Source organism: Trichoplusia ni, chromosome 17 (assembly GCF_003590095.1).
Source record: "Trichoplusia ni isolate ovarian cell line Hi5 chromosome 17, tn1, whole genome shotgun sequence".
NCBI classification, from domain to species: domain Eukaryota; kingdom Metazoa; phylum Arthropoda; class Insecta; order Lepidoptera; family Noctuidae; genus Trichoplusia; species Trichoplusia ni.
Window position 1 is genome coordinate 2,511,482 of NC_039494.1, and position 209,396 is coordinate 2,720,877.

Genomic DNA, 209,396 nt, shown 5'->3' on the forward strand with positions numbered 1-209,396 from the left:
CTGGTTCTTTTAGAAAAAAGGGAAATTAGACTCTATTAATAAGACAGAAGCCACACTTTTCTCTGATACTAGATTAAAAGCTTTTTTCGGGATCTATGTAACATATTTTTAGTTAAGTCAGTTATGGCAACTTATGGCTTATAATAGAAGTTTATATAATGTAAGATATTGTGTCCTTCAATAGTTGAAAAGGTTCGCCTTTAACGCAGCTGTTGACTATGAAGAAACAGTAGAAATAATTTATAAATTGCCGTCAATTCCAACGATTTTCTAGAATTTATTTCCATTATGAGATATGTTATTGTCTTAATTTGACATTCATCGCTCAGTTGATCGATAACTTTATTTGCTTGTACCTAGCCCTGTTCATTTATTATTCGATTAAATGAACATTAAATAAATTCTAAGGTTTAATCTGTAATCTATTATAACTGTTCAAGTGTTCTTAAACAATCAGCTATCAATTTATAATAATAATTTTATAACTTTAAGGAAATAAATAATTTGATTTAATTTTTTACTTCATGTGAGTTTTTGCGTCTTGTTGTGCTATGGCTTTCAATTTTTTTTTTGTCTTTCGATATAATCCTTCAGCGTACACACAGCTTTAGGACCGATCGCAAAATCTTTCCAGCCAATATTTTTGTAAACAAAAATACTATTTACACCATTCCTATAATCTCGAGATGTACTACAGATATCGTTTTACAGTTACTCCAAAACCGAACATAAAAATGTTAAATATTGTAAACTTGATCATTAAACTACATAACAAATGATGACGGAACCCGTTCCTACCTCGGAATCAGAACAGTTCCCGGAATTACTCCTATTAGATAACAGATCAAAGATCATTTAAATTAAACAGAAACTATTAACTCCTATACAGAATCCAACGGCAAGGGCCCACGACATTACGAATAAAATATATATTTAAAGTGAAGTTCCGAAACGCTGACGACATTCGAATGCAACGTACAAACACGTAAGTTATTACATCATATAATATGTTATTTACGTACGCGGCTCATAATAATAAACAAAGTGTCCGAGTATTGAGTATCTGTAACTTAATAACGTTGGCTACACCTGCCCGCGCCCTCCCTCTCGCATTAGTATTATAATATATACGACGAAAACGACCCTTTAATGCATTCGGCAGACGAACTGCTGTAATTATTATTTGGTGTAAACGTATTGAATATTAAGTCCAGTATTGGGGGCGAGTAATAATCTTTTTTTTGAGGCCAAAGTATGCTAATCGCAGCGGTGGTAACGGACGTTGTGCAAGCGCCCTAAGACAGGTGACATCGACGGTAAAAACACACGGAATTTTGATGAAAGATGCAGTCATATTTTTGAATTGTTTATTGCGTTATGAATTGACAAAAACGAATTTTACCGAATTTTGTTTCGACGTTATAATGTGTGGTTTATAAGGACTACTTACAACGATTTAAGTATATGGAATGTGGAAGGAATTTCGATTTATTTTTGTATTCCTTTCTACCATTTGCGTTTGCACCTTTTTGGAGGTATTTAAGATTTTCGCAAACGTACTCGTATGTCAATGGTTATTCATTTTCAACCTTCGTTCTTTTGAAAAGAAAAACGAATTATTCATGATACCTTATTCGAATTCAAACCAGCCAGTTCCATCATTTCAGAAAAAGAACACGCAACTATATCAAATTTGGAACGCACAAAGCCAATATGCATGACTAAAGTATATATGAGACAAATATTTGTATTGTAAATTGACGATTAAATTGCAAAGCACTTATTACATTGCAAAGTATTTCTGTCAGTCTACCACTGTCTTTTAGAGCAAGACTGTCGTTTTTGTGGGAGCAAGACGGCGATATACACAACGTATATCGATCTCGCTTCCACTGATGCAGAAGTCTTGTATTAGGAGTCGGTAGGTCCAAAGGATTATTTTCGGGGATGTCACGCTCTCATTTGCTATTCTAATTGGCTGTGTTGTCAGAATTTCATTAAGCCATGCGGGTTCGCTTACAGAAATGTCACGATGAGGCTATGAAAGCTGAACCGAGCCTTTGTCGAGGTTTCATACTGTACATGTTAAGTTTGTACTTTTAGACACCCATTCTTTGTACACAGTCACATATTAAACTCTTTATTTTCTTAAACGTATTAAGACAAATTCGTTGTAAATTGTGTCAAAGAAGGTATATAAAATTGCTAAAAAGTAAAAAAGAAGCGTCATTTGTGTGTATTCACTTTCATTTAAAACGTGTTTAGATTTATGTCAAGGGAAATAGACCCCCTGCTTAATGTTTTTGCAAATCTACAAATGACAAACAGCTGAAACGTACTAATTCACTTACATAAATAAAACTGAACTGCACTTATTTGACTAATGCCATTCGGGTTACCTTTTCAAAATCACAAAATAAAGAACAATCATTTCAAAAACTGAACGGGTTGTTTTAAACTATTTTTCCTTTTAAAAGCACGTTTATTAAATATGAACTAACGTTAAATCACCAATAAATAAGAACGAACGAATTTTCATTCAGCAAAAATCAACCTAGTGAGAGTATTGAGATTTTTATAAAAGCCAAACTTGCGAACTTCTGACATTGACATACATACTATTAAGGAGCCTCTTTACAAAATAAAATAATATACAATACAAAACAATTTTCTGAAAATAACTGTCACATATTTTATGATACCTTATAATTACACTTGTAAGTTAAAATACTCGTATTCCTTTCTATGCTAACATAATCTGCATCAAGAACATTACAACTTTAAAAGCAAATTTCTAACAAGATATTCAATATACGTTGCTATTTCTTTTTAACATGCAAAATCGCTTCAAAAACTAACAATATTAGTTGAATACCTAAAAATCGGAGTAAATAGTGGGGTTTGTTAATCTTGGCACCTGTGCTGGCAGTTTGCTGGTCGGTTTATTGGCCACAGGCCCCTACTTCCGACCCTCCGACGGAAGTTCACCCACGCACCTTTTAGTGCCTTCCACACGTTTTGACCTGGTTTAAATGATTTCGTTTTGTTCGTAAGGTGTTTCGTAGGCCTTTGTTTTCTTGTGTGCTGTTTGGTTAATACTTGTACGTTAGTTTAATTATAGAATTGTTTGGGGTTGGTTTTCAAGGCACGGGTTGTTTGGCTTGTAGTCGATTTTTGGTAAAAGTAGTTTGCTTTAGGTAAAATTTATTTAATTTCGTTTCAAATATTCTTTTTTTAAGTTATTACAAATGTGTCAAATTGGCCCAATTAGATGTACTGAGTCGTGTTCGCTTTGCGATTCGACGCTAATGCAAAAAACGGACTGACTTTTTCAAAGTTACCTATATGAACTTTTTCAATTATTTTAAGACATTGGAAGCCGTAGGAAAACGTCCTAAGGTGAGGAAGCTTTCAAACCATCAATCCTCAGTGAGCTAGCGTGGTAATCAATGGGATATATGAGTGATCAACATGAAAAGAGAAGAGGCACGTGCACAAAAATAGGACATTTAAAAGCTTACATCCTTCATTCATTCCACATATCCTACCTATAATTCAAATTAAAATTACAGTTGAAGGAATTAAATAGTCTCTAAGAATTTCACAAATCTCAACTTACTCATAAAGTACTAGAAACCAGTTGATCTTATTGAAACTTTACACTACTTTATAAGTTGCGGTTATAAAATGATATTATATTAACAATAGATTAAGCGGTTACCTGGCCGTTACACCTGCCGCATGATTATATCACATCAATGAACAAGAGCATCTTTAAAAAGCTCAGTTTTAACTGAGTTAGTATCACTTTACATTGCCTGAACTGAGATATGAGACACTTTCTTTGTAAGCGAGAAGGCACTATACAAATAGCGCAGCGTTGTCTCACTTTTACAGCGGCAGTAGTACTTCTTTGACAGGTGTCAAGAGAGAAGTATTTGATGCCGTAAAACGATTAATGAATTTGTATTTAAAAAACAATTAAAAGAAAGTATGGATTCTTACAAATCGAAAATCTAATTTTGTGAAGCATATATTACAGGGAGTGGTTTAAATATACATAAGGAATGTTTCGTGTATTATTTAAAATAAATATCATTTAATTTATGTGTTCAAAAATCACTCCTTGACTTTGATTGCCTATAGATTAAACATGGATTTAATAGCGCTCTTAATATTACTAAAAAATAATTGAAGGGCACATGAATTTTAAAACGATGCAGAGGTTTGGATAATCAGAACTTTGTAACTTGATACATTCATATGTGTGTGTGTACCTATGTAACAGAAATTGCACATGTGTGCTAATATTTACACCACATATCTAACCGTGAAGTAATTACGCTAATATTCAAAGCTTCACAGCGTATAAATTATAATTAACGACAGCTAAACATTTTTCCTATTAACATTTTTGCATAGATATAAACAAAACGTAATGTAGTTATCGTGTGTCAGCCTAGTATTTTAATTGCATGTAAAAACGACAGTTAATGTCCTTATAATCTTTTGTAATTAATTACTGTTCTGCTATCTCTAGGTCGGTGACAATAAAGAGTTACACCTGCAGTTGACACCTTTGAAGTATGATGTTACTATTAATTACGCAAGTGATGTGAATGTAAAGGAATTTGTTTGTTAGGGCCCGTTAAGGGTGTAATACGTGAAACTTTATTACAGAAACTGTGATTCTTAAATCAGTGTTGCTAAATGCGAAATGATTTAGGAGAGTTTTTATTTATTGATTATCTTGAGGTTTTCTGATTTAGAAGCAAAATTAAAAAAAAAAAATATATAGACATTCGATATTAAACGAAAGCTTGATTTGATTTGCGTCAAATTATCGTTTTTCTAATAGATCTTACAAAATAACTGGCATATTTATGCATGCAAAGGGTTCTTATGGTATAACCAGGAAATAAAAATAAAAAACTATACTTACTGTATATTTATAGTTAGCCTAAGTATTTTTAGCTCTAATTCTAAACTCCAACCATTTTAAATTAAAAGCATTTAGTACCAATTCGAATAATTTAGATCATAATCCACTGAACCAATTTTGAGCAACTCAAGCTACAAATTAGTTAGTACCTACTCTACCTGCGGGGCCTATAATAAAGAGTAACGTGATCCGAGCGGGTTGTGTCAACCCGGTTGAGATTACATGCGTAATGCGTATCAACTCACTGCGCACGCGCACGCGCACCTGATCGTCTTGCCCACAGATGGATTTAACTGGTCATCATGTATCACTATGATTAATAACAAATTCAACCTTTAGAGATGGAAAAATTGTGGTAATAATTAAAAAATGCACAAAAATTCTGTTTCTATATTTAGTTCAGAAGTTCGAAATGTATCTACTAATCTGTGTTTATTAAATCTACAAACTTTCAAGTCGCTGTTTAATACCTTTATTTTGTTGTACATATGCAAAGCAACCTAGCGAGTTTCTTTTATAATTTTTAGGCAAATTCATTTAAATAAAATTATTATATAGTGTTGACAGAACACTAAAATTAATCTTAATTCATTTCGTTTTACAAAATTACATAAATACCATAAATACACAGTATATCCAATAATTAAATGCGAATCCAACTTTTACGAAGAAAGAATTAAATTACATATTTAAGTCCTGAGCCTATAGGCCTATCCGTTAAACTAAAGCCCCATTAATATGTCGTCTGCTATATAAAAAAATAATTCATTCGACGTAGGAGCACCTTGTTCAAACAAATACACCTGATCAATGTTGTTTCTTGCACCTTGCTCCAAAATTTAACTGTTAGCATAATACAGATTATGAACAGAAGGTTAAGTAGAGCTCAATCTTAGATAGAGTAGCGCAGAGCATGCGCGAGAGAACCCGTGAATTTGGCTAAAGCAGAAGGGACCCGGGGTGTTTTTAGTCGGTGCAAGTCCGACATATCCCCATGCCGTGCTCACGACGTGGGTTGAAGTCATAGCGTTTCACCCCGGAGAAAAAAAAATGTAAAGTACAATCTTACATACTTTCACACAGCTTTATACGGACTTATGAATGATATAACTATTCTAGGAATCTTCAGTATTAGGAAGGGATAAAACAAAAATTGATTTAGTAAGTTTGCTCATGTGACGATTCAAATTTTTATATCCAGTTTTCTTTAAGAAACTTGTCTTAAATGATTGCACCAAAAAAAAGTACAAGATTTCAAGAAGGAAGTTTCCACGTTACGTCATTTCTCGCTTTCATAATCAGTCGAGATTCCATTGACATTGAGAAGTAAATGGAACTACTGTTTTGCTTTTGTACTGTGATCAATACATCCATTTCATTCATTTGCATGATGGGGGATCTTGCTATCTCTTTCGTCTTCAAAATTGGTTTAATCTTGTTAACTAAATATCGAAACGTGCTTGTGGCAGTTTAGTTATTAATGTCATTTTTTTTCAGCAATAGTTTCTTATTTTTATTGTTGCTTTATATGGCGCTCATATTAGTTAAAACTAGATTAACTTCTAAATACCTAGTGTTCAAAAAAAATTCAGAACACTTTTCATATAATATATATGTATAAGCTAACAAATTATCAAAAAAATGTTAGAATGAACATTCTCCCCGTAATTCTTACAAAATAGAGTGAAACTTAGCCAACTGGCTTATTGGAATATTTTGAGAAAACAATCTGCAAACGTTTCATTGTAACAAGCTTTGAGAATGTAGCTAATTTAATTTAATTTATTTAAAAATAAAAACTCCATAAGTCTTTGTCCGCTCGTACTTTGAATTGTTTCACCTCATTACGTGCACGAATATCACCAGCATTTCTTCAATACCATTCAAACATACAAAGGAAATTCAACCCTAATGTTAAGACATACAGTTTGATTTAGCTAACGGCGTACCGGTTATGCATACTGGCTTCCGTCGAAGACTGCAACTACACAAAATTCAACTCAAAAGTTTGGGCTAGAAATTTCTGAATTGCCTGATTTTATATGTGCCCTGATTATAAAACACAAAACAAGCTATTTTGTGCCCTATCGGTGCTCATTTAAAGATCAAACTTGAGTGTGGATGACACGATTTCTAAGGTGTGAAAACACAAGCTGCCTGTTTGTTCCGACGTCGGGTGAATGCGACAATTTCGCTCATTGGAATACAGAAGTGGGACTAATGGTTCGCTATTTTTATATTCCCAATTTAAACGTTTCCAGTTATCCTCCATACTTGGACCGGTATTTCAGAACAGAAACATTTATTGTTCCATGATCATTTAATTTCAAGTAACATTTATTTATCAGATATATAAAATATCTCTTAATATTTTTGTTGTATTTATTTTTTATTTATGTCGCCTTTATCTTGTTTGTTCTCGCCGACAAATTGCTTCTCAGATAACCACACAACTATAACTTAATGAAACTTGACACACTATTAAAAAAATATCTGTCACACAATTTAATTAATTGAGAAGTTTCAGTAGATGTGTGTAAAATTTGCATATACACAGCGTTCGCTATCGCAAAACAAAAACACGATTTTGAACTCGAGGCACACATGAAATAAATCGAATAAAAAAATCGATTTTAAACGTTCGATCTGCGTCGGAGTGGGTGCAATTAAAGGGTTCCGAGAACCGATACAGCGGGACTGCACGGAGTCTGCACGAATATAGCTACGGCACTCGTATGAGGGGATAAAAATAATTGTTCCCGGAGATATAGGTAATGCACATTATGTGGGCAAATAATATAATGCTAGGTAGGGCAGCCGTAAAAGGCAACTCCGTAAAACGTTATAATTTTAATGATGCAGCTTTTTAAATAAGTCTTAGTTAAAGCAACGTTATTTAGGTTATAGAGTCACTTAGGGATAATAATTCCCATAGACTGAGCAGTACTTAGTTATCGAAATATTTTAATAGCTTTAAAAGACTGCAAGAATAAGACTTGATGGCGGTTTACAATTGACAAGAATTCAGTTTGCGGCCATACTCATTGTTAATCATAGGCTTTAATGTTCAACAATTTGTGATGCCTAGAAAATTGTTTTACTGTTGCTTTTGAATCTAAGTTTTACAGTTAAGGCTAAAATAGTACAGTTTTTGTACGTAGTACATACTGGTAAAAGATTTATCTATGTATTTAAACGTTATCTACATAGAAAAAACTGACGATGTAACCTAATCCCGCTCTACAAATACGTGGGTTATAGAAAGCCGCATCATCGATTTATCGATACAAATAACGATTATACCTTTATCATAACGATATCACAAAATGTCATGTAGTAGTTATGCCCAAAAAAAAACAAAACAATTTTACGACATGCATTATAACAAAATTACCTTATCTTAAATACACACCCACGTAAAATCATCATAACAGCCAAAACGAAACCGAGTATCGATTATAATCGATATAGCATTACAAAACTTTATCGATAACAAAAGAACTGAACAAGGTGTTTACGATTCCGATTTTGATCTCGAAAAACGTGCCACAACTGGGCACAGGACAAAATCCTTAGCGAATAAATTATATAGAGAGTCGGCTGGCCGTCGTTGGGCCCTTAATTGGGCCATGTAGAGACGACGGAAAAAACTTAACATTTGTTAGGTATTCCAAGAATTATACACTTGTTGGTCCGGGACGATGCCTCTTACTGTCCGGTAATGAATAGTCTAAATAGATCTTTAGCGAGATAGTACTTAGTTAGGCTTATTTTCTTCGCTTTATAATACGAGTGTTCGGTAGAAAATTCTTCGGGTCTTGTTAACTTTTATTTTTAAATTACGTGTTAAGATTCCGTTAGTTGACTTTGGGGCAATTTTGTTGGTAGACTTCATAAATTTTAGCTTTAAGTAAATGTGTTTTTATTTGGTTGGAATGTTTTACATTGAGTGAGAATTGTGCCATGGTTATACATAAGATTTTTGTACTAGTGTGAAATGTAGTTAAATAACTATATTTAATATAGACTATGAAGACAATCATTTACTTTTGCATTTACTTGTAGGACATTTCACTGTTTATAACATTTCATATTTAAATAAAAAAGTCAACTTCATTTTTAAAACTGCTTTAATATTTTTAAACTACGTTATGTCGGTGTTAATTTAAAAATGTTTTTTTTTGTATTAAATACTTCTTACTTGTTTTACTAATTAACCTTGTCAGTGCTCTTTTATTCTGATAATTAAAAAGCAAATATTCACATCGAAAACTATTAAACAGGAATATAGTCTGAGTAATGATAGTTCATTCCAAATTTAAAGTAAGCAGATGTAAATATTTCACATAAAAAAAATGCATTTTTTTTTGAAATACTTGTTTATTGCTCAATGTTTGCTCAAAATATAATATAACCTAAAAAGGAAAATAATTAAACGAGGAACAGTGTGAAAATTACTGGTAATACAAAACAGAAAATTTTTGAATGTCATTAGCAAATGTAATTAAGTATTCCATTTTTTTTATTCTTTATTTTTTTTGTACAAAACAGTTTAAAATACTACATGATTATTTGCTTACAACGTAATATGTGCTTAAAAGGTGAATATTGTGGGACAAGTTGTCCGCGTACTAATGAACGCCGGTGGCGAATGTCGTATAATCCCGGGATTACACGGAGGATTGGGCGTCGAGCGCCATTCAAAGAGGATGCAGGCTGAATTAATTCATATCAACTATTGCTGCACTGTCCGTAACTGGTCTTTTGATGACGTAAAGAAAAAAAAGTCTGTCATGTAATTTTCATAACTACAAATAGGTGTAAATTGTGATTTGATTTTTTCAAACCGACATTCGAAATTTAGCTTTTTTTATATTCCTTCGTTTCATTACCTTTAGTGAATATTGTCGGCAACACTAACCGTGAAGAGACATAAAAAAAACTACAAATAGGTTCTTAAAAAAGTGTACTTACGTATAACATAGTTAGTTTTCAATGTAAAGAGGTACTCTTTACATTTTATATTATAAATGTACACTAGATACTTTTTCTTAACCTTAAAAATTTCGTAGTTTTTAATTTATATATATTTCGATAATTACTTTATACAGTGCTGTGAAAAAATTACAACCTAGTTAAGTATTTTTAGTGTCAAACAGTAATAAGCTTAAAAACTTGGTCTTTTGAATTTTTGACACGTCTCTAATTGATAAAAAACCGAGTGATGTCGTTAACTTGACATAATTCCAGTTAATATTTTTACGACCAAGTAATAAACTGGTTTTGACGCCTTAACTACAATTTTACGTCAAAAAAAGAACTAAATCTATGTACTTATATGAAAGTGACATTATTAATAGAAAAAATATCAAAAAGAACTTGCCTTTATTAATTTTAATGACGTGTTCTTGCTTCATGTAATTAATTTTTAAAGTAAAGTACTTTTAAGTTCCTAATTTGACTTGGTTCTGATGAAAAACCAAAGTTTTTAATAAACGATACCAACGGTAAATCCACCTACTTTCGTGATTTTTGTATAGATTTTCTATTCAAACTACATCCTCCGAAATGTAACCTACATAAGCCTTAGTACGATTTTAGAAAGAAAGTACAGTTAAAGTCAAAATCAACTTTTACAAACTTAAACACAATGTTGAACACATACACTCACGCTTTTCTTTTTTAATCCCAAAGGAGTAATGCCGTAGTTAAAATTTTATATTCCTCCCAACATTATCTTTAAAGGGAAGCAGATTTCTTTAAAAAATCGCTTTGTAAACTCCTCGGCTAATTCAAGAGGTGAAACGACAGAGCGTGTCGCAGAAAATAAATTGTTTATTATTTTTTATGAGATTTTCATGAGAACGATCGTCGCAACCTCGTTATAGCTGCTAACGTACAATCGTGTACAAAAATATACATAATTATACAGTCTGAATAAAAAACATTTTTTTAACTTTGTCGTCGCTTTTCACCTATTCAGCCAACATAATTCTTTTTGGATTTGAATTTAGAACGTCTAATTATATTTTAGTTTTAAATGCTTTTGTAAGTGACAGTACTATTGACGTATATTTTATATTTCTTTCGTGTTTTTTGAAAAATAACCTCTCTTTGTGCAAACTGTGTTTTTACGGGTGCAGGTATATTTGTTTATTATCTCTGTGTGAGAAGCGTGACTAATGAACGCTATTCCGAAAAATGTTTTGTTAAATAACATGTATTTTTTCTTTTTGGTAGGAACTAATAAACTAAATAGTTTTGAATAACATTTATGAAACTGAGCGAGTTGCAATTTTGGCCGATGGTATAAGAAAAATAATTATTTTCCTGACACTTTTCATCTTTGGCTAATTTCTTTATAATCATCTGGAAGCTTATATTTGGAATCCAGGTTTTCCTCGCAATGTTTTCCTTGACCGGCTATTTTAGAAATCAAGAAACTCTTGTTATTTAAACAGTTGGTGCAATAATAAACTAATTCAATAGTTATTATTATGTAGGTATTAACAGATCTGTCTACTAGGAAAACAGGTGTACTTCTTATTATGCACAGACAGTTTGTACAACATGTCATATATTTAAATTTGTTTCCAATCGAACGATTATTGGAGTTATTAAAAAGTTTATTATTTTAAGCCAATTAGCGTCATTCGTTAACTAGGACTTAATAGCGTGTTATTAACTCATGCAATAATTAATATTGGTATTTAAGGCTGTGCTAACAGGCGCCATCTTTTCTGAAGTCAACAAATAAGTATCTCAAGGAATATTATTGGAGTGGTGGAAACTTGACGTAGAGCGGTATCTCTCTTAGGCATTTGCGCTGAATGAAGTTTTTAATAAGATTTTTTTAACCTTTTGTAAGGAAATATGATGTTTTGTAAAAGTCGTTCTTGATATTATAGAAGACCTATTTGTTAATTATTTGCTATTTTTATATTCTTCTTTCTTAATGTATGTGCCACACGGCACATTATAAAAAATGGAAGTAATAAGTATGCCCTGTATGCATTGTTTGTATAAAGTACAAAATATAAATGCAAAAGTACATACAGAAGGGGTTCAAAAATAATGTTTTGAATTGGATATGCATTGAGAGCTTTTACTAAGAGTATGTAGATAACTGCGTAAATTTAATTCAACGAGAATTAAATTATAGTTATCAATTATAATTATTTATTATTAAAGCGGCACGACAATAGCACATACAATTTCGATTATTCACGAACAATTGTTTAGAAATTTCTATCAAGCATACCAATTTACCCAATGCACAATTTTCCAGAAGTTTCCTTATTAAAAAACAGTTGCCTGTCAAACATTTTCCATATACACACACCTCAATTCAACTTAGCCGGCTGGTTGCAACACAAAGGCTCACCCAAAATTTACCTATCGTGGTTTCATAATACGCGCTCGCATTTTCCACTTTTCTTCAGATTTCCCGAGGTGAAATCGCTAAGCGTTGCCTCTTGCCTTGATGTTTGAGGATGAGAAATGAGCGGAAGGGGGTAGTGAAGGGGGGGATGTATTGTAAACACAATTACCACCCCGCGACGCCGAGGGCAACAAATGGAGGCTAAACGACCCATTCGCCTGTGATTTGTTAGCAATATGCTTGAGATTTGGAACTGAAATGCCTTTAAAATTCGTTTTGCGTAGTCGCTTCGTATGTATTTTTGCTGGCTCTGGTTTGAATCTAGTATCTGTTCATTTAGATTGTTATATTGTTGTATTGTGTGGAATTATTTGTATTTAACGATCGTTAAGGCGTGTTCGGGAAGCTTGGGCAGATGTGTGTTGCGCGCATTTTTCTTGTATTGTCTTTACCTGTGCGTTACAGTAGTAGTACATTAGTGTTGAATTTTCTGTCTTTATCTTTTCGTTCTTTAAAGTTGCTATTACCGGTAGGAATATTGAAGAAATTTATAAGTAAGAACGTGTTAAATACTAAAAATGAAACATTTATGAATAAAACAATGCATATTTTTTAGTTCATTCCACAGCTTATTTTTAAACATAAATGAGTTTCTCTTTATTGAAAACTTGTAGTTGTATGTTACTAGAAGGCGAAATATCTAGATTTCATTTTATTTTTTTAGTTCTATTAGTTTCGTTATGATATGATTACGTATATATTTGTGATTCTTGCTTACATTTGCAAGAATAACATTAAGTCTAAATGACAAAAAAATAATATTTAATTTTTAAACACCACCACCCAGCTTCTTTGTCGCTAGACATCTAAAGTTAAGAGAAAAAGAATTTAAAAACCTTAAATTCTAAATTAAAAAATCAGGCGACTATAGACTGCAACAAAGGCTTGATAAGTTGAACACACTCAGTATGTTCAACTTACAAGTCTCGTTAATCCCTTACGGTTATAAGAAGGCGGGCTGGCAGGGCGGAGCCCCGCGCCTCTCCGTCCAACATAAACAACTCAAGTTACAACATTTAATTATCGCTGTTTATTAAACCAGACTCACCTCGCGAGATATGAATCATTGTTAAATGATAACACCGGTGTGGATGAAAGAAATTATCATTCACACCTACTGCGGATTGGATGTGGCTTGAACATGTTCGGGATTTGAGAGCGAGGCTGTTAGTCATACTTACTTGGGTTTGGACAAGCCACCCGCTGTGACGAGTACCCAAGCTGGAGATTGGGATGGTGTTTAGATGTGGTTAGAAGAATCAATAGATAGACCTTTGCGTGAAGTACTTTAACTAGGGTAGAATGAAATTGTATATGTTTTCAATCATCCTACTTAGTCCGACATCATTTTTGCTAATTGTAATTTTGGCAAATTCACCGAAGTACATTTTTTTCAGATGACGAAGTCTGCTTTGGCCATGACTTAATTGAATGCACTTGTCCCCGATTCTTGAATTTAGTTAAATTCAGTAGGGATAGAAGCCAACCCAAAAATACGATGGGAAAAAAGTATTCAGAAAGAGTAGAGCACCTTCAAGTTGATGCATTGATTGGAATAATGAATAGTAGACTAAAATAAGATGCACCTTAAAGTACACTGTCACGAATTTATTGATTTATTTAATACTGGATCTCCAACAAATTAAATTGATTAAATAAACTTCAATTCTTACTCAATAGATCCCTTCCATACATGGCACATTTTATGTGAATTTTCAGATTCGTCTTATAATGAATCACGTGTAACTTGATACAGTAATTGATGATTGCTTAGGGTAGAGATCACAGGGTAAACACATTTGTTTCCGTTGGCGTCTCGTCCTTTCTAAATAGATTGTAAAATTATAATGTTACTATATTGCAAGGTTATCGATGTGTTCAGTGGAAATTAAAGGCGTTGGAACTGATGAAAAATAATATCGTTACTTAAAACACTCATTTGACAAAGGTAAAGTTAATACTAAATTAAAACCATCTTACACAGACACCTCAGGGAAAAACTACAATCTAAAAACTAATCTCACTTTCAGAAGGAACATGTTCAAAATACCTTATTTGAAAGGAAATACTCATCCAAATGATTCCGATACGATTGGAATAGAGCTATTTTTCTGTTCCACCTCACCGAGATTAATTAGATCGTAGCTAACGCGTATACGAAACAAATGCATTCGGAATGCTAACTCTACATTGATTTACGATATTCCCCGAGAGGCCTGTAGATGTAATTTAACAGCTTTCTATTGTTAATACACATTTCACACGCCCCTAACTTATTCTTGCATTCATATTTATGACGAAACTTATGTATAAAACTTTGATATTTATGTTCTAAGACGTAATAAGCATGTATCCATATCGAGGCATTTCAAGACAAATATTCCCCATTGCTCAAACGCCTGTGATAAAAAGCAAATCAGGTATCGACTCATGTTTAAGGATGGTTTCCACTGGCTGAACCAGTGAATGCTGTGACTGCATTCAATAGTAAAATGACGGCTTATTGGAAAGCCGAAGCTTTAATTCCAGTTAGACTAAGAGAACCATAGTAAATTCCGTCTGGTGCTTTACCCATCAATGAAGAGTATTTTTTTATTTTACTCGTATTTATTGGAGTATGACGATGAATTGCTTACGTAATTACTAGTAAAGAAACATTACAAGAGGTAAGCATTAGTAAGTAGTGGATGCAAAAATAGTATATTTTATAATTATATTTATAATTACAATTAAACAAACCTTCCAAGAAAACCAATTTCCAATCCATGAAAAAGAAAATCGCTCGTCCAGTGGAACGGTACGAACAAAAGTGCGCAAAACAGAGCATGCGCCGGCGGCGGAGGTTCGGACGGGCCATTTATCGCACGCGTTCACCCCGCGCACGCCCCCGCCCGCGGCGCCCGCACGACCACCACGCCCAGCTCAGGAGCGGACCTGGACCCTGGCTGTAGGATCTAACACTTGGCGGTTACTTCTAAGAGCCTTCTACAGTACGATATGCAAGAAAGGAGGCTTTTTTGCCTAAGCGGCTACTTCTAAGATCCTTCAAATATCGAAGGAGGTTTCAAGAAATATACGATCAAGTGTATTTAGATGTCAGATCTTCTTGCCGATGAACCTCTTTCATGCTTGGTGACTATGGTTTGATTCTTCATCACGGGGTATACTTTTGAGTTAGAGCACGAGACATAAGAATCAAAGAATATAGGGCTGATCTACTGCATAATGCTGTGCAAGTATTTATGGAAAGGTAACCAACTTGAATAGAGTTTGTTTCGCACTAACCTAGTGTGCCAGGATCTGTATTTATAATGGGCTTAAAGTGTATATTTTGAATACAGGTATTACAAAATATTATATGATAATAGGCTGTCTGAGGAATACAATTACCTATGCAACGTCTTTTAAAAAAAATGTGACCTCCAAGTTGGTTTTGATACAGAATTTCCAGTCCAAGTGGATCCTGAAAACTTTTCTATATCCTCTCGAGTAAATATTCAGACGGTTTCGACGGAAAAGTGGTATCAGAGTGCTGTCCAATGTCGACTTAGACTACTATATTCCAATTTGAAAAAAAAAAACTATTTCAAATGAATTTTGTTTCCGTTTTGTATTAAAACACGTACGTCTTACTACGTCCCTGCGCAAGCGCCGCAGTCCAGGGCGAGAAATACTTCGCGATCTGTTGCAAGCGCCGCCGTTATAATGAGGCCTTATTTATTGGACAATCCCACTATTAATCACAACCGACATTACAGGCAGTTATCATAAAAAACTAGGTATGGCGGTGTAGCGTATGAGTACTAATTTAAATAATTATAAATGTTTAATCTACTATTCAATGGTATGGATTTTAAAATATCGAAATCTTTCAGTCTTATAAAAACATGATTTCCATAGTACTTTACTGTCTCTCTATTTTTCTTCATGTGGGGTAGTTTCTTTGATAGTTCGCAAATTTTCGTACGTCATAGATGTGAGTCACGATTTATGATCATTTGTTTCTTTCAGAATAGAAACAATAGAATAATTTAATAACACTTATTTCTCCATAACCTTACACTATTATCACAAAGATAATTAAAAAAACACTATTTGGCTCTTAATGTGTTGCACCTCGGTAACTGGCGCGTGCGCATAGCACGAGGGTGCGAAATACCGAGCAAAAACAACTTTAATAATAGTATTTAAAACAAGAATTCCATTGCTAACTGTTGAAGAAAGCTGTAGTTATGTAACAATAGGAAATATTGGCTCGTGCCTTGCGAGGCAGCGAATTGACCAAACGGTTCAACTATGATACGTTTTTTTTTATTTTTTGTGAAGTTGTTACTCGACTTCGATTCTAACAATTTTTATTTTTTCTACTCGTTTCTACGTTTTAAAGCCAAAACAGTTTCATGGATTTCTGCCAGTAAATTATAGCTTTGCCGTAATTCAAATAATCGTTTATTATAATTTTACGGCAAAGTATTCTTGTACAAAAGACTCATTTGTGTTACTGTTAAATTAAAAGTATGAATATGTTAATAACTTGGTTCTTTTGCTTCCTTTTCTCCCGAGTAGGACTGTCCAGGACGTCAATTCATTTTAACACCTTTTTAAAGCTAGTGATAATTATATCACAAACTAGATTATGTCGTATAAGGGAATTCACTCACTTACCCGCTACGACACCCGTGAGAATTGCGATCAGACGCAATTATATTATCAAAGAAGGTATTCTACTCAGATCTAGGTAACAGACAGGTTGGTTTATAGCTGAAATCATAATTAAAACGGATTTATTCAATTGTGGTTTAGTTAGCGAAATTCACATCTTACGTACTGTTTTCCATAAAAGGATGGGACAAATAACTGCAATTAATTATCTATCTCGCATTGCTCTGTAGAATATACTGTGATATAGAACCTTCCTGGATTCTCATAAAAGTGATGTCCGAAAGAGACTACGGATAGCCGAGTGGTAGAGGACATCACCAAACTAAGCGACGTGTTACGGGTTCGATTATCACGTAGGTTAAGCATTTGTATGATACAATCCTTTTTCCGAGTCTATACTTGAAAGATTGTAAAAAGGATTTAATAACTTAAGAACTTCGTTTTTTTAATAAGTAAAGTTCTGTTTTGAGATAACCGCGATTACTAGGTAATCACCTTTTTTTTAAACCGGTTATACTATTAATTATACTTATTACACATTAAATTTAGAACCTGGAAAAACAACTGAACGTTCCTATTCACAACTCTTATAGCGATCAAATTCGTACGAACGCCGTGTCGTCCTTAAGACCGCCGCCCACTAGACCCGCTCCGTCTAGTAGGCAGTAACCAGCCCAGCCATCGATTATCACACAACCATTAAACGTGAATTATGACTTATTAACATCAACGCAGCGCCTGACAGCTGCTTAACGAAATTAATCTTCTCAAATGAAAAATGATGAAATTACTATACTCCTTACTTGGGTATACATTATTTTCGTATTCATAAATGGTTCTGGTGATAATGCGTGTTGATGTTATTTATAATTTGATGACAGTACTAAAACTCCCATAGCTATATTTTTAGTTTTTTAAGATTCAGTAAGTTCGAAAGGCAAAACTAAACGTATAACTGAGGCCCGCTGTCTGTATTTTTCTCAAGAACTATGTTAGATAGACAATTGATTTATTAATACATCTATTTAAGATGTCGCTTCAGTATCAAATACTTAAATAGAGCCAAGATCAGTACAAGATGATACGTCGAGTGTCAGCTAAATTGGCCGATTTGTGCGGAGCCTCCAGTGTCACCAGACCGACTTGCACTTGACCGGTTATAATAAAAATACCTTTTTCTTAAATTGGATTTTTATATCAAATTATCCTTGTACATTTTGACCACATCACTGTGACCGCAAAAATAAATCAGTACAACATACAAATTTAATTGAAGCTATTAATATTGGCTGAATACCCGCATAACAATGTTATTGCATTCGTAGTTGGAGGATGTAACGCCAACAATTTGTTAATAAGATTGGCAAAAAATCTTCACGAACTGAATATAAAAAAGGTTCAAATACATTCCTTCATAACCTTTCGGAGTTTGTTTTATGTTTTGTCTGAAATTTACAGGACCTTTTTTGTTATGGAGGCTGAATCTTCATGGCCACCCACCTCATCGCGGGGAAGCGGAAAGTGTCAGCCTCTTACTGACTAAACTACAACTGCCGTGCGTTTCCCACGTCTTTCTGGGAGACTTTTGGTCAGTGTGCAAATCATCATTTACCAATATGCCAGAACCTACTTTTTTTTGGTAAAGCGGGGAAATCCTCATGGACACACGCTCTTTCGGGGTAGGGAAAGGACAGTGAGGCATTTAATGTCTAAACCTAAACCGCCGAGCTACGTCATCCCCGTTCTTAGGTCTCTGTATGGCAATGTGTTGCAATTCTTCATACAAATATGAAACATCAGGTCAGACAGAAGCAACTAACAACTATTCAAAACAAACGAAAATTTGAAAACACAAAACAAACTGGCAAGAATTTGAAAAGTTTCATCCCTTACTGATCTCCTAAAGCAAATTTCAAATCAAGCTTTCCGCAAACCCCCAAATCCGTCCAAAAATGAACTGTCATCATACAAACGGTTCCGTATACGTCACATAATATATTCAACTAGCTCAGATCCGAAATGTTCACAGCACGGCACCGGTATAAGATGATAGGCCTGACCGTGAGTCAGCGTCGTATTCTCAACATTATGTTATGTCTCGCTCTGTACATACTAATTCGTAAGCTATGGGGCATTCAACTCTTTGTTTTTTGCCGATGACACATTACAATCAGAAACTTGTAAGTAGGCTAGGCATCAAACAAAACGGATGTACGTATTTGGTTTGTTTTTGCTATTCAAATTGCTCTATTAATATTTTTAGGTCTGAATATTGAAATAGGGTACAAAACTGACGTACAATAGAGAAGACAACGTCTTACGTAAACGGACGTGATAGAATGTACAACCTGCGTGTTGGTTTCATGAAAATCATCCCGAGTGTTTTTCAGAAACTTTGGGTTATATATCGGACGCTTGAATGCAGACTTTTTTCTAAATCATTTCCACAGCCATAATTTATTAATTAAAACAAAAAGAACACAAAGACAAAACGAGACAAGACACCAGCTGGCACATCAAAACGAAACGATATTAACCCTCTAAACGTTCCCACAGCTACAGTCACAACAACAAACATAAACGCAATATCCATTCACAAAACCTATTATGTTAATTTAAAACACATCAGTGTTTTGATAACATCAGCTCGTTCACACCACACCTCCCAAAACAATAGTTAATAAGATGATTTATATCGATCCGAGATAGGCGTTCGACACGTCCCGACATCGCCTTAGCGTAATCTCTGGTTCGATCGAGTGCTATATCGTCCGGTACAGATGTTTACGGCGCCCGGTTATGAGTACTGCATGGGTGAGAGGTTAAGGATGCAATCGTTTCTGACCTCCGTTCCTGGGCTGCGTTTAACTAGGATCTCATTGGGAACAATGGCCGATGAATTAGTGGAGATCTGAAGCAAGCAGTGTAACAATGTTTCTGGAAAAATGTTGTTACGAATCCAAAAAATGAATCAATATGTAACTCTACTAAACATTCTTGGCCCAACTAAGTACGTGTGTTTTACAAAGTAACTATACTAAGCAAATGATCTCATTGAGATTGGAACTCGAACATGTAGATATAGCTTGTAGGTATCCATAAAGTTTTTAAGATCACAAAAGATTTCATTAGAAACGAAGCCGCACACAAAAATGCATTCTCAATTATACTAATTTAATTACAAAAAACTCAATACATGATCTGCCAACTGATAAAGCTTACAAAACGAAAACGCGCAAACAACATTCTAAACTTTTAAGGTGGTTTAACATCTGTGCTGGCAAAATGTAGACCACTCCCTCTTGTTCAGTGGGTGTTAATGACAAATAAGGTCTTAAAATGGCCGAAAAAAATATAAAGGAAACTTTTTGGAATAATTTTAATTAAAATACAATATTAAAACTTCTTTGAAACCAGATAATTTTGAATGTTGAAATTTCGAAATAGAATAGAAGTGATAATTTAAAATAGTTGACAGGTGAAATTATAACAAAAGGTTTAAAAGCCACGGCTGAAGACATACTTAATTTCGTAATTTTATGACTGCAAAATAATTGACTAAGATGAGTAAACCTTTCTGAAGAAAACGTAGTCACAAACGCAGAATAAATAATTGTGATGTATAAACCAGGAAAATATACACAAGTTGTGTACTCGAATAGAAACTACGATGTATTTGATATATGCGTCATAAGCTTATGGAAATCCCCGACTACTTTCTATTACATTGCTACTTCCATGAAAATTATTGTTCACTGCAACCGCGAGTCATATTGAAGCTTCATAAAATTTGGTGAGATTTAATATTCTATGTTTCAAACTTCTTGTTTGAAATGTATGTGTAGAAAAATACGTTTCTTAATAAATAGTTTGATACTTAATTTTTAAACAATTCCTACTTTTTCAGTTTCGACTGATAAACATAATTACCGCCTATTGTTAATAGAAATTAAGGAAAAAACAACTGCTAAAATGAGACGCGTCAAAAGTTTACCCAAAAATCCTTGGACATAAATGAGCGAATAAATTTATGATTTTTTTTTAGTCTAGCGTGTGCCAGTACGCGATTAAAAAAGAAACAAACACTGGTGTTGATTTGAACTTAAAATGTACCCTTCTCCTTTTTCAAGGATCAAATCATACCTATACATGATTCCAAAGCCTTTTGACTCAGCGGTTTGACCGTAAAAGCACTAAAAAGAGACCAAGTCACATCCTCTTGTATATACATCTATTATCATACGTTGATTGGCATGAGAACAATAAGTAACTAATCGCAGGATTCGATATTTTGCAGAAACGACATTACGAAGATCGACTATACTGAGATTGACGTTACCTCCCAGAATGGGGCAATTAATTTGGTAAGAGTTGGTTATTTGCCGTGGGCCGACAGCATGACACGGTGGTTTCGTTCGCCCTCTATACGGGTAACTTATTATAAAATAATGAAAGGCGAACCGCCCGCTGAGATCTACAATTGCCCTGCTTAACCGCCTCACCACTGGCCGTTTAGCTATTTTAATTTTTAGTTTGTCTACTAACGGTGTGTGTCGTAAGGTATCGGAAAGCAATCACGGGGTTCTGCGCTTCAAGTCCGCCTACACTGATGGCTGGCCGTTTGTTACGATATTAATTTAATTTGAAACCAGTATGTAGACACTTCTCGGTGTTTGATTGCTCTCTTGTTCTCAGATTCATTATGTGATGTAAAACAGCTCCTCCCATCATTGTTACACGGAACTAGTGATACCTTCTGCCTTCTATCGCATTGAAGGAGAAAATTCATGTAGTGGAAGTCAGTTACGCTGTGTTATTTGGACTTTGTTAAAGGAGCATTACCATATTACTCTCATGCAGCACGTTTTCTTATACAGATGTATCTAAGCCATAACTTTGCTTGGAGCATTTTGGGTAAGAATGTCTAGGATATTGGCAAACTTTGCTCAGACAAAAATTTAGAAAATAAACTAGCCAATCTAGTAAACTTGTAATTAAACTCTTAAATACTCCATCAGGGCTTCAAGGTACACGAAAGAGGTTGCAATGGTAGTAGAAAAATAACATAACTTAAGGCGTGTTTGTAGACCAGCTCTGGTATCTGGTATCAAAAGTTGCAACCATCGAAAAGTTTCGCTACAACATATATTTCATCCGATCTTTTAATGATGACGGAAATATGAAGTAAGTTATCAAGTAATTTAAGGCAGGTCTAATCTGTTATTAAAATCACGTACTAGGCCTAGTTTGTAACGGACGACTTGAGACTAAGTTTTATGCAAATTCGAGCCTGTTGCGTAAGTACCCATTTATGATCGTGTTTTGTTTTTAAAGTTGGTACAGTCATAGAAGGAAACTTCCAATGTGAAGTACCTTATGTCATTCAGCAGATCCGTCTTGGATTTTACTTCAAATATTGCTCAAGGTCAAAGAATAACTCAGTATTGTAATACGACATGTAATTTTTTCGTGATGGCTAAATAAAATCTGAACAGACTATGACGATGACGGTGATGAATGCTATCAATGGAGTTAGAGCTTTGCCAAGTTGCGGGACCAAACTATTTGCAACGCCAATTTACATGTTCGCTTTATAGTATCAGATTAAAGAAAGTAGTAGTCATAAATCGTTTAACTTGTAGATTTTATTTTTAATGCTGGCAAACAAAATCGGCCAACACAATATATAAAGCTAGAATAAATTAAAACAACGAAAAGCAAATAAAAACACTTCCCCAGAAAGTTTAATTTCGCGAGTGTGACACGCAAGCGCGGCGAGGTGCGACCGCGGCGGCTGCGCCTGCGCCGGCATGTGGTCAGCCGTTGTTACCAAAACAGGTAAATACAGAATATCTAGTTTGTACAACACTCAAAGTTTATGAATGAATGGGGGGATAGGAAGTTTGGTCAGGTAGACTCTATTACATAATTAAAAAGTAAGGTTCAAGAAGGGGTAGGGCATTAGGGGCAATTATAAGGGTTTCTACATTTGGTAGGTCTCTTTCGGCAGATTAATAGGAGATTCGGGGATTAATAAGTAACCAAAAATAAATCTGATGCAGTGTATATTATTTTAAGTATTTTTAAGAGGTTTTATCTGCAAAAATGACAGCGAAACGAGAAAACTAAAACATCAATTTTCATAAATAAATAACAAGAGAATGAAGAGATTTTTCCAGTTAACTCTTCAAAATACAACCTCTCTCATAGACATGGGTCTTCTGTACACACAACTGGACATGGTTGCGCATGCACAGTTCGTATCGCGTCATCTTCACGCAGCGTGCGCAGTGCGTGCGGACCCCTTCTACAACTCCGTTTATTACTTACCACAGCTTAATAACCAATTGGTGATTTTATATTTAGGGGTAGCTAATATAAAATTAATTAAAGAAGGTAAAAGGTGTTATTGGCTTTACTGGGTCTCTTATTTTTGGTATAACTTACTAAAGTTTCTCTTCTACTTTACAAAATGACAAATAGACGTAATTTCAAAAATAAAATGGCAGTACAATTTAATTGGCGTTAAAGTAGGTGTTTCCTTTGCATCAAATAAGTATACTTGCTTACTACTTTGCAAAATTCGGAATAATCATTAGCGAAAATAATTATAATACATCCAATTTTCAAATTGTTACGACAATATATCTAAGTTGACCATGAACTAAGAATTACATAAGCAAATTCATTTGTTTTCAACCGAAGCATTCTAAAGCTCTTAAATTCACTACAAGGCGAACCAACAAGTTTCCACGACTCCCTAATCCCAGAGAGACACAATATTACCTGCACAATACAAATTACAACAAAACATCTCTAGCGGAGCACAAATCCACAAATCACAGCAACGTGCGGCAAACATGAACTTTAATCAATGAAGTTATGTCGGCGTCTTTACTGTTAAACTAACCGAACATTGAGTAAAGAGAATGGATGTGGTATGCTTGAACACACTTCAAAGTTAAACCACTATTGATAGATCCAAGTACTTTGATTTGTTAGATTGCACAAGATTATGAAAAATTATAAAGATGACTTGTTAATAATACTTAAATCTCTCAATCACTGTAAGGTTTGCTGTAAGAGAAACCAACCTTTTGTTAGGTACATGAACTTTGCAAGAAAAAATGTCTAGCCGTGTCCAATAAATAAATAAATGACTGGGCCCAGTGGCGTACCTTGGGAGACGCCTATTTTCAGAGTAAACACTATGGAATAGTAGGCCGCTCTGAGCTGTGTAGTGCACTGTCGCGCTTATAGAACTCCAGTTATATTCCTTAAGAATAAGGTTGTACATATCAGTAGCCTACAATGGGCTACATGATGAAGTGAAATCTCATTACACCAATCGTAAGTACTATTCGAAGTATCAGTGTAGATGAGAAATTTTACATACATAGGTACATGGTGATTATGATTAATGTAATTCACACACGCATGTTGTAAACAAATAGATTATGTTTATTTTCTTCTTGGAATTCTTTGGTGTGTTATGATTTCTTTTGCATGTTTCTCTTACTAGATCTTATATCGCAGTTCTCGCAGCATAAGAAAGTTTTGCATCTTTTCTGATATGAATGTAACTTGATGCCTTGCTTTGCGATTTATATTTAACTGTTAAATATTTAAGGGGGTCAAAAATGTTTAAGGGGACACCATATCAAATCAAATGATGTCTAGTACCAAGAATTTTTTTCTTGCTATTTTAGAAAATTCAGGATCATCGCAATCTATATTTTTCCTTCTGTTTGCACTCTGAGGGCTAATGACATCAGTCATTTCTATCTTTCTAATATCAGCATCTTACGTAACAACGTTAGGCTTTCGGAAATAGATCAAAATCTTACCAAAGAGTTTGTATATTTCCTACCTGTGAATTAGCTGTTGCATCAAAACAGTGTATGTTAGAACCAGTTTCCTGTAAAGAGTTCCTTAAACGGCAAAAAATATAGTACAAGTTCGGTACTTAAATGCGCCAGTCCTCTACATAAGTACTTGTAGGTCCGTAAAATGTATATTCTCTTATCAGTTATAAAGAAGACTACGAACTTAGCTAATTTAGAAACTTTTTTCAAGTTTGCTTCTCAACTAATTTAAAACTTTTTGTCTGAGTACAGCACTGAAGTCATATTTTAGTGAGATTTTTGTGATCGTAAATTATTTTGCGTCCTTGTCATGAAATCGAATAGTAAAAAGTAGAAACAAAATTTGGAACACAAAAAGTTGTAAAAATGTATTTTAGAACTAAATGCCAGTGCCAAAAGGTGCTAATAATAAAAAGGTATTTGGTCATGTAAATAGTGCTGGACAATAAGATAAACAACTGTTTATTATATAAAATTAGATAATATCTACCTGCATTCTGCAACTCCATCAACGAACTTCGTTAATGTACCTATTTTTCTTACGATTCTTCTTTAAATTGGATCACCGAAATATTGCCGTACGTATGGTCTGTGCGTACAGTTCAAACTTCGATATTAAACAAACATCAACTCTCTCTAAAAAATACCTCGAACCTTACTCCTCAATTATTCCAAGCACTGACGATCCTCTTGGTATTTAAAACTAATTTCTTAGTTCGCCGGCGCACGCGTCTTGTTACGGCGCGTTGTGCTGACTCAGCATCTTGTCTTTAATTCCCTCACTGATTGTTCCATTCGGCATTGTCTGACAATATCAAACCTCCCTCGCAACAGTTAATTACTTTTCATTAGACAATAACCACAACACATTTGGGATGGAAAGCTGTTGTGAAATCGTGCCTTTAATATCACGTAGGCAAATACGGTTAAGTATAATTTATTGGAGTTTTTACTTATTATCTAATGTTTGATAAACAACCTGATGTTAGAGTTTAAACCGACTGCATGCCACTGCCGAGACTTTGCATGGCAAGGGTGAACCCTTGACAGACGAATGGGAAGGAACGGGAAAGACCCCGTTTTATGAAATTTTACTAAGGATTTCTATTCTATATATTTTCTATATTTTAGACATCACAAATCAGTAAGAATTTGTTTCATTTTTGAAACGTGATACTACATCTACTTCTCATACAGCTAGAGTACTTTGGAAACGCTGACTGGTGGACAAATATAGGAGCAAAGCTTTTGCATTTCGACATTCAAAAAGTTTTACTTATTAACCTAATTTGATTAAATGGTTTTTGATTTATGATTAGATCAAAAACTGGAAATACTTGTATCACAAACAGACATCAGACAGCAGGCATTGATGTTAATAACATCGATATTTTCGAAGTCTCTTGTCAAGTGATGTGAAATGATTTTTACTAAGAATAACAGAAGTACGGCGAATTTCTATAATTCATCCAAATAGCTTTGCAAAAATATTGAATCTTTAATATTGTCTTAAAATACTTACATTATTACACAACAAATCAAAACATTAAGAAACTATTGTTCAATTTGCAAATTACATTCTAATTACGTACAAGTTTAAAACCTGCTAACATTCCAAATTAGGAGTCTGATTATAACCAGTCAATAAGAGGTCAACTGTCTTGATTTCTTATTCACCTCGCTGTACGTCACTAGGGTCAAAGGTCAAAGGTAATCATTAGTGAAAGGGAAACATCATTGTTATGTTACAAAGTTGCCACTCAAAGAGAGTTATGGCAATGATTTTCAGAAGGCTACAATTTGGATACTGACGAATATAATAATAAGATTTGCCTATAGATAGATGTCGCTCTCAGCATAGGCCCCTTCCAACAAAAATTTTCCTTCTTTAAAAAAAACAACAGTTTGAACATTGATTACCTAGTATGCCTTCTTATTTCGGATTGGAGATTTAAGATGCGAATATTCAAGAATTCAGAATTCATGATATTTTTCGTAACATATCTTTAATGAGTATTTTTAATGTTAAACAATGGTTAACGAATGATATAATGCGAAACTTTTTAATATATTGCGGTTTAATTCTTCGAAATCAGCAAAAAAACAAAACAAGTCTTTCTTTTACAAAATCCTCAATAATACAGTTTGTAAAACTAAAGATTGTAAAATATCGTAGTCAAACTTCACACATACTAATTTGAGCTTACAGTTAAAACTTTCACACAAACTCTGTAATCATCCAGGTTTGTATTATAGCTTCATTTACACATATCGGTCGTTTAATTACTCCATCCATTTTTGATCTGTTGACCATCACAGCACGGACTACTAACAAGTACTGGGTAGGAATACTCATTAACACGTTGCAGTTAATAATGAGGTCTGTTAAGTTTAAAGTTATATTGGTAATTAAAACGCAAAAACCGAAGATTGATTATAGAAATATCTACAAAGGTGTAAATAAAATTGTTGTATGAAGTATCCATAATTTAAGCTACTTAGTTCATAGTTCTCTATAAGAGGTTAAGTTAACTCAATGGAACTTCAACCTCTACATGATTAGGTCATTTTTGGAAGGTAGGAACAAATCCTCGTTAATCGGAGTTAAACTATCTGATTGAACTCATTAAAATTAAGTTCCTAAGATACAAGTAAAGCAAAATAAAACTAGGAAAGATAAAATTAAAAACTACCGAAACCCCCACGACTGTTAAATGGCTCAACCGATTTTTATCAAACATGAACTAAGAACATTCGCACATAATTTACCTTTTGTACAAAAATATTTGGGAGCTGTAATGCCACCGATAGACAGACAAATCAAACTCATAACATGCCTCTTTTTTGTCGGGGATTACAAATACAATCTACTCATTGCATATACCTTCAAACTATCCACAATTCCCTTCCATTTCGTCTCCAACTTCTTACAACCGTGCCATACACATTTCGGCTCACAACTTCAAGAACCAACTGCTTTTGAATCCATAATAAACCGGTCTAGCACATAACAGATCACCGAAACGTTATCAGTACATCGTGTAGACATCGGTAACACGGCCACTAAACTTGAGGGTACAGTCGTGTTCCTACCACATTACCTACTTGTATTTGCATAGTAATCGTTCGCCCAGCTTTTAATTATGCGATGTGGAAGAGTTTACTATGAGGTTGGAGTAAAAGGTATGTATTGATCTGTCCTTTAAAAAACGGGAGTACTTTCGGTGTGAAAAGGTTGTTTTGAGATGGTGAGGTGATGATGATGGTGCCACCGGGAACAGTTGAAGGATTTAGGGAAGTCCTTTACTTAATAGTGGGACACCATAGCTATGATAAAAAAAAACTGTAGAAATAAAATGTGCACACAAGAAGTCTTTTTCATTTATTTTTTTCAGTTCTTATCCTATCAATCTAAGAATTGGTTTTCAAATCATCATCATTGGCCTAGCCTTTTCCCAACTATGTTGGGGTCGGCTACCAGTCCAACCGGTTTCAGCTAAGTACCAGTGTTTTACAAGAAGCGACTGCCTATCTGACCTCCTTAACCCAGTTACCTGGGCAACACGATACCCCTTGATTGGTTTTCAAATATTACCTTTTATTTTAATACAACAATCAGTCCTGTAAAACCTGTGAATATTGATATAAAATATCAACCACACTTAGAGTAAATAAGTTAAGGAGTAGTTGTGAAAAAGAGACGCAGACTACATCGAGAATGCGCTACCTGACTCTAATAATAGTCATAATATTACTCTGATGATGGTAAATGAGAAATAGTAGAGAAATGAGATGCTTTATGAACCTTCTGTGTTTTCTTACCCATTCCATGAGTTTACCGTTTGGACCAAATACTAGGCAGGCTTCGTTTTTGGTCGTATAAGTAGTTTTATTGTTTTCGTAAACATAAAATAAAATTTTAATACACGTGTAATTGGTGGACAGGTAATTATTTGGGTTGCGTGTATTTTTATAGGCTGGAACGTTTTTTGAGATATAAAAATAAATATAAGTATATGGTTTGTTTGGTCAGACGAAACGTACTCGTAAAATATTTTGTTTTTAGATTGTGAGTAAATTATTGGCCAGTATAATACAGTTGTATTTTTTATAAAATTACTAGCCTTTTTCATTTTAATTAATAGAGGAAATATACAGAGAAATATATGGTTTGCAGTTTTCAATAAGGTTTGCAATAAAAATGAAATTCAATGCTTGCGTAACCACCCTACTTCCAAATTCAAATGCACGTTTTGGAATTAGGTGAGCCACTAAAACTTATCTGTTACCTAAGCATTAAAGAAAAAAAGAAAAGCAAAACCGAAAGAAATAAAACCTCTTTTCACGTCAGCTTAAAAGTGATTAAACTGAAAATTTATCTTTGGAATATTCGTGACAATGGCCAGTGTGGTGAAGTAGGCTGTTTCATGCCACTAAGCCGTTGAGGCGACCTACTGTAGCAATAACAATTAATTAAGCCTGAATGTATGCTCGCCTTGTGGCCACTCCGAGCAGAAAAGCCAATGTCATAAGGTGGCTACAGTACCGTGGATTTTACAGTGAGTAGTGTTATACAGATTTTATGGCCTCAAATTATGTGATGGAAACATTATTGTATAGTTGTGATTGTATTGGTATATGTGTAGTAGGAGTTCGTGTTAAATTTTCGGTTGTATGTAATTAAAAGTGGGTATGCATGCTTTATGTTGTAGCGTTTTTTTAAAGAGGTTGAGATACAAGGATGTTATTTTTTTCGTTTTTCGGTAATAGTCTGTTTATCAATACACCTATTGTTAAAGTACTTAGAAAAGGTGCACTAAATTAAATTAAAAATGTATTTTATTTGGCCATTGAAAATGAACCCTGTATAAAGGCAGAGTTAGAAACAGGTCCCTACTCGTAGGTGGGTACTATTTGAAAACAAATATAGTAAAAGCAACTTAAGACCTTAAATGTAAGGTAAAAAATGACTAAAACAATAAATATTTACGAATCAGTCAATTCTGTGATGGACTGTGTACGCTGTACTATTGTCAGCGAGCATCACAGTGTGAACGACGATAAGTTGACCGCAGAATATGAAAATGTATGGGAATGTATTTTTAAACACTTCTGTTATAGATTTTCATTTTTCAGGTGAATTTACTGAGGTATAACATTGTAGGGATGTTGCAGTATTGGGTAGGAACACTAGGTAGTGCCAAATAGTAATTAAATGAATTTAATTTCTTGGACATTGATCACATTACTTTAGTACTGGAGTGTGACACTAGTATTGCAGATCTTCTTTTATTTCCAATGCAGGATTTTATGTACCTATTTATTTTTCAGTTAATCTGACGTTCTTATATATATTCTTTATCACAGTACTTACAAGTAAATGTCTTCGTTCGTTGTTTCGCTAAATGTCGAATAGCTTGATTTAAATCAAACAAAAATCATAACTATACTGTACTCTCCAAGAAAAATCGAACCATCAAAAGTTACCACTTACACATCAGAACCTCCATTAAGCCACAGGTATACAATTACAAGCACCAACAACACAGTATCGTGGTACGGGCAGGCCCCGCCTCCCGGCTCTCCGTGAAAAATGCGAATTACTTTTGAAGATCGCCAGCGAGTCAGAAACTCATTGTTATACCGATAACGATATTCAGCGATGCGATGCCACTCGACTCGTGCCATGTCGGCGACCGTCGTTCGTGAAATTATTATGGCTGGAAAAGTGGGCAAGTACATAAATATCGCAGACTGTTCCGTCTTTTCATGTAATATGATGTTCTTCACATTATCTATTATCTCCGTTTTAAATAACGTGCGTGCCCCGTTTGCTGAAGTTTCGTAACTCGAAAGGGGCGTTTTGTAATTTGTGCGTCAGACTGTTTAATGGGAGTCTTTAATAAGATCATGTTTGAAAATCAGGAGTGTGAGGTAAATAAAAAATAAGTGAAATTATATTGAAATTGGTTCTGTTATTTTGAAATTAATGATGTTTTATCGTGTTTTACTTGCTAAGTAATTTTATTTCTTCAATACCTATGTATCAAGTTAAAAGTGTTATTACACACCTATTAATTTCTTTAAAAAAACAAACCCCGTATTAAGGAATATAACCTTTTTGACGCGGGGCTTTCCAAAAATATTTAAGTTAATACTCAGGACAAGCATTCGTGGATCATACAAATGCTAGTCCTGCGTGGGGATCGAACCCGCGACATATCGCGCTCAGTCAATTTGGTGACATCAACCACTCGGCTATCCGTGCAGTCATCACAATCCTTCATAATAAGTAATAAAATCATTTCTTAAAATACCCCGAATAAGAAAAATGTATATAATAATATGTACATCCTCAAACCCAAATTCCATTTCCAATCTAAAGCTCTACAATTCACGTGCACGAGGAATCCGAGTAAGATTTCTAAAACAATTGGTGGTACGTATTAGTTGGAAACAATTGGGAGTTGCAATATTTTATCAAATATAGCATCGTATGGCGGCGTGCGTATGCCCTAAACAGAATTGCAGAAATTCGGATGAACGATATCGGGCGGCGGACACGAGGCGACCAACTGGGACCGAATACACTACAAAATTCTATGCAGTATATGTTAGACTAACAGAGAACGCTTTACTAGTTGACTTCAGAGAGACACTATTTGTGCACTACAAAATGTTGTGGGGAATCTGCAGCTTTGTAGAAAGTTTATAGTAAATGGTCAATATACAAAAAAACTAGATTTTATTTTGATGCAAGAATGTACTTTTTATCAATGATGAAAAGTACATTCGTGCAACGTGTCGTCTTTACTTTACATCTGATTTAAATTACTACTTTACTAACTTGCAACATTAACTAAGGGACACACATTCATATACCTAAATGTTTACTAATTTGAAATGAAGACCGACACATGTGCTAGTGTATAGTTCAACTGCCATAATAGTTCTTATACTTCATCCTATGAGTTTAAAAATGTTATATTTGATTATAGAGTGTATAATGTTTGATGTGAAAGCTTCACTTCTACTGCGTTATCAGTCGGTTCTGTTCCACGTGCCCGAGCCCAGATCGTTAATTGACTTTCGGCTCCAAGTGATTCGGCCAGTCATCGTTCTAGTTTTGTATTTTTGGCGCCTATTCCATTCCTAACAGCCCTCTATATTTTTTTACATGGCAGATCAATTATGATTTCGAATTGGTTTGATGAATCTGAATAAATTCCCATTGCTGTTGTTTAATTGCCTTGTTGGTTGTTTGAAAAATGGTTTAATCAATATAAACGTTTTGTATAGACTACAAATAGAGGTGTGCTGCTAGCAAACAATAGTGGCCAGCTTTTGTTCCCTTGTAGCCGGGAATTAACTTTATTTAGAATTCACCTTTTTGAGTGAAGTATGAAATAAATGACGCCTTATAAAAACCTTTGTTTTAAGTACTACGGATAATGTTATAGGCTATAGCTTTAACATACTTTAAAACAAACAAAATTACATTTTCTAAAGCAGTTGTTCGTCAAGATGTTTATCGTCACGCAATTTTCTGAGCACTCGTCAAAAAATAAATTCAGAATTAAAATGTAGTTTTTATGATACTTAAAAGGAATCGAAACTCTTTTGTTATATTCTCACGCGAAAGTTTACATATCGCGCTTTGAATAAAAATATATTAACGCGATGAAGTAGTATTACGCATGTTAATTGGACATGCGCATTGCACATGCGTGTACGCACCGCCGGACGCGCGGCCGCCGAACAAAAAATTCAATTTCAATGCAAATAATGACGAAAATTACTTTAAACGAACATTTTCGCTTTCGAATTCGCGATTCCATCGGTTAATTGTCACGTATCTGGTTATCATGGTGTGTAAAAACTTAACGGTGCATCCCTCGACCAGGTTCCGACGATTTGCACTTTGATAAATTATAACTAACTTCCTTCTTAACTTTAAAGTATTTTTGTAATTGTGGGGTAAGAATAACGGTATTTATGGTGATGAGTTAATATTAATTACGCTGTATTTAATATTCGGTTACCGGTATCTTTATATTTACATAACTACTCATTAATTAAAAACAAAGGTGTGCCTACGATTATTACTTGGCTTAATTTGAAAAATAATCTATACAGTCTTATTTTGCTAAACAAGACCTAACAATTTCGGTACTATCATCTACTATGCACCTACTTATGATTTCATACCGCAAAAAAATGGCAGAACTATCTTTAATTACAGTCTAATAAAACCCCCTCCTTACCGGCTAGTACGCAATCTACTTAGTGACGTCATCTTTACACTTCAAGGGGAAATCGAGGATCAAGATTGAGAGCCTTAATTCCATGTCTAATTAGTTAAAGGTCAAATCTCGATAGCCTGCACCGATGCTGTGATAAATGGCGCTCGATAGAATTCTAACTGAAGAAAATCTAGAAGTTTGTAAGGTCATCAAATCATATAGAAGAAGGGAAATTATATTATGTCAATTATTTATTACAAAATATACTTATTAATGTATTCAAAATATGGATACTTTTTTTTCTTGCTAGAATGGATGGACAAGTACCTAATGCAATTTTTCTATCTGTCTGAAATACATATTTCTTTCACCAAGAATGTCAAGATCGAACTGAATTCGTCGCCTTGATTTTAAACGGTGAATAAATTAGGAATATTTACTTACTGGTCACAAATATTAGATGTACATCTTGAGTATAATGAATTAAGGTTCAAATTAATAACCATTTATGAACCTACGAGAAAGTGTTTTGAAAAAATAAACCTTAAACAAAACACTGCTATTATCATAGCCGAATGAAGACAGAAATAAATAGTAAATAACAAAATGTATTAATTAAATTAAGCTCTAAACATTACATGTTAATGAATATCATAATAATTACATATCTACGTGTCTGTGCCTGTGTGCTTGTCTGCAAGTTTGTGCGTGCTTGTGTTTGTCGCGTGTGAGTGAAACAGTTGAGTTGGAACGTCGCCTGGCGTCGCACTGCCCGCGAGGCAGACGATGCAATCGCTCAATTTGTAGCGTCAGACACAAAAGGAGAGGGATTTTCTTGAAAATTTTAATTTGGATGATACAAAAAAATGTGTATTCAATTTTAGAATAGATCCATAAAATTAAAAGACAAGTATACAATCGATGTTTTATCTATAAAGCCTGTGTCAGATCCCACTGCTGGGTCTGAAAGGATACCCCCTTTCTTTTTCAGACACCTATCTCCTCTGTCTTTTGCCATTTCTGGCCACTTCCGACTCGGATGACCACGTTGACGAAGACCTGAATTTGGCGTCAAATGGGTAAACTGTTTCCCATCGGTCTGACTACATTCGCGCGAGAAGACCAGCCCATGAAATAGATTCTTAAATTGAAGAAATATTAAATATTGAAAAGACTTTTGCTTTTAGGTACTTACATCACATATTTGTAATATTGAATCGTTTTTATAGAGAAAACCTAATAGGAATTCTATTATTAATCTTGTCCAGTATGATAAGCATTTATTCAACAATAAATGCTTAGTGCCATATTTTACAATTTAGGATTTCAGTACCCATAGAACTTTCTCTGCCACCAGTACACACGCAAAAACCCTGCCAAGTTCCGATGCTATCACCACACAACTACGTATGATTAATTAAAAACAATAATAATTTTAATCAGCAAGCGACGGACCAGTCCACTTTGGTCTATATCTCTTAATAGGGCCTATTCAGGTGTGAAAAATGTGCTACAAACATGTACTTGCTGCTGCTTAATCAACATTACACCTTATAATTACGTGATTAAGATTCAGAATTGTGTTTATGTGTTCTTTTTATGTATTTTATAATTTGTAAATAGATAATTAGTGTTTACGTCACGGGGAGACGTGCAGGTGTTGACACGTACTTTGTGGATATTATCAAAGTAATTGTAAAGTATAATTGCATATCCCAGTGTCATTCCAAAGATTAATTGATTATAGAAGAGTCGTGTTTATGACATAATCTACGTGTTATTTGTAGCTGAGTTTATTAATATGGGTTAATTTATTAGTGAGCTAATTCTTTTTTAAATGTATTGTTTTGTTTTGTTTGCTTGTGTTTGTAAAGGGTGTTGTTAATATCTTTATACAGATCTATAAGTTTGTGAAATAAATATCTGACTCTACATTAAAATTTTGTATATTTGAATAAGCAGAAAACAGCTGGTGGTAATTGAAGGGCTGTAAATGAAAATTAATAATTTGAAGTTTATTTTTATTTTTTTTATTTTGGTCCAATTTTAAAGTGCAGTCATACGTGTATTAACGATAATTGAATATATATATTTCAAAACGTATGTGCTTACTTAGTCAATACTAGAAAAGCTGATCAAAAATCAAGTTCAAGAATTTAACGAACGTTACAGATCATGTGTGTCATGTTAGGGCAGAACGCAATAGAAGCAATTAGTTTTATTAATTTTGTAAAAAAAATCGGCTTACTCCAATAAATATGTTATATGATATTAGGCTGTTGAATGTCAATAGGTTTTTAATATTAGTACCCTACACTGTCGAAACTAAAATAGTGACGAAAGCAAAAGCCAAAAGCTATCTCCAAAAACAAAAAGAAACCAAAACCACTCACACCACAGCAAAATGAAGTTCTACAAAATAAACTCAACTTTTAAAAGACTATTAAATGTTCAACACACAAATAGGAAATGATCGATCAGCTCATGATTAGCGCGTGTTGGACACCAGTTGTCTTCACCGCAGCGATGGCTTGCATGATCGACGTCGGTGATTCAATAACCACAGAACAGAAGTGTAAAAGGAAATGGTAGTTAGTTCTTAAGTCAGTATGAGAGGATAAAGATTCAAGTTAGCTTGTCAAAGTTTAACAGATTTGTGACGAGTTTTATTTTACATCTGATTATTTGACAAAATACAAGAATCAGAAAGAAAAGGCAAATAAATTTGACTGCACAGATAGTAGAGTGTTGCGCTACCACATCAAACCCGGTGTGCAGGACGTGTCAATGGTTCAACCCCTATGTAAAACTTGAATTTGGTCATTTAAGAATGCTTGTCCTGAGTTTGAGTCAAATGGTGGTAGAAAGCAGAAACCACTCTACGTTATTTAGTACGCTGTCACTTTCACAACTGGAATAATATTACTTTAGAAGGTGGCGGTAGAATATCAGCGCTACGGCAATGATGTGCATTTCTGTCTATTCTTTTGATCCATGACCACAACGATATGATAGCTTGCGTGATCGACGCCACGTCTAAACCGCAGCGCAGACGGGATCGACGAAGACATGAGCCTCTTGTTGATTCAATTATAATAAGGGCCTATTATCAAATTGTTTTTTTTTAATAGCCAGCGGTTTTGAGGTTAGAGTTTTTAAAGGGGAAATTAGTTTTCTTGAGTAGCAAGTTACGCAGGTGACACAAATTTGTTTTATTTTTGAAAACGTATTTTAATTACGAACCATTTGTTCAATTATTACAATTCCAAGTACAAAACTAATATTCCACTACACTTTTTGCTATTAAAATTTATAATTGATGCAAATGCAAAAATATTAACATTTGTAAGCAAAATTCCGTCTTGAACGGGCAATACGTCATTGAAATCCAGGCACACAATGGTACAATACAATGTTAATACTATCAAGGTATGCAATTAGACATAACATGCGTGTGTTCAGCTAAACATTTCAAACGATATAATAATTCATTCCTTACATTAACGTCGTTCATAAATTTCGCAACTATTTCGATAGCAGAATTTAAATTTATGTGAAGTATGCATTCTGTACGTGTAAAGGCGGGCTTCGAGTAAAAACAAGGCGTACGGAGGCCTAATCTCACGTGATCTCCGTCTCGTCTGTTGCAAAGCATCTGGTGGTGCGAGTTTTTAATGCTGATTGGATAGTACCTGCATGTTTTATTTAGTATCGATGGGAAAAACTGAAGATGTTGTGAGCTCTCGAGATAGATACGTCATGAGTAGAGCTGGAGTTTTAGTAGAGAAAGACGAAGTGTTGGACAAACAGTTATACCAAATGAATTTAGCTTTTGTAAAAGAAATGGATTATTCAACCTGCTTAGTGGAGTGACTCATGACGTCTAGATACTGTAGTCAATTGAACGACCTATTTATTTGCACTTGTGTCTGCCATTTGTCTCAATACTTTGTAAAAAACCTGACCTATTCCCCAATCAACAGCTTTACAAATAAGAATATTAACGAGATATACAAAACATATAACATAAATTATGTTTTGATAGAAATTGATGCATTGCCATGCAAAGAGAAATTAATTGCGGCTATCTATGTAGGTGTTTCAATAATTTATTCCTACAATGACGAATATAGGGCCGGCTGAGTTTGCAGCTAATATTTTTAATGTATTCGCTTCATTATCGATATGATGGCGATCTGTGTGACGAAACACGCGGCAAATATGATGCATTGGTACGATCGGCGATAACACAGCTGAATCGTTTAAAGTAAACCTTTTTGAAAGCTCCCAAATTATTTACAGCGCGATTTTGGACCTTGCTGCTCTTGAAATAAAGAGTTTGTAGAATGTGAGCGATTTTTGTTTGTGAATAAATAGCGTGGCTGTTGTTTTACTATCGCAATTAGTAATGTAGGAAAATCAATGAGGTTCATTTTGTAGATTACTCGGCTGCGCCCGATGAGCGATCGAACCTTTGTTAATGTTCAAGTATCCTTTTCAAAAGTATCCTTTGAGTGTGAATTATTATAGCTAGTAAACAGTTCATCATCCCTGACAGGAATGAGCGAAACTTTTGTCAATCATTTAACGTAATATGGTAAATTATGAAATGTAAATAACGACTTCATTAAAGTGAATTTAAAATCAAAAAGAATGTTTAAATACATTCCAATTGCTTTAATTCTATTTGATATCCATTGATTACGTATCAGGTATCAACTATAAGGAAAATCTATCAATGTTTTTCTTTAACACATTTTTATAAAACGATCAATTTTAAAACAAGATATTAAAAAACAATAAATCATATGCAATAAGACATAATAGATTCAAATTGAATTATAATATAACTTTAAGATAGTAATCTGATTGCACCACAACCACAACTAAAACCACAGAATATAGAATAGTATGCAAAAGCTAACCACATAAACTTTAGACTTCAGAAAACAGATTTGTCACACGACCTCCCGCGCGGGAATTTAAATGCGTAATTAAAACGAGAATGAGTTAGGCCTAGACAGACTGATGATATATTCTAATCAGTCACTAGTCATTGTAAAAAGTGTGGTGGAAGGCAGTGCGATGGGCGATAAGGCCGTGTCACACGGGCGCGGGGCACAAACGAGCGATTGTGCGCCCGCACACGGCGCCTGCGCGCTTTGCATAACAAAGGACGCAATTTGGAGGAAAAATGGCCACGAACTCGGGACATCTCGGACATATTCGGGTGAACTCGGCTCTCGCCTACAACGATAACTATGGATTTGAAAATAATTACTGTTATGATTATTTTGTTTGATTGTAGGACAAAGCTGATAAATGATAATGTCGCAATAACATATTGTTTATGAAAATCAATGTATTTCATCATTAATATTACGTTCTAATACATGCATGCCCCAGACTGTTCTCTTAAGATGAGCACACTCGATTAATAAATTAATTTATTGCAGAAACTGTCACGATTCAAGACCTCAGGATAGAAATTAGAAAACTGAATTGGTGAACTATGACATTAGGACAGATTAATAGTGTCGAACTCCAGAACAGACATAAATACTCAAAAAGGCAAAAGCATGAATGTTATTCTGAACAAATACACTACATTTAAATTGTCTAAACAGCAAGGTGTCTGGCATATAGCCATGGTATAGATACAAATGCACACGACGAGTTAGAAAATCTGCATAATTTATTTACTCTTACATAATCTAACACTGTTCATACTCAATTTCAAAGCTTTAAAGCTTATTTTTTGTTCAGAAATTTATGTCTAATACGATTTCACTAATTTTTGGTTTGAAAAAACTATTTGTAGGGCTGGTATTTTTTTTTGATATTTTTATATCTGATTTAATAAGCCTGTATTATGTGACTGGTCATAACTCTATCTATGTTTTTGTTGGTTATAACTTTTGCATGCCTCATAGACAAGTATGGCTGAACTGTAATTTTTTAAATTTATGTATCAATACAAATATTAGTGGGATAAAGTTGCTTTGTCTTAGCTGGTCTTTCATCAGTCTGTGTAACAAAAGCTGCTATACCTTCTACTTAGCATCTACTTGAGTTTTCAACTCATTAATGTTTGACTAACAATCGTGACAGATTCAGACTTCAGATAGATTTTTTCCAAAAATTCTAGGCACGTTTGAACTGATACAGATTTAATATGACGATAGAAATCTAGATATTTATTATTCATCTCTTGTGCTGCACGACTTGCATTTCACCTAATGAATATTTGACGGGGTTTGTGTATAAATATGAAACACGACTTTAATTTTATCTGTGCCGTACATCTTGGAGGGCTTGTGGCTTTCCCCTTGTGTTCTGATATGGTTGAATCCTAAGCAATGTTCTGTGCAATAATGACATACCTAAATAAAATAAAATAAGTATTAAACGTTATTTTTCTTAAAGCTCCAGCGAATTTTTTGAATAAACTGCGAGATAGAAAAGAAGAGAAAATTGTTACCGTTTTTTTCATACGTTTAGTAGGTTCTTAAAAATGGTTTGATAAATGAGCGACTCATATATTTCAGTGTTATAATTAATTTAGTAATATTGATTGTTGTTTTACATTATATTTCTTACTACTTCTGGAATAAGCAAACTGCTAGGAGCAAGCGTAGTGATTGTACCTTATCCATATAAGAAGTGGCATTTGATCATATGATTGATTCTTCCTTTTTGGTAGTCGCAGGTTCGAATCCTGTTTGTGGTTTAATTTTTTTTTATTGTATAAATTGTACTCAATATAGAGGTTATATTTTAGGACTCGTCTCTATTTTAACTGCCCACAGTAAAATATTTGTAATTTGTGTTACCCTCAGTTACCCTTAGATTCTTCTGGTAAATATTTTTATACGATATTTACATTTGACTAGGTGTCAATTAAGATGTGTACGGAAAGTTAAATAACTAATTTATGACATTATTGGCGTTTTCATCTGAGTTATTACTGTCAAAATTTTGTCTCAAGGAATTTGGCAACATGATCTTAAATTGACAGATAAAAGTTAAGGCACTACAGTTGCTAAAGAACCTGCATGCATGCGAGAAGCATACAAATATTTTATTCCCACGATGCGTACATAGTAAGTACCCATCTACTAAAAGAAAAGACCTTCTGATTGTTTCGTTGTTTTAAAACCCAACATCGAATTACGCAATTAGTATTTAAATTTTATTGAAAACAGATAAGTATAATAATGAGGTCCTACTTAATAAATGTTATCTTGAGTGAGCAAGAAATGTTCAGGCACATTGTGAATGTTGACGCCTATTGTCATCGCACAATGCGTTCGTATCAGCGTTAATTAAGAGTGTCGTAACCAGGCGAGCCTCGGCGAACAGTTGCAACACGCCCTGCGTGTTTGTTTTTCATAACAATTGCTTGTTTTTACAAAATTTGCATGCGGCCAGAACAATACGCGAGGAGTCGACTTGTTAATATCACTGAGAATTAACCGGCAGCGGATTGTCGCGCACTCGACCACTGTAAACAATACAAAACGTCGCCGAGCAAAAACAAACTATACAAACGGAGCCACAACAAGAAGAATAGGAAAATTGCTTTTGTTTAAAAAAATCTATTTGTTCGTGTCTCGAGATGAACGCGCCTACGGTGCGTTGGCGGCGGACCAATCACGCGCAGGCGGCTGCCCGCCCCCGCCGCCGCGGCCAATGGCGGCGCGCGCCACAGCCGCAAGAGCAGTTTCCTTTTTTAAAAGTTTCGCCCTCGACTTCCATCCGATTTCCCGCCTCGGCTCCTTAAGTTATGGACGGTGAAAAAATACGTTGATTTATTTATTAAGACGCGAGTTTTTGCGAAGTTAAATTATGATGTTGGCTGGAGCTGCTCCCGGCTCTGGTGAACGCTTCACAGTTTTTACGGCAGGCGTCCTCCCGCCGCCATGCCGGTGCCCACGCAGCTTCATATATTTTAATTTCATTGAATTTTTATTGTATAAAACGTGCCCGCAATGAGCGAATGTGTCAAGATACATCTAAGTTATTCGCCCCTCAGTCCGCTTCGTTCCCACATTACGCTCATCGATAGGCTAAACACATATCATCGGCTCGCTAGCGCTTTATGAGTTCTAAATTTATTTCTTAACCACGTTATTATTATGTCTCACTTACTATTTAATTCAGACCTCTATATAAACTTGAATTCAGATCTTAATTTGTAAAAATATTTCATTTAGACTTGTTCATAAGTTTAGTCAACACTCTACAAATTCTATACTTTATTATAAAACCTAAATAAAACTCAATTTTACAAATGTATACTTTTTTATCTTGAGTATCTATAATACAAAATTATGCCAAGACACAAAATGTACAAGAAGTTCTATATCGTTTCTTTATTAACACCACTTTTTAAATATAACTCTACAAAGTACAAAATAGTAGAATCAACATCTTTAACAATATTCGCCAAAAATGTATGTACTTCATAAAAACCAATTTATTAGATATAATTCTGTCATCAACTTAGCCCCTAAATATGTTTTCCTTGTAGTGAAATTAAAATTTGTTTATTCTGATATAAGAGCCATGTTTTACTTATTTTTTGTTCAGTGTAGTAGTTTGAACTACATATTCTAAATATAATATTGATTATTACTATTAATATTGAGAAAAACATTTCGGGCTTTAACCAATTGCTAGCAAATTAAATGGCAATTCAAATTCAGAGTTCTTGGCATGATAGAATTTGTAATTTGTTCTGAATTTGACCAAAAAGTCGTTTAAAATAATAACCTAACCAGAACATCAATTTAATAATTGTTTGTAAACATAACATACTTAAAATATACAGCGTACTGACCACTGTCATTGTCAATGCTATGCAAAAATATATTTTTGAAATGACGTCAGAAAAAAACATCGCCTAAAAAATGTTTGAAATGAGAATGAATTTTTGAATTCGATAAAAAAAAAACTGGAAGTCACTGAACCAAGAAAGTAACACTTGAATATGTAAGGAAAAAAAAGTAAGTGGCTAAATACGTACAACACTATTAAATCTAAACCCTATGCCGAGATCAATCACAACACACGTATAAATCAATCAAGGAATAGCGCACGCTATCGAACGATCTTTACCAGAAAACACATATCATTTGCCTAATTAGATTGGGCGTTAAATCGCCAAACAACCATTTATAATCTGTTCATTTAAAAATAATGCCGCATAAAAAACTCGTCAAAGATATTGTCAGGAGATACCGACCGAACTCTGTTCGCAGGCATCGCTTAAAAAACTCGAAAAAAACTCACTCGAGGCGATCCGTGACTCCTATTTTTTTGTTTTATTATTTTTAATTCATATTATCGTACGGCTATCCCCTTTAATTTTGTTTTTAAGTATGGCCCACGGTATGCTGGCAGCTACGTTTATGGATATTCAGAATTCCGTGGCGTATCGTCCACGGGGCGATTTCATTTTATGTAAATGTGATGCGAGGAGTGCGCCTGCGCAGGTGCGGCCTGTAATTGTGACAGATGTAAGGTAAGCGCCTAACCGACAATTTATTTACAATAACCAATGTTTAGGCACGAAGTAGCACTAAACTGCTGCAGTAATTAGGTATTGGATACCTATCATTACATGCTGTAAAACAGTGAAATTATTTTACTAACAAAAAAATCGAACAACTGCTATTTTATTGTTTTAAAATTTGTTCTTGATAGTTTTTTACTTACGAAGAGTCATATTATAATAAATATCATTTTTCTCTCTCCCTCAAAAACCTCAAACACTTTAGGGCACAGCGACCTCTTCACCTCCGTTCTAAAGTTCCTTGTCTCTTTGGTGCGTTTGTGCATAACTCACATAGCCAATCCAATTGCTAATCCAGGCAGGTTTGCACATCATTCCATAAACTCTAAGTTGGCTTTAAAAGATTTAGCATATAATTCCAGCATTTAGCGTACCTACTTTTAAAAAATAAATTGAAGATGTTCAACCAATATATTTAACGTACAAAAAGTCGTGACAAAAACTGCATATTCAATGTACTAGAAAAAAAGTGTCAAAAGAAAACTTCCAGCATCTGAATAAGATAACAGAATTTACAGATTAGAAGAAACATCTGAAACATCCAAACAAATAGGAACTACAAAAATGTTACTATTTTCAGCATGCTCGATTGTGGTTAAAAAGGCTTGTCTTCTCCAAACTTGGCGGATAATAAACCTTTTTTTAGAAAGTACCTAGTTTGAATGATTTATTTAATATATGCTAAGCCCAGAATTCAATATTATTAAATGTACAATTATTTTTACTTACCTTACCTACTTCAGAAATGTATACTACAGTTTATAACACATGCTTAGAAAATCCGAATTCGTTAATTACTCTAATAAAATATTTATTGTAAGTAAAATAAGCCATTAAGTGCTATTTCTTCACTGAATGTACAATAGTATTTTCCTCTGACATAGTGCATGTAAAGTAATAAAATGTTTCAATTAGGTATTTAAATCTTAAAATTAAAAATACATAGTCATAACACCATGCTTCATAATCTCTGACTTAATATAGCGATAACTACCGTCAGTGATAAAAACCTGCCAAGTGCGAGTCGTACTTTCAACACTGTTTGTTAACAGATAGTCTAAAGCTTGCTTGCTACAGCAAATCTGTTGGTTGACAGACTCGATTTTCTTTTTATGTACACACTATCAAATTTATTTCCCAGCAACCTCGATCCATATTTTTATTATAGCAGCAATAGATATCCACCATCTATGAATATATCAACAGTCTTAAATCACGATTCATGATGAGATACAGCCTAGTTCCTGACGACCAGACGGAGAGAGAAACGGACAGCAGGGCCAGTTTCAATTCAGTACTTGGTGGTATACTCTCGTTGAATACAATAAATTTGCAGTTTTGTTTGCAAAATACTTAAGAGAATGTGAACAGTTTCAAATTTAATCGAATTGCAATTCATTCAGCGGCCATTGTAAATAGCAGAATTAGGGCCCAAAGCCTCAGTGGTTCCATTTGGATACGGAACCCGAAAAATAGTTGTACTTACAACACAAAACTATGAGTCACTAATTAATATTCAAACGGACTGTAATGCTACCGCAGTATCATTCCTATATCAAATACTTTAATGACTTTTTATGAGATTAGAATTTATTAAACAGACATGACTGACATTCAAGAAATACTTAATTTATTCTTAAGTTGTGATTAAGCTGCGTTTAGTGAAGGCATTATTTTTAAGTAGGCTCTGTGGTAATGTAATTAGAGAGGTTCTTAAAGAATAATTCTACTAATATTATAAACGAAAGTTTTTAAGTATGTATGGATGTTTGTTGCTCTTTCACGCCAAAACCACTGAACGAATTTGGACCAAATTTGGTGCACAGATAGATTATCACCTGGATTAATACACAGGATTGTTTTTATCACGATTTTTTGTTGTCGTGGAATCATTTTTGATGCCTATTTATAGAGATTTCCTGACTAGTTTCGGTCCCAACCGGAGTCCTTAATCATAAGATGACGCGGCGACAGGAAAATTAAAAAAGGACTGATTTCGACACAAATTTTTGAACAAATATACTCATCATGCTTCCAATTGTTTGGTTCTATTACATGGAACTTTATCTCATAAAGTTTTATCTTAATTTTGTATTAAATAGATTTACTGTAAGCATTGCCACCTAAACAAAGAATTATCTTTAAGTAGCATAATACGTAATTGTAGAGTCGCAAACAACATTTCCTTATACCGTAAATACCGTTTATAATTAGTTAATTGTTATCAGATAACGTACTGTGTACTACGGCAATCCATGTTGTATATCTTACTTATATCTGACTCGTAAATCACAAATGTTATATATTGGCAGTAATTATGGCTTGCGTGAAAGCTAACAAATTTAAAAGATTTTACGATAAATGTGTTAGCAAGTTGTTGGCCAAACTTATTCATATTTAGGAATAGATCCAGAGATGGATAAATAACATTCTGATAAGCTTTAGTTCTTGATTAAGTTGCTCTATACGGTATTTGACTAAATCTTATAATACCAATATACATCGGTTTAGACCGTCAGACATATTTACAAAAAATAGCGAGTACGTATTTTTCGTTGCATCACATCATTAAAACTTAAAATTAAAGTTGGAAAAACGTAACATGATGAAATGAATGGTAGAGGGGGCTAAAAACATCAATTGCTAGTAAAAGCGTACTGGTAAGTGACCTCATTGGACATTTAATATGACTGTTTCCGAGATAAAAGGAAAATAAAGAAAACATTTTTTTTGGAAATTCGTCTAACGGACTACACAGATTTTTATTTGTCAAATATCGTCAACTTTCCATTTTGATCAGTCATTAGAATCAGACTTGGACGATTCGTTCGGCATGTGCGTTTGAAGAAATGTTAGTTTTCTACGGGCCCAGCTTTAAAAATAAGTATACGTGTAGAAACTATATTTCTATACATTCTATATATACTGACTTATAGTAATGACACCTACTACGTATGAAGATTACATTTTTCTTTCAAAGAGTGTTTAAAACTGTCTGTTAAAGTAACGGAACTAATTTAATATAAATAAATTTTGAGTGCGGTCAACAAAAATAAGAATAAAGTTAGTATTTTAACAGTTGCAGTTTTCTGATAAATTCATCAACAGTGGTCCCGAAAGTAAACTGAGGCTTACAATTGCTTTCTCGGCAATCTTCTAAACATTATTCTAGGTATTTTGCTAGTAAAGTAAGATTATGTCACAAACAACAAAATGAAATATAGAAAAAAAAATTGTGTAGCTTCATATTATCCAATACGATCTATAACCAAATCTTTAAGCCCGGATAAACTTTTACGTCACAAGAAAAATCTTACAAATTTAATACACCATAGTTCCTGACATGTTCAGTCTTGTACTTGTATGTTACATATACCATAACATTGTACGTTTTAAAGATTATATCTGAAGGAATTCTCAGTTCAGTGGCTTACATATGTAGCAGGCTGTTAACGACCCCCACTTTACATGAGCTTTCACGATCACTGGGTCTGTAGACACGAATTATCCATTGACTGCTAAAATTTTGTTCCTTTAAACAATATAGCAACAAAGAGTCAAGTTATAAAAACTAGGTAAAATGGATAATAATGGAAATAGTAAAGTTATGACTAAAAAGTAGTAGAAATAAGAAATATTTGTTACACAGAGGTGGTACCAGATTTAACAATGGCGCACAGTTCGAGCTACATTCGGCCGTTTTAGACGGGCAAATATTTAAAATTATTTACAGGAATTGAAAGCATTATTTTCTTACGTAATGATAAGTGATATGATTAGTACATACAGTTTAATTAAATTTAATCTTCATGTAAATAATTAATCATACATTACACATTTCGTTCGTTTTATATTGACTTCGCGATAAAATTTAAGCACAAATCGAAATATCAGATTGTAAACCTACAAATATTACAAACGTGAAAGTTTGTTTATTTGAACGAGTGTTTGTTAGCCTTTCACGAATAAACCACTCGAAGAGTTTGGATGAAATACATATATAAAGTAAAATTAGTATTTAAATACCTAAAGGATATTCTTGTATGAAAAAACAAAACATCTTCTTATCACGTTTTGAATCCTACCAAGACAACCTACAACCGCTAAAGAGAGAAATCTATACACATCTGAAACGTTCATCAAAAAACAAATACACAATTCGGGTTTTCACTTCAATAGTAGAAAACTAGAAACGGAAAAATTATGACTACACGAGCTTGTTACGAGGAAGTACCACACTCCATATTCATTACGAGATACCCTCAGAGATAAGGCTTGGATATCTACATTTTTCGGATATTCAAGATAGGCATCTACTAACATAGATTTCTACATTTCATTACTTCGTCGGTACAAAAATTCGATGTTCGGACGGTGGTCTGGAAGGCATGCGCTCGAATAAAAATATGATGTATTATGTTCGTTTCATATTTATAAAAGTGACTACTACTTTACGTGATGTTTAGGATAAACGTTTGATCTTATAGATTTAAAGCTTTTGATATTATTTTCTGCTGCTATTGACTGACTTTTCACTACTATTGAAAAGTGAGTATTAAATTACAGTTTCTCAGATTTTTGATGGTGTTTTTGTGTGTGCAATTGTAAGTATGCAAGATTTTACTATTTCCGGGATGTCTATCCAAGTAATACAGTAATATTATTAAAAATTCCAACAATTTTTTTAAGACCTCAGTACCAAATCCTAATGAAATAAGTAGTCTATTCTAAAACAGATACAATGTATTTCAAATCATTCTTGATATATTACGAAATAAATATATTTTCACCATCAAATCTTCACATAGTGAAATAAATATTCTGAATAAAGAAAATCATTAAGTTCGTGAGAAGAAAAGCAAGACAAAAGCGTGACCTCTCACGTATGGTTCACATCGTAACTTATCTACAGAATATGAAGTACAAAACGTCGGCGCGTAAAACATGGCGTCTTATAAAATATAGTTAATGCAATGCTAACGAGATCTCGGTTATGTAAAGCTGCAATATTTTGCATTTAATAAGGGCCGTACATAGCTGGCCGCGTGGCCGTCGGCGAGAGATGGATCCGAAGATACTAAGCCACTTCGATCGGGTCTCGTTCACTATGAAATTATTGGGAAACTCGATTCGTGCTCGATGCATCTGCCGACGACGGCGCGCGCCTTGCTAATGTTCCTTGCAAACGATCCGAGAAAGCCGAGTAGGTTTACAGATAAATCTGAGAGATAGGAAAAAGTCTTTCTTGCCTCCGCGTCCGTTGCATATACTTACAAAGTTTATATTTTATTTTTCGTGCAAAATTCCTTATGATAATGAGTGCATGGTGATAATAAATTAATAAAAGAGTATTGAAGGTACATGGTCGGGACACGTAAGTGTGTGTGCCTGAGGGGGGGGGCGTGACGCGGCACCTGTACAGATCGTTTGAGTCTTCCTCCCAAATCGATATTTCATGTGATCGCGGCTCATCTGTAATTAAGTTTGGATTAAACCTCTCTCGAGTGGTCACGGCTAGGCGCTATAATCGTCACTTTTGTTATTCATTTGTCTTGTTTGTTTTGTGGGTACAATACTTTTGGGTGGTAGTGTCGATCAAGGTTAGTGAAGAGTGTATTAAGAGTACTTATAATGGATAAGTATGTTTACTAAAAAGCGTGCCTATGCCTATTAAAAACTTTTTCTTTTTTTTCTGCTATAAAAAACAGGCGTAGTGAATATTGGTAGGTAATCTTGAATTCCTACCATTCTAAAAAAAAACTCATCAATTTCAGTGAAAAATGCCATCAAAATACAAAGATATTGCACCAACTGGAAAAAGCCTCACAAACAATTTCTTCATTTATGAAAAGTTGTCGACGCGGCGACCGGATCCGTATGCAGCTATATAGGAGGCACGTCGCATACTATAAACATGCTCATAAATAAATAAATAAGGCCGAATTTAATAACAAGCCCGAACCTAAGTAATGGTCGCCAGAAGCGTACATTTAATATGGCCCACCATTTTGTAACTTTTACGTACATTTCTTAGCGTTGTATTAAAATGTTTGAACACTATAATTTGGGAACGAGGGCTTAACAACTTTTTTTAGAGGAGTCAAATATTTGGGGAGTTTAGTAAAGGTAAGGTTATAATCGATAAGAGATTGGTGTTGCCAAGTAGAATATGCGCAGGTTTTTGAATTTTACGATTCAAAAGGGAAAGGTGCATTTGGAGGATAAGCTACACAAATTACCTGCCTATCTGACTAAGTGAAGTGTGTTTATAAGCTTTTTTTTATAAAAATATTTAGATTTTGATATACGAATATGTATGCCTAACTAAACAACAAACTATTACAAAAAACAAACCAAGAAATTTCACACATATTAGAAGACGTATACGGTGTGAAACGTAGTGCCACAACACTTAAAATTAAAATCACACACTAACCTCATCAGTAAGTACATAATTTAAAATAATTTCACACAAAACAACTTCATAAAGAGAACACGAAAACGCGGACCAAAAACAAGCAATATCAAAGCGATTTCGATTCGACAAATTACCTATCGACAAATACGTGAAGCGATAACATTACAATACACACTTCGGTTATGTGAACACGGCCATAACCGCTGCTCCTTAATATTGTAGAAAAACCAGGAATGCCCGTCCGATGCCGTACTGTGCCATATTCGACACGCCTGGTGACGAAAGCCAACCACAAGAAGCAGGGCTATGGAATTCCGATGTTAACAATTGGACTTCTTACGCCTCGCCGTGCCGTTCGTGAATAATTTCAGGACAATAGCACCTCCCGAATGCTGTCGTTACCCTGATGAAATGTTGTAGAGCGAACGTGAAAGTATCGAATGAATTAGCGATACGAAACGTGTGAGAAAAACTTAAACGCGGCGTTGATGCTATTTCGATAATCTCTTTAGCGGTTATTAATATTTGGCGGTAAAAAGTTATGAGTTTCGATGTTATGCTCTGCGTGAATCAAATAAGTAATGCGGTATTGGTATCCTTTCATGATGTAACGATAAGTGAAACTTTGATGAGGTCGTCATATGACGTGTGTCAAATAATTATTGCTTGATTTTAGGACATTGACTGATGTCTTGTGTCTAGAGTGTTTCTTAAACGTGTCTATTTATTATTCAATGCCTAAAAACATCAATTAAAACAATGACGTATAACAATTCTGGGTATTTAAAATAATTTTAGACTTTTTTAACTGTTACAGGATACGCGTGAAGATAGTGAGAAATACACGAGTTGCGCCAAAAAGAAATCCAAGCTAGCAAGCGGAATGATCAAACACCGCGCTCTCACAGAACAAGTCAGTGATTATAAATCTAACATACTTTACAGCCGTATCAAAGTTTAAAACAAATGCGGTACCTACGCAGTAAATTAAGCCATCGACGTGTTGCGGCTAGGATGCCATCACGAGCGCACGCTGAATAGTTTGCGATTGCGCTGCGTTTTTCAAAGGCATACCTGGCCCGGGTGCGAACGTCGTGTGTGACGACTTTATCCGTCGAGTGCACGTCTTTGGTGTGCGGACGCCGCGATCTAGATCAGCGGCGCCGACGCGCGGCGGCACGATGCTATCGTAAAACAACCGCGCGACAATTGCTAACACCGGCGCCGAAGAACAACGCGAATTATTCAAAGAGAGGCATCCAGTGTGTCTGTGTGTGCCGACTGAACCGCGCCCCTCGCCTTCCCCCCTGCCATTGTTGACATACCGATTTCTAAGAACGTTTAATTTTAACGCTCGTTTCGCTGTTGCGAGTGACTGGTCATTTGCGTTGATTTCTGGCTGAAAGCAGACAGCGTCAACTTACTTGGACCGTTAAAACATTTCTAATCTTTGTCGATCGTGGTTGTTTGTGACTCATATTTCGACTTCAATTCCTAAACCCTACATGGTCAGACATGTAATTCAACAGGTATGCTTGATATCCTTATTAGTTTATTCACGGAACGGGTCGTAAAAATGCCAGAGCAGTCATCTAGGAGAGATAAAGCTGGACTCGAAACGACTCACGCACGCTCCATTCCGGAGTAGCGTTAGACTTGTAGTTAGACGTGGGGACACGTCGGATGCTCTCGACTGCTCTCAGATGCTGGTTCTGGGAAGACGGGAGGGTCCGCCCGAGAGGGGGGGGGGATCGGGGGGCGGGATTCCGTCACGTGCGCCGGCGCATCTGATAGCGCGCCGCCGCGGGGAATGTTGCACGTTCGCGGGCAAGCCCAGCACGCAAATGCTGTGCCGACTGTTGCGATCTCTGTTGCGAAATTGTGCCTACTTCTAGATCTGGCCAACATGGAGGTGTAGCGACAGGCGCACCGCCTAGACTGTTGCGTTATGTTTTCCGGCATTTCCTGTAACCGTACTTTAGTTGAGATAACAATTGGTATTGGTTACATGTTTCAGCGATGACTACACCGCTATTTTAAGCAGTATTATCACAACACATACAAACTACGTCGGTGACTAGATAAAATGGAAGATTTGAAAACACAGCAGAAAATACCTTTCGCTGCTGCCTGTCTACCTCAATTTCCAAGGCTTAAAAATGGAACATAGCTAGTGCTGATAATAAGTTGTTTTAAAATGAAAATTAATCGAGAACAAACAGACATCACACTATAACTTGATCTTAATATGGAAGAACTCTAGTAAGTATCAGGTCAATCAAACCTAGGCACCTACCATCTAAAAACATAACTTAAAGTTTCAAATGTAGGTATATTAAAAGTTGCAAAAATATCTAAAAACACAAATAAACGAGCTATCAAATATGAGTTTAGTCAAAAACCGTCACGGCATGGGCGACGCATGCGCAGAGACCGCCGGGCGCGCTCGCCCGCGCATTCCCACCTTTTTGCTTGTCACCGGCAGACGTATTTATTGCAACACTGACGCTATGATGGCTCATGGTGTTGCCACGCTTGATTCGTGATTTTTGGGTGATATTTTTATGGTGAAATTTAGAATCCTGACTGGCCGTGGTTTCTGAAGTTTTCCATTAAACATAGACGAAAAGAAAGCCTTTTATTCTTGGTAAGGCAGTAATATCCTCATGGATCCACACCTACGTAGGGGAGCTAGTGTCATAATTGTAACTTAGTAACTGAATCGCCGTGTAAAACGTCTCCTGGGTTTTATTTGGTGTTTTGCAATGCATTGCGATTCATTAGGCACCCTCAAAGAACATGCTACTTATATATTTATCTAAAAAAAAAAACAACTTTTGAAAATTTTCGGTGAAAATGATTAAAATGACACGTCAGTCTAGTTAGGTTAGGTTACCCAATATAAGATGAAATGTTAAAATAACGTTATCAAATTAGTTTACACATTAAAATAAATAAAATACACAATAAGCATACACTCAAAAACATTGGATTTGAAAATGTAAAACGTTTTTTTTCAATAACCAACACATAATATACCCAAAGAATAAATCGCACAATATCTTTTTCGGGTAACCCTGAAACGATTCAAACGGATATAAAATTTGACAACAATCCTCTCGGCTTTGATAATAAAGCCTATTGTATCAGGTTTTGCTTTTCCCTTTTACGTTTTTCTTGTTCATATTCGTTCGCGCTAAAATTCATACACAGTAGCTTCACGTTCGTCCGAACAATAGAATAAAACCTATACGGAGCGGGGAAAAAATACACGATTCACTTTAATGGTTTTGATGAAAATAATAGAAGTATATTTTTATATAGATATGCCATTATTGTACAGGAAGTAAGTAAGAGGTAGTGCTTAAAAGGTAAATACGTAGGTGTGTATCTAAGTCTAAAAACTCAGTTTATAAATTACACACGACATTTTTCATTTCATTTCATGATTTTCATTTCAAATATGCGTGTGTATAAAAAAAACGCAACAAGATTTGGATACTCTATTAAAACCTTTTTTAAGAATCTACACAAATGGAGTATCCTTAGATAACATAAAGTAGATTATATTATTAACATCTTCTCAACTCTGTTCATGTTGTCGACTCTCACATCATTCTGTCTCGTTATAACAACAATCACTTCAATCACTTTAATTTTCAATTTTAATGTAAGATAGTTCTTTTCTGTTATAACGAGGAGTGGCGCCACAAGCTGAAATACAGGCCTCCATCGGAGACGGACTGCATCCAAAGGATCCTGTTTTTATACTTGGTCACACATTGTTTTCTAGCTAGTAATTAATAACAAAGTTTTCTTTTGATCAATAATTAACGTCAAGTGGAAAAGTTTAGTTGAAGGATTCAGTACAACGACTGTTCTACTGAATCCTGGAAGTTTCGGTGGAAATAGTTTTTGAGTACCAATTCCAACATCAGTTTTAGTCTGAAACAATGTTTCCTTGAGAGTATTAAGACTAACTCTAAAAGTTTTTATGTACTTAAAATGTCCTGCCAGCTACGATTTCAAACTGACACTTAGTGCTACAATTGCCATCTTCTGCATTATCATAAACAAATTGCCCAAGTGCTTAAGACAAATGGAAACCAAAAAAAAACAAAATCTTAAACAAATCAAAAAACATATCTCATACATCATTTCTATCAAAAAACCCAGCGACTCCCAAAGGCCGGTCCACAAGACCACCATATGAATAAATTGCATAAATATTTATCCGCGCGGCGTCTGGGACACACACGGCACAAAACGATGTCTATAACATAATTGTTTTTGTTGATTGTTCAGGAATGTTATCAGGTTTTCGAACACCGTTAGTGCCATTTTTGAGACGTATAGATTCATATCTCGTTAGTTTCGGAACGTATTTTGTTTTGACTTTCTTCTTGCGATTTTTGATTAAAGTTTTGTGTTGCTTATTTAATTCTGTTTTGAATGTAAAAAATATATTATAAAACATGTATTGATGATTTGCGGGCCTACTTAGACCTAAATGGTTGCTTATGCGAAAGAGATATGCCGATTTATATTGAACTAGCTCTTGTCCGCGACTTTGTAAACGATGTTTAGATATGCGGCAGGAGTTAAATAGATGTAATTTTTTCCCCAAATTTTGACATTAAAACAAAACTAGTATCTTATTTTACTTGCAATCCCTTAAAGAATATGTGTACAAAGTTTCATGATGAGCGGTTGAGTAGTTTTTGCATGAAAGCGTAACAAACTTACTTTCAAATTTATATATTAGCAGGGATACTACGGCATCTTGCTCTCCCTTTGTTAAACATCTAATTTTTGCACATTTTTTTAACATATCGATGACTTTAAGTCCGGTTAGTTAGTTGAGTAATACGAGCTACTCACTGTCTTAATGTGCGATCGTTTGTATTAATCTAAACATTAATTGATATGGATCGTCCTCACTGGTTTACTTTCATTAAGATTGCGAAGTGTTATTTTATGTTGAGTCCGATGTATTACTTCCTTGTCTTCCTTAGCTGTCCAGAACTCCAGCTATTCTCAATATTTCGATAAGCACACCGCATTAATGTTAGGCCCAAGATTTTGTATGTTTGGAAAAATTGTACATGAAATTGAAGCCTCGTGTACCTTGTGATAAGACATATTCATTTCTGCTGCACCGCGACTTTGTCCTCATGGAATTTATCAATAACAAAATATTTGAACAATACAAGTAGCTTAAGTTACTCCGTATTCTAGCAACTACCTGCCGTCGTCGTCGTATCGTCAAAATCGGTCTAGCCATTTTAGAGATTAGGTGGAACAATCAGGCAGACGTACTCTATTCACACTTACTTGTAAGAACAAAATTGGCATCCAGATATCAGTTTCAGTGTAAATCACACAGCCTTTATTTCGTTTATCCTACCAAAGAGATAGCAATTCAACAATTTTCCAAATAACCCCAGCATTCCAATATGAACATCGGTTCATAACTCATAAAGAACAATCGTCATTGTCATGTGTCGACATCGGAACAAATACATCAGGTGCGTCATGCTTGCCCACTGCCCACTACTTATAAATCAATGTTCTATGCTTCGTCCTTCAGTCTCAATACGGCGTCCTGCTGTTAAACCCCACAAATTTACGATCCCTCCGCCAGGCCAGCCGAAGCCAGCCCAGGATAGATGCCAATCGTTTTCTCAGCGTTATTTCAACAAAATGCATGTGATTTATACAAAACTCATCGCGTGGCAATGCTAATATATTATGTATTTTATGACTTAAAATTGGAATTGGAAGTGTTGGAGTCCATTCGCCGCTTGTATTGGTACGATAAATAACCTTAACGTTTGTTATTTTGTATCCTGTATCGTGTTCTGCGTAGCCTTACTTGTTTAATAGTTTGTCTTTTGTTTGTCTTCGCATTCTATGTTTCCTTGTTTTGTGTTTATAAGTGAATATTTGACTAACGGACTTTGAAAATATATTGTGATTGACGGTTCGGTTTTTGCGTTGGTTAGATGTTCGTTTGTCTTAAGCGACGCAATCGGACCAACGTTCTGGTAATATCTGCTATAAATACGCTTGTGGTCATGATTGCAGTAGGTAGGTGTGCTACTAGAAACCGTCTTAAGTAGTTATTAACGGTTAAGAAAGATTTCTATTAACAAGGCTCTTATTCTGAATGGTTGAGTGAATTAAATAAGATGTTAAAATAACATTAACAAGGGTCAACAGAAAAAAAAAACGTTAGGGTTGTGGTACCTACAAGAAGGTACCTACTCATAACACAAATGTAAATATATCTATTTGTTTGTATGGCTAACATGTTACAAGAGGTCAGTGTCGTGTCTGGCTTGTGTCTGCAGAATACGTGAATATATCAAAGAATCGCCAAGTCCCCACGTCAAGGCCCACGATTTCCAACACGAATAAATATTCCTTTTATTCCAATTTGTCAGCTAAGGCACTCTCAGCGGCGACTTATCTCCGTATTCAACGGTAAGCTCCCGCCAAAACAATACGGCAGTATCGTTAAAAAACGTGCTTGAATACAGCATTTATCATCGTTGATTAAATACCATTGTTTTGTATCGGCAGGCTCGGGGAGTCGGGGTCCCCGGCGTCGTGCTCCTTTTGCGTCTCCCTCCGTGTCTCGCATTGTAGCCGCACGGAGACAATAAGTCTGTTAAATTGGCCTCCTATACTCGTTATATTATGTGCCCGAGGACCTTGTATTTATGTCCGCTGCGGACGCGTGCTTGCGAGCCTTCGTCTTGTAAATTCTTGCGAGCCAACAAAATTTGTTTTCGCTGCAATTTTATTATGATTCGTTCTAATGTAGCGAGCTTCGAGCATTTTTTACGATGGCGCACGAATCGTATCTTGAACCAACGTAGCGACAGTTCATGGAGCTATTCTGAACTCAATTTCTCTGTAGTTCGCTTATCATATTAGACTCGGACATAAAAATTTCTTAGAAACAAAGACGGTATCAAAATAGTCGTACGCCCACGCAGCGGCAGTCGCTGAATCACGTACTGCAATTTCCAAATCTAGATTTAGAAGGAACGGTCTGCGTCGTGTTCTTCAAAATGAATGCATTTCAAAGAACAAATCTCAGAGTAGTGTCCTATACGTGACAACATACGCCGCGGCGGCGAGACTTCAATGAGGCCACGCGCGTGCCACTATGTTTTTCCAGTTTTTCCACCGGCCACTAGAGCCGCCGTATTATATGACATAATACCTTTATAACCGCGCGTATAACAAATAAAAAACTTGAATAGCTATTAAGACACGTAATGATATTTTTCCGGACGGAGGCATCGCAACAAGAAGACGTTCCGCGGAGCATGTTCGCTTATCTTTACGTCGCTAACTCAGGAACTCAGCACAAAACATCGCTCGAGACGCGCTCCTCATTAATTATAGCGAAAACAAATGAGAAAATATGACATAAATTATGATCAAACGGCGCTCTGATTCAATCATTATTATATGAATGACTGTCATAACAGAGGCCCTATTAGGAGCGCGCCTGATCGCGATGCTCATACCTAATTAATTTCGCTAAATTAATATCTAAATATGATGAACATGGTCACATAACGAGATCATGCCGTATCAAGAACGTGCAACAAAAACACCGAGTTCTGCTGCTGGCAATACAAATGCAGTTCGGACAAATACGAACGTGGCGCATGAAAAACTGGAATCCTTCAAGCGTAGTATTAACATGGTTAATTAATTTATTAATTAGCATCAATTAATCGTAATACGGCGGCACAGCGAACCGCTGGACACGGACGGATAGCTTTTCCGGCGAAGTTCAGTTTTTAGACGACAATTAGCATGATGTCTAACGTAATAACAGATGCCGATTCCCGCAGTTGCCGACAGGTCTGTTATGAAATGTTAATGTTATTGGCAGTTCCATTGCGAAAAACTCAATGCGACCGATACGAGCAAAGAAACCAGCGGGATTTCGTTTGATTTTCTTATTGTAAAATTCTATGAACAATAATAGGTCGGTCCGCTGCCGCTGCTTCAAGTCGAACTTGTGAAAGCGAAGCGAGTGTTCATTGAATACTAATTCAAATATTTGCAACGGATGATGCCTCGGCTCGAGTCAAGTAGACATTGATAAATAAACAGCTGTCAATAGTATGTCCGGGCGGCGGCGAAATTCGAAAATGGTTCGGGTTCATTAATAACCGGAATGGATCGTAAGTCGCGAGCGAGATGTTCGTGATACGCTACCTGTGTTCGTGATTAGCTGCCGATGGCCGCTGCGCTGCTTATGTAACGCACAGATACATATGACTGTTCAAACAAGCTCCGGCGTTATTACCAAACCTACTCCGTGGGCAGACATCTAAGCATTTAATGAATTCTATTTGCGTATCAGGTTTCCAGTTTAAGGAGGGCGATAAATCAATAGGACTCGCTCTGCTGGTGTCAAATTCTCAGCAATTTATGTGTCGTTTAACTCTCGATGACAGATTTCTGGAGTTATGTAGGCATACATTATGTGTTTAAGAACACCACATCGGCTTAATAACAGCTTGCCGGGAACGCGACGCGTCCACCAAGGTCACTGTTTTATTATATTTTTACTGGCGATTAGCATAAACTTTTGCGCGTCGACGCATTTCGTTTTATTGTGGTAGTTTATGTTCAGTATTATAAACATTGGCAGTTTCTTCCTCGTGGGTACTGGTGCGGGCGATTAGGGTTCAGCGCCAGCACTTGTGGTCTCATTTATGGCTCGTATACTTGGTTTACAGACGCCGTTCTAGATAACGATGTATTGATGGCTTTTGGATTAGCCCTTCAGCGGGACGTCTTAAGGTTCGCGACGCAATAAAATTAGCGCTTCGAGTTATCTTTGCCGCGGTCGCTCGTATATCAATTTATATGAGAATTAAATACCCAACCGGGCCGAGATGTCAATCGGTCATTACAATGGAATTCAATAAACTAAATGGCGTATGGTATGAGTGAGTGTTCGGCTCGCTACCGTGTGGTATCAGATTCGGTAGCGGCCGGTATCTCGCCCATTACTTTATCATCTCTTATCGGGACAGTGTCTCTGTGTCGAGCCGAGCGTCCCAGATGAATCTGTCGATACTTAAATATCATAGAACCTTGTAGTTTTATGTGACCAAAAAAATTAAACAACTCCAATCTCATGATCTGTTAGTCAGTAACTAGAGGTTAGAATTCGAAGATTCCATATAAAAAATAAAAGATCGTTAAAGAAATACTTTGCATGTTTCGTTTAAGATATGAACACCAAAGTATTTGGGAAAGGTTAATACAAAATGTTCTCAATTAGCTTCGACTTACGGTTGACTTTGCAATGCTTGGGAAATGATCTAACATTTCAATGTTATTTTATTACAATCTCTAACATTGACCTGTTAAACATTGTTAATACGTATGATTTATTTTCTAACGTACCATTAATGCTTTTTATTTAAGTATCTGTTTCTGTATTCACAGTAAATGTCATTTTGTTATTGATTGTTTGTTCGTCGAAATGATTGCAGTACAGTACATACGTATTCTACCGAAGCTGCCTACAAAATTAACAGTACAGTTATAAAAACATAATATGAAGGTACATTTTGATCCATTATTTGTTGATATATGTACATAAATAACGCACATAACCCTTTCCTCGGCAGACGTTAACGATCGTCTCGTAAACCGCGCCGACTTAGAAGCGTCAACGTATTACGTTTAATGAATCCATAACCCTTTATTTCCTCCTAAAATTAATTTATAATGATAATAACTTATCATAATTAAATATTGGTTTTGTAAGTGGCGAAGCGGCGGGGTGCTGCGGTGGCGCTACCGGAGCCCTGGCCCCCAGGGGTGCGAGACAATCCCACGGTACCACTGCCATCGTATACCAAAGAATGTCAGAACCAAAAAATATTTTTTGCCTCAAATTCCGAACGGAAGTGAGGCAAAGATTTTTATCGTGAGTCTATGGTTTGGTTTGATTGTTATATGTTGTTTATTAATGTCTAAGGATGCAGGTGGAAAAGACAAACTTCATAAAAAATTGCTTATATCGCTTTTCATTTTGATATTTTTTCAAGTCGGAATAGATGATTCTTTTCTCTATAAATCCTGAAATTAGAAGTTAGGAAGAATCTGTAGTGACAATAGTCAAATTTGAATCTTTAGCAAATGGTCTTCACTTGACCAGAAGTTTCCTTGTTTACAAATACAGACCGACACGCTAAACATGTTTACTGTCCTAAATGTAAAATGCATACGTTCTTAGAATTAGATCTTTTACTAAGTAATTGTCATTATCATAAGGTAAAAACATCATATATTTAGAAAAGAAAAGTCACCAGCCTACGTCTATTCCACCAAAACAAAATAGACCGTAGTTAAAACTTCTTGGAAGCCGGTCGCGTCCAGTCCATCAGTGAGCGAGCACCATCACTCACAGCTTTTCACTTATAATGATGTTAAAAATGTTACCTAACAGACCGTCTTGTCCACCCATTGTACTCAATAACAAACAAAAAACAAAACGACTTAAAAAATGACTCCCAATTTATTTAGAGTATAAAAAAGCCACGTTTCCCATGACACCAACTTGGGAGTTCAGAATTGTCCACCTTAGATTTATTCCTTTCTTTTTTTATTTGAACGGTTTGACATTTGGGAGTCGGGTCACTTATTAAATTAGTCTTTGTATTTAAATGTGCATTAATTTATACAGCTAAGTGCTTCTGGTTTGCTTTCGAGTGTTTCTTTATGATCTGTATTGGGTATGAGAGTTTTATGTTTATTGGCTGTATGTTTGAGTGGTGTGCTGAAGTTATGGTTGGTATGATTTCATATACTTTTTGTTTTATTAACTTGCATTGATTACTGTGGAGCTTCGGGTTCGGGATTTTGTACGATGTTAGCTTAGCGTGTAGGTGGGAAAACATTATTTCAATAATATAAATAATAAAAAAATACTAGGATTGAAGAGACAACTTTCTAATGTCCGACATATTCTTAAAAAGTATGAAAGACGTTTCCGAAAACGATACTTTACATAGTGTAGTTTTTGGGGTTTCGTACCTGTAGGGTAATATGGAAACCTATGACTAAGGCTCTATTGCTTGTCACCAGGCTGTGTGCTGTACAATGATACCAAGGCAGTTCAAGATTTCACAGACGATGTGTTGCTACTACTGATTTAACGGTTGACAAATTATTTTCTGTTTGTCTGTCTGGAAATTGTGTTTTCTTTAGACTATCCGTAGGTACCCTAGCGTTGCGAGTATGACCCACACTTTCCATTTTTTATCAATCACTTTTTGTGTCCACATTCTCCTTTAAAGTACGCACAATAACAGACGCAGAATTATTAAGGGTGTTTGAAAAAAGAGGAGCGTTTGTTCATAAGGTAAATGATTAGGTATAGTATGCTGAAACGTCATTGTTTTAAAATACACATAATGTTATACGTCCTAAATACTTTAGCAACAAAAACCATATCATTTACAAGCTTTCATACTTTTTCTGTAAACACAATACAAAGCGTAGAGATTTATTTTTAGTTCAAGAAATACTGTTCTTTATCACGCGACGCGCCAAGTGTTATTTTCCTTGTTATGATTAAAACAAATACTGCCTTACTAAAGCACATAGTTCCCGAACGTTTATGATGCTCCAAAAAAGCGTTGATGCATAAATACCGAATTTATTTCCAATATTCTGTTCCCCTTATCAGGTAAAACCGTTTGCTAAAATAAAATTAAAAGAACAGATATTAGTACTGAGTGTTGCTTTAATTTTCTTAGTGTGCTTAAGATAACATAATTAGGTGATTTCGACGAATATTTTTGTTGGGAACTGGATGCAATTGGCAAAGATCAGGGATGCATAAAATGAATGTGCTCTATATTATAACAGTTTTTTTGGAGTTGTCAATGATCGTTTGTATTTAATGGACGTTGAAGAAAAGTTTTCACTTGCAGCTTAACTCGCAATAAACATTTTTGAGAATGTTAATTTTTCAAATGCCTTTCATTTGGTGTTTCTGTCGTATTACAGAAAAAAGTCCTGCCTTCTTTCTATTTACAAATTGAGAAGTAAAGTTTTTATTCAGCAATCTTTTGCTTTAATAATATCAGTAACTATTTGATAGATAGCCAGATTTGATAGTGCAAAATCAACAGTTTATTATTTCAAGTAGGCCATTTTTCAGGTACTTTCAAAACGTTATAGTAACGACTAATTTCGCGGTTCCAAAACGTATTACCATCATAAAAAAATTGTCATATTAAATATATCTACCTGTACAAAACAATACCAAAAACACAAACAATGGAAATTCAATCTAAATCGTGTGAGAACAATCCTACATGACGGGACCAACATCCGAAGTTCTCAGTAACAGTGCATACCAAGTAACTGATGTTCAACATTTATCCTAATGTACGTATCTAAATGTCGTTTGATCTCAACAAAAATATTTCAATGCGCCTGATAAAAGGTTGAAGAAAAAAGCCCGGTCGAATGTGGCACGGTGCTCGTAAGGTACGGAGTTCTGGGAAACCACGCGGTCACCGTCATATCATGGACGTAGGGATGTAACACACAAATATGGTCATATCGATAGTTTTCAAATAAGACGTAGAAAGTTTTATCACGAAAACGATTAAAAGTAAATTAAGTTTAAAATCGGATCAGGATTTTAATAACATGTTTAACGAAATTAGCCGAATTAGCTATGAAGAAGAACCAATAAGATACTCCATGAAAGAACCTATTAAGCGAAATTAGTATTACAAGAGCATTAAGCTCAGTGAAGAAAACCAGTTTGTGGTATTTTATTTTTTCTTCATTGTATTTTTTTTGCATAGTTCCAACTATAAACCATGTTCAATAAAAATCGATAAAAAGTTTTTAATATAAAATGATCGATAGAAAGTCAAGTTAGTTCAGGGACATCACTAGAGGCGTAGAGGCGCAGGCGCAGGACAGATGATCAGTCATGCGCGAGATGCCCGCGATAAGCAAGCGGTAGCCGCTCATTAATCTACCCACTCCCCACTCTAACCCACCACTTTACCAATTAACCAAACACGACGTACATACGTATCTAAGGTTCTAAGAAAGACAGCTATCCTAAAATATCTGACAGAAGAGTCGATGTGACAATATTACATGATTTATTACGCCTATTAAGTGAATAATATTTCATACGCTCTCGAATGACTATCACAAAAAGTGCTACTTGAATAGGAGCTTGTGATACTATAGATTGCGTAGCGGTAACAAATGACTGGCGCGAAATTACAATCATTCTCTGATCGTAATAATTTGCATAAAAGAATAAGTCTTTTTTTACAATTTCTTACGCAAATTTCTACGTGTTTTAATTGAGTTCAATTATTAAATGCAATTAAAAATACTAAGTAAAATGTTGACACAAATCAGATTTCGAGATTTTATAGAGACATAAAATATTTTTCTTAACACTTTCGACACTTTCCATCGTTGAACTCGATTAAATAAAATTATTGACTTTATAACGTCGAAATAATGATTGTAGTGCAATTATAATTACGTGAGTACAGACAACAGAGAAAGTCCGTGATGTTCTTTAAAAGTCGTCTAGTTGTTTATAAGTAAAGTTGCACTTACCGAGGTGCTTTTTACACTCAAATTTAAATGTAGGTACGATGTTACGGCGTGAAAGAAACGATACCAGCTAAGTTTAGTGTTCTGATGGCTAATTATCTGTTTGCGATGTCGACTCTACCTCCCATAATTGCCCGAAAAAGTTTTGACACCTAACGGCACTTTATTCAAATCGTTCTGTAACAATAATGAATTTAATTGTCCGCGTTATTCGCTCAGAAAGCATCGGGGTTCATAATATTCGCAACTTACTGATATTGCTTTTAAGTGGCCTACATAACTATGTTGGTGCATTACACGCGGACGCAGCGATTTTAACGTCGCTCGGTAGCAATCATAACCCGGGCGACGCTCCGGCAATTACTAAAGAGAATTTATCAATCAAGAGGCGAGTTTACGAGGACTGTCGACTTAATGTCTCAGCAGTAAAACGCTGCGTTTGTTTAATGGAATTCATTTGGGGCATAATTGAGGGAGTAAGGCGCGCGGCGGGCGGCCGCTGCCGAATTTAAAACTACAACTGTTTTATGCCCTTTGTTGACTACCTAATACATAAATTTGTTGATATTTATATTGGTGATTAAATTCTAAATTATGATTAGCTGAAGCCGCTGGTTATTTTTACATAAAAGCTCACGCTCGATCACGTTTGCTTGTATAGTTTTATCCATGCACAACTTGTACAAAGCAACATAAATAACATGGTAAGGCAATGGGCATGCATTCCTTGACGCTCAGATATTTCGCAAACAGAAGGCCTATCCATCATATCTTCGCATCTCGGTAGCGCTATTGAATACTCTGCAAATGTATTGCAATACATCTACACATAATGACTTCGTCCTGACCAGGATACTCTACAATCTAGTTTTATGTTTTTCTTTTAAAATATTTAAAAAAGTTTAAGTTAAGCTTTGCAAAAGCCTATAAATTTATTGTCCCAGTCATTGGACATATTATTCAAGATTCACATTTTCTTTCTCCTCTTTTGATTTTTAAATGCTTCTGTATTTATCTTTCAAAGATGTTAGTTTATTATAATAATACTTTTATGATACTTATGGGCAGAAAGAAGGCTTCGCTGTAGGGATCCCAACACATCAGCTCCTTTACTTACATCGCGTTAATTAAAATAATAACGACTATAACAAAATCAAAACAAATTAATACGTGTTTATACCTTTTTTTGAAAAATACGATACAGCGTCCGCATCTACTTAATTTAGACGATTTACCGTATTTCGGATAGCGTCGTGTACCTTCGCCCGATTCTCGGAAGTCGTAAACGCTCGGCATAGTTGCGCGGGCGCAGCCTGTAGGTATATCATCCAGCTTTCTACGTATATGTCGTTGGAGGTTGGCGTTTCGGTCGTTTACCCGAAAATCCGGATGAAAAAATATAAATGATGGTCCGATTTGGTAAATAAGTGGTGGGTGTGGGTGTCCCACTTCTGAGAAGTCAGAATGGCGCAATCAACACTTGGACTAAGTTGACCTGAATAATATTAACTTGAGATCAAAAATAGCACTTTAAGTGTCTTCTTTTATGTCATTAAATGTAAATTTCTGTCATTTATTTCAACATCTGTTTTTATGGTATGATGATTCTGTTTTACTTGTAATACAACAAAAACATTTCCTGTTTTCTTGGCTATAGTGCCTTATCATTTTAAGGATTGAGAAAACCAAAATATCAAATCTTTTAAACTCCTAGCTTAAGAAGAGGTCGCATATTGAGCAAAAAAAAACTTGTAATTGTTTTATTACATAATACTTTATAGCTACCCTCCTACTTTCCATGACCTCATCAAACCCTACCTATATAAGGCAAATCAATTTCAAAAACGTTCAGCAATCGTTCGCATTAACCGACGTGCATCTTTTTCTCAGCTAATTCTTCCATATCATACATACACGATGCCCATTTTATTAGCATTAGCATGAAAATATAGAAATCTTATTAGCGGAAGGTCTGATCTTTTATGCGGCATTATTTATTGGCTATTAATAATGTAGATCTAGTTTTTGCATAGTAATTTAAGTCAGACATGCTGGCACGCCGGTCTAAATAATAACTGGACATATACGTACTGGATTCCTACCACTATCTCCTAAAATTGTATTGTTGCAGGTGTGTAAAAGAGACACAAATCTACGCTGTATAGCGCGTTATCTCTTTCCTACATTCCACCGCAGCGCTCTTTCGTTAAGAAGTGGTGCTACGCCACCTGTCTTAGAACGAACGCTTAGCATTACAATGGGTTGCAAAGAAAATAATTGTTTTTCCTAGTACCTTAGTTATTGTGATCCAGAAGCGCATACCGATAAGCTTTTCTTAGATCTGTGTTTATATTACCGATTCATTATTGCATTAGCTTGGTATGTCGACTGCGATATCTTTATCATTCTTAGGGTGTAACAAATGGCGATTAAAGATATTTAATAACTGCTATAAATGGTGTTGAGAATTGAGTAATAGTCGTTGAAAATATAAACTGAGTTCATATAGGTGGGTAGTGGGAAAAACAGCAATAGAAAGATGAAAATATGTAGAGATAAACGAATAAAGTAAGAAGAGTAAGCGAGAGAGAGGAAGAGATAACATTATATGAGAGACTAATATACAAATCTGCAAAGAAATCAAATATAATAATTATCAAATTATTTGCATAAATACAATATTCCCGAAAGCAATATCTCTATAAAATGTATTTTCGTTTAAATTAACATTAAATCGTTGTTTCCGAAAATGACGGATTTCAGTAATGTTTCGTCACATTCCAACGTTTTGTAAGTATACAAGAATTATGTTTTATTCATGAGTGACTGTAATGCACGCCGCGAATGTTTCTGTAATGTCCAACAACTATTATAAATCCTGTAATGCGAAAATAATAAGTTTAATGTGGTTTTACAACTAAAGTCCAATTTGTAGTAAGCGGACATGGAAATGTTATTTTAAGTGATATTTTTATTGATTCATTCCTTTTTTTTCGTTAAATTCCCCTTGATTTAATTTTAATATGATTCGTAAACATTACGCAAAAATTGGCAAAGAGTTACAAACGCAAAACATTCAGAGAACCTTGTATATATGAGTAACAAGGTTCCTCGTATCAGATACCGTCGATTAATTTGACAAGCCCCGAGAGTACTTTGTCCAAAAGCTTCCCAAACACACAATACCCATTCAAATAAACGACGTCAGAAATCAATGGAGTCAACGCGCACAGCTCCGTGGCTCTGGCACACTCTATTTCCATATCATTAAGCTCCGCAAGCGAGTGTCGAACCAACTTATTAATATCGTATAGCGGTCAAAAGTTAATCGGCTTTAAGTCGCTCGTATCGCCCACGAAGATTCATCACAATCGTCATTATTCACACACAAATTATGTAATTTCAATAAATGGAGCTTATTGAATAGTGATGAGCGTCGGTAGGCCGAGACGGGACCCCTGCCGAGAAACCCCACTATACCACACTGCAGCAATCATAACTTACCGACTCTTATCCCATCCAACAGCACAACACTATCCAATGCTCATCTTGTACTAGCTAACACTAAAAATTCAATTCAAAACAAGCAATGTAAACTGTCCAATTCTTTGAACTATAGAAGGAATAGTTGTAGTGGTAGATAACTTTCCAATAAGCACTTAGATCCTCATTGTCTAAAATAAATGTATTTTGTTTGGATAAATCGTGCGAGAGGAGCGGAGGTCGCGACGAGTGTTAATGAATCTGAACTTTATATGTGAGTACAGAGTACAATAACGTTAATATAAATACTACTCGTAAATGGTATCTGTGTGTCACGCAGAACAAGCCAGTGACTCATAGATTAAGTTTCCCTGAACAAAACTCATGTAGAAATGTTTTATTTGTTGTTTTCAAAATACATATTTACGGATATAATGAAAAGTAAAAAACTCAGAGAACCAGTCCGATTTTTTAAACAATTACTCTATTTTCATAAACTTGCTACAGAAAACACTTCAAATTGTAATTTAAAGACTCAACGTTGCTTGTATAAACTACCTATAGGTACACCTGTACAAGCAGTATCTATCTGTACGCATCTGAGTTCAAAACTAATTGTAAAGGGAACATACACAGGTAATTTATCATAGCTGTTTAAGAAAGCAGCACAATAAAGCGTTAAGTGCTAAGCGACTCCCCACACGTCTGTAATTGATTTATAGGCAAATATTAAATCTGTTCTCACTAAGTTCCCACATGACTAATGACTCTACCCAACACCGTTTAAGGTTTTGTTTTTCTCCCATTAATTCATCTCATATGCGCACTTGTCAGCCATTGATTGACGCACTATTCTGTGCACAATAGTACGAGTAAACTTATAACAGCTACAACCATTGATGTAAGCATGAATACAATTATTAAACCGCGGCAAAAGAATTTCAATGATAATTAAAAAGAGAATGTAAAAAGCCCGTATAAAAGTTTACACAGCACACCAACAAAGAATGCAATTTAAAACTCAGTATAATTAATTTAGACGCGCGCATATCAATCACATGTGTATGGTGAATATAAAATGTCAACAAAACGTCGGAGCGCAAGAGCATCACACTTATCAAAACAATACAAAACGCGGGATGTAGTCGATAATGATCGCGGCCACGACAACCCTCTAACTCCATTTTTTATGGGTTGACATCGCGCTAATAATACTCATGAGAAAAATGCGCGCCGGACCCCCGTCATCTTCCTTTTGTTTTTAATTTCTACCTCAGTGGCACCGATTTAATTGGGCTCAACTCGAGCGAGCGCACCTTCGTATTTCACCTCGGCTCGCTTCATTTGAATATTTAAAGCATTTCGGGTCCCCGCCGTATTATTTTCTTTATTTACACAATATTTATATATTTATTTCAGTGCCGGCGTCATTTATTCGGTGACGTGACTTACCGATGTCGCGTCCTTCCCAGTATCGACATAGTTAACGCGGTGAATTCTCTCGCGTTCCATTTAAAAGTTTGGAGTTGTTTCTTTGGTTTGTCTTTTTGTCCGGCTGCGTCGCTGCCGCGTGTGGCGAGCGCTGCTCTTCGTTGTTTTCTCGCCAGCCCTTATCTTCGACAAGATTGCTCGTTTTTAAATGAAGTTATATCGTCCCGATTGAACACCGGACCACGAAGGCGAGGCGAATTTTTAATTAGTTTCCGAAGATAGAGAATTTTAAGGAGGAATGCGGGAGCCGTGTTGGCAGTGCGCGCGGATATCTTAATTGAGACGAACGCACCGTTTCGAACACCGAGTGGTGATTTGTTAAATACTTCGAGATTAATTATGAATTAAAGACTTAAATCGACGTCCGTGCAGCGGTGTACGCTAACTCAATGTCCCGGTATTCGCTAATGAAGAGAATTAATGAACGCCATTTTTCGTAGTGCCATATTGAAGGATCGCGTGTAGCCGCGCAGACCCCTCACGTCAGTGCTATGCGATTATTTCATTAGCGATGATACTTCAAGCAAAAGGAATACGACTCGCATTAACTCTACTTGTTCGTAAATGACCAATTGACAGGGTAATTAATAAATGTATTTAAAATAATTAAATTGAAATGTTCAATTAAATAAATGTTAAAATATTACTGTGAAGGAACAAGAGCCACAACATTAAAGCCGATGTTATCAGGTTCCCGGGCGATAAATTCACGGCAGACTTTTGCCGCGTCTTCTAGGAGACGTTCAGGAGTAGTGGGGCCATGGTTTATGGGGAATGACTTGCGTCCGTCCAGTTCGAACAGGTGGCCGTCCTTGTGGATGAAAGTAACAAAATGATTGTTCACAACTTCATCGGCTTCAGCTCCCGCTTCGTTCCCCGAGCGTACTATCTCCCTGTAAGCGTCTAAAATAGCAGTAGAGTTCTCTAAAAGTGCCCCTTTAGCTGTTGCGTCAAGTCCCTTGGCTTCCTTCAGATAGTTCTTCAATAGTCCGTCCTTAAGTTCGATATTGTGAGTGTTGTTAGCGACGCTGTGCACCAACGCGATGGTCCCACACACATTACTTAGAACTTGCTTCAGATGGAACACGTCTTTGGGAGCTTGAGACCCTTTGCTCAACAGGTCACTCTCTTGGTCCCGGCGATGTTTCTCGTAGGCATCGGAGAGCGGGAAGAGAAGGACAATAGCTAGAACAGGTCGCGGAACCCAGTTGAGAGCATCCTCTTCCAAACCTATCACGTCAACCATCCGCCATTTGTCTGACACGCCCAACTTCTGCAAATACTTATTCATGGTCTCCGGATTGGATTCCATAGGTAATGCGACGGCCATGGTTGAATTATTAGCTTAAATTATCAAGTGAACAAGCTTAGTTAATTAAAACAGTACCTACGATTATTCGTAGACGTATGACACTTTCTTAGTGGGAACGTCAAGATTTTTGCTGTTTATGATGACAGTTGCTTTATGAGTGTTTTCTGAAAAGAGTTTGATTTGTAAATGACATATGAAGGTTCTATATGATTCATGCCTCTCTTTGTAGTGTAAATGAAAAAACTACTTCTAGTTAATGAATAGGATACTTAACAGCATTTATGCCAATACATGTCAAAAAACTACAAAATAATATTTTACAGTATTTAAATCAGTAGGTACTACAGCTACGTCATCTAAGACTTTGTGATACATAGGTTGAGTAGTCTGTGGTGATACAACTATCGAACATAACTTACAGATATTATTGGCATGTGTTATCATTATTAATTGGTACAAAAAAGCAGGTGTCCTTATTACTTAGTTAATTCACTACGCCGGCGGTGTGTACATAATTTTTAATACATTTCAGAAAATTATGTTCCATTAAATGGACAATTCACATGACCATTTCGTATTCTGTTACGTTTTTGTGATATCGCGTGATGTTTAAATGTCTGTTTTTGTTTTTTAATGCAAATTAACAATATTTGCGTGGTCGGGACAAAAAATAATGTTGAGCTTTCCTCAAGCGTCATACTTAGTAGTTTAGTTTTTATTAAAAACCTGACAACACGTCGGAAAGTGAAAAGTTATAAAAAGTTGTATTATTTTATATGAAGTTACATCATTAATGAAATGTTCAGTAATTATTAAGTTTTATTGTGGAAATGAGCTGTCTATGTCTCTGTAAGAATGATAGGTAATTTTTTTTTTTAATAAATAATAATAATCGTTGGTAATCCGTGTTAGCTTAAATAAAATAAATGAAATGAAAATGAAATACATGCGGACGACATCACATACATTGTTCTGAACCCAAAGTAAGTTGCTAAAGCACTTGTGTTATGGAATTCAGATATAACGAAGGTACCACAAACACCCAGACCCGGGAAAATGTAGAAATGAGAATTTTTACATTGACCCGATCGGGGATCGAACCCGGGACCTCAGAGCTAGCGACACCTTGAAACCGGTGCGTACGCCACTCGACCACGGAGGTCGTCGAATTATTATTTACTAGCAATATTTTCTTTTGAGAGCATTTTTTACGTTCGTACAAAGTTATTAAACTTTGTTCATTTAATTAAATGACTTTCAGAACCATTCAAACACGTACTCCAATATTATGTTTTTAAGAACAAAACATACAACCGACTTCAAGTCAAAACTTCTTAAAAAATCGTCTCACGAACAAAGACAAGAACTAAGAACTATGGGATGACTATAATATAACTTATTTGTAATTTTGATAATGTCATTGTAGTTACCGTAAACACAAATAATGTCCTAAATTGCCCTGTTCAAATCTAAGCTGTTAAAAAGCCTAGCTCTACCCACATAAAACTATATCGTAATCAGTAAAAAGAATTTTAGTACTTCAAAGACAATGCACTCATTTCGCAAGTGCTGTACAATAACGCATACATTACATCAACACATACACATACGCATACATTACATCAACGCATTGTGCCTCTACCTCAGTATTTGCAATATAATGTCGTAAGATGGTCTCATCAACTCTTCCCTCTTATTAATGTGTCAAATATTGTCAAATATGCTCGCGGGTCCATTAAGGGCACGAGTGGGCGGCGTTATTGAGAACTTATAGGGTAGGATACACATGGTATTTGTAGCGACGATGTGTCTTAAGACTGGAGTAATAAACGTTATGGATAAAGGCAGAATTACGTCAAGTGGCATTTTTTTTTCGTAGACCTTAGTGGTAACATTCAAATATATGGGAATTATATTTAGTTTTCATTAATCAAATGACTTAGAGCATTTTTTTCTACAACATTCGAACGCTTCAAATCAATAATGATCCCATGAGAACATGAAATCGGGACATAAACTATCTAAATAATGTAACGTAAATAATGTTTTCCGTTAAAAAAACGCTTGCCCGTTACCACTTGCTCGTTAAATACGGACAAAATTAAATATTAACCACCTAACTATCGCCGCGGTAGGTCCAATAATATAACAATTCGCTTGCCGTCTTGATGTCGATAAATAAGTACTAGACAGTTGGCACTTCATATGAATCCATTTCGGATTGAGCCAAATCGATCGATTTAATTCTAAGTATTCATCAGTACGGCAAATAACTTGGCAGATATTTTAATCTTATGGCTTAGAACACGAAAGTTTCTATTAGCAATTCGTGTACGGGTTTTTTTTTGGTGTTCACTAACGCTATGTGGCCTACGATAGCGCAAATTATCACTAAGCCCAAAACAAAATCCTGCACACTTACCACCTTACTACATTACCATAAACATTTTAACTATAAATAAAACTGAAAACACATTTTTTTTTAAGTATATTTTGTGAGATAACTTTCCAAGCCAACTCTGAAAGAGCTAGCAAAAACCTAAGCATCCATATCCAACTGTACCTACCTACCGTCAAACAAAACTGACCAACTAATACATCGACGCTGTCATAACCGATATCTTCAGACGTATCTCAAGCCGTTACCCGTTTGAAGCCGTCGGGGGCGGGGCGACACCTACTGACTACCTTCAATTATAGTCTAAGAGCGCTTATTATTTAGAAATTCAATCGGTAAATACAATAATCGTTTCGCATGACAACGCGATAGCTGTGGACGGACCACTTTCGGTTTTGATCTGACTTAATTAGGTATTAAGAGGCTTATTATTTATGGAACGTGTTCTTTGGAAACGATATTTTTAGATGGAGATGAAATATACTTATAGAAGTTTTGAGTGTAAGAAATTCTTGTAATGCTCTTGCTATTTAAGCCATTCGGCTTTTTGGAAACGTTTGATTTCCATCTAATTTTCTTTACTTAAATAGATAATGTAAATATGCTTATATTAAAAAAGCAAAAGCTTTTTATAATATGGTACCTGCGTAATGTAGTTTGCAGCTGTCTTGGAACCTTCTAACATGTTTAATCCACCATCAAAACAAATGTTATTACAGGCTAAACCAGGATTGAAATGAAACCCAACAATTCATGCATCCAACTAAATATTTATTCCGCCCATTTACATATAAATTGATAATAAATGTCTAGGTATCATCACTAGTCAGCGCTTCACGCTCCAACCATAACTACACTTTGTACTGAACAATTTCTTTTGGCGATCTAACACTATCAATGTAATTCATTTATATTTCAATTCAATTCACAAACAGTACAATCGTTAACGCAATAAAAATAAATACCAATGCGTATGTAATATTAAATTATTTTATAAAAATAGCTGAAGAAATTTTTGGTACGATTATAATTAATTACGCTACAATTATATTTAAATACGAATCGACTAAACTACTGAGAAATATGTAACATTAAAATAAAGGAATACAATAATCACACATTACCATGCCATAACTAGTAGAATATCAGTCGAAAATCATTCAGCTTAGGTAACTCAATACTTGTTGTACGTTATATATAATAGAAACATTAAAACGTTCAAAAACTCCTATTTAAGGGTGAGTTCCAACAACTGTAGAACAATATTGAATAAAAACGTGATAGTTACATGTAGAAACGTATAAATCAGTTAGGTGAACTTCCCCTTTAGTGTATATGATATAAATGTATAAAATTAACACGATAATACAATTGTATAAACAAGAGTTGCTGTATAGTGTAAGAAGTTTGTGCTGTGTGGGTTATTAAAGTCATCAATTTTAACTTTTTTGATCATATCAGTTCTTAGCAATGATGAGAATGCATAGTTATCTTATAATTATTTATAGTCTACTAATATTTGTTTTCTATAGCCTTAAAAATGGAAGCACTGAGGCGTAAAAATCTTAGAAAAGTTTAAAAACCGATGAAGGTGCTTGTTTAATACAAAAAAGATACAAAAAAGTATTGATGACTTCAAAACCATACAAAAATGACAACAGTTTAAAAACTAGTTAATATATAAAGAAGAACAATACAAGAGACGATTATACGAGTAAACATAAACAGATGTAAACAGTATGAAATTGTTCGTTGGAAATGTTAACCTTAACACCTAGAACTTAAGAGCTATAATTAAAAAACTAGCGCGTATGTATGAAAAATATCACTTGGTTATTGGAAAGACTTCAGATATTTGTCAAGATTGGAGTAGAAATTTGATTATTGTGTACTTCTATTATTTGGTATATAATATTGCATTGCTCGGTTGCATATAAAGATCTTATATTAAGTATACCATACAATATTGTAGAAAATTTTAACGTGATAGAAAAATTCCATGTTTTCTTTGACTATTACCTTTCTATGAGCTGTGAAGACATTGTGGAAGTGAAACAGTGTATTACACAGCAAGTAGTGATGTCTTACTTCCAAAACGTCAACATTCTTGCCTGAGTGGCAAATAGTAAGCACAATTAATGCAATATCGAAAAGAAGAAGATAAATTTAGTATAAAACTTTTTGAATTCAAGAGATCAAATAATAAAGCGATTAAATTTATATTAAATCACAATCACTACAAATGGAATATTTATTAATATAGAAAAGTAAAAATTTTAGTAAATACAGCATAATAATTATTTTTTTATTAATATTCATCGAAAAAGACTAAAAAAGAAATTGCACTATTAGAAAAGGGAGCAGCTTCATTTTTCCAAAGCTGCATTTTAAAGCCGATTCTCTTAGCATTCTTTTTCTGGCTTTTCAGCAAACAATATTTTAAAAATCTAATGTGAATACACTTCTTCCAACAGAAATGGTGGAGTCAATTGTTTTAAATTGACTCTGAATACAATTTATACAAGACCATAAGAAATAATAATATTACAGAAGACTATTTAAAATTAACTACATATTGAGCAAAAAAGAACTACTGAGATTTACGAAGACGGCTACAAAAGATAAATATGGTTAAGTAAATATAGTCTTTAACCACATAAATATAAAGTAAAAATATACTTGACAGTTAAAACGAAAATATTGTTGATGATTGATTCTATATTATGCAATAGCAATACTGTTTAAACTAAAAAAAACTCCAAACGAAACGTCGAAAATAAAAATCCATAAAAAAATAATGAAAATATGAATTGCTTATAATTATATTTCTTATAGTTAGGATGTAATAACTGCGCCAATTTAATACTTTTTTTTAGGAATCATTGAAGTAATGACATAAGGCAAACTATGCTTTCGCCAATAACTTAAAAATTTCGAGACCAATGTGGGGATTATAGTAAATAAGACACAAAAATAAAATGCTTAGCTAAAACTGTTTCGTACACAAAAATATATAAGTACAAATAAAATAAATGTTTGTTACATGTTACTAATACTTTTGTATGCTTATTAAGTATGTTATGAACAATACAGATATACCGAAACGCTTAAAATAAGGTCAAAGAGACGAGATAGTCATTAAACAGAGGGTTCACACATAGTCTCCGATTTATCGGGAGGAGCTCTTTATAAAAACCGACATTTTTTATTGCACATGAAGTCGCTTATACAACTGCTGTAGCGATGGGAATGAAACAAAAAATGTATTATATTTTCCATCTCGTCTTTTTCGTCTTACTCAAGGCTATTGTGGAGTTATAGCTGTAAATTAATATTATATCACTGTTATATGGCCCCGACATAAAAACTAAATGCGTTGTGCGCCAAAGCAAACTTACAAATCACATGAAATTAAAACTAAATCTAATAATTTGATTCCACACAAGGAATGATATGCATAATATAATATATTAAAATAATGAAATATATCATGTTATAATAGAATTTAGCTATGAATATACTTCTTGAATACGATAAGCAATGGAATTTTATACGAATCTTTGCTAAGAATATTTTAGCAGGCGTTATTAAAAAATTACGAATTTCACATTTACACGCCACACACATTATAATTAATAATATTCAATTCATTTGCTTCAATTTAACGACGGAAATATTTTGGCTTACTCAATTAGTATTTTTTGGATTTACGATAAACTTCTTTCACATCGCTCGAGCCACAAAAATGTGAACTCCTGTCATACTTCAGCGACCTACTAGCGTATATTTTCAAATTGCACATGCTCTATCAAAACACAGCGCATTAAATTGTAATTATAATTTAACACAATTGTGTTGTAAACATAATTTATGATTTAGTTTATTTACTGTATTTCATTTGTTAAATACAAATCAGACACCTGACACTATTTGACTCAATAGTATGAAATCTTTTGTTTTGTTACAAAGCTGTCCCTCGCCATTCTGTTATAGTTTTAATTAATAAAAATTGCACTAAAATCAGAGGTACAAATGCGATAAATCAATGCCGTGACATCACAGCAAATATAACATAGGCACATTTTATTGTTTATTTAGAAGGTTTCTGAACAAAATCATGCCATAAGTATTTACTGTTTTCTTAGTAATAATTTACGCCCAAAATCAAAATCGTATGTTATACTATGAGTTAAGTTAAAACTCACTGACAATAACTTTAAAATGAACGGATATCTATTGCGAGTATCTTTTAGTTTCTTTGTTATTTTGGATGTTGTTACAAGTTGGCTAAAAACTTTATACCAAGTTCACCAATATAAAAAACATTAAACCAAACTCGCATCGCGATCTACATTTTTGACAATTAGCTTTGTAACTAGAGTTCAAAACTGACATAAAGACAGTTGGGATTAACAGATGGCAGCACTCTGTTACAGAAAATAAAAGTTTCTGATAACACCCACTAGAGGGCAACCCATTACCGTACATCTACGAAATAAACTCGCATCGGATAAGCTTGTTTACTATACTGTTATTATAAAGTTTCGCTTACTGAGTATTAACAGTGTGACTCCCCGTTCTCGTGGTGGCCTGAGTCGAAGGAGCTGAGATGTCCGAGCCCTTTCGGTGGGATGGGAGGGGGCTTCTCGCTCTCGTCGACGCGAAGAGGTTCCGACATCATTGAGATTATCTCCTCGTAACGTAGCGAGTCTACTGTTAGGTCAAGATCTGTAAAGATGGAAATTTTAACTTTTCGTTCAGTTTAATTTAAAGTAAATTATTGGTTGATTGTTTAGCATATTCTATATGTGCTACTGCTCGATTTATTGGTAATGTCTTTTGTAAAACGTTTTACAATATAAGTTAAAAAGAAATATTTAACAAAACCTAAAAATATGTCGAACTGTAGAAAATAGAAAAGTTTATACAGTCGGCATCATAAGTTAATGGACACAATCAGATTTGGAAAAAAAACCCGCTGAAATATATTTCAATGACTTGTTCATTTATTTTGAGTAGTTACTGGTGTTTTGTAAAATCAAAGTACTTGAAAAAGATTAAAAATCCTGGATGATTAAGTAATCTTTTTTAATCCATTGTTTTGGTTTTCTGTTGCAATTTATTTTTAAACTGAGTTTTTAGCCACAATGACACACCAAGATTGCCCACCTTTTTTAAATACCTAACCAAATGGAATACTTAAATATTTAGCAGTGATAATGTCATTACCTTTCTGCATCTGCGCGTGTTCATCCGCGTTCCCGTAGTTGTGCGTGTCGACGCTGACGCCGGAGTCGCGCGCGTCGTCCGCAGCGTCGCCGCCGCCGCGCGCGCCGCGCCGCGGGATGGCGGGCGGGGCCTCCGCGCAGCTGCGCTTGTCGCCTGGGTATGGGGAGCAGGTTAGAGTATGCGTGTGGCGAGCTGCACTGCGCGGGGCACACCTCACTACCCCATGCACGAGACGCGGCCTGGACTGACCGGGCCAGCACTAGTGCGCGCTGCGGAAGAAGTTGGAGACCCGCGGCCCCGCGTGCCCACGTGCGGGGAGACACAGCGGGGGGTTTTAGCCGGTAAGAGTCCGGCACGCCCTCCATCATTCTTCAGGCGGAGGAAGACCATGAGGATTTCACCCGTTAAAAATGGGTGGGTGGGATTTGGAGGTAAGAGAGGCTGTTGCAATGCAGTAAGACACTAATGACGAATAGTGTGATATGAAAAAAGCGTTTGTTTCTCAGGCGGATCTAACACTCAAAGAAGGTTTTGCACAGAGCCACCCAAAAGTCAGATTTTGAACTTGCCCATGAATCATGACTTATGATTGTTCATTTATTTACTTATATCCGTAATTTGGAGTTTGGGCTTCATAATGAGAATGCATATCGTTTCAGTTTTTAAAAATGTATGTTTCTAAAAAAATATAAATAGTGTAGTTCGATTCTAATATAAATAGAATGAATATCTCACCTGACACCCTCGGAGGCAATGGCGGTGCGTCCCCTGGCTCGCTCCAAGACGCGCGGCTGTGGCGACACTGCTCGACGTACTCACCGTCGATCGAATCCCTACGTAACAACCAGTTATATAATTAGTTTGCAAAATAATCTAGCTGAAAATATAATGAAGTCACGCTAAATTCTACAGAGCCTTAAGCAAGTCAAGGCAAAAGAAGCGACTCTCGTCCGGAAGCAAGATAGGTCGACGATATAGTTAAGGTTGAGTCTGAATGCGGGTGGCACCGTACCTTAGAAATTGACATGAGAAGGGGCTATGCCCAGCAATGGGAGGACAAAGGCTGTGAATGATGAGTCTTGCTTAGTAAATCTCTAAAAGCCGCGTGAAAAAAATATATCTTCGACATTTTCGCGCTTCAAGTTTTAAGGATAAAGTTGGCTAGATTTTAAACACTACTTTTAATTCCCCCTAATTTAACATAACAAACACACAGTCAAAGTTCTCACGATAACTACTTCAATGAGAAGGCATTTGATCTCGAATTCCTTAGTAAACACAAACTTTACTATCTGAATACTATAAAACATACCTGTATTTGTCTAGTGGAGGTCTCGTTGGACTCCTAGGATCTCCAGACTTAGGTCTGATTGGTAATGGCGGCGCGGACTTTATCATCGAGTTATCGTCAACGCAGTCCCGATTGTCACCTATTGGTAAACTGCTGGACATGATACTTTGCTGTTCCAGCGCATCTTCCATGGACAGCTGTGGAAGAATACAAAGTTAAGATAACTATCATCTAATACATTATCTGAAAATTGTATTAGTGAACAAGATGTTGGAGTGCCATAATGAAATAAATAAATAAAAGGATAGGCGTACTGTTTAAGTGCAGCATTATCCTAGGCTCAATGAAGGCACCTTGTTGATTTTAAAGTTATTGATAGCCCAAAATAATAGAATCCTGATTACTTTCTATTTTGGTATGGGCAGTGGAAAAGTATTTTTTTAGACAAGTCTGTGAATAATAGTTAACCGTATCTTTATTTCAAAATAAATATAAGGCAAAACGTGTGGCAAATTTTTAGCCAAAAAAGTAGGTAGTATAAGCTTACCGGTTTATCGTAAAGATGACCATCTTCATAATAGTTGTCGCTTTGTTGAATACTTTGAGATCGTTTGTCTAGCGCGGGTACAGGCGGCAGGGGTGTACTGCACATACGAAAAAAGCATTAATAAACATGTAAAGCAACATTCTGATACATTTCAGTGGTTAAGTAAATATGTTCAAACTTACTTTACAATACTTTCAGATAGCTGACGGCGTGCTCGAGCCAAACCGGGGCCCAAGTTCTGTCGCAGTTGATTGAATCTTTCTACAAGACGCCTGAAATAGAACATTTTGTTTAGTGTGTACTATATAATGTCACAAAGAGATAACGAGTTTGATACAAACAATCAAAAGAAAAAGTAGCTTTCAAAATTGTGTAATTTACATTACTGTTTTCTTTACTGCCAGCCAAGCAGGAATCCCTCTTTTAGTATAATGTATAATAATGGATACACATTTACAAAAAAAGCGAAAATACCTGCCTTATTTTTTCTCTCAACTCCCTCACCAACTATCACTTACCTATGTAGCGGCTTGACATCATCAGGCGCTAATCTAGCATGCAGCGCCAGACCAGCGTCCACAACAGCGAGCTGACTGGCCACCAGCCTCCTCAACTTGGCGGCGGCAGCGGCCTCCCTGGGCGTCGCGTTACGAGCGAACTCGGCCGATAAGAAGGCCTGCTCGTACTTCGTAATACCGCCTTGGACATTAGCGTCGATAGTCCCTTGTAGCCGCATCGAGAAAGGGTTGATATTAAGCGTGGGGTCGGCTGTGTATTGAGAGATTAGACTGCGGAGCTCTCGTTCTGTTGCTTCCATTGTTTCGCATGCGTACTGGAAAGTGGATTAGTTGTTGATTAGCTGTGCGATTTGATATTTTCTTTCTTACCGTCCTCGCTTGCTTTGCCAGAACAGTCGCTGGATATCATCAACCTACCTAGCACTTTTTTAACTATGCTGGGTCTCCGCTTCCAGTCTTACTGGGTGCAGCTAAGTACCAGTATTAAATAGAAATCGAATGCCTATCTAATAACTTGAACCCAGTTGGGCAACACGATACCCTTTGTAAAACGAGTTGTCAGACTTTCTCGTTTCAAACTAAAATCGTCAAAGATGAATAAATAACAGCCGGTACCCACAATCTTAAGTGCCTTCCGAAACTCTGAGATGCTCGTTGTGACATAAATGGTTACCCATCACGGACCGACCGGGACATTATCAAGTGTAGCATAAACTGGATCAACCAGATTGTGCAATTATAGCTTAGTCATGAACGAACTCTGATTTTAAACCCATATACGTCCAGCGATCAAATATGTTTACTAAACTACCTTTCAACTGAAACATTCTGCGGCATCGGTATTTTATTTAAATCAAGCGCATTTACGATGTTTTCAGGTAACGAAATGTTTTGTTACTTACTTCGACAGGTGGTATTTCTTCAACGGACCTCGATATGACTTCAGACCATCTCAATATACCGGGTAGTGTGCTCTCCGTGACTAGTGTCGTCCGCTCAATCCAGAGACTCTGTAAGAAGAAAAAATATATGAATAAAATATAGCAAAACCCATGTAAATTAATTTAACGTGCTCGTACTGAAGGGACGCCAGGCATAAAAAACTGTGCGACTAAAATGCATTGTTTTTGGTTTTCTCAAATATATTCCAATGTTTTAAAGCTGGCAAGCTGGTCTGAGAATGACTTTTTTGATAAAAAAATCATTATCAATCTTCTGCAATGAAGAAATCCATGCCCACGTGCATTTATTACAAAAATACAATATATAAGACGTACCTTAAACTCATTATCCTTATCAATAGGTGGTTTCTGCAGCGGCCGGTCGCACAGGAAGGTGTCGACGTCGTTGCACGCGTAGTAGCGCTTCACCTGCTCCGGAGTGCCGGCCGGCCACGCGCGGCGAGAGGCTACAGGCTTCACGTTGCAGATTTGTATGTCTATTGAAGAGGATCGCTTGGTTATCGTTGGAACATAAGGGCTTTTGAGAGGTGTTACGGTGATGCAGTTGTGTAAAACAGACGCTGCTATATGCCGTGTAGTAGCTATCACTATAACTGATTTTAGAAAAATCTTACATCGAAAAACACATCGGTCAATGGTGACTTGAGCCCGGACAGAGCAGTCATCGGTTACCAACAAATTAGTTTAGTGTTGCTTGCTGAAAAATAGCTATTGTTTGACGTTTCAGTGTTTTTTTCGACTATTTAGCATTATAGCTTCACTATTTGATAGTAGTATTTGGTAGTCAATACAAAATTATTTTTATGTGTTCGCCGTTTTTGTAATCTATTTCCATCCTTATCATATCAAAACGCTATTTAACACTAAAATAGATTTTCAAATCGGAAGTAATTAGTGAGTTAAGCCTGTTAAACAAACAAACTGTACAGCTTTATAATCTTAGTATTAATGCACTCACACTGTCCGTCGTTAGCGATGATGGAGTCATCAGGCGGCGTGTTCCGCATGAGTATGTGCGCGGCGACGTACTCCGCCTGCAGCCGCTGCGTGAAGGCGCCGATACGCTCGTAGTCCTGCCCGCGGTATACAAACTGCTTGTTCTGGGGACAGGACAGAATAATGACGTTAGGTTAAACTCTCGATGATGAAAATAGGTATAGAAAATTTATAGTTTAACTTTAAAGGAGGATTTTTAGTTTGTTCTTAAAAATTGCTATTCACAGTTATATATCGACACCAAAATACAAATGACGAAGCCGTTTTCTACCCGAGGGAGACACATGGATATGAACCCGAGTCCATGAGGATTGACCGATCTTATCTAAAGTCTAAACGCATTTATAAGAAGAATACATTCACGGTTCTGAGATTTTTCTAGTACGCTCCAAAAATCCAACCATTGCTATGTTGCCATTACACAGCTTACCACTTTCATTTTACTTTGATTAGTATTAATTATTAAAGTAATAGTTTTATAAACACAAGTTAAAAACAAACCTCTATAGTAACAACTTCGCTTCAATACCAATTTTCTTAGATTAATCGTTCCTGTTTCCCTACTTACCCTAACAAACAGCGGGCACCCCTTCCCGTAGAAGCCGACCCTGAAGTACTCGGGCTCGAGCCGCAGCTGCTCCATGACGGAGTCCAGGAACGTAGCGTGCGTGCGCAGGCAGTGCGCCAGGCGCGGGTAGTCGCACAGCTTCACCTCGTACAGGGTGGCCAGCTCGCGGAGGAGGGGCAGGCCTTTCTCCCAACACTATCATATACGGAGTAAGGGTTTTTTTTTAAACTCAGTGCATGCAAACATATCGTTGATTTAGTAGAAAAAAATATTTATAAGAGCTTTTATAACAAAAATTGAAAGCAATGGAGAATCTTTTTGCAACAAGGATGTTATGAAGCTTCTTAAACGCAATCGGAACTCTTGAATATCTTAAAAAAGAAAAAAAAGAGTAATGAAAATAATAATGATATTCCATGAATAAAATTTAAATCTGTAAACGAAACTAACAGTGGACTCTGTGGTTTGCAATGGAACTATTACCTATACTAAATTTACTTTTACTATTAATCTTCCTGCTAATACTTTCGGGAGTTAAACAATCAGTTAGAATACACCTACCTTCCCACGATCAAAGTACTGCAGCACTTGGTTATACAACGCTTCTTTTCGCTTCCACTCGGGTGTATCGGGATACTCTGGGTCGACGCCTATTTGATCACTTTCCCAGCTCAATGTTTCTCCATATAACTGTAAAATCAAAGTATTTTAAGTATTTCCGTTTTAAAAGAAATTTAAGACGCTACAAAAAAAACTTTAATCTGATGTCTTTGGCCGCACAGATCTTAATTATATTCTAAAGGCGAAGAACCGGCACTTGTTCCCACTTGAGATCAACTTAAAAAGTCTTAAGTAAGTAGGTTTAATTGCAGATATTATGATGGCTTACCAATAGAGTACATCCGGCTTCCACGAAGTTGTCGGACGCAATGTGAAGATCATGCAGTTTGTACACATAGCGTAGGTACATCTCTTTGCGATCAATCTCGTTCTTGTAGAAGTTCTATAACATGACAATACAAACACGACGTCAAAATAGAAAGAATAAATTCAACATAACATAAACAACAAATAAAGGTCCTCTGCAGGGCAAGGCCGAGCAGGCCGGGTAGTCGATTAGGTTCAATTACTTTATTTTTGCGTTGGCATTTGCAAGCAACCACATAACGTCCAAATATTTGTTACGTGTGACTTAGGCATGAAGGTATGTAATGTGTCATACCTTCATGCATGTTAAAAATCAATTCCTTAATAAATATAATTGAGCACTAATCCAAAATGATGATCATGTTAATTTTGTTCTTACCAATAAATTGACAGTGGCAGCCATTCTCTTATCCCTGTGCTCAGCCCCCTGCATGACAGCGCGATAGTCCAACAGTCTCTCTAGTAACCGAGTAACACACGCCACGAAAGCCGCACCGGCTTCCCGCCAACCTTCAGTTGACACTCGCTCCATCAACCTATAGATTTACAACCATTAGTATTAGCTTACTGAAGATTTGAATATCCAGTACAAATTGAGATGCGGCTTGTTAAGAGTAATTCCGTTTGTTGAGAGCATTGTCATGTGTCAAGATATACTGGTCAGCTAATTACACTGAGACGAATTCTTAAAAAAAGTAATTTTATAAAAAGATCAATGATTCAAGTTATACTGGTCAATAGTGAATTACTACAGTGAAATTACACAAGTTGGTAAAACAAAATTAGCTACCATAGGTAAAAAAATACTTAATTATATAATTGAATGAGGATTGTTTTCACTACGAATGTAGAAAAACACCAAAATATTTTTTTCATATTGTCAAATAAATAATTTAATTTAAACATGAAACACAACAGCTGTTCACAATATGTTTAACTGTTCTACTTATCAATTAGGTAATTAAGAAAAACTGGTTTTGTGTTATTTACATAACGAGGTGTTTTGTGACGTCATAGGTAACGGTTATTTTAAATACTTACACTGAGCTCAAGTGTTCCCTTAGTAGCGTGGACAATAGAAATTTTGTTAGATAAATAAATATGTAATAGTGAAAAATGTAGTGGTACTGTAATTTAGGCAGGAAAATTGTGTGATTCAATAGATAACAATATGAGCAGTAGAATATCAGTATTACAGCATTTATTAAGTCACTAAAATGTGGGTATTTGATACTCTGTATAATATTTAACGGTATTTCGAAGAATGTTTTGAGAGTCGTGATACCATGGAGAGGTACCGATTCAAATTTAATTATTTTTTGTCTGTTGATAATACATCGATATACTAGTACAGTAATGTACCAGGTATATTTTTAGTTGTATTTTGTGAGCTAACATCACCGGTACAGTATCAAGCAGTGAGCGCGGAAAGGTAATCTCATATTTTCATTTCTTCAAAAAAATATCTATTTCTTAATTTGCTAAATGCATACTTACACGGTATCAAACAGCCTTCTATAATGATCATCAGCTTTATTATCAGCGACCAGCGAGTCCAGCTTATCAACGAGCGCGGCTTCAGTACGTCTAGCCTCGCCGGTGTGTTGCCTTTCGGCCGCCATTAACGCTACGAGAGCACCGAGAGCCGCGCGGCGTAGCTCAGCGACTAGTGTGATCTCTAACAGGGCTCCTACTGCGCCACCCACAAGGTGTAGCTGTGCTGGACCTAAAGGGAGATTACTGTGTTAGCGAGTAGATTCAGAGCAGAAGTGTTTACTAAAAAATAACTACAACAAAAACAACAAGCTAAGTATTTAAAATATGAAAAGGGGTCTGATTAAATACTTACGTTACATAGATAAAAATACGACTGTTCGAAAACATTTAATAAATAGAAAAGATTGGTACTCAAAAATCCTATAAAAATAAATCAAAAGAAGAGAAAATATTAACGCATTAAGGAAATTAAACCTTGTCACGAAGGTGTTCCAAATATTCAAATATATAATATTCAAATAATATGCTCAAAGACACCTAGAGTCATGATAAACATTTACAGATTTCATAAATGTTTGCCAAACGCGGGGAACCAAATTACGACAAGTCGCGTTCAGTGTGTTTTTGGCAACGTGACGTCAACCACGCGGCCATCTGTGCAGTTGATAATATCCTCATATCGATGTCCTCTTCTTTCATTTTGCTAGGCGGTGGAATCCTCATGGACACCCGCCCCCGCAGGGGAGAGAACGGGTAGTGTTAAACTTACTGACTAAACCTAAACTGGGGGTGACGTTAGCCACCCTTCGTTGCCGACACGAGGAACAGAGATAGCACCGAGGGGGTCACCAGCGCCCCGCCCAGCTCCATGTAGCTAGCAGTAAGTAGTACTGACCGAGCATGTTCCACACGGCGAGCACGCGCATGCCGGCGGCGGCCCGCATGCGCGCGCGGTCGGCGCCGCGCCCCGCCCAGCTCCATGTAGCTAGCAGTAAGTAGTACTGACCGAGCATGTTCCACACGGCGAGCACGCGCATGCCGGCGGCGGCCCGCATGCGCGCGCGGTCGGCGCCGCGCCCCGCCCAGCGCTCCGCCTGCAGCGCCGAGGAGGTCACCAGCGCCACGCCCAGCTCCATGTAGCCCGACCATAGCTGACACACAACATACAGGGTGAGTTTCATGTACTCGGGTAGATAATATGAATTAATGATTTAAAAAAAAATCTTGAAACCCACGCTTTTAAATGTCACTTCATTCAAATTTGTTGAAAAACGGTCTAGCCGTTTTTCTAGTTGTAAATTGCATTGTCATCGGGTTCGAATCTACCCTGAAAATTTCAGCCTGCCAGCTTATCGGGAAGTGCCTCAAAATGGAGTTACAAAAATCCAACCGAAATGAACAAACAAGAAAAGTGAGTGCATTAAACGTGGGAAAAATAATGTGACATGAGATGACAGTACGGACTGTATAAAATTAGAATAGATTAGATGAAAAAAATACGCCATAAGTTTCACAGCGTCGTTCTTCGAGTATGCCCAATTATTGTGTTGCATTGTCGCGCCCGACGATTGAACAAATCAAAACTACGTAAAACACAATTGTGAATAGATGTGATATAGCTCCCACTAATGTGGTTCAGCGAAAATTTATATTCTGACTTTGGTTTCCACATACAAAAAGGATGCTTCGTAGTTGCTGGCAAGACAGAACAGCTTCCTTAGGAGTTAGCTGTAATAGTAGAAAAAGTCTTCAGGATAATGCCTATAATATTGAACATACCTGAGTATCAAATTGTGGGGGTTCATCTCCCATAAATCTCTCGAGTAACGGTTGAGCGAGATCTTGTAGTGCGGATAGCAACACTTTACAGCTTTGCACTCGTAACACCATCCAGTCAGCAGGAAATACCTGACGACAAGCACAAATAAATGTTACAAGTACAAAATATTAACACATGCACACTAACGCATGATTATTAACCCTTGGACAAATGATTTCAAGAGCTGTTGAATCGATGTTGAATGGCAGAAACAAAATATTATTAATTTGTTTGTAAACACCCTTTTTCTTCTCTTTTCATCTTGCTGTTCCCATCTAACCATATAAAGTTTGATATTGGTGACAATATGGTGTAATTAATAAATATAAACTAAACTTACGTCCTGTTCAATAAGATGTCTAAATACAAGGAAAGCTCTCATCAAGAAGTCCTTCAGCGGTTTCCTATCGTGCGGGTGTGGCGCTAGGTGGCTCCACAGGCGTTGGTAATGGACTGGCTTGAGTAGTTCCATCACACCTAGCAGACCAGCTACCATTGAACCCTGGAGAAGAAAGGCATGATTTTGAAATTGAAAACCTGGGTTTAACACATCGATTAATTAATCGATTGCACATAATCTGAACAAGATATTCATATTCATTGTATTTAAAAAATACTTCGAGACTCTTTTGTAGCCATGGAACAGTTCTTTTTGTAAATTGTGTTACAATTTAATCTAAAATATCACATAGATTACATTTTACGTACAACACACACTAATAAAATGTAGCAGAATCGACCACTCCTTTTCGACGCTTAAAATGGTAACACGTAAGTCAAACCCTGTGTTACCGACGTTTTATAAAAATTAAAAGTCAACAAACTTACGAGCACCGGCGAGTTCCCTCCAATAAGATGCAAGACAGTCTCAACCAACACATCTAAGGTATTCAAACACAGTACATCGACATCGGGATCTAACTCATCATCGTCCATCGGTCTATCGGGATCCTGTTTCTTCCACAGCAGGGCTACTAACTCCCCGATCATTTCCGCACATTGAGGTAATTCGTCACGTCGAGCGAGGTGCACGCGAAGGTGATGGCAGGCGGTTGTTAGGATAATATTTCTAGCCTCTGTAATAAATGAAACGTCCATATAACTTGGGTATTTTTTTAGCCTGGCAATAATTTAACAATTTTCATAGCAGCAGAGTGAAATGACAGAACATCAGCTGATCGTTGAAATATTTACGTTTGGAACGCGTACTCCGCCCGTAGCACATGAATTCACACGCAGTATTTTCTAGCCTTTTCGAAGGGGTAAATGTATGTTAATGATATCTAACCCTTTTGAAAAGGCCTGAAAATAAATTGTATGGGTGTGCTGTGCAATGGCAGAACGTGTTGATTTGTGAATTTGTGATTATACCGATGCGGCAGCCTGAAAATGTAAGTAAAGCGAAATGGATCTAAAGCATTAGTTAGTGCATTTTAAAGTCAATGTACAGCAGCGTATAGATGCAAGGTAAGTTGATTAGTTTAGCAAAAGTTTGCGCATGTAAGTACGGTTAGCAACATAAGTCGGTTAATACAAATAGATTCTGGAATGAATTGTGGTACGATAGGTTTGATAGCTTTGATAAGTAGCTTAGTAGCGCCCGGGCCACACTGGAACGGTGACTGCGACGAGATGAAAACTTTATATCAGCGATACAATAATTTGAGGTATAACAAGATTTTCGTTCATCGATGTCGGCTTATTAGTGAGAGATACTCATGGTCTATGCTAAAATCAATCTTAGTTGAATTATTTACCGTTGACATTGTTAAACTTACGATATGAAGCTTTTTACTATCCTATAAAGTTACTTTATTACTAATCGATCGACTGAGAATAAAGACGTGTGCGTCACGGGGCGTTTGGCAAATGAGATTGCTAAAACTAATCTTAGTTGAATTATTTACCATTGAAATTGTTAATCTTGTTAAATTACGAAGCTTTTTAGTTTCCCATAAAGAAGTTACCACTTAACACAGATATAGTTAGTTCATAGTGTGGGTGTACGTGGTGTAGTGTCGCGTGTTACCTGGGTCCTCCCCGAGCGGGCCGCGCAGGATGTCCTGCACGGCCTGCAGGCGCGCGCGGGCCAGCGCGTGCGGCGGCGGCTGCTGGTGGTGGTGGTCCAGCACGAGCGCGGCCGCGCGCGCCGCCTCGCCCGCGCCCAGCGCGCCGCACACCTCGCGCGTCACCTCCGCCCACGACGACATCAGCGCCACCTGGTGTACAGCACGCTGTCATACTGGGTAATACTGATACACTGACATAATATATATGTATAGATCTTCTTATCGTTTTCACTTCCAAGCGCGAGCCCTAATGCGATTGGCTAATATGTATATATATGTGTAAACTTCATTGGTGCATGCGTTTAAAAAATGGTAAAAATCTTGGTATGTTTCTTTATATAAACACATACTGATTACTGAATAAATATTGATATATTTCAGTGGTAAATTTGATTAGAAAAAATAACCTGTCTGTAAATGAGAACTCAAACGAACTGGAAACGAGAAATGAAAGCGCACTGAAATAGAATACTGATGAGTAAATCAAATTTTACTGATACTTTAAGAGAATTCTTCGCTTAATATAATGAAAAAATTGATAGTTGAAAAATGGGATATGAAAATCAGTTATAAAGCGAGTGTTAATTGCTGATCTTAGTCTTTACAGTTCTGCTAGTGATGACTCATGTGGTGGGTATCGCAAGTTTTTTTGTTTTTTTTATTCAACTTGCTACTTTTTTATAAAGTAGGTATTTAAGGACACTTACTTGAGCGGGCGCTAAGTGCTCCTTATACGGGTGTTGAGCGAAAGCTTTCAACGCATGCAGGGCAGCTCTGACATCCCTTCTAAAACTATCTTCATACTGCCCGCCGGTAGCCCTCGCGAACAGGCGTCGGGATCGCACCGCCAGTCGGAATACCGCGCCTAAGGATCGCAGGCATTTGCGGATGGGTTCCTGTCCTTCCGCACTCGCCGCCCATTCGGCACAGTGCTGGACTGATGATAGAAGACCCCTGGAGGAGAAAGAGACAGTTAGAGCCACTTTTTCTTTAATCAGTACAATAAAATTCAAACAAATCGTCGAATTGTTAAGAGCTGTAGTATAAGCTCAATACTCAATTATTTATTGCATTCAAAATTCATTAATGTACATCAAGGTCTTAAAATCTAATAATACAGAACGATTATGGACCCTGTCGGGCACAGCAATATCTTTGGAGAGAGAAAGCAGTAACAAATAGCCTTATATACATACATGGTACATATGCCTATCTAAAATTTTATTTTATCTTTTTATGTATTACATTAATAAATGCAAATGCATAATTTTATATATCATATGTAAGAAATATAATTATATGTATTTATGTAGCTAAATACATTTTGACGTAGAATGTTAAAAAGAATACCTCGAAATCGAAAATAAGGCTTAAATACAAACAAGAGATTGTCCAAAAAGACTAGATTCGTCTTTAAAAAATATTGCTTGTAGCAGATAAATATGAACAAATTAAATAGTGTTCCGATAATTATTGGAAGCTTAAGGTATTAGAAGAAACACATTTTAGAAGAAAAGGTACATCCTCAATCATACTCACTTGTACACCAGAGCCGCTGAGAAATGTTCTTCTATATACACATCGAGTACTGGTCTGAAATGCTGGAACCGACTCTCGTCTAACAAGCTGCATATCGATATTAATACCAAGAATACTGTGCCTGAATGTGGAGTGCTGAAAAATGGAGAAAAGGAAAAATATATAAAATCTGTGATGATCTTCACCTTCTAAATAGGCAACAGCAAACTGCATTGGTCAATAGATCCAGATTAGTACCAATATTTGTTAATATGGATCTTGAAACAATGAACAATCTTTAAGATGCATACAAGAGTCTTATTGACCAGAAACAATACTCGTGATTTATTATCCATAATCAGTAATTTACTTACACAAACACACTTGCTCACACACGCACAAAATTTTGCTCTTATAACATTAGTGCGATATTTAAGTATCAGTGTCAGTGTAAGTAAAAAAAATCAAAGTTGTAGAATTATGGACTCCATCAACGTCGATTAACGTTGAAATTTACGTGTTTTCTAATTCCTTACATACAGGCTTAAGTCTACAATATGAAATCTTTACCTATTTCCATCTTCAGTCGAGAACAGCGCAAACAGCGCATCCAATACATCTCTTAGGAACTTAATGAGCTCTTCACAACTCAGCCCGTCGCCGAGCCTCAACACTCGCAGTAATGTTTCTTGCACCTTCTCAGGCCGAGCGCGCCACTGGAGTAATGCTAGGAGATCCTCTGTGAAAACAAGGAGAATTGGAATTAGATTTGACTTCATCAACATTACTGTTAGAAAGCTTACATAATTACGCCATAATAATTATAATATGAATGTTGCTAACGCCAAGCTTTTAATAAGCTTTTAACAAGCAAATTTCTTAATAACAGTTTTTATACGTAAAGAACGATAAACAAATATTACTGATTGCGTTCCACGCACTACATTAGATTAGAATATTCTTTATTGTACACCAAAGAATTACAGAACTGTTTTTTTTTTCTACTAGAATAAAACTTTGATCACACAGAAGCACAACCGCTTTTGTACATTCTATTTTGTTACTGTACTATGTAAAAAGCGTTACAAACGATTTGATTAATTGTAACCTTTTTTGTAAGATTGTTTCTTAGCTACAGTACAAAACGGCATTATCAATTTAATACTATTTACTAAAAAATAGTTACATAACTAGAACTTACCGTTTTGAGTTAACTTAGTTGAGCACAAAAGCGTGCTAATAGTGCAGTTTTCTTTGGAACTTCTTTGGAAGGAGGGGACTACGCCATTCATAGACCCGATACGAGCGCTGTCAGCCGCACAAGATGGTAGCGATAGGTAGCAAGCTGATGTCAACCTGGGGAATTTTGTGGAGGTATTATATCCAGAAAATCTCAGTTCATTTCATGATATTCTTTAATTTTGTGGTCATTTTGAAAATACTATTTCTATAGGTTAGGAATTCACAAATAATATGAAATAGTTATTATTATTAGTTTATTCATTGAAATAGTGGTGTATCGTATTAGATTTTTCTTAGCAATTTATAAATACCTGAAAACGTTCCATTTCCCTACAAATACACAAAAGTAAATGATATTTAAGGAAAGATCGTCCATCAATATATTTTACATATTTTGGTATAGCACTTACTTGGTAGGATCATCACATTTATACACGTAGAGCTCATGCGCTCCGTCCCGCAAGGTGGCGCCACTGGCCTCCATGAGACGAGCGAACGCGAATCCAAAGAGTTTGCGTTCGGTTTTGTCTCTAGCTGTAAGTATTATTTAATCGTTAAGATGTATGTTATCATGTCAAAGGCAGGCGCGTTTATTCTGGCCCAGATTAAGATGGATTTTTATGCTTATGGTTCGTAAACTGAACAACGATTAAGTACATTTATACTTGTAGATGCGATATTTCTTTTATGTTTTTAATACATTTCTCAACAAATTCTTCCTCAAATCTATTTTCTCAAAGACGGAAGCCACCAATCACATCAACACGAATGTTTTGCGTCCTTGGCACTTACGTGCAATATCTCTAACGAATTGATCACAAAATATACTTACTGGAACAATGTCTGAACTCAATCCGCACATGAGCATTAGTGAAGGTCTCCAGCGGTACCGTCAGGCGCAGGTGTTCGCCCCACGCAGGGCTGTTGTTATGGTACAACACTACTGACTCGTAGGATGTGGATCCAGTACCACTCGCACCCCATACACATTCCTGTGGAGTGTAATTTGTAAGTAGAGTGTGTTTAGGCTTTTTTTAAGGGTTCTAAATACTGTATATTCCAAAATGAACTGGTGAAATCGTCTTTTTTTGAGAAACGTTTATTAGTACACAACAGGATTCATAGATGGCGCTATAACTTTAACTCTATTTAACAAAAAATATTTTTATTTACCGAGTTCGATTTCTGCAAGTTGGAAATTAATTGAGAACTATTAATATATCTCAAAACGTAGATGTAAATATGGCCTATTTTAAAAGCTTATTAGTAGACAAAATGATCAATAGATGGCGCTATACACTACTTTTAATTTTGTTTTATAAATCAATTGAGCACAAATACTTTCAATGATAGAGTATAAGGAAAATGAGTTTAATCTGCACACGAACTGCAAACTTAGCAAATACCGCAATGTATGACAGACCGTGACAATTAACCATACAAAATACAAGGAAAACAAACACAAAGAAACTTACACTAATAACTTGCCCCGTACTATCATGCACAGTGACAGTAGCTAAAACATTCTTCGCCGTACTCTTCCCGCCCCTTTCGAACTCAGCTTTCTCTAACGTCAGGTAAAGGTCGTTGCGAACATCACCCGGCATGATGACGTCAGGGAAACCCCGCTTCGCTGTGATCGTAGCGCCGGACGACACTGCCTCTGTTATGCTGCCGGCGTTTGATAGCAGACGAAGAGCGACTACTATGCCTAAACAAAGGAAACAAAGAGTTTGAGTCATAATGCTATCGGGATTTGGGGTATTTTAATTTGGACGTTCAAGGTCAAGTGTGTGCTAATTTTGGTCTAATTCTTTCCTGCATATGAAATAGGTTTTTGAATGTTCAATATTTATTTATTTACATTCGTGCTACGAGCTTTGTCTTGACTTAAAGTGCTGAATGCATGGATAGCCTGATAGATATGTGGTTGAGGTCTGAGGTTGTGCGAAACGAGTCGCGTGTTCGATTCCCGACTGATCCTGAGTCTAGTTGTTGTGTATGTGACTTGAATATTTCTGATACTCTTCGCGATGGAAGACTAAAATTCCTTAGGGCGGGATCGGGATCTTAGGAATCGTTTTAAAAAGAGAAAAAAGTACGCGTAGTGGTCAATGTTGATGATATTGCATCTCTTCATGTAAGAGTTTGTTTACTTTTGTAAACAGGCACCTATTTTTCCTTATCATATAGCATGTTTGCTGTATGATTTAGGTATCAACATCGTAAATGCCTAGGAGGATGTTTGAAAACCCAACATAAATATGTAAAATCTACGGATGCGGGATGTGAATTATCAGATTCATTTTACCATATGTCATTTCAAATAAGGAAAATATGTAATATATTTTGCGGATCTTCAATGTCCGATAATAGTGATTGCAACACGGTTTGTTCATATATATTTTTTTAATTTATCCCTTATTATTGGAATGTTGAGATTTGATATTAGATGTTTTTGTCTTATTATACCAGAAACCATACATTATATCGAATTCTCATATTTCTGGACTAAATGAAAATTAATGAAAAGAATATCTATCTTCAGTCTGCAACTTGAAATCTACATGCTTATCCTGTGACTGTTTCACCAACTTAAGAGGAACGAAACGAACTTGCATCCACATAATTAGGAAATTTACAAACCTTTGCGATCTTAATTCGCCGTGAAACAACATCAAGTATAAATTATGTTAATCCGTAGTATTTATTGTATGTGACATGCTTTAATTAAGTATGCGAAACAAATTGACTCCTTCCTGTAATTTGTATACGATACTATCTTAAACGTACCGAAACGAGGATGCTACTTATTATAGTCGATTTAGATTTTAACAAGTAGACTTATTATTTATTTTTCTATTTTTTCGAACCACACACCAGTACTACAAAAGATCGCCAATTTACTCGCGAATGGAACCTTTTGTTGTACACGTGAATAAGATTTTGGGAAGAAGTCACAAACTATCATTTAAATATTTTTAACCGGCAAATCTTAAAGCCAATACAAATTTAGACACTCCTTATTTCGCTGACTCACACACAAAGGCAGATCTTAAAAAGAAAAACTCAATTCTTGTAGGACCACTTCATTATCCGCCTGTCATTATTTTATTCAATAAACATATGTATATACAAAAATAATAAACTTAAAAAGCCACTTAGATATGCAGCGACAAATCGACATTCTCTTGTTTCGAACAACCGGTGTGAGACTGGTTTTAGTAGCAATAAATTACTTTAGCTAATGACGGCCAATATATTCAATGACTTAAAACAATTGTAAGTTTCTAAAATGTGTATGTATGTTGAATCTGTATGACAGTACTGTAGTGACTATTAATTAAGTTTTAACAGAGGTACTTACCATAGTTAGGTTGTCCAGGTAAAATATTACATTTGTTTGTCTGTTTCCTTATAAGCATATCATGTAATTGATGGAAGTCTTTCTCTTCACATTGGTAGACCTGGAAAGGAAAACAATATTCAGTGCCTTATAAATTTATATGTAGGTAATATTGGCCAATATGGGAGCATCAAGCTCAATCAAAAGAGTAAAGCAAGGAGGCTCAATAAAACTTGAACGAACATTTTGCGACCAGTTTGATTCATACTCTGATCAACTCAATTTAGATTTAAGTTAAAAGTTTTTGCTCAAGGCGACATATACGAAAATTACTAAATTTTGACTAAGAATCATCATCCTAGAATTTTTCAGGATGCAGATAAGTAGCAGTGTTTCACAAGGAGCGACGGTCTCAATCCGACCTCCTCAACACGATACCTATTATGCAGATTGATGCTAGCTTGTCTACCCCGTAACGAATGTTAAAGATCGCAGGTCACCCTTCCACGGACCGACCGTATCAAACGTAGCTTAACCTATGATCGATCAACTTGTGCAGTTACATTTTAGCCATGAGCTCCTTATGCTGGTAATGTGAGTAAGAATAATTCATAACATCCAACTTACTTTGAAGGTATACTCCTTTTCGCCGGGATGCTGCCCAGGTTGACGTAGGAACTCTGCCAGAGGGAGCACACCAGCTCCCAACGGTCTCCTAGCAACAGGCCCTCGTCTCTCACCCGTACCACTTCCACTGCTACCAGCGCCAGCCCAGCGACCGACTCGTATGACCCACGCGACGAGCCATAGTTCACGGGTGAGATCGGTCGTTGAGAGGTCCTGAAATGTGAACGGATTTGATAATTTTTAAATAAGTGTTATTAGAAATATCCGCCCTTAATGAGTTTTGGCTAGGTACATTCCTGTTGTAGGGAAGGTCCATGTTAAAATAACACATATTTCTAGTCTTTCCTATATTCTAGAGGGAAACAGATTTCTCCTAATTATTAATTACTGACTTAAAATTTCATGGTAAAGAGTTCTCTTGAGCTAAATATTTACAATGTGTTGAATTGATTTTTAGTTTATTCAATAACGTTGCAATTCATTATTTAACAACGCTGAATAACCTAATTTCATTAATCATAATCATATTAAATAATGATGTAATCAAAATACATGTCTAATTGCAATAGTTAATGCAATAACCATAGTCAGTAATATCATCCGCGGAACGTCTAACACCATCGTTAATGATAATCAGTTCGTAAATAACCCTTGTTATCGTACGGTCATTAGTTATTTCGTAAAAGCGAGTAAAAAGTGAGGTACCCTGTGTTATCGACACCTCGCCATATAGGTCTAAACCAGTTCTCTTACCTTCACCTCAATGACGTGTTAAAAAGGGATCATATTACAATAAAAATGTGTTATGGTTTACACTTCTAGAACAAAGTGGAGTGTTTGGTACTTACTAGTTTTATTTGTCAGGGCAAAATTTGAAATACTTCTTCGTAAATAAATGTTCTTTATCCGAAAACTAGCCGGGTAGTACATACCTCATCTAAACAACCTATATTAGTCGAAACATAACGACGAAAGCATAGGTTTTAATTTGAGTCCTGCATTAAAACTGCACTGAACCGTAATAGGATTATGGTATTCATCCGAAAAGTGTAGAAATCATTTTCTTTTTAATTTTTCATATAGATAGCCAAACAGTTTTAAAAAAAAAAACATTTTAGCGCGTGGTGTTGTACTAACGGGGATCGAACCCGCGACACATCGCGCAAAATGGGTTGGGCATAGCGACCTCAACCACTCGGCTATTCGTACAGTCAAATTAACATAATGTACTCACCGCAAACAAAGTACTATTCGCATGCAATCTATCCACATAGTTCGAGAATCCATCCCTGGCGATTCTGATCCGGAATCGCTCCGACAAGGGCTGAGCTCTCCTCGCGTCATGCAGCCATAGCAGTAGCTCGGCCTCGTCACCACCAGCCGTGTGACCGAAGTCCCTCATACTGCACATGAGATGGTGGGACTGGACCGCTGAAGTCGTCATGTTGGAGCTGTTTGATGTGAGCGTGCCTGAGTTGAAGCTGCTGCCCGAGCCGCCTGCCCGACGAAGGGTGCCGCGCCACTGGAACAATAGTCATTTTAAATTTGCAAGAAATTTTAATCTACTAAATACAATTAGGCCTAGGATGTTGAATTAAAGGAGAATTCAAGAAAATCTCAGATTGTAAAGAATTGGTAGGTTACATGCAACTTTTTTGTTCGTACTGGGATGCTTCTGAAAGGTCAAGGCATTGCATAAATGACAAGGTTTAATTGTACAAAAAAAGACTTGGCATATGATCCACATCCATGTTTAACATGTTGATTGTACTTTTATACATATCACGCAAATTTTACAAATGCGATAGTACATGTATTGTTTGTATAAATCTGTGTATATATGTTACCTCTTCAAGCCTAAACGGGATGACCAATAAGATTAACTTTCGTAGAGAGGTAACTCACAGCTTGGATTAACACAAGTAGGCCGCGGGCAACAGCTAGTACTTTTAATATTTTCAAACTAAACACTAACCAAGAAACAAACTACAACTACAAACCATTACCGAACATATTTCGTCATACACAATCAACGCAACATATGCCACGAGTTATGTAACTCGATCTCTTAAATCACTTAACTACGTGCATACCATAAAAGTCAAAGCTCGCAGCAAAGATTTTTGCTGAGTTAATATAAAAGATGCCATACCATGTATTGAATAAACGATGGAGGTTGTATATCACTTGTGCTGATACATGCAAGTGTTATTAAGTAGGTACAGGTGGAAAAAGATAGAGGCACCTACTATTTTTTTTTAATATTATAGTTATCGTTGTGGAAGAGTGACAGCGGACTACAAGTGCACAGAAGCGTCTCTCTTCCTTAACAGTTGATTTAACTTTAGAAGATGGTAGTAGGCCTTACAGAACCCGTATGAAAGGGACATAAAAGGGAGAATGACGTAGCACGGCAGTTCAGGTTTAGTCAGTAAGAGTCTGACACTACCCGTTCCCTCCAACGATGAAGCGGGTGTCCAAGACCGCTTAAAATTAGTTCCTTGTTATTCTAATTGTCCCACCTAATTAATTACTGAATTGGCCACTATTTCAAACCTTATTCATTAATCCCAAGGGAACTTATTTCATTACAGTTTTTTGACATACGAGAATAATTAACTTTTTTTAGCACGTTAATTAGCTGTACCTTGTTAACCCCATGGGGAATAACTAATGAGTTGGAACAAGAACAGGCTTAAACAGGGCGATCACGATGTTGTTTCAACCTTAGGAATTTGCACACAGGTGTGTGATATCTTAAGAATTAGTTAATGTTATGGAGTTGTGCGTGTTTCTGCCTCTCTTCCTTTTTTATATTTGTTTTGCGTACGCGTAAGTGAGTACTTATTTAAAAAAAACGACTCTAGGTCTGAGGCGTCTAATCCCTTTGTCCTACCGGAGCGAGGACCAAACCCGCGACACGTCGAGCACAGTTGGACATGGTGACCTCAGCCACTCGGCTATGTGCAATGCAGTCTTAGTATCATTTAGCCACGGAATAGAGAGGAGCAAAAAGGAGTAATAAAGCGTTTTGTATTAACACTGCATTTCACGATAAAAGAGTTTTGATTGGCTTAAAGGTCACGAAATACGTGTGACTATCATAATTAGAACTTCAGCATCGAAAGCTAAGGAACCTCAACACGGAAGCTTAGAAAAGCAGGTTCAATATAATTAAACCGCCTACATTCAACTGCGATCGTTCGAAAACATTACAGGTGGTTTCATAGCAAATTCTTATAATTAAACAAGCTCGTTAGACAAGAAAAACCAGACTGATCCGAGAATATATTTAACTTGGATTATGTCTCGTCTTGAGTACCGTTACTTGCGACTATTATTGGATACAAGAAAACTTGATTTAGATTTTTTACTATGAATCAGCCCTTCACTTGTTAGTTTTTTTGGCAGATCGCGGTCTTAATATTAAGTACTTTTAGGTTCCATGAAGTGCGTAAATAATATTTATCTCAAGTTGTTTTTTACATTTGCTTTCTTATATTTTTTTCTACTTTGGAAGGAAACCAGATGTAAAGGATTATACCTTGTTTCTGATAATAATGTTTTGATTCCCGGATAATAAGTTCAATTGTACAATCTAGGTGTAATAAACAACAACAATACTTATATATAATAACAATGATGTTAATTTACTTTTAAACCCATTACACAAGTCCTATTACCTATAATAACATAACATTATATTGAAATATGGTGATATTCAATACACAGGTAAACGTGGTAAAAGTGTTTGAATGAAATTAACAGGAAAACTGGAACTGGAGATTCCTACCTGCTCGTATGACGCAATATAACGCAATAACATAATATATTGTAGTTGTACTTTGTTTAAAATGTTGCTTAAGTTAGGTAGGTGTCCTTGAATAAAATTAAGGAATAAAAAAGTTTTTATTTCACGTAAACCTTTTTCAAGCTCTTACGACACGTTGAGATTAATTGCTCTAGCAAATAGTGCGGGGTAGCTAAATCTCATACCTATAGAAAAGAAACGGCAAAAACTATAGACATAGAATAGTCAAAGGATACCCTTGATATTTATAACCTATCGTAACGAATTAGATAACTTTGTGACCTAGTCATAATAAACTTGAGTCTTGGGTTTCTTGTCCGCCCACACTTCGGTCTTAAATCCTTCCAAGTTCCAACGTAAACAAAGAAATATAGCAATGATCCCTTTATCATTGAACTAGCTGTTGCGAGCGACTTTGTCCATGCGGTTATGAAGATTTAACATTATAATAAAAAAATGGAATTTCAGTTTTATAGTGCACACATTACTTCAGTGCTCCTATTAATCATAGTGTAATGGTATATGGAATACGGTCCAACCTATTTATCTCTTACGAATAATAAGAGGGGCATAAAAGTTTTGGGAAATCTTTTACACACAAGAATCTGTTTCTTTTCAATGAATAAAAAAATACAGTAATAGAGAGCATCATCTAGGGTTTATCCAAAGTCCACCCAAACTCAGAAAGCTATTAGTCATGCATTTTTTTTGTACCATGCGGCAGGTTAGTAATGATTCATATTTAAAGTATGTTAATGTATATTAATAATAAATTAAGCCTATTCATATATTTACATCTTCGAAGCCACGTACCGCCTTTGCCCGTTCCGCGCTTTCCACGTGCACTCTGTACAACTCCACAAGGCTCATGTCTTCAGGGTCAACTGCCTCCGCACCGCGTCTAGGTACTAATTCAAGCCCTAGTTTTCTGAAAAAGGAAAGAAATATACCTGTTATAATGTGGATTAAGACTACCATATACAATCGTCAACCGCCTGTGTCTAAGGATAGACATGATAATGGCAATAAGGCTGTTTCTCAATTTGAGTTAATTAAGTTTGGATCCCTTTTTTCTAAAGTTATACAAACTTAGTGTTTGTTGAGAATAGTTTTAAAGCAAAAAAAGTCATTTAACCTTTACAATAGCTAGTATGCAAGATTTAACAAGTTATCGTTAAATTTGAAACAGTAAAAATATACTTATAAAATGTTTAACCTAATGCGCTGTAATGCAATAGCAGATGAATAAAAAAATATTAAGGAAAATTAATTGTATTATGCTTAAACGTAGACAATGACGAGTGAATAATGAATATAATATGTAAATAATTTACAAATCGAGTTTCCTTGCATAAAAACCCCAATACGTGCAGACTTGAGCGTGCGAATATTATGCTTCATCCAAAAATGGTTTCTTGGAAATAAAACCTGACCGTCCCAATATGTTAGGAATGTCGCCCTAAATGTCAAATATTGGCTCTGATTGTTCTATAATATAATATGTGTTACAGTTATTAAGAAATACTTGAACATATAAAAATACCGAATAATTAAGAAATAATAGTAGACAATTTTAATGGCGGTTGTATTACTTATAATAATGTCGCCAGGTACAATAATATAATTATGTAAGTATCGGCATCGTTTGAGGATAAAAAGACGTTATCTTTTAACATCAAGTAAAACGTTTACAGAATACATTAACGTATTAACGAGAAGGTATAACAGTTATTTAAGGAAAATACCAATAAGTAGGTACTTTGTGAAACAAGACCATGGATAAGAAACTTAAGAATTCTTCAAGCTAATTCTCATCCCCACTAAATACGAATAAAAAAACCATACAAAATGGTCACTTTCGGAAGAGTATGGTTACTATGTAGTGATAGACAACCTTATAAAAAAGTAATATCTCAACCTTAAGTAACGTATTAGTGGCCCTCAATAGATTCAAGTTCAGATATGTATTTTGAATGTTTCTCGTAACTTTAATCGTGCAGATAATTGAGTCTGCGGAAATAGCAAATAAACAATAATTATACGTTCCAAAAGAAGAGCATATTTTAAACCCGAATTAGATGAGCGGCTAAACGGTCACGAAACTATCGCAGAACGAGCTTTCAATCAGCTTATTCACAAGTTGAATTTCAAAATGTAGCACACTGAAAATAAACCTTAACACGGTCAGATAAGGTCTTATTTTGTTAAGCAAGTAATTTCTTAGCTACGCAAGTCATTACTATAAGTTTTCCTGATCGAAAGATGGCGGTAGAAAATCCATATTACGAATAAATGCTAATGATTAAGAAGTTACTACATACAGGACATTAAGCTGTTGCGAAGTGTATTATAAAATAGTCACGTTTGGACAGGCAAAAAGAATTTCTGGGAGACAATTCGACTACTAAGGCAGATTACATTCAATCGAAAACATGAAAAATACCAGTAGTAAAAAAAATACAACTTAGTTCAAAAGGATTTGATACCAGTCTACACTCCTGAGTTAAATATCGGCACGGGCTAATGAGGCTCATTCAAGTTTATTTAGCAGCAATACTGGTAGTTGTACTGTTAATGTTCCCTTATATGTCTGAGAAGTGGTCCTGCTGGGTAACAGTAAAAGGCGAATGATTAAATTAACATCAATGTTTGATTGAGAGTAGTACAATAAGAAGCTCGAATTTAATTTATTATAATAGCTATAGATGTTGTCAGATATCGTCGGCAGTCCACGAAGGCAGATAAGTTATTTTTTAAATAACATACACCCTGTGAGGAAAATAAATAGAAATACATATTTAGACATAATGACATCAGTCTATTCGAAGTTCTATCTTATTTATATTATTACCTACTACAATTTAAAACAATGTTGTTGTTATTATGACACATCTTTTTCCAAACAATAAATGAAAACAATTGTAAATCCCTTTATGCAGAACCCATTAGGAAAAGTTGAATAAAAACAATTGAGTCATGAAATTTGATGCAGGTATTTATTTGTACTGCAAAAAAGTTTGAATTACAGTTAGACCAATACAGGAGACATATTGTCTAATATTATAGTTTTTTAACTGGCTGACAGACTGCAAACCTATAGAAAAAATCTCGTTAAATGGATCAAAGAAAGAACAGAAACATTCGAATGGATCGCAAAGATTCGCCGATTAATTGTAATTATTCAGATTTATTTGACCCTCAAGGTGACTAAGCCGTTTCCTTTTAAAAATGATTCAGCAATACCGTTACATTAATTTGTATTATGCACAATTTTTGTCTAGAATTGCAATGTAACAGGACTAATGCTGTATTAGGATCTATGAATATTAATGAGATATTATTACGTAGCCAATAATAATACCAGATAGAACATAGCACATAAAAGTTTTTAAATAGATTTTCCTCGGTAATACAACCTCTTTTTTCTACGTATGTGTGGTATACAGATAAAAATGCAAACTAAATATCTATAGTGAACAGAGATCCCAGACGGCGGAGGTATGCAATAGTGTGACCACGTGGCTGTTCTTCAGATGCCGCGCGAAAAACCGGTTCCCTTTAGCAAATGTATTAAAATATGCACATGCAGACTTTTCTACACGATAGACATTCCTGGACATTGTTCAAAGACCACTAATAGTCTGAGGCATAGTCTGAGGTTCTGCGCGAGATTTTAAAAATAATATTAAAAAGATGTAGAAATCGTTGACTAAGTGCTTTGGAAGGGAATTTCACCATTATTACTTACCCGTATTAATTATTAAGAAAAGTATAATATGAGAAAGGTAATGCCATTTCATGCGACAGCCATTTCATTACATTGAAGTCGTGCTTAGCGCAACCTGAGCGAAATTCAAGACAAGATTGAGTAGTTATTGCGTAACCAAGTTTGTATAGAGAAAAAAACAGGACTTTGTACACGAGTCATTTAGAACTGGCTTCTTATTGGTTGTTGATTACCTAAATAAATCCATGGTATGGGTCCGTTCGATGTGCAACAGAAAGGTCACCAAACCAGTTATTCGAGCGACACTGGTTGATGTCTGGCGGGGCGGTTACCGCACGCCACCCAATAATGCTTATGCGACGGAGAAAGAATACTTAGCTTTTAAAACCTTGTGTCTTAACTGTACTTATCCGATGAAAGTAATGTATATTTTTAAGAAATCGTTTAATGTCTCAATAGCTTGTCTCCTTTAGAATTTCGTTCCAAAAGTTTAACTCACAGGAGGAAATAATTGTTAATGTACTTCCTCAAATATGTTTCTTAGAATTTGTGCATTTAAACTCTTCTGAGTATTTTATATTGATTGTTACATTACTGCCATGTTAGTGGAGTCGGACGAAAATGAAATAGAGGTGTGGCACGCTCGACAATTATAAATCGATGAGAATAGACAGATATTTGCATGACGTATAGGGTGACGGCATCTAGGAAAGATAATTTTAAAACGTCACCATGAATTGTTATTTTACTCTAGTGTTAGTTGTATGTATAATTTAAACCGCCTATATAAAATACGGGTACCTAACATTATTCATCGCAATTATCGCATAAGGAAAGGATTAAGTAATAACATTTAAATTAATTAATTGTTTTGCCATAAGTTAGTTACTTGTATAGTCATTTTAATAAATATAGGTCTATTGTCTAGAATTGTGGACTTTTGTTTGCATTAAATTATTTAGAAAATAGATACAATATTATAAACCAAAATAGTGACCAGAGACAGGAACCCAGGGTTGATGAAAATATCCATATTTTAAAATAAAGTCTAACTTAAAGCTATCACAATTACCAATACTGAAGTAAATCCAATTTGACAGATACTTAGTGTGAATATCCGTTGCTCATGCTCATGGTCAACAACCAATTGACATAGCAAGCCCACCTACTTAAATATGTAAAGTTGAATGACCCGTCGACGACGGTTAATATAAAATCATCAAACTATTATCTGACGATATTTCCAATACTACATGCGAATATTATTAAAATAGTATTGCCGTTGCCATATACACATTGTTATTATTCTAAATTTGATAGGTGCGTATTCCATAACAGCTATTCAAATTTCCATGCGGTTTTATGACATAAATTCCAACTATGGCTCGTTACGTCCAAGCAATACTGATTTCTTGTAATATACGGAATAGTGACGTAGTGACGTGTACAATATTGCAACCGTAGTATCTTTATTTACGTAATAAATACTTAACAATGTCATTTGTTTTTTGCATAATTTCAGTGAAGAATATTGTAATGTGTTTTGTTGCTGATGATATTATGAATTTGTATACAGGCAGGTGAAATTAATGCCGTATCAGCTCAAGCCTACTTTTATTATAAATTGGCAGATTTTTCACCTTAAAGAATATTTGCTGATTTTCATTTTAGATAAATATATTGAACTATGACAAATTTAACCGCAGAATAAAAATACAAAATAAAACTATCAAAATAATTTCAGTAGAGAAACCACAAACGTCCATTTATTCCAACATAAAACATTTTATTACCATTTGTGATGTAAATTGAGTTCGCTAATGGTTTTTATTTAATAGGATGATTTTCCTTTTAAACTGTATTTAGGCAAGAATATGAGAAACAGTCGTTAAAAAATCATGTTGACAAAACACATCAGCCATTTAAGTCTTATATTAATAAATCAAACAGTAAAAAAAGTCTTTTCTAAAATTCCTAGCAGTCCAGTGCTCGTCATATTATATTTTTCGTAACCAGCCGAAAACAAACTAGAAATAAAGCTAGATTTTATCATGACAGACGAAACAGGTAAATCAAGTTTTGCACAACTCCGGCGCATCGAACTTCTATCACGTTACGACGTTTCATTAGACAATTATTATTTCGTAATCGTTTATATAAAACGTATTTTTCCTTACATTCAACGAACATCTTGCTTGAATGATCAAAACGATTTGCAGATTTTTGATGTTACTAAGTAAGATAACGAGTTGAGAATTGAATACTAAATAACAAGCATTATGTCTCTCCTGTACAGAGTAGAATAATTAAGCTTTGAGGCAGGACTTAAAAGAATCGAGGAACAAGATATCTATCAATGAATTAAGATATGAATAAGTGAATTGATAATTTAACAATTAAGTTGAAAAGCAGCAAAATAAAACTCGCAGATTTAACCCCCATTTAGTTACATATCAAGGCAAGTAAAACACTACTAGCTGTATCAGCTATCAGCAGAAACTAATCTTAATACTCGGGTAAAACTAAGATCTGATGATCGTTGAGAAATAATAGTAATAAAGTTTATGAAAGCACTAACTACAGACCTAACCAACCGCTGTTTGCCTTACGTAATCATCAGCCAAAGTACTGAATATGGGCAATCAGGTAAAACAACATCTCAGCTGTACCTAGGTTTTTTTTCTGGCTTGTCCAACAGGTAGACGGTCGCATGCCTGTCCAATGAGGTTATAGCAACTGACAGCGCTTTGAGACCGGACCTGTAATTACTGAGACCATATAATTGTCTCTTTATTAGAGGACATGATGAACGGATTAAATATGTAACGCGTGCAAGATGATATGGAATATAGCTGAGGTCGGAATAGGGCAAAGTGTTTAATCATACGTGGAGATAAAGGGACTGCCGTATAAGCTGCATTAACCTCACATGATGTATCTAATAAAGACGAGCAAACAAGGTTTTGCTGCTGAAAAAAAATCCTAGTCATGCTCACTAAAAACCTCTAATAAGTAGAAACGCATTTGTGTTGTAAAAAAAACCTACAGAATTGCAAATAAAAGAAGATAATAAGATACTTTGATTTTTACAGTCGAAAAGACAACATAAACGGTCAGTTTAAATTGTATACCAATTGTTTTAATATAATAATGCAATTTTTAACTAAATTACTATGGCCCGAAATGTGTTAATTAACAGCCGCGAGCAACTTCACTCGTCGAAACCAGTCATCAAAATCTTGCCAAAAAAATCGACACACGAGAGATCAAAGTATTGCTCACGGAGAAACCTCAAGACGGAGTCAAGACCCTCGACTCGAACTCGTTCAGTACTCGTGGATACTTGCTACTGTGCATTTTAGCTTAAGAGCGAGACGGCATCTATGCGCGCCATGCGATCGTCGCACGCGGACGACAGAGACGGACAGAGATGCGCACACGCAGCCCAGACGCCAAACATTGGTAGTAAAATCCCGCGCGAGTCACCGCGTACGAGGCCGATCGAATCCGGCGCTCGTTCGTTCAGTTACGTTTCCGACCCACGAGCAGCTGGTGCGCTGTGTTGCGGGCCCCCAGTTGCCACTCGTTTTACTGCAACCGCTTTATTATATTATATGACATATCCCTTGTAATACAATGACGTTGAACTATTGTAGCAAAGTATTTTTAGACGAATAAGTGAGGCTGTGATCAGTGTTGTGTACAAAGAACGAGCTACTTGCAATCGTAAAATTTAAGAGACCGGAGTTGCTGGAAAAGTAACAGTTAGGTTTAAAAGGTAAGTGAGTTGTGTCACAAAAGCTTAGTGAAATGGATTGAATCGAGCTTAACTCATATCGACGACGCAAGGAATGTTGTTTGACAGCATACATGTGCGGGAACAAAAGCCTTGTGCATAGTCATCCCATTTCTTTTTTATTCCGCTCGCTGTCTTGTGAGGTAGGAACGGTGGGTAAGTAATGAACGAACGATTAATGGGCTCATATTAAGGTAATAATGTTGTGAATTAAAGATGCTTATGCTGCGATATGTCAGTGTTGAGTTTCTCATGGTCACAGGTAGCGGCTGTGTCCCCGTTTACCTGAGCGACGAGCAAGTGGGGAAGGGACGCCGCTCTATTTACCGGGAACTATACTTGAATGGAATGGACAAACGCTAGCTTAGGCAAAGGGATGAACGCGTTTAACACCTTATCTAAATAAATAATTACCACGTTCCATTCATACTACTTAGTAGGTTACTAGTTAAGTGTTCGATATAGCAATGAATTATTTCATAAATCCTTAATAAGAAACGGTAATACATCTAAACACGCGAATTTCACGGTCCACGAAACTTCATTAAAGATGTGCCGACCAAGGACGCTGTGAATAAAGAAATAAAAACAATCAAACCACTGCCCGCTTAATTTTATAACAACCCGGACATGTGAACGATTCAAACAAAATAACAATTACAATACGAGTGACTATAGAAATAATTTCCTACTGAGTAATTGACAATGTGCCACGGACTTATAAATATCGAATAGATAATTATATTTATGGATCAGCGTTTATATAAAAAGTAGGTATACGTAATTAATCAGTAATAATTTGTAGCGAAATAATTAGTGATGGACATTAGCAAGAACTTCGTTTGACATTCAAGTAATCGAAATACCATACTGTCATTATCTAAGAGGATCGAGTAAAAAGGTCAACACATCAAGTACTCAACACACACGATTTCATAACAGTTTATAGTACAGCTCAATATAATTTCAAAATAACGCGTGAAAGAGTAGGAAATGATTGGTTTCCCATTAGGTACCGTGTGAGAGTTTCTTTAGTTTGTTGCCACAAAAGGGGGCATCTTCAACCGGTCTCACATATTATTCTTGTCACGGCGCGCGGCCACGGCACCTGCATCCATGATGACGCCGAAGCGCCTGGCGATAACCTCTAAAACACGCCTTGAACTTGCAAACTTGTTTAGTATTCGTGTTTCTCATATAAAAATAATACTAACACTAATTGGCAGTAAAGTCACGGTTATTTTGGTCTTTCTAAGGTACATAAATTCCTTTTACCATATTTAAATGAGCTGCTGAATACCAGGAACGAGGTCTGAGTAAATTGTTAAGTAATTATTTGTGTTGGCTCTGTATGAGGGCGTAGAGAAATGCAATGCGATACTAAGCACGTTGAAAAGTTTAGTATCTCATTGGATAAGCTGCGCACGCGCTATCAATTAGCCCGCATATGTTTTACAAAGCACGGTTTTGTTTATCAACTCATCGAGAATTCCAACCTGTATGTTTGACCCTAAAATGATAATTTATTCCCTATCTACATATTATGACAATTTCTTTGCAAATGCAATATCGTTAACACATATGTACTACTCCTGTATTCAAGAATTTTATCAGAGCATGAAGTTTAAAAGGTCTATGAAACTTAAGCTGACCCGCATTAACGCAACCACTAGCTCGTATTTGAAGCGCATTTCCGTATCAATAGACACAAAACATGACGAAACGCAGGCATAGTCACTGCGGATGTTAAAACCAACCAGCAAGCTTATCTGTACATCACCCATAAATTGTACTGGTTCTTCGATATGCTAATAAATACCACGTGTTTTCACAATGTTTTTCTACGATGTAAACAATGTGGGAAGGAATGCCGCTGACAATCAACGCAGTCAATGAGACTTAATTATATCAGACACGAGACGACACCAGCCGGCGACCGAATTGAATCAGACCGTTTCACAGCCTCAAGCAAGACTTGAGACGATGTAATTTACAACAGAAGCGACAAACTGTGCCGTTCACTTGCACTGCAAATCTTGTCGTTACCTCATAATAATAATCGGACCAATCGTTTCACGTCATTAGACACGCTTTCTGATGAAATGCGTATTGTCCGACAGTCCGACGAGGTATCGATACCAGTTTAAGATTCTTTCCCACGAAAGTCGTCGTCGGTATTGTATTATGTTTAAACGTGTATAGTGCAGGTTCAAGCGGCTAACATTTACCGCAATTAGTGTCCATTCAGTTGGGAGGCGACGCGTGCCGGTCGGTTCAAATAATACGGCAGCTGTATGCAGCTCATTATCACGCGTTTTGTCGTTAAATCTCGAAAAGAACTATCCAGGTTTAATCTTTGGAAACGCTAAAGTAATTTATGTCGAAAAAGTAATATAACCAGAGTAAGCAACGCGAAGTGCCAGTGATAAATGGTCTGCGGTAACAAGTGAGTGGAACAAGGATATGCAGCTAAGAGCGGCACAAAAGGTTCAGGGACGAAGCCCACCCGCCACTGGCTGTGCGCCTGTGCATGTCATAAACAGCGGAATGTACGCCTCACCTCCCCTCTCCTCTGCCCCATTATCAGTCTCGGCGTTAGCAAACAACGGGTTCCTCAAAATATTTATCGTTTAGGAAATGTGTCGACATATCGATATTTAGCTGAACGTACAAATGACAAGCAAATATTTTTGTGTAAATATATTTGTGTGTTTGAACTTGTTTATAAAAATGTTGAAAGTTTAGACAAGGATTCCGGTAATAAAGACGTCAGTGGAAAAAATATTGTTCAAAACTAATCGAATCCGGAATCGCGACATGCAAAGTTGGCAACGATTGTCGCCGCGCAAACTGGTTTCCGCGTAAAATTTGCGTTGCCAAGCGATGCATCAGCCAGGGTCGGTTGAGGTAAAGCAGCGAGGGGCACGGGGGAGAAGGGAGGTTAAAAACGCAGGAGGCGCACGAACAGCGGCCGGTCGACGACCCGCCACATGCCCTGCGCCGGCGCACCATTCGCCTCCACCGCACACCATCCTAACACGATTACGATTATGTTAGCAAAATAGCTGAAACTTCTTGCAATATTACCAAATTATGTCATACCGTGTGTATATAATGGAGTTGATAAAAACATTATACTATCTGTCGCAATCAAATCACACGTTACGAAATATAAAATCTAACGACTCATACACGTTCTATCAATAACAGCTCATTACAGCTCTCGTCTTTGCTACCGCTTCATAATAAATTTCAATGATCAATTATTACTGCCCCCTGCGAGCGACCTAAATAGCACATGTTAGAGGCGACACCGCGTAGGAACGGGATCAAGAAGTCGTCAAGGTTAGATCCATTTATCATGCGTTGTCTACTAGACTATTGTAACTATGTACTCTCATTTGTATACATCCTACGGCAAGGCTAGAACGAACATAAATACAGCTCAAAAAGAATACTTGAATACATTCCAGATATTCCCTCACTCTTTTACATAATTAACATACTATGGAGATACAACGACGTGTAGGAAAAATATTGGTTTATCAAGACTCGATAGACCAACTGGGCTGAGCGTGGGCGAGAGGTAGTGTGGCTACATAATTGAATTACATTTGAGGTCATTGATTGAGAGAAGACGATCCCTAGTCAAATATAAATCCATGATTTCGCCACATAACTTTATCGGTATAAAGCAAATGTTTACACGATAGGGGAGACATGTGAACGAATGATCCACACAGCTGTTACACACATTGATAGAATCAAAACACGAATAAAGTTTACCGTTTAAGTTCTAATTTCGTATGGGTGGCGTATGGCACTTGTCACGAAGTTAGAAAAGACGCGTCGATGTATTTATAGGAGCCTTTTGTGACCGATGTTATAATGTACACAAAGGGTTGCCTCAGACGATCTATACGAAGTTTGATTTTTATTGTGAAGCCATTATTTGCAATTCACTTCAACAGCATGGTAATAAATAGAATATAAATTGACATTCGATTTATGCAGCTAGGTCGTTTTTAGACTGCATAATTGAAACAGAGAAAGGTATGAAGGATCGTATGATTTAGAGCTGTTTTTGCATTGAATTTGTGTTTGTTTCAGACAACGAAGTAAAGAAGAACTTTCGAGATGGCGGTGTTCGGTTTGGTGTCGTCGGTGGCCGGCTTCGTGAAGGTCCGGTACCTGATCGACAAGGCTGTCATCGACAACATGGTGTTCAGAATGCACTATCGGATCACATCCGCCATATTGTTCTTGTGCTGTATACTCGTCACCGCCAATAACCTTATTGGTAAGTCTTTCTCTAACATTTGCATCACTATTTCCTTTTGTGACCGCTAAATAATATCATTAATGACTTTTAATTTGTTAAAATTATAATACTCGTTATTGAAAACCAGTTTATCGTTTTCTTCACATGGAACATTTAAAGTTTGTTTACATTAAAAGTAGGTCAACAATGTTTGACAGTGATGATGAGATTGATATGTTTTGACATTCGAAACACATTAAATTTTTGATTACTTTATCCCATCTTAACGTACGAATACGAAAAATAAGTTTATTTTCACGAAGATAGTAGAAGCAATGGTGCGTTGTATCAGTAAATGATTTGATCGCGGGTAGTAAACGGGATATGGGTCATTGTTGTGTTAGTTGAGTTGTTAGTGCGGAATAGCAACCTGTTACAGTAGTACGACTATCATCTTTCAATTGAATACTTAATGACGCGGAACACCCCTTCGTTGGAGACATCTCTTGTATTCCAAAAATAAGTCTTGAATCCAGACGGACTAATATTTTTTTTAACTTTTTGAGAAATTGTTTGAAATGTGTCAATAAGAGAGTATGACGGTTAGGTATTTGATAGTAGGTAAAAGTGTGCTTTCAAGGAAACAAAGTGATGTTACAGTATAGTAATTCATATTATTGCAGTTTATCGCGTAAGTACCTAATATGACGAACAAATTCATTAACATTAAATGGAACACTACTAGGTGTATCCATTAAATTGAAAAGCTAAACTACAATCAGGGAGGAAACAATAGTAAATACTTTATCACATACACATTTCCGGACATTATTGCTTCCTCTAAGAGATATTTACACACGTTTTTAATAATCTTTATTTCGATAATAGTTGTCAATGTATAAAGGAAATTAGAAAAATAAAACGGTACCAGTGCAATAGTTAAGGTATCTATTATAAGTAGTTATTAAAATACTAATAAAGGTGTTTCAGATAGTAAAAGAAACTCTGTAAACCTTGATCTATCTAATTGTTCAAATCTAAGGCAAAGCGCTTTCGCGAATGACGAAAAGAACATCCATTATTATCTCATATATTTTGTATAATGCAACTTTAAGAGTACAATCATTACAAAAGCTAACGTGAGAACAAAGCAACGCAACAACTAAAACTTATCTAAACCACTCTCAACAAAAATCATAACATTATACTCGAGAAAGCATCACAAGAAATTAGTGAAAGTTCATTAAAATCACTAATTACAAAACGTATGACCTAGACAATAACCCAAAAACCGAATAACACAGTCTGAATAGAAACAGTCCGTCTGACAGATCTTATAACTACCGTAAAAGTGTGAATCATTTTCAGGTCATTGTTCACAGGAACGCCGTGTAACAGTTACCCAAATTGAGACGTCATGACAAATTGATTGTACAAACATACAAGCATTCATAAACGTATGTACGTGATAAGACTCAATCCAGTAGAGCGAAACGGGTCATTGAACTTATACGGAGTTTACGAGATTATTTTATTAGGTAACTTAACAAGTGTTTGATAAGACGGATTAAGTTTTGAATTTAGGATTTAAGCGTCATTGCTCGCGTCTTCAGAATTATCGTTAGTGTGTAGACAAAGGTGCTGGTTGATTTTAGCACAGCAAATACAAGCATGAAACTTAAAAAATATATAGGATAAGTTCCTACGATTATTTATCAATGATCTTCAATGGATTTTTTTAAACTTCATGCTTGTATTTGACGTAAAAAAGACATTAGGAAGAGGTATTCTTTAATGACTGTCGTTTACAATGCATATAATATATCTTTAACAGATCTCTACGTAATGGCATACAGTGGCCGTATTCTTCGTTTCACTTAACGACTGCTAAGGTCAATAACCGTATCAAAACTAGCCACTACTTATGAGACAGACTGAAAGTCGCGAACGATACAAGTTACAAGTCACAAGCTCCATATTTATTTGCGCATATATCTTATGACTTGTTCGAAAGCTTGCTTTGTTGAAATCAACACGTTGAGGTCTTAGGATTTTTATTTTTTAGACTTAGCACCAAAGTGTTGATTAATAGATAGAATAAATTATCATCTTATGGTGAATTAATTTCATATGGAATTTTATTTTCTGTTTAAAAGTATTATCCATTATACAGTTTATTGTATCGAGATGCAAGTAAATGGATTTGTTTTTATAATTTGTAGAGAAATTAATGTGACGTGGGTATTACCCGTATCTTAAATTTACTAATAGACCTATAAAAACACAATGACTAGTAAATTTTGAGTAATTGTGTCAAGTGATCGACTAAACATAGAAATCGCTTATAAGGTCATGTTGATCACTTTACGGTCGACTTAAGTTGTCTTTTCAAATAGTTCAAAGTCAAATACAATGTATGAGATATTGACATTGCTATTTAGAGGTGTATTATTGTCTTTGACGTGGATATTTAAATAAAATATAAGCATAACAATGTGATGTCTCTGACCTAAGACCTGGACACTCATCATCATCCGTTACTTAGGTTAGGTATCACCAATATCCTATAACTTGTACCAAAAGAGGTTCCTCACGAAGTGAACGAGCCACATCTGTGTTAGTTCAAGCCAAATCTAGTTCAAGCTACAGCTAACTATCACATACATGATAATAGACGTAAACAATCGTTAAACATGTCGTCCAAACATACCTAGCATCATTATCCCTATTACCTCACGGCATCACGCTAATGAACCCATTAAAACATCCAGTTCGATTACCGAGTATTTTCTTAGCAAATCGATCATGATTATTACACTTTATGTACTGTACGTGATGTAAGGAAGTGTACCGGTGGAACAAACGATGTTTACGTTCGTGTTATCGCGTGCCCCCCATTCGATGAGCCCACAACACTAACAAACTACTGCTTAATGGCCACTTCAAACTCAACTTATTAACCATATGACGATTATTACCTTGTTATTTGAACATAAAAGCAGTGAGAGCTTTCAGATTGAGTGTTGCAGACTATCTTTCTAAGTTGTTGCATTTTAAGGTTTCAACATAACGTGTTTGGACTTAGATTTCAATGGCATCTTATTATCATTAATACCGTACGAATTATTACGTGATCATAGGCGACGTGCTTTCAATGTAGATAATAAATAGCTGAAGTTACATAACAACCAATAAATAGTTGTAGTATTAAAATAATTTAATTTTAAATTGTCCGCTAGATTGCAGTATTGTAATACCGGTAAATAACAATTTTGCGGTTTGACTTCAAGCAAATATGTGGGGAGCATTCATCTCATTTACTTATTTTGTTACAGTGTATGTTTATCTATATTTAGTGTCAATTAGTCAACGTGAAACCAGGTCTGCAGTTAGTTCGAATTTGAAAACCAAACAATACGAGCTCATGCAAGTTATTTACACAAGTTATATATACTTAATGGGTCATTAGGCCGTAACTATTGTCTGTAACTTTCCAACGCTGTTCCAATATACGAACTAAGTTATTATTGTGTACCTGCATAATCAGTCAGGTTTCTCAGTCACGTATGGATGTCTCGCGGGTTTAGTCAGCAAACCGTATAGAGTTTATACTTTATAGCAACGTTGCAGTCCGTGATATTTTGCCCCACATGCACTCTGAACAATCACATTTGTGCCTCAGGTGTTGGTAATCAAAACACCGTTGTTAGCAGCGATAACTGCAGTACATATTGGCTGTTACTATGCGTCTCGGCGTGAGAACTAATCACATTAATGAGCTTTAATACAGCACAGCCATGTGAAGACATCACGCTAAAACAATGTGACCTCTTTGGTTTCGGAACGTAATTATGAATGATATTTTGCATGTCAAAAGCAATACAATAATCTGCCTATACACTGGTTGAAGTTTATTAAACATGAGCATTGATCATAACGGGATGTATTGCCGGAGATGAAACAATATACATAAGTACTTTACTTCGAGCCAAACAATAGGAACATAATTTTGGTTACACACAAATCTGACAGAATTTCGCAATCGTCCACACGAGCATCAAAGTCACGACCTAAATTGTCCGTTACAACGTTGTATTATATATAACATCCATATATGAGTGTATAGGTATAATTTATATCACGTTTAAGTTCTGTCCAGCTTACCATGACCCACTAATAACCTGGCAATCGCAGCGAAACTAGTACTTTATTTACAGTGTATTGATGGAATCGTTTAAAAACCTTATCATGCTCCTAACTAGTACAATGTTTAATGTAACTTAGAATTAGCATAACTTGAATAGCTTGATGATAACATAAACAGCTTTGAAAATGCAATTTGTGTTGATGGATGCTCTATACAACGCCACCTAGTTACAATGCAGTTTTGTGTGTGGATTTAAAATATTGTATTAAGTCACTGGTAAGCAAGAATAAGAATTAATACTGTATTTTTTTTTGTATGAGAAAATTATCTTCCGTATTGATAAAGAAGGCTCTTAAGAAATGTCTTAACTACATAAATACATGGAACAAACAGCTGATACAGTACAATCTCATATTATGTAATACAAACGTCACTTAATAATGAGTTCAAGTTTTTGTCTCATTTGATTCTCAAGACGATGATAAAGGCAATAACAATTGGACGGAGCAATGGAGCAATTAACAATCATGTGACTTTATTCAATTCGACACCTCCCGTTGAGTCACAGCTTCAAATAATGTGATACAATATTTTGAAATTTTTACTAAGCTATTATTCATTACTAATTGTGCTATAGGACGTATCAACATTAATAGTTTTAAATTAAATTTAACGAATCAAATTGCATTAATAAATACGAACTAAAATGTTATCGATATTTAACGGTTACCGGTCATTGTATTTCAGGTTCATTGTTATGTACCATAATTATTTTATGCATTTCTCGTATGATGCATAATGCATTAGAAACTGGTATAAACGCGAAATTCTCAGAGCTGTGCCCACCAAGCATCCGTTATTTTGCAAGCTGGTCACTCCCCACATTGTCGTCAACTGTACACCAGTTCTGTGGTATTGACATGTTATTGTGTGGTTCAATGTTATCCGAGACAGAACGGCCAGTCTAATTAAATGAGATCATATGACTGGATGAAACAGGACAAATTTTATTTGTGTTCGGTCATAACGGTATGCATGACGTAAAAAATTAGGAACATTATACTGATAGGCAGGAAAAATATAGAAGTTACGAACTAAAACGTTGATAGGAACTTGGCGATTGAATAGTAACAGGAACAAATAACATGGGGAACAACTCAACGTGCAAGGTGATTTAAATCACGGTCGTCACAATTGCGACAGGTTGAGGGGCAGATGCACTATTACAGTTAATATTGCTGTCATCCGCAAACGTTGTTGCAATGTCAGGGACGGCGAACGACATAAATCTAAATTTATTCCGAGTCCCGACCAACTGGACATGCCCTAAGCAAAGTTCAAGAGCCCTACTAGCCCTGACATTAATAATAATGAGCATGTTAATGTACAACTAGCACTCATAACAGTAACAGCGCTAATGTTCGCACAAGTAGACAATGTGACTCATGGGCCATAGTCTGTGAAAGTTATAACTTAAAAGTATCACAACTAGCAAAGCTTTTAGGTAGGGGAAAAACAACAAAATAAAGCAAGACCAGCGACGCATCACGAATTACATTTAATCCACGTCAGGTAAAAACCACAACACGATTTGCCTACGTGCTTGGTAAAGGGTGGCATGAATTTCGTAACCCACTTGCGGTTCTTGGTTACGCACTTTATTACAGCGCAATTTCATTCATATACCTAAGTAACTTTTCTCCCAAGATTTTTTGCCTACAATCACCATCTTTTGTTTTATCAGTTTTCTGCACATGTAGTAGAAGCATTAACATATTGAAGAAGGTATTGAACATGATTGTTTGCTTCCTTCCAGGCGAACCGATCTCATGCATCAACGACGGAGCCATACCTGCCCACGTCCTCAACACGTATTGCTGGATCACCTACACATTCACACTTCCGAATTCCAACGCTAGGGGTATCGTACATCCTGGCCTTGGCAATGACTTCGAAGAGGAGAAACGTGTACACGCTTACTACCAGTGGGTTCCCTTTATGCTGTTCTTCCAGGTAAGATATTAAGACTTTATACGTAATCGACAAAAATGCATACGACTTTAAGTCGACTATAAGAAATCTACGTATTACGTAAAATATGATGCAATTTTTCAAAGTATGTGAGTAAGACTGGGAATTATAATTGTCTTTTAACTTTTTATGAACAACCGTTTGATCTTAATTAGATTTCTCATGCTATCTCGATAATGAACAAACGTTTGTGTATTATACAGATCTTGAAATAAAATACGATGTTATTATTGCAGGGACTGCTTTTCTACGTGCCCCATTGGGTATGGAAGAACTGGGAAGAGGGCAAGGTTCGCATGATCTCCGATGGTATGCGTGGTACTGCTGCCAGCATTTCCGATGACAAAAACAACCGTTTGGTAAGGATTTCAACTTCTTTGAATATAATATTAGTTCCAGTATCAAATAACAATAGCAAACAGATAGATAACAGTGAATTAATAGGAACAAGCATAGGCACGTATCTGGTTTCTTAATAAAGTGGTACAATTGAGATAAGTCTCGATACTAATGAAACTTGATGAACGTCCCTAATAAGACAAATTAAACGAGGCTGGAACGTCTATTATGTAATATTCTACGTCTGTTCAGATATGCACGTAATTGTTTGTTCTAAATATTTGTTTGTACCACAGAATCGTCTTGTCCAGTATTTGGTGGATACTCGCCACATGCACAACACTTATTCCTTCGGCTATTTCTTCTGCGAAATGCTGAACTTCATTAATGTGGTAAGTTTTTATGTTGGCCCATATAAATCACAAATATCGTCACGACTAATCTTAAATGAGTCAGGAGTGCATTGTCGTGTTTCTGCACGTCGCGTACAAAGATCTGTTGCCATTAACAAAGGCGATTTTATCTAGAAACAGCACAATGACTGTAGTACGCATCGTTTGTTAATTATGTTATTAAATTTGTTAAATTAATTATAATTATCAATTAATGTTATTCAATATCTCAGGTCGGAAACATATTTTTCGTGGACACGTTCCTTGGAGGTGCCTTCTTGACTTACGGAACTGAAGTTGTCAAGTTTTCGAATATGAACCAGGAACAACGAACAGATCCTATGGTATGTATAATATTTGGTAGAAAATCATCAATCATTTATTAACATGATAAGGATTTTTTTTACTTTACATCCTACATAAAAAATAAATCCGGATGTCAGTGATAACAAACAACAAAATACAGTAGCTACTGCGATAGCCAGATTGAAATAGGATGGCAATCTAAACAATAATAAAAATAAACATTAATTTGAGAAAGAGACAAGGGATCCTCGATATTTTAACTTTATCGTAACTCCAAAATAAGCACCTAATTGCATATCCTCATTTTTCAGATTGAAGTATTTCCAAGAATAACGAAGTGTACATTCCACAAATTCGGTGCTTCTGGAACGATCCAGAAACACGACGCGCTCTGCGTGTTGGCATTGAACATCCTCAATGAGAAGATTTTCATCTTCCTGTGGTTCTGGTAAGCTGACCTCCATTTACTTCAGTTTTATTAATTTCAAACAATGCCGATCTAGTTTAAAATTTGTAATGTCCGTTTAAAGAGTGAGAAATCTTGACATGCGACTGTAAGGAATCCTAAATGATGAATGATATTGCTAAGATTGTTTTGGTTTGTTTTTTTCAATGTACCTTTCACTTGTTGATAACGATATATTTTTGTCCAGGTTTATCATCCTATCGGTCGTGAGTGGATTGGCCCTAGCTTACTCCGCAGCAGTAATCCTATTGCCAAGCACCCGCGAAACCATCCTGAAAAGACGTTTCCGTTTCGGAACCCCATCCGGAGTCGAGTCACTTGTGAGGAAAACTCAGGTTTGTACAAATTGAAGACCTTACTCTTTAATACAGTTCGTCGCATTAATTCAAATGATAATTTAATAGGTTTCTAAATTAGGATAAATTGATGTGACATGTGAATCATATCTGCTACAATTTACAGTTCTAGAATTTTGACCTGTAGTTTTTGGGCTAATGGTTTTTTTTTGGTTTTCAGGTTGGAGACTTCCTACTTCTGCATCTGCTGGGTCAAAATATGTCGCTTCGTGTATTCGGCGAAGTCCTAGACGAGTTGTCACGGCGGCTGCACATGAACTCCAACGCACCTTCAGCTCCATCGACTCTCGAGATGGCTCCCATCTACCCCAACATTGACAAGTACGCAAAGGAAACAGAGACGTAAGTCGTGAGACTGAGCTAAGACAGTACACAGCACTCCTCGAATCATCCTAAAATGTATCCGAATGTCTCGAATGCGACGCTTGAGAATACAAAACGATGAGATTCCTATACAATCCATTTAGATCATATCCTCGAATCTTGTATCCGAGACTTTCTGTAAGGAAATATAGGACACAGTGTATTGTTCTTTCAAATTATAACGCTCATTCGCATTAATGTAAGAAATTCAGTTTCAACGACATGAATGACCATGACATTCCTTATTTTACCTGTTTATGTAAGACAACAATGCCTTTTTGCCTTGAGCTTTAAATTTAGTAAATCATTCGATGTATAATTAGTATAAAATTGTTGATACGTTTCGTACGACGTTCTAGCATTTTGTTTGTTATAAGAATATGGAATATACTGTGGTACTACGATTTTGCGAATAAGCAACATTCTACTGTTTACTATATCGATATTTGAGTAAATATTTAGTTTTATGAATTTGAAGCAGATTAAATGCAATTGATATTTTAAAGTACATAAAAAGTATACATCATCCGATTTTATTTTAGACATAGTATATATCTTTTGTATTAGCATGTAACGAATAAGATAGAGGTCGAAGGCAAAAGCGATTTGGGCAAGTTATAAAACAATGAATTATCTTTTAACGTTTGACAAATAATAAAATACAATGCAATCAACTGTATAACTTGTCTAGATCGCGCAGCAGCCCCCACCTACTACGTGAGATATAGAAGACATTTTTAATTTTTAACATTTTGTTTTATTTTATCTTTTGTATTAATATGGATTACATTTTATAATAAACTTTAGCCATTATTATTTAAGACATATTTATGGCTGACATTAATCCTGGTGGCAACCAGTTCCAAGTAATCCAATTGATATAAAATATTCAGTGAGTTATTTTCTAGTAGATATGACAATGCTTCAGAATAGACATATCGTCTTAACATAAGTCTTTCAAATACAATTAAGTAGATATTATATGATTAGATTATTTTATATGTGCTTTTCTTTTGTTCCATTGTTTAGGTAAACATTATGGTTATACATGTAACTAATAGTTATAAAATTGTGTATGCGTAGCTACGTATGGGAGAATCCGATAATAGTCAAATTGTAAGTTATGCAACTGGAATCATGAATGATATCAAAAGTATATTTTGTTGAATAGGGGACGACCATAACACAGTGAATGTAGTGTGAATGAATAATCAAAGTTTGATAAGTTCGAAGTGAATACATTATACTCATAAATTGTTCCAAATGTGCCATGAAAGATGTTCAGAAGTAAAGGGCCAAGATTCTCAACGTATCTCAAATGTATTTCAATTTATAGATTAAGTTTAAGTCATGCATGTATTAGACGTGTATGAACAAATGAAATGACTTTCCTTGAAATCTCAAAAAGGTCTTCCATGCACTCGTGCCGTGTAGCAGTGGAATTCATAGTTCGCAGTTTGCCTTGTATTTACTAGTTTGTAATTTTAACCATTCCTATATGAAATGTTTTGTAGTTTTAAAATTAATGCTGCCTTACTTTCTACGTAAAATATCTGAGACTGCAACATATTTTAATGTGTCACATTGTCTACATTATATTTGGTATTAAATGACTTCAAATAAAATCGTTTTGTTTTATTTCGATCAACTTAAAATTTGAGACTTCTTAATACATATGTCTTTTTCAACGTAGACGCAAAACAAAGTAATAATTTATATTGAATACCAATCAAGGTTTACAGAGAAAAGGAAATTAAGAAAAAAATAGCATTTAAAACGGGGTTTTATTTCAAAGTACACACCAGAGTAAAACTGGAAATAAATTCAACACCTTCAAGTCAAAAAATAATTTCAAATTAAATTAAGTAACCCAAAATTTAAAAAATATGTACCCTAACACGACGCCCATATGCAAGAAAATAATAAATAAATAAAAGATAAAATACATCATATTTTTTCAATAAATTGTTATCTTCTACATTATTACCTCATACTGACCAAATAAATGTTAAAAGTGTCAGTAGCTACTTCGTTACTCTCACAAAAAACCAACTTAGTGTTCTAAGTGAGACACAATTAAGTCATAGAAATAATTAACTTTCTACTGCTCGCCTTATTAACCTCATTGCTGTAAAGGACATTCATTCAAGTCTTGAACTATTAAAATGCTTTAAACAGTTTCTAATGAGCTTGCACACCATTAATGGTCTCGCATTATGAACGATTCTCGAGTAGTCGACTGCAAAGAAAGTCATGTGCAACTTTATCTGCACTCCCATACCTTTCAGTCAGTTTATTGTCTTCCGTTATCATACGAACCTTAGCCTTACCTGAGCCAAAACACATTCCTCCAATCTTTATCATCTAAAAATACGTGTGTAAATACAACCAACTGCCTATTAAAAGGTATACCTATATGTTGGATCAGTTGAACGATCAAAAACTTGTTTAGCTACTCGGCATCCAAAGTTTTACGTTCTTGGGGTATGCTACTTGGCTTAGGGAGTACTGTAAAAAAAGGCATGCCTAACTCACCTGTTCCCCCAGTCCAGTTTCGCGACAAGCTTTAGTCTGAGAGCCCTCGTTTGGTCCTGAGTGAGGGTACCAGCTAGGAGCGCCCGTCGACCACTCAGGAGCTCCCGCATCACTTTGGCCACAGCACTGAACCTGTAGGTTTCGCGTTCCTGGAAAAATATGTAAACTTAGAAAACTACATAATTATACGTATCGTGACCTAAGCTATCCTGAGAAAATAAAGGAATATTTTTATAGTTCGACTAAACAGTTAATGCCTCAGGCTAACTGAATAGATTTGTGAGAAAGAAATCATAGAGCTTTCCCGATCACTTAAAAAATAAAGACCGCCGCAAGTGTCGCGGAGGTTCTCATAAAAAAACAGCTTGTTCTAAGAGGAGATAGAACCCGCGACCAGTATCGCAAAGTTGGTTTGGCGTGGTGACCTAAACCACTCAGCTAGTAAGACAAGAAATAAATAGTGACGTAATAAAACCAGCTTCAACAAGCAAGCCCATCGAGATATATAAGTGATGTAATTAAATGCATAAACATCATATCTATCTAACCATCTATTTAAAACCTTTACACAATTGCCATTCAAGTATGTGCTTTAAAAGTAACAAAAGGACAACACACAATGATTCATGAATAACTTAGAAACTGACAAAAGAAACAGTGACTGAGCGTCTTGAACAGTATAAATATGTACATCTTCAAACATTACGCAGAATAACAACTAAAGTATGAATAATTACTATTAAATAAGAAGCAAAAACTTTGTTCTAGACGTTGTGTCTGCATCCGTATAAATATTGACGTAAATGGATAATAACTCTTTCAATGACCCGCGATAGTACTAGCCTTGCTTTGCTTTTCTATCTAGGAATACAGATCTTGCAGAAAAGTCTGATAAAAAATACATTTTTAAATGTATTAATGAGACAGCTATAGTTATTTGCGTCCAAATACCTATCATTTTATATGCAGTATATGCTTAACTATCGTTAAGTAATAGGTACATAGTTTTTATACCTACATCAGAGACGCAAAAAACTAAAATCAATACATTAATCAAATGTAACGTGTTTTTTTCCATGCCCACTGATACCCAGTGACGCTAATATTGTCACTGATTGACTATGAATTCAAGGTCGTCCAATTATTTGACAAATGCACGTGACACGCATGAGCCGTAGACTCAGATATGATGAAAAATATCATTATAAGCAATTTAATTACATCTACACATTTCAAAGGATATAATGAAAAAACGCATATTACAACTTAACGTTCCGGTTGAGTCTGACACTAGTCAGGTAATCGTTAAAAACGCGTGAGTAATTCGTAGCATCATTCAAATTACTTAACTCTTTACATTAATGAATAATGTAACTATCCAGTTAAAAGTATTGTATGAAACAAAGCCTGAATGTTCTCAGGGGTATCGTTCGTAACTTGTTTTAAGTATAAACATGGTTGTTTGGTTATTTAAGGTGTACCAACAATTGGACTGTTTCCTTCATTGTCGGCTCGAAAGTGTTTATTTTGAAATCATAAATTATAAACCATCACCATCAAAACATTACTTGTACCAACTTAATTTTGTTTCTACTGCCTCAGATCAGGCCAGTCCATATTTCATTTTTTTCAGAAAAGAGACGGCGCAGAGTGCCTCTCACTTCCACAAGCAGTACCTTTTAAGGAGCTGATAGCGAGAGCTGATGATAGATTACAGGTTAAGCTACGCTTTATACGGTCGGTCCGGGGATGGACCAGCTATGTCAAAATAAGTTCCTCCGTGTTTCGGAAGGCACGTTAAATTGACAACCTGTCTTACTCTGTCTTAGTTGCATTTCAAATATTCTAAATGAAAAGAAGGAACTGGATTGATTTGACCGACTAATTATATGATTAACTTAACATCGTAGATTATCGATTTTAATTTAGCAGTGGTAATTGTTATACTGTAAATACCCTCATTAACAAATAAAAAACTACTTTTGCTCAGAAAAGTTCAAACAATGTCTACTACAGTGCGGATTTCATAATTTGTTTTTGTTATACCACTTACTTATATACGTTAAGACAAGTATTAGTGCGACGAATTGTAGTCATGGGTAAATCTATGAAAACCTAAGATATTTGCTGCCTAGGAAGCGTTAGCCGAATTATCTAAAAGCACACCGCGTGGGTTGGGTCCGTGTGGCCCAGGATAGAGAATCGTGGAAGAGGGCGTGGGGAGACCTTTGTCCAGTAGTGGGACATAGAAGGTTAGTAAAAAAAAAAATGTTCTACGCCTGACGCCACGGTAAGATTGATTGAAGTGATATTTTTATAAATCATTTTGGCTACGTAATTTTAAACTGATTTACGTTAAATGAACATTTTGTGGGGAGCCCCAAAGCATTTGGATTACGGTTAAGTAAGTTATTTATGTTAAAAAATTAAGTATTCTTTATCCCTTAGGATATTTTACCAAATTCGATCATTAACATTGCCTTAAACGCGTAACAGACAAGCTAATAAATTTCCCATTAAACATGAGTAATTGTGTACCTACGTGATAATTAATATAAGTATTTAATAGTGCTTATAGCATCTATCAATGCCGGAAACAGCCATTACATATTATGTTTTATAACAGATATTCATTGCTAATTAAAGTTCAGTTCAAGTGCTAGGAATTCTAGTCGTGTGACGCGTTTCCTGTACGGCGGTAATGCCATGGTTAAGTCAACAATTTACTTTGTTCGTTTTGAGGCCTTTTGTTTATGTACGTCTTTTGTATTAAGGCTGTATTGTACCATCTTAATATGCATAAATGACGTGTCACTGTCTGTCCGCGATAGACTCCTGAACTATTTTCCCGATTTCAATCAAATTTGCACGACGTTTGCAGCTTGATCCATACATCTCAATTTATAGTCGGAATATCACTTCCTTCATTGTTTTACCTATTGCCTACGATCTACCTGCACGGACGAAGTCGCGGGCAACAGATAGTATTCTATATGAAAGGAAGTTGGTCAACTTACTTCTACTCATTAAGATGCTTCGCTCAACATATGAGTCAGAAAGTCTGAGCTACCCGGATATATTTGGAATATTTGTCTCTTCCTTTGAGGTTAATAACTTTCTCCGAAAATGAACAGTGGGAACAACAACTGGGAAACATGCATCGATCTTCTGTGGCATTTGACTAGTTGATCGATGATTTGTGTGGTAAGACTGATTTTTCAATAGACTTCAAAAAGGAAGAAATTCAATTTGTCTGTAATTTGTTTTTTTTTTTAGTTTGTAACAACAGAACTTCACTTCACTTCAGGATGGATGAATTAATGTTGTTGATTATTTTTTTCATTTCACACGAAATAGCTGTAATTTTGTAAAATAACATTTGATTATGTTTAGCTCAGTAGTTTTTAATTTGATAACCGTATATAGTTTTATTGGTAAAAAAATATTTTTTTTTAATAAACAGAGCCTTTCGAAAATTAAAATTAGGTAGGTAGTTCCAATTATACGTATTCTTTAGCCCCCAAATGCATTGTATAGCTTAAATTACATAACAACAAAACATGAAATACAGTAACAACTGACAACGCACAAAAAAAAGGCAAATGCGATATGAGTCTGCATTGCATGATTCATTATAGTATTGGTTCGATTAAAATGGACTTCAATTTCAATACATACATATTATGTATACTATGTAGTTAGGTACAAATGGTACAATTGTCCACCCATTCATCGAATTATAACAAGTGACTGCCGATTAAACGCCCTTGGTATTCAATATTTGCCCAGATTGCATATTCAATACTTAGTGAATTGACCATCCCACGGTATTTGGGAATGAATTCCAAATTCTATTCAATGGCTTATATATTTGTAAAGTAACAGTTCAAGTAACATTTGAATGTACGCCGACTAAACTAATAATACTCAGGCGTTTTTCATTCCATACAGCGAGTATGATGAGATTTTTTAAACGGACATCTTTTTAAGAAGCAATTCTATAGATTACTTATACCACGACTGGCTTTGCATATTTAGTCAAACATCCATACAAAGCTTTTGTAACAAATAACACCAAGTCTCAGACACAAAGACAACTCCATCTAACAAAGTAACAACAAATGAACGTATAACTCACCACGTAAAGTTTCTTCCACAGTCGCGCCCATTCTCTTAGTACACAAGCTATCTCCCGGACTAGCGGATCGTCTTTCAGTTCCGCGATGGCTGTTGCCCCGGATCCCTTGACGGTGCATGGTCGGAGGGATACGACACACGCCGGGAATATGCCCCAAGCTGACCTGTCCTTCGAGCTGAAGCCGCGGTACCAACCTAGAAGGTGAAGAGAGTTTTCATCAGTAAGTGTTGTTATGGTTGGCGAAAAGAGATAATAAGTAAACAGGTTTTTGTTTGTTTTAAAAACTGCTCCCGCAGTAAAGATTTTAATCCTAACAGATGCACAAAGGATCCTTGCATAGGACAAGTATTTGTGGATGGCACAAATGCTTGTCCTATGCTTGGATCGAACGTGTAAATCGTGCGGGAAGTGGGTTTGGCGTGGTGACTTCAACCACTCGGCTATCCGTGTATAACAAAAAAAGCCAAGATAGGGACTATCGTCCAGGAACTGGTAAGCTAATATGCTCCTGCAGGCTATGACTGCGTGGGAGTACATAAAACGACGGTCTAACGAAATTGAGTGGACTTACTTTGACTTTATATGTGCCCTTATAAAAGTGACACTCTTAAAGAATCATATGTTTGGTGAAATGTCAATATAGGTGAGTATAATAATAATAAGTGGAATGTCAAGGGTATTGAAATTTGAACAGGCATTTACTTCTAGAGCATCAAAGATCTTGTGCTTGTCTCGTTTAGCACATCAACAATGAACTTACGAGTTCAGTGGGGTATCGATCGCGAATTCGTTATCAGTCCAAGGGACAGATAAACCTTTTATCATATAACTATGACTTGAACTTTTCCATTAATACATAATAGAGACAGGTCAAAATGATGATAACTTAACATCAATATTTGTGAAGTAGTAAGAAGTATGAATGTCAAGAATAAAGAACATGATTTTAGGTGTTTAATAATATGTTTTTTACAATAATATTTGAGGCAAAGGCTTCTTCGATTTGAAGGTCTTTTTTTAAATTTTATTATATTGCAAATTTTTCCTACCCATTCATGGAAATATAAATAATAATATATGTTATCATCTTTCAACCACAGAATAAAGAAAAAAATATCAACTACTACAGTGTATCACAAAACTTTTAATTGCTAAGCATATTATGGATTGCTTTTCAAAGTAATGGTACTAGTGTATGTATAATTTAGTGGATTTTTGTGGTAGTTTTCTTTTAGGTAAAATAATACTTATACTACTTTATAGTTTGAACCCAAAAAAGATTCCGTATATATTTAGAGACTTAAAACAACCACTCCTTTATAAAAGTTTTCTTTACACAAATGACTATAATTTAAGTATAATTTAGAACTCATAAAGTCTCTTAACAATTTATTAAGTGATGCAGTTATAAGAACAGCTAGTTGATACTTTAATAGTGCAATTAAGAGCATGCTCTCTTCCTATAGGTCAACTGGCTGTATGTGGGAAGATAATGACACAATTAACTATATTTCTATTCCATTAGATAAGCATAACAACTATAATTTAATATTAACTAATATTTCTGGCTATTTACATTTATGAATAATGATGTGTCGTGTTATTTATTTTAGAATTATGCATGTGAAAGTGACATCTGTTTCTATAAACATACATTAAAAATATGAAAGTTTTGTTTTAGTTGTCAGTTGATCACATTATTTTCTATCAATTCAACTGGATCTTTGTCTTTGTAAGGTAAACAAATTACAATAACAGCGCTTACAGTAATTTATAGTAGGTAAAAAAACTAATGATTAGCATTTTAAAAAAGGGGCTTAAAATATAATTATTATTGAAAGTATATCCCTTATTACATGTCAGTATATGAGTATTTCTATTTATTTATATGGACTTATTTCTTAGTACCCTTTGCACATATTTATTATTAACCACCTTCAACAATTATTTACAAGAAGTTTGTTACTTCAGATGGGCCAATAATAAAAGTTTAGTATAATATCGGCTCTAGATCTATTACATTATCATATCACATTTCTTGGCTAAATATGTATAATTAAATGTATAAAACAATGATACCTCCATTTTCTTCTAATATCTGAACAGCTTCCCCTATTTCAAGTGGTAACCCTGATCTGACATCGCCTTTCCAGTTGTAAACCGCTGAAACAAAAAGCATTAATCTTAATAATACATACTTCCATTATTTAATGGTTTTAAGTCATCAGAGTTTTGTTTGTAGAAGGTTATTTGATGGAGTACCTAATTTAATTACAGAAGAAATAATAAGTAAGAGTGAAAGAAGGGTGAATAAGAAAAGAATGGTGCTACACTGATGACTGCAGAACATTTTCATTTGATAGTTTATTGAAAATGAAATTTAAAACACAAAGTAATATCACCTTTTACTAATTTATACAATCAGATTATTTTATATTCCAGACTTTCTATACCCATCAATTTAATTATCATAGTTTAAGTAATTACACACAGTGTTATATAATAATTGTTAGTGAATTCCAGTTCCTTTAAATAGCTGCTGTTTGTTTCATTATTTTATGTGAGTATTATGACTAAATGGAATATCTACATCATAATGCTGAAATATCATCACATAGATACACCATATCTATTAAAAGAGCATAAGAAAACACCTTGCTTTGAAGAATTAAAAAAAACAAGGTCGGGAAGTAAGGAAAAACATAAGACACGGTTGACAAACAATAGCCTACTCAATGGCTACATAAGTTCATTGAATGAGATGATTTATACATTCAAGAGATCATGGAACTTCCATGAGCATGATACTGTATCAGCATTTATTAAATAATTATTATTCATAACATGTTATATACGTTTCCGCTATAATTGGCAGGATGTATCCGGACCGCGCAGAGCTGATTGATTAAAAAAATGACAACTTACCGACTCCTAGCTTGGGCGATTTTGTCGGGATCCACATTTTTACACGAAACCCTGCCAGCTTCCACGAATTTTATTCACAACAATCACTGAATCATTATAGAAGAATTGTTATTTTCATCCGAAAATAGATAGGTAATCAATTCAGTACAAAGCCTGCGTTCGATCAAATTTTTTGACAGAAGTGATGTACTGTAGCTAAACATATAAACAAATTAATAGTATGACAACTTTTAAAAGATAGTCGATTCCATGAGTTTATATAAAACTTTTCAGCTCAATATAAACTGAGAGACTATGTCAACTTTTGGCTTTTCATTTCGAAATATTTTCGACCATTTTAAAATTAGAAAAATTGTAAGTGATAAATGTTCTAAAGTATATGTTTGACTTAGATTACAACATATTTTTTCAGTAAGAGGTAACTTTATACAAAAATAGCATTTCAAAACGATACAAAAACTAAAATAAGCTTAGTTTGGATCCACCATGGAAAGTTCGGTTCATATTTTTGTAATATTTTTATATTCGCGTGACTTTCTCGTGAATCTTTTTTTCCAAAGCATATCTTTTTGTTAATATCAAGAATTCTTAAAATAAATGTATGTCACATATAGATCGACTATTACATAGGATAGTAGTTTTTTTTTTAAACTACAACACTAACGTTACCATTGAATAATGTCATGTTGATGTCAATGTCACCATCGTAACATAGTTATTTGTTTATCGTCTGTAGTATTGTATTTTTACGTAGCAATTAGTATCCACGAATTAAACTGAGCCATAATAACTTAAAATGTCAGATAATTTCATTCCTCTAACTCAGAGTACGCCGGTTCAAGGCAAATGGCAACGTGAATACAATCAGCAACAAAGGTATCATAACAATCGTCCTAGTGGAGGCCCAAGACGTCATCAAAATAATTGGGGGAATGGCTCGAGAAGTAGCTATGGCGTAAGTAGCCTTTTCTTTCAACGAGAAAGAGTTTAAAACTTGTATCCTAGGTAATTCCAACGAACTTTTTATTCACAGCATAATACAGTTTGTAGATTATACTCGGTTTAGTTGTAACAACCTCTTTTTGTCCTTTGTACGTACCGTACCGACATAGCATTATCGTTCGTTTACGTTTTACTAAAACCAGCCCAGTCGCTAAATAGTGGACCTATACAATGCCCTTAAATCTATTAGTAGTTAGATAACAATTATATTTAAAAAATAACAAGTGACGTGCAGTATACACAAAAAAAAACTCTTTCTAATTGTATCTAAAACAATATTTTTAATACAATTTCAGAGCAACTCAAGCAACAACAGTTACGGGCAAGATCGGAGCGGTATAGATGCTTACCTACAGCCCTCAATGCTGCGAGACCCATGGGAAAATTTAAGAAGAAAACTACTTAATAATAGCATATAAATATAAGTTATAGTTGTAGGTATATGGACTATTTTATTATTAAAGAAATGCTTGTTTAAGCTTTTCATGCAATATGAATTGCAGTAGAATGTTTGCACTTACAATTTATTGCACTTTGTATCCAATTTTACTTGAAATTTTTGTAGTAGTAGTTATTTATAACTTACACCTGTATTACTTGTATAGAATAGGGATTGCTTCTCTTCTCCATTTGTTTAGGTACTTGAAGAAGTTGTGTCATTGCATAAGCCTCTAGCTAAATTATATTTTATTGACTGGCCTGTTTGGTCTACTGGTTTGTGGCCCTGACTGCTGTACTGGACATTGTTGGTTTGATTTCCACCCAAAATAAATGTGTCTGTGATGAGCAGAATTATTTATTTTGTATCTGGGTGTCATCTATATTTAGAAAAATAGTACGTTTATCACTTGTCTAGTACTCATAATACAAGTTTGCCTTAGTTTGAGACTAGATGATTCTGTACGAAATTTATGGAATATTATATTATTCAAGGGTATTTTTTATAGAAAACTCTTTATATGAAAATGACAAGTGTTAATCACATGACTAAAAAAATAAAATGAAGATTTCTAAATAATAATAGATGCTAACAATTGTAAAATATCATTTAGCTAGAGGGGTTATGGCAAATGTTGATAGAAAGTTTCTTCTAAAAAGTTCATTACCAAAGGATAATATACCTACCTTTTTAGTTTAAAGTATTCTTACATTGTATTAATTGAAAGCATAAATTAAAAGTGTAAGGAGTTCAAAAAAGTAAATAAAAAATGTATTATATTTTGGACCTTATTATTGTTTCTTTGATACCTGAATAAGATTTTGAGTGAATATCAATGTCCATTATGAATAGAATTACTCTCATTAAATCTTAAAAACGATATAGTCATCCAATTTACACATCTGTGTTCTGTTAAGGTACTCTATTTGTTAACAATCTTATTCTACAGAATGTATATTTATGCGTTTTCAAACTGACACATATTAAAATCTTTATATTTGTGAGACAGCAGAATGCACAATCTATCAATCTACTTTGAAAGGTGGTAGACCCACCATAGCCGATAACTTATTTAATATGTATGTACACATGCATGGTAGTGCCAGAGTTTCTAACAATTTAAGGTCTTTTCTCAATACTCATCATTTCACAGAGTCATTCATTCTTCTGGTGGGCAGTTTCAACTAGTTTCTGCCTGCTTTAAGTAGATATCACCAGCAGAAGTCCATGTATGATAATAGGTGCTGCTGCAGAGTTCTTAAATTACAAATACTTGGTGATGGCCTCCCTTTTCCCGCACGTAGGATCCAAATCGGCCCATTGTGCGATACAAACTATTTTTTCTTGTGTTCGCACGAATATCGCCCTAATAATTAATGAACATTAGCAAATATTTCGTAATTAAAACCATTCTGGAATGCATTCAGTAATTAAAGTATTGTTCTAATTATATCATAGGTACATACCTAATAATCAAAGTATAAACATTCTAGTACTTACATGTAGTCAATAAACACGTCCTTACCCCTTTATCTTTGCGTAAGTAATTAAAATAAATCAATTCAGAGTTCTCTTGCGCAGTGACCCAGTCAGTCGTCGAGGTTTGAACTAATAAAATACTCTGGAAAGGTGCGGTTTTGTTTTTACGTAGCTGCAAAATTATATTGGATAACATGCAGTTTTGGACTTTTCTGTGGTGTGTTTTTCTCTATCTGGCGTTAGTTCTCGGTAAGTTTACGTGTTCTGTCATCTGTGAGATGTTTTATGTATGTTGTCTTTGTCTTTATTCAATGCGTTGTAGCATTGCATCCATATTAATCCATAATAGGTATACATCAGTTTATGCAATATAATAGTATGCTATAAAAGATGCTTAAAATCCAGTTCATGACAGTGAATAGGTGCCTATAAAACTGTGGTACTTCGGGATTAACCGTTTTAACTTATGGAAACTTCGTTGCAAACTTGCTTATAACAAAAGTTAGTAACTCGTACAACTCAGAGAAGATTAGTTAGTATCGTGTGGTGAGCACTTCTGTTACTTAACCATAGTTTAGTTTACCTTGTCAAGTATAGATGTCGTTGTAACTAATGAATTGGAGGATTTGTTGGTTTTCAATGAACTGTTTATTTTTTTTATCAATTATTAAATAAAGAACCTGAACCTAATTCAAAAAATCTGCAAATAATTATATCTAGTTAATATCTAGTTGTAGCTACCACCGTCTTTTTGAGCTTAACAATAAATACGCAACAATGTTTCAAAGATAGAAGAGTAGCTAATGTTTTTATTACAAAATTTCATCAAAATTCGTTTTTCTAAGCATAGACTCCAACTTTCGCCCTAATCAGTTCAGAGACCTAACGCGATAATCAATGTTCAAAGCTCTGTACAGGAGGAGGCCTGTGTCCATCTGTGTGTGGGACATTTGTTGGATGGTATACTAATACCGTGATAGTGTGTAGTGTCCTTAACTTAGAGCCTAATTTCTATTTTCTTTTATCATAAGACATTGTCCCCAGCGATCTGCCCCGACGGAGAATATAACCCTGGTCCCAACTGTGGTCTCGAGCCATCGTGTTCAACGAGAAGCCTCCATGCTTACCCGAAGGTCACCTGCGACTGTTGGTGCATCCCTGGGACCTACAGAAGATTGGATACTAATGCTTGTGTTCCGATAAGTGGTTGTCATTTATAGATTAAAGTAGGTTATATTGTCTTTGCATCAGTTCGTTTTAGGTAAGTTTTGAAATGCAGTGGAATGGTGTGATAGCCTGTTGTAGGATGTTCCAATTTTAAGTAGGTATGTAATGAAGCGTGAAAGCCTGTGCCTGAACCATGAGCTCTTGTGCTAGGAGAAAGGGCATTTATTCGGAAAGCGTCTATACGCTACGCACTAGCAGTTTGCAGCGACGACGTCTCTCTTCCCTGACAGCAACAATCTTTTTCTAAACTCATGATAAGGGCAGCTCGATAAGCCATCCCCAAAAAAAATTAGGCCCATGTACAAATGCATAGAAAACCTATAACAATTAAGTGAGGCAACGGATTACTTACGCATATACACCGTGATTTTTTAGTCGTCTTACAAAAGCAGCCCATTTCATGTATCCAATGACTGATGATGATAAAAAAAATAGGTATTTCTGAGATTTGAATAAATTTAAAATGCAATTTCTATTCAATATTATGATGCAATTCGTAGTTTTTTAGAAACACAGCTCTGTTGCGAGCGCGGTCCGAGCCTTGTAACAATGGAGAGGGGCGCGGGCGGCGGCGTTTTAATCATTTTTAAGAGGATATATCAGATATATCATGTTTAATTTTTCTTGGTACTTATTATCTTAGTTGACGATAAAAAAATAATTATCACCCCTAGGGCTTTTTGTAAGACGACTAAAAAATCGCCGTGTACCTATATCAGTATTGGTCGACTAGTTCGAAGACTTTCAAATATGTCTTTCAATCATGAGCTGACGCGGCGGGGCCACAAGATCATAATAAAGGATTCCGGTTGGGTTCAAAACTAGTTGGGTAATCCCGATAAATACGCGTGATTAAAACGTCGCATCATTTAATAATGAATCATCCTCACGAAAGTTAGGTACTATAAAAAAAACCTAAAACTAATTCAGCTTTGTATGTAGTAATTTAAGGAAATAAATGTATTATTATTAAAATCTTTTTTACTTACCTTATTTCCTTAACACAGTTCTCGTGTTCTAAGTTTCTAACTTATAAGCTAGCAGAAATAATTAGCGTGTCAAAAAAAGATACATTTGCCGCCTCTATGACTGAAGCGCAAATTAATAAAATTATAAAGTGGAGGCAACAGACCATGACGAGTATTATTCTCAAAGAATTATCTTGATTAGTCATGTTGGTCTCTATATTATTTTATACTTGGAATTGCGTAGTCCAGAAGAAAGGCTAAGGTTTTTTATAAGGAATATGGTAAGGTGATGTCCCTGTAACAGACCAGGTACGTGGGTACGGACGGTCAAGAAAGTGGTTTGCCAGTTTTAACAGAATCTTAAATCTGACAAAAAATTTAAAAAGTAATCCAAAGAATATCGGTTAGATACTATTTTTACCCTAAGGTGAGTTAATAAATGACTTTCCTGATTGACCATACCTGTTATTAATTCTGCTTTCGTAGTATACAGTTTTAAAGGCTAAGCAGTTATTAAAATAGGTATAATAAAATCAGTAAATAGGAAACGTCGATGTGACGTGTTTCTTATTAACTTTTGTTACAAGGCGGTGTCCATCTATAATACCGTCAGTGACTTATCTTCAGTTTAATAGCCCTATAAATCTGGCCTAGGTTTCTATGGAACATGACTGACGCATGATTATTATTTAAACCAAATGTATTGACTAACTGTCTTGCTTCCCAAAACTACGTTGTCCCGGTACTTAACATTGCCGAAAAACCCTCATCATCATAAATATAATGTATCTAACTAGCAAAAATTTTAGAGATAAACTATTTTTATCGATATGTCGATGTCTGCAATTGAGCTGCAGCTCTGAAGCTTTGCCTGAATAGAGTTTTGCAACAGCGTTTTCTGGTTGCTAGCCATATTGGTCTAGTCTAGCTAGCACATTGGTCTAGCTGTAAGTAGGTAATAGGACACAGGTTTAAAGCGTGTTGGTGTGAAATAAGACGATACGCTGATTGCGGTGGTGGTGCAAAGGTAATTAAAGCTCTACCCCAACATGTCTCAGGAATAGGTATACCTACCTACTAGTGGCTACTAGGTAGTTTATTAAAAAGCGTTTTGCTGTGAACCCACCAAATGGGTAACTGGTAAGTATTGCTGACAGGCCCAGGAATAGGTACCTACTAACTCCGTTGGCGCAGCGACCCAAAATGTTTCTTGGCCTCTGATACGAGAGAGCGCCATTTTACCCGATCTTTGGCCACTTCTCGCCAGTAATCGGTAGGAAGTGCCTGAAGGTGCGCCTGGACTGTATAACTCCAGTGATATCTGAAGCGGACAACCGAGCGCCTACTTGGTATGCTGGTAAGAGAAAATCCCTAAATAATATTTCAATTAGAGGTAAATATTGAAGATATATCTAAAAAATACTACTTATGGAATAAAATTTGAATTTAATTACTATACTCAGCTAGTTACTCACAAGATATACTGCTGACACCTATTGTTACGATACATTTGTACCAAACACGTGAGAATCCTGCTTGCGTCACTCATCAATTTGCGCGATTCGAACTCTGATTACAGTTTTTCTTTACATTTTTGTTTATTAGAAGATAGTCATAGATATACGTTTGCTGTCTGTTATTTCTTGTATATTTCAAAATCTTGCTAAGAACGAAACATATAACACAAAACATTAACATGATCTTGAATCGGAATTCAACGTTCATTGCTTCTTTTGTTAACAAGCACTTTTTGCAACAGACTTTAATAATCCAATGTACGTGACTATTGTTGAACAGGAGCCCTAAAATGTAGCAACGAGTTTGGCGAATTCACAGATTTGTGTAGCATTTTAGCGGCACTGATAATCGAGGTGAAGATGTTATTTAAACAGTGATGTCGTGGGATCATTACCATTCGAGTTTGTGTGAGTGAACCGTGAACATGACGCTCAGAATCGTTGTTTTGTTTGTGTTTTTAATTAGTTTCCAACACTCAATCGGTGGGTATTTTGAAGATTGATTGTCTAATATTGAGTGAACTAAGAGTGTGCAGTGTACAAGTGATTTTGTATTGTCTCATTATTTATTGTAACCAGTTTTAGTGTTGAGGCTAGATTTATTTATGTATGCGCGTTAATTTAATTGGTTATACTTACTTAGATATTTATATTTATAATGCTGTAGGTTGGTTGGTAATGCTCGTTCTTTGTATTTGTGTCATAAAGTTTTGTTTATTTAGAAGTCATAACATTATGCTCGTATAATAGTAAGTATTTTACGTGAAAAAAGCTATAAAATCTAAACTCGTGATTATATGACTTATGACGTTTGTAAACAATTGTTTATGTCCGGGAGTAAACGGAAAAACCCACAGCAGACTTCTCATTCGTTTCTTATTCATTTGGGTTCTCCAAATGTTAATAGCATCGGTGTGTGTAGATTATATGGATACATAATTACAAGCAGAAATTATTATGATAACAATTTTTTGGTTTTGAATCTACATTTTATCCATTCAAGCTTCGTTAGCTACAACCTTCTCAAATCCGAATGACTTACATCCCCATTTTGCTCCTCATCAACAAACCTACACGTAGAAGGTTTTTCTCATTCCTAGTTTTTTTTTCCTACTCCGTAATATCGGCTTAGAGGTCTTCGCACCTTCTCTAATACATCATGTCATAAATTTTCAGCGGATTGTCCTCCAGGGGAGTACGACCCTGGTCCCGACTGTGCCTTCGAAGTCATTTGCCCAGTTCCCGCACATTCTGCCAGGAGACACTACTGCGACTGCTGGTGCAACCCCGGCACCCTGAGGGACACCATCACCAACAAATGTGTTAAAAACGAGGACTGCTCTTATGTAAACATGCTTGATAAGCCTTTATTTAGGTTATAAGTGAGTTTCATCACTAATTTTATCAGTTTTTGACACCATGTTTGGTAGGCCTTGAATTTACCATCACCCTGCCAATCAAAACGGACCCTTGCCTTCTACAAAATAAACATATAACCATAAATTTTGAATATCAGGACATCGTAATTTTGGGAAGCAAAATTGTGTGTCATTTGTTTTTAATGATCATGAGTCAAGGTAGTGGTAGTGTTTCAATGGAAACCTAGCTCAGATTGACAGGACAAACAGAATAAGTGATAGATACAAAGGACTAGTAAAAGCCAACAATGTTCTAAGTTAAAGTAGTTAAGGGCACTCTATGAGAACAGAAGTCAATTTTGAGCATTGCTATGAACTGGGCTTTTGCATATTATTTCCGCTAATTGGGTCACACAGTCACTTCGTCTGGTCTAAACCGGAGTGAACCAGGATTAACTACAAAAACATGTTGGCGTTATATCTAGTGTAACTTGGTTATTTTGTTTTACCATTGGATCTACGCTTAGCTGTAGAAGCATTTGACCTATTCAAGTTCAAGTTTAAACTTAATTACCTGTGCCTAAAAAAAGCGAAGATACGTCACCGATGTTTTCTTGTTTTTTTCTTAAGTTACATGCCTGTGATTATTATGGTTAATAGAGGCAAAAAATCAAATTATTGTAATTATTTTTAATAACAAATGTTGTTGATAACTGAGGCTTAGATATTTTTTTATTCAGTCTTGACCCGGACTAACTAACTATTGTAAATGTATGTACCTATTTTAAGACAAAACCTAGTGTTGATAATATTATTTAAATTTTAAACCAAGTGTCTGTTTTATTTATACCTAGTGATTTTAATAATTAAGATTTATGTGCATAATTGCGCTTATTAAATACAGAGTCTGCTTAGGTATTATTATAGATACTACGCAGTAATTAATATCTTAAAGTAAATTACTTTGGCCTAGGTTTTAATTTCATGCAATAAGATGTTAATCTTGATGAAAAAAATAGAGTTTTATAATCATTTGTACCTTAAAGTACTATGCCGAGTAATGAAGATTTTCGTCAAGCGACTACCAACAAAAAAACCTATTGCATTTTGTTTATTCGTTCATAGGCAATAATAGGCATTCGTCCTTAGTGACTAAAGACCCCGTCTACCTTGCACCAAGTCATCTTGGAGCCTACCACCATGTCTTAAAGCGAAATTTGCAGTTGTGGAATATGCTGCAGTAACGAATATAATCCATGTATGACGAGGGGTTCCACAAATATTCATGTAATATGCAGACTTAAAACAAGCATTTGTTGATCACAAAAACGCTTGTCTTTCGTGGGGATCGAACCAACGACGCGTCGTGCTCTGTGGATTTGACGTGGTGACTTCAACCATTCGGGTATCCGTGCAGTCAAATATCTCTCTTTCGCCACTGCGACCTGCTCTGGAATCAGAGGTCTCTGTACAGTGCACTTATACGGAAAAAATACCAGTATAATTAGATAAAACATTTATAAATTGACATCCAAGAAATGATTTGTGTATACGTCGGTCGTATTGAGGTCAGTGTGCTTAACATAACGTTCTTATCATTGACCCAGATATGTAAATGTGTCAGAACATAATATTTACAATTATTTTTACAGTTCGACATCCACGTGACTGCTTGGTACTAATGTACCTATTTATAAATATTTGTTCATATTAAATATATTAATTATTGTTGGTATTGTAAGTGGAGGACTAATTATTGTGAGTCATTTATAAAACATGTTTTAGTACACCCCTTTTGTCATCAATTCTTTGTACGAGAATAAAAATGTCAGGAAAAATATAATTTAACAACGTCTTTAGCAATAGAAATAATTATTTATTTATTGCACATTTTATCATGAAAATTATCAGCTGATAACAATTTTCTACGACGGCCAAATTTTTTTTTCTAAGTCCTAAACAAATTGAAACGTATGTCTTTTAATAAATAATACTCAGTTTTATGTGAAAAGAGTTTTACCGTTGAGGAAACTCGATCATAGGGAACCAGTCATCGGGGATTGATATCGCTCGCTTGTGGCTTACTACGAGCCTTTTTAGTGAGGCAAAAGAGAGACATCTCTATACTCTCTAAAGAACGATGTCCCTCTTGCACAGCTTTAACTGCTCAAAGACGTACATACTTACCGAGAGACACACTATGCCTGATTGTAATAGGTCTCATCACAGCCTAGCCTTTTCTTAACTATGCTGCATGGATCCAGCTACCAGTGTTTTATAAGGTGCGACTGCCTATCTGTCCTCCTCAACCCAGTTACCTGGGCAATACGATACCTCTTAGTTAAACTGGTTGTCAGACTCTCTGGCTTATTAGCTAGCCATTACTACCCGAAACGACTGTCAAAGATGTGCTAATAGCAGCTTAAGCTGAGACCCACCATTTAATGTGCCTTCCGAAACACGGAGAACTTCGGTATGTCATAGATGGTCACCCTTCCACCTTTCGACCGTTTCAAATGTAGCTTCATCTGAGATTGATCAACAGGTAGACTTGTATATAAGGCACATTTACATTTAAATAGTTTTACGATTTCTTGTATTGTGATTTTGGTTAATGAGTCACTATGATAATACCGAAAAGGTATTATATAATCATAGCAATTCCTATTAAACGCGTATAAAATTAACTGCATTTTAACGACAAAGTTATTTATAAATTGTAAATATAAATGATTGAATCATTAAAGCCTTTTTAAGAACCTGCGAGACGTGTTGTGTGATCACTTGTAATTGTGTTTTCAAATCGACAACATGAGGGTAACAATTGTTATATTGTGTGTATTTTTAATTGGCCTGCAAATGTCAGTTGGTGAGTAATTAGTTTTTTATCGTTCATTATAAGTATTTGACATGTAAATTTGACGTGTTAATTAAAAACTTAACTTTTTCAGAGTGCTTAGTGGTTATGTAGATTCACTTTATTTCATTGATTTAAAAGTTGATAATTATAATAATTGTTGGCAATGATGACCTACGACTGCACTGTATAAAGTATCAAAATACTTTGTGAAATCGAAAGAATAAATCCATCATTTTAGTTTTTCATTAAAAATTACCAATTTAGGTTAGGTAGTAGGGTTACGTATTCTAATAGGAACACTGATAAGATTTTACTACTTGTGTGTCTGTCTGTCACAATCAATAATCTCAGCCAGCTATCTCCCACAGCCATTTAAAACTTTTAGAAATGGAAGTCTCTTAGAACAAAAAAAATTGAAGCCATTTCAAGCGACTTTTACTTTACAATTAGCCCGGATTATTATACCGAGTTCCTAGGTTTGATGCCAACCCAGGACATAAATTTGAGCGATGGAAACGACAAAAGGTTGTAAATTTTCCATAAAAATTAAAAATATAATATACTTAAGTAATTATCTTTATCACTCATCTTCTTCTTCAAGTTTTACTTAATTTAAACTAGATGGCGTTGTTTGATTGCAGTAGAAATGTTATGTCTGATGACAATGTACCTTTTCAGCTTGTCCACCTGGCCAGTACAATCCGGGTCCTGACTGTGCTTTTGAAGAGATATGCCCTCTACCAGCCCACGCGAGCAGAATGCACTACTGCGACTGCTGGTGCATCGCTGGCACTGTTCGGGACACAGCCAATCACAAATGTGTGAAGATAGAAGATTGTACTGTGTATAGTTTTCCATAAAATCATTTTTGTATTTTATTAGTACCAAGGCATCCTCCGGACCCCCTCGATACTCGAGACTCGATAAAAATAAAGCAATATTCAAAAATGCAAACAACATGATTTTCCGCGAAAAATAATCTTAGAATTAGCTTCCCGTGCCACACCTGCATACATAATAAGGATCAGCAGTTTATAATTTTGCAGCAGTTTTAAAAAAAAAGAGTAATTCACTAAAGCTTGCTAGAAAATAGTTGTTTTTAATGACTCCAGAACTACGTAATAAAATACAAAGAACACCAGATTTAGAACAAGTGAGGATCGAACCTGTGCATACTGGGTTTAGTGTGATGCTTACATAGGCCTCAGTAAAATAAGATCGACCTTTCCCGAAATACTCTGTTTACTAGTAATACTTTACTACTTATAAGAACTACCGAATAAATGCATTTACCAAGTTGAAGCGGTTTTTTTAAAGATTGTCCCTTAGTTTGTCTGTTTGTTCGTCAATAACGACTAAACAAGTCAACCCGTCGGCATCGTGATGAAAATTGACAAGGATGGTCTGTCAACTGGAGAGGGACTTCAAGTAGTTTTTATGTCAATGGTAATTTCTCAAATCCCGGAGGATATAAATGGGTTAGGACTGGTTTACAATAAAAAAAAACTTTTTAAAAACATTGCAAAACTTACTGGACCACAGAATCCATTCATACCACAAAAAAGGATGGAAAAAACAGTAATCCAGTGACTTCTGAAAAAAAAAAACTTGATGTCGTGTTTATTTCGTCGTGATGATGATCCCCATAAGAAATTTATATTGTATTTATAGGAACTATATTAGTTTTAGGTAAGTTTAACAATAACTGGGCCACTAAAATTTATCTAGTATTTACGGAATTCCGTTCAAAAGTCAATCAACAGATATCAAGATGGATCCAACGAAATAGGTTTGGAATTGGCCAATTATTGAAACACACCCATCCGTAATTGCACTCCGCTAACTCAAGAGTAGCAATGTTAGGTTGTAGAGAAATATTGTTTTATTGTGAGTATTAATTTACTGTAGGTACGAGTACATATGACCGAAAGAGTATGAGTAACAAAATGTTTTTTTCGAAATTCCCAAACCTTTAATGAGATGATTTTTAAAAATTCCTTTGAAGTACTTTTTTAGTTATCCAAATTTCCGAATTCCGGAAAATAACGCAAGAGTTCCTTTATTTGAAGACGACGTTATTTTCATAAGCAATGAATACGAACTACTAAAATATATTAAACATAAAACAATCAACTTAAATAAGTCAACACTCGATGCTTTCGCCACGACCACGACGCGGCGACGTCCAAAGGTGGAACTAAAATAAATATAATTTACTAAATTGCCCTAATCAATTCTGTTGAAGACCACGCTATTTCGAAATTAGGCCCTTATGACCTTGATATGCAGATTCTATGGCGTCCTCACTTTTTATGTGTGGAGATTGTGACTGATAAGACATAGTCTGTTTGGTCAGTCTTAGCGATAGACAGGATACTAAGCTGAATCCCTGGGAGCCTGACGTCAACAGAGGTAGCTCCGAAAAAAGATGGATAGAGAAAGAAGTACCTCTGTCAGGCATTCCCAACCAGATGTTTCGAGGACCACCAGTATTCCACAATAGATAAAACATGGTATTGGAATGATTGGGGTAGTGGGAGCGTCTCGGGCAACTGTGACGGGCGTATTACGTAGCTATATATCTAAACTCTTCAAATTCTGATTGTGAGCAATTGGCGTATTCCTTTAAATAATTTTAGCTTTATATTTATTTTCACAATTTTAGAGAGAATGCATTGTATTATACTTTTATGTGCATTGTATTTTCTTTGCACTTCGTCAACTGTGCGAGAAGTACAGACGTGTGCACAAGAACTTGCACATGGTATTCATTGACCTCGAGAAAGCTTATGATAGGGTGCCTCGTGAAGTGTTATGGTGGGCTATGAAAGAGAAAGGTGTGCCTGGAAAGTATGTGGAGTTAATTCGTGCTATGTACAGGCAATCTTGTACATACGTCCGATCGTCTGCTGGCAACTCCGACCAGTTCAGTGTGGCAGTGGGCTTGCACCAAGGGTCGGCATTAAGCCCTTACCTCTTCTTGCTGATTATGGATGCCCTTACGGCAGACATACAGGAAGAGGCACCCTGGTGCCTCTTCCTCTTCCACAACAGAAGCTGGAGAGTGTGGGCTTGAAAATCAGCAGAACAAAGACAGAATACATGTTCTGCGATTTCGGCGGTCTCTCCAGTCCTGAAGCTATAAAGCTTGTTGGTGTGCGCCTTCCAGTCTGCTCCGACTTCCGGTATCTTGGTTCATTCATTCAGAGCGTTGGCGAAATAGATCGGGCGGTTAAGCACCGAATTAACGCAGGATGGATGAAATGGCGGCAGGTAACGGGAACGATTTGTGACCCCCACATTCCCCTTAAATTTAAGGGGAAGATCTATAAGACCATTGTCAGACCTGCTGTCTTGTATGGATCAGAGTGCTGGGCGACAAAAGGGATGAATGAAAGACAATTGCATGCAGCAGAGATGAGAATGTTAAGAGGAATGTGTGGTGTTACGAGAGCGGATAGAGTAAGAAATGAGTATATAAGGGGAAGTTTGAAAGTGGCACCGGTTACAGAGAAACTACGTGGTAACCGGCTGTCATGGTATGGGCATGTTATGCGGAGGAATGAAAATCATGTGGTAAGGAAAGCGTTAAGCATGGATGTGGATGGATATAGGGGAAGAGGACGACCAAAGAAACGATGGATGGATTGTGTGAAAGACGATATGGCTGTAAAGTGTGTTTCTTGTGAGATGACGGCCGATAGGAAGGTATGGAAGAAGATGACATGTTGCGCCGACCCCAAATAAAATAATTGGAATAAGGGCAGGGGAATGATGAATGATGATGCATTGTAAAGTGGCAACTAGACTAGGAAATATAGTTAATGATATTGAATTGTTTCTTCGCCTTAACGCAAACTGTTTTTTGTTGCTCTACATTTATACCGCGACTTATTGTACAAACTAAACATTCACATAATTATTATAATATAATGCAATATACCTCCTAGGTTATGGCATTTTAGTCAGTATACTCAAACATACACAATCGGAATAAAGACATCTTAAAACTTAACAACACAACGACACAGTGCTCTTTACATTTTACAAGCAAATAGTAGAGTTAAACTTGAGTGTAAACACTTAATGAAATGTCCGCTCTAAGCTCAAATACTTCATATTCACACTTGACGTAGACGACACGTCTGCAGAGGGTCTACCTCGTCTTAAAGTAATATTAGTATAATTGTGGGATAGCGCTATACGTAGTGTAGAGCGGCATCTCTCTTTCACATCTAAAGTAACGTAGAGTCATTATTGTAACGTTTTAAATTACTTGGAAAACGGAATACTTAAAATAAAAACGTTTCTTTTTTCGAAACCCCTATAATGTTACATCGTCCAACGTTGTCTAGGACGTCATCAGGCACGTTTGGAGTGATGATCTGCGCAAGAGGGCTAGCAGGAGCTGGATGCGGGCACCCGAAGATAGAACTCGATGGCATGCAATTGGGGAAGCCTATGTCCAGCTGTAGACGAATATGGGTTGATGATGATGATAGTATTACATTAACACGTGGTGGTATACCCCAAGAGGACTTACTACATCTTTTAGTATCTGATACTTTTAGTTGTTTAAGCGAGATGCCGCTTTACGCCGTGTATCATGTTGTCTCCCTTCCACACTATAGTCTTGCTAGAAGAGGGGGTGGTAAGTCTGTACATAACTTAACCCGGAGGCGCCACCTATCGTTGTTTTCAGAACATTACACACGATTAACACTGGGGACGGTGTGGATAGATTTATTTCACGTTTTGGTTGTGATTGCAGTTATGTGTTCCCGATTTGGATAGTTTTATCCTTACTTAATAGATAATTATATATGTAGTTAAATTGGGCAATGGAATTATGAATATTTAAACACCCAATGTATAGTAAAAAAATAAAGTGACTTCATCTATAAACTTTGCGTACGGTACCTTATTGACGACATCTAATTTCAGTGGCTTGTAAGTAATGTCTCAAAAATAATATATCTTTCCTAAGACTAAAACAGTCTTTACAAGACACTCTAAAATTCACACTACCACAGACACACAGTAGAATGGAGTCGTATTCATTCGTAATTCGAAACGCTTAACCGTTGACAGTTGTGCCGTCACAGCATTCAAACATTGACAATTTGATCGTCAAAGCTCTTGAACACCCATACTGGGAGCCGGTGATCCAATGTGTCACTGAACAAATTCGATCTGTCGAGTACTAAGCTTGAATGGAAACAACTTTGTTGTTTTATGCTCTTTATTGGGGGTTCGAATTTTATGTTTTGGGTGTGTTTTAGTTGAGAAGACACTGGAAACTGGACACTTGATCATATTTAGAGAAAACTCGTTGCACTTAAAACTAAGATCTATGTAGAAGACATATTTATCAAAATATATTTTAGGTTAAGTAAAAAATATTTTAACTAAAAAAAATCCGCCTGATTGTGGAGAATCATGTTTAATAAGCAAATTCTGTTGTCACACCCTACATACAGTGTGTGAACAAATTACTTTAAGCTCACAATAGCTTTCAAAGAATAAAGCTATCGTGTTTCGCTGCAAAAAGATAACAAAGAAGTTATCAAGTCAATCCCTCAACTTTCTGAAAGAGATTGGCAAAAGAGTTTGCCGCAAGATAACGATATCGTTCGTATAAGGAAAACTGTAAACGCGGAAAACGTTAGTAAAATTTCATTAATTTGCTCGTAAGTAGGGAAGTGATCCGTTCGGGCGTTTCAAAGCCTCTGTTTGGTCTTGTATCCCTCGGAGGAGGCCTGAGGAGGGCCGAGGAGGGTCGAGGAGGGCCGAGAAGCCTCGTGTGGTTTTGACCGGCCTTTGTGCGGTCGGATGTAACCCTCGCCGTTGTATTGTAGCTTATTATCAGCCTAAACACGTTTGACTTTTAGCCCTTGTACGTAATTATTATACTCTTAATTATTGACGCTTTAGAAAATTACGAGTTGAATTAATGATGGTCGAGAGTGATGACGGTTTTATTTACAGTTTTGGGATATCAAGCGTTTATTGTAGGGACAAGTACGGCTTTATGTTGTAAGTACCTGTTGAAGTAAGTGACGTGTCATTGCTTAACTAGTAACATACTTAATTCTATGAATGAAACTCTGACACTATCTCTAAAATGTTTTGCATAAGAATAAGAAAAAACTGTCAATGTAGCTCAGTAGGGCACATAATGTTTCCTTGCATGTTAATTGATTTTGTGCTATGCGTCTGACCTATATTCGCGGCAAAGTATTAAGGACACCTATAGCGTCAGCGCTCCTCTCAAAGGAGTGATGTGAGCGAGCGATTAATAGGTCGTCTGGCGTCTCGGGGTGCACCGCGATGGTCTGGCGACCGGAAGCGGCTCGCACCGAATAATCGCATCGATCGCCAAAAAACTAACCCACATACGCACTGGCAGCGTAGCCGGAATTATTAATCGCGAGGAGTAAGGGGGCAAGGAGGGTGGGTGCTGCGCGCAGGCGCGGGCGTGCGGCGGGCACTTCGCGAGGAAGGCTCGCGCGCTCCGGCCGCGTCCAGCCCGCGGCGTCGCGATGCGCGAGCAGCCGGCCCCGCGGCCGCTCCCGCAAGCGCCGCGCTAACCGGTACCCATGCAGTGGCGAAAACTTACCAGGTTGAAGTCTTCGCCGGGCGGACAGTCGCGCGCTCGGAGGATGCTCTGCTGCGGCCGCAGGAAGGTATGCGATCCGATCGATAGCGCGCGCCGAAACCGGCGCCCCTCCCGGCCCGGACGCGACGCCGTTCACCGACCCCGCTCACTAATGCCTCACTAAATCATGCTTCTTCTTGATTTTCATCTTTCTTTATGTTGAGTTTCTGTGACTAAAGGTATTTATTGTGTCATTTTATGAAATTCGTAACCCGCCCTTGATCCTGATTTGAACTGATCAGGCCTTCTGTTTTATCTAATTTTTAATAACTATTTTCAATATCTATAAGTATTTCTAATATGATTATCATTCTATCCAGACCATTTGTCAAATATAATGACAATTTAAAAAATTCTAACCTAAAAATGCTTAAAACTCCCAACAATTAGTGAAGTTTCGTTAAAGGGCGGGTAATCAATCTGTGGGTCATATGAATGTGGGGCGTCTAATCGATCTTTATTCACAGCTTTCTGTGATATCACTCAAATGTAATTAATTGTCCTTCTATTATGAACTTTAATTACGGAGTTATAAATACTATTTTACTTTTTAGCTATTCTTGACAAAGGGTATAATTACTTTTATTATAAAATGATTTAATTCAAATGTTCTATAAGTAAGTGGATTTGTGAATGGTTTTGAATGTAACGCCTTAGGTACCTACTTGCAGCATCTCGCCATCTTGTCTAAGGATATTGGTACTAAGCTGCCGTTATAGTGAATCTGTGGAGGTTATTTCAGTCAAATAGTTATCTCGTATAGTTTTGGGTTATAACTTTATTATAGGTTACATTTTTATTGAAATAGGATGCGTGGGTGTGGATGTTGAATGTCAGTGCTGTATGTTGTATTGTGCCTATACGTATAATGATACCCATGAATAATAAATTTTAAGTTTACCATAATTATAATTAAGAGAACATTTAAATCTATGTCTTATTTCGTATACCATAGTACCTATATGTATACAAGTACATACTTACGTTTTATTTAATTTTACAATATAATTTTCTAAAGCAATGTCAGACAATTACGCAAAAAAAAATAGAATATTCTCTTCTATGTCATAATCAACTAATTACATCACAGCCATAATTAATAATATACTATGGCCTTTATTTTAATACTTAATTAAAGAGTATAAGTTTTTACATTATATCTAGGATTAGTTATAAACTTAAACCATAGGTTTGACCGAAATACAATGTAATGTAAATTTGCTTTTAAGTTATTTGTAGCTTGAAAAGGTATCTACTTAAATATTACTTATAATACTTACATTTACGTAGTACCAAGATAATTTAGGTATTTTTTTACAGACTTCATTAATATATCAAGATATTAGTAAAAGAAAGAATACTCATATTGAATTAAAAAGCATCATTAATCGAAATATAGGTTTGGTGAATTGACAGTGTAGTTTATTAAAAAAGGAGTGACAAAAGAAGGTCGGTATGTCATTTGTTTCTTATCCTCTTTTCAAGAAGATAAGAGGGTTAAGACTGAACATCACTTTAAGTAATAAAAATGTCTTCTCATTTAAGAAATACAATCGTAATGTAGGAGATATAGGCTGAGGATTCCTTAAGCTGTAAATATTCAAAATATTCAATCAATCAACTCAGGCTTGGTCTACTGCTGGACATGGCCTTCTAAAGTTTCGCTACATTACCCGGTTCTCTACCTTTCACATCTAGTTCGAGCCAGCTACAAAAAATGTTAACACACAAAATCCAGTTTCAATGTAACAGATTTGATCTCCATGAATAATATCTGTCAACATCCTGTAACCAAAAACGTCAGGTTATCCCGACGGCAACGAAAAAAATAAAATGACAAAAAATAAAAAGATAAATCCTAATCGAGGTACAAAAATAAGGTACTAATATTAATCGCTAAGATACCTATCTTTATATCGTAGTATCGTAGGGTCTGATTCGTGACACGGATCATTACAACGATGTCACAGTGAAACACGACAAATAAAAGTCGAACGTCATGTCTGGACGGCACGATTTATTGTTCATATATATTCTTACTATTATATTTAGTTTTTATTATGTACTAGCTAAGCATTGTGGTTTTACCCGCAGTTTCACCTTCTCATGAGATATAGGTGTGTGTATTTATGCTCTAATCAATTGCATCTGGACTCATTATGTTTTAAGAGAATATGTTAACAGTAATTTTACAGTATGTTCTTTAGACTCTCCTGTTTTTGATACTCCAAAATAAATTATTCCTAACAGACTCCAAGTCTCCAACAATTAGACAGGAGAAAATTGTAACATTAATTTTATGGTGCATTTTTTTCGAATTACCAATTTTCGAAACTGCTAACTTAATAATCCTTACACAGACTCCAGCAATTTTATACAAGTATACAGCTCAAATTTTAAATTTAATTATTTTATCATTTTAAAAACAGCAATTATCTCTCAATTGAACCAAATCATGTGTATTTACAGATCCTTAGTATAAAACTTACGGCCGCTTTCTATATTCGATCTCAATCCCTAATTTACGGATCGAGATTGACATTTGAATCCATTTACAACTTTTAGTGTTTCTATAACCGATCCATGGATCGTTTTCTCGATCTTTTTCTTAAATCTATCTTTGGGAGGGCGGATCGAGATTTTAGATTGGTATTTGTATGAAAGTGACAGTTATGCGTTTTCTATAACCGATCTCTGGTTTTGACAAATCGATTTTTGACGTTTTTGATCTATAATTGCGATCCCCAATTTTTTACGGATTGTAATGAGAAATCTGATAAAATGGAAATATTTTCAAGTGATAGTGATAGCGATCTTGAAGTATTAGCTCAGCTATCGGACTGGGATAGTAGTGACAGCGACGAAGAACAAACTCTGTCCTTAAAATTTGTAATTGTGATTGTGATGTAGGGTATCGAGTGGTTGTTCTGTACTTTACTTGTAAACGGGAGTCAAGGATTTAAGCTGAAGACCAGCGCTCAGTAATTCTTTTGGATTGCTAAGCATAAGCTGACGCTTAAACTTTTTTGCTTTCGGTATTATAGTTTTTGTGTACTAAGTACACTTTTACCAATATCTGTAATACTGGAATGAATAGATAACGATTATAATATTCTCGTTTTGATTTATTTATTTAAAATCATGAAGTATCATTACAGGGTTTAACCTAATGCGACAGCAAAGAACTTAAACTAAACAAAAATTGAAACACATTACATTATTAAAAACACATAAACACGTCAGTCTGATTTTGAAGAAGTTGGTGGTGTGGAGAGCTCTTGTAAGAGGTGCTTTGGCGAGCAAATATATTCTCGCTGTAGGAACTATCAGTAGGTGCGGGCTTCGCCGCCGCCACACGTAGCGGTCCGGTACACACACTCAAGCGCTGCAATACTTCCGGGTGATTCTCCACTCCACGAAGCACCTTCACCAAGTAGACGACCAGTGCAGCCTCCCGTCTCATATACAGTTGATTATTGCAAACCATGCCCAGAATAGAGTGGGATCCATGAGTAGGTAGAAAGGATACACCCCATACAGTTTCTTGTACAGATGGCGCGTGAACTTATTCTGAACGCGCTCGAATATTACCGCTGTATTCTATTCTATAACTGAGACATCGGAAAAACAAACAACAAATAAACTTGCGATTTTAAAATATATTATGTTAATGTCAAACTGACTGACAACTTTTTGATTGACTGACGTTCCGTTGCTCATCAATAAACGTTTATTGTCGTTTATGCTTTTTCTAATCTTGAGGTAGAATTGCAGTATTTGTCCGCTACGTCTTCCCAATCTTTTATTTTTGTATTTTTTGCAATTTCTAGTGATTATACATAAAATAGATAAGCTCTAAGAAAAAAGCCACCATTTTACTCATTAATAATCGCTGAAGTACTTTTTCTGCACATGCGTAAAACAAAACGTTTAGCAGGGCGATCTATCCGTTTTTTTTCGATGGATTTCGAGACGAGATCGATTAATGAAATGCAGATTCAAGCTCAATCGAGGGATTGAGTAAAATCTGGATTGATCGGAATCTTAGATTCGGGATCGAATATAGAAAGCGGCCGTTAGTCAATCAATACTATTCCTGAGTTAAAACTTCTTTGACAGTTGTGACTGGCCACTGACATGCCCCCACCCATTAGCAGCGTCCATTTAAACTTGGAACAACAGTTTTTTTTAATTATTGCATTTCAACACTTCTCTTAATTAAGATAATGATTTTAAAAGAGTTTACATTTAATTTGTAGGCCGTTCGAATGAAGTTCTACTTAAATTTGCTCAAAACTTAAAACTTTATTGCATTCTTACCATAAAGATGGTAACGGTAATGTTTGAAACTTACCTTAATACAGTACCTGTAAAAGTAGAGCAAACTCATCTAATACAAAATAGGTAAAATGTATTTATCAAAACGCAATTGTTTCATGCAAATCAATCACTGGTGCAAATCAAAACGATGAAAAGTCATAAACCTAAATCATAATTTGGTTATGTTACGACTCCCGCAGTAAGAAATTTAATCCTTGTGTCGCGGGGATATCACAAACATTGAAGTCACATGCGCGAAGACATCCAGACTCAGTACAAGCATTCGTGGATCATACAAACACTTTTCTTACGGAGGGTTCGTAATCGTTCGGTATCGAACTGCATCCATGCAGTTAACATCAGTCAGCCTGAACAAAGAGTTCGCAATCGAAATCAGCGCTTAAGAAATAAAATGGGTAACTAATAATTGTTGAATATCACGATCAATTTTCAATCGGTGTAGCCAGAAACTAAAATAGAACTGAAAGTTAGGTCATCATGTTATAAATATAGATCAGCCAAAATACAAATACCGTGAAAAATTGAATGCATTTTACAGAGCGGTATCCTATTTTGTTACCAATAAGGCTACTTTGCGTTGTCATAATGCCTGTTTTAGTAATTTGATGCTAAGTTTCAAAGTTTAAGACCTAAATACTTACATGAAAGTTCTTTTTCTTATTTTATGGCTGCCTTTCTTTCATGAATGAATAAAGCGGCATGTTAAGAGTGACTTAAAACGTTTCTTCGCTTAATTTTATAAGGGTGATTTAAAACGTTTCTAAATTTAGTTTATAAGTATTCCTGGGTGAGGCCAATGGTCCAATCATATTAATTTCTTTCAAACAATCTGTGTTTTTCAATTATCTAATTCGGGCGATCCTGGTTAATACGCTTAAGTAAACCGTTTGTTAAATAATCAAAATGTGTATTTTTTTTTCGGCTGTATTACAAACATTTTTTTACATTATTACTGTAAATAATTAAAGTTACACACATGGGATTTAGGTAAATCCCATGTTTTTTTACTCTTAATGGAGTTGGGTATGTTCTACTTAAAATATTAATCAACGTTCATTTTAACTGGTTCAAAAATGTTGAATTGTGAAAGAGGTACTTTTAATTACAGGTTGATTTTGAAGTGAAATTTTATAGCCGGGTAATAAGTAAAGCAAAGGCTTATCATGTTTTCTTTTAATATGAAAAAATATGAAGTAAAAAAAAATAAAAATTACCTACCCCATGATAGATCTTAAAAGACCGATTTACCTTAAAACGCTATCCCATCAAACCATTTACGATCTCATCGTATTGACTATGCCTCAACATATGCCAAACAACTTTAAGTACTGAAGTCTAGCGCAAGTTTTATCCAACTCTTTCAACCGTACTCGACAATACCGTTCCCATTCCACATTCAAACCGCCTCGGAACCGTCAGAGATAATCAACACCCGGTACAATATTGTGATGTGAAGTGACTCGACTCCATTCAACCTCTACGGTGACTTAGGGTTGACTACCACTGGCGGGGCGTGGCTTACGTCAAATTACAATAATCAAAGTGCTACGCGTGTTGAATAAATAAGTAACTTTCTTTGGGGTCTGACAGACCACTTGACAACTGTTTTGATGACGCAACAAGATGAAGTGTTGCCCGGTTTTGGGTTAATTAGCATAGTTCGGGATATTAAGTTAGCAGCTTTTAATGTTGAGGCGTTTAGTGATTGGTGAGAGTACTTTTAAGTGAATTTGATACATTGTCCGACTAGATTTTATGTGTAAGAGAAAAAATTATGAAGTACTCAAAGTAATGACAAGTTTTAAGATCTATAAACTACTTTGTTAAAATTTTATACTTCAAGGAATACGATTAACAAAGTTACGAGTATGTCTCAATATAATATCATTCAGCTTAAACCACGTTCAATATCGATTGTTTCAGCTAGCTTGAGCATAATATACTTAATTCAAATTCATTGCGAATAATGGCCATAAGAATCGCGCTTTCACTAAAAAGAAAAAAAAAATGAAAAAGTTCTAAACAAAGAGTTTCGATATAATTACGTTCCGGTTTATAGAAAACTTTATAGTTAGTTACACAATACACAACAGTCTGTTTACAGTACAAGATTAATGCTGTACGTTAACCAGTCATTATCCGTCTCGCTTGTGGGCAAAGCGTTTGAATATTAATGACAAATGGACGACTAGGAAAAACCTATCGCAATTTATGTAACAAACAATATTTAATTTGCTTTCATAGGTAATAGATTTTTCAGGCACACTGTACATTTAAAATAGAACTTAATGTTAAGCGTCACTGTGCCCATTTTGGCGTGAAATGTCAAAATATATTTGAGTTTCGACATAGTTTAATGTTGGTCAGCCCAATGTTGAATATTAGGGAAATAGTATCGCAACCGCAAAATATCTCCATCGGTATTCGGTACAAGAATTATATAATTCAAAGTCCAATCGGCGTATTGAAAATATATCTGGCTGTAGCATGATTACTAATGTTTTAAATTGATCCTAAAAACATAAACAAAAAAAATTGGGACATGTAAAAAGTAGTATTTTTTTCTATAGGAATTCGGTAAAGGACAATTTTACTACCTACCATCCAATTTTGCCATTCCTTTATCCAGTCATACCTTAGCATTGAATACTATGATAAACACACGGGCTCAAGAGGTGACATAGACGGTAGCTAATTATTCAACTAACTCTGGAGAAACTGAAAACGGATCTCAATGAAGCTGGAAAACGACAGGAGAAAAAAGCGAAAGAATTATTCTGTCTTTTTCTTTTACAACCTCGAAAGATAACATTCATACCACACACAAGTAAAAAAGAGATCGAAAAAAGGAATACAAGGAATGCTGTATTCCTTTTTTCCATTGTGGGTTTTTAGCTTTGCATTCTGTATTAAAAGGAAAACCGATGCACCGATTCTAAATTAGAATGTTTATCGCGGAATGGTGTAACTTGCTCCCCACATGTAGTGTAATCAGGATTTTTGTTTCCACACTTCGTTTGTTTCAAAAACCCGATAACCGTTATTGGTTGTGTGCATTGTGACATCAATTTACTTTTTTACAGGTTTTGTTGAAGTATAAATGCATGATATTAGCTCCTTAGTTGATAAGAGGTAATTTAGTTAATTAATTCTTTTACTAAAGGAAATTTTGTAATAATCAAAAGACTGAAGACTTTTTATGTTAAGTTAACCTGACATTTTTACTGATTTTTCACTACACTAAAGTGGCAAAACGATAATACTGATGATCGTAAATAAATTGACAACAATTATAATAAGGGTTCCTTACTCATTACGGAACCCTGAAAAGCGTTTTGACGGCATTGATGCGATAACAGTTAAGTGAAGCGTGCTAATAGGCTTAGTGCGTTCCCTTTATCACGTAGCGAAGTGTTTCACTATCTGTTGTCACGGCAAACAGTATTGCAGCCGATGACGTCACTCGTGGGCGGACAACCGACCTATAGGCAACGTGATTCATGAATGAGGACAAAGCCATAGCTAAAGTTCAAGGACTTCGATGCAGCAATCGAGTAATTGATAGAACTATACTTGAAAGTAATCGATAAAATTACTCGATTAATAATCGAGTTATTATTCGGTATCGTAATAAATTGGTGCATTATTACTTGTCTCGTTTGTTTGTTATTTTGAATTGCTTTTCGTGTTTTCATCGTATTTATGGTTATTGTATTGAGACTATGATTATTCGAGTTCAATGCACTTTTTATTGCTCGTAACTATATATTACAGCGATATTTATCAAATATTTCTTTTGTTTCTCGGGTTATTTATGAGTTTGATATGTATCGAAACCTCACCACATTTGACAATTTATGCCTTAGTAAATAAACTCACACTCATAAAATTTAAAAAGAGTAATAAAAACAGTCTTCTCTTGTTCCTTCACCATTAAATCAAATGAAAGGAATGATTACTTGCATCAATAGATTGTCTTCAGTTAGCCTGATCAATTTAAATAAAGCAAGCAAGACGATTCACAATGGGATTGGATAATAAATTGAATCGGCTATCAGTCTTTCGGTCATTGTCTACCGTTCAACTAACTCAGTTTAAAACTTCGTTCTTTTAAAAAATACTGGCTGGTTTTTAAATAAAAGATATTTTTCTTTTTAGCGTCTTGACCGCCAGAAAACATTTGTATATAAATTAATTGTTTTTGGATTTTGAATAGCTATTATTATGGAATGTATTTTGTTAAATGTAGATGTTTTGAAATTAAGTAGGTACCATGCAATTTGAATATTAACGAAAATAAGGGACGAGAGATTAAAACTGTCAGTAAGTTATCAAATCTTATATACAGCCAAGTTTTAGGCTCTAGATGCCCTAGCATGAACAAACAAACTACTAGTGAAAACATGTCATATTGAATATTGGAAAAATTTACTCATGCGATAATCTGTGGGCTTAATACACGACCACCTGCCAAGATTACCAGTATTTTGAAGATCGAATGACAAGAAATAAGGAAAAGAATATTATTATGTTTCGTTATTCACAGACATTTTTCCCAACAAATAGGCGTATATTAAATATAATAGACAGGTAGGAGACAAGAGCGAGGGTTTTTTGTAATCTTTTTGATAATGGATTTCCTTAATGCCGACATTGAATACATTTTAAGAATTATTTAAAGCTGTTTATATTGTGGATGCAGATTTATTTAAGATACGCGTTTCTGTCCCACGAAAAATCATAAAATTATATGACTTTTAATATTAATGATTGATAGATTGCCACTTTTAATTTCCTCATATCAGATTATAAGGTAGGTCGTGTCGAATTACGAACAGATCTTATTATTTATTCACGTTATAAGAAAATCGAATAATAGACATGAAATCAAAATATTTAGTCATAAAAACTTATTCTGCAACCTCATTTGCCAGACGAACAAAATCAGATAAGAAGATACTGTGAAAATTCAACTGTGTCTGATATATCCGATAGTATGAGACCTGACACACCAAAAACTATATGACATATCTAAGGCTGTGCCAAGGAGGTTATACGTCATGTATTGAAAATATTTATTTAGACGATCTAACCTAGTTTTAGATGTATCTGGAACCGACCTGTTTAACATTGGCCGTCTGCCATTTTAAGCCTTATTCTAGAATAGTAATAAAGACTACAAGATTCATTACTAACCTTGTTAAAGGGGTCGTTACCCTTTTATCTCTTTAATGTTGAGTTCTAATCGTCGTTCATATTGATTTTAGTAATTATCTTGACAAATATCTCCATCAGATAATGAGAGGCCAAAGAGACGATTCTAGGCTCAAAAGACCTTGCTTTGGAAATGTTGAGATTAAACCTAGCATTTAGGCGAAATGTGGACGATAGTTTTTGAACATGGTTGTGTCAGGAACTCTGTTCAATAGTTCGAAATTTATGTATATGTTCAGTGTATATATACAACGTGATTTTTTAGTCGTCTTACAAAAGAAGCCCAGTTCATGTATACGACGTAAAATACCCACAGGCGCGATTTTTTTTTATCAGCAACTATATAATAAGTACGAAGAAAAATTAAACAACAGAAATATGAATCTATTTAGGTTTTCAAATAAAACACACGAATATACTAATTAAAAATTAAAACCATTAAAATAATGTCTTTGATATTAAAAATGTTTTTATTCTTTACTTTTGTGTAACCATCTTTATTCATTTTTGAATGCAAAAGCTTCACCAACTGCTATAGCAATACACACAAAATGTTCAATTCATTCCGATTCGTATCTTTCATAGGAATTACTGCTGACCGACAGTTTGAAGTTCTATGCAATTATAAAGGCATTTGTTTTGACTTCGGTTGATAGATATGAGTTTGTACATATTATGGTACCGCGAGCAACAAATAATTATTAATAAATATTGTATGGCCTACTGCTTTTTAATTTTCAGTATTTGTTTGTACTCAAAAGATTCAAAAATCGAGTTTGCTGATCGAAAATACGAACTTAATTTATCAATTTAAATTATGCCAAACTCACTATGTGACGTGTGCATCTTCATGTGGAACAAGCATTTGTGTGATCCACGAATACTTGTATTAAGTCAGGGTATCTTCTGGTTGTGACTGGAATGTTTAAGAATGTGAATATGATTCCTATCGGCTCGTATTTATATTTACTTGAAAGCATAACTGGAGATTTACACGAATGTTTCAAGATTTCAATTTTTTTTTATAGAAAACAAAACTAATTTATTCCAAAAGCACTTTATTCTGTTCAGCTTGTAATATATCAAGTGTAATCTTATGTATGTAGAAATATGTAGTAAATGATGCAACAAAATATTGTACCTTGAACTGAGTCATATTTAATAAGTTCAATAACCGTAGTACAAAGCGGCTACATACTACGAGCTCGTAGCTCTCGTAGCGCTACGCCGAAAAACTATTACTTTCAGCAACTAAGAACATTTTAATAAGCTCTTAACGTTTCCTTTGTCGAAAATTCTTTTGAAATGTCTAATTAATTGGGTTGTAGATGATGATTTACTTTGATTTTTATGTAAAAACGAGCTAACGTGAAAAGGGAATAATGAATATTTTTGCGGTTTCTTAAGAAGGCTTGCTTTTGAAAATTCTCTTCCACAAGCTTTCGGTAACAAGGCAAAGCATTTGTTATTTAATGAATCTCATTGTTAGCCTTTAAAGCATCTCTTTCATGTTTTCGTGAACCTTTCAATAGTCCTACATTTTTTGTATTATTTTCAAGATGATTTATCATACTGTTGGGGACACAAATTACTGTGCTTCGTGTTAATAATTATGTGTTGTCATTCTATTTAATTATAAAATAATGTAACTTTCGTTGGTTGAATGATTGGATGGGGACGCTAAGTGGGGCTAACCCGGTCACGTATCGATTGTATATTAATGACTGTACACACAAAACATCATACCCACTATATATAGAAATAAGATAATGGCGTTACAAGTACCCATGCATGTGTTAACGTAAAACAATAAACATTTCTGAGTGAAAAATCGAGTTACTACCAACATAAAAGCTCTTAAAAATAGAACCGTAAAAAATTCTATCAATACCGCCATTTGCCACTGGAGACTGACAAATTTATTTACTGCATGCATTTCTATTTTTATCACGTTGAGATAAAGGTTATTTTCGTTTGTCGCTTATATGAGCGCTTCGCTCCAGTTGTCGACGTTTCAGCTCTCGACCGTCTAGAGCACTTCAGAGTTCGAGTTGGCACCAAATTTTAGGTTTCAACGCTTCTCATTAGGCGCCGCTCACAGAGACAGCGAGCAAGAGGTGCGGGGCGCGGGGCGCGGGGAGCGGGAGGGGGGCTGACAGACCGGGACGACTATTGTACTTTAAGACGAAGCGTTTTGTTCCACGGCTCTTTATATATGAACTATGCGTAGTTATAAGTACGTGCAGCCTCACTTACTGATATTAATGCACTTTTATCCTAAAATTCCCATACTTAGTTCGTAGCAGTATTGCGGGACAAAACCAATAAATAGTCGTGTCAAAAACCCGGTGTAATTAAACCTGTTTCATTACTCACTAACTTGTAATTTACTGCCGAAATAAAAACTTAAGGCGCTAAGTACTGCGAACAGCAAATTAAAACGATAATTTACAACATTATTTATGATTTGTAATTGTAATTTTATATCAGAATGTGAACATAAAAAATGCTGTTTGATAAATCTCTGCTGTATGTTTCGGACACTCTAATTAGTTTTTCCCTAGGGTATTTTTACTTTGGCGGGAAGCGTTTTAAAGCGGTCGGTTTCACTTATCAAGTAATTAAAGGAGTAATTTTATGTACACCGCAGTTATTAATGGGTTCTGTATCAAAACAACAGCATATAGCTCTCGTGATTAATTTTCCGGTTATAACGTAAGTAACAATTACATAACATTGTTGTCGCAAATTGGATTGTAACTGATTTGATATTAATTTCGCGTGTTTTTCATTGCATGCAGTTGCAGGTGGTCGGCTATTTGCTTCAGTGTTAGCTTTAGAATTGATTTATTGAAGCTATTTATTAAGGCTTGCTTGTTTACAAAATTATAGCTGAATGTTTATTGGTGTAACGATAGAATTGAGTTTAGTAAATATTGTTAAAGTGTAGATTATGATCATGTTTCATAAACATTTTTTTAAAACAAATAGATAGGGATAAATTATATTAAATTTAATCAAATACTTATCGTCGTATATCAACAATTTAAAAAGAAAGCTTTTTTCAGTTTAAGTAGAAGATTTTTCCCCTACAAAAATCTTAAAAGAGCATTAAGCTTAACTCAAGACGATTTTTGTACCATTAAATCTGTCTTGAGTGCGTGAAGACCTTAAGAGGGCGTGGCCGTCTGGCATGACGCGTGTAGGCGGCCTTAATGAGATGTAACATCTCACAATCTAATTTGATCTCTATTAAAACGGAATGAGATCTCTTTTTCCTTAAACATTTTGGTTTTTTTTTTAAATAAGCTTAACGAGAGTAATGGGTAGACAAGAAGAACTGTTTTTAGTATAGTTCAGCTATACTAAAAACAGTTCTGCTTGTTTGCTTTACATGTTATAATGAGGTTTTATTCTCTGTTACCAGCGTCAATTGTTGGAAAATACGATATTCAGCACTGCATTAATTATTTACAAAAAAAACTTAACATTTACTTGTAACATAAAACCACCAAAATTGATCAGAACAATATCTACCTCAACTAATCTGTATCCTAACCAATATAGACGTGATTATTTTGGAAAATTCAAAATACACTTACAGTAACCCAAAAACCAAATATACACGTAATTTCTGTCAAATTATCTCTACAAAAAATAATCACTTTAAAACACAACCTCAAATTACAAGCACAAAAAATCAATCCTTTTAAAATGTCCTGAATTTGTGGGCCAAGCAAGACGTACGCTGTAATAGGTGGAAACTTTGTAATGGCTCGTACGTGGTGCCTGCGAAAAGTGCTTTTTATAGCAACCTGTATTAGGGGTCTTAAGAATATTTCCTTCTTAAAAATTTCGCTGTGACATGCTCTTTAGTGTCAAAGTTTGGAAGACATAAATATTTACGTTGATTTCTTGGAGTTGAAAGTTGTGTTATGTGACCGCGATTGATTTTTTGTTTAGGTCTTTGGTACTTTGGTTCTAAGCCTGTTTGATCGAATAATCGATTTGTGTTATTGTTGGAATTTACCTTCAAAGTCTGTCGATAAATAATAAACTTTAAATGTATGGAACTGACTCCTATTTGACAAATTATTTCAATTGACTAGTCAGTTCACTACAAATGAGCTATTTGATGAGCGTTATCACTTGAATAAATATAACTTTTCCTTAAATAAAATCAAATTTCAATTAAACAATTACGACATACTTACTTGCTGTCAGCTGTACCATAAAATTCAGTTTTTTTCTTTACATAAAACTTGTTCATAATAGTCACGAGCTAGTTTATTTCTTTAAAAGTACGATACTAAATGACTTTATAATATAAAACACTAAGTAAGGGAAAGAAAGGAATTGTTTAAGTCCATGACTCATCAAAGGTGGGTTAGTCAAGGGGTGATGTGTCTTCTGGTAATCCCACCGCCTAAGGTTTCAATACTTTTACTAGTTTCTTTTAAAAACAAGGGCGAGACTTTAAAACATTTTAAGATGTAATATTATCGTTTAAAATATATTACATTATACGTCTGACAAATTCAAACTTTAATTATCAATGTTTTCGTAAGTATTTGACAAAAACGTTCAAAAAAATTTGTGATAGAGTCAAAATCATACCATCATCATCATAATCAGTGGCCTCTAATACCTATGACAGATGATTGAAACATAGGAGCGTTCGTTTTTCTTATTTTGGTACTTGCACTGATGACAAGGCATAATTTTACCCCGTATTTATATTTGTGGGTACAGACGAAATATAGACCGTTTATTTATATTAGGACTGAACTTTTATGCCAGCTATTGTGCTGCAGTCTAACTAACAAACACAAAAGCAAATAAATGTTTATAACATGTATATGGGGGTACTTATAGTTTTCCAGTTCCCCCTAAGCTACCGTCGTCTAGTTACAAATAAACTTCCAATTAGCTATCCCTTACTGTATGGGTTCGTTGTAAAGGGTGCACGTGAACCTTTGTAGTTACAATATGACACTACAGAATATGTCATCCGACTTCGTTCATCATCGTCATTCATCCGAATTAGTTTTTAACACCGCAATTTGTGTATTTGCTAGAAGAAATACTGATTACATAAAATTGTGAGGTACATTATAAAATTATGTAAAAATCTTGATGAGGCATTTTTGTAACTACATACGAAATTTGTTATTGAAATGTGTATATTTCAAACATCTTTTTTAGAAATGTGGTTTGTTTCAAGGTCAAGCAGCAGTCGTGATCTGTGGAATTTGGACCTTTTCTAGGTTTCCTCATTATATTTTCCTTCAACGTTTTGTGAGTGTTTAGTTAATCTTAGAATAATTAATCATATATATTCAATTCAAAAGAAAACCATATTGACATCTCTTGGGATCAAACCTGCAGCTTGACCATTCAAATCCATGCATAAAACCGCAAGGCACAACATATTCTACACAAACTAAACAAGCAAAGACAAACAATAAAGCATACTTATCTCTCAAACTCAAACATTTTTACCGAAAGGCTTTTACTGAAACTCTCAGAAGTACTTCATGTGTTTAATATCACATATTACTCGCTCGTCGCTCAGAACTAAACTTAACACAAACGTGAACAAACTTAAGTTATCCTTGTAATACTTGAGATTACGCAAACTTAAGGGATGATGAAGCTTTTATTCGTCTAAAGGAATTCCTGTGACGGTATTGTTTACAAAGGAGCCTTTTGTTATGTAAATATGTTATACGTTACGAATAAATTAACCGTTAGAAGTAGAGCTCTCAAACGTTTGACGTGTGAAACAATTATGCGGGCCGTCTTATTGTTGTGTTGAGCGATTGATTTTTGTTTATTTCTTTTCTTATTCCATTTTGATCTTAAGGTGCAGGAACTAGGGTCGATATTTAATTCGTTATATTATTATCTTATCGGATGGTTCAGTATAGAAATTGAGTAATCTTCTATCAAACAGATATTTTTCGAAATTTCAAATAATGTTATTCCGTAATCCAAATTGTAAAGGTAGACGATTATTTAATTTATTGCAACAACAAATATTGTATAAAATAAAAATATTAATAAAGTCTGAATTAATCATAATAATCGTACGATACCTACAGTTACTCTAACACACTGTTGCCCTTTGCACAAACAACAGTCTCCCAACCGAAAGTCTTTCTGTAGCCTATTCGTAACTAAACCTCAGTATTACAAATCCTGCTCCCACTTCACCAGTTTCATTTCTTTTCGGGAACTGTGTATGCAAATCAGTACTTCCATTAATACATGCTCCGTGATTCAGCATAAAATAACGACTGCACTGTTGAGGTTCGCATTAAAAAGGGTTAACGATATTTCAAAGAACGTGGTAATAAAGGAGTTCACAGTTCACGCTGGCAGAGTGACAACGATTATTATGAAGCACGCAGACCCATTTGGGATTAAACTGGATTATTTTAAACAGACTTAAATGCATCCGTTGAACAATGTGGATTTAATGCCTTAAAATTTAAGTCCTTTTTTTTCTAGATTGTACCCGGATTCGGTGGTGGATGTGGTTTGCGTCACAAAAGTAATCAAAACCATTCCTTATAGCAGGCTATTTCGAAAAGATTATATGACTCTAGTCGCAGGGTTCGATATTCCAATTTTTAAGGAACCGGTAAGAAGCCCAATTAATCTAATGTATAAAATGCCCGCGTAACGATGTTAGTTACCGTACTCCTCCGAAACGGTTCGACCGATTCTTATGAAATTTGTATACATATTGGGTAGGTCTGAGAATAGAACAACATCTATTTTTCATATTTACTTTTTCGACGAATTTTTTTGTTTTATTTTTTTTATAATGTGTTATAATAATTCATTAGCCAAAACAACGTTTGCTGGGTCAGCTAGTAGTCTTATAATATTAGCAGAATTTCCATAGCCTAGCCACGCAATAGAGATAGCTTACTCGAAGTGAAAAAAAAATGTTTTTAAATTATTATTATTTGCAGTTTGTCAGGCACATTAGTTAAAAAAAATATAAGGATTAGGAGGGGCTTTCTAACGTAAACTTGATACACATTCTATTGAAATTCATAAAAAAAATAATTGTTTATTCAAAATTACTCAGCATAATAACTTACTGAAAGACAGTATTTTAAACTCAAATCAAGCATTAAGCATTTATCAAGTGATGAACAATATAGGTCAATAGAAAGTTCATGGTGTATTCAATTATGGTGGTATGACGTCACGGCGTTAGCAGCCTCGTAATGGGGTTTAGTGGATAGCTGGCGCCCGTCGCGACGTTAACACGAACTGTGATGGAAGATTCTAGACAGGGTTAGATTTAGTTCTAGATTAATACTGAGGCTTAGTGACGTGATTTTTTGGAAAGGAATGAAAAATAATGATTTTGTCATTTGTTTGTCTTTTTTAAGAATGTTGTCGAATATTAACAATTGATTTAAAGTATTCATAAAATTCTGATCTTGCTAATTAACAAAATAACTTAGGATTTTGAATGTTTTAAATTTAGCTTAAATACTTAATTAGCCATAAAAAGATTTGCAAATACATGAGTACCAAAGTAATTTGACTTTATCATCTCTAAGTATGCCTTATGTGTGTAGGTGTACAATTGTCGCATTCAAGTTTGCAAAAAGAAAAAACAGTGCCATGGAGAAAGATTTTGAAATCAGAATTCTTAATGCTACATGTAACACCCTACTTAACTACTTAGTAAATAAATCACACATATTTCATCTGATTTATTACGTATTTTTTTTGAGTAAATAATAATGCCATAATAAACCAACCAGCCTGACAAAATTACACTTAGGTTCTTCGAGGCGATTGCTCTATAGATGTAGATGAGCATTCGACCAAAGTAGAGCATACTTGAAACGGTATTATTAATAACGGCTGCTGTCTTCTGTCTAGACAGTATCCTTGAGCTACAGCTCAGTGAATATATTCTTATATGTACAGTCAGCAACGAAAATCGGGTAACGCAATGTGATTTGCAAAACAAGTGTGTTTAATTCTATCAGTCGTTGTCATATTTTCAATATAGAATGAGAGTCTCCGAAGTTACAAATGAATATTTTTAATAACTGTTAAATTTTTATCGGCAATTGAAATTAAAATTTTAAATTAGATATAAATGATCAAATCTTGAGAAAACTCTATAAATTGATATATAGTATTGAAGATTACATTAACGTTTTCTTTCAGCAATACACAAATATGTAGTTCTACTATATTGTTCTATGACTTGAGGTCTTTTGGTAAAAGGTAGCAAGTGACCCACCCAAAAAAAACAAAAAAAAATGTCTATCCGGGTCCTTGCAGTAAGAAATCAATCTATGAGAACTTTATTCTCAAAAAAATGAATACGTTTAAGTTTCGAATGAGGTTTGGTTGAGAGTATTTAGACTAGAAATGTAGGATTTAATTAATATGACCACGAAATCAGACACCGCAGATATTCTCCTGCGAAGTGTATCAAAACTTAGACAAGTTTAAATACAAGAGAGTCTGGGTGACTTAAATGTTTGTGAAATCCCCGTGACACAAGCATTTAATTAAATTACGTCATCCGAGAGTCTTTAAAAAACAACAGATACTTAACATTTCTTATTTTTCCACGTAAAACAACCTCAAACAAAATTCGCTGTTGAGTTACTTACAAATATCAGTAGGGAATAAAACTCTTTAATTATATTTAAAAGTTTATCAACAGCTATGTGACTCTAGGTAAGCCAAAAATAAAGTACCGTTTTTCATATTCCACATTGCATTCATAATAAATTCGATACAATTTCATGTCCAAAACTAATTATTAAGAGATGACATTGCTATAGTTGTCAGTTCATTCCGTTGTCTAGACAGCTCTAACTACTAGCTGAGGACAGCGGACAAGTTGGTACTATCAACCAAAAATCCAATTATTTATTTTTAATGAACCCGACGAAGAACACGAATGTCTAAATATAAACGCAAATGTTAACTTTGATTTTAAAGATTATACGAGATTGCTTTTAGTAAGTAGATAATGGTTAAAGTAATGCTTTTCTGAATGACTTTTTGAGATTGTCATTTTTTGTCAAATGTCGAAAAAAGCTAAACAAAAATAAGTCTTGCCTAATTCAATTGTTTTTGACGCCTATTGGTCTTCTCATTTCATTTAACAATGATAGAGACCTCATTATTAAGGGTGACTTTTACTATGTGTTGTTTTTGCTTATGAATTAAGTGCTCGTAAAATTCCCTGCGACACAAGAATTATTCTTTACAGTGGAAGACGCATTTTTTTTTAAATACGGTTTTACCGTTTCTACGCGTATTACTCTATTATAAAGGTTAAATCGATACGTATAGCGCTCTTCCTTGCCTATTCAAATATATTAAACTTTACATTTCAAAGTAACCATATATGTATTTTGTCTACCCTTTGGGTATTCAAGTGCAGTCATCCATGAATATTCACCACCAAGTCGTATATTAAGGACCCTGTGCAAGACAAGTGATCAGTCCTCGCTCATGAAATAGTTCCGGAGGTGCCATTATGATAATATTCACATTAATCGCTGTCTTCAGCGTCTGAAGGAAGGTAGAGGGGTTACCCATTTTCATTTTCTGGTATAGGTAAAGTGACAGGGCAGCGAAATGGTGCAAATGTGATCTGGGGCCGATTGACGGAGTTTACCCGGTGTGGAAGCGAGATAGTGCATTATGCAGTCTCTCTTTCTCACCTGCAAAGATTCTAGAGACTGGCTGAAGGAGTCATCTTTATGAAATACACACGCCGTTCTACATGGAGTATAGCGGTGATTTGCTTCTACATACATACTGGATTTGCTGTAGTTGGCAAAATGACAACGTAGACAAATATTTGTTATGCTATGGTCGATTCATGGATGGGTGACCATCTCTGCCATAACAAATGCCTCCGTGTTTCGGAAGGCACGTTAAATTATGGTCCCGGCTGTTTTTTTGATGTCTTTGACAGTGGTTATTGGTAGTTAGAAGCGAGGAAGTCTGATAACCTGCCTTACTAAAAGGTGTTCGTTTGGGCAGTCGCTCGTTGTAGAACTCTGGTACTTAGCGTTATCCTGTCAGACTGGACCAACCGAGCCGACCCAAAAAGGCTGATGATGATGTTTTCACTGTTCTATGTATTTTTAAAACTGTGATTACAAGTGGTTTCTTAGGTTTACGCGAATGTTAGACATTGAAATAAAACGAATTTTATGGATTTTATCGCGGTTTAATTTGTGATTACAAGATAGCGAGTGACGAATGCGAGTGAAACCACGGGATGACACACAGTATGTCAATATATATAATCAATGTGTATAATGTGTATTACAATAGGTATGTGTAATACACATACCTATTGAATTTATATTCTTTAGTAATTTATTCTTACATAAATTTGTTGAGTTTTCAGGTTGAATTGAAATTTAGTTGTTTTATTTTAAAAGTGAAAACAAAAGAATGTTTACCTTTTAAGTCTAGACTTTTATCCTGCGGCTAAATTGGATATTTAATTAACTAGAGACTTGATCCTTGTTAAATTGTTATATAATCGTATTTCGTAACATAACAAAATGTTTAGAAAACATCGATTTATTCAATATTTTATTATTATTCCAGAATTAGTATAATAGTTTTCTGTCTCCGTCTATTTTTTAATTACGAATATAAAAACAGAAAAGTCTCCGAACGATAAGTATCATATTATAACATTCACGTACTTGCCGAAGGGTATATGAAATTCATGTCTGTAAAAGCGTTCTCAATATTAAAGAAATCCTCAGCCTTAAAAAAACAAAAAACAAACCCAGCATAGATCAGATGACATTATCAGAACCGATAGTTTGTTCAAAGTACAGTGAACCACGCGTCACTGTGTAAAATACAAGTAAAATTGATCGTTATGGCATTAAAGATAAGGTTGCAGCTAATTTCATAGTTGCTGTTGGCTGGACTGTACCGTGCTCGAGCTTGCGACCACCGATATTACATGCAGCGTTTTGATTGAAAAACTCAATTGCTTTTTTATGAAAACGGTTTTTCTATTGTTTAGTAAACGGCCAGTAAATTGATTTTGTGGTCACACTGTTCTTTAGTGTTTGCTGGCGTTTAATATTTAAAATTAACTTTGTTTAAAAAAATATTTATTTGATATAGTTCAAGAGACCGAAGAAGTTTTTAAGTATGTTGAGTATATCATGTGTGACATTGAGTCCATAACACATTGACTTTCAAGACTTCTGAAGTATTTAACTTACAAAGTTAGTTTTCGTTAGTTCTCATTCTAATGTTAAATGAAGCCAAATCTAAAATCAATATGTCAAATTTAGTTTAGCATTCCATTTTTATTAAGTTTTCTTATGTGATGTTAAAAATGCTTCAAGATAATTCTAATTTATCTTACTATATTTCTTATATAGAGCTAAAAATAAAAAAGGACCAACAAATTGTTTTACATCAAACACTCGTCCATAACACTTGCCATCAAGTCCTCGCGTCGAAGTTCTAGATTTAAAGCTGAAGTTGGCTCTACCCGACAAAGATCACACCAGGTTGTGACAAATTTATTGCATTCCGAAGTGCCTATTCCACGGAATCCCATTTACAGAGTCCCTTATACTCTTTCACCGACACACACCCATAATATACTAAAACTCACACATACACACACATTCGTAGCCCATAAACTGAATCTCACACACATACACACTGAACAGTGGACTGTTCCACATGCGGGCTGTGTTTTATGGGGGTGGCGGATATTTTTCCCAATTTTACTTTACGCTTACCTTAGGGTACACTAAAAGTATTTTACCGTGTAATTCCATCAACTCCATGTAAGAATGCAAGGTTTGTATGATTTGTGTTGTTGAAACTAATGAACTTTGTTGAATAAAGGCTGACTGTGCAAATTTTACAAAAAATTGGACTAGACACCAAAAGTACTTACTATTTATTATATGTTAACATTGTGAGATTAATTTGCTCACACCAATCCTAAAATGATCTTGCCAATGCCTTTTGTTGGAGAGTTATTAATTTTTCATTTAGTTTATCAGCTGTGTGGCTTGATTGAATAATTTTGTAATTGTAATCCCGCTATATACCTTGTAGAGCCACCATCTAATTAGCTGTGTTTTTCAATGATTTAATGTTAAGAAAATGCTTGGCAAATAGATATGCAATTCGACAAATATGATTAAAAAAAGAATTAATTTACAAAAAAAAATAAAGGCGTTTCGTTTTATAATCTTGTTGTAATCTGTCCCTTTTCTTGGAAACAAACGATGAATAACTATAAAGAAAATATTAACTTGAGCAACATGTATCTACATTCCATTACCTAACCTAGTTTTGAATCATATAATTTGCAATATAATATAGGTAGAGTCAACCACAATTCCTGGAACTCTGCTAATTTAACAAGACAACATATTTTACGTAGATACGCCTACTCCCAATGTATAACCAAGCAAGGTACATAAAACTTAATTATAATAATGCCTTAACCCACGCTACAATAATAATAGTTGAACAGACTACCAGGCCCACAGGAATTCAAACTTGACGTCATGCCAACTTAATCTTAAAAACTCTCCAAATCTTCATCTACATTTTTCAGCAGTATTTCGTTTGCTTTTATTCTATCAGCATATTTTCAAGCCAAGTAGTATTTTATAAAGGATTGGACGAGTAAAATACGAGGAGTATTTATTTGTCTGCGTTTTAAGAGCAATTTACTTACATAGAGCGCGCAATCATCACGCCACTGCCTTTTGGTTGAACATTGATTGGTAAATCCTCGCGGGATATTTGAGTAGAGCAATCATTACCACAATCTCTTTGAGTTTACATTTTAAAAGAACTGAGAATCTGATGCGGAGTACAGTGGACTAAAACCTTTTTGCTCTTCACTGTTATTGTTTTCTATATATTTTATAGAGATTGTACTTATACATTCATTTGGATGAAAACTAAACGCTACATTATGGGGGTATTCTTTACACAATATTCGAGGTTGCAATCAATCATTGTGATAATTTTGACAAAATCTCTTATGTATTTATTTAAAGTGTGATCTACTCCCAAACATCGCATTCAGATTTTGTTCGACCATATATGTATACCGTAATTGAAAAAAAACAAGTATTGAACCAGGGAGATAAAAAACAAGTTTCAATTTCGAAAACTGCACAATTACACCATCGGGTCGTAAAAATTCGCATCACCACCATTTTCACATCTTAATTACTACAATCGGTTTAAGTAAACGCTTTACCAGTAAATAATTTCCCACAGTTAATTGCCGAACTTCCATGGTTATCTGATGGTTCGAGTTATCCCTTGGAATGGGATAATTTAATTAAACGACTAATCTTTTCGCTCCAATTCTCTTATAGTGTGTAAGTAACTTGTGAGTGTCGATTGTTCGGTGGTACTATTAGTAGTAGGTATGAGATTATCCGGAAATTCGAATGTTGAAGTAACCCTACCAACTTTGCGCGACGTGTCGCAGGTTTGATCCCCGCGTGGGGCAAGCGTTTGTATGATCTGCTTATTCTGAGTCTAGGTGTCTTTGTGAATGTAATTTGAATATTTATGAGAACCCTGCCCGACAATACTATTTATATTATTTTCACGTTGACATATTAAAATTTATATATTAAAAAATGTCAATTTGCACAGTGTCATAAATTGTGTTCTTCATCTATTACAATCTCGTCAGTGTCAAAGTAGCCTATATTGAAAAAAAAAAATGTTACACCAGCCGACACACTCCTGTGACCTTACCAAATAAATATTACTTTATAGACAATTCGTTTGATACAAATTGAAGTAGACCAGTGATTTTATTAAAATAGAATTTCAATTTTGGAATACAATTTGTTCACGGGCCGCTTATTTTTCTAATGTCAATGAATATTTGAGAAACATTAGAACTTTGATGTTAATGTGTGGGTTGTGTTGCCCACACAATACGTGGGTTGATACAATTTTATTAAAATACATGTATTACCATATTTTCAGAATTTGTTAGTGTTTTCAGAGATTTCGGTATTTTATGATTTTCACCTGTAGGTAGGATAGAATCTGTTTTGTTGCTGCCACAGTATATAAAATAATTTTAACAAAATAAAAGATAGTCCTTCATACAAGAGATAAAGTTGTCGTGAACATCACACACTAACAAGTTAACAAAAAGGCTTCTTTATTGTAGTGATAACAGACATCCATGCGGGTGAAATCGCGGGCAAAGGCTTGTTTAATAATAAACGTGAAACAATATACTAAAATCAGACCAAAGCCAGTCAAAGATGTCTGGTAGAACAATTATTTACTGAGATATATAAAGAATCAGAATTTACGAAATGGTCCATAAAGACGAATGGTATGTTAACATTACTCTCAGTTACTACGATATTGACCTATTATTCGTCTTATTCGCTCTCAAAATGTTCTCTTAAAAATGTGATCATAGAAATTGAAAAAAAAAATATTCATAATTTTTCGCTGACAAAAATATACCTACATCGTAAAAGTCAAAATACATGAGGGATATGAATATGAAAATGTATATACGATGTCATAAAAATAGGTTTATCAAAAATTCAGATAAAACTTCCAAATTGAAACGGATCATTCAAAAATAATTATTCGCAATAATTAAAATGTAGAGTTTCAGGTTCACTAACCTGTGCGAAATGTAAGATGTAAAATTAAAGTTTAACAATACTCATCTATTTAAGTCAGTCTAAATATAGTTCGGATTGTTTTACTAAAGCATCAACCCATTCCATAATGGTAAGGGATAGCCGTCAGGAACAATAAACGCTTGTAATACGTTACAAGGGCTAAATTCTGTCAGCTTCACCGATTCAGTAGGCCTACTACCTCTAAAAGTATCATATGTGGAAGTAAGAGGGCGCTCTACACAATGTAGAGCAGTGTCTCTTTTTCGCAACGATAACTGTCTTAATTTAAGTGATGGTGAAGGGACCTCTGATCTCAAAACCCACGCGAAACCTTCGTGGAAAGGCGTAGGTGTCATTTGGCATTCTCTTTTTATCCCTAAAGGTTAACATTGTTTAAAGTGCATTTACATATTATATTATAACCTATTATTAGTATTGTAGGTTTATTGGAAAGGCTCAAAAGGTTTAAGGCTTAATTTAGGTATTTGTTTATACGGGAATGGTTTTCGTTGTTTTACGTCAGGAAGGATGAACGGTTAAATAGTATGCTAATTGATATTACTGAACAGTAAGAAAGATAAAGGTCTAGTCTAAAGACTTGATAAGAAACGCATAAATACCTAAAGTTTATATTTGGAATGTCGCTAGATTCTAATATCGCAGTCCAATCTGCTGTAGCTCCAATTTTCCCTGCTATCCTCCAAAGAAAAAAAATGACACAATTTTCATCCCGTGAAATAAAAACAAAACTTTGAAAACAAAGTCAATCGTACCCTCAAATAACACTATTATTCAAAACCTCTTTAAGAACCTACAATAACATTTAGCACTCAGGCTGAAAAATCTGAAATCACAAATCTGTTTTGTTAGGACATCGTATAATATAAGCAACTGCACCATGTCCGAAGTACTTCATTACGCCTTCGAATAACGCTAACGAAGATCATTATCATACCTACACACCCTACTATGCACCCTTGAGTGCAGCGCCGAAGGTTGCCGCGGTGCATTGACTCCTTACCCGGCCAAATTAAATAGTACGGCGGAATGGTAGAGTGGTAGAGTACTATGTAGAGTCTGCTGGCCTCCTCACTCCCGCTGGGTTATAAATGGGTGGTAGTATTAAGCAACAGGTGTCGCTCTGCGCGTTACGTAAGGCATTCGGCGCGCGCAGCCCATTGAGGTACTACTACGGTATCGATTAGCAGTACGACGGACCATCGATCCGGTCCCCCTCGTGTGCTCCGCGACGTCTTTTTAATGTACGTCTTGGATTTGTACGGAGTATTTTTTTAACTAATTAAAAGGAGTCCTCTTAAAGTCCGCCGTTTGCTCTCTGCAAATCATTGTTTCATTTTAACGACTCTATAATTCTTTTTTCAAATCTAACTTTTTCTTTAGTTTTATTTTTCTTTTTTGAAGTATGCCAGGATTATATGCGTCGGTTTTATTTAGTGAACTGAGTCCGGAACACATGTAGCTTTGAAGCCGTCGTTACTTTGATTTGTACTATCGTATATATTAGATTTGATGGGAGTGGTCGTTAAGAAAAGTTCTGTTAAACATGAGACCAATTGATATTCATAGTGGCTATAACATTGAAATATGCAAAACGTTTCAACTCCATTCATGTGTAGTTAATGATTTAAAATTACCGTTCATTCATAACGTGAACTTGTAGCCACTTGGTACGGCGGTCAGGAAATTATAAGCTATTATTCAATACGAGTTTTTAATTAATTTGACCTTAGCTTTAATACATTCAGGTCGTTTGTTTACTCGAACGTATCTTTTTAATCTATCAGCATAATATGTGCACGAATTTCAGTTAGTTGAGAATTAACTAACTTTATACTCTTTTTAAAATTCGTATAAAAATAAAATACGCTAGTTAATCTGTATAACAAAAACAGAGTAAAGTAATCAGCATAGAAAAAAAAAATTGTTAGTTTATAGTTTGGCGGGAACGCAACAACATACAATAACTTAGCAATGCGAAGCTAAAACGTTTTGCAGCCAATAAATACTCTTTGGAACGAATAACAATTGACAAAGGACATGTATTTACCGAGCGATGTAAAATACGTTCATGTTGACATCCATTGCCCTTCTGAATGGGAACGATTTATGAGGTGCGGTCGGGACACAGCAATGTACAACGTGCTGGAAAATTAACCGGAATTTATAGATTTTAATACAAGTTGTAACGTTTTCCAACATGACCGTGTTAACTGAATTTAAATCGAATTGTAATTGATCATTAAGTTTTTATTTAACAAAATGTGGGGTATCGCCGCAATTATTTTATCATTACTGAAACAATTTTTGTTTATAGCGACTGGTTTTTGATTATTTCGTGTAACATTTTTGCTGTTATTACTACTAAATAATAATTTAATTCAAATGTAGTTTTAATTAAGGTTAATATAGAAAGGTAATATTTTGAGGTATTAACTCAGTTTATACTACATTAAAACTACGTTAAATGGAAATTTCATATATTTTTTTTATTAATTAAACAGACTATTGGTAACATGTTATCGTACCCTAGAATCACGAATAGTAACAATGACTTTTAGTATGTACATAATTATGATGAGTTTGTTCTAATATTTCATATCTGATAAAAACGATATAATGAAGTGGATATCAAAATTTTAACCTTGTATGAAGCTATTGTTTGAAGATCATTTTTTATGACAGTAGATAATTTGGATCGATATTTAAACAAATGCTATCAATCGATCTAAAATTGACTTCAACAAATTTTTTTTTGAGTCAATTATCTTCTAGCATATAATATAGAAACTTGTTGTATAGATCATTAAAGTATATTGCTTCGACACTCCTGTCAATTCAAGTGTATTTCACACTCCAAGTCATGGATATAAAACCGTCGCGTAGCACTTCTCATATGTAACACTTGAGCTACGCAGCATTGATCTTGAGATGCAAAAAGTCTACGAGTTTGCTACGGCGTAGACTTTAAAGAGTTGTTTGACATTCTTTGTTTCTTTATAGTTTTTTTAGAAGTATGTCTGTTAATCAAATAATAATCATAATAGTATGTTTTAAAGCTTATTGTTTATTGTATAAATAGCACTTGCGTCACCTTTTAATATGAAGCCAAGCGAGACATCTGCTCCCAGCAGGCACCCTTCAATTCGTCATCTTAACGGTGCGTCATCAACAGTGAAGGGTGGGCGGATTTTATGAATTATAATTTTCTAAAGGACAATGGACTTGACATTATTTTAATACTTATTTATTAAATATAATTAAAATATTTTGCGTCAACACCTTTCATAAATGTGAAAGGATAAAACAATAATTATGTTAATGATTTCTAATTTTATACAATTAATGTTAAGTTGACTTTAATGAAACGAATATTGATAATGAAGCTATATGTTTTTAAATTATTTTTTGAGCACAAGTATTTTCTTACTCAATGAAAGAGAACTACATATCTATACTAATATATAAAGCTGAAGAGTTTGTTTGTTTGAATGCGCTAATCTCAGGAACTACTGGTCCAAATTGAAAAAATATTTTTGTGTTGAATAGACCATTCATCGAGGAAGGCTTTAGGCTATAAACTATCACGCTGCGACTAATGGGAGCGAAGATACAATGGAAAATGTGAAAAAAACAGGGCAGGTATAAATCATAACTTATATCTTCTACCCACGGGGACGAAGTCGCGGGCAACAGCTAGTAGCTAAATACAATATTTAAAGCATCATTAAAAATTTACAAACTAGAAAGTAACATATTAAAGCATTTTTTTACGAAATCAAACTTTAAATTTCCAAAACCAATCCGTCATGATCATCGTGCACTTTAGTACTGTCCTTAAAAGCTGAGTGATTTGAACGGTAAACACTGTCCGAAGCCACGCACTAAATCCAGCAGAGTAACGCTTGACAGTTTTATTAGAGAGACAGTGATTACTGCACTATACGATATGGACTGGTAATTATTTTCATGCGTCGTATCATCCAGTGTAAGTTGACCTCTTCAAGAGACTTAACTATTGCGATCGAGGAAACTAACAGTTAATGGTTTTTTTGAGAATTAAGGTAAATTTAAAATTGTACTTTTCAACCTATAAGTAAGTTATGATTGGTGGTGGTGAGTAAGTTTTTTATCTGATAATGTGAAGATAGCGGTAGAATGATAGAAACGCATGCTGCGTGGACTGGTTCAAGGTGGCGCAAGATAGGGAATTGTGAAAAGATTATGGAAGGCCTTTGCCCAGTAGTGGGGCACAGGCTATGAAAATGTGCAAAATTAATAGGAGATGGATAATTGTAATATTATCTGTGTTTAATTTTAAGGATGTATTAGTTTTCAATGTAATAATGTAAGAACCAACTCTTAATAAGTCAAGTGATCAAAGATTTGTGGGTAGAGAATTCAATGCCTTCGATAATATTCTTTACTTGTAAGGGGTCAAGTCACTGTAATAAATATTCATGTGAAAAAAATAAACTACCTAAAACAAGGTACATGGAAGATGCATTTAAAAACTTTTTATGGCTCGTTCTAGTTCTCAAGAGGACATTAGTTTTAATTTAAAAGAATGAACTCATTTAAAAGTTCACGGTTTGACATATTTTTGTTGACTTTTAGATGCCAACATACTTAAATTGTAAAAAATGTACGACTTTAAAGATTTATGGCTCATAACTCCGCTAGTCAACTAAATAGTTTTACGAACCTTTTTTTCAAAGATTTATTATTTACATATATGTATATTTAATCAATACATATGTTATCACATTGCCCATACCCAAAGCAGCATAAACCATTTAACTATTCAAATAAAACAAATACACACTACTTCACAAAACTAATTACAATAACAAATTAATAGGAATTTAATTCTGCACTGCCAGTGGATTAGTCCCTTAATATTGTAATATATCTCATACATGCTCCGTGCATACTCTTAACATAATCTTCCGTCCTTGCTTATACGCCAAGCGTTCGTGCTCGCAATCTTTAACGGTATAATGAGAAACATTGGCATTCTTAAAAAAAAAGTTTCATTATAAAGATACAATCTATAAACAGGCAAACAATGATAAAAAGTTTTAATTACTTTACTTTTACGTGTATATTTAAATAACATGTAGATCATATATGAAAAACGGGCACACGGGCTACGTCTTAATAATGTTGCGGGTATTAAAAAGCCGTTCTAGGCAATATATAGTGCTATTACGTTTCCAAAATCATAATGATTGTATATTATTTTAAGACGTGTAGACCCTAGATGACGTCACTAACACGCAGTCATCCATATTTCAAAATCTGTTCCAACATTTTGTTACTGGCTGATATAAACTACGCCTAACTGTCAACGATGACAGATTGTAATGTTTTGTCTGTTGCTACGAAGGCATATTCATTTCTGACACAATTTAGATGATATAAAAGTTTTAAAATTTGTAGCAATAATGAGTATCTGCATAACTACAAACTTACTTTAAAAATCTGAAGTGGAGACTACTGTTAATACTAAAAAAATATCAAGGAATAATTACTTTTTTAAATACTTTCCACCGAACAAAATTTATGTCTAAAAGTTTAGTACTAAGTACAATAGCGTGATCCCATCAAAAGTTTGTGTTCATAAGAAACACGGTCGGCTGCGATAAAACGAACCTCATTTGTCAGTAATTCGACAGAATTTACTTACACAGAAACGACATTCATTTTTTGTCGTTCGAAGAAAGTTAATACAACTGTTACCTAGATAGGCACCAGTTATTTTACCATGTAGATAAAATGTTTGAGTAAGAGTTTGGCTTTTTTTAAACATTTACACTACTGTCTCTAACCAACTATCAACCAAGTAGTCGGGCAATCCCGATAAATATGCGTGAGTAAAAAGTTAAATATAAATTAAAATTTGAAGAGAAAGCGCAACATTTCCTCTCTATGTACACTCTATACCTCTTTGTACACTCGGTACACACCGTGCACCGTGTGTGACTCTCACAAGTGCCATTTTAAAAAACTATAAAATTCAAAACAAACCTTTACATAAACAACTCAACTTATATAGTCTTCAAACAACTTAATAACGAGTGATCCGATAAAGATAACCGCTTCGTCATAAAATCCAGCTTCAAGAACTAGATTACGAGCAAACGAGTCTAAGTGCCGCCGGACTAGTGCTCTAATAAAACCTAAGATTAGATTCCGGACGATATTGCGCCAGATATTGCATGACAGCCAACAGAAGTCTATTAAACCTCGTACAGAATATTAAAATATTTGCCAATTGAAAATCAGTCTTCTACCCTCGATGGAAGATTTGTTTTTGTTTAACTGGAGGCTATTCTTACGTCGTTGTGGATGCATATGCGGTGCGTTGGTAACTTGTCATTACATAGTAGCGCCACGTTGGCTGTGTAATTGCTTTGAAAACAGAAAAGGATGGTACGGGCTCACGGGCCGCGAGTCGTCGAGTTTAATCAGATTTTTTGTTGGTACTTTTTGTGGGCTATTTGCTGAAGAATGAATGAGTATTAGTAATGGGAATTATTAGCTTGCGGTACGAACACCTTTGAAAGGAAATTTCTTAGGACTGGATTGAGCTAACGCTGATATGAACTTATTTTCATAACTCTGATATAATTTTAAAATGAAAAGTTTTTTATTTGTATTCAGGTAACTAAGGCCAGTTTCAGGCGTAAAATACGATTTAAAAAAATATATAATTTATTCTATTAAATTTGTTTCGTTTGCTATGTTATCAACAACACAAATCTACCCACATACCTGCCAAATACACGGTCATGTAAACATGTAAAAATACAAAGAATAACATAAAAATACATATTGGAGTTTTGTGTTGTCTCCATGTTTATTTACAGCCAACTCCCACGTTGTAAAGCCACCAGGATTTTATCGAAATAGAGCGGATGCAACGACATCTATGTGGGGCGTCGGACTTTAGAAATGACTCTTCAGAACAATGTATCACAGTTTCTGATGCGAATAAACATGTCTGACGTTCCAATTCCAAATAGATTACGTACTCGGTACTCCATTTTCAAAACAACATCCATGATTTCTAAATTCAAATCAAACTTCGAAACAAAATATACCACACCGTACTGCAATTATATTCGACGTCAAACTATGACATATTGACGACAAATTAAACGGTTTTTTGTTGACGTCAAATTGGAATCGAAATTTAAAATGTATTTTGACAGTTTTTAGAACACAATGCTCTCGTAGTACGTACAGTGGGTGGGGTGTTGTGGGAGGGGTGTAGTCACCCTGCGGTATTCGGGGGCTTGCAACTGCAGTACAGTGACCTCATGCGTACGCGAGAGGGGCGCGGGGTGACGCGGAACTGGGTCAGGGCCCCTTCCCCTCGGCCCCCTACCCCGTACGATCGACCGCCAAAATTTTAACGCTCACACAAACGAAAATCTGAGTGGAAAGAACACAATGACGGATAGACAAATCATTATCCGATTTGTACACTCTGCTTTTGTTGGTTTTTACTTTGTAGAATGATAATATTTGAATTATCAAATCAGGGGCTTAGCCCCCTAACTCATCAAGTGTTTGTCTGTCATATATTTGAAGTCCGTTTTGGTCTAAACGGTTATCATATAAATTATTTATCTAACTATGAATGGTTACTTACATAGACCACCGATTAGAGTATTTAAAACATTGCGCCACTGACGACTGGCAACATTTTCCGGTAGTATTCTATTGCAGTATTATTAGTTGCAGAAACTTGTCGAAAAGGCGGTTCGAAATTATCTCAATAAATTCATTCATCACTTATGATTCAAGTTCACTATCGACGTAACAACTTTACTATCTATCCAAAAACATACCTACGTCATTCCAACCGCAGTTTTTCATTCATCATTCATTTATCCCGGCTCTCCCGACTTAAACGATCCTCTTTTTCTCGTGATGTAAGAGGCGATTAAGGGAGTATGTTAATGAATGGCCAGTAGTACCCAGTGTATCCACTTGTGTTTCGATGACGTCATCCATTCAGCTGTCAGTCGAACAAAACGAATTTGAGCCTGCTTTAGCATGTTCTACGTCACTGATTAATTAAGTACAGCGAGATGTGTTAGAAACTATTTTCTTACTTGTTTCGGTATTCAAAAACAGTTTATGAATACCTGTGTGATTTATTATGTTATACTAAAAAAATAGATTCAGTACGTATGTACAGAAAAACTTATACAAACGGCTTTTCAGGAGTGAAATAAAGCGTATTATCGAGAGAGAGCGAGTATTGGGTCGCCGTGTCATCTCATGATAAAGGACTCCCGTTGTGTCCGAAACTAGTTTGGCTATCTGTTCTTAAATAAATTATACTGAAAACAAGTCACGAATGTAATTATAAGGATACAGATGTATAAAATGTATCATCAAATATAAAGTTTTTTAAAACAAATACAAGAACACATGAATTTTAATTCATTAGTGCATTCGTAGACAATAGACTTTCCATCGATCAATACTCAATAGTCTAATTTTAAAACACATTACATTATCCAAGATATATATCTCTAAGCAGGTAGGTACACATAGACCACCTATTTCATCAAAATGTTAATAATCTAAAAGCCGTGTTTACTCAACATTTCAAAGGAAACCCAACAAGGTCTTTAATCTCTATTTATCTTTAAAATGGCTTTTCTATCGGTATTTCTTCACACCGTCGTTCCATATTGAAATGGGATGTGACAATATTACTGGAGGAGGATACGGAAATAAGAATGCCGGGAATCTTCGAGAAGTAATAATATTTGAATGAAAAGGGTTCCGTATTTGTAGGTGCAGTACAGTTTCCCACATAGCACGTTATACAGTCACTCTAAAAGTTTCTTTATTGTAATTCCGGAAGACTGTTTTTCGTTTGTCACTGATCTGAGTTAACGGATAAAAAATTTGACGTCATCCATAAGCAAGAAAAGAATGATGGCTAAATTAAAGTGGTATGATAAGTGTTAGCTGGACTTAATGATTTTAGATGAAGCTAAGTTATAACTGGTGGCTAAGACAATTGCGGCAAAATCTTGGAGATGGGAAGATGATATTAAAAATATTAGGTCTGTAGTGGAAAGATTCAAAGGAAAAGAGACAGAGGAGAATGGTAGAGTCCTACCCAGAAGTAAGTAACTCAAGGTTAATGATGATCGTGATTAGAATGACGATGATGCGCCCCGCGGTTTTCCTAAAGATGGGTGACTGCTTTTATAAGTATCGAGGATAATTCCACCGCCATTCGTAAGCAATTGCGTATTTGACAAAAAAATCACAACTCCATCAGATATGTAGATTTATTATTTTATTTATGATATTAATAAAAACAGGCAAGGATTTTTTTAATCTAGACTTTGAAAACTGAAGCATCGTTATTCGTATTATCGTCTTAAAACATACCAATAAGGACGATTTTGGCGAATCCATTTTCGATATGAAGCACGGTAAAAAGTATTTAAATGTACACATCACATTAATATTGTGTTGTTCATATAAAGTTTAACAAACTTTTTGATGTTTGATTGTGGTCAATGTAACTTGTTTCGAAAGCAGACAATGATAAAGTTTTTGACAAAGGCTTGTATATCACTAGTTTTCGATATTTCAATTGTATTTGTTGTTAATGTTTTATAACTGGTAATATTTTTTGTTTTTATTTTATTTTATTGTAAGTATAAACTTTATGCAGGGACATTTCATTTGTAGTTTATCAAACTGGCGATTTGAGTGAGTTTTTTTTCCCTTGCTCAGATCGATCTGGTACTTTCTTCAAGTTATCATTCACTAATTACATGACAGGAGAAAAATCCAGAACTAAAAAAAATATTCTTGTCCTTTCCAAAATTGCTTTATTTCCAATACCTATCTCATTATACATGTATTGCGTTATGACAATGAGGCACGTACTTAATTTCATGTAAAGACGTTCAATGGCCTATTTCTTTCATACATCCAATATATCGATCTGATAAGCCAATGCTAATTAGTTTATTTAAAACGCATTTGGTGAGAAATAGTTATCCATTTGATAATATTTATTATACTTATAGTGTTTTGTTATCCAATAATATACCTACGAACAACGTTAATCTCAAAAACTACTGGTTCCTTTTGTGTTTTAACTCTAATTATGGAAATAGGTTACAAGCTATAAAACATTAGAGTAACAAATTACAAAGCCAACATAATTGACCTTTATTTTTTTCTATAGACACTCAGCCCATCTAATGAAATATTAATTTCTAATTCAAATTATGTCGACTTTTGGTATTGTCTAAGACCTTCGCTCATAATATACAAATATTAATAAATATATTATTGTAAAGTTTAACCCTTTCAACACAAGACATGGATCGATAGAAGCTCACCTTGACATAATATACATCGATAAAACATATTTATATTACAGTGAGATGTATTGTTAACATAATAATATCAAATAGGATAGACAGGAAAACGTTACGTCAAACTAAAATGCTTTTCAAACTTTTAAAGTTATGAATTACTATTCACTATTGTCATTAAAGACAATACCAAAACTTCAGATTAAAAAAAATCTAAAAACCCACGTTTTTATATGTCACTCCATGTAAAATCCGAAATCACTCCAGCCATTTTTATAGTTGTGCATTGCGATATCATGGGGTTTGAAGCAACCCCGAAAATTTTAGCCTACTAGCTTATTGGGAACAGGAGCGGGGACGACAAAAAATCAAAAAAAGAGAGTATATATAAACGTGAGAAAAATGAAAATACAATTTTAGTCATCATTTTGTCTGATACTTCCTTTTGTTACGATAAATGAAAGCTAAATATTATTAAAACATCTGAAAGAAAGCTACCTACGTTTCCATATTCGAAGGTAAAACAATCAACTTCTAAATAACGCGAAGAAACAAAACACAGCCTCGGATAGAACACTAAAATGCACACGCTCATTCTCGTGAGCAAATATCCCAAGAAAAATGAGGCTATTTATTACAAAGCCGCCTACATACTTCAACTTTGTAGACTGTTTACGTTCTAATATATTAAGTAATAGCGTCACTTACAGACCTTACGACTGAAGAGATTGAGTTATAAGTACTCGGGCCCTACTACCATACCTAGAGTAATACTTTTGTAATCGAGGAAAAGAGATGCCGCTATATGCCTTGTAGAGCGCTTTCTCGCTTTGACAATTGCAAAATTCTTATTTTAAAAGGCAGTAGTAGACCCCCAGGACGTTTATATTCCATTTTCGTGACTTCATTTCTGCCACCTGTGCAGAATAACTTTTTTTCTCAGCAAATTTTTAGACGTGGGAAACCATTTGCTCTCATTATTCATCATCATCTACAAATTGTATATTCTAGCTAGACTGATTTTTATCAAACATTTCTATATGGACACTCTCAAATAATTCACCTTTAAAACAAAATTAATTAAACTATAATCGCTCAATATGGAGATATATTACCACCTCTCAATCTGTTATGGTACCACATACAAACAAACGTATAATACCCCTTGTTTTGCGTGTTCTCGTACTGATGTATATTTTGTGATTGTTATCAGGAGAACGGGCGCGCGGCGCCGGACCTGACGGCCTCGCCGGGCCGCGCGCCGCCCGGACCGCCGCAGCCGCCGCGCGCCAACCACGCGCCCCCCTGCGTGCTGCAGCCAGACTTCCGAAAGGTAACCCATACAAACACAAACCAAGCTCTCATTTATTAAGAATACATTTATTCTTATATTTTAAAATAAAACTCCTTAATATAAAAATAAAAAGCAGTTTATTTCAATGTCTAACATTCGCATAAATATAAGAAACCACTTTTACATTTTCATAGTAAGTAGATATAACACTTGGCATAGCCGGGTCAAAAAAAAAAACAGCGTGATGCTAGGCTACATATTAAAGCCATTGACGACAAAAAATACGTTGCCTATTCTATTTCAGGTAATCCAAATTTAAAATCAACGATTTCGTTTTTTGCCAGTAACATGACAAGGTGTGATAAAAGTATTTAAGCTTTTTCAGATCATAATAAATAGAAAGGGTCTGCTATGAGTTATCGATGTTGCTAGGCAAATCGTTTACCATTTTCTTGTTGTACATTTTTGTGGAATCTTTATCCTAAGTACTGACTACCGCATTCATTTAATTTTCAGCTGAATTTGAAGCCGTGAACCTTACAAACCCTAGTACTACTCAGGCAAAGAAAATAGAAGTCTTCTTGGAATCAAAAAGTGAATATGCATATCCAACTATTATATTATTATTAAAGTTAGTCCATATCATCCACAGGTATCAGGAGTGAGCAATGAAATATTCAGGCAGATTGAAATGGTGGAAAATGACCACGATTCCACAACCGCCGCGGCGCTTGAGGTCAGTACCGAGTCATTTACGAGTAATTTGAGTTCACAAACAAGTATTTAAAGTATTTCTAATTGGTAACGAGACTTTTACTTACTTACGAGTTACTTAATTAAAGGTATTTAAACACATGACAATTAAGTCTCAAACTAACAAAAGAAATTAAAGTTCTTGATCAGTTTTTGTTCACGTTATATTGATTAAGTCGAAGTTGCCTATGGGTAAGGTTACAAGTGTATTTACTGCTCAGATTATTTTGCTTTGAAACTAAAATTATGTCAATTAAAAGAAGAAATAAATGATTAAACACCTGCCTTCTACTTTTACGCATTTAACATGAAAACATTGTAACTGAAATTAACTCAAATTATCAAAACTGTCTCCATAATTCAGTAACCGACTTAACTATAGCTTCCAGCAAAAAAATAAGTCCAAAATACGAACAAAAATGCCGTTATCGACTCCAAAGGTTTGTGGAGCGTAGAAAATATATGTGGTCGTAATGTTTACAGGCGGTGGAGCGCCGCGGCGAGATGATCGTTCGGATCCTTGAAATCAGACAAGTGGGCCGAAACAATATTGAAGCCGCCAAGAAATTCTTCGCATTACAGGTAATGTACTTATACGGCAATACGGTATTATATTATAACGCTTTGTGTACACAGCGTAGTATATAGGTACTTGAAAAATCATTGGCTTTTGAAATTGATTTTTAGGGATCTATACTCAATGGGTAATAATGATAATAGTTCTAAGAATAAATACGTATATAACCGTCTTCAAATGAAAACTACTGACCTAAACTTGATGAAATTGGTATGGGACCAATTGACAGCCTTACGTTAAATAAAAAAAAAACTAAGTCAGCATTGAGTAAGAATGCTTATTTTTTTTTCTGTGCAAAGCATTAATAATTAAATTTCCTGCTAGTTTTGAATTCAGTTGACACAGATATAAGGCGAAATGACGTTACCACACACCAAGATCTTTAATTTGATACTGTCGCGGTCGTCAGTCATTGGACATACTCGTTATTGAAAAATTGGATCCATGTCTTATACAAAAGTGTCAATTTTTGCCTTTTTTTCTCAAGAAATGTTCAGCCCTCTTAAACACACTTTTCGTCAGTACATTTTGCGTCTCACATCTAAGCATACAGTGTATAGTATCGCAGTGTGAATGTTGCATTAGGCAGGATAACTGTGGGAACCAGTCAACTGGTGTGGATAAGCCAAATAATCACAGCTTATGGTGGCGTTGTGTTGCGAATACGAGTTATCTGCTGCTTGTGGTAGACGTATGCGGTTCGAAAGAATTGACTGACGTATTTTCAGGCCTAGTTAGATTATCCGTCTTTATATTTTTTAATTTTTCTTGTAGATGAGAGAAACACCTGATTAAATGATCGCGGCAAAAAATATAAGATACATATTCTTTTCATTGTCTGTACAATAAAAATGTCGAATTTATTGTTAACTGTTATTAGTCCAATTTATGTGTGCGGCAAAAATAAAAAGTACTTGAACATTATTAATAATAAAATATCTATTGGATTAGATTTATCAATCTGCATCTTCTCCTCGGTTCGATAAGTGTCGGTAAGGAATACCAAAATCTTTCACCTCGAAGTAAAATCATTCATGCAAGAGCAGCAGTAATATTTACTGTATGAAAGGAAGTTTTTACTGCCAGGAGTATTAGTTGAATACCTTAGGATACGAAGACAAGTTGTTCTAGTTCATGTTCGTTCTAAAGGCAAACTTGTTTGTCAGTAACAATCCGTTTCTCAACCATAAATTAATGTACTTGAGTGAAACAAACAAGTTCTTGCCGTCTCCAGTAAGTTGTAATAGCAAAACTAACAACAATAAATTAAACACAAATCGCTTGAATACGGGCTCGCATGGTAACAATGAGAATAAAGTAGGGGAATGTTCTAGACTACCATACGTGTAGGCATTTACATTTCTCCAAGCGTTGAAGCTGCTCAAACGTATTGAAATGACAAGTCCAATTCACGTCACCATTCCAAACTTAATGTCCTGTCATTCGAAGTTTTCTTTTTGAATGCGATGTTGCATTGTTTAGACTTTTAAAGATGTAAAAAAAACAAATAGCGCTGTGGTAGATCCAGCAGTCTTTAATAAATTTTGCTCTACTGTAGTTAATTTTAATGAATTTACCGAAGAATAGTGGTTGCTATAATGAGAGTATTGTCAAGATTTAACCCTTTTTTCAAAAACACCGGTCTTCTCAGGTAATTTTCCCGCTCCATTGACCTGAATAGTGGCTCGTAACCTAGTGCGGGTCCCACTGTGAAAGAACGCTACTCTAGTGAACCCTATTGTTCAGCCTGCCTGCCCTAGATCGCAGGGAATGTGAACGCAATTTAGTCTTGGATTGTTGGGATGTGCAGTACGCTTCATACCACAGCGCTATGTAATATTGTCGACTATAGATTCTGTGGTTTATTCCATTTGCGGTTCCCTTGAATTGCAAGCGGTTGTACAACACAATACTATTGTGATCGTAGGCGTCAAATTGCTTTTGGGAATGGAGCATCTAGGTACAATGAATACACTCATATTTCTCTGCAAAATTGCACTGTCACAGGAAAAGTACGAAGTTTCGTCTTTTTCCAGAGTCCCGTTAGATTTATAACTCTGGTATTTAGAGCTTGGAATTTCGTGTTGAATTTAAGAGCATAACTTTCACTAATTATACAATTTAAGCACAAGATTCTAGGTTATAATACTAACATAAAGAATTCACCCAATTTGGGCGCGTAACCAAAAAATATAAACTTGAAAGGTCAAAATATGTCGAGTATTTAGGTCGGAAATAGGGATTTTACTGAAATTTAACATTTTTGTAAGAATAAAGGACAAAAATATGCTTCAATTTGTGTACCTCCAAAAAATAATGGTCAGCTTTAGCTCATCTTATTATTCTCATTCACGTGGTGTACTCGTTCACAGGACTCCCGTCACATAGTCCAGCTAGTGGAAATAGTTAAGCGTCCCGGCCAGACCTTAGGGCTTTATATCAGGGAAGGTGACGGGGGAGCTCGAACGGACGGAGTCTTCATATCCCGGATAGCACTGGAATCTGCCGTCTACAACAGCGGCTGTCTCAAAGTAGGAGATGAGATTCTGGCTGTGAACCTGGTGGATGTCAGACGGATGTCTTTGGATGACGTCGTGATCATCATGTCGATACCAAGGAGGTTGCTGCTATGCACGCGGCAGAGGAAAGGTAAAGTTACTATGATTTTGTCGAATAATCATTAATAACTAAAAGTTTAAACTATTAAGTTACTGTTTCCCAAATCTGTTGTACTCTTGATCAGATGAAATGATGAAAATGAAAATTCTAAGTACTTCTCTAATGTTTTAACTAATTATAATGTTTAACGGCACAGGTAAATCAGGACCTGGCTCTCCATCGATGCCACGATCGGAGCACAAACCGCCGCCCGTAGTGGTGCTCAAGAGAGACTGCCGCGACGATGACGACAGAGACAGGGATCGAGTGGATGGACTGTATTCACAGTAAGTGTCCTTGTTAAAAAGTCGAAAGAGAAAATTGTGTAGATTTTAATGGATCAAAAAACAAATCCTATCAAAAGAAAATGTCTTGCGAGTAGTTGCGAAAGTTTCACAAGCTCAGGAAAACATATATTCGGATGACGATTGATATACAACATTGTTAAAATTATTGAAGAATGTAATACCTAATTTTTGCCTAATAAATCAAAGTAAAGTAAGATAAATTGTTTTACTTCATCAGGCATGGGACGTTGCGTTCTGCGGGCCCTGGTGGAGGAGTTCGACCAGTTGGTGACGGCCGCGAGGAAAGAAGTCGTCTCCAACTCGGCGCCCTCTCTCCCGACTCCACAGCACTGGATCTTTACTACAATCCAAGGCCACCTTCAGACCATTCTACTTGGAGGTAAACTTCTTACAAAAATATATGTCATTTCGTGGCAATTTTTTATAAGTAATCCCAGAAAAAAAGTTGTATAAGTGTAGTAATACCAAAATAAAAAGCTTAAGTCTAAAATTGATTTCACAGTTATCGTCCACCTCCACCAGTGATAACTGAACAGCCCAAGTCACAAGCGACGCACTTTGTTCCTTACGAGCGATCTTATCCAAACACTTTGGATAGTTTAGCTGAGAAAGTCCACTCTTTCTATCCAGCTGACAGCGGCAGGTATGATAGGTACTTAAAAACTTACTACTACTTATTTAGTTTTATATTCTACTACTGAATCTCTCTATGTAGTTAAATGAGTATTCTGACCTTCTTTTTTAATATTTCAGTACTCGTTTCGGGGGTCGAGTACCAAGATCGGGCTCAGAACAGCAATTGCCAAGAGCGGAGACTCATTCTGACTTTGGTAGACATTCCTTGCTGAGATCTAGCTTAAAAGCTTCGGCGGCTACTGGGGGTAAGAACTTTATATCGTACTAAACTTACCGAAAATCTTGATATTGCTTATTGTATATTGTACTAACAATATCTGAAAATTTTACAGCCTCAAGTTTAAGATACAACCAACGATACGGTGGTGTAGGCATGCCTGGCTCTGGTCTCTCAGGCACTGGACTAACCGACTCCGGTTTGGCTGGATCTGGCTTAGGCCCCGGTCTTCCTTCAGGATTATCTACAACTGGACTCAGCGGCCTAACTGGTTCGAGCCTCGTTGGCTCTGGCTTGACAAGTTCTGGCCTCGGATCAGCGTTGGGTGGAACTGGACTCGGCTCGGCACTTACAGGGGGATATGGAACCACTGGTTTAGGACTGCCATCCTACAGCAGTAAATTTGGAACAGCTAGAAGGAACCGAAGTCTGGACTACTCTTCAGACACGGAGGCTACGGCTCCTACTAGAACTCCATATTATTCAGGGCTGAGTGGTTACAGGAGTAGCACTTTGGGAAGGGACATTGGATCGAAGTTTAATTCACTGCCAAGGGATGTGAGGGGCACTGGACAGAGGTAAATATTGCTTCAATTTGATAACCATGTTAAAGCGAATGTTTTTATAATTTTTATTCATCCATATAGGTTGGGTCTTAGTAGGCGTGCAGGAAGTGTTCTCCAAGATGAACCAGAGCCTTTGTCATCGCGACTGGATCTTCGTTCTTCCAGGGGTGAGTGAATAAGCTAAATCAATTTGACATTAGAAAATCATTAAAGAATTATCCTGTTAAAGGATCATTTCATTAACAGGTCGTTTACCGTCCTCTCCTTCAGTATTTACATCGGACGAGTACAGGGCGTGGCTGTCCCGAGCGCCGTCAACTAGCGCGCTCTATGAGACCTTGCGGCCAAGACTTCCAACACACTACTCTGCTGAAAACATCCATGACGCGCTCAAAAACGTAAGACTTACAAATTACATATAATTATTACTGTAAATTACATGACTGCCTATTAATAAATTTAATTTGACTTTCATGACTCTATCATTCAAATAATAAAGAAAAGTATATATTGCCAAACATTATAATTCTGAATCTGAACATCTTACAGATGGAAAGCGGTAGTCGATTCGGGTCATCATTAGGCCTGGCAGGTCGTCGGGTAGAAAGACCACGTCATTTACCCGCGCGCTCGGTTTCATCTCAGCAACTTGGGGCCACGCAGCAGTTAGGTGCGGGAGCGGGAGGCTCACCTTCTGCTCGTCGCGTCAGGCAGCTGCTGGAGTTAGGGTCACGCTTCAACTGTCCCAATCCAAGCCCAGTGCCGACGCCAGGGTCTCGTCATCAGAGACACCTTGACATCAATCCAAGCGGTACGTAAGAATATCTATTCTTAGGCAAAATGTTTCAAAAATATTTCTTTACTTGTGTTTAATTCGATGATATACTATAGCTTTGATATGAGCTAGCTCTGATGTGATCCATTTAAGGTAGTGACAATTGTTTTTCTTAAGACGTTATCACGAGCAAATAAGTCAGTAAATCGACTTTATAAACAACAGATTTTTTTTAAACTAATGTACCCATAATTATATATTTTGTGTACTTTTTTACAGAGTTCCTAAAATACAAAGTCGAGAAACCTACAACTGGAGGTCTTTCTGCGTCAATGACGGGTCTTTCGCGGTTATCTGGTGGTATATCGGGCATGCTGTGGGTGCATCTGTTAGCGGGACGTGGTTTACGTCCATCAGCTTCTGGTGCATCCCCAGGATCGCCTCCATCGGGCCCTCTTGCTCCACAACAGCCACCCGTTGCACCCAGAGACTTGTACTGCGTATTGGAATGCGATCGCGTGCATAAAGCTCGTACTGTGGTAAGTTATATGTTTGATCAAAAACAATCTCATGTTATGTTGTTTTCCAAACGCTTAAAATGTTGTATTGTAACTGTGTTCTAGGTACGTACTGGAGAGCTTCAGTTTGACTGGGACGAGTCATTTGAACTGGATTTAGTAGACAACCGGCAGCTGGACGTTCTTGTCTACTCATGGGATCCGCAGCACCGGCACAAGTTGTGTTACCGTGGAGCCGTGACACTTCCAGACTTGTTATCCCGCGCTCCTGCTCATCAGCTCGCTATAAAGGTAGAAAAGGCGGACAGTTCTGACAAAGTGAAGTACATTTGTCTTGTTCTGAGTCCACCCTCATTAAGATTTTTTTTTATTTAACTTTATTATGTATTTAGATGGAACCGCGCGGCACTCTCTACGTCCGCGTGAGACACACGGAACCGCATGATCTCTTCCGAAGAAGAACGGCACCAGCTCGTGGAGCACCACTCTTTGGAGCTGAACTAGAAGCGGTAGTGTCGAGGGAACCACGACCATCACACGCCCCACCCGTACCGCTCATAGTCAGGCGCTGTGTAGAAGAAATTGAAAGACGAGGATTGGATATTATCGGTGAGTAGAAATTGACAAGCTAGAGTCTGTCCTTGGCGCAACACCTATCTGGAAATGTAACTTGTCTCTTTTGAAATATATCTTTAAGACAACTTTTTTCAAATTCTAGGTCTTTACCGCCTTTGTGGGTCGGCGAGTAAAAAGCGCATCCTTCGAGAGGCATTTGAGAGGAATGCACGTGGCGTAGAACTGGCTCCAGATTCAGTACCAGACATCAACGTTATTACTGGTCTCTTGAAGGACTACCTGAGGGAGTTGCCGCAGCCTTTGTTCAGTCGCTGTCTGTATCAGATGACACTTGATGCCCTAGGTATGTATTAAAATTAAGGAAGATGGTTATTTACCGAGTCAAACGTTGAAGTCATATTGACATCGTATATTTTGTCTTCAGGTGTATGCCTCCCAGACGATAGGGAAGGTAACGCTCGACTTATGGCTTCGATAGTCGAATGCTTGCCTAGGGCTGCGCGATCCACTTTAGTATTCTTACTGGACCACTTGGCTCTCGTGGTCGCTGCTCAAGACCGAAACAAGATGTCGCCGCAACACCTCGCCGTGGCTCTTGCTCCACCATTGATGCTGCATTCACAGCCACCTACGGAACTCGACTATCAGAGACCAATACATGTGCTGCAATGTCTTCTGCAAATTTGGCCACCGCCTAAACGTTCAGGTAATGTCATCTCCCATGTCAATTATAGTTTAAGCTAAGACTTAAGAGAAGAAATCTGAATTAAATTGGAAATGCTAATCAGCTACGCTGGTCACATGTCAAGCTATTAAACTTCACGGGCCTTGACGACTCTGATTTATGCACATACGACCATTCACATGCTGGTTGCTTGTACACAGATCGAATGAATAGAATACGCACTGATCACTTGTATTCATAAGGAAATAGTCCCAAAACACACTTAGACAACATTCCACTCTGCACGAAGCTACTTTTCACCTGTTGCTATTTAGTTTTCTATTCCCAAATCTAAGCTCGTAACTTGTTAATCAAAGATGTTTGAAGCGAACTCAGAAAATTATGAAACTATTTAATTAAATTCTTATTAAAAGCCCTTAAGGCCTAGACATAAAGTTGAAAATGCATGCTAGCCGTAGCTATACTATACTTATACACTAGACAAATAATACTGAATGTCTAAAGGCTAAGCGGTACCTTAACGCATGTATGTTTGTAGACAGTTCGGCGCGGCGAGCCAGTAACCGGGCCGCGTGGAAACAGAGTCAGTGCGTCGCAAGCGGGCTCACTCACCCTCCCCCCAGGTATACATAAAATACTTATTTTATTCTGCCAGAAGCAGAATGAATAGAGAAGTAGTCTTTCTAGAAATCAAATAGAAAAAAGCCAAAGAAGATATTGAATATAAGTCTTTCTAAAATTTTCCTTTCATTTTTGTTTTACTTTCCCATTCTGGCACCGATTTTCTTCCACATTAAATCCCACGGTCACTTTACCAAGTTTGATGTTCTGTTTATTGTTGGTAGTCTTAAGAAAACGATAATGTCCTCGAGGTTGATACGCATGTGGTTTGCAGGCCGAGTTCCGCCCTCAGTCAGTCCATATCGGCCTCAAGTGGCAGTATCAGCAGCATCTCCGCCGCCAGCTCTCTCGGGTCGGCCCGCGCCAGACCGCTCGCCGCCCGCACATGTAAGACACACTCCATTATTTGACCATAACTGCATTTTACCACCATAGAAAAAAGCTTTATCCATTATACTAGTTGCTTAATTGCGAGAGTTTCTGTTGTTTTGTGTTCGGCTGTTTATTTTTATATTTTCTCTCAGGTTCTCTCATCAGTCAGGGCAGGCCAATATCGTCCGCAGTCGCCTCTTCGCGGCCCACTACCCGCTCCGCCTCGGTCCCGTCAGGTGACAGTGTCCTCGCCCGGCTCACCCAGCAGTAGCTCCGGCAGCCACAGCCCGGCGGACACTATCAAGCACGGAGGATCCGTGTCCTCTATCCTGCGGCAGCCGGAGCGCGCCGCATCCCCGCGGTCGTCGCCGAGGTCCTCGCCGCGAGCGTCGCCGCGGGCGTCACCGCGTGACTCCCCGCGTACTAGCACGCCGCGGGAAGCCCGGGAACACGCGTCTAGGGAATCCTCCCGGGAGCACACCCCGCGAGAGAACTCCCGCGAGCACACGCCGCGCGACACGCCCCGGGAGCACACACCGCGCGAGGCGGGCCCGCGAGAGTCGCCGCGCTCGGTGATCCCGGGCACGTCGGCGGGGCTGGCCGTGACGCTGAACTCGCCGGGGCGCGCGGGCGCGGGCGGCCTGAGCCCGCGCTACAGCTCCACCAACCCGTTCCTGCAGCAGTACGACGCCGACGAGGAGGCCGAGGCGTGGCGCGCCGCCGACATATTCTCCTCGCCCTCCACGCACGCATAGTGCTCGTAGCGAATTGAGATTTTCTAGTCAATTTTTTTAATCGAATCGAAAGAGTGCTACGATTCCGCTGTATATTATGTTGTTTATTCGACGAGCGTGGTGCGCGTTCGTGTAATGTTTGTTATATATAGAGCGAGTTACGATGTATATTACTGTGAGAATGTATACATACATGCTGAGGCGCGAGGCGTCACGCCTCGCCGGCCGCCGGCGTCCCGCCCCGTAGCCACTATAGTGTTTATCGTATTGTATTGTACATTGTATATAATAAACGTATATGTAGGTACGCTCCAATTTTGTACCATTCGGGCGGAACCGCGGCGGGCGGCCCGCGGCGCTACACACATCATCCCACATATCAGAGACTTGTGTACGGAACCGACACCTCGAAAGATGGCCACAGAACAGAATTAACAAATCAGCTTCCACAAATAAGACTAAATGAAAATCCATTAAAATAACTATAATATTTATGATCAATATTAAGTGTCGACGACGGACACAAGTCAGTAGCTCGAGTAGGGAGAGTGTATCATAGATCAGACGTACGGACTGTCTTGAGACTGAGACCATATCAGAGTAGCTCGTAGACTCGAAGGATATCCGTCGTAGAACGAGCGATTACGTCAATATTGGAAAACGTCTAGCAAACGCAAAGCTGTTGTGAATGTTAAAGTACTATTTAAATAATCCCCGTTCTTTAATAACGTAATAAATATATAACAATATATTGTAATTAACTATACCTAGTGTTAGTAAAGCCTTTTTACGAGTCGCTAATTCTATGAAGGAATGGAATCAATTCCGTTTGGATCGGTCGCATTCTCAAGATCAGAGGCGATGTGTTCCAAGTTCGAATAACAAGACGATCTGAGAGTCTAATATAGAAAATATGTATTCGAAAATGTACGTTAGCATTCGAAATTTGAAAACATAACCTCAGTTCTTATAACTAGCGTCTGCTAGACATATAAGAGTGGGAGAAATCGACCAATGACAGCACTGATCCTTATCTCACTGCCATGATTGGTCCATTTATAATAGAAAGCATATTAATTATACACTTCTTTATATGTCTGTCGGAGGCAACACGGTTACTTTATACTTTTGAGCGACACTTCAAGACAAAATTTTGTTATTAAATATTAACTGTTTATAAAAATAGCATTGCACAAATAACACGACTGATATGGGACACAAAATGTTTTTGATACTTTTTACTTTTTGTACCTGTTCCTCGTTTGTAATATTGAATACCTACTAGGGCTTCGTTGGAGAACCTCGCCTTTGCTGTACCTCTATAAAATAAAATTAAATCAGTATTCGTTCACGAATTCCCTTTATTCTAATTCATTGTACAAATGTTCGTGTAAAACGTCTTGAATCTGAACTGTTTCCATAAAGGAATTCGTGTACGCGTCATAGTTACAATATCTTATATGAAGGCTGAAAATCGATGACAATATGTAGATGTATTTGAATCGATCGTACGAATTGAATGATCGAACGATCGCCTTCATAAAGATTTTGACAATCGGTTTGTATTGCTGGACACTCAATGTTTTAGATGTTGTTTATAATGTGTGGAATGATAATTTAATTGCAAATATATAAATATTAGATAATAGAGGGGTTATTACACTAAATATAGTTAAAGGGTATGATCACAGTGGATCACATTGATCAGAATACATGTTTAGTATAGTTCAAATAAGTTCTTCGTTCGATGGATGGTTAATATAAATATTTTGAGGTATTTAAATTGTTTCTCAATGTCCTGACGATCTGGAGGACGTTGTTCTAGTTGTGACTGTTATCACGATAGTTGTCCGTCAATGCGAACCGATGCCTTCACTCGCTGCGCCTTACTCGACCTAGTAAATTATGAGCTTCATTTAAATATACATTATATAATCGTAAGACAATGTAATCGAAGTAGGTATAACGCCTATTACGTAATAATTTAGAGTTTGATACGATTGATCATTACCCGTTCACATTTGTTCAAGACTAAGGCGTAGTGTTTGAATGTGTATAGCTGTACGGGTGTCCACATGGCTTATGTTTCGTCAAAACAGTTTCTTACTGTCACTATGACCAACCACCAAGTTTCGTAATCACACACAAATATAAAGTAGATTTAGGTTGAGAAACAAATCGTGAATTAATACATTGTTAAACAGCCGTTATTATGCCAATATATTAAATAATAACGTGTCATAGAATTTATATATAATCAATATTTAAAAACATATATAAAGGATGAAAGCTTTAGTCATTACGTAGATAGGGTGAAATTCATCTTGTCAATTACAGTCTTTTGACTATTAAGTATTACGACAGTATTATCTATTTACAAACAGTCGAGGTCATTCAGTGGAGAACTGGAAAATTCGACAGTCGAAAGTACTTGAGTCACTGTTGTTCGTATAGCCGACAGCAAAATATAGACAGCTCTTTATTTATTTCAAGGGGTTTGTATTTTGTTGTCGTTGGCTGTACTGTTGGGAGTAGTGACAGTAAGAGCTGAAGAACAAAACGTATGTGATGTGAGCACGTTCTAAATGTTGTGAGGAGCTTGAGGTGTCGCTCGACAGTGCTGTAGCCAGCCGCGACTGCGGCGGTAGTGTGTAGTGACTACGGCGCACGGCTTCAGTTGGCTTCGAAGGGGCAATAATTCTGAGAGATTACACTTAGGTTACATTGTAATACAGTTATTACATGTCTTTGTAATTTTAGCACTTGTTAGAATCCATCTATAAATAAATTAATTTATTGAAAATAAAACATATTATACACGATTAGAGTTACATATTCATTGTCTTGGTATCTGCCCGCCCATGTATCTTGTATTATAACGAGGATTTTTAAAAAGATTTTAATAGATATATTCCAAATTTAAATGAATATAACGATTTAATCAAAGCGAACTATTAGAGTAGATAAATAATTTCATAATGATTTTATATTGTTTTGTTGATATACACAGTGATAGAGATTTTATATGCAAATTGATATATTAGTGTGAATGTATTGAATAACTTTTGTTACACGATTTTTTAGAGTATATCATTTGGCCTACGTACAAACTCAATACGACTACTTAAAATACATATAAAGTTTAGAATATCGTGGTTTTTCTATATCTATTCGAAATTTTCTTCTCTATTGTTAGATTTTATGATGTTACAGTATGATATGAGATAGCCAAGTGAAGTTCTCTCAAAGTTGGTGCCGCTGCAAGTTTGTGTTGCGGGGCCGAGGTCCCTCTGATAATATCAGTATTTCGACAATTTGGTAAAGAGTAGCGTTACATACGTGTACTAAAGTAAAGTAAACGCCGCCTGTACCTGTACCGGGCGGCTGGAACACACGAAAATAAATAATACGACGTTATATTCGTTTCATTTATTGTTTCCTGACTTGACTTATTCCATTTCGTTATTATAGTAAAATAAGCTTGTACATCATTTTGTGTTTTGCACACACAAACAATAAAATTGGTTAAATAGCTCTACAATACTTTGATAAATTAACATTTATTATACTGGCTGAGTACTGATTAAAAAATATACTCCTATATGAAGCCACGTCAAAAAACACTGATGAATGTTTTTTTCATTTAAAATAGCACCCTTTAGAGGTACTGCTATTATCCAAGTATATACTTTATCAATTAATTTGGGAGTGCATTAGGAGAGTGATAAAAGTTGGTAATGGATACTCTGATTTATATCTGAACTACAATAAAAACATCTGAAACATGCATCTTCAGTAAAAAAGAAACTATGATGAAAATCCTTATAGACACCCGACTCCTGGAGGAAGGAACCGGGTAGAGTCAGACTCTTACTGACGAAACCTGAATCCATGTGCCGAACGCAGTTTGGTCGCTGCGGGGCTATGCGATGCTTTTAATCACCAACAGCCTAAACGCATATACGAAAGAAACCGAGTACTCTTCCGAAATCATGTGAAAATAGTTTTTTTAACCATAAAGGTAAATAACTGAATGCTGTATGGATATCTATGAGTTCACGGCAGTTTTATTTCAGTAAGTTTTTTTTTCAGCTGTTAACAAGGTGTTATCAGCGCACTCTTTTAACAATATGGACAATTAATTCAAACAAGTAGTAGATAAAATTCTTGATATTGGCGTATATGAAAATTAAATGAGATAGCTTGAACTGGTTAAGTGTGTGTCGGATTTGCGACACTAAGATTTCGTACAAATTGGCTAAAGCAAAACAAACCAGCCACAAAAGATAGTCAGCCAATTTAATTTCAACCGAAGCAAACGTTGCTTAATATCGATATTTATTTTATATTAGGTTTTTTATTTATATATATTATCATAGTAACAGAAAAACCATTTGCGAAAATGCTATATGCTAAGTACTTAAGGATTTGAAGGACTTATATTAAAATAATAAACATAGAAAACATTGGAAGCGCCGTAGTGCCACTAATTAATCTTACAAAAGCAAACTCAAAGTTTCAAACAACAAAGTTTATTTCATGCGGGTCATCGCCATACTTAGTAATTAGCAATGGAACCAGTTAAATCTAATATGGCAAACTAGATGGCGCTAGTAGTCTTTCAGGCTTCAATATTGATACTCTTGTAAAATTGGAATTTTTTGTAGTTCAATTTTAAAACGACAATATGACGTATAAAATATGATTAGTAGAACAAGGTGGAAACAAGAACAACAGTTTAACAATGTATTCAATTCAATATAATATATCACTGTTATAAAGTAAACTATCTGTGTAGACTGAGTACCAAGTTTCGACTCAATCCGTTCAGTGGTTATTGCTTGTATATATCTATCGTGTATAATATTAGAAGAATAGTGCAATACAATATTAGTAGGATTTGGCTATAATCGTTGAACCAAGCCTTATAAATTAAATTAAATTCTGCATTCGTTTACGATAAAGAATATTCCTTGAATGTTCTAAATGTACATTTACTTTTAACAAGTCATTCATAACTTAGATTTGATACTCCTAAGTGAGATACAATCTCGGATTTTGTATAGAGAGCATTTATCTTATTTTGGTCCTTTATACTAGAATAGAAGCTAATATTTAACTACTAAAGTAAGCTACGACTATGTGTGTCCTTGCAAAGAAGCCAACTTCAAGACTTCTAGGCAAGAAATCTTATTTTTTACTCATTAAAGGTTTATTCACTTGAATTTCTCAGGATATTCCAACTAGTCAGTCAATTCATCTCGCGGCCCTGCCGCTGCGTCAGCTCAACAAGGATTCTACTCTGCGCGACCTATTGCGGGTAGAATCCTTGCGTAGGCTAAGCGTTTGTTTCATTCACGAATGCTAGTCCTGACTTTGGCTGGTCGTTTCTTTTTGTCTTAAACAAATCTTTGTCATCAGTTTGGGTATACGTTTTTTAATGTTTCCATCTCACGAAAGTTTCTATAATAATTTACCTAAGAAAAATGTATTCTTCATAAATTGAGTCCGTAAATCACACGCCAGAACTTTAATAATAGACCCTCAACCTCAAGAAAATGGACCGAAACCGGTCTATTTTTACTTGATATACAAAATGCAAGTCACAAAGACGTAGCCAATATTTTCGTGTACGGTGGAGAGGGTGTTCTAACCCTTTTAGTCTCGGTCGGGTGACGCGCGTTTTCTCTCATATTTTGATGTCCCAAAACAAAATTGGTTCGGGATGAAAATATGGGTATAATGTTTGGTTTATGAAGACTTATACCTAAGTACTTGTTTTTTGGGCTATTGGAAAAAAATATAAACTACACTATAACTTACTATAAGCAAATATCTTCCGCAAACTTAAAGCTGTATTATATATAATATGAAAATTTTACCTTTCATGAAAATAAACTAAAAGTTTTTTGACAAGTCCATTCATTCCTGCTAAAAATACAGTTATTTAGTTTTCCAAATTGAAGGCACAAGATTAAGATCGAATTAATCTGGATATTTTTAGAACAAAATATATCCCTTATCTCTAAATTTTTGGATGTAAGATTTTGACCTTCTTCAATCTAAGATGAATATTCAAGTTTTAAAAGTATTTTTGTTATCATATAGATTTTGAAATCAGAGAGATTTTACACAGCTTTAATTAAAATTCAAAATAAAATTACTTAAGGCAGGTGCACGTATTTGAATTTCAAATTAGATAAGTGAAAATAAATAAAAAGATTGGGAAAATGCAAAACAGTTTGATCGAATAAATGCATAAATGAGAAAATAATCTTAAGCATTTTATAATACTAGTATTTAATAAGAATTTATGCAAATTAGGTAACGACAATATGGTTACTTTTTACTTGAATTTAGGATATTTTTATTCACCTGATTCTGTAATGAGGTAGGAATTTTAGCTTTTATGTAATATATGAAGTGAATTCTTAATTTTAATAACGTCTAAGAATGAAATCATACATCGCTATTTTATTTTGTTTTTACTAAAAAAGGGACAAAGACTTTTATTTTCCACTCATTGAATTTAACCCATTCCCTAGTTTACACCACAAAATTATTGCAGAAAATTCTTCTAGTACTCTCACTTCTCAACGTCATCATCATACAGAATCCATTAAATAACTTTCCGCTTTGGGTTGAACGGAAAGGAGTGTCAGTCTTCTAATGACTAAAACCCACCCATGTTCCTTCCTTTGCCCTTTGTGTAACCAATTCTTCTACTGGAAGACAATTCTCCTCATATATGTCGGGTAACAGACCAGTGATCAGTCACAGTCCGCGCTCAAGCAAGGAAAGCTAAAAAATATAAGAATTTTTAACCAAAAGGTTCCCAAAGAAGTTGTAGTACAGTAATATTCAAGTCATAACTAAAACAAGTTTAGACCTATAATCTGAGCTCACAGCGGCTACAGGATTGGGATCCGTTATTTAAATGTATCCTACAGCAATACGGTGCCAAAGCCGGTTGGTTCTCGTTCCAATATTGGAAACATCTACATTTCGATACCGAATTCATTTCCGCCGTCTACCGAGCCTCGGTATGCCGTTACAGACATGCCTGACTACGTTAAGGGGATGATTTCTTTATATTTTTGTTCGTTTTCGTTACCAAGATACAAAATATATTATGTTATTTTTTATAACAATGTACCATGAGGTATTTATTGCCTGGAATATTTTCTTGACGGAAAGGATAACGTTACAAAGAAATCGGGTGTGTGAAAAGTGTTTAGTAATCTAACAGAATCTGTGAATATTTCGACTGTCTACCTATTACTTTTCATGAGATACACTTGGTGACAACTGATAGATGAGCCTCAGTGTATCTGAGAGTAGCCTCAGTTATAAAAAATCATTATCGGGATTGCTGAACTAGTTTTGGTCCCAACCTAACCGAAATCTTTAATCATGATCCGAAGTGATAGCTTATATGAAACCCAATAAAAACGCGCGAAAACCGTTGAGTTACTACAAAAAGGACATTTATTAAAATAAAATTTTCCTTAACAGCAGTAAACTAATTTGAAAGTTTTTCTCAGTTGCTCAAGTTCCATTGCGGTGCAACCCCTGCAGTGTTTACGACTGCGCTAATGAAATCTTTGCGTGGACATTAATGCAAGACAAAGTTTGCTCTTCATTACCGTTCGTTGCTGTTTTTTTATAGAAAACTTGTTTCTATTTAATATTATTCGCTATGATATGATAACGCAAATGAGATGGTTTTTCTTTATATTGGAGAGGATTTGTACCGTTATTTTTTATGTTTAATTTTTTCAAGCCATTCTCTTTGCATCAGTATTGGGAAAAAATCTCTATCACTATCGCATCATTGACCGCGTAAATAAAAAATGAAATTACGTATAGGAAATTGTAAACAATATTATTTGTTTATATTTTTTCTAGACATAATTTGTCATTATAATTGTTACAAACGACAAGATAATTAGACTATACAGTTCCCGATAATACCTTTCCAAACCACCGACTAAAACTCTCTTAGGCTAGAACCAGTTACTGGATCCTCGCTTAAATCAAGTCTAAACCCCAATATGTTTGCACAGAATCTGTTCGGGAAACTGCAAACTGTCTTAAAGTGTCATTTTGTAAGTTCGAATGACGTCAGGGTTTGCCGGAGTGATCTCATTTGTAAGAACGATCTGGCCGCTAAAATGGTGTTACTGGAGAATCAGATAATTTGGAAATATGAATAATTGTTTTTATTTTATACTTTCTTGTTGTATAGAGACGATTATATAAGCTGCTATTGCTGCTATTTCCTATCACTACCATGACGGCAAACTCACCTGCCCTCAATATGCTCGGACTTTATCGCAAAAATAGGGTACATTATCCATCTACGGGCGCATGATCGCCAAACTACGATATTGAAGCTGAAGCGGACGCCATGGCCGAAATCGGCCGGATTTCCGGGAATTTCTAACCCAAATATACTTCGATGATACCTAAAATTATACTCCTGAAACTTTCAAAATTTATTGGCAGTCTAAAATAATCCGTATTTTTCGTCGAGGAAATGATTTAAGACTGAAGTATCATTAACATAAAATCCAAATAAATCAACTGGAAATTCAGGAAATGAATTCTTATTATGATTCTGTCAATGCGCCATTTTAGGAGCAAATGCCAGTAAAACTAATTCAAAACTTGGGTCGCTTTACGTGAGGAATATTATGTTACTTCTATTTGCCAATAAAACGCGTTGTGCACTGAACTTTGCTTGTGGATAGAATCGAATTTCCATTGAATGATCGGAGACCTTGGAAAGGTAAATTTGGTTTTATAGATATCGGTCGCAAGTGAACATGTTATTTGTTTTAGGAACCCGTTATTCTTTTATAGTCTTTGCAGGTGACTGGCTTGGCTGATCGATAGTTTGGTAAAGATATGTTCATAAAGAAACCAGACGTATTGATCATATTATACATATATGTACAGTATTAGTAAAAATACGAAAACGACGTAATGTTACATAGGCAAAAGAATATTACCATTATGTTACGTTTTAAAGTTTAAGACACAAGAACTTTTTGAACTTCAACAGCGAGTTCGACACTTACTTTGGCGCTTTTTATTTCGTCTGTCAGAATGTATCGAAACCTTCTATTATTCAAATGATGTACCTACCTACTGGTGTTTACTCTATAAAGTTCACTGCTATATTGTTGGCCATTTTCACCTTCAAAGGGGAAAATTAGCCATTATGAGACAAAGGGTAATAAACATCATTATTACCTGGAGTAATTACAGTAATATTACCTCACAAACTTCTATAACTACGAACGAGGTTAGAGTTTCCAGCTTATCAACGTTAGCTGATCTTATAAAGTGTTGATTTTGGACAAAAATGGGGTAATATAGGAAAATAATGACGTCATCCGTCGGAATCTTATTGGACGAAATATTGATCTGACTTTCACGTGACGTCTGTACGTCTCTCATTCTTCTAATTATATATACGGCCTATATTAATATATTAAGGTGAGTTATTAAGTTATTTAGGTTTTTATTTAAGAAAGCTGAATAAAATTTAATAGTAGAAACGTTTTCCAAGGTAAGAAGGGCTCGTTATTACTCTTACTGGATTCGGATTCGGTATCCTCAGCATTAATTATAATTTATTGAATAGAATACCTAGCAATTTTTTAGGGTTTCGTACCCAAAGAGTAAAAATATAACCTCATTGCAGACGTTGCGCTATCTTAATCCTAATAAGGATTTTAATCCTTGTGTCGCGGGAGCTTTTGCCAACACTCAAGTTACATGCGTAAGGACACCCAGAATAGACAAGCATTCCTGGCTCGCAAAAATGCTGGTCGCATACAACCAGATTAGGTAACGGGTTGCTACGGTGATAAGTTTGTGTGACGAATTTTGTTGCAAATAGATTTATCTAATATCTTTAGGCTATACAGAACCCTTAGTGTTCCAAAACTACCAACTCACATCTCGCCAGGATTTTTAATATTCTTTTTCAGGAATTTGTCACTAAGATTTCAAAATTATTTTATCCAATACACCCAGACTCACAAAAAGTGGTTAAATTAAAAAAAAATCAGAGACGGTCTACTTCCTTTTAGGAACATCAATATTTGACAGTCAAATGGCAAAATGAAAGTTGTGACCGAAATGGAAAAATCAAACCAAAAGTTTTGTGAAAAGTAAATTATGATCGCAATAATAGATGGCCAGGGAAAGCGTAAGGTAAAAGCACCTATTACGGAGGTATTTCGCAACATTTGAAAGTAAGAAACAAAAATAAGCATTTGTAGGTATTTCTAAAGGTGGAAAAAAATTCTATCGTTAAAATTGGAATTTATATTCTGTATTGCGGTTGAGACTATGATTCTGTTGATGATATTTCTTATTTATAAAAAATATTTAAATAGTCTGGTCGATTTTCCCTAATACGGAGGTACAATTTTGCTCTGATCCTATTACTGCGGTAGATGGCTCCTAATACGGAGGGTCAGAACTTGTATTCATTAAAGTTCCGCACAAATAATATTTATTTAATAATATTAATGTGTTAGTAAAAGTTTTTCCTTTTTATTCAAAATTGATTTTGTTAAATTGCATAATCAAATTAATCTTGAATGAATTATTTCCATTTTGAGTAACTCTGACAATGACATCTAATATGTATGGGACCCAAATACGGCTAGGCCTATAATAATTAAGGACATCCCTCTATAGAGCTACTGTTGTTGAGATCGCGTTCTGTAATAAGTATTTTTTTCATAGTAATTCTGACCTTGATCTGACCTGATCTGAAATTGTTGAGAATCAATAGTATTCGAGGGATTAAATCACTTTCCCCGGCACCCGCAGTTCTACGGAACAACGTCTATGGATAAAACTGAAAAATAAGGTATAATTATACCAAGTTTCATCGAAATCGAACAGTTATTTTTCTCGTGATGCCTGAACATACAGACAGACAAAATAAATTTTAATCACATATTTGGGTTTGGTCACTCGCTGCTGTTTATTTTTTCAATATTTTCAGTGTACAGAATTGACCCTTCCACAGATTTATTAAATTTATAGATAAATGAATAGAACCGTAATAGGAGATCTTAGAACCCTACACTGAGTTACCTGGAAATAATTACCGCCGTAATAGGAAAACTACTCATGTTTTCGATAATCCTAATTCTGACCCATAAATATTTCGATAAACAAAGGAGTAAAAATGCCTAATCAAACATTAACAGTTTTTTGGCTCAGATTTGTAAAACTCAAGTCAAAATTTATACAAAATAAATATTTTGTGATAAATCAAAATACACCTTCCCATTTTTGCCTCTTCTAAGAAACTAACATTTTTTACTCGACAGTTTTCTATATTTAACTAGATTTCCAATTAAGAACACATACCACAGAATATGGTTTTAAATTATGTGATTAATAATTATTTCAACTAAACTTGAAACTAATTGAATAAGTTAATCAATTGAAAGTTATAAACAATTAAACATGACCAGTACTTTTCCTATTTCGGAGTCATAGCACCGTATTAGGATTATTTTTCAAAATTTGTATCGTATTACGGCGGTATTTTATTTTTAAATTTTTTGGTAAAAAATTACTTACAAATATAAAATAAGCTATTTAAATAGTGAGTGTAATAATAAGAAAATGCTATAAATAACAAAAGAACAAACTCGAACGGCATCTTAATACGAAAAACTTAGTTTCTAAATATTTGTGTATTTACTTTTGTTGTTCCGCGTTTGTATGGAAACACCTCTCACGTCGATTACGTTACAGAGACTGATTGATTTTGTTGTGTTGTCTATGTGCTATAATTGCAAATGTCCGTTAAGTCATAAAGTAAAAGATTTAGAATAAATAGTTTCGGTTTCGGTCTACCTACACTGAATAAAAAGGGAATAAAACGCGAAAATAGAAATACCACCGTAATAGGAAGCGATTTTGACTACCGCCGTATTAGGAGCGTTTACCTTAAATCATTTTTTAATTTTTGAAAACCATGTTCTACCACCTCTACTAGTTTCACAACCTCTTTGGTATTCGTGCATTGATATTTTAATGTTGTACAAGAAATAAAGTTTTATCGAAATTAATGCAATTAATTACATCACCCTGAAAACATTCTGATCGATTTCTAAAATACTACAAAAAAAAACATTTTTAAAATTCATTTTTCGCTGATGAATTCAAAAACCTGGTTATAGAATTCTGTCGTATTCCCTTTGTAACAATAATGAATACTCCGTTCTTATCATTACGATACAAGAAAGAATGAAATTGATATCGTATCGTTAATACGCCTGGAGGAAAGAAAAGAGATTTTATTACGAATGCGTCGCCTGATACGGAATCAAATTCCTATGGCAAGCGATATCATTTGAAATTACGACTCTCATTGACGATTTCAGCATAAAATTATTATATTTTATGTTGCCTGTATTTTTTTACATCATTATAATTTGATCAGCCGTTGCTCGCAGGTCCACCCACTTCAAATCGAAAATGATCCCATGGGAACCTACAATCAGGATCAATAATCCTGGCTATAAACTATCTATGTACCAAGCGTCGTCTTAATCTGTTCAGTAGTTTTTGCTTAAAAGACGAACAAACATCCAAACATCCAAGAGTCCTTAATCATGAGCTGACGCGGCGGGATCGCGAGTCGACTCGTGATCCCGCCGCGTTTGGATCCGAAACTAGTCGGGCTACCCCGATAAATACGCGTGGGTAAACCGTTACATCATTTAATAATGAATCATTCTCACGATAGTTACTATCTCAGTATCCTTGTAATTTTATAAACGCAAAGTATGTACGTTTGGATGTTTTTTTGTGTTTTAAGCAAAAACTACTGAACATATTAAGACTTTAATAATTAGTAATGATACTGAGATACTATATACCTAGGAGGTATTAATATGATATACAATTTGTAACACGACACCGAGGTACGTTACTCTTTATAAACACATCCAAATTCCATAAATATGCCAAAATCAGAATCAACAAGCTTGCTCACTTTAACATCAATCAAAGGGAAACAATGTAACATTTTGAAAGGAATTTTAATTACCAGTACAGTCAATTAATCATTTCAAGTACTAACAATGTTCGTCTTTGATAGTTTGAATTGATTTTGGGACGCGAACTATAATTATCATTGTGTTTATATCTGTTTTAAGTCACGGGATAACTTCATGGGAAGAGACTAGGACCTTTTTTTTAGGCTTTCACTTGGACATTGGTTCCACACGCAGAGGCTTTGTTGAGAACTTTAATCTAAAATAGGATAGGATAGGATATCTGCCCATCACGTTCATTATGTTTATTGCTAGTCTGCATAGTTTTATGGTTGTTGAAATAACCGACTTTTAGTTTCGAATATTGTTCTCTTTATTTATCGAATATTTTTAAAGAGGTCTACCCAAACTATAAAAACGAAACCCTGTTGCTAGGGGTGACTAAGCTGTACATAACCGTGATAATTAAACAGTATTTTTTTACAGATTTTGCATTTGTACTGAGGATATAAAAATAAATAAAAATCACAATCGAGATCAAACAACTTCAAAAACAACGACATTTAGTTCATATTTTTCTATAAAACAAATTCCATACTATTCTTTATATATATACTAATTTTATATATATACTAATTTCGCAAACTTCTCAAAGGTCACACTGCTTACTAATATATGCGCCTGAACTGGCCTCAAGCAATAATAATACATTCGCTATAATAAATTGGCCTGTCTCCACATTGTCTGGCCAAATAATGGTTTCTTCGAGTCGAAGGTACTCTCCCTACCTTTATCTAGTTGTATCATGCCGAGCCCTAAGGGCCGCTCAATTTATTCCCCTCGCTATCCTTTTTCCCTTTACCGGGAACAATTTTATGTGACCGTTTATTTATTTGGCTACTAAATATTTTTGAATTTATGTAAGAGGTTCGAGTGTTAGTATTTCGCTGAATTGGGTTCGGACCTTCATGGTTCATTACTAGTCCAACTGATGTTTAGTTAAGAAAACTTGTAGGTTTTCTTGAATGTATGTTCTTTATCAGATAAACTTAGATTAAATAGCTAGATATAAGATGGAATTACAATAGTCTAGAGAAGACCGATTTCAAAAAGAACTAGGTTCTCAATTAGTCAGCTTAAGTGTTGTCTAGAGCATATTTAGTGCGTGCAGTTAATTGTTAGCTCAGAACTTCTTACTGGATAAAGTATTTTGTTGATTCTCTTTTAATCTTAAGTGAAATATCTGTCATTTGGTCCCATAAATGTATCATGAAGTTTTTATTTGAAGTCGGTCGTATGTTTTTGTTCTTAAAACCATATTATCTCCCATTATAATAGCAATAATTTTCAACAATAATTTAACAAAGGTTTACTGATTGTCGAACCAATTGGTGTCCTTAATCATGAGCTGACGCGGCCTAATAATCCTAACTATTCGGGCAATTTGGATATTTACGCGTGAATATACCGTTCCTAAATAAACAATTATATACAATTACTTGGAAATCCTGTTAACCATTTTGACATATTTAAAGGATTACCGATTTGAAATTTCAGGTATTATATTTACATTCTGTGAATCCTACTTTGAAGTTAAATTCGCTTGTTTGAATAGCATATTGTCAATGCGATTGATGCATTCAATTTTGGTATATAAACAAGTCGCTCCGAATATTCCGCTTACCTATACATTATGCAAATTTAGCAGAAACATATATTTCTGCACTTACCATATAAGTAAAATCTTTTGAATATCCTTAGTATGGCTTTTCTGCAGCCGACGCTAATGGATTTAAAGAACCTCTTAGCTTGGCTTTTAGAAATTATTGAATTTTAATTAACAGTAATTTTACTAAGAAACTGTCCGTACAACAATATTCCACGTAATTCGGGTACATTGAAATGTATGACATGAATGGATAACATGACGTATTGATATTCATTTTGATGATAAATTATGAATATTTCTATGCACTGTTTAATAAAAGCAGGAACATCAATAACTTGTATAAATTAACAACATTTATACACGGTGATTTTTAGTCGTCTTACAAAAGCAGCCCAGTTCATGTATCCAATGACTAGAACACGTTCATGATAAAAAAATAGGTATTTATGAGATTTGAATAAATTTAAAATGCAATTTTTTTTCAATATTATGATGCAATTCTTAGTTTTTTAGAAACATTATCATAGTCGATTAAAAAAAAATCGCGCCTAGGGGTATTTTACGTCGGATACATGAACCGGGCAGCTTTTGTAAGACGACTAAAATCACCGTGTATACTCTAGTATATTAAAACCAAGACTGCCAATAAGACTGTCTTCAGATGTAGTTTCTGAATCGTGAATGGAAATGGCCAATTATCACAAAACAAAAGAAAAAAAAAGTTGCAATACACGCCAATTAACGAAACAAAAAAAAACTTTTCAACATTCGAAAAAAGGACTGCATTTCAGATTCCGTACAGTACAAATGATTGCTAATGGATTCCACAAATCCCTCTATTGTTTGACAGAACAGAATGTCCCAATATTATTGTTTGTAGGAGAACTTAAAACCGCATGCGGCGTATTAAATCGTGTTTTCAGGATAGCCGTTAGAATTCGGCCTGTCGAATAATAATGTAGCGAAAGCTTTGTAGGATTAATTGAATGAATAATGAGGTTTATTGGTGCTTAATCTATAAACAATATAGTATAAGAGCCAATTATATCCGGCCGACATATGAAGATCGCTGATGTTGCACATGAAGCAATAGTTATTGATTATATTAAACTAGGACGCTGATGCATCTTTGACGTCAATTGAAGTTGATCTTAGTACCATAATTTTGTAAGAATATTCATTCCATATTCCTACTTCGAAGTGGAATGGTTATTCCATAGGGTTAATTTTGTAATTTCATTTTCATTAATTAAATAGTTTTAAAATCATTTCGGTTTTTTTTCGATCCTTCGATTGCAACAAACGTAATTGGCGCAGTCGGTAGGATATCCGCGGGATATATCGCACTGTATCTCACATCGATAATCGCGTCGCGAGTCGCCCGGGTGGCTATCAAGCACCGTTCCGGATATCCTGAATCTACGGACCTGTTGCAGACCAGAAGGAGAATCCAAACCTCGATTCACGGAGGAAACCAGAAATGCAGTTACTGTAAGTACACTTGAATCATTCTCGTGTTGTTCCCTTTGAATCTTAAACCTCAAGATTTACCATCCCAGGGCCTCTAGTTCGCGGGAACCTGAATTACACCAGGCCCGCCATCGTATAGTAGATTTAAATAGGGATATCGATTTAGATAATTTAGAATTAGTTACCATGGCTCAAATCAACCCAGACTCTATCTACAAGGCACTTCGCCTTGTCCCGGAGTTCGATGGAAATCCCAACATTTTAACTCGTTTTATTAAAATTTGTGACACTTTAGCTACACAGTATTTAAGTACGGCACCGGGAAGTGAATTAACTAATCAATGTCTATTAAATGGAATTCTTAATAAAATAACTGGGACAGCTGCATGTACTATTAACGCTAACGGGATACCAGAAAGTTGGTTAGGTATTCGAACTGCCTTAATTAATAATTTTTCCGATCAACGTGATGAAACCGCTCTGTATAACGACCTTTCTTTAGCTACTCAGGGTAATAAGACACCTCAAGAATTTTATAACCATTGCCAGACATTGTTCAGCACAATTATGACTTACGTGACTTTGCACGAGACTTTACCGACTACAATAGAAGCAAAACGTGACTTGTATAAAAAAGTCTCTATGCAGGCTTATGTTAGAGGGCTAAAGGAACCATTAGGATCCCGTATACGCTGTATGCGTCCTCCTACAATAGAAAAAGCTCTTGAATTTGTTCAAGAAGAATTAACCCTAGAAAGATAATCATATTGTGACGTACGTTAAAGATAATCATGCGTAAAATTGACGCATGTGTTTTATCGGTCTGTATATCGAGGTTTATTTATTAATTTGAATAGATATTAAGTTTTATTATATTTACACTTACATACTAATAATAAATTCAACAAACTATTTATTTATGTTTATTTATTTATTAAAAAAAAAAAAACTCAAAATTTCTTCTATAAAGTAACAAAACTTTTAAACATTCTCTCTTTTACAAAAATAAACTTATTTTGTACTTTAAAAACAGTCATGTTGTATTATAAAATAAGTAATTAGCTTAACTTATACATAATAGAAACAAATTATACTTATTAGTCAGTCAGAAACAACTTTGGCACATATCAATATTATGCTCTCGACAAATAACTTTTTTGCATTTTTTGCACGATGCATTTGCCTTTCGCCTTATTTTAGAGGGGCAGTAAGTACAGTAAGTACGTTTTTTCGTTACTGGCTCTTCAGTACTGTCATCTGATGTACCAGGCACTTCATTTGGCAAAATATTAGAGATATTATCGCGCAAATATCTCTTCAAAGTAGGAGCTTCTAAACGCTTACGCATAAACGATGACGTCAGGCTCATGTAAAGGTTTCTCATAAATTTTTTGCGACTTTGAACCTTTTCTCCCTTGCTACTGACATTATGGCTGTATATAATAAAAGAATTTATGCAGGCAATGTTTATCATTCCGTACAATAATGCCATAGGCCACCTATTCGTCTTCCTACTGCAGGTCAT

At 35.4% G+C, this 209,396-nt stretch overlaps 4 protein-coding genes and 3 long non-coding RNA genes across 8 annotated transcripts; 5 read left to right on the forward strand and 2 right to left on the reverse strand.

The window, feature by feature from the left end:
* Positions 1-68,353: 68,353 nt before the first annotated feature.
* On the reverse strand, positions 68,354-69,995 carry LOC113502609 (ubiquitin carboxyl-terminal hydrolase-like). Its single transcript, XM_026884254.1, has one exon. The coding sequence runs from the start codon at positions 69,109-69,111 to the stop codon at positions 68,425-68,427; it is 687 nt and encodes a 228-aa protein (XP_026740055.1). The 5' UTR covers positions 69,112-69,995; the 3' UTR covers positions 68,354-68,424.
* Positions 69,996-72,241: 2,246 nt separating this feature from the next.
* LOC113502591 (dedicator of cytokinesis protein 3) lies at positions 72,242-128,438 on the reverse strand. 2 transcript variants are annotated; one of them, XM_026884209.1, is made up of 35 exons: positions 128,241-128,438; positions 127,395-127,478; positions 125,316-125,509; positions 121,178-121,326; positions 99,272-99,386; positions 95,882-96,169; positions 94,648-94,860; positions 94,042-94,141; positions 92,150-92,385; positions 91,507-91,666; positions 91,085-91,208; positions 90,634-90,788; positions 90,003-90,171; positions 89,454-89,588; positions 88,622-88,868; positions 87,875-88,064; positions 86,674-86,921; positions 86,186-86,347; positions 85,806-85,934; positions 85,033-85,177; positions 84,027-84,255; positions 82,909-83,065; positions 82,492-82,605; positions 82,164-82,292; positions 81,603-81,797; positions 80,997-81,138; positions 80,354-80,514; positions 79,979-80,086; positions 79,077-79,390; positions 78,741-78,830; positions 78,559-78,655; positions 78,033-78,208; positions 77,456-77,553; positions 76,721-76,873; positions 72,242-76,219 (listed from the first exon to the last, which is right to left on the reverse strand). In XM_026884209.1, the coding sequence occupies exons 1-35, from the start codon at positions 128,275-128,277 to the stop codon at positions 76,050-76,052; spliced, it is 5,613 nt and encodes a 1,870-aa protein (XP_026740010.1). In that variant the 5' UTR covers positions 128,278-128,438; the 3' UTR covers positions 72,242-76,049. The 2 variants fall into 2 exon arrangements, with proteins under 2 accessions (XP_026740010.1, XP_026740009.1); XM_026884208.1 differs by having other exon boundaries at positions 99,254-99,386.
* LOC113502592 (innexin inx3) lies at positions 105,680-120,267 on the forward strand. The gene is made up of 9 exons (XM_026884210.1): positions 105,680-105,963; positions 110,092-110,281; positions 116,206-116,402; positions 116,657-116,779; positions 117,056-117,151; positions 117,385-117,495; positions 117,769-117,905; positions 118,111-118,258; positions 118,440-120,267. Exons 2-9 carry the CDS (start codon positions 110,119-110,121, stop codon positions 118,623-118,625), a joined length of 1,161 nt encoding a protein of 386 aa, XP_026740011.1. The 5' UTR covers positions 105,680-105,963; positions 110,092-110,118; the 3' UTR covers positions 118,626-120,267.
* A 454-nt stretch (positions 128,439-128,892) lies between the features above and the next one.
* On the forward strand, positions 128,893-129,627 carry LOC113502499. Its single transcript, XR_003401356.1, has 2 exons — positions 128,893-129,195; positions 129,539-129,627. It is a non-coding gene; the product is annotated as an uncharacterized LOC113502499 (long non-coding RNA).
* Positions 129,628-135,260: 5,633 nt separating this feature from the next.
* Positions 135,261-137,061, forward strand: LOC113502547. Its single transcript, XR_003401362.1, has 2 exons — positions 135,261-135,355; positions 136,049-137,061. It is a non-coding gene; the product is annotated as an uncharacterized LOC113502547 (long non-coding RNA).
* Positions 137,062-138,537: 1,476 nt separating this feature from the next.
* LOC113502548 lies at positions 138,538-140,392 on the forward strand. The gene is made up of 2 exons (XR_003401363.1): positions 138,538-139,099; positions 139,769-140,392. It is a non-coding gene; the product is annotated as an uncharacterized LOC113502548 (long non-coding RNA).
* A 1,459-nt stretch (positions 140,393-141,851) lies between these two features.
* LOC113502692 (rho GTPase-activating protein 100F) lies at positions 141,852-193,596 on the forward strand. The gene is made up of 22 exons (XM_026884344.1): positions 141,852-141,940; positions 142,099-142,275; positions 181,597-181,732; positions 182,346-182,429; positions 182,930-183,028; positions 185,396-185,672; positions 185,839-185,968; positions 186,207-186,368; positions 186,492-186,632; positions 186,743-186,870; positions 186,958-187,420; positions 187,490-187,575; positions 187,655-187,806; positions 187,958-188,219; positions 188,463-188,722; positions 188,807-188,992; positions 189,094-189,310; positions 189,420-189,620; positions 189,702-189,983; positions 190,505-190,585; positions 190,858-190,970; positions 191,108-193,596. Exons 1-22 carry the CDS (start codon positions 141,852-141,854, stop codon positions 191,708-191,710), a joined length of 4,329 nt encoding a protein of 1,442 aa, XP_026740145.1. The 3' UTR covers positions 191,711-193,596.
* The last annotated feature ends 15,800 nt before the right edge of the window (positions 193,597-209,396 follow it).

What these genes read in the sequence shown, in the direction of transcription:
- LOC113502609 (XM_026884254.1), bottom strand. Translation starts at nt 69,111, where the DNA reads ATGGCCGTCGCATTACCTATGGAATCCAATCCGGAGACCATGAATAAG.
- LOC113502592 (XM_026884210.1), top strand. Translation starts at nt 110,119, where the DNA reads ATGGCGGTGTTCGGTTTGGTGTCGTCGGTGGCCGGCTTCGTGAAGGTC. An exon ending in CCTTTATGCTGTTCTTCCAG is followed by an intron (nt 116,403 to 116,656) that starts GTAAGATATTAA and finishes TTATTATTGCAG; the next exon opens with GGACTGCTTTTCTACGTGCC. An exon ending in AACAACGAACAGATCCTATG is followed by an intron (nt 117,496 to 117,768) that starts GTATGTATAATA and finishes CTCATTTTTCAG; the next exon opens with ATTGAAGTATTTCCAAGAAT.
- LOC113502591 (XM_026884208.1), bottom strand. Translation starts at nt 128,277, where the DNA reads ATGTGGATCCCGACAAAATCGCCCAAGCTAGGAGTCG. An exon ending in CGCCGTGTGGAACATGCTCG is followed by an intron (nt 84,256 to 85,032) that starts GTCAGTACTACT and finishes ATCTCCCTTTAG; the next exon opens with GTCCAGCACAGCTACACCTT. An exon ending in CCTCCACTAGACAAATACAG is followed by an intron (nt 77,554 to 78,032) that starts GTATGTTTTATA and finishes GTTGTTACGTAG; the next exon opens with GGATTCGATCGACGGTGAGT.
- LOC113502692 (XM_026884344.1), top strand. Translation starts at nt 141,852, where the DNA reads ATGGTATTCATTGACCTCGAGAAAGCTTATGATAGGGTGCCTCGTGAA. An exon ending in CAACCGCCGCGGCGCTTGAG is followed by an intron (nt 182,430 to 182,929) that starts GTCAGTACCGAG and finishes TAATGTTTACAG; the next exon opens with GCGGTGGAGCGCCGCGGCGA. An exon ending in AGCTTCGGCGGCTACTGGGG is followed by an intron (nt 186,871 to 186,957) that starts GTAAGAACTTTA and finishes AAAATTTTACAG; the next exon opens with CCTCAAGTTTAAGATACAAC.